Raw genomic sequence first — 288,358 nt, forward strand, 5'->3', positions numbered from 1 at the left:
CGGTGTTCTGTAATGCTGCATTAATGAGTCATGTCTCAAAGACAATGTTGCTGATGGCCAAGAGTGAGTGTGCAGGACAGAGGGGAAATGCAGTATCCTGGAGAACAGTGTAAACTGGGGCTGCCATGATGGAAGCTGCAGCATGATGATCATGGGTGAAGGGGTCATCAGGGTATATTGTCCCCATACAGTCAAATATCCACATTATAACAGCCCATGTGTTCGAATGCTTTAGTATACACAACCAGCAGCTACTGGAACATCAAATCAAAATATGCTCTGCCTCTCTCAGTCTCTTGTCCTGTGCCTCGTTAAAGACAAGTGTTGATTTAGACAGCCATGAAAAACAGCAACATGCAATTAACTAGCTTGAGGCTTGAAAATGGAGTGGGCATTGTATGTTGCACAATTACAGACTGTTCGAGAACATGCAACAATAGTGTGCTTTTATGGAGAGTGCCCTTGGTGGCCATAGAAAGAATTATATATTTTATATTTATGCCATTCAGTGGTGTGTGAATATTTCAGTAGAGACCAAAAAGTAAAATAATTACAGTTATTAGAAGGTCTCACATACTTAAAATGAATCAAGGGGAAAATAATTAATTTTGTTGTATACCTCGCCCACTAATTGGTCACCTGATACAACATGTGATAGATTTCCCTATTGCTAAAAGTTCACGTGTTTTGACATTCAATACATTTATAATTCAGTATTCAGAACAATCTCTAATGCTTTTGTAATCTTAATTTATTATTCCTTTACAAATAAAGACATACTTTTTTTATATAAGAGGAAGATGTTAGGTTGTTTTTACAATCTCAAATTATGTTATCTTATTAAAGACTTTACAATGCATAGTGCATTATGATAGAGAGATAGTTATATTCCATGCATATTTAGTTAAAGATTTTTGTGTTCCAATCAGACCATTTTGAGAGAAAGAGGAAAAACAGTGTGTTAGACATTTGCTGCATATTCAGTGTTGTATTTGCTTAATAACTGCAACAACTGCAACGGCTATAAACAATTAAAGGGGTTGAATCATTGATTGCCTTGCAAGATCCTTGTTCCAGAGCCAAGCACAGACCATAAGCCCCCTCCCCAAAAGGGTGACACTTTCTTCAGGGGTGTGGAAAAGTAAGACTCTTCTTGTTAATGTGCAATTAATCAAATTATTTAACTCTGTGTGTTATGTGATAGAAAAATAGTTTCATTTTAAATATATTTTTTTATTACACTGGCTATGAATTGACCCCAATATAATAATTTCACACACGTCCAATTTAAATCTGCTGCATCAGAATAGTTAGATCTCTGTTGCTTAGTCATATTTTGCCATATATATCATACTGTAGTATTATAGTTTATTCGCTTTTGTAGCCAATTTAACTGGAAATTATCACATAATAGTGACCTATGAGATGAACACTCTTCGATCACTTCATAAAACTAGTCTTTAAGCAATGATTTCAGACACATAAGATGATTTCCTATACCCTCCTCGAATCTCTGACACAATGTAGAGCCTCTGAAAATTCAGACAGGGCCTGGCCACTTGGCTTCAATATTGTCAATGAGGCAGGAGGCCATATAGAAATAACTGAGGTTAAGTCATGGATGATGTACAGTATTATCCAAAATCTGATACCTTGCTGTCTAGCACTGGTATTGTATAATTATCATTAAAATGTTGAGTTATTTGCATCAGCTGCTGAATTGTAGCTCATTTTTAATTTCATGTAACTGATAAAGTCATAAGCACCTGTTATTGGTGTTAAATTATTTCCTGTTCACAAAATCTGCCTGATTTGGTACTGAGGGTGCCTTGATGGGGATCTGACTGCAGTCCACAGCACCAATAACATTGGGGATCTCTGCATAGTAATGTAGTATATTTAACTATAACAATAGGATTACCTATTCATTAAATCGCATACTTACTCAGCTGGACTTTAATCTTGCTTCGAGGAACGGAAAAAAACAGATGAGATGAAAGGGATGAAAAAATATTTAGAAGACCACATGAAAAATTGAAAGATTGAATAATTAACTTTGCAGGCGTGACATGGAAAGGAGAAGCAATAGATCAAAACAAGTGGAAACATCTTGTTCAGATTTTGTTTTAATTATAAACCCAGAGGGCAATTGGTGTGCAAGCAGGTCTAAAAACAACAACACCGTAAACATACAACAAATACATGCAATACGCCAAATAAAATAAAATACAATAAAATGCTGGTCCATGGAAAAAGTGCAATGTGTATATACAGTTTTAGATTTCAGTAGTTATGGAGAGGCCTTGTCCAGCAGTGTATATATACACTCACCTAAAGGATTATTAGGAACACCTGTTCAATTTCTCATTAATGCAATTATCTAACCAACCAATCACATGGCAGTTGCTTCAATGCATTTAGGGGTGTGGTCCTGGTCAAGACAATCTCCTGAACTCCAAACTGAATGTCTGAATGGGAAAGAAAGGTGATTTAAGCAATTTTGAGCGTGGCATGGTTGTTGGTCCCAGACGGGCCGGTCTGAGTATTTCAAAATCTGCTCAGTTACTGGGATTTTCACGCACAACCATTTCTAGGGTTTACAAAGAATGGTGTGAAAAGGGAAAAACATCCAGTATGCGGCAGTCCTGTGGGCGAAAATGCCTTGTTGATGCTAGAGGTCAGAGGAGAATGGGCCGACTGATTCAAGCTGATAGAAGAGCAACTTTGACTGAAATAACCACTCGTTACAACCGAGGTATGCAGCAAAGCATTTGTGAAGCCATAACACGTACAACCTTGAGGCGGACGGGCTACAACAGCAGAAGACCCCACCGGGTACCACTCATCTCCACTACAAATAGGAAAAAGAGGCTACAATTTGCACAAGCTCACCAAAATTGGACAGTTGAAGACTGGAAAAATGTTGCCTGGTCTGATGAGTCTCGATTTCTGTTGAGACATTCAGATGGTAGAGTCAGAATTTGGCGTAAACAGAATGAGAACATGGATCCATCATGCCTTGTTACCACTGTGCAGGCTGGTGGTGGTGGTGTAATGGTGTGGGGGATGTTTTCTTGGCACACTTTAGGCCCCTTAGTGCCAATTGGGCATCGTTTAAATGCCACGGCCTACCTGAGCATTGTTTCTGACCATGTCCATCCCTTTATGACCACCATGTACCCATCCTCTGATGGCTACTTCCAGCAGGATAATGCACCATGTCACAAAGGTCGAATCATTTCAAATTGGTTTCTTGAACATGACAATGAGTTCACTGTACTAAACTGGCCCCCACAGTCACCAGATCTCAACCCAATAGAGCATCTTTGGGATGTGGTGGAACGGGAGCTTCGTGCCCTGGATGTGCATCCCACAAATCTCCATCAACTGCAAGATGCTATCCTATCAATATGGGCCAACATTTCTAAAGAATGCTTTCAGCACCTTGTTGAATCAATGCCACGTAGAATTAAGGCAGTTCTGAAGGCGAAAGGGGGTCAAACACAGTATTAGTATGGTGTTCCTAATAATCCTTTAGGTGAGTGTATACTGGGGGTATGTACAGCACATGCACCCACCATCTGCCTTCCTCACACCTGCTGTGTAGTGTACCTATATTGTGCCTTAGGAAAGGGGGTGAAATTATGGATTCCTTTGGGGACTAATTGTTTATTATTATTATTATTATTATTATTATTATTATTATTATTATTACAACGGTGATACGTGTAATTGCATTGTATTGCAATTGAAAACGGTAACGGCGAGGAGTTGCTTTCGTATTCTTGCAGCATATGTGGCTTTTTATTAATATATATTCTGTTTATTAGAACAGAAGTGATATTTTCTTATCAGTCCTATTGTATTGACCGAGATGATGAAGATGCCCACGATAAATTGCACAATTTAAGATTGACCTACAACACATAGAGCGATAAAGCACATTTAAAGACGAAGAAGCATGTTTTCCCAGTTCGGCATAGTAGTAAAGTCGCGTTCTTGTAGCGCAGATTTCCGCAGTTCTGCGCAGATCTGCACAACTCCACCGATCCCATTGGCGGAGCAGCGCAGATCTGCGGACATCTGCGCTTCCCGAACGCGACCTAACATCAGTGTGCAGCTGCCGGCGCCGGGGCTGTGACAGAACTCCCCTTTAAGAGTGCGGCAGGGCTGAGGGGAAGCGACCGGTTTGTTAATGACGTGTCACCTGACTATCCGACCGGAGAGGGGGGGGAGGAGAAAAAAATAAAAAAATAAAGGGAGAGATTCATTCAAACATCACCATCTTTTCATCTCCTCTGCATCTAGCATCACTCAATGTAGACAGGAGACCAGAGGAGAAAGAAACGACAGATTGCATCCCGCTGGAGAGGGAGCCAGGCAAGGAGGTGTCTAACGAATCAGACATACATTACAAATAGGACAGTGGACGGGAGATTAATCCCCGACTCAGAGGACACCGACTGGACGAGAGGCATCCACATACAGAACCGTCATCTTTATCACCGGCTGTGCAAAGCCAGCGCTGTCTATCCATTTTATATTTTATTTTCCATCGTATGCATGCATGCATCTCATCTCTGCTGCTAGGTGCATTTGCAAGCGGAAAGACAACCACACGGTATTGTGAAGACGGAATTAAAGGCCACCGAATATTCGTATTGAAAATAACAAGAAACGACGGGTGTCGCATGCTGATCAATTGAAACCCCCGTCTCCTTTATTATACACGCAATAAATAAACACAGAAACCCGTTTAATTGCGTGCAAGGGCATCTGCGAAGAGAAACGCACGCCTAAGTAGAGTCAGAATAAACGGTGTAACGGGACACAAAAGGAGAAAAGGGTCCTGCCTTGTTGAAGACCATCCATGTTCGCGAATCTACATCACATTTCAATTCCACAGTGAAAAAGCAGCATTTTGTATAACACAGTGGCGGGTGAGATCTTCTATTATTAATACTAATACAAGACACTGTATACAATAGCACCGTGCAAAGGACAGCTCTCGGCGTTTGGTGCGGTGCGCGTCGCTGTCGCTGAGGGGGTGCTGGCCGAGCACAGAAGATGTCGGGGCAGACTCTGACGGATCGCATTGCTGCCGCGCAGTACAGCGTTACAGGATCAGCTGTAGCCCGAGCTGTCTGCAAAGCAACCACCCATGAGGTGATGGGACCCAAGAAGAAACACCTGGACTGTAAGTGGGCCTTCTTGTGCAATGTCATTCTTGTGTACCAGTGTGGGTTGCGGTTCAGTGCAAGGCATGATCGCATCTATGTGCATGTATATATAGAGGGATAAACCATCAACAAATGACTGATCATCAGGGATACATCCCCATGCTTACAAAGCGGTGGCAATAGTGTGTGCGGCTGAAACGTGAGAAAGGTGATGTGTGTGCTCTCATTATAAGCCACCCTCCCCCTCCCAACACTGGCTCGGTCTCAGCTTGCCATGTTATAAAACATCTTCTGCACACACAGAGCGCATAGAAGGGCAGAGAAAATGGAAACGGCTGCACCTCCATGTTTAACTGCTCTGTGGTGTCTTGCACATGTCGGTTTTGGCCCCCATGGGGGAGAAGCATTTAAAATGGAATGATGTTGGGAACATGGCATCCATGGTGGTTTACCTTGGGCCTTTGTCAGCTTTGCTCAGTGTTCTGCCCACCAGAGCAGGTTTTTGGGCCAGTGTGATGACCTCATCAGAGTTTTCCTCTTTGCCTCAGTGTGAGGAAGTGTACAAAAAAGAAAAGAAAAGCTTGCTGCTGTAGATTTTCCCAAGGATCCTTGCAACCCCCTTTGGGATATCGTAGTAAAGTGTGACATATCTCACTTGAAAAGAGAGCCAGTAACAGCGATGTTGGCCCAAATGCAATTTTTAACTTGAAAAAGGTTTGCTAATAAGACTTAGTACCATCATGAGGTTAATGAATGCGATTATTTGCATACAGTATTTGTATCAGAATTGATAACCCTTCTCAAAACATACTGTAACAGGGGACGTCCTTTGTCGGAATTCTGCTGCAAACTATATAATGAAATTACCCCGTCCATGTTAGAAAGATATCCCTACAATTGGCTCACTTTTCCAGTCAAGCTCACCCTGTAACATATTGCATTGGGGTTAAGATCTTTGTGAGAGAGTGAGATTATATATCAATTAAGCAAGTCTTTCCTGATTCAGGATTCACAGAACATTCTGTAGAATATAACCTATACTAACAGCTTGGTATCCTACAAACAGGAGGGCATTATGCAATAGTTCAGCTGCTTTGGGTTTTACTGATATGCCTCCTGTTCTTTTTCCCAAAGTCCAGTTAAGAAATTTGCCACACCCACCTATCAGTAATGCACGACTTGTGTGATTAACAGCATGGCATTTTTCAGTGCCTCCTACAGACAGCACAGAATACATTGCACAATATTAGATGTACAACTAGGATTCAAAATATTCCCTGTCATTATGTGACAGCTACTTGCATAAACTGATGAGCAATGCTTTACATACAGAGGCATGTACTTTGTTACTAAAAGCTATCTCTCTTCTAATTCTCTCTTTTTAATATTTAAAAGATTGAAATCTAACTGTATTGGATATTCTTTTCTTTTTTTCATTTGTTTCTTTTTATTTTTTATAGTTTTTGTGTAGTAATATGTATATTTTTAGGTTTATGTTTTACCCTGCTGTGTACCTTTGAATCCTCCAGGGTTGTTCTGAAGCGATGTGTCACACAGGTTTCCTTTCAGAATTTTTTTTTAGTGAACTGTTTTAATGATTGTCATTTTTCTGCCATGTCAAGGGTTCGTTTGATGTTCAGGTTTGATAAGCTGGTTACATTTGTTTAGAGAGGCACTTTGCTTTTGAAGTCAAGGTCTGGAATCACCCAAAACTGGCACAAATATAATTTCAGGACATTTGATCATTTATCAGTCGCAACATCAGTGACCACATCAGGGGTGAAGCTGGAAATATCCTCTTTAACGCAAAGAGCAACTCAATCAATGCAGCGTGAAAGACTTGTAATTTGTAAGGTTAAAGCACTACACTTTATAGAAAGTAACATTGATCATGAGAGCACCGTTACCAGTCTTACACTGACTCCATGTACAATTTGTCTCTCAGGTTCAGAGCTTCTAAATAATGCATTAATTAACTGAAGCACAAAATGCATTATTTACAAGGTCAAAGGTGACATTTCTGCTACAAGAATAGGCTTGCATACATTACATGTTTACTTTATCTGTTCAGTTATAGTTCTAATTTAAAGCTAATAAAGTAGCTTGGTGAGCAAGTTTCTGTGGGTTTACATGACAATGCAATATTCTTTGTCTGTTACAAATTTGCTGTGCATTGTAACTGACATGTAGGCATTGAAAAAAATGTCTGGGCCACGTTGGTTTGCTTATGGAATACTGTGGGGATGCATTTACAAAATGTAATTAATTGATATATGTATAACTTTCTGAGCATGAAATCTATTATCTTATCATTTGATAGCATTTGTTACAGGACATCATCAAAAGCTGACTCAAAATTGTTGATAATTGAATCCTGTTTCCTGTGTTGTGTGTAGGATATCCGTTATTTTCTGTGCAAGATAGACATAACTTACTTCTACTTTGGGAACACTTTAAATGGTGCATAGTTTAGAAATTAAATTACCTGTAGTTTGATAGTAAAATCTACAATGTGTCTATAAAGCAAGAAAGTAAACTGTGACAAAAACATTTTTATCAAGTTAAAGTGTCTGGCTAGACGACTTTGACAGTTCCTAGAAGGTCATTGTACACTGTGTTTAATGTAATAATACAATAAATAAACTATAGTATAACAAGCATATGAATGAAAATAAATATAATTCTAAATACCTATAACTATCAAGGGGAAGTTTAAATGTTTTCCTTTATAGGGCATAATCTAATCTAGACATTTCCAGAATTTTGGGAGGTAGTATTGTAGCTCTCCGTTTTATGACTTATCCTTTTTGTTTTATAAACAATTTCCTTTGTCATATATATTAAGTTCTTTTAGACCCTGTATGTTTTATGTCAGGTATCTGATTAGGTAGCACATACTTTTTTCAACATAGTTTTAGTCTTGTAAGCATGTTTTGGATTAACTACAGTCCAGGCTTGTAGTTTAATACTCCGCTTGTAAATGACATCTGTATACCAAACATAAAACCAATATCTTGCAAATTTTTAAATCAATTCAAAATCACATATTCCTCAAATAACTGTGCAGACTATGGGTGCTTTTTTTAGGTTTTTTTTTTTTAGCTATGTTCAATTTTCCTATGGTTATTTCTTACAATCTCTACAATTCGCATTGTTGTGGTGTTGATTTTTACCCCCTCTTTAGCGATGCCCTTTAAACAGAGGCAACAGTTATTGTTAAGATGCCATGACATCTGTGCAGTGCCTGGGTCCTGAGTAGATTTCCTTTGCTATTTTGAGCTGTTGCACCTTAAACTCTGCCCACTGTGACATAGTATTTTGTACTATCAGTTCAGACTTACATTTTGTTGCTCCTTTTCCAAACAGTTTTTCATAGAATAGTATAACAGGAATTGCCTTATTAAAATGAAGTCTTCTACAGTTCCTTTCGAGTGGTGCCACCTGCTTTTATGTTTCTGATGGCACGATACTCACACACAGATTACTCCCAGGGTCTTATCAGATCCTGCTGTTATCTATCCTTCTGGTAGATTTTCATATGTACGCATACTAGATGCATGAAGTAAATACTAGATGTCAGTGAAGTAAAAAACAAGCGATGATGCATGGATTAAGTTTAATACAAATGTAGTCTAATGAGTACAGTTAATTGAAAACTATTAATTAAAAACTTAATAGTTAATTGAAAACTATTATACACGTATGTTTTTTATATTGGATATTGTATAGTACTGTGTAGCTGTATCGAGAGTGCTTTTGATCTAAATAACACCAATGGACTGATCTTACTTTTATATTCCACCCAGCAAAAATGAATTAAATGCCATATTGGTCATTCCATGTCAACTGATCCACAACCCATCTCAGAGCTCAGCTTTGGACATATTAATTCACCTGGGGGTTCCTGGCCGCACAGGATACCATTTGTGTATTTGATTTCTGGTAGATCAAGTCTCAGTTGATCCCAGGATCATTTGTAGGGTCAAGGTCACCTTGTCACATCAGGTTGACCTTTGCAAGGTCACAGCTCTGAGGGAATATATGAATAACAACTACAAAAATACAAACATATTTTAACTCGGCATCCTAAAAACATGTAGGTGATGCCAAATCGAGCAACACAATGTCCTGTTTCTGTTCAAGTAGAATGACCCATATAACGATATCTTCTCATAACCTCGATTAGCATGAATAGGATAAAAGAGATCCTTCCAATATATCTTCTGGCGCTGTATTAGTTCTCATTCCAAAACACTTGTTCATGATTGTATTCTCTTTGTTGTTGAGGTGAAAACATGCTATTTAGGTTGAAGTGTAATGTCTGGTGTTCATGTACTTAGTAATTATAGTGTGAGCTGCAGCACAAATGTTAAGTTTTTGGCTGCTGATTCATTGTTAGGGGTGACATTTTTGCACCTGGGCGAACAGAGATTTGTTTTTGGTGAAGTGTATTTACCAATAATTGTGACCAATAATTTATGAGGTTCATAATATAGCAAACATTTTAATTATAGACATTTAAGCAATACTAAAGAAGACAGTGATTTAACGCAAAATTCTGGTGCATTTACGTAACCTAGGCTATATGTTTGTTTAATTGTAAATGTAGTGGCCCAAGCCTAGTTAAAGCATTTAAAAAAGCATAGGCTATTACACTACACTACACTATAGCCTATATAAAAAAGCTTGAAAACCTGCACACTTCTCTTATCCTAAAATGCAAAATATGGAGTGAATTAAGGTTCCTTTCAACACAATCCTTGTAATGATTTGTCTGTCTGATAAGAATTCAAAAGTCTCTTTTTGGTAGAAGTAAAGGTTAAAGTTTGGCAGTTTTTATGTAGTTATTTTTTTTAGACTGATTGAGAAATGAAAACAACTGTCTGTTCCTCTATTACATAAATTTACTCAAATTAGTGTACACTTGTTTGGTATTTAAAAAAGATACACAGTACATGTCAATTAAATAATTCCTTTATACTTTCCTGTGAGTGTACTATATAACCTACTGGAAAATGTTTTATGAAATGAGTGTGTGAAACCCAAGGCACTGATTGCTTGTTTGCTCATTCAGGCCACTTTAGATTATCTTGGTGGCACTGAATGGATAGTATGTTCCCCTTCAAATACAGAAAATGAATAGCCTTATAATGAGAAGTCTGCACAGTGGTTAAGTGCTCTAAAACCTGACATGAATAAAGTATATAAGATAGGTTGACTGACTGCTCCATAACTTATTGGTATTGTTAATCATGGCATTGTAGACTGATTCTTTTGTTGCTATGGCATTCTGTCTTGATCTTGATTTAGGTTTAATATATCAAAATGTCTTGTGTTACGCTATGTGTTCAAGTAGAACAAATGTTCAACAAGAAAAGCTTTTTAAAATATACAATGAGCATTGCAGAATAATTTTAAACAGAATAAATCATGTGTTTTTTGCTAAGTAATGTCTGCAACTTATTTGAATCAATTGATGTGAATAATAAAATGCATACTGTACTTGTACTTGTGGTGTTAGATTCACATAGATTATGATTTGGACAGGACAAAATAATCTAAATGAGAGAAATACGATTTGGGAGTCCAGATTGGTCTGCCTACTGGATTTCCAGAGCATTTCAGAACTGTGGGCTACAGTTGTTTCAAGCAGCAGAGTGAATGCAGTGAGTAAACAGAGCTTGTGTATTTTTAACATGATTCAGTCCCTGCAGCTAGTACTGTAGTAGGATGATGCAACGGAGAGTACTGCATGCAGCAGCTGAGATGAGTGCTCTGTGCATGTGTGCGCTGTGAGTCGAAGGGGAGGAGACAGCCATGGAAGCAGGATTAATTTTAACACATCACAGACACACAGTACAATATTTCTCATGTTATACGTAATAGAAATCACTCTGTGGCAGAAGTTTGGACCTCTGTCATGATGCAGCGTTTGATGCTTTAGTGCCGAAGCATCCATGTTTCTTTGAAGATTCAGGACCAGGATGACATTTTGTATAAATAACAATATCATTTATTTTGTTACACCAATCGTGTCAATGAATACGGTATGGGAGAAGATGAATATATTGCCTTCAGATGACTTGGAATGCTGCCAGATGTTAAAGGGGATGTGATAGAGATCCTCAGGGGATATCCCAGTTCCTTTCTGCCTTCACTCGAGATAGGAGCATGATTTCAGCGCGTGTCTCCAGAGGTGAAAGAGCAGAGAACAAGTGTAATTCAACTCTACCTAGGCCCCTGCCATAGCCCCTCAAATACTCTGCTAAGATCCTATTATTAAGTGCAGTCTATAGGTTATACCAGAACAAAATGTACTTAACAGCAAAACAAACCATTATGTTTTCAAAACCTGTATTCACAGTATCCACCAACATAAAACTGTGTGAGTCATTTCAGATTGAATAATTGAATTGAACAGAAGCACCATTTATATGATAAAATGTAAGAAATCAGTTTTCTTTTACTACTATGTTTTCCTCGCCTGTTTGTCACACAATTTGTATGGATCTTAGAACTACAAACGTATTTGATAACAATTTACATTACTTAAAAGCTCTGTCTATGACCTGATTTACATATGCAATTGCTATTCCTTATTATTATTGCCAAGGAGCGCAGTCAAATTTTTTTTTTTAACCATTTGACATGGAGGAGAGAAAACCAAAATCTCCTGGAGGAGAGAATAAATACCTAGGTGTCCAAGGCCTAATGGTTGCCTCCCCTCCAAGCAAACAGAGCAGATTGTGTAGCTTTATTGCAGTGGAGTTCTAAGCAGTTTTTCAGTGCAGTGTCTGAGCCACAAAAACATGGATATCTGCCACCAAGGGCACACATCCAGCGTCTCTGGTCAGAAGGATCCAGTGTTTCTGGTCCACCATCTCAGGTCGACCAGTCAGATTTGAATGGGTTGCTCAGGACCAGATGTGGTGCTGAGGTGGAGCTCTGGGAGAAACAGAGACGTGCATTGATGTAGGTAGAGGGGAAGGGGTGAGGACAGAATGTAATCATCTAATGTCCTTGCAATATATGTAGTGAGGATGTCCTTGCAAAGCGTGTCCTGAGAATTTACGATGTAAAAATATGCCTTATTTCAAGAAGATCTGCAGCAAACATAATGAATAGGATTGGCAAGGATTTGTAGGAGAGCCCATAACTCACATTTATCTGTGATGTGATGGAGAAAGGGGTGATGTTGCCTTTGTGTGGCCTCATGAATAATATATGAGGGGCTGCGTTCCTTCCTGTTGCCCTGCCCCGCTGCTTGTTTAATGATAAGACACAGGAGAATGATACTGGGACACTGAACCACATACAGTTATCATCATTGTAGCTCTGTACGGTGTACGCCACCACAATGGATTTGAAAGGAAACAATCAATATGTGTTTTAAGTGTAGCCCCCAATTTTAGGGGCTCAAAAGTAATTAGACAAATTAAAATAATCATGAATACAATTTTGAGTGTCAGTACTTGGTTGCAAATACTTTGCAGTCAATGAAGTCTGGAACCCATAGACATCACCAGATGCTGGGTTTCTTCCCTGGTGATGCTTTGCCAGGCCTGCACTGCAGCTGTCTTTAGTTGCTGCTTGTTCTTGGGGCATTTAATTTAAAATTGGGGGGTCCACATATACAAATTGATTTAATTTGGATTTAACTACCCTCAAATTAAAGATGATTGTTTCCTTTCAAATCCATTGTGGTGGCGTACAGAGCCAAAATGATGACAATTGTGTCACTGTCCAAATATTTATGGACTTAACTGTATATAAATGTATAGCTTAGTTTAGATTTGTTGGGCGATTTAGAGGTCAGTTTTATTAAACTTGACTTCGCCAAGTAAAGCTCAGTCCAAATTTGTTTTCATCTCTGATTGGCTAGACAAGTAACAAATATCTCTCTCAATGCACAGCCTGCATTTGTATGTATAAAATCACGCATGCAGTATCCAAATGTGAGAATGTGCAAGTATTATTAATAATGTATTCTTTGAAGCTTTTTATTTAAACCAAATACTTGATTTCATTGCTCTTTAGCAATGCAATCTGTAGGGATTTTGTTTTGTAGGGATGTTTGTTTTTTGGTGGGGGAAATGTACATAGGCACTGTGCCATGAGAGTTTTGGTAAAAAGTTCTGTATTTTGCTGCAGGAAATAAACCTGTCTGTAAGAATAAAATGGGTTTGTTCAGTGGAATGCAGCCACCACAATAAATAAACAAAACATAGAAAATATCAGCTTGTGTATCAGGCTCTGCATTGGTTTTAATATTACTCACCACTGCAAAATGTGGTGTCTAGAGTTATGATTGTGAATTTTTTTTAACAGTGAACTATGAAGATGTTAATTTCCAGCACTTGCAAGCAATTCATATTTCTGCCACAAACGTGATAGGTGAGCTTAGTCAGTATTTTTTTTTTATATATGTTCAAGGGCAAATTGGCTCTGTGTTGAATGTTACTTTGTGTAAGCTCATTTGAATTATTGTTGTTAGTCAATAAATACATTAATAGGCCTAGTCAAAATCTTTCTCAAAGATGTATAATTAGTTTTAATTCTCTCACTGTAATATATAGGCAACATTGTCAATGGCAGTGCCTAGTATACTATGATGATCATAATGATGACCTTGATGGGCTGAATGGCCTTCCCTTGTGAGGATCGTTGTGCTGTTATACCTTGAATATGCTTATTTGTTCTTGGATCAATGTGTGACTCAGCATGTCCTGTATAAATCTACATGCTAGTAGCCTCTGAGTCTGATGTCTTTGCTTTTAAAGTTTAATTTTAGGCTCGTCTTTTTAGTAATACAATGAATGACAAAAATACTTACATGTAAAGCCCGCATTACACAATCACCTAAAACAATGATGTTGTTTACGCTACATAAGAAGATGAAGCAGGAGTATTCTCACAGAGTGTGTATTTCCATAATCCACAGTGATTGACCGCAGTGAAAATGAAAATTGAATGTATAGTGAGTAATTACAATTAGATACATTGTTTGCTTAGTACTATACATTGCGTAGTTGGATGTAGCACAAAGAATATTCAATGTTTGGATATTTAATTCTCCCACTGGTATCATCTTAACTGAGGGCCTGTTGCCATGGGAACAGATTCTACTACATCTTTGTTTCTCTCAAATCTTCGAAATAGTCTGTGGATTCACAATATTTTATACCCTCCTCTATAGCTGAAAAACACACATTTATTGATTATATTGGTGTGCGGGCTTTTGACATGAGTGTTGTGACTCATGTTTTAATATTGTGAGAGTGCGTATGGTTTAATCCCAGAGAAAGATAACAGACAACCTTTCCACCAACAACATGGTGCAGATTTGGGGTTTCTGGTTTCCTACATCATGCATTACAGTGTGAGTACTCAAATACATTGCAATGTAGGGAATTACAAATATTATTTAATATTTCCTGGGTTGGAAAACTAAATTTGATTGTGACCATTGAGTAATTTATTCACAACATTTTCACGTAATGGTTTGGTCTGTTTGTTTTGTATAATAAAATAAGTGTATTAGTGAATCAATCTAAAAAGGGGATCCAAGAGTCTTCTGTAGTAAACGTGTAGCCATATGTAAACATATTCATGCAAGCAAAATAAGGAGAATATACTTCCTTACATTATGAATTACTGCATTTTTAAACAAACCATTTATAAAGGACACACTTTATTTTCCTATACGGTAAAAAACATAATCTTCTTGACTAATGTCTTGCTAAGAAGTAGGTATTGGCCTACCATATTTTCATACGATGATGGTGAATGTGTTACTGTTATGCCTGCCAAATATGGACTATGAATCACACAGAGAAAATTGTAATGCACATTAATCCAGCTTTATTTTTGTGTAGGCTGTTTAAAGCTTTTGAAAAGTTAACACAAATTGCAAACAAATCAAAAATATGCAAGCTTTTCTGTGTAATGAATTCCAGACCAACATGGCTAACTGCATAAAACAGAAGTACATTTGTATTTTGTTTCAGCTCTTGACTAATTTCTGACCTCCCAAGCTTTCATATAATGCCATTGCCTTAGCAAAGCTTCAAGTATTGAAAATGGAACCTACTCTTTTACATGTAATTGAATAATAAAGACTGCAGAGATGTAAAAGAGAGCACAACACTATGCTGCAGTGTGCTTTGTGACCAGCCTAGGCCATATTGCCTTTGCTCTATTGAATGTATCAATATGAACCACACTTTAATTAAAACAACATTTGATGGTCATGTCATTTGCAGTTATATGTGGTATCTTTCCTGTTTGATTGGCCTTGCAATCATTGGATAGTGGAGATGTATATTTACAGTTCAGATTTCTCATTTTTCTTTTAAATAATCACAGTGTTTTTAATGATGTTACTTGAGCAGAAGATCATATATAGAGGTTTGAGATGCAGAGTGGGCGACCTTTTTCATATCCATTAAAATTAGAAAATGCTTAAATGCATACTTTATTGTAATATATGATTTTGTGAGGGATGTCATCAACTTGCTGCCTGTTTCTAGTTACCTGGTGTCTTCTTTTAGAAACTGAAGAGTCCCTGACAATGTGTGTTTTATTCTCGGAGTACTCCTCCAGTGCAGGATTACAGTAATAGTCTTAATTTAGACCGTTGCAATCCTACTTAGTGTCTGCACCTATTGGAAGAGTGTCTGACAATTGCAGCATTGCTTGTACAGTAAGCAGGGCTAATGCTGCAGTGCACCACAATGCAGGCTGAATGAAATGTCCCTCTTGGCTTTTATTTCCCTTTCTTCCTCATGAATAATCATTTGTGGATAATTTGCTACTTCTTTGCACTAACAAAATGTATTGATTGATGTAAAATTGTGTGTACTTGTGTGAGCTTTTTATCAGAATGTAACCAGACTTTTTTGTGCATACGGGCCTGTTCTGGTGACAGCTCTCCTTTAGACCTGGTAGAGTATTGAATCCCACGTACACTCGGGGACAGGTCTTTTGGTGTTTGTCGTACATTTCTCAGAGATGTGTCTCAGAGGAGGTTTGAATCTGAACCACACATAATACCCAGAGTTGAGGTTCTGAACACCGTTTATTTCTAAACCCAAAACTGATGTTAAAAACCGCTTAATAAATCACGGTCAAGATGGTTTCAACTCCCATTTAAAACTGTGATGTTACAATCACATGTTATATTATGATTAGTAACAAGTTGTGTGTACAAGGAAGATTTGAATATAACTATCCATTAGCAATGCAAATTCATATACAATGTAAGACTGTATTTATAAAGTGTGAGTGAGCCACTACTGTACAGTGCATGCAGTGTACCTAGAGGAATATCTTGCATACAACCTGAATGTATATAAAATCGAATTCTTACCATCTGAATAATAATGGGTACAGAGCTTCTGGTTTGTCTTTTCTCGGCTTGGCTGTTTATTTTTCAGCATTCTGGATGTCATGATGCCATGCAAAAGATCTTGTTCTTCTGCTTGCTTTACTGCATAATAATGCCTTGGGTGTTTCATCTTTAAAAATAGACCAGGATTCAATAAAGGGACAGTGTACTGTTGTAATAATAAAAAACAGGGCATTCACCTGTCTGTCTTTCTCTCCATATACAGTTAGGTCCATAAATATTTGGCCAGTGACACAACTGTCATCATTTTGGCTCTGTACAGAGCGTACAGAGCCAAAATGATGGCAATTGTGTCACTGTCCAAATATGTATGGACCTAACTGTATCTTTACTTTGTGCCATATTTATTTCTACCAGTACCTGTAGCTCACCTATTTTTCACTTGAACCATTAATGCCTCTTCTTATAAACAGCTGATAATTAATGGTGTTGGCTAAGGCTCATATAATTGGGCATTTTACTTGATAGTGTCAAGTGCTTTATTGACTGTGCACCCTTTTTCAGAGATGAGAATATGGATTTGATCTCTTTTATTAACATACAGAAAAAGCTGTTGTGTCTGTGACTGCAGCACAGCTTTGCAAGTGTGACATATGACACCTGGCAAACTAGTTACTAGTTCCATGTTTAATTTGAGATGATGAGGTTACAATCTGCAGCCTGTCGAGCATTTGAGTGCAGACATACACCTTCTCGCTTTAACAAAAGGAAAGCAGTATGTTTGACCTAACAAGGAAGGACATATTTATTGTAAAGCAATGAGTTAGAAAGTGGGGTTACAATAAATATAACCATATGCAGCTTCAACTTCAGTCCTTGTAAGATTTAATTCTAATACAGTAATGTTGGTTACTTTTGAACTGAGTCTTGCTTGTTGGCCTCCATGGTCCAAGTTTGGTTCATGTTTGTATTGTGTGGTGGTCAGACACGCTCAGTCACTCAGATGTCATGACAAAATGGCTTTCAAGATATTAGCTTTGTGCTGGGTGCCTGCCATGTGTAGGGCTCCTTACTGTTATTAACTACACTTTACACTTTGTATCGACTGGTTCATGAGATAAGGAACCGGTGAAAAATAAGATGATTAAAGCAATATTAATAGATTTTTTTACTCTTTGAAAGTTTGTATAAGTCTGAGAATGGCCTATCCATTGTGCATGTGTGACTTAAAGTATTGTACAAAGGGCACATGCCCAAAAGGGCATCGACTATTAGAAAACATATTCTAGCTTTATTTTTTATCATTCTGGATTACTCAAATCATTCTGGTCTTGCTGGAAAACACTACAAGAAAATAATTAATAATTTTTAACACGTCAACTGTAAATGCTGTTGTGTTAACAGCTCTATTTTATATTGCCTATATGTGAGATTTCCTGACAGTGATGAATTAATAAAGATTAGAAATGGTTGTTTAGTAAATGTGGTTTACTTTTGTGGTGGTAGTGGTGATGATGATGATGAAGATGATTCATATTAATGAGCTTTTGTTCCCCGGGCAAGGAATGGTGTGGCTAATTGTATAGCTAATTGTGGTGTTGAGTTAAATCTTGTAAATGATTCTTGTACAGAATTTGTTGAGTGACCTTGAATCTGAATAGAAAGCCTTAGAGACTACTGAACGTTTGAATTACCTTAATTATTCCAAAATGGTAGAAATCTTCTGTTTTCTACAAGCTGTATCAGAAGGTAAGATACGAATGATAGTAGACTGAATGATACACTTCCTATTTCTAATAATTTAGGATTATATTTAATTTTTTCCCACTCCACTTAGAAAAAAGTTACTGTGCTTTTTTTCTGTTTTTCTATTTAATATTTTTTTCAGTTATTTTGCTTTTTACTTTTTTCCCAAGGACAGTCAAAGATAATTGATGTGTCCAAATCTTTTTGTCCCCTCAGGTCAGGTTTGTTCAGCATGTTAAATGTTAAACTGTGTCAAGGAGATTCCTTTGTGAAAATATAATGTATATCATTATATAAAATACAAAATTATATATCTTTTTAAATAATTTTCTTACACAATATGTTATATCTTATAATTATGTGAATAGGTTTTTCATTTATTTACAAGGGGCATGTGTTCAGGTGACGGGAGCCTGTACACATCTCTATAGTGGTTTTTACATTTTATTTTTGCCTTTAGTTCATACTCTGTCTCAGAGATGTGAAATTGGAAAACAAGTGAATAGGGATTGTTAATATGTTTTAGGGCTAGACCAAATCAAAATTTGGACCCAACCCTGAACCGCAAATTATGAAGTTGTACCCTATCAGGTTTGATTTATAAATAGTAGAATGTGGCTTCTAACAATTGAAACAGTGTGGTGTAGTGTTTAGGGCTCTGGACTCCTGATCTGAGAGTTGTGGATTAAATCCCAGATTGGGGACACTGATTGCTCCAGAAATGGGCAATTGAATGTAAAACACATAATGATGGTATTGTAACAGTTGTAAAGTGGCCCTGGATAAGGGCGTCCGCTAAAAAATATTAATAATTATTATTATTATTATTATTATTATTATTATTATTATTATTATAACAATAGAATAAACCACAATAGGGTACGGATTTGTACTTTTCTTTTCACGGGTAGGTCAAAGTTTTGATTTTGTCTAGCCTTTAGTAAATACAATTGAGGTTATTAAAACATTAAGCTGTTAATTAACTTGAATATTTATTGTCTTGGTTTACTACATTTTTTTTTTTGCTTCATAATGGCCCGGACTAGAAAACAAGACAGGAGACTACATTTTAATAAGTACGCAAGCACAAAATCTCAGCAACTTTCTTTTTTTTTTTCATGAAATATGTGGCAGAACAGATCTAGTGAAACAGTTGTTATCAGTAGAGTACAGTATAGTGGAGTAAAGTAGAGCACGCACTGGATTGAGGCTGTGATCTCTAAGGGGACTGCTGACTCACTGCCTCTCTCCAGGCACCCTGATTAGTAATGATCTCCCTTTGGCAGTACCTCCCTCTGGGTGCTCAACAATCCTACGCCTGCAAGGGAAGGTTAGTGCTCTGATTATGGGGACACTGAAGAAATAAAACATGATGTATCCAAATCAATGCCCAGTAAACTGCAAATATATATAAAATATATCAGAGTTGCACAGCTAGAAGCCTGTCTCCCTTTGACAGCCGAATGACCTTGAGTGTATTTCGCTACAGTGCATCTACAGCAGAACAGATGCAGGCTCAAACGCCTGTCTTCCATGAGATCTCATATTGATCTAAACAGGAAATGCTGAGATATAAAATGAATGTCTGAAATTGCCATTACTTCACTGCCAAATCCCCTGAAATAGAGCGAAAAGCTTTTCATTGTATCGTGGACTGGATGAGCAATGAAGAAAAGGGTAGTTTAGTGAGCCTGTCATCACCTACATCACAGAGTGGGCATACACGGTATTCTCAATCCAAGATATACATATAAATAACTCTGGCCATTTTAGAACAAAAAGGTATATTTTTCGACTAGCATGGCTAAACTTATTGCTTATTTACAATTAAAACACCTGGAATGTAATCATGGACAAAAGATTGCGCACTACTTGCAAATATATCAGAGTTCTTTTTATTACAGTGATACACCAGAAAACACTATTGACTTATGAGAATAACTGTATCTGCATTTTCTGTATTCCTATCTGGTGTAATGTGTTTATTTGAAAGAGAGAGACTCAGTACCACAGGCAAGCAAAAGCTTCTTAGTTATTTTGACATAAATCCAATATGAAAGGTTGCAGATGTGCAGTTGGAATTCCATTTTGTCATTTTTTTTATTTAGTTTTGTCTACAGAAAATAATTTGACTTTAGAAAGTACACCAGACTTTAATCTTATATAGGCGGGGCGAGTTTAGGGGGGAAAAGAGGCTGGCCCCCCCAGTTGCCCCCCTTTACGACTGGAGAACAAATGCGTTGTGCACCGTCAGCACCCAACTAGCGTGAACGAAACATCGTTAGCACATCCCCCCATGGCGTTGATGAAATAAGGATGGCACCCCCCTAAAATAGCCCTGTGTCCCCACTTGGCCACCCCAATGGAAACGCCATTGTATATAAGAAGCATTATAACCTGTAATGTATCAATTGCCTTGCTAATCAGTTGTCTGCCAAAGAAAATTATGCAGCAAAATACATCTTTCAAGCATATTACTAGTTTGATCGACGCCATTTTCTGCTTTAAAATATAACAGTGATTTATGGCATATTTGATAACTGAATAGGTACAGTGGGGGGAAAAAAGTATTTGATCCCCTGCTGATTTTGTACGTTTGCCCACTGACAAAGAAATGATCAGTCTATCATTTTAATGGTAGGTGTATTTTAACAGTGAGAGACAGAATAACAACAAAAAAATCCAGAAAAATGCATTTCAAAAAAGTTATACATTGATTTTCATGTTAATGAGGGAAATAAGTATTTAACCCCTTCGACTTGGTACTTGGTGGCAAAACCCTTGCTGGCAATCACAGAGGTCAGACGTTTCTTGTAGTTGGCCACCAGGTTTGCACACATCTCAGGAGGGATTTTGTCCCACTCCTCTTTGCAGATCCTCTCTAAGTCATTAAGGTTTCGAGGCTGACGTTTGGCAACTGGAACCTTCAGTTCCCTCCACAGATTTTCTATGGGATTAAGGTCTGGAGACTGGCTTGGCCACTCCAGGACCTTAATGTGCTTCTTCTTGAGCCACTCCTTTGTTGCCTTGGCTGTGGGTTTGGGTCATTGTCATGCTGGAATACCCATCCACGACCCATTTTCAATGCCCTGGGTGAGGGAAGGAGGTTCCCACGCAAGATTTGACTGTACATGGCCCCGTCCATTGTCCCTTTGATGCGGTGGATTTGTCCTGTCCCCTTAGCTGAAAAACACCCCCAAAGCATAATGTTTCCACCTCCATGTTTGACGGTGGGGATGATGTTCTTGGGGTCATTCCTCCTCCTCCAAACACGGCGAGTTGAGTTGATGCCAAAGAGCTTGATTTTGGTCTCATCTGACCACAACACTTTCACCCAGTTCTCCTCTGAATCATTCAGATGTTGGCAAACTTCAGACGGGCCTGTACATGTGCTTTCTTGAGCAGGGGGACCTTGCGGCCGCTGCAGGATTTCAGTCCTTCACGGTGTAGTGTGTTACCAATTGTTTTCTTGGTGACTATGATCCCAGCTGCCTTGAGATCATTAACAAGATCCTCCCGTGTAGTTCTGGGCTGATTCCTCACCGTTCTCATGATCATTGAAACTCCACAAGGTGAGATCTTGCATGGAGCCCCAGACTGAGGGAGACTGACAGTTATTTTGTGTTTCTTCCATTTGCGAATAATCGCACCAACTGTTGTCACCTTCTCACCAAGCTGCTTGGCGATGGTCTTGTAGCCCATTCCAGCCTTGTGTAGGTCTACAATCTTGTCCCTGACATCCTTGGACAGCTCTTTGGTCTTGGCCATGGTGGAGAGTTTGGAATCTGATTGATTGATTGCTTCTGTGGACAGGTGTCTTTTATACAGGTAACGAGCTGAGATTAGGAGCACTCCCTTTAAGAGAGTGCTCCTAATCTCAGCTCGTTACCTGTATAAAAGACACCTGGGAGCTAGAAATCTTGTTGATTGATAGGGGATCAAATACTTATTTCCCTCATTAACATGCAAATCAATGTATAACTTTTTTGAAATGCGTTTTTCTGGATTCTTTTGCTGTTATTCTGTCTCTCACTGTTAAAATACACCTACCATTAAAATTGTAGACTGATCATTTTTTCAGTGGGCAAAAGTACAAAATCAGCAGGGGATCAAATACTTTTTTCCCTCACTGTATACTGTATCATGTTATCAATTACATATTCTAAACAGGCCTAATTTTGATCATGCTACAGCAGTATAGCTACAACATGTAGTTCTGTTCTATAGTGATGAGTTGCTTTTAGTTTGAAGATAACAATAAAACACTACTTTTCCACAGATACATCCTATAATAGGACATTAGTTATAGGACAAACAATTTAACTGAGATATGGTAGAATCCTAGGCCTTTCAAATTGCTATAGAGACAATGTACGTTACTTCTGCTGGGTAGTGAACCTTCTTAATGGAAGCTGCAGTTTTTAGGGATGCATCAATTATTTAAAATTAAAGAGTATTCTACTGAGGAACCTGATCCAGCAATGTAAAGGACTCACTATTTCACTGTTGGAGGCCACATCGTCCTGAACAGCAACACTGGGGGAAATTCATCACCTGGGGGATTTCTCTCAAGTTTTCTAATTGTTAATTAATTGTAGTTATTTCTTTCGAGACCTTAACTATTTTCTATCCTATTGACAAGTACAACTATATTAGTCCTATTCAGCAATACATTTGACTTTACATCCAGATTTAAAGTTCATAATTCCCTTCAGCTTCAGATTTTAAGGTTTTGTTTATTTGGATTTAAGCCAGCATTATTCTATTATATAATATTTTAAGTCAGATAACTTTAAATTAAACGGCAGTCTGCATTTTCTTTCTGATGTGTGGTCTTGCAAATTTGGAAATGGTGTTTGTAACCCTGCTTAATATTTGAACAGCAGGATGTTAGGAAAATTGATTAAAAGAAACCTAATTATATATTTTTGAATACTGACATGCACTTGAAGTTGTTGTTTTCATTCATTTAACCTATGTCAGCAATGTGAATGCAGTCTGTGGTCTTTTTCAAGAGATAAAATACAGAAGGCCACAACATAATTCTTTGTCTTCAAGGAAATACTTGTCATTTACTGTAAACACTAAATCTTCCCATCATGACTTAGAGCCAGTCATTTTGACTGGATGAGAATAGTCGTTTTCACAAATTGGGATGTGTGCAAATGCTTTATTTGAACATTAAGCTTTGACATGGTGTAGGTCAGTCATAAATAATGTCCTGAAAATATTAGTTATATCCAACCTCCACTGAATCTGTTATTAAGCATTCAGTAAAAATATTATACTTGGAAACCGAGCTTGAGGAAATTAAACACATTGAATGCAACATGGTGGAGCTTTTGCTTTTTATTCAATAGTATGGTATTTTCATATTGTCCTGAGTTTATATTACTGGTGAAGTTTTAGTCTTGCCTTTCATTGTGTGAAAGGGTTATCAAACTGCTAGATGAACTCCTTATCACACCTTTTACCATGAAAAAATGAGATACACAGATTGTTCTAGTTTAAGATGGCAAGGATAATTCAATATTTCTTCCCCAGCTCATTTGTATTTCATTTTTCAGACTTGATCCAGGCAACCAATGAGACCAATGTGAATATCCCCCAGATGGCCGACACACTGTTTGAGAGGGCGACAAACAGCAGCTGGGTGGTGGTTTTCAAAGCCCTGGTCACCACACATCACCTGATGGTCCATGGCAATGAGGTAAGCAGCTGTGGGAAGGCTTTTTACATGTTGTCATAACAGATGTTTTTTGAGGTTAAAGGGATACTTTGGTATTTTGGCATTTCAGCCTGATTGCTTACTCACCCAGAATAATATGAATCCATGGAAACTTTTTTAATGCTGTGCGGCCAGTTTGAAGGAATTTGATTTCAGCATTTTATTACCATATTTATTGATTTGACATTTGTAAGTGCATATAGTCATAGAGTCATTAAGTATATTTTTACTTTTTAATCACCGAATACACGAATATGGATGGGGGAGCATGGAGGCGCAGTGTTTATTGACGCTGCCTCACAGCTCCTGGGACAAAGGTACTATTCCCATGTGGCATGTAGATGTTCTCCCCATGGCCTCATTGGTTTTCGTGCTCCAGTTTCCTTATACGTCAAAAAGACATGCTGCATGGATTGATAGGCTTCACTAAATTGCCTGCGATGGATTGGCGTCGTGTCCAGGGCATACCCTGCCTTGCGCCCTGTGTCTGCTGGGTTGGGCTTTGAGTCACCATGACCCTGTACTGCATGAAGTGGTTGAATAGTTCCATGGATGGATGCTTAAAGTCCACATCGGATTTAGCCAATTTTTCCAACAATTTCCAGCTGTTAAAAAAAATAACACAAATATCACAGACAGTTATAACTTGTAGTTCAGTTGCAGTCCATTACACTCAAATCAGAAAGGTGGATAAAATAAAATGTATGGAGAAAAAGAATGGCCCAATAAAAAATGTGTAAAGTATATATTCCTGTATTTACCAAGTGCTGTAATGAAACATATTCTAAGTATAGATATTACAGTTGAATGGAGTTGCCATTAATGGATGCTAATGGCAAAATAAGAAAGATATGGTATTTTTTCTGCTGTTGATTTAGGATTTTCAGCCTCAAGCCTGTGTTTGTCTTAAAGCCAAATCATATTTTTCTCCTGTAAAAATGTTTAAGTAGTACTCTGCAGAATGTAGGCCTTGGATGTATACATAATCTTACTGGAAACATTGAAGTGACAGACTTCAATCAAATATTATATTTAAAAAGAAATAAGGACATGCTAGTGTCTTATACACAATTGTAAGGCAATATAGTTCTGGACTTTAAAATATATTACAGTATGCTAGTTGGATCACAAATCTGCAGTCTTGGAGGCAGGGGGCAGGACAGTTTGGGAAACATTTTTACAGTTGGTGACAATACAGCGAACACTTCTGAAACATTCCTGTTTTATCCTCTAGTTAATGAGGCTATGCGTCTCTCATCATTATTCCCAATAATAAAGGCAGCAATGCATTGCACTGTGACTTCCCTCAATCCTGACTAAATCTCTGGTATGGTTCTGCCTTGTGGAAGTGACGCATTCACCGGCTCATTGAACAAGACTGCATAGTACACTTGTCTTTGTTCATTTTATGTCTTGGTCAGAAGCCAAGAATTCTAAATGATGTGGTGTGAGCTCTAAAAATGATCAATTATGATGACTGTAAAGGGCTTTCCTTCTGTCTGTCATATCAAAGGAGGTTTGGTACAACTCTATATTTATGTTATAGGTCATACAGCAAGACCAACTCCATACTAAGCTGCTTTTCTGTGCGACTCAATGTTCTCTACCATTCTGTCAGCTTTTGTAACTTATGCCAAGAACAGCTCATCTCTTGCTTCTTGACAATCGAGGTACTGGCTCACTTGTTTTATCATGGCATCTAGCAGGGCTGCCGACCCGGCAGAAGTCCACTTATCTGCAGGAAACTTGAAACACCTGTCATGTAGTTTCAAGTTCTCTGTTTTTGTACCACTCAAGACATGTCTATGGCCCTAACAAATGCCATGTCTTGTCCTGGAGTTGGTCTGTTGTCACAAATGTATTTTTGAAACGCAGATGGTCTGTGCAGAATATCTATCAGGCAATCAATAAGAGCCATGTAAAGTGTTCTCCCATGTGGTGATTTCATATTAGGCTTTTTCTAGATCAGACCACATGCTGTTTTGAATAAATAGTTTTTTATAAATATTTTTAGGAAATGACCAAGGTTGTCCTGGCATAGATGAAAGGGGTGTTACCATGTCACTAGCAGAATGAGAGATTCTGGGTAACGTGAACTTTTACTATACAGGTAAAAATGGGTTAATGTGTACGCTCTGCAAATTTTTTAAAGCAACATAATATGTTGATAGATAGACAGATCTATGCTCAATGTTGGATCAAGTAGGATTTATTCTGTGTCATTGATGCAGTATGATCGCTAAAGTGCCTTCCTGGCATATGTGAGGTTAATGATAGTAGATCCTTGCTGTTAAGTGAGAATATTTCAATCAAAATATTCATTAAGCTAACGTGTAAAAAGGTATATAGAACATTATCTATTCATTTGTTTTTAATGGAATTGGTTTTGCTGTGACAGCTTCAAGGCTCTAAGAACTTGCTAGTGGCATTTGACTTTTGACTTTTTTCAAGTTTCATTGAGTGTTATATAGAGCATGTCATTTTTGCATCGAACAGCACAAAATACAGATATAAGCAATACAGAGACATTTCAAGTTTGATTTTTTTGACTGATTTAATTCATGATTCTAAGCAGAAGTATTTCTATTTGAAAGCTTGCATAATTGGATGTGGGATTGAGCATCCCTATGATTTTCAAAAGGGACAAAATAAGTTAATAACAAAAATATTTTAAAAAAACATTATTTATTTAACCACACCACTTCATTTATATTTGAAAGGTGCAAACATGGGATACATGATGTAGGCCTATTTTTTAAACACTTTGAAAGAAATATAAAGTGACCCAATTTTTTAGTCTTAGAGATTAGGCAACTTTGCATTCTGCTAACAAAAGTATGTGTCCTAGATTTGTCATGTTGTGAAACAGGGATGCCATTTGCCTCATAAATCAGTCATGTAATGGGTTACTGATTTGCATAATTATTTAGTATGTTACTTATCTCCTTTGAATAATGCAAGTATTTTGAATGCTTTGGTCAAGCCATTAAAAATGTAATGTAATGACTTACTGTCTAATGTTCTTGCTATTATTATGGAGGCTTTTCAGATGGCTTTCTATTTTTTTCGGTTTTAAATCTCATTTATTTGCTCATCAGTTTAAGGTTTGGTTTTAAGGAAAATGGAGCTCTGTTATTATGTTCCAGTATTGCCATAGACCTGTTTAATAGTATTCTGTATCTGTTCTCCCTTCAGTGTGATGCATTTATAAGACCTAGATAAGGGCTTCTGCTAATAAATAAATAATACATAATATAAGTATAAAATAATTGCATATTAAAACTGGTAAAACAGTACTATGAAAAAATAAGATATACTGCAGTGTACTGGACTGAAGGATATAATCCCCTGAAATGATTTAAAAATTCACTGTCACAACAAACCTTTCAGCAGATTGTATCACTATTGCTATAAATTGTATCTTAGTGTTAATGAAATGGGAGACTCAAATATGTTTTTTTTTATTGCTTTAATTTAAACGGTTATATTTAAACCATTTGCTTTCAAACACATTGATCACTGGACTGTATAATAAATGATGATTAATTCTAGTTGCACACCGACTGGAAAATAATATCTATGAATGCTGTCACAGTATTCATTTCCTTTGATTATTTCAATTGATAACCATTCTGCTATCGCCTATACTTTAAACCTATCAGAACATGGCTTAGCAGAGCAATTTTCAATCGACTTTGTAAGAATAATAAATAAATAACATATATCTATAACTTAATATAAAATAATCTATAAGTGTGTAAAATATAGCTTAGGCTACTAAATCTGAAATGATTTAGTTGCACAAGGATTAGAGGATTGTGAATGCAAGATTATAGTATATTTTCTGATTTCTATGAGGAAATCTATATTTATACTTTTGTGTCTGCCCACCTGTCTGTAAAACAAACGTCACCACAGTGCATGCCGGAACTTGAGCCAGTTTACACTGCCAGGATCAAACACTACCAATGCATTTTGAACTGGATCTGTACCATCTCCCTTCAGGAACATTTGATCCGATCAGTTTACACTGCCATTTCTGATTCTGATCAAATGCTACCGATACATTTGATCCGGATCAGAAATGGCAGTGTAAATGCACCTATTAGAGCCTCTTAACATCAGCATGATTAAAGTTGAAGCTAACCATGGCCTTTACAAAAGTAATTACATTTGATTTTCTATAATGGGGAAATGATTATACTTTTAATTACAACCCTCCTTAAATGATAACATGAAACATAACATTACTACAGCATATGTTGTACATTAATATGTTTTAAAAATCAGTTAGCTAATGCCTGCAGTCTTGGACACCATTATCCTCTAGACAGCTCCTGTAGACAAGTTCTCCAGTCTGGGATTTATTAATTAAATAAAATTTAATCAGACATATAATGTTATACTTTGGCCAAATTCAGTCCAACTGAGGTAGCATTTAAAAATAAATAAAACTGAGGGAACCACATTAAACCAGACTAACTATGCCACAGCCCTTACGAAAGCCTAGACATACACCGATACACCGTGCTGTGGTATCTGGCACCAAGACGTTAGCAGCAGATCAACACTTTGAACTCATGATTCATCAGACCAGGCCACCTTCTTCCATTGCTCCGTGGTACAGTTCTGGTGCTAACGTGCCCATTGTAGACGTTTTCGGCAGTGGACAGGGGTCAGCAAGGGGACCCTGACTGGTCTGCGGCTACACAGCCCCATATGCAACAAACTGCGATGCACTGTGTGTTCTGACACCTTTCTATCAGAACCAGCAATAACCTTTTAAGCAATTTGAGCTACAGTAGCTTGTCTGTTGGATCGGACCACACGGGCCAGCCTTCACTCCCCACGTGCATCAATGAGCCTTGGCCGCCCATGAACCTGTCGGCGGTTCACCGCTTTTCCTTCCTTGGACCACTTTTGATAGGTACTGACCACTGGAGACCGGGAACACCCCACAAGAGCTGCAGTTTTGGAGATGCTCTGACCCAGTCGTCTAGCCATCACAATTTGGCCCTTGTCAAAGTCACTCAGATTCTTACGCTTGCCCATTTTTCCTGCTTCTAACACATCAACTTTGAGGACAAAATGTCCACTTGCTGCCTAATATATCCCACCCACTGACAGGTGCCATGATAACGAGATTATCAGTGTTATTCACTTCACCTGTCAGTGGTCATAATGTTATGGCTGATCGGTGTATTATGACATGATAACTCTTCATTTATATGCTCATGTGTGGAATTTCCTTAATATAATTATTATTTGAATACTTGAGGAACTGTTTTATTATTTCAAACATTTTTATTGTTTCTCTTGTTTCTCTTTTGCAGAGATTTATCCAGTATTTGGCTTCTAGGAACACACTGTTTAACCTCAGTAATTTTTTGGACAAAAGTGGGTCTCATGGTAAGTGGTTTATGGTATCTACATCTTTATTTATACAGTGTTTTTCATGGAGTTGTGTTAGCCAACCCAGCATGTCTTTGAAATCAAACTTTCATATTATATCTCTTGCAGTTTTAGGAAAATATATATAAATCTAATAAATGTATAATCTCTGAAAATAATCATTCTCTGCAAACTAACCTAACCTATGTTTCTTCATTACTTGAGTTCGGACTTGATTCCTGTCCTATTATGCAAATGTTCTGTTTATTTATTACTTTGGCACCCATGCTAGGCCCAGCTGCATGAAACTGAAGCTAAAGATTTTCTGAATTTACAATTGCTAGAGAAAGTGTAAGCAAAACTATTATGCATAAATAAATTCAAACTTTAAAAACAGAAAATAGCTTCATGATTGGATCAAAATGAGATGATCGTCATTAAAGCATATTTACAATGAGCTTGGATCAGTGTATTCCAAATCAATAATGTACACATTGGGTCTCATAAAAGCTGCAGATACATATACAGGTTCTTTGGTTTAATGTAATATTTGATTTGGTTTTCTTTCAGGCTATGATATGTCGACATTCATCAGACGCTACAGCAGATATCTGAATGAGAAGGCCTTTTCATACCGACAGATGGCATTTGACTTTGGCAGAGTAAAAAAAGGGTACTTGAGAGCAAAGTTTTCACTCCACGGCAAATGTAGCTGGCAGCCGTTATAAAAGTTGATGTTGTGTACCATGCATTACTGCTTTCCTTTTCTTTTTTATTATATCGAATTAGGTTTGTGTATCACAATAAAGTGTATTTCTGTTTTAAGCTCATAGTTCTTAACCATATAGTAGCTTCTAGAGTGTTTTTTAGTTTTAGCGATTTTGTATTAATTGTATCATAGGAAATGCAAATGCAAAGTAATATTTGGAATTACTCTCACTTGTTTACTATTAAAGATGAGCAAGCCATACATTCAAAACAGCTTTAGGGTAATCACTGACATTTATGTTGTTTCTATGTTTACAGTCAGCATTATTACAAATTACATAATACATTTATATTGGTTGTAATGCTGATGAATTGTTATTAATACTGTTAAATACTATCTGTAGAAATGTGAAATTGCACTATTTTACACCCTGAGCCTGGCAAAAATCTCCATAATTGTGTAATATTACAATCTGTCAGGGTTCTTGAGTAGGAAGAAGGTAATTCACTACTGAACAGTCAGTCTATTCATAATTATTACAAGAACAATTAGAAAAACAATTTAAGTTTAACGCAATTGAGACGATTAACAGCTAGTGCTGCTCTGCCAGATATGGGTTCACTGCTAATATTAGAATCAACTTATGCTGGGGTCACACTACATGATTTTAAGCCCAGTTTGAGCCCGATTTGGCCCTCATGACAAATCGGCACTGATCGTCACGACAAGCAGCATGGTCAGGGCGCGTCCCCGCTGCCGATGGATGTGCAGTGTGAGACGGGCTGCGATGCCATCGCTTGCCCTCCGATACAATCGTAGGCTTGTCGGAGCCCCTACGATTTTATTAAACATGTTTAATATTTACGACTTGATCGGCACTGATTGTGGAGGGTAACGTAATCAGCAGCCAACGAGAGCTGAGCTGACTGAGCCCACCGTTATCAAAATCATGTCGGATTGTAGAAATCATGTAGTGTGACCCCAGCATTACTTGTCTTCTATGGCTTGTCAATAGCTCAGTAAAGTCAGTAAACACCTAGAACCGCTTCTCTCACCACCAGTGTGTGTAAACCCAAAGTGAGAGGGAAACTGATTCTGCAAGGGGCTTTTCCAATATAATCTTTCATAGATAAAATCCAGTACTATATCTTTGATGATGTGAATTTCTAGGAAGGCCGAGATCCATATCTTGCAGATGCCTATATCTGTTTTTAATTTTGTATTGAGCCAGGTAATTCGATTGAACCAGAGTTAAAACATGTCTGCAGAAAGTACACAGAAGGAAAGATTTTCTAAATGTATTTACATTTAACCTGGTTAATTCGGGTGGTTGCCAGTTCATCATTCCCATTAGATCTATGTCAGCATGTGAACTTCTTTGTGTATTTAGTAAATAACCAAATAATGAATACTCTTTTCTGACGTAGCCTCCCAGTTTATCCAGAGGAAACAATTAGCAAAGGCATTCAGGAAGGCAGGAAGGAAAATAGGACTTCTTTTATTCTGCACCATTTTAGTTACAGGCTATATTCTGTGTGCTTTATCTCCCCCCCTCTGATTTTAGTATTTTCATTTACCTATGCTCTTTATATTAAAGACACAGCCACTAGGATTTTAAAGGCTATTTTTCTGTAGTATTTACAGAGTAGCTAATGGTGTAAGAAACTTGGAAAACCCAGCAGTACTACAAAGTGTATTGCGACAAACTGGATTTCTTACACCCCTGAAGCTCAAACTGCACAGCATACACATACACAATAATTTTCCCCTCTTTCTCTTCATGGCACATTTCCAGCTTTAATTTTATAATTTGTTGGCTTCTGGTTTAAGCAGACAAACAACATTTTTAGCTATAGTTAATTGTAGATGATTGACAAGTTTATTACCCTTAGTACTGTGGAATATTTTAATTGTGGTAAAGGTAAACATTTTGTTGGGATGTTTCTTAGGTGCATTTGTCTATTAAACTAGTTTTAAAATGGTATTAAAAATCATTAAGTTCCTCTGTTTTTTTAGTTAAAAAGCAGAGATAATCATCTGATATCTTGATCTGAAGTAGAAGAAAATGTTTCCTGATTAGCAAATGGTCAAGCAGTCAAACGGAATTCCATACCTCCTTGTAAATTAACCCTTCAGGTATTTCATTAGGCAGAGGGATTTGTAGTCTGTTATGTTTACTTTTCATTGCTTGTCTCTTAAAATTGCCCAAAGTGGCTCAACTATAAAGTCCAGTTTATGGTTAGGTGATTAAGCTAAGTTCAGCAGATTCTTCTAGCTGAAAAAAAAACATTAGGCCAAACCATAACAGCTTATTATTTTCCGAGGCCTCTTTTTTTGGACATTTTTTATATGTCTTGTTTGTATTTCAGCGCTGATGGTGTGATGAGGACCATGACTCCGGATAAGCTTTTAAAAGGCATGCCAATATTACAAGGACAGATTGATGCACTACTAGAATTTGATGTAAGTACAACATAAATTAGGAAGGCTTCTGTAATCCATTTTAGGTGAAGACAATAAAAAACGTCACACAATAGTGAAAGTGGATTTATATATAGTATGTAGTATGTAAACAAGCTGTATACAGCTGTGAAAAAACAGGGTTGATTGTCTTTGAGAGTGACTGCGTATCTTTTATACACCTAGTAAAAAAATATGGCTCTTTTCTTTCCCTGTAGTAGAGTTAGATAAGCAGAAGCATATTACATTTGTAGAGCCCTGTCCCATACATTTCTCTCCAGTTCTTAATATATGATCTGAAATGTGGATGACACAGATCTTTTCTGAAGCAAGAAAAGTATAGAGTATAGAGTTGGGTCTGAGGATTTCAGCTCACTTTTTACATGAATATATGTTTATGCCATTCTAGTAAAAGGATTTACATGTGCAATGTGTGAAATTGACTTTGTTTTAATTTATATTTATGAGTGTAACAATAAAGTTAAATTAGATAGAGGTAGAAGAAAATTGCTTCCATCCATTCAGTGTAATTATTTTCAGTCCTGCGCTCTCAGAGCAGTTACATTTGAGTATTCAGTTAATGATCTGAATAGTACACTAAAGCAGTCAGTGATTTTCTGTAATTAGTTTTTGTTACTAATGCACTTCTGTCTTTCTCTACAACAGGTCCATCCCAATGAACTGACTAATGGCGTAATCAATGCTGGGTTTCTGCTACTTTTTAAGGATCTTATTAAGTTATTTGCTTGTTACAATGATGGGATCATTAATTTATTAGGCAGGTGTTTTCATGTCATTATTTATTTTAAATCAGTAACTAGATAAAATGCTATGCCCTTAAATTCAAACAAAGTATCCTTTCCCCCTTGATGCTTATGATCAAATATCTGCTCTGTTTGTTTTTCTGAAGATTTGACTTTCATTTATTCTAATTTTGCATAAAGATGATTTTAGCAAATGCATTTTTGTAACAATGACTTCAAGAAAGCTTTTCAATTTTTATCCCAAATCCAATTAGAGTTCTCAGTACACAAAGCCTATTTTGTACCATTATATAACCTTGTTTACTAAAATGTCTGGATTTGAAAAAGTAGCAAATATTTTTGGGTTGACCAAACAATTATTACAGTAATACATTCAGTACAAAACCTGGAGATTTAATTATTTGTTTCTCTTCCTTATTTTTAGAAAAGTTCTTTGAAATGAAAAAGGGACAATGTAAGGAAGCACTGGAAATATACAAGAGATTCCTGACAAGAATGACAAGGGTGTCCGAATTCCTCAAAGTAGCTGAGGTAAGAGATGACGACAGCATTTGTAGTGTTCATAACAACTGAAATAGTATTGCCTCTATTTAATACAATTGAACAAATTGGACATTCTTAGTTGTGTATTCTTACAAAATGTATAGATAATAGCAAGCCCTTCGGTTAGAAAAAGTAAAACTTGCCTTAAGTGACAGAAGGTTCCAAGAAAACGCTATGGATGAATGAGCCCTTCATCACCTAGTATAGCAGCAGATTTAAAAATGATATTGAGGTGTATGGTATATTTGTGATGACTAATTTATTTTTGTCTTGTTTTGATACCTTTTTCTCCCTTCTGATTTATCATGCAGCAAGTAGGAATTGATAAGGGTGACATTCCTGACCTCACATATGTAAGTTTTCTATTTAATTTATATTTCATCGTAATATATTTCCAACATGCGGAGACACACGCTGTACATAAGTACATGTACTAGCATTGCATGGACGTTTTTATTTTTAACATGGTAACGTGAATCTGTGGCTTACTTACAGCTTTCAGAAAACTCACTATTTTATGCTTTGCTGCCCCAACAATACATGTACAGCCCAGATCGTCAGTTCAAACCTCATACGGCACCATCTTTCCATGCTGAGGAGGTGCATGTGCAGGTCAAGGATTCACATGGCGCCATTCCGTCCACCATGCACTTCCAGCCTTAGTTAGCACTTTCCTTCTAGTTAATGACAGACGAAATGCCCCTTCTCTTCTCACTTGCAGAGATGCAGAATGATCCCAAAGATTGAGAGTGTGAGTAGTGCATACTGCTTTTAAGAAAGCAAAGGAAACAACCACCTTGGTTTACAATCCAATCATAAAATGCACCAGATATTTTCTTCTTTAGTGGACTTGGATCTGACTAATGATTTTTTTTCCTGATCTTAATTAGAAAGTGATCTACGTTAAACACTTGCTGGATATTTTTTATTTAATCAGATCTGGGCCAGAAATGAATTGTGTTTTTTTTCCGCAATTGTATCTTAGTCCACTGGAATATAAATATAGAGTTTCCATAATGTTAAAAACAAACTCTAAATACAATTGATGGGCATTGAAATTACTTCTCAGCCAGTTCTCAACTCAACCTGCACACATCAGGCAGGTTATTTGTGACCATAAATTGGACGAGACCATGCCCTCGGCATATAAACATTGAGCATTTTAATATTGTGGAAGCTGTATTGCTACAGTAAAAATCCTCACAGATGGAACAGTCTGATAATTTGCATTAAAGCATGCACTAATGGGTTACACTACAAGCAAGACCATTTGCTTAATCAAAACTTAAAGCAGATGCTAAAAATAGGAAATGCCAGAGGTGACTGTGCATGTTTCCAGTTTACTGTTTGCATAAGAAAGTCAGGGTTAAAAATGAAAAAATGGTCATCAGCAAGGAAAAGGATCAAAGTATTTTGGGGGTATTTTACTGATTTATATTGTTATTTAATTAATTAGACGTATAATATATATTTGGCAAATTATAAGACAAAGGTCGTTTTTAATACCAACTCTATTTAGATATTAGAAGGCCACATCATAATTATACATCTCAGCTTGAAAGCACTTAAGCTTTCTGAATATGTAGGCCTAATCAGCTGAAATGAAATCAATTTCTCCTTGTGAAATTGAGCTGTATGGTGGGGTATAAGGATTTGAATGTTTTTACACTTTACATTGCAGATCTCATCTAGAAAAAAACAATAACGATAATTATTAAAAAAGGTTTGCTATCTTGAAATTTGTTGCAGTGGGTTTATTTGAGCAGAGAGGGGTAATGCATTATTCATTCCACAGTTTCAGGTTAGCAGAGGTCTGGTCAAATGCTGACTCACTGGTTTCATGTCAAATTTTGTTCCCACTGGTTTTCATTTTGTTTCAAAACATTGGTTAGATGCCAAACTGAAGAAATCATTATTGAAATAGTTTTAGTAACCCCCCTGTACTGTTTTCATCTGTTTGTGTGGGCAATTTAGGAATGTGTTGCTTTCTCAGACAGATCACATTTCTTGCTGTTGTGTTGTCATTAGCACTCGTAGGTTGAATGAAATTGTTTGGATATGGTTTACTGTTTTAGGAAGCAAATTCAAATCGTATTCAGAGTTAACAACTGAGATGCTGAGGACACCAGTTTATCCAGTCATTCTCTTCCCCATAAAGTCAGCTTTCATGTAAACCCAAAACATTGAGTCACCAAAAGTACTGTAGCGATCTTGAGCCTCGCTAAGAGGCCTGGGCCTTTTGCTGCATTGTGGCGTGGGAGATTGGGATTCAAATCTGATTAGATTGCATTTATAGACCGCTGTGATCTTCTCTCATACCTTCATTTGATCTATTTTTTATTCTTAATATTTTTCTCTGTACCGTGTGGATTATTTTTTGATAGTGATATTGTTGATCATTATAGGTCACTGTTTCCAAACAATTGCCTTGGACAAGGCTGCTAAATTACCTAATAATAATAATGATAAATTAGCATAATACTTTAAAGGCACATTTGCTGTGGTATATTTTAATTTCCTGGCAGTTGTCTGCAACAAGTAGGCTACTCCCTCTTCTCTTCTTTTTGTGTGACTGTGCTCCCTCATTGATCTTCTTTCTGTTCTAGAAAAGGGTCGTAAACCCAATGAACATTAATTCCTATTATTAGCATAATATTGAGCATTTCAGCTTTAAGCTTATTCAAATCCAGTTAAATGAGTTAGTTTTTCTTTTCTTTTTTCCCTTCCAAACCTTTTTTTTTTTCAATTAAGTGATTCTTCTGGGACATCCACATGCAATAAACATTATGGTCAGTATGAACAATATCAGCTGCCATGTGCTAAACACAATCTGCACTACACAGTCAATTCCTTTTACATTTTTTAAAAGCAGGAGTATGTATTTGGGATGAATATTTAACAGACAGACCGCTTACCCTTTCTGTACCTGCTCTATCTCTATTGGTCTCTAGAAAGACTATCGGAAAGACAAACCAGAACAGAAAGATGTAAATCCCCTGTAGCATTTATCAGCGAGTACAGCGGGGACCAACTTATTGCTGAAGGCATGAACCGTGAATCATATAACTGTGGCAAATGGTGGTTGTTTAGTTTTTATTCCTCCAGCAGATCACTGCTTTATACAGGGAGGGACATAAGACATGCATTTCTTAGCAGCTGATTCACCAGTGTTTATGGTCTGTAATGTTCTTGTTACAATTGGCCGATGAAGCAGCAAAGCAGTCTCTTCAAAATTATTTTAAGTCTGTCCGTTTTACTTAAGGAAACAAGTAGGAATTGTCCAACAACAGTGTCTCTTGCTTGTAAAACCTGAAATGTCTGAAACTGCTGCGTAGTGGGAGTCTTTTTCCCATTCCTGCTTCACTGGTTTATTTTTATTTTTTGTCTTTCTTTAACCTGTTAAACTTCAGGTATTGCACCCAGGAATCATTGTCGATCTAAAAGATTCCGACAGTGAAAATTCTCCCTTTAAAGACTGTAACGCTGATGAACCGGTAACCTTTGTTTGAAGTGCTAGTTATTCTCTAGACCTCAGTGTGGGAATTAATCTGAAATCTGAAGTGCGTGTTTTGTTCACTTGCTGTTTTTAAATATTGTTTGACTTGCTGTTGATACAAGCCCAGTGGATTTTCCTTCAAAGATTCACTGGGTCATTTACTTCCCCTCTTGTAATATATGTTTTATCACTATTCATATGTAGTATGCATTAGTTTATTTAAAGGATTTAAATAGTAAGACATAGAATATGAGGATGGTTTACCGATGCTGGGGTATTGGCCTTTCCCTCCAATACACAATTGGTCTAGACTTTAAAGAGTCTTCAGATTATGTTTCCATTTAAGTGTCACATTTTGTTCTAATCACAGAATACCCAATGTCAATGTTAGTTAAATGCAGCAAGTTTTTTATTTTGTGTGAAAACTGACATTTTTTTTCTTTAATGATATTCTTTTTTTGCCACAAAGCAATTCAAATATGATTTTTGCAGTAGGATCTTATTATTATGATATTCTACAAAACATTTTACTAGAAAATGAAAGATATGATTCATCATTACTAAAGATAACACCAAATGGGTTCTTTTTAAGCATTATCTAACTTTTCCAGCATCTTAATACTCGGTGTGTAATTGTTTTCCCGTCCAGCTCTTTCTGACTCTTTACAGAATGTCTATTTTGATATAAAGCAATGTGTCCTAATTGCCCCTGTCTTTAATTGTCACTCTACTCTCCTGTCTGATTGTGTCCAGTGACAGCCCATTCTTCTGAAAGTTGTTTAAGTTTAACCTGTTTGTTGCATAAAACAGTGTGAACTAGGTGTGCAAAGGTTATTAACTTTTCAAGCCAAAAACAATATTGACCAATATCTGAATCTGATATTGTTTGGGAATTATGATTGTAGTGATGCTGACAAAAATGTCCTAAAGACTTCATGAAGCATCAAACACCGAACCTGATGAGGTACCTGATTTATTCAGACAGGGTCAGACATTTGAATCATACTGTATTGGGTACTATAGAATTGTATGATATATTATAAGCATATGAGGGATATAATTGCATTCAGCAATTTGTCACATTCCTGTGTGTCATAATGATGTACCCTCTTCTTTTGGCTACACAAATTGAATCCATCCTTTTGTGTTTTATAACTCATATTAGTGAACTGAAATCATATTGAATGCATGAAATATCTGAAAATTATTAATATTTGAATATTTCATAACCAACTTGCATAATACTTCCAGAAAATAAAATACAAGTTATTACCAGTTGCAGTCTTAAGGGTTTATCTTCATGTTTCAAATGTACAAAATTCTGATTCCATATCTTATATTAGAAAATATTTAATATTAATATATGTATATACATTTACTGAATAGTAACGCCATTGTTGAATCAATCATATTGTTAGTGGACCCTAAGAACTTGGGAGCTTTTTTTATGGTACATGGTCAATAATATTTTTTCTTTACATGGGATGTTTTTATTTTTGTATTTGAAATAGAAAGGGATTTTGTTCCTATGGCAATTTTTCAATGGTCAGCTCAACCTTATGCCTTGGGATCTTAATCCCTCTTTCAAGAATACATAAAACTCTAGAATTGAAACGGACACCAAAAATAAAAGCAAAATCAACAAGCAAACAAGCCTCCAAAAGCTGAAATGTGCTCTGCCATCTTTAGAGTCTGACAAATGTCCAGCTTGCTGTGCTTTGTAATGCCTGGAGAGCATGAGGTTGCATCTTTGACAGTGTGGTGCTGTGTAGACGAGGTTTCAATAGCAAGCATGGGCATGTGCTGTGTCTGCACCCTGACAGTAATGGTGGCAAAAGGTTGAGCTGACATGTTGTTTTCTTCCAGTTGCATTCCCCGCACACACACATTTCTTCAAGAAGACTAAGCCTCCATTAACATAGACCATTGTTTCCATGACTTTTAGGCTCCCAGCAGTCTCCTCGAGACCTTAGAGCAGCACTTGAACACACTGGAAGGCAAAAAGGGAGGAAACAAGTAGGTGGCATTTAATCCCTTTGCTCATATGTACCATATTTAACGATCAGGTTTAAGTTGAGAAAATACCAAAATTAAGGCTACTCTTTCATTCTCTATTTTTAATTGTTTTTCTTGTTGATACCAAATACTTAATGTGATCTTATTTGTGTATAAAAATGCTGTACATTTATAAACCTGTTATTTAATGTTTACTTACCATATTCAGTACTTTACTGGAATTTACAATAAAGTAACCTCCACCTGCAGTTTATACATTTTCCTTTTTAAATATTACGGTTACATGGGTATTCGATGATGAAATCGACTACGTCAGTTTACTTTCACATTAGCACATACCAAATGATTAATAATTAATAAGTAGTCATAACAGATGACTAGTAGATGTGTGCAGTAGAGAACAATGTCATTATCCATTGCTGCCAAAGGTGAGTTAAATAGAGAGTGCTGTGATTTTACACTCCATGCTCTATAAAATTGGCAGACTTTATCCAAGCTTTTGACCCCTAAGACCCTGCAGTGTAATACTGTATTGATGGTTATTCACTAATGAGAGGCTATGGAGAAGCAGGCCTCTTTACTTGACTCATTAAACAGACAGATATTATCTGAGTGAAGTTCTTTCTCTTCTGCAAGGTCCCAGTTTTCTGAAATACTTATCATGAAAAGGGATAGTCTCCTTGCTTTGACAAAAACTGGCTCAGGCCCTTTAATCTTATTTCAGACAGATTCCGGGAGGTGTTTTTATTTTTTTTAAATGTAAATCATCACAATAACCTGGTGGATAAGAACATAGATACAGATGATACAGATATAGGTTTTAATTTGCAGATAGAGTAGATATGAATTCTGTATTTATTCTGCTGAAAACTCTTTACGTACAATACACACATGACCTTTGACCCTGAGTACCTCTGCTCAGTGAGACTGCTAACTTCCACCATTCTTTTGTTTCCTCCTTTCATGGATTATGCAGTGAGGGGTAAGTAATATGAAGTGAATGTTGCTTAGAGTAAGATGTCTATCATAATGCCCACCATGTGGATATCGGTTTAATTTTGTGGTTCATTCCCTCACACTTGATATGATTATAAATACTTCTTCACCCTGACTAAATACTTAAGTACTTACAATGAATTATATAAATGCATGTTGTTAAATCTTATGAGCTACATTCACAATGTCAGAGTACAGCACAAAACCTGAAGAGGTGTGTAGTTTCATATGGTGTGTGGTGTTATGAGTGTCTGACTAATTCTTAAAAACAAAAAATCCAATTATATTTAATCAGTGTTGTAATCCCCCCAGCCCCTGCCATTCCCTTGTGTGGACTTTGTGTGGAATTTATGAGACTCGAGCAATAATATGACTAATGAACACTTCAGTATTAGTAAAGGAGATATAGCACTAGTTATTTGGTTATATGAAATGCTGTATTTTGTCGTGTATTTGCTGAAAGCATGTTTCAAAAACCTTTAATCATACATTTATGTATACATCTTATTTTTGTAGGTCTCCCGGTAAGGTGAGTAAACAGTTTTTATGCCTTTCCCTTTTCATTATTTTTTTGGAATTTAAAATGAATAGTATTGCAACTTGCCATAATTACAGGTGAATACATCACTGAGGTTCATAAAGCTAAATTTGTGTGACCAAAAACCAAAGAACTTAGAAAAACATTGTAGTCCACTGAGATATTGTTTTCTTTTAGAACCACTGCTTTGATTAGGAAAACCACAATTTTCACTAAATTAGATCAAAAACTTATTTGACACTACTTAAGTTAACACTTTTGTTGATGTACTTGTTTATGTACTCTGAAAGTATTAATTTGGCAATACATCACCTTTTAAATTAAAATGGATGCATAGTATTTTATTATGGAAGACAGCCAACAGAGTACAGTGACACTGTAATGCCCCATAATTCACATAAACAAGCCTGTACATAATTTGTTTTTTTTTTTAACACCATTACATTTGAGTAATCTTACTTGTCATCTGTATCTCCTCACAGATGTTTAGCTTTCTGAATGCAGTCTTATTAGTGTGCTTGTGTGACCATTAGTCCAGTACTTGTGGGAAATCAACACAGGATTTAAAGGTGGTTTCCTGCGGTGCCCATTTTCTTGTCAATCCTGTACAAATTTGCTTTGACCTTTCGACTAATTTGTTGAAATACAAAAGGCAGTGCCAGTACTGGTTGTAACTGGAGGGTGATTAATGAGGAATATACAACCCTATGAGCTAAGGAAACTGATCTGCCAGAAGAGCTAGGAATTCGAATTGTACAGAATTAGCACTCTCTACATGACAGGGAAGCTGGAACAAAAAATACTTAAATATATATTATTAATTAATATTAATCAGAAGATATTAATTGAATTATCTTTATATTCCAGGGATCTCCAACTACCACATCCCCGCCATCCACTCCAGCTAAGTCTGCCGACGCAGCTGGTGTGGTCGATCTCTTCTCCTCCCCATCAGCAGCAGGAGCATCAAAGTGAGGCTCAAATGGTTGTAGAATAGTGACTCAGAGCGTAGGTTCACCTTGGCTGAACATGGTGTGCATAGTGAAAGTCTCATTAAAGAGCCACGCTGGGTTCAGAAATATAGTGTTTGTCGGAATTGAAATGTGGACTAAATGTCATAGAGAATATTCATTTTGTAATAGATTATCTGATAATGAAAAAAAACAACTGATGAATCACTTCACAAATCCTATGTTAGAAAATCAATCATATACTAGTGTGTGGCCTACAGGTATAAAGAGTACAAACGTGTCAGATACCAATTGGAGTCTCAGCAGGGGATACTGTGGCACATGTTTGATTGATTGATTTAATCGATCTGCATACATCCACCTTGAAAATACAGACCAGCACTGCATGTATCTTTAAGCATGGAGAATCTCTTGATGATAAAAATGAAATCATAAGGATATCTTTCATGTTATTTTGCCTTTTGATCATGAAAATGAACCACAAAAAGCAAAGTCATACTAAAAGAAATGTATGACACCATTAACCATTTATTGGAGCTGATTTTTCATAAGTGAATATTTCCTTTTTGCGGACTTAACCGGTAAAAAATATAACCAAGTCTTTATCAGCCATGGCACAGCTTTGAATTACGTGTGAAGTATGGTGTCTGAGGTGTACAAGTGTGCATGAGTGGTCTGCATAATGTGGTGGATTCAGTTCATGGTGTGTGTCGCTCCGTCAGTGCAAATGTGCTGCATATGATGAACGCAACACATTTACGGAGGAATGTGTTTTCTGAATTCTTGATTTTTCTCTGATGCGTAAAATAATGAGTCCTCATTTTCTGCCCTCAGTGCGTCTAAGCTGTCCAATGACCTCCTGGATCTGCAGCCTGATTTCTCTTCCGCACAGCCAGCTGGGGCAGCTGCAGCGGCGGCTCCCTCGTCCTCCAGCGCTTGGGGAGGTAACCACTGCTCAGGGTGTCACATAATGAATACTGCTGCTCGCAGAAGGCCCTTTATTAGCCCTGTCATTGCCTCTCACTGCTGTAAAATAGACTGTTTGCTAGGAATCAGATAACTGGGGAAGGTCTCTCTTTAACCTTTTTTGTGCTTGAAAGCATCCGTAGTGTTCAACTAAATCATTGTTGAAATCTGCAGGGTACATGTTTATTGAAGAATCTATTCACATATTTGGTGTTTGAATAATAAGAAAGAATAAAGAAGACTAGATTCTGGAAACCCAGCACACAAGATGAGCCAAAGGGTCCCCTCTGCTCTTATTTTCTACAAATAACAAGGATGACACAGCTTGTTTCTTTACGATTTGTAGAAAATGGATTGTGAGCAGCTGAATAGCGGACTCGTTATGATGGTTTTACTCCAGTGAGATTACATAACTAAAAGCAAGCAAGAAGGTCATGTCCAAATTGAAGAACTAAGCGTTGTTGACAGCACTTGCCATTTGCTCATGTGCAAACACTGTCTCAGAATACATACATTGGACAGATGTCATGATAAACCACATCAAGAAGAGGATTTATTAGTTATGCAAATCCTCCTCTATTCTTTTAATGAAGGTTTACTCTTGTCAGTTTGGTGTTAATTGCACACTTTTACCATGATGTTCCTGCTCCACTTACTTTCACTGCAATGCATACAGTACTTTTTCTAGGCATTCACTAGGCTTAACTACGCCAGACTGAAAATGCATGCGTCATATTGTCATAGTCTAGTAAAGCTCAATATATTAATGAAAAGCATAGTGAAAACAACATGGTTAACCATGGTAAAAGTGTGACATTACCATGCAAGTGAGGCACGGTAAATTTACATTAGTTCTTCAATATGTGGAATTGTCTTGGATCTGAAACTTAGAATTGTGAAGTGCATACATTCTTAATACTATGTTCATGTAAACATGTAATATAAGGTGTTAATTGTTCTCAAAGCAAGCGATGACCAGTTTAATATTTTAGGTTCAGGGGATTATTCTGAAGTTGTACATTTTAGCTATTCATACAAAGCTCTTCCTGTATGAGTTGGATTCATTATCAGGCCCTGGATCTAGTTCCTTCCAATGTCATCCAAGCCCCAAGCATGAGCTGGTGCAGTGTTTAAAACCAGCAGTGAGAGTTTAGTATAAAATCAACCAGTCCAGAACAAGAAGGAAAAAAAAGTTTGCTTTCGTGCCATCCATTCACTGGCAAACATCTCCTTTCCCTGTATTCCTTATTCACGCTTCCTTTTATTTATGCTTCTGCTTGTTATAGGAGGACAATTACAACATGACTATGCAAAGTGCTGTTCAATGGAGCTCAGCATGCTGTATAAAATAAGAACTAAATCAAGTTTATTGAATTGGTTTGTTTCCCTTCAGGATTTTAGCCACCCTTGCTCATTGACACAATGGTTTCTTTCTTTTATTTTTGGTCATGTTAACCCCACTTCCTCACAGGCTGTTACATCTATTTTATGCCTACACTATTGGATTTCTCACTACCTATATTTATTTGCCACTAACCGTTTATTTTTTCCCCCTCCACTTATCCTGACCCTCACACCCCTCTCTCTGCTTTGTGCTGGACATCCCCCAAAGACCTTCTTGGGGAGGGTGAGTAATTTGGTTTGAGGCTTCTTCATGGTAGCTAAATATTGACAGGCATATGACAGGCTGATTCGTCTTAATTTCCCTTCTTATTTTTTTTTTTGTTTAACCTTTAAATTAGAATCGGTCTGTATCTGTGTGGATTCAGTAGCATTCTTCTATGTTTTCTCTTTCCCTCCTCTGTATATTCGTCTGTCTGTTTGTTTGTCTGTCTGGGCGACTGACCCCCCACAGACTCTCTGACAGCTCCAGCCCCTGCTTGTGCTTCCGAAACTCTTCTCTCTGATCCATATGCAGTAGAATCTACCCCTACTCCTTCTACTGCTACTACCACTACCACTGCTGCCACTCCTGAGACTACTCCTGCTCCCGCCTCTGCTACTACTCCTGCTGTGGCTGTAGCGCCTCCTATTCCTCCTGCTGCCGCTGCAGTGTCTGGGGATGTGGATCTCTTTGGAGGTCAGTTCTTTTCAGAGGTCCTTCTCTGATGAATTAGGGAAGGGGGCACACGGTATGATTCTTTATCCCCTTTACCTACAAAGGAGTCGCCTCTCAATCCAATATTTGACATTGGCAGTTTTGTTCCTTTGGTGCTTACTGATCACTGGTTTCTTAAAACAGATGTGGATCCAGCAGTAAATCATAGGAAAATAAATTGTAAATTTCATTCTAAAGAGTAGTACTGTGTTAATTGCTGCTAGAGATGGAGAATGATTAAATGTTTCTGAAAAATTGCTATTTTTTCTCCATAAGTGTAACTACAATTTTGAATTATTTGGATGGAGACTGTAAGCTCACTAAGGTGAATACTCCCTCATTAATAATAAGAAAATAAAGTATTTTAATCTAAGAGCTCTTTGTGGCAGTTTCCACAAGTAAAAGATACATATTAATGTATTTTCCCAGATGCATAGACTATCATTGCCCTCCACAGCTGAAGGTGAAGGGGATAAACCATTTGTATCAGAATTGTTCTTTCAATGAAAATCCATATCTGTAAGGTTATTTCTCGAATTTGTGCAATGCTTGCTGCTGTTGACTATCCTGGTAATATTTTATTTACCAGGGCAGATAACAAATGCACTTGGGGGAATATAAATGGAAATTAACTTTTTTTTTTTTTTTTTTCATTAATTTTGTGTTAATTTTAGGACAATGCTAAAACCCCACAGTGTTGCTGACAAACTCCTGCTGGTGTGAACATAGATTTTTTTAGTGATACATTTTAAATGTAAACTGTCTTCAGACTTCAAACGGATTTGCCTTTGTTTCTAGTTTTTTATTTTATTACATGGTTGTTAATGACAGACTTGTTTTTGCCAGAAATGCCACCACACCTCAATCATCTGTTTTCACAAGCATTAGGCAACTGGGGCATCGCACCACGGTACAGAGGCTGGGAGGGAGTCTTGGCTCCTCAGATTAGTTGAACCCCAGCTTTGAGCTTGGCTTTATTGTTTCTTCTCCTGTGCTCTGCCACTGCCTGTGCCCTGCGTTTCAGCTCTGGGAACAGTGGGGGTCTCCTGCTTCCCAAATCTATCTCTCAGGTCACTTCTGCTTCTGCCACCACAACCCCCTCCCCCCACCCCCTCACACACACTCATCCCCTCGTTGATGGTGAGGGGAAGGTTATATAAGTAGTGGCTTACAGTAGGCTCTGTGCTTGTGTAGAATTCCCCAAATGCACCTTCAGAGAAAACAATCATTAAATGGCTGTTTTTCAGGTTGATTAGGTGCTTCCCAGTCCACTTACTGTTACACATTTATTTTTAAAGCTACGGTATGGGGGTCTTTGTCTTTTTACAATTACCTCTCTGTGCAGATTTTACAAAAAGCAGAACAGAAACAATCAATAATTAGAAACATCTACCAACAAAGATATGTCTTAAAAACTACAGAATGCCAAATGCATTGGACGGTTATTTTTAATTAAATACAAATTACCGTATTTTTTACTCTTATGTGCTCACCTTTCCTACAAATATTATAATTAACATACATGTTCATTGTACTTGTGAGGTCTTTGGGAAGATGATTAATCCTAAACTTCTGAATGCTTGGATTGGAGATTTTATGTTCAATTAATTTAGTGAATGCCTCTAACTATCTTTATTATATTTAGCCTATACATATTTTAAGGTTCTTGTTTATTTTAGGGTTTTTGGTACATCTTAAGAATATAGTCAGTGAATGATGTCATTGTTGTATAGGCATTGTGCTTAATTGGGAGGGATTTACTAAACCTGAAAGAGACAGCTTTGCCTTTACAGGAATATCATAAAACTACAAATAGTAATACAGAAATCTCTACAGGATATTTCACCAAGGGATTTTAAATTGGATTTTCTCATTTCTTCCCGACATTCAGAACAGTGCACATTCTCATCTGCTGATTTAGTTTCCTGTAGTGAAATCTCAGCTTGTTTGCCGACCACAATGACTTATGAGTCAGCAGATAAAAACTGAGAAACCACGCAAATGGGCATTACTTCAGAAAACCTTAAAGCAATATCACTGTTGCCCTGAATGTTGGAGCACGATGCATAATTGACCTCTTCTGTAAGTAATGGGCAACCCAGCATGACGAAGCCAACCTTTCAACATCCAGTCCTGTTGTGCAGCGTTCAGTCAAAACCGCTTAATGAAGTAAGCTTAGCTGTTTAAGTTGTTTTTTTGAAATTTTAACTGAATAATCAAATAAAACAAGGTGTATTGTTCATGAGAGAGTAAAGGAAATTAAAAGCTCCCAGATATCCAGTGGAATCCCACTCGTATCCACAGCAGTCCATTATAAGAGAGAGATTAATGGTTCCCACAGTGCAAGGTTATTTAGAAGTGAATCAGTTCACTACCAAGACTTGAGCCAAGTTTAAATAACTTTTTATAGTATATTTCCTTTTACAGTTGTTGACAGGCTAACTGGACGGGCTAAAATCCTGTCTTGCTTTACAAATATGTTTCTCGGCAAGGGAGGAAAAATGAAGGCTTGTCTCTATGACTTTGACTTTGGTGTGTCCTTGTAATGCTAAAGTAGATGGTTGGCATTGCAGTTAGTTTTGTTCCCCTTTAATATTCTTTAAGTGAACTGGGATATAAAAAATGCACAACAAGATCTCTGTACAAATTAAATTGCTCTTGAGAAAAATCCAGTGATACTTATTGAAGATTTAATTGGAGGGTGGCCCAGAAACTGAGATTATTGTATTTTCAAATTTGTCTTTGCATAAACTCAATGGAGTCACAGGGGCAGTTGTAAAGGATTAATCAGTGTATTTTATTTACTAGACTGTTGTCATAAACATTATACAGGGTGGGTCATTTGTTCACATTGTTAGCCATTAACTTTGCGGCGCTTTGTTTGTCAATGCGACACATTCATGATGCCCTAAGCCGTCTTAAAGTACAAATGCTGATTTAGTTGCACTCGGATTGCAGTCCTTTCTGGATGTTGTTCATTAAATTCTGCTGCATCATATTGATTTGAAGCACATTGCCTACCATACATACTCTATACTTATGGTAATTTATGTGGCCATCACTTACTATTATTATTATGTGTGGTGCGAGATTTGTGCCACCCTGTGCTGAGCTATTGATGGCATGTTTGCATTTATCACATTAAGAGCACTTTTAATTGATCCCTGAAACAATCCCCTATTATGAAATTGAAAAAAAAGACATTTAAATTTCACTTCCATATGGAGTTTCTTAGTTTGTAGTTCTGAGTACTTCTTAGTTCCCTTTTATTACATTTTTATTCCATGCAATCCTGTCTAAGTTAAATCAGTAAAAAGAAAGAAAAACTCTTTTGTTTTGGGGTCACATCTAAGTAAACCGATCTGAAAGTGCAGTCCCAAATATAATAGTCCAATATATACACTACTCTTATATAATAAAAAGTGATCTGTGCATGCTTCAATCTTTTAAAGACTTCTCAAAAGGCTATATACACAACTCAAAATATTAAAGCTCTGTTCAGCTGTGTTTTACACATAACTGAGCTGGGAATTTCACTCCCCATGCTGTTCAGGAGTTTGATGCTGGTGTGGCAGGTGCAACTGCAATTCTTAACACCTTGACATATATTTTGGACGAGACACTTTAATTTTCGTGTTCTCTGATCAATTCCTGGCAATTCTTTGTTGTATAGTTGACCTTTTCTAATCTTTTCAGCCTCTCGCTATTTGGTAACTTCTTATTTCTTGCCCTGTATTTTTCTCACTTTTGCCCTTTCACCCCTTTTTTCTTTCTTCTTCATTGTCCTGCGCTGTTTACCCCCCTGTCCCTGGTCCGTGGCACCTCAGATGCGTTTGCAAGTTCTCCTGGGGAAGGCCCCGCAGCTGCCGAGGGGGCGGCTGTGCCAGCAACTCCTACCCCTGCCGCCGCAGCTATTGATTCATGTGCTGGAACTGGTGGGTCCCATCTTGTTAGCTTAGTCCTAGCCTGAGCCACTCTGGAATGAGTAATGAAAAGAAGAATACCTTGTGTAGTGGGACAAGAGCATCAGTCGCTTTGTTCCTATCATGGTGGTGGTGGTGGTTGTTGTTGTTTGTGGTGTTGGTGTTGGTGTTGTTGTTGGTGATGGTGGTGTTGTTGTTGTTGTTGTTGTTGTTGTTGTTGTTGTTGTTGTAGTAGTAGTAGTAGTAGTAGTAGTAGTCTCAGCAAAAGCAGTAAAATCTTTCATGTGGATAGTGGTCTTTCATATTACACAAACATGATGCAAGAGCCTACTGTCCTGCTTCAACCTTCCACCAAATGCCCCAACCTTATTCTGCCCTATTTTTTTTATTTTTTTTTACTGTTGCCCCCTTCTCCTACTTTTACCTTACAGAATTCACTGTGTGAATATTCAAGTCTAACACTACTGATTTCAATTTTTTTTCCACATCAGTGTGATGATCATCATGACTAACCCATTTAAAAAAAAAATGTATGTAGTTATCCTACCACTACAGATACGATAATACATACAAGGCGTTTCTTTTTCATTACTTTCTATGAAATCTGGACAAGTAAGTATGCATTACTTTTAGAATTAAAAGAAAAATTGTGGTGTATTGGGGATAGAAACCAAAACGTTGTTCTTTAAGCCAAGACTTCATGGAGCTATGGTGGATATAAAAGGCATAGAATTGCTTTAGATTGTAAGTAGACTCAGTTTGTTTCTGACATTAACTTTATTCTGCACAAAAGCCACTGGCATATACCCTTGGAGTCAAACAGACCTAAAGCTACCTTTAAGAAACCTTGTTGCTACTGCTTTTCCTTTGGCTGTTTGATAAAGCTAGCTTTAGACAGTGCTTGCTTGAAATCAGTATTTGCCCAAGGCTGCAGGACAAATGTTAATGGTGGCTGACCTTTTTTGTTATTTAATTTTTTTCCTTTACTCCATTTGATTTTTCAGAATTGTAGTTTATTAGTTGCTAAATGTGGTTGTATATAACATCCTCCTCTCCCTTCCTCTCTGATCATATTTCCTAAACCCCATCAAGACCCCTTTGCGCCGTCTGAAGGTAGTGCAGAAGTTGCTCCAGAGCTGGACCTTTTTGCTATGAAGCCTGCTGAGACCAGCGCTCCAGTAGTTACCCCTACATCTAGTGCAGCTCCGAGTGCTGTCCCTGCAGCTCCCACTCCCATCACCACCGCTACCACCACTACTGCCACCACAGCTGCTCCTCCTGCTCTAGATATCTTTGGTGGTAAATTTTTCACCTTGTTGTTTTTTTTTTCCTTTCATATACATTTTGGATACCTGCTCAGTACCCTTTTTTTTCCTTCTCTCTCAAGATTTGAACAGCAATGGTCAAAGACAGAAAAGTTAGGGATATTGACATATTCTGGTGGTGGGTGGTGTTTCCTCACCCATCTGGATACCCTAGCGGTGTATTATCAACAACCATCTCCTTTTTAATTTTGACTAGTACATTAAGTGTAGCGCAAACCCGTATATATCAATGCTTCTTACCTATTATTGCTGTTTCTGTAGCAATTGCTAGTTTTCAGCATTTAAAAAAAAATGAATCTAAAGATTATTTTTTTTCAAAAGTTGTCTGCTTCTTTCTTTTTTTTTCTCCTTTCACTATGCACTGATTTAAAATGAATGTGTGTGTCCTTGTTTGTAGATTTATTTGATTCTATGCCTGAGCACAATGCCTCCACAGCTCCCAAACAAGATGCTACACCTAGCATAGACCTATTTGCCACAGGTACAGGATCAAGTTGATTCATTTATTTTCTTTGAAACCTTTCCATCCTTGATGATTGATTTCCATTCTTTTCCATTCTTTTTTCTGACACGTCTTGGTTGTTCTCATTGTGGGACACGAGTGATGCATGCACCCGCAGCAACGAAACATTGCTGGTTCTCTTGGTTTTAAAACGTCTGTTTGCTTTCACTTGCTTTTCCTTTACCTGGGAAGATGCTTTCTCGTCTCCACCTCGTGGACCCTCTCCTTTGCCTGATAGCAACCTGTCAGCTGATCTCCTGTCTGGTGAGTTCTCTGATGATAGTGCAGCAGATAAACTGACCTGGCAGGGTCCACCGTTCGTCTCTGTTCAGTTGTATTGCTCTTCTTCCTTCACAGACAGTGTAACATGTCAGTCACAGTCACGGTAATTCATTATGACAGTCAGCAGTTTTCCCAAACACTCTATTTTATTTTATACATTTTCATTTTTGTAACGCTCTTTCATTGAAAGAAATGTTTTTCTTTATTAACCAGTACTTTTAGCCCCTTTCTTTACATAGGTGGAATATTGTTGTTTTCTTTAAAGTTACTGCAGTATTTCTACATTTCAATAGATAGGGTTTCGAAGCAGTTAAGATTGTTAGCTTTTTTTTCTTAAACGTGGAATTTCACCTGTGTTTTGGATTGATTTAGAGTGAAATGTGCATGTTTGACAAGAGTGCAAGGGAAACAGTTACAGTCCCAATCTTTCTTTCCATCTTTCACTGTGGTTTCACACTTTGCTAATATACAAGTGAGTGTTGTTTTGGATTACACTAGCCTAGTATTGTAACTTGTGATTTGTTTATTGTTTGTAGAAAAACTGCCTACAGTTTAGTTGACAAAAGTATTAAAAGCCCTTTTTACTGTATATGGTAGCTTTTAGAATGCATGACACATATATAGCTTAATACTTACAAAGGTTACATATACGGCATGCATTTCAACTGATGTTCTTTATTTGCTCTTTATTTTATAGTGAAATTATGGTGTATATGCCTGTTCACTACTTAATCTGATTTGCATGTCCCTGTTCTTTCATTTGTTACAAATCATATTATGTGTTTTCTGTGGATTATTATATTTTTTGTTGTTTCCATGCAAGTAATTATTTGCATAATAGCTCATTTTTCCATTCAAAAAACACTGCAGTGTGGCGATGATAAGAAGTAAACCTTACATGTGTATCTTTGAAAAGTGAGGCCTGGGTGACACCACCTCCTGTTTTCATTTTTTTGTTGTATTATTTTAGAAGTAGTATTCTCTGTAATTTCCTTTGCAGGGAACATATTTGTTTAATGGGAAACAACAGGCAATCACACAGAACAAAATAGACTTTGGAACAAATGGGAAATAACAGAGAAAAGCACAAGACAAAATACATCATACCATTTTAATCTTTTTTATATATACTTTTAACCATTTAAATAGTTCTAAATCACTGAGCTTAATGGGTCAAGTCTTTTCTTTTTATAACCACAAATATTCCATATACAGTAGTGCAGAATTGATTAGGGACTAGATAGAACATTAGACAGTAAGTGCTAGCCTGCCATTATGTCTGCAGACAAGTAATATGACTAACTGACTGCTTGGTGATTCTTTGTGCTAAACCCGTCTTCCTTTTTGCTTGCCACGTGCTGCAGTGGACGCGTTTTCTGCACCAGCCCCTCCGTCTGCGGCTTCTCCTGCTAAGCATGATGCTGCAGGTGTGCTTGATCTGTTTGGGGGTGCGTAAACCACAGTGTCACTGAGTCAGTGTGTCCTGCTATTTCAGTGTGGGATTTTGTGTCATACTACACCAGTATGAAGTAGCCAACAGTTTGTGAAATAACACTTTTTTATGTTCTATATTTTCACTAAAATACCCAATTAATAGCACAATAGCATTACTTGCTTCTTTTTTCCCCTTTGCCAGGTATATTATTCCTGTGTTTGTTTTCTAAAGCAATTAATCAGACTTGGAATTTGAAAATATAGTTGAAGATGAAAAGGAAAATAACTCTCATTTTAATAATTAATAAATAATACCTATCATCCCTTGTCAAGGAGTAGGATTTCACAGCCTATTAGTGTCTCTTCAATATGCGTCTCCAGTGACCTTTCTCTGCATTGAGTCCAACCTCTTCCATAGCGATAGGATTTGATCCCATCTCCTTCAGTTTGGGGGCTGTCATCGCCTGGGCTCTCCAAATGCTTTGTGATAATCCTTTATTGGTTTCATTAAGCAAAACAAAGTTCAACAGATGTAGTGGCAAGGGTATAATTGTCCTGGGTTCTAAATTGGTGCATCTAACTTTTAGTTCTGAATTGGAGCAGAACTCCACAGAGCACCACCCTTCAATGAAGGGATACAGGGGTCAGTATAAATGTGATCTTTGTGATGACATTGCTTTCGCTTTGTATGCCTATTAACCCAAGATTGAATTGAGACAGAAAGTGGAGTAGGCAATGGTTACTTTTCACAAAATCCGTTATTACATGAAATTCAATTACAAGAGCTTGCAGCATTTCTCACATTCCCTGGCTGTGAACAGAGTGGGATTTGTGCTTTCTGAAAGTGCCGTCATGTCAGAAAAACACTAAAAAAATCTACCATCATATCATCTCAAAATCTTCTCCAAGAGAAATGCGGTTTTCAAAAATGTGCATTTAAAACCTGGTTGGAATCATATCCAAACAGTTTTTCCTTTAAATTGACTCACAGTGTTGGGAACTTCGCTCATTCTTATATATGTACAGTTGGTTTGCAAATTTGGACTTCTTACAGTCTTTGGCGATTAAAAACATGATGAAAAGAAACACTGTGAAACTATATTGAAGAAACTGACATTGTTATGATTTTATATCTGTGGTTTTCTCAGTCAGGGTGACTGGTTGCCACTGTTCACTAGCGCTGCCGCAGATTTGAGGAATGTTACTGTTTGGTGTTAAGGAATGGAATTCTTACTAGAGAATGCATTCTAAAGACCAAAATGAGTGTATGGTAAAGTAAACAAAGCGTTTCTCTCAAAACATCTTCAAGTATATTTTGCAATATTTATGGTACAGCAGATTACACAACTAGTTTGGCGACGGCAAATGGTGTGTGAATTCATACACTGCTTGTTTTGTGGTATTTACGTACGATTTAGAAATATATTTATATATAAGGGCTTGCTGTGGGTTCCCAGAGAGGACATTTAACAAACCTTTCCATAATTTCACATTAGGGCTGGGCTGCAAATCAAAGGCGTTGGATGGTCTAAGGTTAATGACTTGTATAAGCAAATTATGAAATGCTTCATTATGTAGTGTTTCTTAGTGATTGTTTTTGGAATGGTGCTTTAATATTTGCACTATAATGGTCTATGCACTGTGTTTTTTATGTGACACTGTATATCTTATCATTTCAATACTTCTTTCGTTTTTCCCCAGCGTTTGCATAGGATTGTTTTGCTATAGTTTCAAATGAAGCTGGGAGGGAAGCAGGGAGTAAATGCTTATCTCGTGGGCCTAAGTTTAATATTATTTTGATGGAACTAACCATCCAAAGTGATACAAATGTAATGTTATTATTATTTTGTGCATTATTTCTTATGTGTTCATGCATGATCTGTAAGTATATCTTGTCATCCTCTGTAGTTTGTGATGCTCCATTAGACTTTTCTGGTTATTTACTTGGTGTAAAAGCTGCAGTATTAACAAAACTGCAAATTACAATTATGGCCATGAATTTCAGATTTTTTTTTATTATTTATTTAGTGATGTAGTAAAAAATAAAAATAAATAAGAATAAAGAATAAAGAATTAAGACATTGCTGCAAATATTCAGAGATTAAGAAAAAGGAAAAGTATTGTCAGGAATATGTATGCAGGTGTACAAATCACATTGGAAAACCGCTCACTTCCTCCATTCTTTTACGCATCTGTCTGTTTAACATTTTATCAGTGGAAAGTGGATGCCTGATTTGAATGCTTGTTTGCCCTCATGCTTCATTGTGGATTGCTGGGTAGATGCGTTCGGTGGCTCTGCTGCAGAGTCTCAGCCGGCTGCCCAGGCTGCACCCAGCGCTGCCGCCTCCGCCGACCTGCTGTCTGGTAATTGATCTGTGTGTCTGTGATAGTAGCAGCTCTGTGCTCCAGACAGGGAACAGCATACACTCCTCATCACCATCGTAGACATTTAGGGGAAATTAAAGTTTATCGGTGAATGGAAACAACCTAACTGTTTTCCTGTGCATGTCTTGATTGGCCCTGCACCATTGACAGTGCAGAGGAGGATTTCCATTTACACAAATACATGAATGAAAAACCAAATACTTCAGGAATGTGACACATATAGTAAAGTACCTTAACATGTGATGAGATCCTATTTGATAGGGGATACCTGCTTTGTTTTGCACTCGTATATGAAATAAGATGAATAAGGTTGTATGCCATTAAGCACGCCATCTTTCTGTAACCAGGAACATAAGCTACAAGAAAAGACGTGTTTGCAATTAAATGTCATATTTTAATGTTTATGTTCATAGGAGGAACAAATTAAGATAAAAACAGTAGCAGTGTAGTGATCCATTAACTCTGAGTGAGTTGGCTCCTGATAGAGTACAATTATAATCAGGCAGCTTGCACTATCCATTCGGTGCCTGTAATTTGCATGGGTGCATTGACCTGATTTTATTCAATGCAAATGTTTTTGATCCATCGATTAAATTATGTTAATGGAGTTTCCTTTGCACGTTTCAAAACCTCTTTAGTATAAATCATGGTAACATCCTCCTGTATCATTAAAACATAGGTTATAACATTTACTTTAAACATGATTACTTTAGTGTAATAAAATCTTGTTCTATGTAAAACATATATATCTAATGTTAGAGTCGCTTTGTTGTAATGCAGTTCTGCCTCCTGTCTTGCCCTGCAGGTTTAGGGGGTGGATTCATGTCCCCCAGCCCAGCCGCAGCAGCTCCGGCCACAGCCCCAGCTCAAGCCCAGAACAACCTCATGCAGACCAACTTTGATGCCGCTTTTGGATCAACGGCAGCGGCGCCCTCTGGTGGCTCTTTCGACTCCTCAGGTAGTATGGCAGTGCTGTCTGGTTTCACTGCAGTGTCTGAACTGGCTGCAGATTCTCCCCTGATACGCTCCGCAAACTCGCTCTTTATCTGTTTGTCGTTGTTGCCTATTGACACCCTAACACATCATTGAAATATCATACACTTTAGAAAACATCAGAACTTTTTTTTCCATTTGTCAGTCTAGTGTATGATCCCTAGCTCGGTTGTGCTCTTGCCTTTTTGATCACATTCTCAAAGTTCAATATGGTGAATTATTTAGGGGCCAGGAAAGGGTCTCGATGGATAGAGAAACTGAAATCCTCTACCGGGATCTCTACAGAGACACTGAGTTACTACTACATGAGTGATATCTGCACTGCCTTCCCCACATGGGGTATCCTAGCTTTTCACTTTATTATTATTATCATTACTGTATTTTGTAGCAGAAATTACAATTGTTACAAGATATCACATAATTTTGTACATTTTACCCATTTATATTTACCCATTTACCCATTTCAACAGCAGTTGAACCCAGAGTCCAGAGCCCTAACTACTACGCCACACTACTGCCAACTTCACAAGCACATGACCCTTGACCTCTCCCTCTCTATTGCTAGCGGAGTGTAGATCCTTAAACACATTCCCATGGTTTGAGCCCAGTATATGTCCCATATTAAAATGTCTCATTTGTATATGACACTGAAACAGTACATGAAAACATCCGCTTAATCCATCTGGGCAGCAGTTCTTTCATGGACATCATTTTCGCTTTATATGCAGCCCTTCTATACATTTATAGATTTGTTGTTGTTGTTGTTGTATAAGGCAGCTTAAATGCCTCATGAATGATGCCTTGTGTTTTTCTCTGTGGTAAATCAAACCGTTTCGGCATTGATTTCTTTCCTAGCAATTAACAATTATGGACAATGAAAGCCTGCAGATAGTATTATCTATTCATCGCAGATCCTTTACACCAGAGTTCCCAAAATGTACATTTCTAATGGAAAATCAAGAGCACAGAAGCTAGGAATCTTAAATCAATAATTTAGCTTCAATCACCTGGTAACACAGTTGATCCTTCCCCTTCTTGTTTTCAATATATAGACTCCCTGGAATGCACTTCATATTTCTTTCTGGGCAATGTGTGCAGAATACTTCTCCTCTGATTATTTACTGTCCTGATCTTGTAGTCAAGGCACTAGTGCTGACCAGAGTGAGCTACTGCACCTTTCTAGTGGCTAGACTTCCTGCTTCTGCTTTCACCCTCTATCCACAATCCTGCTGCTCATGTTATGTCCTCTCTGCCTCGCTCCTGTCGTGCTCCTTCACCCCATCAGCCCCTGTCCTGTCCCACCGCTCTCCTCACCTGTCTCCAGTCTCTCGTCTTTCCCATATACAGTGAGGGAAAAAAGTATTTGATCCCCTGCTGATTTTGTATGTTTGCCATTTGCGAATAATCGCACCAACTGTTGTCACCTTCTCACCAAGCTGCTTGGCGATGCTCTTGTAGCCCATTCCAGCCTTGTGTAGGTCTACAATCTTGTCCCTGACATCCTTGGACAGCTCTTTGGTCTTGGCCATGGTGGAGAGTTTGGAATCTGATTGATTGATTGCTTCTGTGGACAGGTGTCTTTTATACAGGTAACGAGCTGAGATTAGGAGCACTCCCTTTAAGAGAGTGATCCTAATCTCAGCTCGTTACCTGTATAAAAGACACCTGGGAGCCAGAAATCTTGCTGATTGATAGGGGATCAAATACTTATTTCCCCCATTAACATGCAAATCAATGTATAACTTTTTTGAAATGCGTTTTTCTGGATTTTTTTGTTGTTATTCTGTCTCTCACTGTTAAAATACACCTACCATTAAAATTATAGACTGATCATTTCTTTGTCAGTGGGCAAACGTACATAATCAGCAGGGGATCAAATACTTTTTCCCCTCACTGTATCCTCTCTCGCTCTTATCATTCTTTCAGTTTGCAACACAAAAGGTATCAAAGCGCTGGATGTTATTTTTCCTAAATGCACCTGAAAAATAACAGAAGTCAAGGAGCTTTATCTTACCAATGGTTCTAAATTAAAATACATCGGTGATACTAAAAATATGGATTACAGTATTAGTAAAACAGAGGACCAGGTTAAATTGTACTATGTGAAGCCTACATATGCATGAAAATAAGCATTATATAAGAACCAAGCTGTCTGCCCTCTGATTGCTTTAAGTTGTTCTTTTTCCACTGTGCATGACAAATGCTTATTTGTTTCCTCAGATAATGTATTGTTGGTACTGCTTAAAGCTTATTTCTTCAACACTGCTTTCTCTTTCTTCCATTCGCACTTTCTGTCTCTCTGCTGGGTCATTGCTTGCTTCCAATGTATGATTGGTGAGTTTTACACAAGCTTAATACCAACTGTGCACTGCCGGCCTGTGCTCTTTGTCTACCGGCAACTCCTAGAATATTCCGGAGTGATTAAATCACATTGATCAGCGTTTACACCAGACAACCATCAACATGTTTTTATTTACTTCAATAATGCAGAGAAGTGATTTTTAATTATATAGATAAAAACATATCCATACACAATATATGATCCTCATGTTATTCTTATGCCAAAATAAGTTTGTTTCATATGCATAGATAGGTATGAATAACCTTAAATGTAATATTTTGTAATGCTAAAGTTAATTAAGAGCAAGAGGTCATGTCAATTCCGTCAGATAATATTAAAATGTAACTAATTTGAGTGAATGCTGTTGAGTTGTAGTTTTTCAGAAATGAACACTAGCGGTACTTCGTGCTAGTTAAGTGCACACAAAATGAATGAGCAGAGCAACGACAAAGTTTTCAGATCAAGTGAAACCTCAGTTTGGAAAACATTAACAGATGAAAGTGAATTTACAATGATGACAAATAAATCCATCATTTTGTTTAGGCAGCAAAACAATATGTTCGAGTATCTGTGTTCTAAAACGGAGATATCCTCATGCGGTGAGGTATTGAGCCCGACTCCTAATTCCCCCTGGTAAGGGAGAGCTCTCTATCCCTGCTGTGTATCGGTCATGGCCCCTTTCTGAGCTAGACTAGGAGTAAACCTCACTGCTCTTTTATCTTTGCTGCTCTGAGTCATTCAAACACTAATTCTCATGTTTTCGTGCCTGAAGTTTTTGATGGATTAGGGGACCTCCTTATGCCTACTATGACACCCCAGGGTCAAGGAGCGGCAGGACTGGGGGCCGGGGGGATGCCCGGAGCACAGTCCAGTAAAGTCCTGGGTGGAGACCTGGATTCTTCATTGGCAAATCTTGTTGGAAGTACGTATTGAGTTTTTAAAATCATTTGTCTGATTTGAGTATATATATTTATTATTGAGCATTGTGTTGGACTGTATTGTATTTTCAAATCCCATTCGGACAGAATGACCTTGGTCTAGCCCCTGTAGATCACTGTGGATTCCCTAAGTGGACCCACAGTTAAACTAGGGGAGCACAGTTTTATCATGCATTTCCCCTCTATAAATAGCCACTCAAATGACATCTTCTGCCTGTGTTATTGAAAATATAACAAGGTAAAGGCGCTCATAAATGGCAGCAGCTGTGATGCATTGATTCAGTTTTTTCCCCTTTCTTTTACAGATCTTGGTATTGCTGGGACACAAAAGAAGTGAGTGTGTTTTTTTGGTTGTTCTTTTACCATTGAATGTGACCATGCTGGATTTTTTCTCAAAATCAACAACATGATTGTGCTTTAAGAGTGAAAAAGCATTGGTGGTGTACATCCCAAGTAAAAACAAGGAATGACATGTTTGGCAAATTGTATTTTGTATGGGTTTAGACCATTCATGCTTGTGTTACAGTGCTGCAATCAGTGCTACAGTGCTGTAAGCTGTAGAAAGGACTCTTTTCTCCTTATTTCTTCATAGAAATGTATCAATATCCAACATATTATGATGACTCAGACTTGCTTGCATGAATAAGGAGAATATTGTGTTGTTTTTCTTCCCCACTCCAGCGATTACAATACAGTCCCTTTCCTGTTTTGTATTTCTTCATACCCCAAGTACTTGAACCAAGTTTCATTGTGGGATTTCATTAACTGGACTAACTTCGTCATCTTTTCCCACAGAGATCTTCAGTGGAATGCCGGTGAAAGGAAACTGACTGGGGGAGCAAACTGGCAACCAAAGGTAGCCCCAGCGACTTGGGGTGCATCTGGATCTCAGATGGTAAGTGTCTCATGTGCACTGGAGGTAGATATATGTGCTGGGACATTTGTTCAGCTTGTTTCCAGTGTGTTGACTTATAAACTCTCCAAGAGTTTGGAAATGTAACCCAGATTCCTCGGTCTGTGCACCTTGGTCTGTGTGGGTTTGCGTTATGGTGAGACAGCATTAAGGATAAGCTGAGGGTTATGACTAGGGTTACAATTAGGTTTGGGGTTGTAAGTAATCCAATTATAAGGATGTATGGATACGACAGGAACTCATAAATACTCCAGTTTAGTTAGACAAAGGGATCTGTGTGCCAAATGTAAGATTTGACAAGTATGTGTAGTTCAGAAGAGAATGATGTTATAGTTGCATTTGCATAAAGAACAGCAGGATGGCAATATTTTGCCAACATGGACTAAAACAAGTTTTGAAGACAAGCATTGTTGATGTAAACAACCCACCATTTAGATAATCCTTTTTAACTTTTAAAAATATTTTAAAGATATGTATATTCATCTGTTTTTCCCATCAGAATGGTTGGGCATTTCCTTTTTACGTAAGTCAAACATTCTAAATTAAGCAATTTCCTACTAACGAATCGATGACTCTGTATGCACTTCAGTATGGCACTGCTGTCAATAATTCTAACGTCTGCTGCTGCACTTTTTATTAATTAATTTGCTAACTTTGTAGCACGGATTGTGCACTGCAAGCAAGCTTCCTGAATCTTGCTGTATTTAATATTTTTTTAATATCTTCCTTCTTTTCTTGACAGGCATTTATGTATTGTGCTTATTAGACTCTAAAAATACTTTTCCTGACACCTTTAAACCTTTAAAGATTCTCTCTGTTAGTCTCATATGTTCAGCCACAATGCATCTGGTCTTTCCAGATTTCAGATTAAAGCACATATACAGTATGAACAATTACTACAGCATGGTATAACACCTTATCACTGTACATAAACTCCCACTATCCGTCAGCCTAATACATATTATACCAGTATCATATAACCCTTCACATTATAGCTCTTATTTTTCGGGAAAGAGGGTTACGCTTAAACCTCATGTTGTCCACTTTGCATTGTGTTGTGTGGGTTAAAAAAAAGAAAAGAACAAATATTGAGTTTTGCTGAGATTTGGCCAGATGCTATCTCTGGGGTATATGAAATCCCAGAATAGTACTGATTAGCTGATAAGGGCTGGAGTTAAAGGCAGTTTCCATGATGCATATCAGTAGATTGTTCTTAATGATCTAGAACTGAACAGAGGATGGCAATTTGTCATGTATAAAACAGACTTATTGTTAAAGACACATCTGCTGTGAACTAGTATTAGGTGCATCTGCTTGACTTTCAAAACCAAATCAGACACGCGCATTTCAGGCTTGTGGCATGCCAGCAACTTCAAGGAACCTGAAGGCTGAATAATCATCGTGATTAAGTTATACATTTCATCTTGTAAACATAAAGAAAATAATATGCTTCGTTAACTTTTAAATATTGTTCCTATTGCCTTTGAAAGTGCTCTTTTTCAAGAGGATATTTCTGTGAAAATACAAAACTGTTACCCAGATCTTTCAGTGCTACATTTGAACTTTTCTCTCAATGCAGCTGATGAGTAAGTTGTCCTTTCTTCGCTCCCACAGCCTGGTTCCTCCCCAGGGGCAGGCCCGCCAGGAACTGTCCCTCCAGTGGGAGCAGGGCCCCCTGTTGGCACCGTGCCGCCCATGGCCGCCGTTCCTCCCCAGGCAGGGTTCGGAATGGTAAGAGAGCCCCCCGGCGCTATGAACATTATCCAATAGAAAACACGGTATATACTGGTGCAGAGTCTGTGTTTACACTCCTTCTCTTTTGTCCTGCTCAGCCTCCTGCAGCAGGAGCAGGTGCTCCCTTGATGCCTCAGTCATCCATGATGTACCCCCAGCCCATGATGAGGCCGCCATTTGCAGGGTCTGGTGCACCTGGAGCACCGGTAACATCCTGTTTCACCGTCAACCCCATTGTGTCATTATTATTATTATTTTCTGTACTGGTGTTGTTCGAAAACACTGTTGAGTAGATTCAGTCATCAGCTTTTTTAATAGTGCTATTTTTTTCCACTTTTAAATTTCTACTTGTATATAATTACCTGTTAAGGTATTTTCTCTGGCAAGACAGGAATTATAACCAAGGATCCAAGACAACCCTACAGACCTAGATTTGTACTGTGTCAAATAGTTGGTTGAAGGTAGGAAATAACTGTTTAGACAGCATTATTATAATAACAAGGCTGAATTAGTCTAGTTATGTATTAAAGTAATTTCACATAGTGTAGGCTCTAAATTCCAAGCTTTTAAATTGTTTACATGTAATTTTCCTTCCATATGAAGACTTTTTTCTTTTTCTGGGTTACTTGTCCCCCTCAGCTTGTCGTCTACTGTGCCACAGAGCGTGCATACTGTGCTTAACCCGTGTAGTTTCTCACTGCTGTGTCTTTGTCTTCCATTTCTACTTTCCTTGGCCTCCTTCTCTGCTAGCTCTCTCCGAGCCCTACACCTGCAACTCAGAGCCCCAAAAAACCTCCCTCAAAGGATCCACTTGCAGATCTTAATATCAAGGACTTCTTATAAACCTCTAAGGTACCTCCCAGGCCTGTGTGTCATGGGCTTTTGACTATGTGTGCTGTGTGCATCACTGAACAAATCTCTCAGCTCTTCTAAGGATGAAAATGACCATTTGTCAATTGTAACCAAATTAGAACAATAACACATTTATACATAGTAAAGTAATCTTCTTAGGCATTAGGAATACAATATGAATATGAATTATTGCCCTTGTTGCATATTTGGTTGCCAATAGTTAATTGGATGTTATTAGTAAATACATTTTGAAATATTTAGAATTTATAAATGGTCATTTTCCAGTCCAATCTACCCATCGGCAAAGTTGATCTACATTCATAAAAAATAAAAATAAACCTTTCAAATATAGGGACATTAATTGCAGAAATGTTGATAGTTTGGAACAAACTTTTGACATTTTGAATTTAAGAATAGATACCATTGCTCTATTTCTCATAAGAGGGAAAAAAAGGAATTTATATTTCAAGCTTTAATATTGTCTGCCAACTCTATTTGCTTTTTTCTTTCTATTCATAGTCTTTTTATCAAAATGTGAATATACTTTTTAGTGTATACTAATTGGTGGGCTTCATGTTCAACACTCTGTGGATGCAAATGGAGATTTAAGCAAACAGAAATTGAGTGTAGACATTTTGTGTACACAAAAATACCAAAAAGTCACTTTACCAATCTAAGAATATTACATCCAAAATGTAATATGTATTTGAGTTGACATGGAAATCTCACCACATACCTGTGAAATGTGGGTCACTGAGACTTTGTCTGCCACAATATCGGATAAATGCCAGAATATATATATGCGTGTGCATGTGTGTGCTCTGGACATCAGCACAGTGCTCAAAAGCTTTCATAAGTCTGAAGTGTGTGCATGACATGACTTGTAATTAAGTGATAGCCACAACAAGGTTTATTTTACCTTTATCTTTGTTTTTGGTCCCTATTAAGATGATTTATGAATTACCTCCTGGGCATGATAAAAGATTAAGAATAAATTCACACACTCAACTAATGTACATTTTGTCTTTTCCCAGCTGGTGTTTTTGTGACTGGACCCCATGAAAGTGTCAGCTTGGTGTCTGCAAACAATCATGGATACCCAGAAGCTCCTAGCTAGTCACCAATACAACTCCATTCAGACTTTTACTCCTAACTGTAAAATGTTGTAGCACAACTGTGAAAGTGAACCATAGAAATGTGTGCTTATCTTGATGTTATCCCTTACCTTAAAAAAACAAAAACAGAAAAGTGTATTTTGATCATTCCTTTATAAGTGTTTGCGAATTTGAACGATGGATGTATGTTACTGATGCCTTCTAGTGCTTCTCTGCCCCTGTAACAAGGAGACAGATATGCAGCGATTATGTCGTGAGCCATTTGGAGAAATGTGTATGTGTATTTTGGAAGGTTTTCAGTGTATATAAATTCACTGGCAAATCCTAGGATTTCCTCTCTATTCTGTATATCTGTTAAGAGCATATAGTTATGAATCTGATATGAAACTGCATAAGAAGTAATGTGACCATTACCTATAATTCCCATTATTATTCTAACTTATTTGGGAACAAATATATATATAATTATATTTTATGTGCTGGCTTCTGAAACCCAGAACACCTCCAGTGTTTTTATTTTGTTTGTTTTGTTTTGTTTGTTTTGTTTTTCTCTCTTTTTTTTCCCCCCCGTATTTTGTGCGTTATGCTAATAATTATTTATATTTTAAAGTATTACTTTATTGAATTTGTTAAAGTATCATATGTATTTCAGGATATTTTATCTACAGATGACATATTTATCTTTATTCTTATGTTTAAAGAAAATGTATTATATTTTAGTTATTTCCGTAGATTTGGGAAACAAAAATGGCATATTCATAATGTTATCTTCCTTTCAATACAAGGCAGTATTTAGTCAATCCCTTGTAGCGAAAGGGCCACAGTCAGTTGGCATCCTAGGAAATTATCTGGTTTAGCTTTTCCAGCAAATCATACTAAGATTGAATGGGTTTCACCGTTATGTTTGTCTTGGAATAAGCACTTCCTACATCAGTGGACAGTTGTATTTGATTTTCATAGTTGCTAGTGTTTTATCATGACCAAACCAGGGTGAGTAGTGTTATTTTTGTATTACCTAGAAAAAATAAAAGGTTTGGTATTTTACCTCCATAAAAGCAACCCCTGTACCCTACCTATTAATGTTCACATTGTGTTTTCTGTTGCTTCAATGTTTCCTTTTCCTTCTGGTTACAGTGGTAATAGCGAGGATGAAGGTATTTCTGCATACAGAGAGAGGTCACTGTTGATCAGTGTAACTTTGTCTTTTAGGCTTGGCAGCTCTTTAGAACCAGTGGAATCAGTCTGACTGTAGCTCCTGTACACTCTCAGAGTTCAATGGATAATCTGTGTATCGTACCATTCCAAGTGACTGTATCGACAATTGTTGTGAAAACGATGGATAAAAAAAAAGAAAAAAAAACTTAAACATTTTGGTTAATATGGCTTTCGTTTGTTTTTGATTTACAACCCCCGTGCATGTATGCCCTTTGAGATGCAATAAATACATTGATCTAAAGAAACCTCAGTCTGCTTTTAATTTCTTCAAAAGCTGTCTATCATGTATATCGTGCTTGTATACTTAGGATGTCATCTAAAAATCTGAAAAAAGTCAGAAAAGTCTTGATTCTGATTATTATGCAAACGTTTCTGAAAATGCAATAGAGGGAGTATTTTACTGGGATTCAATGTTTTCTGATCAAAATAACATATCAAAACACTTCAGTGGGGTTCAGTGCAAGTTGTGAAAGTGATGTGCATCTTTGGTGCAGGAGGTGGCAGCCTTGCTCAACATGAGCCAGTGAAGAATATTTATCTAGGCCTCATATTGAAATGTATGTGTATATTATTAATTGTTTTATCTGTACTTATAATTATAAGGGGGGGGTCTTGGTTTGAATGTACTAAGCTATAACAATTTTGACATGTGCTGCTCTAAATAAACACATGGGTTTCACTAAATTGATTCTGCTTGAGTACAGACTTCTAGTTGAGCCACAGACTGAGTTTGTGGCAAACTTTGGTTTTTACATTTCATTGCGAAGTCCATACTTTATTGTTTGTTGAAACTATAACCACTCTCCTTTCCGGCTCAACTGTAGTCCAAGGTCTTGTTCTCACTTGGCTTTCTGCCTTAATCCACGTTCTACATTCCTGGAGAACCAAGGCCTCTGGAGATCAAGCATTGCTGTCCTTTCAAATGAGTTCTGCATCATTGCCGTACACGGTGAGGAAAAGAAAATAAAATAAAATACTTAGTTAACCCTTTATTTCATAACTTTTTTTTTTTTTAATGATCAGAGTTGATAACGTGAATCAGTTTTAAAACATTATTAATAGACACATGGACTAGTGAGGCATTTTTCTCTTCACAGCTGGACAATGTATTTGGCTTGACTGCCTGCTGATTACAGCTTGTTATGGTCATATTAGTCATGGTGCAGTTTGTGTAGATGTGCTCCAAGCCCTTGGCACGAATATGGGATGCAAATGCTTTTGCCTTAGACTTGCCAGACAAGACTTGGAAATAAAATGACAGTTCTAAACATCCACTGGACAGATTACAGAGGATATGATACAAAGTGCTAGGTCAAGTGTGTGTGCTACAATCAGTACTGACCAAGACTCATCCCTTTCTTTTGGGATTTTCAAAGAATTCATGTATAAAATATACTATGAAAGACCAATATATATAGAGTATTACCAGACAATCTCTTCATGCATACTGTATAAATTAAGAAACGCAGGCATTATTGTGCCACCTCGACCTTGAATATATATTTGATTAGTGTAAAAAAGAAAAAAGTATATATTACTTCTATTTTACACCAGTTACTCATAAGAAACTCTTAAGTGAACTGAGATACAACTGACGTGCAAACCCAGGGCAAGCCAGTGGCTGATAGGCTGGCCAATCAGCTGCTGGTTCATTTAAACAGGAAACCTGAGAGTAGAGGAATGTATGGAAGGCAAGTTTCTGTGCCTGCGAGAAAGGAGCCAAAGTATGGTTATTGTGTTATCCATAATTACCCTTCACAAATAAGGGTTTTCTGAGAGGAAAATTACAGGAAAAGTCAAAGTTCTGCATTATGGAGTGCAGAAGCCCAAGCAGAAGATAGGGCTTCTGATAAACAGGCAACTATAGAAATTAAAGTAACTGAGGTGGAAAGCGGAAAACAATTAAAGGAGAAAAGAGCAAGCCTAATCATTATGTAACCAGCACTCAACGTACTGCAGATTCCAGCTGTACATCAAATATGTCCAGATCAAAGCAACATACAAATCTTTAAGAAAGAAGTATGATCTGCAGAACCACAGACAGAACACGTTTTGCTCAGATGTGGAAACCTAAAATGAAGCCTAAACCATAAAGATTGGTTAAAAGAGCGAAGACTATAATGAAATATCTGAATTATTCAGAGCCAATTTCTTTCCTTTTGTTTTAACCTTTTGCAATTTATTTTCCAATTTACTTTAGAGCACAGTTTGTCTTCCTGCTCGTTTACAGAGAGATTACTATGTGTCAGTACATTAACAACAGTGAATCAGTTCCCTGATACTTTCACTCTAGTGGCATTATAGTTTGCAACAGAAACCGCAAAACAACATTCTGGTTTAAAATAGCAAATGTGTCAACTTGCTGGGTTGTTGAAAAGAAGAAGAGCAAGCCATGCAACATTTACAAGCAATGAACTGTATTTCAGTAAAAGTTGTAAAAAATAAAAAATAAATGTTTAGGACTGCCATGCAGAACCTCCTAGCATTTGGTGTGAATAAGTTGTATTAAAAAAATAAAGTTTTAGTGACTTTGTAGGAAATACATTAATTTTAAAACCATTATTAAATTCTGCTGGGGTTATGGGCCAAATGGAAACCCTCCCTAACTGTGAGATGTATTAATTACACCTGCTGACCTTAGTCATGTGACAGATACACAGTGAATGATGGCATTAGCAGCTAATGCATTATTATTTTAATTATGGATATAAAAACAGGGTTGGCAGCTGAACATTGTATTCTCTGTTCTCCAAAGAAAACGTCGTCCCTGAACCACTGGGTGTAGTGTATTTTCCATGGGAACACCACAAGATGGTACAATTGCTTTGGCAAACAGCACAGTCCAGTGGAAATTATACCAGTGTGCTTTCTGCTCACTCAATAGTTCCCCTTTAGTTGAGCGTTTGATAATTTCTGAATGCTGCTCCTGTTAATAAAGTATTCTGAAGAAATACAATTGTGTTACCTTACCAATGAGAGCTTGTTTTATTCAGCATATGTAAAGTATCTCTATAGTTGAATGTACAGTACTGTGTAAAAGGTTTAGGCAGGTGTGAAAAAATGCTGTAAAGTAATAATGCTTTCAAAAATAGACGTGTTAATAGATTATATTTATCAATTAACTAAATGCAAAGTGAGTGAACAGAAGAAAAAAATAAATCAAATCAATATTTGGTGTGACCACCCTTTGCATTCAAAACAGCATCAGTTCTTATAGGTACACTTGCACATAGTCAGGGATTTTGTAGGCATATAGTCAGGTGTCTGATTAAACAATTATACCAAACAGGTGCTAATGATCATCAATTCAATATGTAGGTTGAGGACCGTAGATGCAGTGGTCGGCCAAGGAAACTTACTGCAGCAGATGAAAGACACATCATGCTTACTTCCCTTCACAATGTCCAGCAGTGCCATCAGCTCAGAATTGGCAGAAAACAGTGGGACCCTGGTACACCCATCTACTGTCCGGAGAAGTCTGGTCAGAAGTGGCCTTCATGGAAGACTTGCGGCCAGTAAGCCATACCTCCGACGTGGCAACAAGGCCAAGCGACTCAACTATGCATGAAAACACAGGAACTGGGGTGCAGAAAAATGGCAGCAGGTGCTCTGGTCTGATGAGTCAAAATTTGAAATGTTTGGCTGTAGCAGAAGGCAGTTTGTTCGCCGAAGGGCTGGAGAGCGGTACACGAATGAGTGTCTGCAGGCAACAGTGAAGCATGGTGGAGGTTCCTTGCAAGTTTGGGGTTGCATTTCTGCAAATGGAGTTGGGGATTTGGTCAGAATGAATGGTCTCCTCAATGCTGAGAAGGACAGGCAGATACTTACCCATCATGCAATACCATCAGGGAGGCATCTGATTGGCCCCAAATTTATTCTGCAGCATGACAATGACCCCAAACATACATCGACAGTCATTAAGAACTATCTTCAGTGTAAAGAAGAACAAGGAGTCCTGGAAGTGATGGTGTGGCCCCCACAGAGCCCTGATCTCAACATCATCGAGTCTGTCTGGGATTACATGAAGAGAGAGAAGCAATTGAGGCTGCCTAAATCCACAGAAGAACTGTGGTTAGTTCTCCTAGATGTTTGGGCCAACCTACCTGCCAAGTTCCTTCAAAAACTGTGTGCAAGTGTACCTGGAAGAATTGATGCTGTTTTGAAGGCAAAGGGTGGTCACAGCAAATATGGATTTGATGTAGATTTTTCTTCTGTTCACTCACTTTGCATTTAGTTAATCAATAACTATAATCTATTAACATGTCTATTTTTGAAAGCATTCTTTATAGCATTTTTTCACACCTGCCTAAAACTTTTGCACAGTACTGTATGTTTTTTTCATTAGTGAGCTTATGGCTTATGGCTTTCAAAAGTTCATGCTGGTGCCATTTTTGTCTCCCTAAAAGCCTTATCACACATACATTTAAGAAACATTTTTTGTGTGTTCATTTCAACCCCATCTCATTTACTTTTCTTTTAGGGTTATATAAAAAACTAAATCAAAGACAACTGACATAATTAATTCATACTCTCAACCCTCACAGATAGAAACAGTTATGCTCTCAGTTTACTGTGTTATTCATACATGCAATCCACTGAACAAATGTAATCTTGTAGCAACTAGAGTATACATGAAAACGAACTGCTTATTTTGAAACTTTTCTAATGGTTCTTTATTATTTTATACATGCTTCTACAACCCAAGAGTCCACAATGACCACCATGTCTATGTAGTTGATTGTGGTAAAGTCTGCTGCATGCCTACAGAACATTACTGAATACAGTTCACATTTGCAACTTTCCAGGACCTGATTTAATATGCTGTCATTGTAAAATGCTTTTCTTCGGTTTTGTTGGAATAACAATTTCCTCACTTTGGCCCCATTTAATGTCTTGTGCATTTAATTGAGTCATGTAAACAGGAATTAAGGTTTTTAAGAGAGAGAGGGAGATGCTATACTTGCTCCTTTATTACATTTTTATCATTTCAAGAAATAGATTAATAAAAGTGGCTAAGCCAAAAACATATAGACTTTTAAAAATATGTTCATTTGCAGGTATTTTTGTCTTTGTGCTGAGTTGCCCTGAAACGTAGCAAATATATTGTTTTCTGCTTGATTTATTTCTGGCATTACACATTATTGTCTTGCTGAAGTTCCATAATGCCGGTCTCTCAACATTATGGATTGATTTTTTCAGCAAGGAACATGTAATAGCTTGCCATTCTACAACTGATATTTAAAATATACACTAAAGGTAATCCAGTGTCTCGTAATGTTATCATTCAACATGTATTTGTTCTTCAATGTCACACTTTTCAAATCCATTTCAGAGCTGAACATTACATAAAAATAGATTAATATCACAGATTTCATTTTGGATTCATAACATAAATGAGATTACAAATAATTTGCACAACTTTACATGTGGAAACATCTCATTTATTAAATTACTATAAAATGACACAAATTGAAATGATTTTATTGACTTGTCAAACCCATCATTTTTGCATCACATTAAATACATTGGTACAATACTACCCATTCAATAATATATTCCGGTAGGTTTCCCAAAAACTTTACATTTAGAAATTAAATTAGCACCATGAACATGCCATCTTAATACAATAGAGATGAAAAAGCACCATGATTTTATGTCTTTTGACAAAATATTACCATTCAATTTCATAGCCAAAACATAACAAACAAAAAAACATAATTAAAAAAAACCTGTACAAAGTGTATTCTGAAAACCGCTTGCATTTTAGTGAAAAACAACTGGTTGTATCATAACCAATGGTGGCAAATTCGGTTGAAAGGGAAACTACAGAAACTGTTTTCACAGCAGAAAACCTTTTCGATCATCTTCAGTAAAATATGTAAAAATATATACCCATGGACAGTTCCTGAATATCTCACGAATCTATGTTGCAATTTTGCAGCCCAAATGGTTTATTGGATGAACAAATTATGACATTTTCTTTATCCTATTCCATAGCAGAATCTATTTATTTTTCATTTTTATTTCAAGGTATTCTGTAGGACAATCTAATACATTTTGAAAGCCAACCTTAACGCAAATACTGATTATACATAACAATGAGCAACATTGTACTTCACCATAAGCAGCAGACAATATTTTAAGAAATGCTTCTAAACTGGCAAGTAGCAGAAAGCTCTTTTAACCTCAAATTTGTATTCTTCCTTTATAGCACATCAATATATATTTTGATACCAGCTATTCCTCAGAGTTCATCTAGTAATTCTAAAAGGTCTTTCCAAATTCTAAATTTAAAAGGTCAAGATGAATAATTAAATAAATACAACAAATCTGATTCTTAATCCTCTTTCCTATCAACATGTTCCTGTACCTTTGATCATTAATTTGTCCTTAATAGCACTGTTATGTAATAACAATCGTGGGGCAGTAACTTTTTGTTTGTTTGTTTTTTAGAAGGGCAATCACTGTTCACTGTTCAGTACAGGATTTCATATACAGTATAATAGGTGCCGGTTAAGTCATTTTAGGTGTTCATCAACCATCTCGGCAGTCTGCATAGTTCCCGTGCACCCAAAAGCAGATCTGCGCGTACTTGAGAGGGGTTATTCTGACAGCCACATTATAATCCTGTTGAACGCCATTTACATCCACCCACTGATGACCAGAAAAGACCCCAATGATCTTTCTTTTCCACTTCTTCTTTCCAGGTTCCTTCAGGCGGATGTACACGCCAGAGCCACTGGACCCAGGCTGGGCATCGCAGTACTGATACAGCAGGTCGTTGGACTCGTCAGAGACACTGCAGAAACGGTAAACCAGCTGCCCAGGCCTGTCATCGTCAAAGCCAGAGAAGTGTATCCGACTGCCTGGGACTTTCTTCACCGAGGGAATGATGCCAATTTCCATGAACTTCTGCTTTTGTGGCCGCTTTAGTTCCAGTATAGCATAGTCGTAATCCACTGCCACATCCTCGGACACGCCTTTGAACCAGCCCTTTGGCACCTGAGTACGCTTGACTCTCGTCCACTGGAAAGATGGTTTAATTTCCAAACTCCTCCGGTTCCTTTTTTTGGATCCTTTCCTCTTTTTGCCCCCACGCTTTGACCTCAGTTTCAGTATCCCGACTCTAAGCTTCTTGACGCCTTTGATGTAATCTTTTCCATCGTGGATGCAGTGGGCTGCTGTGAGAACATGCTTTGGGGACACGAGGATGCCTGTGCAGCCTGTGGATACTTTGACAGAAGTAGAGAAAGGGTAATTGGTCACAAACTGCTTGTCTGCGATGGTAAATCGACTGTCCGTGCCATAGACTTCCCTTTTCCTCCGTGTATGTGAGTCCATAATAACAGCATGCTCAGTCTGCACATCAAAGTCCCTGAAATAGACTTCTGTCGAGGTACGAGTGCCATTCTCATAAACGGTCTCATATGAAAGGAAGTTCTCAAGGTCAGACACACTTGGCAGTGGTAACTGGCTTTGGCATTCAATCCCACAGGTTACATTTAACTGTGGTTTGGCTTCAGCCTTAAACTCTGGGCTACTAAGGATAACAGTTCTCTTATTCAACACTAGTGGTACTTTTCTTAAGTGCCAGGTATACTCATCCTCAGCCTCTTCCCCCGAGGCTGCTCCTAATGCAGTTAAAGAAAGCAGAAGGAACAGTGGTATGAAGCCCATTGCAAAGTTGTTTCTTGCTCTGTGGAAAGAAAGATAAAAGGAAGTGTAAGTTGAATAATGTATTACACTTTCTACAAATGTTGTGTCTTGGATCTGTGTGTGCTATAGTAACTTTTATTAATCCGCTACCAAGTGGTCCAGTAGAGCGTTAAATGCAATTGGCTGAAATGTTGATACTGTAATCCTTCTGAAAGCATTTGTAGAAAACATGGAGTTTAAAAGGCTTAAATGTCAAGTTACATTTACCACCCCTCTTTAAAAAGATTAAAACGAACAACCTGTGGTACAAAAAATCATTTAATTTACTTTTAGGTTAAGTAAGCACTCTGGTAGATGTAACACTTCTATATTTTGTTTTATATTTTCTCATTAAGAAAGACAAGTGTTAACAACAGTAAACCTTTTATGAATATGGCCTTTTTAGATAACTGGTAAAATTGGATTAAAACTTACTTGAGGGTGACTGGCTACAGTTTCCACACAAGCATTCAAATTTATTGGGCCAACTGGACAAGCTTACTAATATTCCTCTAAGACTATGCTTAGTATATAAATAAACAGGTATATGTTTCTCTGAAAACAGCAAAGAAAGAAACTGAAACACTTTTTGATTTTTCACATTTATATTACAGTACTTCTCAATAAATGGTCTTTCATAAAACTATAATTACAAAATGTATTTTTTTAAGTAGGCACTACTATATATATATATATATATATAAGTGGTTGTGCGGTTTTAAGGATTCAGGCTGATGCAATCTTCTGTAAATGTATTAACATTAAAACATGTAAAACTGCAAGTCTCCAGAGGGCACACTTCCATAGCAAATGCTCCTTCTCGTGTATGAGGGATTTCTAAGGCTTCTGCATGTCAACAGTTTTTTCCACTAGAAAAAGACCTGTTTAACCATTGCTAACCAAAAACCCAGTCTCAACAGGCATGATTATAAGATTGCATATTTGTATAGAATGCCTTAAATGCTATCTGGTGACAGGAATTCAACACAGATGGAAAATCACTGATGTTTTGGCACTCTCTTACTAACATTATCATTACTGTTATGATCCTGACCTCAAATGCCACAAAGCAGGCATATCTAACTTTTGAAAAGAAGCAGTGTGTTTGCTAAGCAGCTAGTCTGATAACTTCTTCCATGACTGTAGGTGAATTCCAGAGTTCTCTTTTTCAAGTTTAAGACTTGTTATCTCATTTAAGAAAGTTTACAAATGAGAGGAGGCCATTTGATGTATCGTGCTCGTTTGGTGTCCAGTAATAACTAAAGGATCCAAGGATACTATCCATTTACCCTCATTCATGGACTACAGACAAGTTGTCAGAAGAATTCAGGCCAAGTATCTACCTAACCCTCAGAACTAAAACATATGAAAGGCATTGAATAACATTGGAAAGGAATGCAAGAACAGTGAAAAGGTTAAACAAATGACTGCATCTATATAACTAAACAGTAAGTTTTGCACAATTTTTCAAGAGGCAGGATAATAAACTACTCTTCACTTTACTTTTTGTATGTATTTATTTTACCCAAAGGGACACCCTTTTAAGTTTAAGAAGAGTGATGGGGACAATGTGGATACACAATCTGCAATTAAGGAACCATTCGATCAACAATATATACTCAGACAGCAAAACTAGTTATAGTATGTAGTAAAAGCCTATAGTAGAATTAAATGCCTAGTGAAATCCACAATAAATTGTCATTTCAAAATGTGTATTGGATTTGTATCAGTTGCCTAACCTACAGTATAGCCCAATGGGAAATATTGATCTACTGTATACAGAAAAAATATTTTCACCCATGTAGTGAGATTCCTGAAGAAGACAGCTTTTCTTTCATCATTGTATGTGCTATTTTGAGATTGACAGAGAAAGACAGAGGAATCAACATAATGCCAAATCCCTTTGCCAACACAGATTCTTAGGTTAGAATGAATATTTCACATCACTACTTCCACATGTCTATGCATTTTTAGCATTCAGGTCTTGTCAAATTGTTGATCAAACGGTATACAAAACTGGAAATCGCAAGCCTTTGATGCATGTCTACTTTTTACTTTTGCTTACCCTTGTGGAGGTTTTGTGGAGAGTCTTGTTGGTAAAGCAGCAGTCACTAAATCTTCTGTTGTTTTGCCCAAGATTTAAATGCTCTGTTTTTACTTTATCTTTTCTATCTAGACTACAATTAGAAAAAAAAAGTTTGGGGTATCCATGCCAATTTGTAAGAGGTGAAATCAACCCTAACCAACGTCGTGGCAGCAACTTCTAGTCAAAAATGTGGCCCTGTATATGTTGCTAAGCAGTACACTAATTAGGGCAATTGCTCTGGATGAGGTTTACATTTGAATGCATTTTATTTATGCACCAGACCATCAATTTACTCCGATAGAAGAAACAATTGTCAAGTCCAATGCAGTTTCAATGTTACATAGAAACAGAGATGCCCTTTTTAATGAGCATTAGAAAACAAATGAACAGTAGTTTAAATTCAGGGGCTGCTACATTTGGAAAAAGAAAAAAACAACTCCTACACTCTCATTTGTTATTCCTATTCAAGCTATTATTGTCCCTGACAGCATTTTTACAGCTGCATTTCTATCCAATAGTGCATAATAAGTTTGATTACTCTATTGATAATAAAGCATTCCCCATATATTAAGCACTTCTATACAACACAATCTCTATTCAACTCAACAAACCTCCAAATAAACTTGCATACATTTTGTAGAACATTTACTGCTGAAAGGACAGATTGTGTGTCATTACCGAGTTGCTTACTTCAGTGCATTCAATGGGCTCAAATCATCTGATAAATGGTAATACAGGCTAAAGGCAGGATTACTAACATCCCCATTTCTTACATTCAAGACCCTTTACTCACAAACTCAAACAATACCAATATCTGTAACCTGCCTAAAGTGCTATGTGTCAAAAGAAGGATATGAGATACACAGAGGCTGAGAAAGATGGAAACTCACAACAGTTAGATACATAATTTATATTTGATTTACAGGCTATTTAATGTCTATTTCATTTGCAGGGGTCAATGCACCCACTGTGTACACAATGCTGCAGAGCATACACTTGAAAATGCATAACTTTTGTAAACTGGATATTTGAATGTGTCCTTAAATGTGGCATTCACAAAAATAGGCAGGGTGCCAATATATGTGGTTGGTTTCCTCTTGATTTCATAAACACCAGAGCAATAAAACTGTAGACAGTACTTCACAGCTATGAACTGCAGTGCCACAAAACAAAGGAAGGCTGTTGCTAAAGGTGGGGCAGTACATGCAGTTAATAAAATAGCAATTATGTGAAATTAAAAGTTGAAATGCTACCGCACATGTGTGAAGTGGTTGTTATTGCTAGTATTGTTATTGTTGTTGTGCACATGTCTCGGTTAAACACAGACAGCATGGTCATGCACAACTGGAAACAATGTCATTGTCTAAGTCGGTCAATACTGAAATGAATGAATGGCCGCTAGAGGTCGCCATTCTCTGCTTTTCTGCACAGGTTCTCTGCAGGCAAGCGCGATTATTCGGGTCGAGTCGAGAGGTTGTGACTCATTGCATTCGCGCCTGTCGGCTTTTAATTCAAGCACTGATGTGTGATGTGTGATAGAGTCGCTTTGTGCAACATGAAAGACTCACGGTATAACTCACACTACTTCATCCTCTGGTAGTGCTATACCACCCCAGTTTATTAACCCCATCCAATCCAGCAATCACAAAAATTAGACCCAGGCAAACACAAATTAAATTGCTTAATTAAGCACTCATAATATCAAAATTGCTCAATGTGTAGACTTATTTACATTTGTTAATAACAAAATAAACGATTGAAAACTATATTGTAATGCATGCTATACATTTACATGGGTTTTCCATTGGAATATAACCTCTCCATCCTTATGGTATTTTCCACTCTTAAAAAATGAACAAACACGTGAAAACCAGGCGTGTTTTAAGTCATTAGTTAAAGAATTATGTTCAACAAACGCACATTTAAAAACAAATCCAATGCGATTTGAATTATTTTCTAATGATGGGGAGTGCACTACAAATTGTATACATTTTGTTTCTTCATACAAAACACGTTTTATGATTTTACTAAGTTACATCTAAAGTGAAATAAAAGTATGCATTTCCATGCGTGTGTGCATTATGGAGGAAAGCCTGGTTTTTGATGACTAAATTGTGGGTCTATTTTCTCGGATCCCGTCTTTATTTTCACCCTGCGAACAAAGGCGTCCTCGGGGTCCTAAAGCCGTTGGGCTACAAAGTGCTGCATTAGCCAGTTACTGACCTGTCTCTCCCTTTCATGCCTCTATATAACATTTTTAAAGTTCAGTTTTTAAATCATACAAAACGATGGTATTTTGACAGATATTAGTTGACTTGATGCAATAATATATATAAAAAAAACTTGAATTGCAAACTAAACTTTACAGTTTGGGTAATAATATTGCATTATTTCTTCCTCTTGGAGAAAGCGAGCTTTGCATGTTGTATTTTGCTCGAAAGAGGGCGCTATTGGCGTTTCTTTTCAGAGATGCCAACTAATCATTGGCATCCACTGCAACAGAACCTGACACAGAACCAGTACTGCTGTCCCCAACCTTTTCATTTGATCATTCAGTCATTTGTATCGAGCAGTTCCCAGGATAATCTGCGACCTTCACATGTATTGAATTATATTCTGAATTACATCAGCTACAGCAGACAATACGACAAAACTTTCAACTAAAAGTAACTGATCACAAAATGTAAATCACACACAAAACATAAACACAAGCATAACCAATATCTATACCGATTACATACAATAATACAAACAGCACATCACAACTACACTATATGGAGTTTTTATCTTAAACAAATCCTAAATGTTAAAATGCAAATAATGACTGCAGTAAATAAAAATAAAAAAACATATAATCTGCAAAGTATTGATTTAACTTGTACACGTCACTCCAACCCCCCAGCACAATATCTAATGCATGTAATGAATGTATTCAAAAACTTGTTATAGGAAAAACAAATCTTCATACCTGATATCACAAACTCCTGTAAATGCTGTCGATGTTAGTAATAAATGGTGCTTCCCCTCCTGAGACAGAAACTTCTCTCCAGGACTCGTCTTGTCAGGAGCAGACAGCCGCAGCAGCCCCACTCCCTCTGCACCGACTGCACTTGATGCTTTTGCAAAAACCCCCAAAAGCTTCAAGTTTCTTCCCTCGCCTAGGGGAGGGACCAAGCAGGCGAAATACAGACTTTACAAAGTTTGTAAACACTACAGTGCTGTAACTAACATGTTTGCCGCAGTAGGAGCGAGTTAGTACAAATACAATTGAAATAGTTCAAGACAAAAGTTTTTACTTTGAGTGCGGCTCCTTGTCCCAGCCCCGGGTGGCCTATGTGACGCGCAGTCGCTGCGGCGGGACACTTGTTTCTGTTTGGGCTCCATCCAAACAAAAGAAAAAATCGCCTGTTCAACCTGGGAAGGGAAAGATACACACGACCATTTTTTTAACATACACACGTCTTGAGTTACTGTTCTGGTGATTTGGTGACAAGTCACTTGATAGACTGTGAAATTGATATTGATATTGATATGGAACCGTGTCTATAAAAACAGATGGAGTTAGTAAGGAAAGCTTAGTGATTCGATTTTTTTTCTCATTCATTGTATCATATGCATCTTTAAAAATATAATTAGTGCTCAGAAATGAACAAACACTACTATGAACAGCTAGTTCTCAACAGTGTGCACTAACTAAATGGACACTGTAATAGAAAAGTAGAAAAGTAAATATGATGTTCAGTTTATATAAATATATACATTGCAAAGGATGTGTGTGGAATGTATAAGAAAAAATGTATATGTGGAACTTTCCAACAGCAGTGTTGGTAAGTGGTTTAAACATATTTGCAGGGTAAAACTGATACATTGGTGCTTGCATTGTGCATGTAATCATCTGTCTCAAGTTTGTCCTCCAGCTGTTTCCCTTTTTCAGTTAAGTCCCTTCTCAGTCATGGCAACTCTGGAGGCAAAAACCGAGACACCTGTTCTGGTCTCTGAGCCGTGCCAGCTGGACACTGATGCTGCTGAAACACTACCTGTTTGGAAAGAACAGGTACTGCACTGAGGATAAACAAATAACTGAAACATCATCAGTCAGGCACTGATTATGGTTAGAACCACAAGAATAATATGGAAAAATGTAAAATCAATTTTGAAAATGAATCTAATGGATCATTGAAAAATAAAATGCAAAATGTTAGAGGGATGCATTTTATTGATGTCCTTGCTATGAATCCATGAATGCCATTAAGGTTCAATACAATTACATTGTAATTACAGTGAGGGAAAAAAGTATTTGATCCCCTGCTGATTTTGTACGTTTGCCCACTGACAAAGAAATGATCAGTCTATCATTTTAATGGTAGGTGTATTTTAACAGTGAGAGACAGAATAACAACAAAAAAATCCAGAAAAATGCATTTCAAAAAAGTTATACATTGATTTGCATGTTAATGAGGGAAATAAGTATTTGACCCCTTCGACTTAGTACTTGGTGGCAAAACCCTTGTTGGCAATCACAGAGGTCAGACGTTTCGTGTAGTTGGCCACCAGGTTTGCACACATCTCAGGAGGGATTTTGTCCCACTCCTCTTTGCAGATCCTCTCCAAGTCATTAAGGTTTCGAGGCTGACGTTTGGCAACTCGAACCTTCAGCTCCCTCCACAGATTTTCTATGGGATTAAGGTCTGGAGACTGGCTTGGCCACTCCAGGACCTTAATGTGCTTCTTCTTGAGCCACTCCTTTGTTGCCTTGGCTGTGTGTTTTGGGTCATTGTCATGCTGGAATACCCATCCACGACCCATTTTCAATGCCCTGGCTGAGGGAAGGAGGTTCTCACCCAAGATTTGATGGTACATGGCCCCGTCCATTGTCCCTTTGATGCAGTGGAGTTGTCCTTTCCTCTTAGCTGAAAAACACCCCCAAAGCATAATGTTTCCACCTCCATGTTTGACGGTGGGGATGGTGTTCTTGGGGTCATTCCTCCTCCTCCAAACACGGCGAGTTGAGTTGATGCTAAAGAGCTCGATTTTGGTTTAATCTGACCACAACACTTTCACCCAGTTCTCCTCTGAATCATTCACATGTTCATTGGCAAACTTCAGACGGGCCTGTACATGTGCTTTCTTGAGCAGGGGGACCTTGCGGGCGCTGCAGGATTTCAGTCCTTCACGGCGTAGTGTGTTGCCAATTGTTTTCTTGGTGACTATGGTCCCAGCTGCCTTGAGATCATTAACAAGATCCTCCCGTGTAGTTCTGGGCTGATTCCTCACCATTCTCATGATCATTGAAACTCCACGAGGTGAGATCTTGCATGGAGCCCCAGACCGAGGGAGACTGACAGTTATTTTGTGTTTCTTCCATTTGCGAATAATCGCACCAACTGTTGTCACCTTCTCACCAAGCTGTTTGGCGATGGTCTTGTAGCCCATTCCAGCCTTGTGTAGGTCTACAATCTTGTCCCTGACATCCTTGGACAGCTCTTTGGTCTTGGCCATGGTGGAGAGTTTGGAATCTGATTGATTGATTGCTTCTGTGGACAGGTGTCTTTTATACAGGTAACGAGCTGAGATTAGGAGCACTCCCTTTAAGAGAGTGCTCCTAATCTCAGCTCGTTATCTGTATAAAAGACACCTGGGAGCCAGAAATCTTGCTGATTGATAGGGGATCAAATACTTATGTCCCTCATTAACATGCAAATCAATTTATAACTTTTTTGAAATGCGTTTTTTCTGTATTTTTTGTTGTTATTCTGTCTCTCACAGTTAAAATACACCTACCATTAAAATTATAGACTGATCATTTCTTTGTCAGTGGGCAAATGTACAAAATCAGCAGGGGATCAAATACTTTTTCCCTCACTGTATAGGGTAGGTATTACATAACACTTACCGCATTATAAGTCATAGCAACCAATGCCCTTGAATTTTAAATATGTAAGTTATATAAATGTATATGCTGTTTTAATTGAAAAGATTACACTTTTCTCTTAATATTTAAAGTGTTTTGTATGAGTTAAAAGTAAGATACTACCCCTTAAAAAAAGGAAATAAAAGAGAAATAGCACTGTAGTGCTGTGCTGTTCTTAAAAGATATGTGCGGAAACTGAGGATGTCTTTGAGTCAGATATAGTCAAAGAAAAGTTTAGAACTGAAGTGGGACAGAAAAAATGTAAGATCATCCAATTTGGTTGGTTAGAAGTAAAGCATAAAGTTAGGTCCATAAATATTTGGACAGTGACACAATTGTCATAGTTTTGGCTCTGTACATCACCACAATGGAATTGAAAGGAAACAAATCAAGATGTGCTTTAAATGTAGACCTTCATTTTTAATTTGAGGGTAGTTACATCCGAATTGGGTGAATGGTGTAGGAATTACACCCATTTTTATATGTGGTCCCCCCAATTTTAGGGGCTCAAAAGTATTTGGACAAACTAATATAATCATGAATTCAATTTCTGTTTCATTACTTGGTTGCAAATCCTTTGCAGTCAATGACTGCCTGAAGTCTGGAACCCATTGACATCACCAGATGCTGGGTTTCTTCCCTGGTGATGCTCTGCCAGGCCTGTACTGCAGCTGTCTTTAGTTCCTGCTTATTCATGAGGTGTTTTGCCTTCAGTTTTGCTTCAAATCAAAACAAACCAATCAGAGTGATAGCAAAAACATTAGGTGTGGACAAATCAACTATTTGGTACATTCTTAAAAATAAATAACACACTGGTGAGCACAGGAACACCAAAAGGCCCAGAAGACCACAGAAAACAACTGTGGTGGATAACAGAAGAATTCTTTCCCTGGTGAAGAAAACCCCCTTCACAACAGTTGGTCAGATCAAGAGCACCCTCCAGGAGGTAGGCGTATCTGTGTCAAAGTCTACAATCAAGAGAAGACTTCACCAGAGTATATACAGAGGGTGTTAACATCAAACAGGAAGATTAGATTAGAGTTTGCCAAGAAACATCTAAAGAACCCTGTACAGTTCTGGAACAACATCCTATGGACAGATGGGACAAAGATCAACTTGTACCAGAATGATGGGAAGAGAAGAGTATGGAGAAGGGAAGGAACTGCTCATGATCCAAAGTATACCCCCCTCATCTGTGAAGCATGTTATGGCATGGGCATGTATGGCTGCAATGGGAACTGGTTCCCATGTATTTATTGATGATGTGACTGCTGACAAAAGCAGCAGGATGAATTCTGAAGTGTTTTGGGCTATATTATCTGCTCAGATTCAGCCAAGTGCTTCAAAACTCACAGGTGTGTTTCGCTATTGGATGCTCTTTGGGCTCAGTTCGGCTCCCATTTGCTTTCAGAAGGTCATGACCTCGCGGGCATTCCAGTGTTGGCCATCTACTTGGATGACATCGTTGTGCATGGACCCACGGCCTCCATCCACAATGAGCGGGTCCAGATGGTGTTTACTGCTCTGGCAAGCACAAGCTCACACTCAACGGTGACAAGTGTGTCTTTGCAGTGCCATGCATTGAGTTTGTGGGCTGCCGTTTGTCAGCTGACGGCGTATCACCTCTCCAGTCCAACACCAAGGCTATACACAGCATCCCAGAGCCTACCTCCCCAGCCCAGATAGCCTCCTTCCTTGGCATGACTGGGTACTACCTGAAGTTTCTACCACAGTACTCTGACACCACAGCACAGCTGCGTCAGCTGCTGCGGAAGGACAAACCCTGGGTGTGGTCACAAGCCTGCAGCAAGGGTGTGTGCCTCCTCGAGGCACAGCTCACATTCTCCCAAGTGTTAGCCCACTTCAACATCGCCAGCCCCACCCTTGTGACCTGTGATGCTTCTTCCGTGGCTGTGGGAGCGGTGTTATCCCAGGTACAAAATGGAGTGGAAAAACCCCGCCTTTGCCTCCCGGGCACTCAACCCCACGGAACAAAGGTACTCTGTTGGTGAGGCGCTAGCCTGCATCTGGGCCTGCGAGTGTTGGCATTTGTACCTGTATGCCCATGCCTTCACCCTGCGGACTGACCATCAGGCTCTCACTGCCCTGCTGTCGACATCAGGCATGGGCCAGAAACCACTGAGGATACCCCGCTGGTCTGACTGCCTTTGCTAGTACAATTTCAGCCTCAAATTCACTGCAGGACGCAACAATGTGGTCACAGATCTGCTCTCCCATGATGTCTCTGCCCCAGCCCCTCCCACAGGCTTTGAACATGCTGAACGGGAGATCATCCAGATGCTGCATGAACCACTCCAGAACACAGTCTCTCTTCAAGAGCTCAAGCAGGCCTCTGAACAGGATCCAGTGCTCTCCCAATTAGGCACCTTCATCAGGAATGGCTGGCCACGAAAAGTGCCTGAGGAACTGTCCGCATTCGCCGAGTCAAGGATGAGCTCTCTTGTTGGAATGAGTCATGTATGGCACATGGGCTTTGCACTGTGGTCCCAAGTGTCCTTCGTGCTCGTGTTTTGTCAATGGCGGAGGAGGGCTACTTGGGAATAGTGAAGCTCAAACAGAGATGCCAAGACCTGGTGTGGTGGCGAGGCATCGATCAGGAAATGTAGGCACTGGTCAGGGACTGTACAGCCTGCCTCCTGCCCCCATGGAAGCAGAACCTGCCCTGGAGCCACAACCTCAACAGTCCCCAACTCATCCTACTCAGGGAACTGTACTTGTATCACGGCCACACGAGACCCCACCGTGGCCTGCTTGTACACGTTCTCGCCCACACCATCTACAGGACTTTGCAACTACATTTCATGTTTGAAATTCTGTGACGGGGGAGGAAATGTTATGTCTGCACACTGAGTTACACTGCTGCAGTGAGTTACAGTAACACACAGTTCTACCTTGTGGGTATTAAGTAGTTATGTCGGATGTATAGTACTGTTATGATACGTCATTGATCACTGTGTACAGCGCGAAGACTTTGGCTCTCGAGATTAAATCGTTACATGTTTTACTGGAAACAGCTGTCCAACTTTGTCACTCCTTACACAACATTTAACACAACTTTAAACACAATAGATGGCGCTTCACAATGCAGATGGACAATGACCCGAAGCATACTTCAAAGGCAACCGAATATTTTTTTTAAGGTGAAGAAGTGGAATGTTCTGCAATGGCCAAGTCAATCACCTGACCTGAATCCAATTGAACATGCATTTCACTTGCTGAAGACAAAACTGAAGGCAAAACGCTCCCAAGAACAAGCAGGAACTAAAGACTGCAGTGCAGGCCTGGCAGAGCATCACCAGAGAAGAAATCCAGCATCTGGTGATGTCTATGGGTTCCAGACATCAGGCAGTCATTGCCTGCAAAGGACTTGCAACCAAGTATTGAAACTCACAATTTAATTCATGATTATGTTAGTTTGTCCAAATACTGTTGAGCCCCTAAAATTGGGGGGACCACATATAGAAATGGGTGTAATTCCTACACCGTTCACCCAATTTGGATGCAACTACCCTTAATTTAAAGATGAAAGTCTAAATGTAAAGCACATCTTGATTGTTTCCTTTCAAATCCATTGTGGTGGCATACAGAGCCAAAATGTTGAAAATTGTGTCACTATCCAAATATTTATGGACCTAACTGTATATGAACACAATAAGGGACAGAAACTGCTCTTCAGAAGGAGGAGCATTAATAGCATTACATGTGGTGAAAGAAAGATAAGATCAGTCATGCTTTACAAATGTATAGCACCCAAGTTGCCTAAGGTTAATCTTAGGAGGCCAGACGAGGAGCAGTGATGAATGACTCTGAGATGGAGCAGTGCTGTCTCTTGAAACATAATTCTGTGTTTGCTTAAAAGCCTTTGAGGAAATGGTTATCACTTGACCTCAGGTGCTATCAAATTTTAACGTTACTGCAACCTTTCAAAAGAAATGTGGCGATACTGAAAAGTTCACGCCAATTGATTTGATTAATGGAACTGTCCTTACTTGTACCCTTCATTGACAGCAGTTCATACTAGATCCAAGAATAGCTACTCTGGTTCACACAATCTGCAGAAGGACATTCAGAAACTACCATTGCACAAACTCTTTCTTCTTTTGTGTGCAAGGAATTTAAAAAACAAATATAATCGTTTATGTATATATGTACACTCACCTAAAGGATTATTAGGAACACCATACTAATACTGTGTTTGACCCCCTTTCGCCTTCAGAACTGCCTTAATTCTACGTGGCATTGATTCAACAAGGTGCTGAAAGCATTCTTTAGAAATGTTGGCCCATATTGATAGGTTAGCATCTTGCAGTTGATGGAGATTTGTGGGATGCACATCCAGGGCACGAAGCTCCCGTTCCACCACATCCCAAAGATGCTCTATTGGGATGAGATCTGGTGACTGTGGGGGCCAGTTTAGTACAGTGAACTCATTGTCATGTTCAAGAAACCAATTTGAAATGATTCGACCTTTGTGACATGGTGCATTATCCTGCTGGAAGTAGCCATCAGAGGATGGGTACATGGTGGTCATAAAGGGATGGACATGGTCAGAAACAATGCTCAGGTAGGCCGTGGCATTTAAACGATGCCCAGTTGGCACTAAGGGGCCTAAAGTGTGCCAAGAAAACATCCCCCACACCATTACACCACCACCACCAGCCTGCACAGTGGTAACAAGGCATGATGGATCCATGTTCTCATTCTGTTTACGCCAAATTCTGACTCTACCATCTGAATGTCTCAACAGAAATCGAGACTCATCAGACCAGGCAACATTTTTCCAGTCTTCAACTGTCCAATTTTGGTGAGCTTGTGCAAATTGTAGCCTCTTTTTCCTATTTGTAGTGGAGATGAGTGGTACCTGGTGGGGTCTTCTGCTGTTGTAGCCCATCCGCCTCAAGGTTGTACGTGTTGTGGCTTCACAAATGCTTTGCTGCATACCTCGGTTGTAGCGAGTGGTTATTTCAGTCAAAGTTGCTCTTCTATCAGCTTGAATCAGTCGGCCCATTCTCCTCTGACCTCTAGCATCAACAAGGCATTTTCGCCCACAGGACTGCCGCTTACTGGATGTTTTTCCTTTTTCACACCATTCTTTGTAAACCCTAGAAATGGTTGTGCGTGAAAATCCCAGTAACTGAGCAGATTGTGAAATACTCAGACCGGCCCGTCTGGCACCAACAACCATGCCACGCTCAAAATTGCTTAAATCACCTTTCTTTCCCATTCAGACATTCAGTTTGGAGTTCAGGAGATTGTCTTGACCAGGACCACACCCCTAAATGCATTGAAGCAACTGCCATGTGATTGGTTGGTTAGATAATTGCATTAATGAGAAATTGAACAGGTGTTCCTAATAATCCTTTAGGTGAGTGTATATATATATATATATATATATATATATATATATATATATATATTATTGATAGTAACTATAAACACACTTTTTGAACTGCGTTGCTTGTGACACCTGATGTTGCTGATGACTCCCAAACCATAACACATACTATATGTTTGTAGAATTAAATGTAAACACACAAGGGGTTATGCTGAGTACATTACCAGAAGTTTCCAATTTTGTGAACACATCACAAACACTGGTGTATTTGCTATGTTGCATAAACTATGGAAAGGGATATACAATGTCAAGAAATGTATTTCCTTTTCTGTTTGAAGTTTAAACAAAAATGCAGCAGTACATGACATTTATAACATTCATTATACAAAAACAAATTGCAGTGTTTAACTTACACTCAGTTTAAAGGTTCTAGGCACAACTATACGTGTCTGAGGCTGGCTGCTAGTACACAGGCAACAGAAGGGACACTGTCAAGCAAATGTTAGCAGCCCCATGAAATATGAGCCCACGCTGATGGATCACATCGCACACTGGAAATGAACGACACGAACACTAAGGATTCTGGGGACAGAGGCTGGTGGGATACTGAAGGTAACAGGGTTGTTACAGAGTTACAGTTCCAAAAAACAACAACTGCACATTGGAAAGATAAGAACTGAATCAACACTAGAGAAACACATAATTTGACACCATTTGGAAACGCTGAAAGATGTTTATGATAAATGGCCTGAAAAATGTCTCTGTTACTCATATTTTGTGCAGTTTACAGTTAAAACAGTTTGAAGGATTCTAAAAACAATCTGGCTCACCAGCTGAAGAATATTGGCTTAAAAATGCTTTTTCGGGTCTACACCATGGGATTTATGGGTTCAGCTATGTTGTTTTATTGGCTTTTCCTCACACAGTCACATTAGAAGGCCAAGGGAAAATGTTGTACATTTGTCAAACTCTGAATATGCGCTCATAAACAAAAGCCACACCATAGATACATTCTTGCTGGAAATAAGGATAATTTAATAGTAAATGGTAAATTATTCAGAATAATTAAATACAGATTCTAGAAAGCAACTTTTATTTAAAAATGTTTAAATACATATTGCAGAAAGTAGGATAAAAAAATAATTCAATATGTCTTGTGGAAAGCAATTTGTATTGAAAGTATTTAAATATGAGTAAAGTAGTGGACAAACATTGAAAGAAACAAAAACATTTACAATTTACAATAATGGGCACCAATTTTTAATGAACCTTTACTAATTTCTGCTGTTGATCACATGTATAAACCCTAAACCCAAACCTTCTGAAACTCTATAGTTGTCCCAGTACCTAACCTTGTTATACATGTGATCAACAACAGAACTCAGTATTCGTGAGTTATTCCTGTGGTATTCATACCACAATATAAAGTAGGACAACATTTCTTGAAGCTGTATGAAAAAACAAAAAACTCAGTTGCATTTTGGATTATTAATTCCATATACACAAATTATACAAATATAATCTCTGCCTCCGAGTAAGACATTTCTGTTATGATTGTTGAAATGATTAGAAATGTAAAACGGAACTGAGCTTGAGTCTTTCTCCTCTTTACTGCTGCCACTCACTTTTGCAGTAAGAGATGAAAGCTGAGTTATACCCTTGGAAAAATGATCAGAAAGACCCTGTAAAATACCTGTCATAATTAGAGTTCTTCCGTTGAGTGAACTCATGCATTAAGAGTAATGCTTGTAAATACACAGTTTGTACCAGACCATTTATACCACTGAACATTTGTAATATTCCTTTTGGACTTAATAGTTACTTTCAACTTTTTTACGTTAAAGAACATTTAATTTCTCTTCAGTTTTGAAGACACTAAAGTTTGTTATTTTGCCAAATACAACCAGCACTGTATGTACATCTACTGCACTAGAATTGCACACATTGTACATTGTGGAAAAAAAGGGATGTAAGTAATTCCCTGTAACCACATTGATGTATGCCTTTTGTATTTGCTGATTTTTTCAACTGCAGCTGTCTGTGTTTATATCTTTGGGATTTAGATAAATCCAAACCTTAAATGACCTAGATTTCCACCCCACGAATTGTACCTCAAGTGTACCATCATTAGTTAAAAGCGGTTTCTGTCAGGGTTTAAAATGAACAGGTACAGAATGAATATTTTTTTTGTGTTTTTTTATTTTTCTCAAAGGGACAGTATTCTTCATGGTCTGATAGATGTCGCTCTATTAGCTTTTCTGTTGAAACATAATTTCTGTCAACTTTTTAAAACACATTTTACAATAATCCTGTATTAAAACTGAAAAACAGCAGTAAAAATGTTCATCACTGATCTGAATTGTCTATTTTAGTCTAGCACTACATAACCCCCTTCCTTAAACACTGCAGTCCCACAAGATTGATAGCTTTACAGCCTGTGAAAATGTACCTAATCAATCTTTACTTTGTCTCCACAGAAAAAAGAACCAAAACTAGAAGACAATACATCTGCTCTCCTTTTAGCCCTACCCTACATAATGCTCTCCTTTCTTATGGCTTGAATTTGTTCATGAGGTGGTGTTTCCTGGTGACACGTGACTTCCTATAATTTATGACTTTCTGCATGGAAACTGGGCACAAAGCAGGAGAAGAGTCAAACTCTGTGAACGGGGGAGGATGTTAAATTCACCAAGTTCAAGAGGCCTGCTTGAATAAGAGTCCGACGCCAGAGTGAGAATATTAATTATACAATGGATCATCCTTCTGTTAATTTCAGTGGGCTGTATGATGTCATACCTGTGGTAACATCTTTAACTTGATAAATATGTCACTTCTCCACTTGCTTTATAACATCCAGTTCCATATTTGCTAAAAACTGTTATGTATCTTCTTCCTCTGTTCAGCCTCTATATAATACAAATAAACCATGACAGCTTTAAAGTTTAAAATGTATGAATTTCTTCACGTTAAAAAGTTTGTATTGGTATCTTTGAAGTGGGAATGCTGCCTAGCAGATTTCATTTCCTGTTTAACAATTCTTCATTGCTTCATATGTCCTGTAATTTGTGTGTCTGTACCTCTGAATTATATTAATTCACATGCAATCCTGAAGCAGGTGTTTTCACGCCTTACTGTACAATCAAACGTATGAAAAAAATGCTGTAGTCTGATACTATAAATGCAGTGTTGAAATTCTACCTAATCCCTTATAATTTTGTCATCCCCAGTTATGTCCTTCTTGTAGTCCAAAGTATAGTCTAATGCTGTTTTACTATAAATTAAATGCTACGCTGGCACTATTAATTTATTTAAAAAACAGCAATAACACAGTGGGAATGCACACCTGCTTTAGCATAAAGATAAGAACATAAATGTGACTAGTGTATCACTCATCCGTATTACATTGTGTTGTCTTTTATAGACAATCATAGTTTTTTTTCCTACAATAAATGTATGTTCATATTGATCTATCTATATATATCTCTATCCATCTATCTATCTATCTATATATCCAATTATTTATTTATCTCTGAAATTTCTTAGGAGACTTTAGTGTCAGATAACAGCTGTTTTTTTATCCTGTTTTAAACATTGTTTTTTTAGTTTTCATATAAAATGTGCATTATGTACTGAATGAAAACAATCCAAGAGCGAGGCCTATAATATGTTTTATGCACAGATATCTAAATTCAGACTTTATACAACGCATATGTTTCCAAATAGTACTGTGAATAAAATGTTTTGTAACTAGAAGGCAAACTATTCCTTCCAATAGGTCATAACTGTAATTGGCCTAAGGCGTGCATGTTCATCAGAGATTGCGGGAGGGAGGATTTCTGTGGGGTTGTGGGTGGTTGAGGAAAGGAACACAACCCAAAGAAGCTACAGGACAGGTCTGGTCTTGTAAGTGTATGGTTGGGTAACACCGCGATGTGATGCTGGCAGAACAGCATTCAAACAGAAGGGTTTACGATTACAAATGCTTTAGTGTCACTGAAAGGATTCTTAAGCATATCTCTGGACATTATTAATCACATTGAGTGTAAAATCATTACCTTCGGAAGTTATTCAAACATAGCTTCATGTTCCCTAGGAAGCTCTGGTTTTGTGTTCACGTAGACAACTAAGGCTGTCAAAGGTCACCAATTCAATGCTAAACGCAAGGTACTTGAAGAAAGGGGGTCAGTGACCCAGCACACAGTGGGTATAAAGAGCAGCACAGCACTATGACTTAACAGGAACATTGGTGGTGGGATGATCAGGAAGAAAAAGCAGCTTATGGAAGTGTGGGGCAAAAAAAGTTTACACAGTGAAGCCGCACTTATTAGAATAAACTGGTGGTTGAGAAGGCAGGTGGCCATCCTCAGCCAGAGTAAAATCCTGATGGACTAAGTGGATGGACAGGCCATTAGAGCTCCATGGAAGATAGAAAGATCCTGATACAGCCAAAATAATGTCATACTCTTATAGACATGTTTGAACATTATATGTATGTTGAAACACCTCACACATTGATTTGTCCCACAATTACCATTATTCTTATCAAGATTTTATTTCCAGATTGAAATAACAAGTAATTCTTTCACAAAAGCATGAACTAAAGGAACAGTGTTTACTTCCAAGTTTATATAAAGTCTGTGATCAGCCATTATTCCTTTCACAGCATGTTTGTTCTAGAGAGTAATGTGTGCCGATCACAGTGAGGAAGGGAAAGCCAAAGTTAATACCACCTCCTTGATGAAGGCAAAGTTTTAACTTATGAAGTAGGATATTTAATGTACATAGAGTGAATATACTATTAAACTAATTAAACTAATTAGATTATGTATGCAAGTAAATGATCTAATTTGGCTTAGTGTAAAATTGGCCAGTTAGTTATAATAAAATAAGAAATGGAGAGATACATAATCCTTTGTCTAATTCAGTTAAAGTGAGGAGAAGAAACACATGTATACTTTGTAAGTTTATAGTCTGTATGCTATCTCTGCTTACATAAATATGCCATGGGTGTGTATACAGTCATCCAAGTACATTGGTTGTGATCAGTGACTGCTTTTGATATCCTGACTACATAGAACTGTAAGCTTAACTGGTTGTCAATATTTAAGTGTATAAAACTATAATTCTGTATGTATCCCCCAACTCCTGCCTGAATGTTGATTTGTTATTTTACTTCAAATATGTGTTTATGCCTCATTTTAATCTAATTTTATGCCACACATAAGAGAGTTTGACTAGTGGTTTATCACCAGATGTTTACACGTTCCTGATTACTATTTCCAGGACAAAATCCCCTTCTACGAATGAAACTAGTGAAACAACTAATAATTCTTAAATGTGTTACAACTTGCAGCCAGCTGGCATCTTACCCAAAGAGAGGATGAAAAAATAAATAAAAAGGGGATTAACTTTACATTTTAGAAGTGTTATAAAAAACATCTGCTTGTTTAAATAAAAGTCAGTAAGTGAGAATATATAGTGTATATGCACACACTGGGGTTCGGAATTACGAGGCTACCTGGAAATCCTACTGAAAGCCTAGTAAGAAGAAAAAAGTATACTGAAACCATTCAAATTGTATAGTTTAATATATATTTTGAAAGGAATTTCATCCTATTTTTCTAAATAAATTGTTAGCACCTAGGAATAAAATATGATGATATTTTTCTTTTTGCAAATCAAGGATATGTTCTGAGGGAAACTGCCAAAGTCAATGTGTTACTCAATGTAGTAAAGAACACAATCATTAAACCTTAATAAAAATGGGTAATCATGCAAAAAGAGGCCGATTAGGAAAATCACTGAAAAAGAAGAAGAGCGTTGCCAAAATGTTTGAGAAGTGCAAAGATTAATGACAGTGGTTCTGTATACACACAGGCAATTTTCGAAAGATTTTATATTACAATCGTCAGCAACAAGCAAAACCTTGAGGAAGAATGCAATGGGTAAATTGTTTGTTTTTCAACATGATGATAATGATTACAACACATCTTCTGAAACATGGTCTGTCAGGTCAACATCTTCTTTTTTTCACTGTGAGTTGGCAACACAAACAAGCAGAGCTACAACAGGGCTTTCAGGGCCATTTATACGCCACCCCATGGGGAATCCATAGGCACAGACGGCTCAGTTTGGAAGCCGTGATTTCCTAGTTATTGGGCTCAACCCTGCTTCTAAAGAGCTACTCAGGAGCCACGAGGTATAATATCCTAATGAGAACTTTTGATGTAAAATGCCAACAAAGTATAACCTCAATTCCCCTTCCTTTTGAAAAAGTTTATATATTTTTGTACAGGTACATTGTTTACCCTCATTCCTCTATTCTCATTTTTATTTCAGTCAGAGTTCCAGATGACTCCATCATTTTGATTAGATTTATTATTTTTTTAAACCAAAAGACTGGGTCTACAGATAAAATACAATCCACAGCTGTTCACAATGCATTTAATAGGGTGCAGGTTTACCCTAGCATCTAATGGCTGCTGCAAATCATTTGATAGACAGCCAGAGAAATACTGTGCCATTCCTGCCCATGCACTGTTTCCAGCGCTCTGAGAGAGAGAGAGAGAGAGAGAGAGAGAGAGAGAGAGAGAGAGAGAGAGAGAGAGAGTGGTCTATGTGCCGTCTTATTTTATTGTATTTATTCTGCTATTGCAGTTGATCTCAGAAGTGTTGTAATGGATTGAAGTCAGGACTCACAAGATTGTTTCCTTAAACAACTGTGTTACACTTACAGTTTACCATAAAATGACATCAATGGTGACAGTACACTCTTGTCCAGAGAATCCCTGCATGGAGCCAAACCAAACCAAAAAATTTAAAAGTGTATTTAAGCACATGCTTTCTGATTAATCCATTGTTGTTGGAGGGAGGCTTGCTGGGCATTATCGGACTACAGTATTATACTACACTTTTCACCTGCCTGTAATTAAACTGTTTCGAAGGGTAACATTTAGATTTTGGTATTTGATCCAAGAATAACAAGGAGATATAAGCAACACATATTTCTGTCATTTTATGGTCATGTTGCACAGTAGGAATTGCGTTTTATGAAGGAGGGAAAATGCGTTAGACTTTTATCCATCCATCTGTGGGGTGAGTGGCACTGAAGGACAATCTGTGACCTAGCATAACACTTTCACCACGGCCTGTCTAGGGTGTCTATCAGCAGTCTTATGTAACCACAGGAACAAGGGAAGGTCTGTCTGTTTGCTCCATTTTCCCTGGTGAAACACTTATAATACCAAACATTTGAATGAAATCTTTTCATTACTGTTAAGCTTTACAGACATTCTTTTATTTTAACAGATCTCTTTGTTACCGACAATGCCTGGATTTTGCTAGATTTTGAACTCAGCATTAAAACTGATATAACCTCTCCAAGATGCCACACACAGGAAAGTCGGGGTTTTGACTGGAATGAAAAGAATTGCTAAGAATCAACATTTTAGGACAAATGAAAACCAGTACTGGGTTAATTAAATGCCCATGTGTGACTGATATCATCACCCAACTATTTCATTTATCTAATGCATGTGTTTTGCATGAGCTTTTTGGAGTGTAATGGCATGGCTCTGTATTTCAAATTCTGAAAACAAACTAGATGGTGGGTTAGGACTGACAACATGAAATACCATCACGATGCTTGGAAATGGGGCAACTGAATGCAATGTTGTTCAGAAACTGGGTCTATACCAGATGTAGTAGCAATGTCAGAAGACAATATCATGGGCAGTCATGGGGAAAGTCAAAGACTCTTGAGAATCTTGCAATATTCAGACTGGGTCACAAAATGCTTTAAACAACTAAAAGCTGAACACCAACACAGCTCTGTGCCTCATCACTTTGTGAAAAAGCATAAAATATGAATTTAGTTTATGTAATGGGCTTAATTGATTTAATGATTCATACCAGATTCTCATTGCTTAATTAAATATGTTTCTAAAAATTAGAATGCAGTAAAGATGCAGAATTGAAAAAAAAATAAAAAAATAAAAAAAACTTCATTGTTAATGCACCAGTCAGCCGGAATGACACTGTCCCCTGGTCATCGCATTGACAAATTATAGTCCATTCAGAACAGCTTTCTCGCACACACAGAACAGAGGAGCGGGTCAGACTAGCTGAGACTGTCACTCAATGCCTCCCCAAGGAGAATATTCTCAGTTATTTTGCCATGGCTGCATTTTCTGCCAAAGAAACAAAAACACCCACACCCCCCACCTCCAGGACAGGATTAACTAGTTTGAGATCCTGCAATATGGACAGTGACTTTCTTTCAAGTGTCCACCAGATGTTTTTGTGGTCAAAATAGAATATAGTGCAAGTAGAGACAATACATATAATAGAAATTAATGAAATCTATTTTCAATCCCTGAACACCTGACCCTGTTCACAGGTCTTCCGTTCTTCTTTCAACACTTTGTGCTCAGCCATTTAGCTGTGCCTCAAGGGACTTTAACCCCATAAAAGTCTGTCAAAGCATGGTCTATGTGTTGTTAGCTGATGTTTATCCTTGCCTCTAGTTATTTAACTATGTTCATCCTGAGATTAGTTTGTGACAGAAGCTATATTATATACATTTTCTAAAAGTAAAATTAAATATATATTTTTAAAACAAATTTGATAATATTTGATATTGTTTTAGATGATTCTGCACCCCTCCATATTACTACTACATCAGTTATTATATACAACATGTACAGGGCACAATTTGATTGTATTCAGGTATTGGTTTGTTATTATTGATGTCATTTCCTTGTATGACAGAGGAAGATAGGATAGCCTCGAGCAAAAACATTGGAATTAAACAATTACAAACAAATCTCAGTGGTTTAACGGTTAAACTGATATTAAAACAAATAGCACGTAAAAGGCCGTTCATATATTTTTTGTATTAAGTATTTGCTAGGTGAATATTAACAGTTACATTTTCATAAATCAGCATTTTTCTAACCCTTGCTCCGAGATATTGCCAATCTGCAATTTGACCCATATGATATGAGTTAGGCAAGTCGTCTCTCTTTGCTCAATCAGCACTGTGTCAATCTGCCCAACACACCGGCGCTTCAGTTCAATCAAACTGCTCAACTTGAAAACAGTGATAGAAAATGTTTCACGGGATAGCAAAGGAAGAATCCAACGTTTGGGAGATGAACACCTCGCATGATCAAACGAAGACCTTCATTTACACGAAGAAGAGGGGGTATGACCTTATACGCAACCCACACCTGAACAAGGTAATTGCATTAACCGCACAATGAAACCGTTACCGCCCCCGCTTTTAATTAAAATTGTGAGCCGCTACACATTACACTTGCCAACGTGCTTTGGACAGTTGGGAAAGGTCCCTGCCTCAATATTGCATGTTGAAACACTGCAGTTGATTGTATTTTAAGTGTATATAATGTACATTTACAAAATAAGTATTGCACACTAGGCATAGCTTCATTTCTGGTATGTAACCCATGATTTAGAAGTGACCAATTAATTTGTTGAATTTAAATAATCCCTAACCTATTCATTGGTGGTTACTCGTTTCACTTAAGATACACGGCAGAATACGTATCAAAGTGTGCGATATAGGGGTTGATTTGTTTTTACAGTTTTTATTTTAGATTTCAGTTGTGCATGTTGTATTGCATGTGTGTGAGCTTTGTGACACTTGCGTTCAAAACAAGCAGGAATAATAGACCAAAATAATCGAATTATGTTTCATTCCTGGAGAATGGAGATTTATGTTTGCATTAGTAAAGTAAAGGGCAGAGGTGAATCTATAGGCAATGCACGGTGTACTGCATCAGAGTGAACCTTAAGACCACATTTAATTTTAATTTTAAAATCCAATCAAATACAAATATGGAATGTTATGTCCATCATTGAGCTACTGTGAGTTAATGGTAACAAAATAAGCATCCTTATGTTTTCTTAGAAAAATGCAGCCCAGCAACTGTGTAATCACCTCAATTTTGTTGTGTTCAGTTCTAATACCTTTAAACATTTTTAAATTGCTTTGAATGGAGTTTTATCTTTAATTTGAACCAGTCTCTTCTAAGGCAGTGATTAGCAAAGATGATGCTGTACAAATTGCAGCAGGATGTGATATCAAACATCACACTTTTAATCAACAAATGATTTCGGAGTATATTGAGGATCTGTCATCCTGCTGTTCTTTTTTTATCATTATATTCTTAGTTGACAATATAATGGTTACATTTCAGTTTGCCAGTTATCCATTTTAAAAGTGTGTCCATTTAGAGTTTGAGGAATTACTAATCAGTCCTTGGCCTGAAACGTTAAGGAAGCCTTGTGCTGGAGTCTTTCAGAGAATTACAAGTTGTTTCTAGATAGATTTAGAATTGACTTTAACATTCTGCCTTGAATGGCTATTCACCTCTGTACTTGAACACATTGTCTACTTTGGTGCAGTTAGTTTTCTATACTTGACTGAGTATTTGAAAGATTGCTAAAATTGATGAATATCTTTTTACTTGCCATACTGACCTCTCTAGCTGAGCAAACTTAACTGGTTGCTTCTCTACAAAGTGCAATACTTCATAGAGGTTCCATCTTTTTTTTTTCTTCTTTTCCCTAAAGAGAAGCAGGTATAAATTGTATGTACCACAATTATGCAGCTTTGCTCTTAATCGGCTTTGCTCTTAATTAATATATTTTTTAAAAGCTGTGAATATTTTCTTGGTTAAGGTGTGCATAGAATACTTTAGTTGCTGGAGATCTTCCCTAATGAAAACCATTGGCTCAGTTATGTCCTTGTCAATCCAAACTGTAATGGGTTCTTGTGTTGGTCCAGTGAGCAATGTGGATTTCTTTCGGAGTAACTACAGCTTAATTCTTCACATTCTCTTTCCAGCACAAAGACCTTGTTTCCTTTAATGCTGCTCTTCACTTCCATGGAGTAGCCACTTTGCTTGATGAAAGAATGCCTTAGAAAAACAGAAGCTGGGAATTAAATGCATCCATAGCCTCTTGACAGGTTCCCCGTTTGTCAACTTTGAATCTACATTAATTGCCTATTGCTTATTAATGAGTATAACTGCAACTCATTATACTCTAAACTCTTTGTCACTTCGTGTCACTCTTTCAGGTCTTGGAGTGACAAAGTGACACATATTTAACTGGTCTACAATGTAAGCGGAAAAGCAAAATGCCACATGAATCTAAAGGCTTGTTTGTCATTCATTAGCCAATATGGGACTTAAATTATATATATTTAGTGAGTTTTGTTGTATTGATGATGCAAAAAAATTAATAACGGACAACTACTGTACCCACTTGCTGAGAGCTGTCCAGGGTCCTGATATACACATGAAAAAATAAATAAATAAATAGTACTGAACATTTCACAACAGGGTACATCATGTTTAATAAAAGACTGAGAACCTCTGTTTTGAACCAGAGTGATATTACGGGGGGATCATTTGCAGCTTTTTTTTGTTGCACATCCACATCTTTCCATTCTACACATGGAGCATATGACCTGTGTAAGTGCTGGCGTTAAAGCAGTAGTATCTTAAAATCTATATAAAAGTTGTTACTCTTCTCTGTCATTACTATGTTGAAGCTGCTGTGTGTTTTTGTGCACAGAGTCTGCATCTCTTTCAGATATGGTACCACCTGTACGTACTTTGTTTGAACGGCATGTTTCCTGAAACCAGGGCAAAGGTCACTCATATTGGCAAGGCCGATTCCCGTTCATTATTAACATTTATGACATTCCTTGGAGTTCATCAGTCCATGACAGGTTAAAATCAAGATGCATAAGAAAGTTAATTAAGTTTCCATGTGGGACAGGAGATAAGCTGGCAGCAAGCTGGGGCCCCGGGGGCGGTGAAGGCAGTGCTGTTGCTTCAGGGTTTCAGGTGTACACTACCATAATGCATAAAACTAAATGTCCAACTTTCAGTTTGTCAACAGAAGTTTGCACCTCAGTGACTTTATGGTGTGTGTACAGTCATTGTGAGAAATTATCAAATTAATTAATTTATGTTCATATTTCACACATACAACCAGAAACCCCCACAAAGTATGTTTGATATACAGGGGGTTCTGACAACTTCATTATTAAATCTGTATTGATATTGAGAGAGAAGTGTATGAATTTTGTAAATGTGTGTGTATGTGTGGGGGGAGCATGGTTGCCTTTTGCTGTATTTATGTTGGTCTGTGGTAAATAAGAGCTGGAAGAACAGAATTCAAGCTGCTTTTGAAAAGTTTGAAAGCTGGAGATGTATATGTTTTGTGCATGTTTTTCTATTTTTTGTGCTTCAATGTGTGCTTGGTTTATTTATGAAAAAAGACTGATTTAATAAGATTAATTTGCTGCAGTTGCCTTTTTTGGATGAGCATGCAAGAGTTTTGGTGAGCACTAAAAACTATTTTTCATTACTTCATATAAAAACTGACAAACAGACTTGGTTAGAATATTACAGTGAGAAAAACAATGCGTTTGGTGCATTTTAGTCACTTGTGAGCTTTCATGAACAGTCCAGAACTGCAGACATAATTTTCATGAATCTGCAAGATAAATGCAACAATGTTCTTAGTTGTACTTCAACAATTTTTTGATCTTCAAAACAATTATTGGCTTTCTTGCTTTTCCTTTAGGTGTTTATTTTGGATCTAAAATTGAAAAGTTTTCCAAATTACTAACATATCCAATAAAACTCCCAGACATCAGTGTAAAGCCCTTGCGATGTGGACCATGTGTACTAATCTTTTGAAGGTGGAACTGAGAGCTTTCACTGCAAAATGAATGACGGTATAAAGAAAATTTAAACTTTTATTGTAGCAGTTTCTATTGTACTTCTAAGTAATCTTTGAGAGCTTAACTCTATTATAGCCCTGCTGCTAGATATAAAAAGTTTTTTTTTTCTTCTACATATTTTAGGTCTCTGTAGAATCTTCCTTTCTTAAGATCTCTCTAATAATATATATATATATATTATGGAATCCCCTAGTTGGAATGTTTTTTTTTTGTTTGTTTGTTTGTTTTAAAATGCAACACAACATTTAAAGTATTAGTCATTTAACATCCATGTTCTAGGGCTGCAGTTTATTTCTTTGTGAATAAGTCTTAAACGTTGGGGAACAACACTTTCATCCAATAAGAGAGGTTCACTGTTAAATTTTGGCGTTTCAGCCGGAACAAGGAAATTGGAGGGGAAAGTAGGAAATAACTGCAAAACTACTCCACTGATCCATACAGTTGGGCTACTGTATTCCAAAATGGCATACTGTCTCTGTCAACAGGCTCAAAAATTTACCAAGGTGGTGTCAGGCCTAAAGCATGGTCCTGACCGTAACAACATTTTTCTTCTTCTCCGCATGTATAGACAACAAACTAATTGATTTCACATAGGCCAGCTGTGCACACATGAATGAAAACACACTTTGTTGTTCAAGGTTTTCATCTCGACCTTCCTTGATACCAAAAAACATATCGGTTTTGGTTTACTTGGCTTTTCATTTGAAACGTAGATTGTGTCTTTACCTTTTTGAAGCATGTAGCGAACAGGATATTGTAGGTGTTTTTTCAAAATTCACCCATAAATTAAGAGAACAAAAATTCTAAATGATGAATCAAAGGTGCTTCTGTAAATTCGAAGAAATCTTGAAGTGTTGGTCATTGAATTCTACAGGGCCCTACTGTGTCCCTGTTATCTTTTATTAATGAGATCCTTGTCTTTAAATTATATGAAGCCAACATTCTGTTTGGACTTGGCACTGAAAAAGCTTTTCAATATGTTCAATGTTGATGTGTATATTTTTAGTGAACATTGTGAATCGCAACGATTCAAACTTGCAAACGAGTACAAGTTCATCCATTAAGTGTGGAGGCAGTGAGAGTTTTATTTGACTTTTTTAAACCTGTATAGATTCTCCTCAGGCTCAAGAACATTCTTAACACGCCTGTAACAAGTTTTAAGTAGTATGTTAGAACAATTTATTAACAGGCCCATGAACTCAGATTTTTAAACTTTTTAACAAATGTATTTTGGTTCACTTGAAATAAAGGTAAATTGTTTAATCTATTGCATAGTTTAGACAAGTTCTAATCAACACAAATGGATTTTTTTTGTTTGTGGTTAATTAAGATACTGCCTCTGTTCTTTACTTATCAGACGTTTACATTGTTAACAAGGCTCTTGTTTTCTTTCCATTTTAGTTCATTTTTCTAAATGGACAAGGTCTCCCATTGTTCCTTTAATAACAAAAACAAAACAAACTTGGCAGCAGATATGCCTATTTACCTTTTGAGTTAGCAAACGTATTTGAAAGGGAAAGGAATGCAGGCACACAATGCTAAGACCATAATGCTTAGGTACAGTGAGCTGCTTTTAACAGGATATTACAAGCCATGCTATGCCTCTGCTCTTGGCTTGGGACCCTACAGTGGCAGAATGATTTGACGTTCTTCATCAGAGAGTGTATTGACCTGTGTTGCATATTTAAATTAACCCATATGATCTAGCCGGGGTCTCCAGCCCTAATCCTTGAGAGCCACATGCTCTTCCTTTTCTTGCCAGTGAAACTTCAATGACCCAATAATTGGCTTGATTAGATAGGATTAGTATTATCATTGTCCATGGTTTGAACACCAGGTTTGCAGACCCTGCTATATTAACAGTTAGCTATGGTAAGTCAGATGACTGTAACCCTGCTTTCTTGATAGGGGCATGCTTTTTGTTTAGATCTTTGTATTGACTTTAGATTGGATTGTGGCTTTCAAGGATCAGGGTGCAGACCCCTGTGCTATGTAAGCCATATTTTATGGTAGGATCTCTTCAGTGGTTGTGTAGGCCCCTAAACAGCTTTTAACTCTTCCCTGTATATTATTTTTAACAACTGGAATTTGTCAACACTAGGCATGTAATAGTTCTGTCAACAGTAGATATTTGTAAAGTTGCCTAATATCTGCAAAGTCTGCATTTTATCTCTGAAAAAGATCTTGTGAAACTGTTAAAAACCTTGAATCCATTTTGTAGTTGATTAGTGCTTTGTATGTCACTATGTCACTGTATGCTAATTATCATCTTCAGATTTAAATTTAATATCACTTTATAAAAAGGGAGACATCTTAAGTTTAATTTTCCTCTTGTGTTTCCATTGACTTGTGCATAGATAAAAACAAGTTTAGTTTTACAACAAATAGTTTTAACACTATTTAAAGTAAAATGTATGTGAAGGTCATCAGTGCATTAAGAATAATGCACATTCATGCAAATTGCTATTAAATGTTAATTTCTGTTTGGATAATGACCTTGATGAAAGCTTTTTGTGGTCTGTTGATTAGAGTCTGTAAAATGGCTTCAGTATTGTTAAGATAAGTAATTGTATTATGAAACTACATTAGTATTTGCTGTACTTTTAAGGTGGACACATTGTGATTTAAAATAACATTATTGAAATAAAAAAATTAATATCTCATGATGAGTGGAATTAGATCATATATTCTTCGCACTGTAGTGGAAATATTTTCACTTTTTAGATGTTCAGTGTTTTTTTTTTTTTATGGTGCCACTTAAAATATTTGTAAACTTGAAAGGAAGTCTGACATGTTAGAGAGTCCAATGCTGTGAGACATTTTCATAATACTTGGGGAAAATGAAGATAACACTTCCTTTGATCTTTTTGAAGCTGTGATTAGTGTGTAAATACAATTACAAATTGTTTGTATAAAGCTAATAATATGACTAGAATTAAAGTAATCTGATTTGTATTTTATGTTTGCGCATGAAGTTGACGTTAAGGATGTGACTGATTTAAGTTGAAGACTGACTTTAAGATGGTCAATAAATTTCTTTATACTATAAAATCTGTCATGGCAAAGTCAGAAGACTAAACAATACATAATATTAAACTAAACTGTAAACCAGATAGAAGTTTATGTAAGTGAATTACATGTTTTTATCTGTAATTCTAGACTGTGTTGCACTTGTATAATGCTCTTATGTTTTGTAAGTCACCCTGGATTTAATAATAATAATAATAATAATAATAAGGACAGTGCACCCATCATTTAATGCATACACTGAATGCTTCAATATAGCTAGCTCATATTGGTATCATGTGCCTATTCAAATCAATTTTCAGGTTTTCCCAGTGGGAAAAGAGGAAGGTGTGATTTATTTTTATTTTATAAATATTATATGATGATAAATATGCCTCCTTTAAAATGTTCAGTACTATGAAGAGCATTCTGGTGCTGACAACTGTTTAAATTCCCATTTGTTTCTTCTTATCAGTTGTGAACAAGTTTGAAGTTGCATTTAAAAAACAAAGTGAAACTTGAAAGCCCTGTGATACTTATTTGGTGGTGTGGTGTGTTACGCAGTATTTGCAGTACTTACTTGAAAAGGAAAATCACTTTGATGTGCAACAATAATTTAGAAAACTACAGTGCATGCAATCGTGTATGACAGGCTACTAATATGCCAACTTTAATTATAGGGTAAATAATGAGCTTCAATATCCTGCGTGGCACACGCTTTATGTTTATTAGGCCTTAGGTACTCATAACGTTTAACATAATTGCATTGGTATCTTCTTTGAAGACCAATATGTTTTAGGCAGGGACACCTCTGTCACTAATAGACTAAGAACTAAACACATTTAGACTATGCAAATGTAGTGATTACAACTGCAATGATTTGTCTATTTACTTCCAAAATAGAACGGGACCAGTAATGACTTGCATGGGCGAAGGGTTTTAATTACAGAGGTAGTAGGCTGCACTAGGGGCAAATGGAATACAATTGCAAATCAATTGCACATGTCAGACATCTAATCTGTGCATGAATTATGCTTTGAAAAAAAAATGTATAGCCTAGTAATGTTTCTAAATATTTGATGATAATAAAAAGTGAACAAACATGTTTTTCATGTTTCTCATAGTTTTGTTTCTTTCTAAAAATCAGTGCTTGGCAATGCCTATTAGATAATACAATTACATAAACCATTCAAAATCTATCATATTGTTCACTACATGAAATCACTAAGTTGTGCTCTTCTAGTTTTTTAATGTAGTCTATTGCTATATGGACTTTGATGCTTTTCCTGTTTCCATTTGAAGCTCTTGGGCAATGTAAAATTATACATATCTCAGTAAAAATATAAAAGCAAAAGTGAGGAGACCAATGCCTTTAGAAACTTTAAATGATAAATGAGTAATTTACCAACTTAATTTTAGCTTTTGGATATTCTAAATCCGAAACAATGGAAATGTATTTATCTTTGTACCTCCAGAGCTGTGACGGTGAAAGTGACAGGCTGTCAGTTAAGCTCCATGATCAGACTGAAGAATATACTGGCAGCTTTCAGGAGAGTCACTGCAGATTTTTTTAAATATATTTTTTTATATACTAACTGTCTAGAAGAACTGTCACATTTCTGACGTGTCAATCATATTTCAATAGATCTAAAGTACTCTTTTTACATGGTCAAATGAAGTGTCAACCTCCATTATAATCTATTCAACATTTTGATTGTTCATTATTATATTATGGAAAGATTCCCCATTTATGATTAATTGATTTTAAATTAAGTTATGCAATATCTCATATCATGCACTTTTTAACTACTTGATTCTGCTTCTTTCAGCAACAACCACCACTTTTAAAAATGATTCAGATTGGGTAATTGCAAAGCTAATTTTCTCTTAGTCTGCTTACATGATTTTAAAGTTTCAAAAATAAAAACTGGAGCTTTAATTTTGCTAACTGTCTTATTTCAAAATCTTAACGATGCATTTCTAATCAGGCTTGGTAAACATATTTTTCTTTAAGTTTAAATCTAGACCATCAGTAATGCTGCAGTCTATTAACCTTACAAAATAGAGCTACTTAATACTGGTTATTGAAAGCTCTAATCTCTTCCATATGTTTTGTGGATCAACACGCTTGTAAATCTATTGACCCATACATGAGGTATTGCTTCAAGCTTGAGAGGAACTGCATGCCTAGATGGATAGAAAGATAACTTCTATGAATATATATTTGCATAAATATGGACATTAACGAGGATATATCTCTAGAAACTTTCAAATATTTTGATTTGAAATTTCATAAAAACTTTTTAAGGAAATCTTATCATGGACTGTGCATGTCTTTTCTACAGTGCACTCCGAGACTTTTTAGGATCTACTTTTAAAGGATCTACTTTTACTTTATACATTTATTTATAGCTGTGATGCTGTTTGCTCTTGAAATACCAAGGTATATAGCTAAAGTTTTCATTCTCTATTTTGTCAAAACTGCCAGGTAATTATCACCGTCAACACTAAAAGATTGTGGCAGCATTGCACACATTTCTTCAGTGTGGTCTCTCGGAGGAATTGTCAGTATATGTATAATTTGAAAGGTGTTTTTGCAACTTTCGTACAACTGCATGTGAAAATATCCCAGTGTGCTGAAAAGTTGAACTGGCAAAGTGACAAAGTATGTTAAGAGGCATTTGGATGCAATCTAATCATGACTTTAAAATACTGTGGAGAAAATAAGCGTTAGTGGCCACAAACTTTTATGTGTTGTCATGTGTGAAAGAAAATGCACTTGCTTTCCACTTGTCTGTTTCTTTCTCTTTCATTTGGCAGCTTCAGAAAATTGACTGCAGTCTGGGTGGGCCGTGGCTATATATCTTCAGCACCAGAACAAAAGATTCTGGCATGCTTTGCTTGTTTAAGCATACCATTATTTCATGAACTGATAATACAGGAACATAAAGTGGCCATTGTCATTTTTTACACCTAGTATTCCTTTCTAATCTGTTTGGAGTGCTTCAAGAAGTCTGTGAGTTGGAGATTAATTTATTCCTCAGTCTGCTCTGTGTAAACTTGACAATAGAGGCTTGTGACGCACATGCAACTTGTTAGGCTCCTCTAAAGAAACTAAGGCTCCAAAATAAACGAATACTCAAACGTGTTTGATTTTGTTTTATATTTGCTTTTAGTTTAGTTATTGAAAATAAAGGAAGGAAGTCAACAAACCTGTTCTTGACCTTGAATTACTGGAACTGCTTTTATTGAATCTCCTATGTATTAAACAAATGTCTCTAAGGGAATGTACATGTTCCGGTGCGGACTTTATTTTAATAAGAGCACCAGAGAAGCAAGGAAAAATCAAATGTAGCTCCGTTCAAAGCAAAACATGATATCCCATTATAATGTGCAAGGCCACGTCTAATTGCAGTTGCATTGTGAAGCAGAGTGGCATCAATGCCCAGGTTTAAATGGTTTAGATAGGTCTTGAATCTAGAGCAGTATACTGTAATTCTGATTCATTATTTAAAATGTTTTACTAATAAAAATTAATGGCATTAAAATCAACAAAACTTTGCTGTGGCCATCACCAAAAATAAAATAGCAAATTAATATCTTGGGGATAATGTTTAAAATGACTTGCTAAACAGTAACAATACACTACAATAAGTGAAAAGCAGTGTTTCAGAGACTGTTGAGAGTACATTGTAAGGAATGCTGAGTCTCAAATTTAGACAACTTCCAACAGATCTGTCTTTTTGAGACCAGCAGTTATTCTGGCTGAAAGGCAATAGGATATATTCTCATGGCAAGCATTCTTAATTATCATGAGTAACTTCTAAATATTACATATACAAAGCAATTAATAGTGGTCCAATTGTCAGTATCTAGTAAACTCTGTAAATGTAGGGATAGGGAAAACCAAGCTAAAGTCCTTAGTTTAATGGATGTTTGTTTGTAACCTTTAAACTATGTTAGCAACAACAAACACTGAGTAAACAACGGTCATAACATTGAAATATGAACTTGATCCTGTTTGTTATATAAAGATGTGTATGTGTCTTTAATAAAGTTGGCCAAAATGTTGGAATAATGCATCAAAGACCCCTTTCAACCATTAAAAACATTTTGCATAAACAAAAACTGAAGTCTGCTTTACATAAACATTATTCACATGACATCCATAAATTACATTTGAAAGAGCGGCAGATTGATAAACCCAAAATGACAATCGAAGTAGGGAAATTCATTATAGCAGCAATACAAAATGTGTATGCCATGACCATGTTTTTCCTGCTGGGGGGATTTTGTAAAGATATTTGAAATGTTGATCACTGTGGTCTGTTATATATTGACATCCATTTAGTTTACCTGTTTTTATGATTATTTTTCTTTTGCAGTAGTTTGACTGCATTGACTGCAACTGTAATACAATCCATCTCTTGCATTTTGTCTTAATGTCTATTCTGCAGAATCTAGTAGTTTCATTTTAAATTTTCAGAAGCATGAATCTATGTTTCAGCACATGGTTGGCTAAGTATATTGTAAAACAGTCAAACTGAATGTAGAAGGCAAACGTCAGAATCCAGTCAGTTCAACATGAATGTTTGCAAAACATTCAACAACAAGGTCAGCGAGTGAAAGCTAAGTGAGAATGCAAATATTTATGCTATGTACCCATTTGTTGACATGATTGTTTAGAAACCTGGAGCATATCCCGGGCAGATTATGTTCCCTTTTCAGTGTGTGAACATCAAAGATTATCTTTGTAATAATTTAGCTGATGCTTTAAACATGGATTGAAAACTTCACATGCTCTTTCCTATTCGTTTGTATTTTTTTTCCTTCTTTTTGGATTTAGATTTAAAAACATGCAGTGGATTTATTCTCTATTATCCACATCCACACTCCTGATTCGGGTTGCTTGTCAGCTCCAGCTATTGTATATGCATGCAAGGGAAGAGCCACCTATCACTCCTGAAGCTATAAAGCCCATCTTTAGGAAAGTTCATTTTTCCCTCTTCAAACATCTTAAAATGTAAGTATCCTCTTTAAGATGAATATATACAAATGGATATGTATTCAAGTGACACTGGAAAATGGCTGTGTAGACTGTCAGTAAATGTGCCGAAAGCTCTGTTTAAGTGTTCATTAAGTTTTACGGGTTCATCATATGTTTTCTTTGGTGCTAAATAATGTATTCTGCAGATATTATCTTTTACACAAAGTGCATTCCTACACCCCCCACTCCCCAGTATAATGTATGATATGTGTATTTTGTGTTTCTTCTAATGGTGCTTGTTATTTTTCCTGGCTTTTGATTTAGCTTTAAATTCCAACCTGCTTGGTAAGGTTTGGTAATGGGAACATTTCTTCAGATAAATCAAATTATCTCATTATGCTACAAATGTTATTTTATTTTTTCCATGCATCAAATCGGTACCAGATATCCCTGTCAAATCTGACATAAACTCTGAGAGAATGCCATCTGCTAGGCCATGCTACCTTTTAAGATTGAGCCTGTGTTCCATATAAAATGATTGATAAGAGATTCAAAATGACAAATTTATAGTTGTGGTGACCCACCTGTAAAGTTCCAGGAATTTCCAACTCAAGTGATCTGTTACTTTATTTATTATTATTATTATTATTATTATTATTATTATTAATAATAATAATAATAATATTATTATTATTATTTCTTGGCAGACGCCCTTATCCAGGGCGACTTACAACATAAGTGCAAACAAAGTGCAAAAATACAGTGAAGTACAAGGCATCAATCATTACAAATTCAATTTAGCTAAAACAGCAATTCAAAATAATACATTTTACAAATTCCAATTTACAATTTACTAGATTTTTGAGTCCCCAAACACTTCAGAATATATATCAGCAATGTTTACATTATAAAGGATTAAGTAAAAGTAAAGTTTGACACAATCTATAAAACAATGTTGACCAATGCAGAATAAAACATAATTGACAATCCTTTTATACAATCCAAAACTTGATATATTAAAAACTGAAAGGCATTTTTAGAAATATTGCATAGTAATTCTGAGTATGCTTACACCAGAGAAATGTAATTACTTCTAAAGTGGCATCAATTCATTCAGTCAATCACCATGGAAGATGTATTGTATTATAGTATCGACAACAGTAGTTTAAGATTACAAAGAAAAATACATTTACAGCAATGCATTCAGAGGGACTTGGGATAGTAGGCAGGGATGTATGGACATTGTATCAGATTTAAAATGTTGGTTAACTGTAAAAGATTGTATTAGACAAGGCTAGAGCTTGAAAGTAATTGTAGTATTAGTGGTTCATGCATTTTGGAAGTGCCAATTTTTGCATTTTTAGAACCGTGCATTAGAAAGCCTAGTCATCATTTTTTCCCAAGATTGATATAAGCTGGTACGCCTCTTATTAATATTTCCACGTTTAAGGAAATAATGGATTTAAAAGATTTTGTTTCCAAGGTAATTTACCAGCTAAATGAAAAGCAGATGGAACACAGCTGTCATACTTGCAGTTGAACAAGTTTTCTGACAATTTACCAAAGCAAACAGATGGGCTAGCTTAGCAAAACACTTCCTGTATATTGACAATCCTGTATATCTTTTTGTTTTATTATCTGAGAAAAAGCAGAATAAGCATCACTGAATGTTATTTAAATGTAATATCTCACTCTTGTATAGGGGTATGGCCACAACTTAAACAGTTTCTATTACTGTGAAGCCTATCATTACAGTAATGTAAAAAGGAAACGCTTCAACAAATAGTCCTGAACAATATCAAAAATTATACTAAATATGTTGACTGAGAGCCTTTACTGCTAGGGTTGTTCTAATGCATTCACCAAAAATGGAATTGCATGCCAATCAATTTACTTGGTATGTATATGGGTGTTTTGCATCTGTTTTTTCTTTCATGTTTTGTATTTTCCTACAAAAATATAAATAATATAATATGAAGACATTTAATGAGTATTATTTAGAGCTAAGACTTCTCTCCATTTCCACATATGTCTTCAATGTCTATATCATTTATGAATAATGGTACATTGGTCAACATTTTTGCATGCATAATAACTCTTACTAGGGTAACTTTATTAAAACAAATGTCATATGGTATGCGTGTGTGTATAGTCTTCATAACATTCATGAGTTACAATATATGGATGTTATGAGCATCAACAATTTACTTGAAGAATCCAATAGTGTTGTCAACTCCTAAAAAGTTTTTTACCACCCAGAACTGTTGCTATTATTTTACATGATTTTTGTTTTTATTTAGTTGTGTAGGCTACAGCACGGTGCGAACTGCTCATGCGCATTCTGCACAGGAGAAATATGGATTTTCGTTGGGGTTCCCCTTTAAGACTTCCCCTTCTAAAATATTTACAGAAATTCAGAAATTGGGCTATGGAGGAATGGTCAAAGGTGTTTTGGACAGACTCAAAATTTCAGTTCTTTGGATGTAATTTAAGACAGGAAGTGAGATGATTAACTGCAGCTTATAAGGAGCCTTGCTTGAAGCCAATAATTAAACATGGAGGAAGTTCAGTTCATGTGTGGGGGTGTTTATCCTGGACTGCTGTTGGTAAAGTGATTTTAAATTTGTAGTATTGTGACGAAAGCGATGTACAAAGTTTAATCCACCATGTTAACCTGAATAGTGCATGTCTTATTACTCCAAACTTAATTTTACAGTAAGATAATTATCAAAACACTAAAAACACAGCTGGACTAGTTAGGCCCAACACATTGCAAAAGCAGAAGCTGGAATCCTACAACATGTGGATTGTCTTCTGCATCTCAATTTCCAAAGTCAAAAGATTCTCGGCAACTTCAATGATCTTCAAGATGTCTTGAGAGAAGCACAGAACACTATTCCACAAAACTATGAAAAGGGTGGAATAGTGGATGTTTGTTTCTATCAAGCTATATTAGATTTTTATGAAACATTATTTCAAATAACTGTGTTTGCATTGTTTTTTTCCCCTTTATGATTAAGTAGAAACTGCAAAATGTCTACTTTTGCATAGCAGTGTATATGCATTTTGCCATTAAATCAGCAGCTGTTTCCTGTGCTTTGTTCAGCAGCAGTGCTGACAATGGGGAAATTTAAGATGTATCCATTAAATATATATATATAATACACATGGGCTTTGGAACCAAATAGACATATTGAATTCTTCTCAATGTAGATCTAAATTAAATGCACTGAAAATATGCAGTTAGTGAGTGATGTCAAGTCCACTGACATGGAATTGAATGATTCACATGCACTGTGTCCACAATCCTTCCCTAGTCATTTCTATCCACAGTCTGTACATCCTACCTATTTCTTGGCACTTGGTACAAAGATCCCAGGTCATCTTAAGTATATATTTATATGGATCTTTCTTGGAGAAAAAAACAACCGCAAAAAACCCCAGACTCAAACAAGGTTGGCATTCCCATCACATAAACATTTTAAAGCCCCCAAGAATGAAATGCATCTTTATTCTCATCCTATTATTTGTGTTCTCCTTCAAAAGGGGCTGCAGTGAAGCAGCCAATCCCACAGCATTTAATTTGATCTCCTACTGTTTCCATTGGACTACAAAGGGCTTTGATGTGGTTATGGGGCTTGTGAAAATGAAGGGGGGGAACTCCTTTATAGTGGGTGTAGAAAACACAACATAGATCTTATAATTCAGTTTTGAAATGATTATAAGTCTTCCATTGTTGATCTGTCTTCATTCCTAATTGCCTTAAAAATGTGATGAAACATATAAGTTACACAATACATACAAAACATTAAAAAATGCAGCCACACATTAAACTACAAAGCCTATTCTTAAATAAATCTCACCGTATTAAATTTAAACTTCATTTTTTAAGGTACTTTTACAAGATTTTGAAGTTTGAAGTTTTTCTAGAGATAATGAATAATTTGCTTAAATTAACAGTGAATGACGAAACTTATGCTGATTTATTGCAGCTTTCTTTTCATCAGGCCCAATCTATCTAGCATCGTGTCCAAATTCCCTCCCTCCACCTTTCAGATCTGCTAGTGTTTTATATAATTAAAAGTAGGCCTTTCCTTGGCCTTCGGGCATATTGTCTGTTTAATTTAATCTTTTGAATTCGAGAGTGGTACCTGACACCACCACACCACTAAAATAATTGACTATATTTTACACATTCACATACATATAAATGGCAGGCTAGTGTGATTCAGGTGCATTTCATGTTAAAGTAGTATTTCCTCTATAAGTGGAAAGTGGAGTATGACCTCACTTTCTGCTGTAAAATCCATGTGCTGGTATATACAGCTCTGGAGAAAATTAAGAGACCACTTAACGTTGATTTCTGAACTTGGAGTGGTCTCTTAATTTTTTCCAGAGCTGTATTTTAATATGGCATAACGTATCTGTCATGCACCTGTTCTTTTTCCATCTGTTACCGGGAAGTTTAGATTTTTTTCCCCACTCACTGGGTCAGCCATTTACCACGGCAAGCAAATTCCAACATAGTTAACTCGTATAACAGAAAAAGAGAGGTCGGACCTTTTTGGGGTCAGCATTAAAACCAATAAATGTGTGCATCATAAAACGTGTCATAAAGCGCTCAGTTGACAGTGAAGCTGGCACTTATAGAATGTTTCTGACTGAGTATTCTAGCTATAAATGCAGAGAATAAAGAGCACTGCTTTTAATAAAGATTTATGGTTAACTTGCACAGAATATTTATTGTGGTCTTATATATTCGATTGTGCATGTGCATTTTGTATGTCTAAAAAAAATCTTAAAAAAATAATCTATACAAATTATTAATTGGACTGAAATTTCTGTTATGAGATTGACTAGATCTACTCAAACTTTAAAACGTTTTTGTTCAATCTTGTAATCAGCACCATTTCATTTTAAGTTGCAAGCCAATCTAAAAACGTATACTCATTAACGTATATCATGCCTTGAAACAATCGATATTTGTTCTACTAAACCTTTTTGTGAAAACAAGGCAGTAATTGCTATTACTTTTTCCTTCATTTAGACTCATAGAGAATGTTTTTACTTTGTCTTTTATTGTAAGGAACACCAACAACCTACCAATCAATGTAAATTACTTCCAAAATTATGGTACTGGTGTGAAAGGAGCAATTTTCAGACTTTCAGTAAGGTGATTACACCGTAGATTTAGTCTTCTAAGTATTTGCAGTTGACAGCTGTAGTTTTCATTAATATTTATGTTCTTGTGTTATATTCAGTTATTGTGACCCAGGGTATCATGCAGTTGTAGCTGAAAGTATTCACACTCTTAATTTCAAGACATTTTAGTATTTTATCATATTTTAATGAATATTGTTAATTAAACTAATACTTTATACTTTTTTCCCTCAACCTAGAACAATCTGCTAAGATTTCAGTTGATTGAATGGTGTTAATGTGGTGTGTAAATTGATTCACAGAAACCGTGGCAATCTAAGCTACACACCTATAGTCCATATGCAAGCATATTTTCTCTGAAGGCTTGAAGTATTGTATAGAGGGGTTTTAGAGTATGCACTGATACTAGACAATCTGAAACATCTTCTAAAAAGATTCTATCACTTCAGTAGCTGTAATGAGACATTATCTGGAAGGAATAGTAAATTATCTAAACTCTTGAAAATGGAGGGTGATGATTCATGACTCTTTAAACTTGTGATGTGTAGTTTTCTTTTAGTTCTAATTGGATAATTTATTTTCCCAATGTAGAAGCAAGTTAAAGGCTGCTTGGTTGCGTGTAATGGCAACCCAAATCAAAGAACCTAGGCTTACTGCTGTCTTTTTCTGTGGCTTGGTTGATCTGCCGTCTCAGTTTTCATGTACAAATGAGTGTTTTTCAAAAAGCAATGAGTTGTGTTTGTTTGTTTTGATAGGGAAACCGTGACATTTCAGTGTCATGTGCGGTAATGACAGGTTAGCACTCTGCCAGACTCTTGTTTTACCATTTGAAATGGAACACCCTTACTGGTTGAAACTGTTAAAGCGTACCATCATTGTCAGTTCAGGAGTCTTTAATCATTCTGTGTAGCATGGAAACATTGTCTTTGAGTTTAACAGATTACAGTGTAGGGCAGCTGGATCTGGTGGCTGTTTAATCAGGTGCTGTTACTTGATGAACCTTTTAATTTCTGTGCTGTGGCAGGATTTGGGATCTATGCATTTTTTTGTATTGCTCCTTTCCACTGTAATCTTGGGTCACTACAAGCATCCTGGTTTTCCTTACCCGGAGCATTCTGAGGCTTTCCCAGCATTCCTGGCATCTGACGAAAGCCAAGCTGATAACTAAATGTCGGACTTATTTATTAAGGATAGCTGGACCTTCTCCAAGCTCAAAAGGGCAAACTAGAATGGCTAATTGTACCTCAGATCCTACAAACAAATATTTAATTAAGAAAACCAATATAACCAATACAAACTGTTCTACAGTTAAGTTAAAGGAAACTAATTCCATGTAATATTTTTGTGATCATGTGATCCATGAGAGTGCAGCTGCTATGATGTTATTAAGTGACAAGTACTTTCCTTTTTTAATGATGTCATCTCCTTTATTAAACGGTGTACCAGTTTTATACTCCCTCCCACATCCTGTTTGTTTATTTATTTGTTTGTTTAGTAGCATTGTGTCCAACTGAGCACAAAAACTCATCCTCTATTCTTCATGCCCAAAGTGACTTCAAAATAACTCTGTATCATACAGTACAGTGTGTTCACATCAGGGACATGGGTCAAGTGCAATCATCTAGATCAGTGGTTCTCAAACCTGTCCTGGAGTACCACCTGCCCTGATGGTTTTTGTTCCAACTGAGCTCTTAATTACTTAATTGAACCATTCATTTAAGAAATTTGATTATATTTGACTCTGTCAAATTGTGTAACTGATAAAATGTTGGCTCCTTAATTTCTTTATACATATGTATACTTTAAAATACACCCTTTAAAACATTAATAAATGTGGGTTCAAATAAAGGCTGGCCAATGCTAATCCAAATCATTGTCAAGTCTTTGGAGAGCTGCTGTGCCTCATTTGTGTTCTAAAAGAGATTCATGACTAAATTGGAGAGATTTTACTTATTTCTACTTGTCTAATTGTTAGGGATGATTTAAAGAGACCTATACATTTGTAGGTTGGGAATGCAACGCCGGTTATCTGAAAAAAGAAGCACTGCCAAAGGGGGAGAGGTTTCTGCGCACTTCCGTACGAACCCGATCGAAAACGTCACTCACTCACTCACACACTGCGCACATCACTCAGAACAGGTCCCTCAGAACAGGCTGCTCTACTACTGCATCTAGGAGTAAGACAGTATATCTACTTGCACAATATATGGCGCAGGCAATCAACCAACTTGTATGCCCTCCGTGGATTAATGTGGCAGTGAACCCCTGATCAGGAGTGGGGCCACAGACCCACTGAATAACACACAGCTGGTTAGTCAACTGAGTAGCCAGAGCTGGACATAACAGTATATACAGCATGGCAGCAGGAAGATTCATGTTCACTGAACGGTACAGAGCATCCAGCTCCACTGTGCTGTCATAACAACTATTTACATCGCGGGGTGCAGGAAGCAGATCATGTACCACCACATAACACAGGAACAGTTGTCATCTATTAGCGCAGCTAATGCAGGACAACAGCAGGCTCTACCATGACAATCAAACCATAAACATTGTGGTGTGCAGGAAAACCGTTCATGCACTCTCCACATAACATGGGAGCATTGGCTGCTTGCTCCACTAGCTCGGCTAGAAGTGAGGCCACACCAGCTCTACAATGTTGTACAAATGAACTATATACACCACGGGGCACAGGAACCAACTCATGTGCCACCAGCGGAACACAGGAGCAGTTGACGCCTGCTGACTAGACCAGCTAACGCAGGGCAACATTAGCTCTACTGTGCTGACAAATGAACTATTTACACAGCGGAACATGAGAGCCCGCTCAATTGCTTACCGCTGAGGACAGCAGCAGCGGTCTCTTGCTCTGTGGCATACAGCCAGTGCGGGCCACAGACCTGCTGACCAAGGAACTATATACACAGCGAGGCAGCGAGAAACAACTCAAGCGCTATTAGCTGGGAACAGCGGCAGTGAGCTCCAGTCTACACAAGCTAGAATTGAGCCACAGTTCTGCTGTTTACACATTATATATATTTATATATATATATATATATATATATACACTCACCTAAAGGATTATTAGGAACACCATACTAATACTGTGTTTGACCCCCTTTCGCCTTCAGAACTGCCTTAATTCTACGTGGCATTGATTCAACAAGGTGCTGAAAGCATTCTTTAGAAATGTTGGCCCATATTGATAGGATAGCATCTTGCAGTTGATGGAGATTTGTGGGATGCACATCCAGGGCACGAAGCTCCCGTTCCACCACATCCCAAAGATGCTCTATTGGGTTGAGATCTGGTGACTGTGGGGGCCAGTTTAGTACAGTGAACTCATTGTCATGTTCAAGAAACCAATTTGAAATGATTCGACCTTTGTGACATGGTGCATTATCCTGCTGGAAGTAGCCATCAGTGGATGGGTACATGGTGGTCATAAAGGGATGGACATGGTCAGAAACAATGCTCAGGTAGGCCGTGGCATTTAAACGATGCCCAATTGGCACTAAGGGGCCTAAAGTGTGCCAAGAAAACATCCCCCACACCATTACACCACCACCACCAGCCTGCACAGTGGTAACAAGGCATGATGGATCCATGTTCTCATTCTGTTTACGCCAAATTCTGACTCTACCATCTGAATGTCTCAACAGAAATCGAGACTCATCAGACCAGGCAACATTTTTCCAGTCTTCAACTGTCCAATTTTGGTGAGCTTGTGCAAATTGTAGCCTCTTTTTCCTATTTGTAGTGGAGATGAGTGGTACCCGGTGGGGTCTTCTGCTGTTGTAGCCCATCCGCCTCAAGGTTGTACGTGTTGTGGCTTCACAAATGATTTGCTGCATACCTCGGTTGTAACGAGTGGTTATTTCAGTCAAAGTTGCTCTTCTATCAGCTTGAATCAGTCGGCCCATTCTCCTCTGACCTCTAGCATCAACAAGGCATTTTCGCCCACAGGACTGCCGCATACTGGATGTTTTTCCCTTTTCACACCATTCTTTGTAAACCCTAGAAATGGTTGTGCGTGAAAATCCCAGTAACTGAGCAGATTGTGAAATACTCAGACCGGCCCGTCTGGCACCAACAACCATGCCACGCTCAAAATTACTTAAATCACCTTTCTTTCCCATTCAGACATTCAGTTTGGAGTTCAGGAGATTGTCTTGACCAGGACCACACCCCTCAATGCATTGAAGCAACTGCCATGTGATTGGTTGGTTAGATAATTGCATTAATGAGAAATTGAACAGGTGTTCCTAATAATCCTTTAGGTGAGTGTATATATATATATATATAGCAGGGACGCATTTACCACCGCAACACAATGCAATAATGAACAAACTATATACAGGGCAGCCTCATAAGGCAACGTACCTGTAGGCCGCATGAAAGACCCTGGGAACACATGGACAGGCTGTCAACAAGTCCAGGAGCAACTCGCGTGGGTGCTCGACTGGAAGGCATAGTCCAGTGGAAGGGAAGACATGGTTCAGATAGCTCCATCAGGATGCGCTTAACAGGGGCAGACTGGGAAAGGAAATCAGGAGCCAGAGCCTGTGGGCTGCTGGGGCTTGACTGCAGCCAACACCGGATTCCCAATTGAAGGGACTGGTCCCATCACATCCAACCTGTAGTACCAGACAAATGTAAGCGGTGAAGCTCTAGGTGCAGCAGCACAAATGTCTGCCAAGGGGCCACCTTGAAAAAGGGCATGTGGCAACCATGGCCGTATGCAGGGTTTAAAAAATACCGAGGTCCAAAAACTAAGTTTGCTAGCGGGGTTGGGAGGCGAAGAATATTGATTTCCTCGATTTGATATATATGCATTTTAAGACGTTGGATAATAATAGCTTTAAAACCATGTCTGTGCAATAGCACACTGCCTGTCCCTTTCTTTGTGACTCCTCACTTGTGTCTCCTGCCAAAGTGTAGTAAGAATAATTTACCCAATAATTTGAACCTATAGGCTTCACTGTAATTACCAAAGAACACATTTCTCTGTGGTAATTAGCCTACATTGTTTCAATGAGATCAGGTCAGTTTTTGTTTGTGTTAAACAGCACAGTAACATAATGTTAATCATAATTTGGGCACAGTGGGTAGTACCTGCTCTTCCTCTCTCATCTCCACCATCTTCTCTTTTTCTTTTTCTCTGTCTCATCTCGTCATTCCCTGTTGCTTCCCTTCCCAAAGCTGAGCTTTAATTGATAATCTTTTCATTTTTGTCTGTGTCAGTAAAGAAAGTAAACACAGGGTAAATTGATATTTATTTGCAAATGTTACCAGTAGAACAGAGAAGGCACTTCAATATGCAGCGCACATCTGCCTCCTATTGGTTGTCGCCGAACTCCGTCACTGCGCGCTCACTGCTAATTTGCATAAAGTTGCACATGCTCAACTCCTCTCGCCGGGAGTCGCGTTTCTCATTGGAAATTAATGGCAGCGAGTCGCTGTGTCGCGCTAGCAGGCAGGCAGTGTGAATGCACCTTGAGTCCAGCACAGTGCCGCGCAAAGCCCCCCCCCCCAGCCCATTTAATTGGTCAACTCAAGCAAGCAGTCACTTGAGAAGGTCGGTTATCTTTGCGTTGTACAATCTTTGCGGCACCAAAGAGTTATTATTAGGCAATTATTTTATGACTTTTAATATACACCTCGAGGTCCGGACCTCGGTGTCCTCAATGGTGGATACGGCCATGGTGGCAACGCCTCAAGTCGAGTGGGCCACCAGGTGGTCAGGACAAGCAAAGTCACGTGACTCCGTGGACAACGGGGGTTAAGGAGACCAGTGTGGAGATAGTGGAGTTCACTCGGGGGAGGTCCATCCGGCCCGCTTCAGCCACACCCTGGGTTCTGGTCCACTGCATGAGCCTGGGTGGAGGCCATTGCCGGGTGGTCCCAGATGTCTCTCGGGTTGTACAGCAGCGGGAGGGCCCTTGTGGACTGCTGCGGCTGGTGCTCCCTCTCGAACCTAGAGTGTGGGGGGGTGGGGATCTGCAAGCAGTCCACGGCCCTCTGGATCACTGTCAAAAACTCCTGACTTACAGAAGCAGGGGGGAGTGTTGTTGCTCAATGGAGTTGGGGTGGGGGGGCGAGGCCAGTTCCCTCTCCAACTTCAAGCCCACGTGCGGGCTGAGCAATAGGCAGTCCTCCTCCCAAATTACCTGTCTGCTGCCCTTGCCAGAGAGGCACCCCTTAGAGTCCAGTGGCACATAGGCCAGCGGTGGAGACTCGACATGTGGGGGGGTAGGGCCTGGGCTGCTGTTTGCACTGCTTGCCTCTGTCTGTGAAGCCGGACCTCTGTTGCCGACGGTGTGGTGGGGAGGGGGCAAGTGACGTCTTGGAAGAGGGGGAGGGAGCCCGTGGGCGTCGCTCCACAGCTCTTCCCCGTCGTTCATATGCTTGCATGGGGGCACGCATGGCCATAGCGGCGCGCACCGCGAGCATATCAGGCAGGGGTGGAGCGCAGCAGAGTTTGATCCCAGCAAGCTGAGAAAGTGAGATCTCCTACAGCTGCAGCCATGGGCTATAGTGCAGGTGCAAGCCGGTGGAGGAGCGAAATCTCTTACGACAGGGCTTAGGCCGGGTGGCTGGGCCTCAGATTTTAGATGATGCTAGCACTCCTGCTGTGGGGGAAAAAGCCCTGTGGACAAAAAACCAACACGGCAAGCAATCAGATAATAATTGTGTTAATATAGTGCCATATATTATTTTTAAATGCTCTATTTGTGAACCGAAACTGAAACCGAATGTGCAGCCAGAGCTCCGGTGCACGGATGGACAGGATCGAAATTAACTATAAATATAACTAATAAGAAACAATAGAGACAGAGATGTAGCGAAATGGTGGTGAACATATTTATTAGTGAAGCCAGCCAGCTGAAATATGCAGTTTATAATGTCTAATGCAACACACAGACACAGAAAGGTCACATTAAGGCGAAATGGCAAAAGAGGACGAACCTGCGCTGACGTCATGTTTTATAGAACAGGAAGTGGGAAGGGACCTGTTCTGAGTGACGAGCACAGGGGCCAATGGCAGCTTTGATAGTGGTGTTTTCGATCGGGCTCCTAATAAAGTGCGCAGAAACCCCTCCCCCTTGGGCAGTGCTTTCGATTTGAAAGATAACCAATGAATTAAGAAGAGTTATTGGACCTTTTTTTTTCGGTGATGGAATTAGGTTTTAAACTATCCTAATATAGAGATCTAGCAAGTATAATTTCCAGTTTACATGCTTTTATTTCTTATTGACCTTTCAGCCTTTCAGTCCAGAACATCCCAACTGAAGTGATATTATTTATTGTTTTATGTTACTTTAACCTGGATATAGAACTTTAGACATCCAACTGCTAGTAAAGATGACCTACTTAATCTTCTAGGAATTTGTGTTTTTATTAATACGGTTACATGGAAAACCTTTTAATTTCAGCTGTCTTTGACCTTTTACATTTTGCAGTACTGCTGAACTCCATGATGAAAATTTTAAAACCAGTTTAGAATATTTGTTTTTGAATTTTACAGATGGAGTCCACAGTGATTTTACAGCATATTTACAATGGACATATTCCAAGAGCAACATTCACTATTTAACCTTCAGTTATTAAGAATTAAAGTGAACTTCCCCCCCACTCCCCCTAAAATACTTTACACTCTGAAAAACATAATATTAAGTCTTTGTTTATTGATTCTTATTTTACAATATTCTGATTTTTATTCTTCACCCTTATTAATTTTAAATGAAGACTTCCCAAGAACAATCTGGTTTAATCTCCGCTAGGCTTAAAAGGGATACTGATGTCAAGTTATCATTTGTATGATGTGGAAATTGTCCAGAAGCCCAACATGGAGCGTAGTAGGAAGAGTTTCAAGCATATCCCTACTCCTGCAATAATGAATCCTGACTGAACCATATTTAACCTTATGTAATCTTCAAACAGCAGAGATTTGTTTGACAAGTATGTAGGGAAAAAAAGAAACAAAAAAACAATATTAACATTCATAATAAATCATAAACAGAGATCTTTGATCTAAAAGTGGACAATTGACTCATGGGGTATAAAAGCCATTATCTTCAGTGTTAGATCTGAATTCAAGAAAAATGAATCTGAATGGGATTTGAGACATTGGGGATTTGCAGCATTAGGGCTTGATTTCATTTTGGGAAAACTGAATGGATTAATGACCTAAGTAAAGCATGGCTAGTATTATAATGTAATGGAGGGGTCTATTGTTCATGCAGCTTCATTTATAAGACTTCAGGTAAACCATACATTGTGAATGCAGACTGTGTTTGTAGGATAAGTCATGCAACTTTTGCAATAAGGCGGGGCTCTGAACATTAAATGATATGGTAAAAGTGCTGTACAAACCACATACCAAAACAAAGAATGCAGCATTAAGGTGTGAATCCAACAAATCACAACTGTATAATCTGTAAGGACAATTTCTGCTGCTGATATGTTCATTGAAAAGATTTGTTTTTCTTAAAGTGCAATTGTTCATGAAATGTATTTTCTTTGAGAAAAAGAAACTGTGCTAGTTCTTTAAGCATTTGGTGGTCAATACCCTTGAAGATATGCTGTTCTTTTTAAGCATCATGTTCACAAGTGCTTGACGGGTTGCCAAAATACGTGGTTTAATTTCAGTTCAAGTTGTGAAGCATTTTTTAATTGAATATCCTTCCTTTAGATTGTTTTGCTCCTTACTTAAGCTACTTATCTTCACATTTAATGATTTTTTTTAGGACAGGCAGGATATCCTGTAGCTAGTGACCTAATCATCAATCTGACCTTTCTCACAGCTACTGGGAAACGTAACCTTTGCTTTTTTTTGACATTTGTATATGTGTGTTAATGCCAGTATTGTATTTATGTCTTGGCTAAATATCTGTAATGATTTTGAAGTTTTAAATATTTGTCTTTTATGAGAAAATATGCAGGTAAAAAAAACAACTTTTGAAATCAATCTTGTCAACATACAATAATGTATAAAATAGACCTAAGTAAATCCACCTCTGCATTTAATTCAATTATAACAAGTCAAAAGATGAAAGTAAACTGGATAACTGTAACATATTTCAAAAGTTTACAATACTGTACATACTTAATAGGGATGCAAGGAATATAATTTGTATATTACTAATGCTGTTTGAAGTAGCCAACGGTGTGTAATGTAGTAATTTTAGATTGTGTGAAGTGTTGTGACAGTACCTCACAAAACGTTGTGGTACACATGGAAACCAGAACACAGAGCCCATAAGACGGGATACCTGCTGGGGCAAATGTTGCTGACTTTTGCATTAAATCTGACTACATCATGGTTTCTACTATAGAGGATGTGGATCCAGTGACTCTGAGGTGAAAATGAGACTATTAAATCTGCCTTTCCAAATTAAATGTTGTTGTTGTCCTGTTGAGTACAGAATACACATTTCAAGTGAGAGAGAAGAGTGAGCAAGCAAGAGAGAGGCACATGTATGCACCCTTTATGAAGGCATGATTTAAGAAATAGTTTGCTTAGTATTGTTAGTAAAACATGTTGTCTAGAAATTAGCCTACATTTGACTAGGGTTTTGTAATCTTGTTGAATTCTAGGCTAATGCAAACAAAAGCTATTTTTATATAAGTGATATATATTTGTCTGGCAGGTCAACTGTTTTAGCACAGTACACCTTTGCAGTTAGCATTCCTGCTTCTCACTTACATTGCTCAGTCCAGCAGGCATTGCCAACCACTGGCATTTTTGAGAAGAGGATCCTCATGCCTGTTTTATCTGATCTAACTCGTATTGTGCACATCAATTTGGCAAAGTAACTGATGATACAAGCCCATAGTCTTTGTTAGAAGCATCGATTTCAGTTGAGCTCAATAATTCTGCTTTCCTTTGGGGAAATCTTTACCGTAAGATCCGCCTAGGAGTTCTCAAACTGAGTTTTGAAGTAGATTTTGTTTTTTGGTTAGCACACATTGATCAATAGGAACAAAAGCCCATAACAAGCTTCCTGTTAATTTAAATCAGTGGTACCCCCCACTCTCCATGTCATTTTGTATAAACTTACACATCTGACAGTACACTCTGTGCTTACAATGCAATTAGCATTTTAATCTGATTTATGTAAAACTGTGAGGATTTTGTATGTGTTGTTGCTTTCTATTGCTTGTTTAATTGACAGATATAGTTGTAGTAATTTACATTTTTAAATTCAGCTTTGAAAAAGTAAAAGAGATTGTCAATCATTTTTAATTATTTAAATAATTGCTTTGTTTTCTGATTAGACTACATCTTTAAAGAGCCTATTTACTCTTTAGGCAAATTGATCAATTTCCAAAATGTTTAATTGCTGTATCTATCAATTCTCCCTGTAGATTTCCCAATGGGAAACCAACTATTAAGACCATTTCCCATGAATTATGTTTATCCAACTTTGTGCACATAAGTAAGAAATGTGTGAATCTGCGAATCTGTGTGAATCTATTTTCTGGCTACATATATACATTGTACATAATACAAGAGTTTACATTTTTCATTTTGCCTTGCCTAGCTCCTCACTCTTCATTTGTTAATTCATGCTTTTTATACTAAAATACATACTGACATTTGGATTGCATCTTTCTTGGATGTTGAATGTGGCACTGGCAGTTTTCTTTGTGAATTTCACCATTTTTGCTCTGTTTGTTTTTCTGGAGTTGCCTGTGGTAGTTTCAGAAATGACTAATCAGTTTATAATTGCGAACCCAGACTACGTGTTCATTCCTTAAATTCCAAGGTACTGTGCTGGAGGCCTGAATAGGTGGAATGTGAAATGGTTTTGATGGTGATCATTTACCACATAACTTGGCAGTCTCGCTTGGCTGAGTGCAGAGGCAGATAGCAGGGGTTGTTCAGGTGAAGTCTGCAGTGTATTTCCAGTGTGGTAACTAGGTGCTCACATTTTGCTTGTTGGCAATACGCCAGATTAGAGCCAGTGCAATTGTGGCTATAGGAACAGACCATGAAACTGAATTTCAGAATATTCCTTTCTGTTTAATAACACTATGAAAATAGGCACAAAGCTTTTGGAACACATTTAAATTAACCTTAACATTTTTATCTAGTTTCGAAATAACATTCCTTTTGTGTAAGTGTACATCTTATAAACCAGAAAACTAACTTCTAATTTTATTACCCATAATTAATTGGGCCTAATATCTCATAGAAACAAACTGACTACAAAGCAAGATGTATTTAGATATATTTGCATGAAGCCTGCTCGAGGCAATGGAAAAATACATTTTCATTTACTGCTCTAATTTTGATTGGCAATGGAATACTTCAGCTAATGTAACATGATTATAAATGGATTACCGTTTTGTGGTGAATTGCATTAGCATAGACTAAACCATCACCAGTGTGTTGGGACATTTTATAAAGAAGATTGTAGTAGAAATGGTAGTTATTAGGATTTATTTTGTCCTGAAATTAGTTAACATTTAAATCCTAACTCTAGATGTTGGTGTAGTTATTATGTTGCTTTTATTCCTCGTAAGGTTCTAGTTTTCACTCATGATTAATAGTGATTTAGACTTGGTTATAGCTTAAGTAATTTGGCCTATAAAATAGTTTTTTTTTGGATGTGAATACAGATCTTCCAAATTCTGTGCCTTTACCAAAATCCAGGCAATAAGCCTTATTGCTTCATGGTAACCATTGGAAGATTTCTATAGTTTAACTATCGTTTAACTTTCTATAGGCTTAACCACTATGACTACATTCCTACATTCATTGAACTGGCAGGTTTGACGCATTCTGATTTTAAATAAAAGACCCATTTACAAAAGCGGTTGCCTCATTTTATACCAGAATACCTCTATAAATATGTATAATCTTTAATATAATGGCAGTGCCACAATCCTAGAAATCTAAAATAAGTAAATTAATCATGGTAAATAGTCTTGGTGGGGAGTGAAATCAAATTGAAGACCTACATGGGACATTGAAATCATAAATAAAAATTAAAGTGTAGAAGGACATAAGAAACAGAACTGCACTAAATTCAATTTTGCATAATGCAACTTGCCATCAAGAAAGTGATACAGTATTCTGTTTAATATAATGAGTGCCTTTAAAGATATGACCCTGAATTAATACGTAAGCATGCATGTACACTCACCTAAAGGATTATTAGGAACACCTGTTCAATTTCTCATTAATGCAATTATCTAACCAACCAATCACATGGCAGTTGCTTCAATGCATTTAGGGGTGTGGTCCTGGTCAAGACAATCTCCTGAACTCCAAACTGAATGTCTGAATGTGAAAGAAAGGTGATTTAAGCAATTTTGAGCGTGGCATGGTTGTTGGTGCCAGACGGGCCGGTCTGAGTATTTCACAATCTGCTCAGTTACTGGGATTTTCACGCACAACCATTTCTAGGGTTTACAAAGAATGGTGTGAAAAGGGAAAAACATCCAGTATGCGGCAGTCCTGTGGGCGAACATGCCTTGTTGATGCTAGAGGTCAGAGGAGAATGGGCCGACTGATTCAAGCTGATAGAAGAGCAACTTTGACTGAAATAACCACTCGTTACAACCGAGGTATGCAGCAAAGCATTTGTGAAGCCACAACACGTAAAACCTTGAGGCGGATGGGCTACAACAGCAGAAGACCCCACCGGGTACCACTCATCTCCACTACAAATAGAAAAAAGAGGCTACAATTTGCACAAGCTCACCAAAATTGGACAGTTGAAGACTGGAAAAATGTTGCCTGGTCTGATGAGTCTCGATTTCTGTTGAGACATTCAGATGGTAGAGTCAGAATTTGGCGTAAACAGAATGAGAACATGGATCCATCATGCCTTGTTACCACTGTGCAGGCTGGTGGTGGTGGTGTAATGGTGTGGGGGATGTTTTCTTGGCACACTTTAGGCCCCTTAGTGCCAATTGGGCATCGTTTAAATGCCACGGCCTACCTGAGCATTGTTTCTGACCATGTCCTTCCCTTTATGACCACCATGTACCCATTCTCTGATGGCTACTTCCAGCAGGATAATGCACCATGTCACAAAGGTCGAATCATTTCAAATTGGTTTCTTGAACATGACAATGAGTTCACTGTACTAAACTGGCCCCCACAGTCACCAGATCTCAACCCAATAGAGCATCTTTGGGATGTGGTGGAACGGGAGCTTCGTGCCCTGGATGTGCATCCCACAAATCTCCATCAACTGCAAGATGCTATCCTATCAATATGGGCCAACATTTCTAAAGAATGCTTTCAGCACCTTGTTGAATCAATGCCACGTAGAATTAAGGCAGTTCTGAAGGCAAAAGGGGGTCAAACACAGTATTAGTATGGTGTTCCTAATAATCCTTTAGGTGAGTGTATGTGTACATATACTTGTTTGAAATGTGGTCATGAAATGTATAATATGATCTAACTGAACTTTCACAGTCATCAGTGTATTTTGCTTGTTTATCAACTGGATTAATATATATATATATATATATATATATATATATATATATATATATAAATATATATATATAAATATATATATATATATATATCTATGCATCTAATATACTACCCTCTTATTCCTGTGGAGAATTTGAATAGAACTTATATAGGTCTAAAAGGTCAACACAAAGTCTTCATTCACGTTACATTTAATAAAGTTAAGTAGCAATGTGAAGGGCACATGGGAACTGTTTACAATGTGCATTCCTTCATTAAATCTCAATTACACAGTGCTAAGTGTAAACCCCAGACATCAAGTTAAACACACTTTGAAATGGTTCCATATCAGGGTTTGATTAAATCAAGATCTCTGCACATACAATTTTGAAAAAGCCAAAAGCTCTATTAACAAAACAAGCTTCTGAATAAAACCGTGATGTGCAAGTAAATCAGCTTGTATGATTAGTTTCATCCATGATCTTTCCGAAAAAATGATGAAAAATATGATGGAAAGCGTAGTTTATCAGACATTTATTTTTGGAAGAAGTTCAGCAGGAATAATAAATAGTCTGGCAAATGTGTGTTTTATTTTGCAGTTTTACAGTAATATCGATTGTAAAGCTCTGACCATGTAGAGGCAAGTAGTATTTAATTATTACATTTGTTTCAGCAATTAAGCTCGGCCGAGATGGTGTGCGAATCTTGATGTCAAACCTCTTGCAGCTCAGCTAGCCCAGTGGAATAGTGTGGAGTAGGAAGCTGAAGTAACCCGACCAGAACTCACTGCTTCCCAGTGACCTGCTTGTTAAAGGGCCCAACCTCTGCCTTAACCAGAATCTGGCATTTATGCATTGGCGTTTTGATGATATTATCACACAAAGTAAGATTATTCATGTAAAGATGTTTTAATAAATAAACTATATGTGCAATAGAAAAGCAGGGATCATTTACTGCAATTAAGTCTTCAATCATATCAGTAGCCAAATGTCCCAGAGAGAAAAATGTATTTTCCATTCACTGGGTGTTTGCTTATTGTAGGTTCCAGCAGATGTGAATTTGTATTGTAAAATTGTAGCTTTTACAGAGAAACTTTGAAGTCGCAGCTTACATTGAGTCCTCTGCAAAGTCGGAGGGCACAGCCAAAAAAGTGTCGTACTCCATCGCTGATTGCACTGCTTATCTTGGCAGACGTGTGGGATCTGTATCATGTCCAAGTAGTTCCTTATAGGTTTGAAATGTAGAACTAAGGGAAATGCCTTGGAGTGGCAGAAATTAGGCTAAGCAAATGTTCACTTTGCGAAAATTACAATTTTGATTAAATGCACAGCAGGGGGACTTTATTTAGACCTCTTTAGATGCCAGACATTGGCATACCCTACCCTACTGTAACTTTCAATGTTCTCTTATGGAGAAAAGGATAATGTATATTCATGACACCCAATGTACTCATTTTGTAAGGGGAAGTGTAAGGTAACTGTATTTCAATGACTAGGGGTTTGCATGCAAGTCAGATTAATAACATGCTTGCAGGGAACATTAATCTTAAGAATGTTGGGTCAGCTGTAGGGTTCCTCACCTTGTTGCTATGTTTCATGGATTATATGCCTAAGCCTATAGAAGATGGAAGAATTGTTTCCATATGTCACTGAGGACATTTGGAATTCTTATTGACTGACACAGATCTAAATAATATTCTGAAGGAGAGACATTTTAAAATGTGTGATATATTTAGAAAGATACAACTGCTCTTTTGAATAAAGTTAATGTTAATGTAAAGTTACTGTCTGTTTTATTGCACAGACAAGGTATTGTCTTTTGTGGAGTACAATCCCATTGTTATGTTAATGATGTTTCGACAGCTATCACATTTGAATGGGTTTGAGCTGCAGTATCTACCATGATCTTTCATTCATACACAGTATTTCACCAAATGCTTATTTTCTTTTTTTTGCTTGACATTCAAATTTAATTTTAAATTGGTCATCAGTTTCTTGAAATAGTCACTAAAATATAGGCTTTTGCAGATGTTTCCCTCTATCCCTTCATTCTGCACATCTTCTCATGTGGGATTTCCAGCGTTACTGACCAATTAAGTTTATACCCAGAAACTTCAGCACAAGCAGAGCACAGATGAATGTGCCCACTCATGTTGAAGAAAAGCATGGCAATAGCAGTCATTTACCAATGCTTTAATCTGTATCTGAACATGCTGCTTTAAGAAAGGAGGCTTATTAGTGTTATTGTTAAAACCAGATAATGGTCGGTTTAAGTGCTGAACCACATAATTTTAAAATGTACTGCACAATAGCACTTCCCTTATCTTCTGGATAATGTCTTCTAGGCTAACTGTTGCCAGTGATAACTCCAAGCCTCTTCTGTTTTATGGATTTCTTGTGTCAAGCAATAAATGTGAAGTTGTTTTCCTTGTGTCTAGACATTGATGCCACAACTGATAAAACAAAGGAATGGTATGCTGTACAATATGGGATTAATTGAAAACAAAAATGAATCCTTGCAGGTTTTATTTGTATATATATTATTTTTTAATTTGGGTCAGTCCTCATGTTAACCACTTTTCTTTTAGCCGCCCCCCCAACAATATTTAACCATCAATCTCCTCATGTAAAGTTAGGTGCAGTGTGAGTCAATTTTTCCCTCAGATGTTAGATCATGTGGTTAAGTGCAATGTAAATGTTGCAGACAGTTGTTATTATAACACTAAATCGAAAACATGCAATGTGACGTGGCGGAAATGAGGAGTCCTTACTCAGCATCTGTATGAACTAGAATTTGTTACGTGGCTAAGGTGAAAAAACTGCTTTGAAACCTCTGAATCTTCACTGTTTATTGCATGTTTTATTTAATTTTTTTGCAGCTTATTCTCGTCATATTGTCTTTCACAATAAATACTAGAGCAGCTTCATGCTTTTATTTTGGCCTGGAATTTGTCTACAAAAACCAAAAAAAAAATTAAAAAAATAAAAACACAACAACAAAAAACATAATTAAAAAAATAAAAAATGTCTGTAGTCCCTATTCAGAGAAGGTTATGTGTTGTCTAGGAGTTGGGTTCACTGTAATTAATTTTGGTAGTATTATTGTTGTACGCCATTTTATTATGTCATGGTAATCCACTTTTGTGTACCTGTGGTGGCGAAACCTCAAATATGTTCCTATATTTGTGAAAATCAAAGTTGACATTGAAAAGGCTTCCACTTTTTCGAAATCCAAATGAGTTCCACTTGATGTTGTATAATTGTTTAAACTACTTCTAGGAAGTCTTCTACCAAGTCTCCAGTGAAGACCACATGGATGTATAATATGGTTATATTACCATGTTAATAGGCATTTTTCTATATAAGGCTATGTATCTTGCTTTTTATTTATATTTTGAATAGGAATTGGGTTAACATGGCAATGCACCAAATTTCTATGGAGTTAAGACTTAACTTTAACTGTACATATTTACAGACTGTTGAGTGCTGACTATTTGATGTGCTCTTTTTGTCTGTACATAATAATTTCAGACATTTGTCTGTAGATCCTGTGGTTCTTAATTTAAAATAACGAAATAAACAAAAATGCATATTTCATCAATATTGGGTTTACGTCATAGAGGCTTTCATGAGGAGAGCATTTATTTTCTGTTTTGTCAGCTGGAAAACGTTTCACTCGGTTTCCACAATTGCAAACTTGTTTCTTCTGAGACTGAGGGTTCTACTAAAAGAGTAATCAAAGATGTAGCCACTGAAACATATTCCATAAGTAATGCATTTTCAGATTCACCTTCTTGCTTGGGAAGAGAAATGAAATAAAAGTATATAATGTAGACCAACATTCTTTATAAGCAGGTTTGGTTTTTCAGTAACTGTATAATCGTAACAATGTAGGCCTAGTTACAGCAAACATACAATGGTTAGCTATATTTTGTTTCCAAGGCTGTTGTTTAGATGTATAACAGATGCATCCATGATTGTAAAGGAAATAATGCTTAATTAAATTCACTTAATCTAAAACATTAATGGATGACTTGTTTTGCTGAGAAAAGCAGCTGTGGAAAATTGTTGTGGTTCTTAAGCTTTTTAACCACTGGAATGGCAGGCTTAGAGATAAGCTACTTCAGTTGCTTGAGTTGCAGGTTTTGTCAGACTCGCGGTATCGGTATCTTAAGTCTTTGACTGTGGCTGAAATGTTTTTTTTAAATCTTTTTATTTCTCCTGTTCTTCATGCCCAACCTTGTTTCACAGAGATGTTTTTTTTGCAGCTTTTCGAACATATGTTACAACTCAAGCTTGTGGAAGGGCGTTCAGTATTAAAAAAGGATTTGAACTGGAGAAATCTCCACAGAGCAAATCAAGGCATTCAACATTCTTGTGATCTTTATCAGCTCTGTTGCTGAAGTTTATTGGACTTTATTTCATGGTTTTCACTTCTACTATAAATTTTAAATGCAACAAAAGTGTAATTTTCCAGGTTCTGGCAACACCAACCACTAAACTGTGTGGTTGTTGTCAACGTTTGGAAATGAAACGCTAGAATAAATCCTGAAAGTCTGTGTGTTAATGTGGAATGAAGGGGGTCATGCTGACACGATCTTTAAGGCAGTCCCCAAACATGTTTTGAATTCAGAGAGAGAAAATTGTATGCAATTCCATCTTCACCTTAATGGAAGGAATAGGCTACCATTCAGAGTCAATATATAAATTTAAACTATGTGTTGGATTCATTCTTATAGTCCGGCCTACATCAGTACTCGTAGAAGGAGATGTCCCTGAAATGTCTTTATGGAAAAAGTCTATCCAGGTTTCTGTGTGCAAAAGGGCAACACCATTTACCAAAGGTGACTCACAAATGTTACCATAAGGAAAACTCAATGCTCATTATGGTGATGTTATCCCTCTCAAAGTAGTAGAGCATGTATGTCCCCCACATCAGGGAATCGGTCTTGTTGCGTAGTGGGATTGTCACTCTGCTGGTGAGGCAGTGGTTTGCATGTGAGAGGGGTCTCTGACCACTCCTGCTACACAGCACGCCTCCAGTGCATCCCATTCCTGGTGAAAAGAAGCGTGTCCTATTCATTTTGTATAATGTATTGCTGTTAGCTGTGTCATAATGACTGGTAATTGTGCTGTTGTCTTTATCTCTACTGCAGGTGTTTTCTTGAATTGCATGTATCTGCTTTCTCAAAAGGACTCTGAAATATTATTCATTTTTACTTGAAAAAGAGATTATATATCTTTTGCGGATTTTGAAAATGCAAAGGTTAAATGTTTCATAAGAATATGCTGCTAATTAGTTGGTTACTCCCACACTTTGATTTTTAGGCACAACTGTTCTTTGGTAGCCGGGTGGCACCAACCAGCAAAGAAATTACAGGTTGAATTTTACTGTAATCTCCAGAAGTCTGTTTCATTGATGTTAATATGTACTTGTGGGCATTTAAAAAAGACAAGCAAGCTATATAAAACTCAAATGTGGTAAGGCACTTTTGGAAGATTTCTTGCCTGCATTGCAGATCCTAAAATAAAGCCAGTCTTGCAGAAATCATTTTTAACTTAAATTGGAAAACCCTGTATTTGACTTAATCTATAGGTTTACACATTTTAAGATTTAAAATGGGTGCAATATTGGGCTTATTTTTCAGTAATTCACAATTTATTTCCCAAGTAACTTATTTTTTAAAAGAAAATAATACTTTAATATAAGAGAACAAAACATGACATTGAACAAAAGAATACAATATAACCCCATTGTTAAAGTATTATATTGGGCATTCAGTGCAGTTAATTTAAAACTTTAATCTGTTTGTCCTTTAAGAAATAGATTTTTTCACTTTCATTTTGATACAAATAATACAGAAACAAAAATGTATATATATATATATACATGGTTGATGATTCCATTTCACAAAAGGAGACATTGTCTGAGAGTGTTATGGCTGTGGCTGTTGTAATTTAAGGTGAAATACTGTGTTTATTTGTCATGCATGCAACAAATGATCTGTATCGGCACCTGCAACATACAGCATGATCTGTGAAAATGTCAATCATAAGTAAATGGGGAAATTATTTATAATTATTTGTTATAATTATAATACATGTAAATGTAATATACGTGAATAGTAACAATTGCCTCTTCATGTAGGTTTATTTTGTAAGAAAATGCATGACAAAAAGACATTGCTGTAAATAGCAGAGGAGACACCCTCTTTTGAAAGATTCAGATGGAAATATTTATCACTACAGCCCAAACCACCGGCATGAGGTTGCCATCACATAGGCGCATGCTGAGGTTGCCAAGCTGCCCACAAATTCCCACGGCAACGCTGCCAAGAAACCTTTAGTCTTCTGCTGCCCAAACATAGGCAGCCCCTGTCACACAAGCAAACATTGGGTTTTCAAGTAGCTGCCCACATCGCTGTCTCCTTTGTTAGGGAATTCCTAATTGGTCTCAATTACGTGGATGAATCAAGCATGCTTTCAGCCCAGAACAATAGTCTGTGTCATTATTTTTAATGAGATTGTTGTGAGACAATGACATTTTAGACTTGATGATAAATAGATTTTATTGTACGTCTTGTGTAAGATAGTTTATTTACTAATGCAGTGAAGGTAGTATTATCATTGTAAATTATGCAGTTTAACATGCTGTGTGGTGGCATAAAATCAGTAAATTTTGTTTGGTTTTATGCCAATGGTCAAACTTGTTTCAAAGGTAATATCTTTTATATGAAACTCAAATGTATCTTTTGTTACTGTAACATTGAATGAAAGCCAAGGGAAACACAAATCATCTCCTGTAGGTTTATCAACTTTTCAATCTGTGTTTACATAGCTCTTGATGCTCAGTTGGAATTTGTAAACATCATTTTCTGGGGGTAACTGTAATTGTGTTTAAACCTTTTTTTTTCTCTCTCTCTAGCTAAACTAAGCTCTAAGAGAAGAACATAATATACCGGGTGTGGTAATACCTACTGTAACCGCAAACATTGTTTCGTCATGATGTGATGATAACATAATGATACACAAAGGACATTTCTGTTAGGACTGCAAATTCTTCAAAAGAAAACTCCTTAATTTCTACAATTTTAAATGTAAATGAATGTATTTATTGTTAGCATATTAAAATGTGATGCAAAACATCTTGCCTGCATTCTGCAGTGAACAATGGAAAACCTTTGTTAACTTTCATCTGCTTTAAGCTTAAATGGTTTATAATCCATAACAGCACTGCATTGTAATATGAACTGTTGAAACTTCCTTTTCAACCAATCATTTTTTGAAAGTAGTAATGACAATAAATGGCCAGGTAAATCAGAAGAAACTACAGTTATGGATGGACTCAAAATATGTCCTGCTAAAGGCCAACATGGTTGGAACTCAAGCCAATGTATTGCGGTCGGACTGTGAGCCAGAGCATATAAATTTCAAGGGTCGTGTTTAAATATTACACGCTCTATATGAGGAAGAGAACTGCATTCTGGAAAACCGCCAACATTAAACCTGAAATGGCTAACTTGAAGATGACAACCTAGAACCTGGTCAGTTTAAATTACACAAAAGCTGGAGAGTTCACTGTAGTTTTTATTTTTGAATACAAAACATTTATTTTATTTTATTTTTGTAATTCATTTGTGTTAGTTTTGAAGTTGCAAAAATGTATTAGACAACTTTACAAGGCATTTAATTGCATTTTATATTTGTAGTAGCATCAGTTGTTAATGTCTTCTTGGTTGGCCTTTGTTGATTTTATTTATAGGGACATGTAATTAATAAGTACAAATGCTATTTCTGTTTTGGGACTGGAATGATTTTTATATGTGTAGTTTGTTGTCATAGCTGCAAACCTTGGCATAAGAATTGGAAATGCATTTCAAGTGTCCTTAGCAGTTACCTGGCTTCAGACTATGCTATTAATTTAGTTCTAAACTAGTGGGATAATCTTTGAAGTAACTACGGAAAAAAATATTTGAAATACCAGACAGTGAAAAATGTGAGAGGTCTAAAGATTAGGTTAATAACGTGTATAATATTCTTAAATATATTACTCTACAAAATAAAAAAGGTTCATGCCACAGGCTTTGCCAATGGGAATGGCATAATTTTCTTTTAGATATTCGATACAAACTGCAGTCTTTACACAAAAATCAATGCAGATTGATTTGATTTTGCACACACAAACAATACTGAATACGATTCACTCAATATATAATTCCTCTGACCAATAATGTTTGAATGCTGAAATGCCAGTTAGACTGATATTGAATACAGTACCAAGTTTTATTTTAGTATTTGTAGGCTATCCAGTGGAATGATACAAGTCTTCCAAAACCTAAATGCCAGTCATTTGTGAGTGTGAAAAATGGATTAGGATCTTAGAAATAATTCCACAACCAATTGGAATGGAAAGCCTTTTATTGGATCATTAGTGCCCTAAAAAGTTATTTATAGTATTTAAATAAAATTCTGAGATGGCTACCTGTGAAAATATTGGAATAAGTTGGGTAAGCCAGAATGGACCTCGACAAAAGATATTGCAAAATGCTTTGATTCCATGTCATCCTTGTTGCCAGGGTGATTCATTTCAGAGTGATTATGGGATTATTTCCATTCCACATACTGGAATGGAAATTTTAATTAAGTGAAACCTAAAGTGTATTCATCTGTTAAAGGTTTTAAGAGGTCTCAATGCCGTTTAATTTTTTATTTTGTTTTTGTTTTTGTATTAAGTAGTATTGCAGGATATTCTGGACTATGGATTTGTAGATTTAATATTTTTATTAGGATCATATTACTAGTGTAATTTACTATGTTTGTTGCTGCTTTTATATTTTAATTCATTACTTCACATTCCTGATTTTATTCAATATATATGTTTGTATACATTGTATAATACTTATTTTTACATATCACATATTGTCCTTGTATTGGTTTGTCCACTTGATATCTGATATTGGGCAATATATGATCATTATCTGTATTTAGATTAGATATTTATTTTCTTAATATCTGCTGTGGTCCTCTGTTAATGCCAATGTTAGGAAATGCAACTTCTTGCAGATAAACATCACCCATCTTTCTTTTATAGAGTTAATATACATCATTTATAACTACAGATCCACAATCGTTTTTCTGCAATTCTAAAAGCTCTGAAGTGGTGTCGGGTGTGTCTCAGCACTCCTAGCAGTCACGCATGCATAAGGTGCTCTCCAATATTTGTTTGCACCAAAGTTTTATTAAACATTCGCTGCAAACAATATTAATGTGTTTGCATACAGGGTTCTGACACAGACTGTGCTGGGGTGTTACTGTAATATACAGTAAATATACTGTACTACCTTTCTGAAATCCGAAAAAGTCTGAAACGCATCTGGCCCCAAGAGTTTCGGATAAGGGATTGCGAACCTGTATTTTGAAAGAACATTAACGGCACATCCTTCAAATGAATGAATTCAAATGATAGTCCAAATTATGCAGTGGCAAAGAGGGTTTTGGTGCTACAATAAATACAAATATATAAATATTTAGTTTGTGCACCTGCTGGATTGACAGAATCCTATGCTTTTAATTCTATCTTCACAACTGTGCTGCTTTGGTATCCCAGCAAAAACAATCTCTACCATTCTCTATTCACTAAGCAACAAGTGTGCTGGTATATTTCACCAGGAACGTTCAATATATTCTCCATTTAAGCAAGGCTTGTCTTAAAGCATTCAAACACAGCTGAGAAATTAGGAAATATACCCTTTGGAGTTTCATCCCCCTAAACAGGCTGCCTTGAACCATATAATCTGGCCCCAGGACAGGCTTGCTAAAATAGACCAATATTAGATTAGATACCAGATATATTGCTATATAGCCAAGAAGCTTATTACAGATGGGAAAGGCCATAATGTTTTACTAAGCGATACAATATGAAAACAAAAGGGTTCAGCAGTAGTTGTCAATTTTACCTTAACCCACCAGTATAAGTTTACATTGACTTGCTGATGGGATTCGGTCATGGTTATACTCCTGAATTATTTGTTAATATAGGCTTCCTGCTTTCATTTTATTTGATTATGTAATTCTTCATCCTCTTCCTAATTTGCCCCACAATTAAGTAGGCCAGAAGTAATGCAAGTTGTAACTGCAACAGCAACTACACGAATTATGCAATTCTTTCATTTTCAAAATTACAGTATTGTGCTAAAGTTTTAGGCAGGTGTGAAAAAATGCTGTAAAGTAAGAATGCTTTCAAAAATAGACATGTTAATAGATTATATTTATCAATTAAACTAAATGCAAAGTGAGTGAACAGAAGAAAAATCTACATCAAATCCATATTTGGTGTGACCACCCTTTGCCTTCAAAACAACATCAATTCTTTTAGGTACACTTGCACACAGTTTTTGAAGGAACTCGGCAGGTAGGTTGGCCCAAACATCTTGGAGAACTAACCACAGTTCTTCTGTGGATTTAGGCAGCCTCAGTTGCTTCTTTCTCTTCATGTAATCCCAGACAGACTCAATGATGTTGAGATCAGGGCTCTGTGGGGGCCACACCATCACTTCCAGGACTCCTTGTTCTTCTTTACACTGAAGATAGTTCTTAATGACTGTCACTGTATGTTTGGGGTTCGTTGTCATGCTGCAGAATAAATTTTGGGGCCAATCGGATGCCTCCCTGATGGTATTGCAAGATGGGTAAGTATCTGCCTGTACTTCTCAGCATTGAGGAGACCATTAATTCTGACCAAATCCCCAACTCCATTTGCAGAAATGCAGCCCCAAACTTGCAAGGAACCTCCACCATGCTTCACTGTTGCCTGCAGACACTCATTCGTGTACCGCTCTCCAGCCCTTTGGCGAACAAACTGCCTTCTGCTACAGCCAAATATTTCACATTTTGACTCATCAGTCCAGAGCACCTGCTGCCATTTTTCTGCACCCCAGTTCCTGTGTTTTCATGCATAGTTGAGTCGCTTGGCCTTGTTGCCATGTCGGAGGTATGGCTTTTTGTTGCTGTGCTCAGTCTTGCCATGGTGTATGACTTTTGACAGTAAACTGTCTTCAGCAACCTCACCTTGTTAGCTGAGTCTGGCTGTTCCTCACCCAGTTTTATTCCTCCTACACAGCTGTTTCTGTTTCAGTTAATGATTGTGTTTCAACCTATATATTGAATTGATGATCATTAGCACCTGTTTGATATAATTGTTTAATCAGACACCTGACTATATGCCTACAAAATCCCTGACTTTGTGCAAGTGTACCTAGAAGAATTGATGCTGTTTTGAAGGCAAAGGGTGGTCACACCAAATATTGATTTGATGTAGATTTTTCTTCTGTTCACTCACTTTGCATTTAGTTAATTGATAAATATAATTTATTAACATGTCTATTTTTGAAAGCATTCTTACTTTACATCATTTTTTCACACCTGCCTAAAACTTTTGCACAGTACTGTATACTATTCATGAAAACCAATATGCAATAATATACAGTACTTTTATTCAAAATAAAGCAAAAGCACAAGCAAGTTTATCAAGATTTTTTTTTCTCCTTAAATGTTTATAGCAAAGATTTATCTGACCATTCTGATGAGGAAACTGATTTTTAATTGTTACCATGTTTTACTTAAGAGTAAAACTTTCATTGTGGAAAGTTGATTATAAATTACAAAACAAAAATAAAAAATATATTTCACTTCAAATCTGCCTGGCTCAGGATATATATTCTCCTGCCCATTTGGAAACGTCTGTCACTTCAAAATAAATAGATTCCTAAAATGTAGACTGTATTTATGACGTAAAGTGGTTGGCTTTACGATTAATGTTTGGTTTTAGAATAGTCTGTAGCCATGAATCTCATAATCCCTGGTTCACATTAGAGTTTTTCATAAGGAAGAAAAAAAGGCTTTCAAGGCAAAAATAGTTTACAGTTTCCTAACAGGGTGAGTACTATGAACCTCTTTGATAAGCAAAAATGTTGGTCAAATTTGATCATTAAATCTATATACATGCCTAGTCTTTTCAATCTATTTTTTTTAGTAACACTGGTTTGATAATCAGTGGACATTTATTATTATAGTACCTGACTTTCTTTGTAGACATTTTAGCACAAAGCAAAATGGGAGCTGCAGCACTTAAACTTGGTTCCCATTTGTTCACCTTGCAGTGATGACACATTTAACTTGATCTAAGGGCGCCTCTGATTTCAACTGCTGCCCAATTGGACATACCAACATTAGGGTTATTGTTGTGGTGCAATTGTTCATATCATTGCATGCATGTAGTGGTATACTTCCTTTGTGTTTCCCATTTTTTTTAAATTTTGTACATTTATAAAATTAGTTGTGAATGATGAAACCTAATAGACCCAAAAGCATTTGACATAAAAATATAACTGTTAGTCACTCTAATTAAAAGTATAGTGTGGTATGCTAATCCAAGTCTTGGAATAACTAGCGTCATAGAAACTGTTGTCATGCATATCTATATTCTCATCAGCAGCCTATATATCAGTCCACTGCTGGATGAAGATGTTTCCACTTGCTTCGATCTACAGCTTCCCTTTTCCATATCACACCTGTAAAGTTTATTATTTCATTTTCCCATCTGCTATGTGGTCAGCTTATTCTATCTCTTTGGGATCCATTCGATAGCCTCCTTTGTCTACTTTTTTGATGTCATCTTCCTCTCTGTGTTCCCTATTTAACATTCTTACTTTCAATGATATCACATATTTTGGGTTATTCTCTGATCCATTCCTTTCTTTCACAATCCCTTGTTATTCCAAGCATACACCTTCCCATGCAGCTTTGTGTCGTCTGCAGTTTCTGTAACATTTTTGCGTGCATCCATGTGTACATTATAAAATTGCGTGTATCTACAACATTTTAATATACTTATTTTTACTTTCATACTTTTGATGTTAGTTTATAATTGTGTTCATGACTGTCTAGGGAGTTAATATATTTGAATTTCTTAAAATAAATAAATAGTGGGAAAATATTTTATGTTTGTGGGAAGCTGTCCATAGTTGTACAAAGGAGTACAAACAGGTCATGTATATTTTGGCATTCTTAAAGTGTGCCTTGGAGTAATTATAATATATTTCCACTGGAGAAAGAGAAAGGTTTTCTAAAATATATCACTTTCATAACTTTATGCTTTATTTTGCTTGACATCATATTCAATTGATTCAAGACAGTCTCATTAAAACCGTTCACAAATATTTCACAAACTTGTGAATCATTAAAACACACCGTAGTTTGATTATATTTGTACACTATATGTTCTAGAATGCATATTTGGATTGAGGTTGGACTATAGTACAGCATACAGATTTAATAAATGTATAATTTTCTCAAAACTGCTTCTTTTAAAAGCAAAGCTAATGGGTAAATGAAGATATTACTTCAGAATTATTTAATGTACTTGAAAACTAAATCAAATGTTAGTCTACAAAGAGGTCACTTTAAATTTAAATGCAGCTTATTCATTTAGTGTGATACCGTAGAATTTATGTTTAGCGGCCACATTCCAAAAGAATAGCAAGCAGTTAGTGGAATTTAACACAAATGGGTGTTTCTAGGTTTTCTTACAATGGAGCTAATGTCACTGCCAGACGTACAATAATGAGCCATATTCTCAGCTGACTACATTTTAAGAATCTCGGCAGCAATTAATTACCATCTCACTGCAAGACACAAGTATGCTTTTGTTAGCTCCATCTAGAAAGTGGTAAAAATACCTGGATAATTAAATGTTTTGGGTTGATCACAACTCATTGATTTGATTAATTATAAAACTCAGATTTGCTTGCATTAGATCAAAGCTAGTTAACCAGCCATTCTCAATTTCCACACAAAAAAACTATGCTTTTATTATGTTTCTTTTTTTTTTTTTCTTTTATAGTTGATTCTATAGATTAACACACTGAATTCTAATGAACATGGAAGTTATAGTAGGAACAGAGGTTTAAGTTTTTGTATGAAAGTCATCAAACTACTCATTTGAGAAACCACCATACAGACTTGTTGCACTAATTAAAATGATGACTTTGACAATTTCACCATATACCAAAGTGAATTTATAAACTCACACGTTTCCAATGACCGACCTAGACCAAACCATAATTAATCATGTTCTGAATGTTGTGCCTTTATGGTTCCATTTCCTTCCACTACATCTGGAGAACAAGAAATATGGTTTTAGTATACCTGATTAATTTTAGTTGTACTCAGATCTGTGTTTTACAAACTAAACTGACCGTCAATTGCACACATGTGCATAATAAAAAAAATGTTGAAATAACAGTGCGGGATTCCACAGAGGATTATTTTATGCAGAATTGCAATATAACAAAATCAAATCTCTGGGCTTTTACACCTTTTGACAGGTTGTAGATAACATTTGTGTGACTCATAAATAATTTGATATTAAGTGAAACAGATTTGGTTACCGTTCGTTGTTTAATTGCTTTGGATGTAAAGGGCTTCAAGCATTATGGTACTGAATTGTTTTACAGGGAATGGCATTTTCCTTGGAGGAGAGGCTACAGCTGGGAATCCATGGCCTGCTTCCACCCTGTTTCCTTAGCCAGGATGTGCAAGTGCTGAGAGTACTGAGGAACTATGACATGAAGAAGGACGATCTAGATAGGTGAGTTGGATTGACAGCTGGAGCCTTCCTGGTTACAAAAAATAAAAATGCATCAAATTAACAGAGTTAGAAAATTCCTCATCCGATGGGTATCTGTGTGATTTGAGTCGAACTGATTGATTGAATGGCCTGAGAATGTGTGGAATGAAACCCCAGTCAATGAATGAAGAATCTAACTTGGAAGAGGAAAACCATATATTGTATGAACAAAAACACTGAGAATTATGCCAGAGGACTTTGTTTTCTTTCTTAAATACTATATGACAATAGCTAAATGGTATATTATAAATTGCTGATAGAATTTTCTAACATGGTCAATTTTAGAAAACAAATCTTTCACCAATGCTTGTGTTTGCTCAGGTCTTGGTAAACAGAAAATGTTTCTCTGTCATATTCAGTTTCTTAAGTTCAGTAGCTTTCATTCCTAACGCTCATACCTCCTTCTGCAATACAAACAGTTCAAATCATCTGTCTGACCTCAATAGACAAGACCCAGTTCTTAACCCCACTATGTCAGTAATCTACATGTATGGTCCCTTTGACTGGTGGAGTCAATCTTCACCCTTAAATGTGAATGCTTTGGAATTCAATTTAAGTTATATATTTCAATATAAAAAGTATGGTTTCTTTACCCTTTCATGTTACAAATGTTTACAATGTTTGCAATCAACAAAAAAACACCTCTGTAGGTCACATACTTGTCATTAAAAATCTAACTTGGCAGCTTTCCCTTTGATCATTTTAAACAAGTCTAAAATATTAAAATGCATTATGTACTGTCTGCGTACGGATGTGTTTGTGTGTGATGTCGAATTCAGAAGGTTTATGTATTTGGCTTCATGCTTCTGTTGATTTCCCTTAGCCTTAGACTGGGTGTACATCAGAAAGGGGAAAAATACATCAGAGAAACCTATGATGGACATCTGGAAGTACTCCAAATATTTATTTACAAGGGAGTAGTTTTTCCAAGCAATGTTATCACAGTTTTGAGTAGTTCATTCACAATTTTGGCTTGATTTTCCTAAACTCGGACCGTTCCAGTACTTCAGGTGAATGCTTGCTCCAGAACGTTGCATGCATAGAGTGCTTTATCCTCTGTGGTTCAATGTATAACAGTGATCAATCTATCAGTTATGAATACTATAATATTATTCTCAATTACATTTTAAATTACATATTTCATAATCTACTTCACCTGGAGGCATCTTGGAGAAACCTCTGGAAGCCAGTGCCAATGAAATAATCTGACATGTAGGTGGAAGTGCTACAGTTTTAAGAACTGCATTTGCAGAAGTATAAATCAGACAAAAACAGCTTCATAATGTGTCTAATTCTGCTAGAAGACTGAATCTTTACGATCCAATTGTATATTTCTTTGAAAATGGCAATAAAAGCCCCAATGCTCGATTTCACTTCTTTCTCTATTCTATAGCCAGTATCTAAGAGACAAACTTGTATTGACTGTGTAAAATTACATTTACATGCCACTGGAACATGATATCTAAGTGTGGGTGCTGTCAGAATTCATGGGCTTTAATTCAGCAAATCTTTTGGTTCCAACTGAGGAAGGGATAAAAGTGAATTGTGAGCCTCTGGACTCAAGTTGCTTTATTAATGAGGTGGATAAGTAGTTTATAATGCATATCTTCCACAAACGTTTTCGAGTGAGATTCAAACATTTAATAAGGAATGAAACTCAATACACAACAAGTGGGTGTACAGCTAATGTTTTTCTGCTGCTTCTGCTACACCGTGATAAATAAAAGGTTGCTATACTATTCTTCCTAAACAGCAACTAAAAATGTCTGTGAATATTTAGTCAGCAAATTTTCCATGCCACAATTCTCCTGAAGGAATAGAACATGATTTATTATTGTTGTTATTATCATTTTATTTATTTAATATCATGTTCTGTGGAGGCTATGCATTCTAAACTACATACCAACTGAATAAGACTATATATAGCCATAGAGACTCGGCAATAAACTTCAATGATTTAACTCTTACCCACCCTGCCCTGCTTGACCTGGGAAATGTGTGCCTCTTTAATGTCTAGTGTCCAGTGATGTTTAATTATGTGCTAGTTTTAATATGCATGCAAATTATGTATGGTAAACATGCTATTTGAAACGGTTTTCCTCCTTTTTTTATTATATTATTCCATTTCCTTCCACCATATCTGGATAACAAAAAATATGATTTGTATGTATGTGTGAGTAAATATTCATTATGTGTGTTTGTGTGTATGTAGATATCACAGCCCAATTTACAAATACAATAGAATTGTCCCTAGGCATTTTAAATAGTGTGCTTCTTGCCAAAGTGGCATTACTGTAAGGGCTACAAGCATTTTCAGGAAAACTTGCTAATCCACAGCTGCAGCACAGTTAAGCGTTTCCCATTATTAACAGGAACTTCAGTAATAGTTGTTAAATCTGAGGACCCTGAGGCTTGACAAGGCTCCTTGGTTAGTGTGGATATCTGTGTTTCATTAATATGCTTCCATTAGTTTGATTCAACTGTCAAATTATCAATCCGCTTTTCACTTCTGAGGACTAAATTACACAAGTTTGTTACAGACCTATCTGTGTCATACAGATACTGAAGATTAACTGTGGCAGGGAAGGACTTGGCCATGTTAAGGTCTACACACCTCCTTGATTTGATTACAAAGATAGTCATTCATGATTCAGTGTGACTGAAAAGCTCCCAGTATATCGGTCCCAGGAGACCTGCTCAGCACCTGCAGGGGTGGAAAAAACTGTATTCAAAGAAGGGGGCTTTATACTCGTTGCATGGAATAGAGGAAATTATTGATGTTAGTTTTTCTAATTATGAAGTGGAACAAAAGATTGGTCATGAAACTTAAACCTTTTTGGGTTGCGAGGTTGTTTTATGAAACGGTGAAATGGTTTTGCAGTTAAGTGTTTATTAGAGTGCAAATTTCACCCATAATGCATTAAATTAATGCATAAGGAGGTGCGATTGGTTTTAGAACATCATGTGGAATTCCATAGCAAGTGCATTCATAATAATCTATTACCCAGTATCATTTTATTTACTCAAGACTATTGCTGTATATTGGTCAATGTGATATTAAATGGCTTTGCTTAGTGGTCAGGATCCCTGGAAGATTAAATATGATTCTGTCATTCACTAAAATGTGCATTCTGGAAGGCAATATATTAGCATAGTTTGGCATATTACAGCCTGCAAAATCTATTGATGTGAAATTATTTTCCCATGTACAGTTTCACATGTTTGTTAAATTGTCCAAAGCCAAACATTCACATTAGCGATTCTGTTTCTTCTCACAATTTGTCAGGAAAATGAGTCATTGTTTAAATGTTTATTATACAGCTATTTGCTATGGTCCCTGGGCAACGAAAACCTAGCATTTAAATATAGTGCTTAAGGGAAGTGTTTGTGGGTTCGGATCCCAGGCAAGATCTTTTCATGTTCTTCCCCAGGTTGTCTTGCATAAAGCACTATAAAATCACCCAAGTACTGTAGACGTGAGCCTATGTTTTTGTTTATTAATGATAAAATTACAATCTGTGCAATTAAATAAAAAGCATAAATGGGCTTTTAAAGCTTACTTTTCAAAACTGATGAAGATACCGTGGTATTTTAGGTTACAACTGTCTGCAAGAGTAATAACTTGTAGGGAACATTCGCTTACATCTGAATTTCTTAACCTTGACCTGCTTCAACTCACTGGATTCTAGGAGCTCGGTGAAATATTTGATTTTCCCTTTTCCTGGCTTGTGGCACATGCTTGTTTAATTCCAACTGCTTAACAATTTTGGAAATGCTTGCAGCAATACAGATTCACAGTTATAATTAGAATATGCCAACTGTTGTACTTTTCAAATTACAAGCACACAAATGTAATATTTAGTTAGGCAAAGAACTGAGTAATCAGATCTCGAAGGAATTTAGACATTAGATCACCATTTGTTAAAGTTAATTTTCTGAATCATAATAGGGGTACTAGAAACGCACCAAGTCAAATATGAAAAGTCTTTCTGATTTTCATTCCAACAGAACTCTGACCTAATTTATTTACATTAGGTGTATTATTATTATTATTATTATTATTATTATTATTATTATTATTATTATTATTATCTCCCCTATAAAACCCAACAAGGACCAGGGCTGGATGTTTGTATAATGTGTACTTTAAAGTAATCACTCTATAACTTGGTGATTAATTTACTTAAATATTGTTAATAATTGTTAAACTATACTTATCAATGTATATATTTATATATTGATTATAAACAATGTTAAGATTGCCTCTCCATGGAAACTCTGTCCATACAACAGAACCTTCAGAGTTGTGTCCTTAAACAAAATTGAAAGGATATTAATAAATAACTATAGTTTTAACAATTTTAAAGTAAATGATCAAATAACATGGTCAATTGAAGGGTGTATAAAAACAAGCTGTACTGAACAATTTAACTTGCCCTGGATAGGGTTTGAGATGAGTAAAGAAGTGCTGGAATTTTAAAGAGATTGTTAACACGTGTATACAACTGCTTCTCATTACTATAAAAACCCAGAGTGGTTGTTTGCTAAGCTTTCTTTAAAGATTTTGGGTGAGAACTATGAAGTCACACAAATTTGAAAAAAAATTTAAAATGCATGTTGAAAGAATGTAACCTGTATTTGCTTTCTAGAATGTATTTACTACCCCTTACATGGGTAAAAACACCACACCTAGGGTTTTATTGTCTATTTATATACAAAATATACTATACAAAAATACTAAACCACGAGTGACTTACTATAGAAAATAAAAAAATGTTCAGTTTTTCTTATCCATGCATGCATGATGGGATATTTGTCTTTGCTCATTTACAATAGGTATTAGAGTCCCACTATAGGCCTAGCATTAGCAATATCTTCCCTATGCATAAACCTCTGTGAAATATTGTGTTATTTCCCAATGGTAATATAAACATTATATAAATAACGTTGTTGTTTTTTTCCTTTGCAGATATGTGTGTTTAATGGGTCTCCAGGATCGCAATGAGAAACTCTTTTATACAGTCCTAACTTCTGACATACAAAGATTCATGCCAATTGTGTATACTCCCACGGTAGGCCTGGCCTGCCAGCAGTACGGCTTGGCTTTCAGGAGACCACGGTAAGTAACTGTTTAAGGTTAAAGTGTATTCTTACCATGATTCATTTGGTGTGGCTGCTGAATCATGATTGTTTAATCAGCCTTCCTCTATTGCCATTTCATGCTGCTTGCCATCTCAAAGTGCTGATGAAGCTGTGTTAAAAATAATAGGGCATTATGTTTTTTTTTTCATACCACTTGAATTAAAACACACAGAGGTTAGTTTCATTGTCTGCAGAGTCCTCCCACCCTATCTCATATTTTCTGAAGAAATTGTATCTTTTTAACATCAGTTTCTGTTGTTTTGAGGTATTTCCAATGGAAGCACTGTGTTGAATTGATCAGCTTACTGGAGTAAACTAAGCATTGGTCCCAGGTTCAGCATCCTGTTGGTTTCTTAACTTTTGTTTGTATAGAGGGAAACTAAACAAATTAATGCAATTCTTGTATATTTGTTTCCTTTCAACTGAGGTGGAAATGCATTGCATTGACATAATATTATAACAAACTTTTACTCACCAAAACAACACTGTCTGCATCTCTCAATTGAACGGACAAAATTCAAGCCATATCATGAAATGACAACCCTCAAATGACAACCCTCTAGGGCAGTATTGATGTTTTTTGTAGTATCTTTCTTGCAATGATTCTGAAAGGGGTGAAGTAGGAGAGATCATTGTAGCCTATTAGCATTCAACTGGCCAAATCTGTCTCCACAATATGCCTTTTTAGACATGGAAATAACCCACTGGGCACAGGGAAATGAATAACAGTTAAATAACAGAATACAAATTTACATCATTCATGTCAAGGCAAAGTATTCCTAAATCCATTAAATGACGCAGTGATGTATTTGTTTTGTTAGAGGTGCCAGGTACCAATGTGTATAGTGGATAGAGACAGGGATTGTAATTTAAATAGATAACAAGTCTGGAGATGTCCACAGCTCTCTGGTTCTGGCTTTGTTTACTTACTGTGATCTTCAACCCTGTTTCAATTAATCTTTCACTGGGCATAAAAACTATTTATGACGGCAAGATGTTAACCTTATAGGCATGAATGGAGAAGCAAAGACCAGGAATGACTGTTCACAGTCTTAGATTCAATAATATGGCACTTGCATATGTGCACAGTGCACATAGCAGGTAGATGCTCTCCTGTGATGTCTGTGCTTTAGTTAATTTATTGGTGGAAAATAAAAGGTGCAGTACACCAATGACTGTTAATTTGTTAGCTATGCCGACAATATACTCAATAATAATACAAAAAAATTGACTTGATACTTGCAAATGGTGTACCCTCTTGCAGTTTGATGCATGTTCATAATCCACTTTCTACTATTTATAAATACAAATGCAATAGGGTGCAGGTTTATACTTTGATTCGTGGGTAGTTTTGATTTGGTTTCTGCCTGTGTAACCAATTTTAAAATGTAACTGTGTGTAGTTTGTGAGCATCTGATGGGGAGGAGGGGGGGTTAAGTTTCAATATTCTTTTTTTCTAAACTACCAGTTCAAATCAATATTGGATAATTAACTTTGAGACACAATGCCTGTCACTAACTGCCAGGGAGTGGTAAAAGCATCATATAAATGATCACAACATAGTCACAATTCCACGGAAATGTGCCCCATTGCTTAAAAACTTTAACTGCTTTAGAAATTACTGCATTCCAGAAGGCCATGCACTAGTTCTCCATTCGATCTACAAGATGGGTGAACAAGAATTCATAATCGGTTATAATAGTGGGAGACTGTAGACAAATGATGAGGGGAAACATTCACCAACAAACATGGTTTTGATTGCCAAAGAAAAGAGAATGTGTTGGGATGAAAACCTTGTGGGATGCTATAGGTATGCAACAAATGATAATTGGATAACAGCATGGTCAGAGTCTGAGCCGGAGTCTCTCATTTTATGCAGAATGTGAATGTATGATACAAACAAACATCCAAACAAAAAAAAGGATAATTTGCAATAGATGATGCATAAATGACCTAATAGACAGCTTTCGTTAAGCCTATGAGTAATTTTTAAGAAAGGGGTTTAGGAAGCAGATTCTTTTACCAAATCTGAAAAGGAATCATGATCTTGCAAAACTAGCCGTGACCCTGTAGTACTCTGTATTCCTTAGCACGGTTTCAGATCTGGCCTATGTCATAGCCAAGTTTTATTGGAATTCCCCACAGAGCAGAACACAATTAGCTGAAAGTTGAGTGGTTTTTCAGCCAGGTTTCCCTCAGTTTGTTGCGCAACAGCAATTCCTATAGCTTCCCCAGTGCCTGGGAGCTTGCAGTGTGTTCATTGGGAACTGAACTTCTCCTCCCAATGAAACCATAGCTCTGCTGAATACGCAGTGGACCCATGTTGAAACCAGAACCGGGTGGTTTGTTAGCATACGTTTCAAAGGGTCCATGTTAGTCACGTGCAGCCCTCCAGTGTTAATTATAGTATTCACAGCAGGGAGCCCAGCTGATATTCATAACCTGTCACAATTGCATGCTAATGCAGGAGCTGACTGATTTTAACATTTTGTTCCCAATGTGCCTGCCCAGTAGAGACCCTGCTGGCAGGAGGAAGACCCACCCCCAGCATCTGTGAAAAGTCTCCTCCTGACTGCAGCTCCCTGCCATTTCTTCTTTCACCTTGCCAGTGATAGTGCTTTAGTGTTGTTCGCTTGCATTCGCATTAAAGTCTTGAGAAGTGTGTTCTGGTGAACGTCTATAGAGTGTTGTACAAATTTTGTCTCTTCGGAGATTTAGACTACGGTCTTTAAAGAGCTTTTCTTCTCTTCGGAGGTGAGTGTGCGCAGGGACTCTTACTCGGAGCCAGCCCGGTCCCTCCACTGAGATCTGCTGTATGATTATTACTTCCTGTACCATCCGTTTTTCTTTTACAGATTCGAGTAACGAAGGAGAAAAAGGGAAGAAGGAGACCACTCCTCTGTCGATTTCTCAACCTCTCTGTCGATTTCGACCTCAGTCTTCCACCTCTTGTCCATCCCTTGTTGACCTCGACCAACTCCGTCGAACGCTCAACCACATCTGTTGACCTTTGTGCCACTCCGTTGACCTCTCGACCTCAACGTCAACACATCGACCCTCTATCGACCTATGGACACCTGTGTCGACCTCTCGATCCTCAACAACAACAACCTCGAGAACAACATCGAGGGGGACAGTATCTGCGCTGAGGGGTTTGGCAAGTCCTTCTGCCTCGGGGCTGTCGGTCTACGTAGAGGGTCTGGATGAAGGAGATATCGCGACGGATCTCCTAATCTTGATGAAGCCGAAAGGTGCGTTCCACCGGTGTTCCGGGTGCCAGGGCAAACTGCCTTCAGACAATGGGCACGACCATTGTGTGCGCTGCCTGGATGATGAGCATGCCCAGCTTGCACTGACGGGAAAAGGGGGCTGTGAACACTGCACAGCTTTTATGGAGGCCATGCGCCGTTAGAGGGCCAGGAACTCCCCGATGGCCAGCCGTTGCAGTGGAAGCTCCAACCGCCGCTCTTCTGTGGGCTCGGCTCTGTGCGGACCCCCCGCAAGTACTTCTCCATGAAGACAGGACAGGCGGCGGTCCTATTCCTGCCAGGCTTCACCAGCGAGGATGCAGTCCATCTCCCACTCCTCGCAGGGCGCACTCCCCCAGATGGAGGTCCCCCGAGAGCAAAATGATCCCGCTCTAGATCGTCCAGACGCTCCACTCCGCGGACTCCTCCATGCCGCAGGAGACAGGAAGTGAAAGGAATTGCAACTCTGCTCTGGGAGTTTGGGGAATTTAAGCATAAGCTGGCCTCCTAGCAGCATATGCTAAAAACTGTGTGGGCACGGCTTCCACCTATAGGGGACTCGGTGTCCAGGCTGGTGCAGGTGAATGCGCTGTTAGGCAAAGATCCGCTTTGCCCAAACAAGCAATACAGGACTATGGATGCTATGCCGAAGAAAGCATACTCCACAGAGACTTCAACGGTCCGGGCCAACAATGCACAAGCCATACTGATACTGTACATGGGACACCTGACGGGATGCCTGAGGAAGCGCCAGTCTATGGCAGACGTGGAGGAGGTATCCACTTACATGACGGACTTGCTACGCAAGGGGGCGAAGGCCATAGGGAGGTCCCTCGTAGCCATGGTAGCAGCCAGATGCCATCTGTGTCTGATGCAGGCTAAACTCCAAGACAAGGAGAAGTCTGTCTGAGCCAGGTGGGGCTAGTTAGGTGTGAATTGGGGGTAGGTAGACAAAAGTTACTTAAAGCAGCTGTTGAGACCAGAGGTAAACAGAAGTATTTACAAGTTGCCAGAGAGAGAGACAGGAGAGTACAGGTGAGAGGTAGCCATCTTGTTGTTTGACTAGTTTCAGACCAGTCTTAGCATTGCTCATTTTGTTTTAAGTTTGCCTTAAATTGACGTTAGCATTGTCTGTAGTTTGCCTAAATTGAAGTCAATTCAGTTCAGCTGCTGAGTTGGTGAAAGTAAACGGGTTGTAGAAGGGAGATTTTGTCTAGGACTAACAGGAATTCTGTTGCAGGAGGAGCCAGGTGGGGCCAGTTAGGTGTGAATTGGGGGTAGGTAGACAAAAGCTACTTAAAGCAGCTGTTGAGAAAGAGCTGCGCTGTTTCTCGCTGACAAAAGTTAGGCAGTTGACTAGCAGCAGGAACCAAGAGACGTGTAAAAAACAAACAAAACAAAAAAAAAAGTAACATTTAAAAGAATGTGGCCACTACAGTGTCAGGTTTGCAGAATGATTGCCTTCCTGGATGAACTCATCCAAGAAGGCTTCATTTGTGAACGTTGTTGGCAGGTTGAAATCCTAGAGATCAAGGTTCATGATATTGAGGCTCAGCTTTTCGATCTGCACTGTATTAGGGATATAGAAGAATTGGTCAATCAGCCCATGAGAGAGATGGTGTGCACGCCAAAACCTAGGAGAGTTGAGACCTTAGAGCAGGACAGTGTAGAGAACTGCTGGGTTACAATAGGTCGTAACCACAGAAAAGGGCATGCACAACCCTTAGAGATACCCCAAGAGCTTGAATTGCCCAACAGGTTCCAACTGCTGGACACTGAGTTGGACAGTGACAGCTCAGAGGGTGATGGGAGGGCAGTTGAGCACCAGAGCACCATGGTGCTCACTCCCCCCCAGAAGAAGGAGGTAGTTATAGTAGGAGACTCAATCCTTAGAGGTGTAGATCACACAGTGTGTTCTAGTGACAAGGAGACCCGCATGGTATCTTGCCTGCCTGGTGCTCAGGTTGCAGATCTCCCTAAACAAGTAGACAGGCTACTGGCCAAAGCCGGGGGTAATCCACTGGTCATGGTCCACATTGGAACCAATGACATAGGAAAAGGTAGGACAGAGGTTCTGCAAGACAACTTTAAAGAGTTAGGAAAGAAACTAAAGAGCAGAACCTCCACGGTAGTTTTCTCTGAAATACTTCCGGTACCACGTGCCAGGCCAGGGAGACAGGCAGAGATTAGAAAGTTTAACACATGGTTGAAAGCTTGGTGTAGGGAAGAGGGGTTTAGGTTTATGGAGCATTGGTCTTTCTTCTGGGATAGATGGGACCTATACAAACCGGACGGTCTACATTTAAACAGAAGGGGGGCTAATGCATTGGGAGAGCGTATGTGCAGTGAAATTGAGAATCATTTAAACTAGGAACCAGGGGGGCAGGGAGCTCTGACAATGGGAGATGTTCCTCTAAGGAAAGAAAACCAAATGAAACTGCTTGTAGGAAAGTCCTGAAATGCTTGTACCTCAATGCCAGGAGTATAAGGGTCAAGATGTTAGACCTAGAAGCCACAGTGCTGGCATGTGACTACGATGTTGTAGGAGTGACAGAAACATGGCTTACAGAAAATGATGGGGATGAATACAAGTTGGAAGGATACACACAGTTTAGGAGAGACAGGCAAAATCGAAGAAGGGGTGGGGTAGCATTATATGTGAAAAATGACATTGAGGCAGAAGAACTTGTATTAGATCCCAGTAACGGAACAGAATCTTTGTGGGTGAAACTTTTGAACAAGAGATCTGGAGGATTAGCATGAGGAGTGTGTTACAGGCCACCAAACTCAGATATTCAGAAAGATGCTGCATTGTACAGTGTAATCAAGACTGCATGTAGCAAGGATGTGGATGTTATAATGGGGGATTTCAATTTCCCAAACTTAGACTGGGAAAGCCCAGTGGGGACTACAGAAGCAGAAATAGGAAGACGGCAGTTAGAGAACCAATGGCAAATTGTGATCACAATATGGTTAGCTTTGAGGCATTCTTTCAAAAAATAAGGTCCAAGTCTAAAACAATGGTCTACAATTTTAGAAAAGCAAACCTCGAAGGTATGAGACAGCACTTAGAAGAGGTAGACTGGAGCACATTGGATACAGAGTCAGTTGAAAATGGATGGGTATATTTTAAGAATATACTACTTGAGGCTCAGGAGCAATTTGTATCAAAACTTAGGAAATTGAGGACCAAAAAACACTGGCCAAAATGGTTTAATAGAGGTATGCAAAAAAATATCAAGAGAAAGAAAATGTTGTATAGCGCATACAAAAGGGATGGTGACGAAACAAAATACATAGAATATGTTGAGCTGCAAAGAGATCTTAAGAAAGGGATCAGGAAAGCAAAGAGGGAAATAGAAAGAAACATAGCTCTTGGAGCTAAAACCAATGCAAAGAGCTTTTTTCAATATTACAACAGCAAGCGGTCAATAAAGGAGGAAGTGAAACAGATAAAGGGCAAAAATTGAGGTATCTTGGAAAACTAACAATATGTGGCAAATATTCTAAATGAGTATTTCACAGAGGTTTTTACAAAAGAAAAAACAGATGACATGCCACAGGTTGGCAGTCAGTCCAGTCAAACCCTAAGAGAGATCAGGATAAATGAGGAGGAGGTACTAAAGGGACTAGCAGAATTAAAAACAAACAAATCACCTGGGCCAGATGGGATATTTCCAACAGTACTTAAAGAAATGAGGGAAATTATTTACAGGCCGCTAACTCAATTCTTCCAAATGACACTTAGAACAGGGGACAAAACTGAGCCAGGAAATTACAGACCAATCAGTCTCACCTGCATCACTTGTAAAATGTTGGAAACAATGATTAGACAGAAAATAGAGGAGCATCTTAGTGAAAACCATATTCTTGGAGATAGTCAACATGGGTTTAGAAGAGGCAGATCATGTCTTACTAATTTATTAGAATTTTTTGAACATGCAACTGCAGCTGTAGATCACGTGAAAGCATATGATATGATATACTTAGATTTTAAAAAAGGTTGATAAGGTTTAGGCATTCAGGGTAATGTAAGTAGATGGATTATGAACTGGTTGATGTATAGGAAGCAGAGGGTGTCGATTAGAGGAGTTGCTTCTAACTGGAGTGAGGTTGTTAGTGGAGTTCCACAGGGATCAGTATTAGGGCCTTTGCTTTTTCTAATCTATATTAATGATCTGGACTCCAGGATAGTTAGCAAACTTGTCAAATTTGCAGATGATTCTAAAATAGGTGGCTCAGCAGATACAATCTTGGCAGCACAGGCTATTCAGTTGTGGGCTGACACCTGGCAGATGAAATTCAATGTGGACAAGTGCAATGTAATACATGTAGGTAACAAAAATGTCCACTATAATTACTCTATAGGAGGTACAGATCTAGATGAAGTAACGCATGAGAAAGACCTAGGAGTCTATGTGGACTCCTCACTTTCTCCATCCACACAATGTGGGGAAGCAATAAAAAAGGCAAACAGAATGTTAGGGTATATTGTCAAAAGTGTAGAATTTAAAACAAGGGAAGTAATGTCAAGACTGTACAATGCACTAGTTAGACCTCATCTGGAATACTGTGTACAGTTCTGGGCTCCACACTTCAAGAAGGATATTGCTGCTCTAGAGGCAGTTCAGAGGAGAGCAACCAGACTTATTTCAGGTCTGAAGGGAATGTCCTACTGAGAGACTGAGGGAACTGATCCTTTTCACCCTGGAACAGAGGAGACTACGTGGGGACTTGATCCAAGTCTTCAAAATCATGAAAGGCATCGACCACATCAAACCAGAGGAGCTTTTCCAGATCAGCAAAGACACACGCACCCGGGGACACAAATGGAAATTGGGCTTCAAGGCATTCAAAACGGAAAACAGGAGACACTTCTTTACACAGAGAATAGTCACAATCTGGAATAAACTACCCAGCAATGTGGTAGAAGCTGAAAGTTTGGGAACATTTAAAAATAGACTGGATAGGATCCTTGGATCACTTAGATATTAATGGACACCAAACGAGCACGATGGGTCGAATGGCCTCCTCTCGTTTGTAATCTTTCTTATGTTCTTATGTTCTTATGTCCTCCTCGATGCTCCCATCACCCCAGGTCAGATGTTTGGTGAGATGGTGGACCATTGAATGGTCGGCAAAGGTGAAGGAGACGGCGTTCAAATACGCGGATCTCCAGCAGGCTAGACGACAGCCACAGCAGCACCAGTGGGGCTTCCAACAACCCAACAGGCCGTGGCCAAGGCAGGGGAAGTCTCTCAACCAAGGCCACAACAGACCAGTGGCCAGCAACCTGAGCAGAAGCCAGCCGCAAGCGAGGGGAAAGAATTCACAATCTCCACTCCATATGGGCAATACATCTGCAGGGCGTGTCCAATACAGCGGCAGATATTCTTTCCAGGGGAGGTCTAGACAGAGTGGAGACTGAATCCTCAGGTGCTGGAGCAGGTCTGGAAGAGGCTGGGACGGGCTCGGGTCGACCTCTTCGCTACACAGGCAACGACCCACTGTCCTCTGTGGTTCTCCCTGGAGACGGGAGGCGGTGCCCTGAACGTGTATGCCTTTGCTCACCCATGGCAGCAGGAACTACTGTATGCCTTCCCCCCACTGCCACTTTTTCTACTGACACTGGAGAGGATTCACCAGGAAGGAGCTCAAGTTCTCCTGATTGCCCCCTGGCGGCCAAGACAATTGTGGTTTGCAACGCTGGCACAGATGATCAGCACAGATCCATGGCAGCTTCCGCTTCGACAGGACTTGCTGAGCCAAGCAGAGGGACTGTTATGGCATCCCAACCCAGCACAGCTGCAGTTGTGAGTTTGGACCCTGAAAGGCACCGCCTGATGTCTCTGGGGCTGCCTGTTAATGTCGTGGAAACGCTACAGTTGGCCAGGGCCCCCTCCACCAGGGCCCAATATACTTATAAGTGGTCAGCCTACCAGAGCTAGTGTCTAGAGAGATGTGTGGATCCGGTGTCGTGCCCCATATCGACAATCCTGTGCTTCCTGCAACAGCTGCTTGAAGACGGGGAAATCTGCATCCACGCTGAAAGTTTATCTGGCTGCCATCACAGGATGCCATGAGCCCCTTTCCTGGCGCTTGAGACCACCAATAAAGGACAGAATTCCAGCCTGGGACTTGGAATTAGTGCTGCAAGGACTGAGCGATGCTCCCTTTCAGCCCAACGCAACGCAACGCAACGGAGCTCCACTTCCTCTCAATCAAGGTAGCCTTCCTTGTAGTGATAACGTCGGCAAGGAGAATTAGTGAAATTCACACCTTGTCTGTGGATAAGACCTGTCTAATCTTCTCGGGAAGCAACAACAGTCACTCTCAGGATGAACCCGGCCTTCCTGCCCAAGGTCGGCATTCCACATAAACCAACCTATTGTCCTGGAGTCATTCCATTTCCCTTCAAATACATCGGATGAGGTGTCAAAACAGCGACTGGTGGTTCACAAGGTTCTACCGCCTCAATGTGGCAGACCGGCTGGGCCCAAGCTTGGGCACCCAGGTACTTCAAACTGCTAGCCCTCAGGCACTGTAAGGCTCTGCTATCCTTGTCATTGTGGGTTTATGTTTAGTCAGGTGTCAGGACTCGTGACAGCTCCGGTATAGTCTTCCCATTAGGTAATGGCTGTCTTTCAATTTTGAAAGGGAGCGATAGGTTCCCTGAAAAAGAAAGACAGCCATTACTCTTCAGGGCTCGCTCGACCAGACGACCTTTCTGATGAAGAAATGGCAGGGAGCTGCAGTCAGGAGGAGACTTTTCACAGATGCTGCGGGCGGGTCTTCCTCCTGCCAGCAGGGCCCCTATTGGGCAGCTTTGGTACATGCTTTCAATGATTGGGAGGTCAGAAGGCTCTACCCATTAGGTAATGGCTGTCTTTCTTTTTCAGGGAACCGGGGTTATGATGATAACCTATCGTTACTAATAATATTTACTACTAGTCATTTGCCATTTCCTGGACTAACACCATAATGTGTACTTTTTCCTTATCCTGTACTGTGTCCTAGATTGGGTGCCAAATGGTATTGTAGTTACTGTAATATACAACATCATGCCAGGTACTGTGAGGAGACTGGCCCATCGCATTCCTTCTGTAGATGACATCTATAAGGACATGTATTCTGGTGGTTACCACATTTTTTTTTATGTATTGCCAACTGTAGCAATGCACTTATTAATGTAGGCTTACACATTTTAAAAGAAAATTGTTTTAGCCGGATCTTTAGCTATTGACGATCAATACCAAAATGTATGTTGACTCGCATGCATGCATGCATGCATGCACACACACACACGCTGTAAGAGACCTGCAATGAATCTTTTTGAATGATTTGTTCATTTGGACCACCAAGGTTGTAGAGAAGGATTGCCCATTATTAGGATAATCGTTTGCTTTCAGGTACAAAGAAAACATTGTTGGAAAGTTACTTTTTCCAGCCTGTAATCTGCTTTACACATATTAACTAGAACCATACTTGGTTGTAAGTGAAAGATCAAAGGTTAAATGCAGTGCTGTGCTGAATGATACTTTTTGTTACTGATATAAACAGAATTTGAAAGTCTATTTTATAATTTTTCTTAATTATGAGATGTGAATAAAAATATTACATTGCAAATGGGACTAGGATTTGATGACATTCTCTGTAGGATCTATGATTTAACGAGGCAGTGATGAATATGTGATCCAACTCAATATCAAAGAGCCAGAACCTGGCAAGTGGCATGTTCTATAATATTGAACAAAGGGAGACATTTTACTGTTTGCAATCAAAGTGGCAATAAACAAACCCTAGTGTTCTTCGAGGAAAGCCCACACACAGAGTTGGAAGCTGGTAAGATGAGAATGTACAACTGAGTGATAAACATTTGCAGTAAGTTGAAAATTGCACAGTGGAATTTGCTGCTGTACACTCAGTAAGTCCACGTGCTTTGAAATGTCTGCTATAAGATATGAGAGACAGGAATTTGGCAAAGAACACTGTTAGTCAAGAGTAGCATTTTCAAAGGACATGGATTAGATATTTGACATATTAATACATTAATGAGATGCACAACAAAATAAAATGTATGTTATCCTAATACTTTACAATTCATTTTTAAAACAATGGCATTTGCCTGAGCCATGACTTTTCTATTTAATTTGAACATTCATATCAAACATTATAAAAACATTGCATTTATCAGACCGTTGAGCCCATGTCTGTTTGTTTCTTGTCCAAATCCTGTTTTTATAAGACTGCACCAAACATGGCTCCTATTATCCTTAAAGTTTTTTTTTTTTTTTGTATTTATTCTGTGCTTGTTTAAACTGTAAGTCGCCCTGGACGTCGGCCAATAAATTATTATTATTAGGTAGCTATAGCTAAAATATTAGAAGATGACTTAAATGCATATATACACCGATCAGCCATGACATTATGAGCACTGACAGGTGAAGTGAATAACACTGATAATCTCATTATCATGGCACCTGTCAGTGGGTGGTATATATTAGGCAGCAAGTGAACATTTTGTCCTCAAAGTTGATGTGTTAGAAGCAGGAAAAATGGGCAAGCGTAAGGATCTGAGCGACTTAGACAAGGGCCAAATTGTGATGGCTAGACGACTGGGTCAGAGCATCTCCAAAACTGCAGCTCTTGTGGGGTATTCCCGGTCTGCAGTGGTCAGTACCTATCAAAAGTGGTCCAAGGAAGAGAAAGCGGTGAACCGGTGACAGGTTCATGGGCGGCCAAGGCTCATTGATGCACGTGGGGAGCGAAGGCTGGCCCGTGTGGTCCGATCCAACAGACGAGCTACTGTAGCTCAAAATGCTGAAAAAGTTAATGCTGGTTCTGATAGAAAGGTGTCAGAACACACAGTGCATCGCAGTTTGTTGCGTATGGGGCTGCGTAGCCGCAGACCAGTCAGGGTGCCCATGCTGACCCCTGTCCACTGCCGAAAGTGCCTACAATGGGCACGTGAGCATCAGAACTGGACCACGGAGCAATGGAAGAAGGTGGCCTGGTCTGATGAATCACGAGTTCAAGATGTTGACAATTGAGCATCTGTGGGATGTGCTGGACAAACAAGTCCGATCCATGGAGGCCCCACCTCGCAACTTACAGGACTTAAGGGATCTGCTGCTAACGTCTTCGTGCCATCAATGAGCCTTGGCCGCCCATGACCCTGTCGCCGGTTCACTGCTTTTCCTTCCTTGGACCACTTTTGATAGGTACTGACCACTGCAGACCGGGAACACCCCACAAGAGCTTCAGTTTTGGAGATGCTCCGACCCAGTCATCTAGCCATCGCAATTTGGCTCTTGTCAAAGTCTCTCAGATCCTTACACTTGCCCATTTTTCCTGCTTCTAACACATCAGCATTGAGGACAAAATGTTCACTTGCTGCCTAATATATCCACCCACTGACAGGTGCCATGATAACTAGATTATCAGTGTTATTCACTTCCCCTGTCAGTGGTCATAATGTTATGTCTGATCGGTGTGCGTGTGTGTGTGCGTGTGCGTGTGTGTGTGCGTGTGTATGTATATGTGTGTATATATATATATATATATATATATATATATATATATATATATATATATATAATGTAATGATGTAATTAATTATATAACTACAAAAAATGAACATGCTCACCCTTATGAAGTTGCAGCAGGGTGGTAGTATAACCTCAACTGATCCTGAACTACATTTCCCAGAAGAGTGTGCAGTTTCTTCTGACACTGCAGCCGGGTCCTTCCGGAACTTTAGCTACAAATGTACTCATGGGTGTGGAATTCAGGTTATCTGAGCAAACCCTGGGTCTTTCCCTGTAGGATGGAACTTATTTTATGATTAAAAGGTTTTGGATTCAAGCCCATATCCATACAATTTTATCATCTTAAATTTACCATACCTTTTTGTTCCCCCAAGTATGAAAATCCAACACTCGGTGGTACAGAACAAATAAAACAAATTTAAAACTTTTGTTAGAGTAAATTCACGTGATAGTAAAATATATTAATATGGCCCTCTGTGATTTCCTGTAAAGACTCCCAATCTGTTTTCTTTTCTTCTTTACCACATATGGTAACGCATATGGATACTCAGCTCCAGCTTAGTTTTCATGGGAGAGGAAACCTGTGTAAATCCCCACTGTACACCGTCATGCAGATAACTTCGTGGCAGTTGCTGATTTCTGTTGCTCCAGGCCACAATTAAACATGTAAATCAATTAATAACGTGCACACAAACAACATTGAGACCTACTAAACAATAAAAACTTTTTTTTGGTGGTGGTTAAGGCTGCTGAATTGACCTGTTCTTTCAATATCATGCATCAAATATTGTCTAAATATACTGATCATCTTGATGCCAAGCTTCATTTAATTGCATTCATGTACAATGGACTCCGCTATTAGTGATTGGTTGGTTTGAGGTGTGGATTAAGATAGTTTGCTTGCTTGTTCTTTTTCATAATGCACAGCTTTGAATTGGAATGTTTCCAATGGCAATACAGAGGAAATGTTACAGATAACAAACTGAACTTCACCTTGTTTGTTTCCATTTAAATTGGTTACATGTAACCATTAATTACATTGTATTATTACTTTTACTACTGCTGCTGCTGCTACTACTTCTACTACTGCTGGTACTTGACCTTTGTGTTGTGCTGTAGGCCTACCTTTTCAACAATGCCAACTTGTAATGGTTTAATGTACCACACTGATCAATCAGTGCCCCTAGCCTACTTTTGGCTTAATGCCATCTCTGGTAAATTAAATACTTCCTTCAGAGAGGAATGCACATACAGAACATGACAAATATGAAATGTCAGTGTTGGTTTCCACAAGTTCTCTTATTCCCAACATGCTGGGAAGGAGGAAATGTGTATCAGACTTTATCCTAAAGTATACTTGGAGAAGACATTGTAGAAGCTTTGTGTCTAGAATTCTCTGTAATTGGTTACCATTGTAGGCAATCAATGATCCAGATTTTGTTTCTTGAACATCAAAACAATCTGTTTTCTTAGATTTGTAAGGATGAAAGGGAATGTTATAAAAAAAATTAAGCTCCAGGATATACTTTTCTCTCTTGTATAAACAATGCAGAATTAGGAATGTAAAGTGGTGAAGACATTAAGTGCGACAGTGTGGCATTATGGTTTCAATGATTAATGAACATTATAATGGAATATCTCATGATGTCAAATGTATGCTACAGTAGTTACTTTATTGTATATATATTTATTGTATGGTATTTGAAGACCGTTTTTTTTACGTATATATATGTTGAGGTATGAGGCAATGTATTTAAAAGGCAGGGAAAAGTACAGAAAATATTTTTCTCTTTCATGGTTAAATCTTATATCTCAAAGCAGCCAGTAAGACTCCAGATGTTGGGCATTTTAGTGTGTTAGTTTAGGAAGTAATCCAAAAGTATTTTATGTTATATATGTATTCTGTGACTTTGAGTAGTGACTTAGTACAGCCTATACACACACACATGAATACTTGTCAACTGGGTTGCCGGTCAATTTACACACAAAAAAAATTGTATCTAGATACTTTTATGTTCAAGGGGTGTGTTTTCTTTGTTAGTCCTACTTCTTTTATAAAGCAAATGTCCAAATTTATATGATTTTTACTTCTCAGAGAGGAAGAGCCATTAGCTTATAATTTATTGTTACACAGTGATTGTTACTGGCTATATAGCACTTTTTTCAGTCTGTGTTTTAACACAAGCATTAACAGTTTATATAAAATACTTAATCATGGATTATCACTGTTGTACAGTTCATTGTTTGGCAGAGAATGCGTGACTTATTGTATGATGTTAGAGATCATTACCCGTTATAATTTGTGGTGTTGTCTGAAGGTTAAAGATGCTATATTAAAGAGTTAAATTAAATTGCAAAGCTCAAACGAAGCAGTTAAATTATGGTAATTAGGTTATATGTATTATTTGTACAAAATTAAGGAATGTGTTTTGTTATTTTGTTCAATGTTCATATTTATCATTCTTTTAATACAGATCAGCAAATCCCTCAATTACCCAGGTGACCTAATAGTCTTTTTTTGACTGACACTTCAGTTTGAGTCTTTGCAAATCATTACTCCCAACACTGATATTCAGACTAGTAGGAAGAGATTGACACATGGTTTGATGGACTGCATTCAGGGTCAGGAAAACTGATCCAGTGCAGCTGTGGGGAAAATGTTAGCATTAGGTAAACTCTTTTAACAATTTGTTATGACTTTTAGTATGAGCACCTGGCAGTTGGTCTCTAAGACATTTTAAACAACAGCAGAAACGTTTTATTTACTGCCAAAATGCCACTATTTGCTGCAATTCTTCCTTCACTTTATAGGTAGCACTATACTTCAGAATAGTTCCACAAGGTTAAAGGTTTTATGGCAAGAGATTTTGTACTTCGAGAAAATGAAATTCCATTCACTTTAAATTAATCCAGAAATACTCCACCACAATTGTTTGTTGTGGCATAGTTATCATTTTTCCAATCAGGCCTGAATAGTTTGGCTCTTGTTGTAGCAAAAACAGATTGGCAGAGCATGTAATGTACATTTGTAAGCAATTCCTTGCACAATAATTGATGTGCATCTGTTTTACTGTCTACATTGTTTTTTTAAAAGGTATTTGTTAACTTAAACACATTTACAGCAATAAGCTTTGGAAATCACACTGTTATTTTAACAGATGCATATAAAAACTTAATGTTTTGTTTTTGTTTTGTAAACAAAAATGCACATAGCTGGAAGATGGAGGAATTGATAAATTATTTGATTTCCAAAACCCTGAAAAACATACTACTTATATTTTTATTTGAAATGTTTTTCTTAATGTCTCCATTTGTCCGATTCCAATAGTAAAACAAACAATAGGTTAAACAAAAACATTTTGAAAATTTTTGTCTCGAAGACCGAAAAATAAAAAAGCACAAAAGATGTGATTCTGCAGGGGAGTAACAGTGAGGTCTCAGTGTTTTTGCGAAGAGATTCTTACTCGAATTAGATTTTTGTTGTACAAATAAGGAAAGCTCCCTGTATGGTGGGATTTCTTTGTTGTGGAGACTTAAGTTTTCAGACATTCTTTACAGAATTATATGCTATTATGCAAAATAAAAAATCCATATTACAGGCAATGACAATTGGTGTAAAGTGTCACTCTCACAGCTGTCTGAACTTAGATGCTACACTAGTTTTACTAGATTTGCTTAGTTAAAAAAAGAGAAGTCTTGATCTCATTATTGTACTGGCAGGTGGTTAAAAAAGAGTCCTGTTTCTTTGCAATTGTGATCCTCTCATTTTCAGAAGCTGTGACTCCATATACACTTAGCTACTTCTTGAAAAGCCTGTCTCGACACAGGACTTGCCTTTTGCTTAATTTACCCTTATTTATGATCCATGTAAAAGATCACTTTGTGGGGGTGTTGTTGGGTTTATGCACCAGAGGGCCAGACCATTACGACCACATTTTACTTAATCTAACCACTGTCTCAGAGGCACAGACACAGACTTGATTGCATTCCTCTGCTATTGACTGCTAACCCACCCACCTGCCTTTCTAATCAACCTGATCAAGGCCCAGTTCATGACTGTTTTGACAGGCATAACCAATAAACAAACTGAAGGGTCATTTACCTAAATATATCCATCCTTAATTATATGGCATGTTGCAGTACTCCTGTTGGACAGCAGAGGCAATTCATTTTTGATTGCATTCTTCTGTATAGTCATATTATTTATGGCCACTTATTTAAGAAGCTTTTTTCATATCCGTATCAGCCTACTTAGACGAGTGAAAGGTTCCATGTTCTTGTGTACTTTATTCACATGATGACTCAGTTTTGTATTTATAAATATTCAAATGGCCATCTCAACAAGAACACATCATACTGGCTTTCCACCTGAAGAAAATGTGCTTTATTAACACTGTTCTCCAGCCTTCTGAATCCCACAGCTGCCCAGTATTTTCTGTATTTTGGGTATTTAGAGCCTCTTCCTCTTCCAACCCAAGTTAGATGGATGTAGTAATAATAATGTCCCTGCATAAGTGCAATGAATGATGTGGAGACCATGGGTTTCATGACAGGCAAATATGTTTTTTCAATAAGGAAAGTAGCGAGTCGAAAACTGCATGTAACTTGATGAACTGTGAGAGGGAATTTTCTTTTTCTTGTTCTGCTGTACAGAATAATACAGTGTTACTATAATTACACAGACAACCCATGGCTGAGTAGAACTCCTAGCATAACTCACGACATTCACATTTCACTTTATTAAAAATACTAACAGAAGAGGAGGTATTGTATAAGAAATGCCAATTGACGAATGTCAGGAGGCTTCAGGAGAAAACCGATCCTTCAGTTTCCCAAGATACTGTATCCAATGCATCCATGATATTTAAATTTTAAAATTTTGTGGAAATATCCTTAAGACCATTAAAGCAAAGTGTGATTCTGATCTTTGATACATTTGGAAAATATCCCCTTTCCTTTATACACTCTGCTGTAAAGTAGCACAACTTTATCTAATAGCAATATTATTGTTTTTGTACTTAACTGTTCTCTATCTGGCAGTTCAATTTAGTTCTGAAGTGCACAGGTTGAGCACAGATTTGTGGTTTTGTGGCATACATTTAATTCTTTCCTCATTGCATCACATTGTGCTACTGCCATCAAAAATCCGAAAACTTCACAGGGGCTCTTTGTTCTTTTTTGCTTTTGGTGGGAAACTTGCATCCCTTGCTAATTATAATGTTTAATGTAGAAAAGCTGAACGGATTGTCTCTTCTTTTAAATGTGGACTTCCATGTATCAAATGGGGTTGGAATTCTGAAAATAGATCCTGAACTTGCCAAGTTTATGGAAGCTTATTTTTAATTTGTAATAGTTGTATTGTTAGAAACGGAAAACAGTTCTGGTGCAAAACATTTTTGGGTCACATACAAAGGCTGGATTCTAACTAGGGAGATAAAACAATATAGTGTGATTGTAAATTGTCAATGAGTGCTGTTGAATTGTGATACAAGTAAATCTATCTCAAGTATGTCCAGGAAAGGACTGACTTATACTAACAAGCCATTTCTTTATGTAATAATTTTTCCATAAATACCACTAAGTGTAGGAAGCAGATGTAAATTTGAACCAAACTACCTCATGTTTGAAATATTGTAATGTCAGTCATTTCTGGTGCCAGCTTGTGGTGAATAAAGGAGACATATTAGGCTCACAGAGATTGGAGTTGTGAATGTCTATTCTTTAAAATACCTTTTTCCTTTTTTTCCCTAGTTTTGTCATTTTAATATCAAATGTCTGTAATATTATTTTATTGACTGTCTGGCACACTTGCCAGCTGGTCAGTGAGGAGATACAATTATATATGGATAAAATTCTCATGGCAGGCAATTCACATAACACAATAAGCCTGTACTGGATTGCTGTATATAATCTTAATAGAATTGGAACATTACTTTCGATGATCATATAATGGGTTTCTATAAATTACCCCACCTTGTATTACGTAGGGGATTAAGCACTCCTAACTAATATTTTTCTGATAAGGGCTCTGAATGTTCCCAAGTCAAGGAATTATGTCTCAGTTGCATGTTTCTCTCCAAATTGTACTACCAAATAAATATACATATGAATTAATTCAACATCCTTGTGTACTGAGGATTCCTTACAAAACTTAACAAAGATACATCCACAGGTAGTGAATGATGAGAGAAGAGAGAGATTGTTACAGAGACATTATAGGCAGAAATCCAAAGTTTTAATTTATCACAAATCTCCTAGTCTCACTCATGTTCTCCACCCTAAACAAAATCCTCTCATCTGCACTGATTCAGAAGTGGTGAAAGGGGCTTTATCAGTCAGTATTTACTCATCAAACTATTTAGCTAAGATATACTGTGCAGTGAAGGAGCTTCACTTAAATGTATAAAAGCAACATACTGAATCTACAATAATTTGAGAATTAAATGTAGTATTGGGTAGAGGATCACTATCAGTAACAGTGACTATTTTTTTGACAATTGAGAGAACAAGTTCAGATAGATTTAATATAGTTTAGGGCTGTAAAACTCTCTTTATATGCATATAAATGATTAGAATAAATGAAATCAAGGAGGTAATCATCATGTAATTTATACATACCACATGTATTGTTTTATAAAAAATAGAATGTGGCAGTGCTTTAAAAGCTGAACTGTTTTATATTAGACACAATCCATGAAAATCATCCGGAAAATATGAAACTCTCTTTGAGAACACTTTGCAAGTTTGGCTTATAGTCATATAAACATAGCAGCAGAAGGTGCAGTTTCCTCTGTAAAGAATATATATAATTTCAGTATAAAAGTCTTGCTGCAAATCAGATGTATTGGCTGCAAACACTTGTATTTGTGTTTATGTGCACTATGTATAAACACTCATACACTTACAGAGACCCCATCAGTCCCCAGCCCCCTGTGAAAATGTTAACAATGCATTGGAATGTCCGAACCATTCTGCACCATAAAAAAAAGGGAGGCAATCTGTTTAGGCCCTAGACATAATTCTGAAGTCTCGAGATGATGAAGACTTCAAAGAGATTAGAGCAAGGCTGAAAAAATCATAAGAAAATGGGTTAAAGTTTCAATAATGTAAGCAATGTAGAAAACTCTGGTACATAATGGATACATTTCCTTAATTTTAAGTGGTAATAGTATGTGCTTCATTTTTAAGAAATAAGTTTGTTCACACATCTACAATCGTTATATTGAAGTATTTGCTATCAATAATCAATGCAGATTGCTGAAATACACTTGATGCCTCTTATCTGATCACGGTGTTAAGAAAGTGGTTTGATTCTGGGCATTTTTATTTTTATATTTTTTCCTAAAACCATAAAATCAAACAAAATTGTCTGTTGAAGGCACTTGCTGACAGATGTGACACTGAAAAAGCCAAGTCTATGCCAAAAAGCAGTCCGTATTATTGTCTGCTACTGAGTCAGCAACTGTGCTGGGTAGTTTCTGCAAGATAACTTGCCTTGTTTTCTCTCCCTCGGGTCTGTCACACTGCCTGCAGTCGAGCGAAACTTTCACAAGCCAGCTCATTCAATATTTTGAGACTTGGCTGTTTGGGAGCTAACTGTCCTCCACACCCAATCCCTGCTAGGATTTAATCTCCTGACAGAAGTCACAGTCATTGAAATGTTTCCAAAATATGAATCACACTTTTTAAGATTTGTGAAATATATATTTAAAATGTATTTATTTATTTATTTTACAGGTCTGTGTCAGTGTGTATAAGCCAGTGATCTTTCTTTTAACGGGAATATAAAGCTAAGCATGCCTCTCTAATGCAATATTTTACATGTGCTTTCAACAGTGCAAAGTATATGCAGGAACAGACAGATCTGGATCTGGATTTTGATTAGGTTGTCATATATTTTTATACACATATTTGAAGGCCAATATCTATTTCTACTTTTCGATAAAACTTATTTTTAATGTATCTTTCAGGAAAGTAAAAATTGTGTTTTTTTTAATATCCTGCACTCTTCCCTCTAATTGCTTTAGCATGTTTGTGCAGAGTGAAGATATTATGTCTTAAAAGGGGGCAGAGGCTGATATTTTTATGCTGTAAAGATTTTTAAATGTGTGTAATATTTGAATGATATACATTCAAGACCCACTAAGCATATAAATCATTATCCCTTTATAAGGCTTTGCCTGCAGAGAATAGCTCCACCATAACCAATGTGTTAATAAAAGCACACAGGGGAAGTTGAAATAAATTATAAGAAGGAAAAAGCTCTAAACTGTAAACTCCTCATCTGACCTCATCCCTCAAATTGATCTAGTATCCTAAGGTTAAAGGTAGATCAATGGATCAAGTGGATAATGAGAGGGAGAGATGGAGAGAGAGGCAGAGTGAGGGAGAGAGAGAAAAATATTAATCATATAGAACTACTACCAAAATGTTAAGTATTTCTATACACTTACTTTTGGTGTATTAATTCAGTTGCTGTTTTGTGTCGTGGTAGTTATGCTGACTAAATATTCACATCACACTTCTTAAGTGTTAGTTACTGTTTTGGAAGAATAGTATAGCAACCCTTTATTTATCATGGTCTAGAAGAAGTAGCTGAAAAATATCAGCCATACACCCACTTGTTCTATCTTCAGTTTCATTCCTACATTAATCTTCGAATCCCACTGTAAGAGGTTTGTGGAAGCTGCGCGTTATAAACTGCTTACAAATTTAATTAATAAAGCAACTAGAGTCAGGAGGCTCACAGTTCATGGTTATCCCTTCCTCTGTTGGAAACTCAAAAACTGTGCCAAGTTAAAGCTCATGACTTTAGACAGCACCCACACATGGATATTATATTCCGGTAGCGTTTAAATGTAATTTTACACAGTTGATACATGTTTGCCATTTGGTAACTGCCACCAGAAAGGACTCTTGTAGGACTTAACATTCTGCCATACTACATTTTCTAAATCCCCCACCTTAAAAATGTAACTAAAAATAAAGAAAAAAAGAAATAAAATAATCTACACAATGTTATTATACTGAGAATATAAACTAACTTATCTGAGGATTTATATGCATTTGCAGAGATTGATTCTGACCATTGTCTGCAGATAAGGTGAAAACCATTTTCTATATAGTACACTTCTGTATACTGTATTTCTGACCCTTCCCATTCCTACCTCTCCCTATTTATGTAAACCACCAGCTCACTGGTAAATGTGTATCTGCAATGTGATTAATACATTATTATAATTTTTTTATGCATTTTCCTGGATTTACAGTTTTCAGTTTAAAGTGCAGTGATATTTCCATCTTCGTGAAAGCTGATGTTGACACAGCTGTGGTCTGTTTTCAATAATAAAAAGCACATAAAGCCATAAAGTATAGCATTATTATCCATACCAATAAAATAGCATATATTTGCATGTATGGATAATCTTATACACAACTGATTGGTTCATTATAGGTAAACAAAAATCTCAAAATGCTTTTTTAATGAAGATTAATGATTAAAGTATGTTTACTGGACTTATAATTGTTTATGCATATTATTTTTGTACAATCATGGCTAATACGTGATCATACATTTTTATTGGTCTATATATTTATGCCTGTATTTTAAAAACCCTGACCTATGATTCAGAGTTTATGATCATATCACAATAGGAAAGTCTTTTATAAGACCAGCACATGTGGAAGTGATACCCTGTCTATATCATAACCATATGTTTTTGCTTGGCTGACAAAGTCAGACCTACCACAGTTATTTTTTTTTGTTAAGTGAGAATGACACGATTGGTGTGAAAATCAATTGCTCACAAATGTTAAAAGGTCAGTTCATCTACATGAAAAACATGCAAACTGTAAGCCAGCAGCCAGGGGTTGAGGACCCAAGTGCAGGGTGAAATAGGTCAGGAAATAAGCTGAGGGTCAAATACCAGTAAACAGTGCCATAGAGAGAATCCAAAGTCGTAGTCAAAAGGCAGGTGAAAGGTCAATGATCAGGCAAACAGGGTTGAGCAGGAAATCCAAAAATTGTAAGGCAAGGTTACAGGCAATAGTCTAAACGCACAAAAGGCAATATACTAGAAGACAGGCTTAGAAATGTAGCAGGATAGTGAAACAAGACTTGACACTAATGGAGTGTCACTGAGGGGTATATATAGACAATGGGTGATGAGCAAGAGAAGAGGATCAGGTGAGTTAATGGATTCTAGCACCGGGTGATAATTCAATAATTAGGTGAGTGAAACAATAGAGTGGATAACAGGGCTTGTAATGACTGTAGCAAGGGTGGCCTTTGGTGGAGAAACTGGGAAATGCTGATCAGGGAATGTCACAGTAGCCCCACTTCCACGGGCGGCTCCAGCCGCCACAGACCGGCGACAGCGAGGAAGGCCTTGAGGTCGAGGGGCAGGGTCAGCAGGATGGTCACGATGGATGTCTGAGATGAGGGAAGGGTCAAGGATGTCAGAGGCAGGAACCCAGGAGCGCTCTTCCGGACCATATCCCTCCAAATTAACCAGGTACTGGAGACGACCCCGGTGGCGTCGTGAGCGGAGGAGCGACCGGACTGTATAAGCGGGACCATCATCCAACAGTAGAGAAGGTGGAGGAGCAACAATAGGAGTGGAATTAGGACTGGAGAGGTGAGTGGGATCCAGAGCCACTGGTTTCAGCAGTGAGACATGAAAAGTCGGGGAAATGCGATAAGTGGGTGGCAACTGTAGACGGTAGGTCACTGGATTGATTTGGCGGATTATCTTGAAGGGTCCTATGAAATGAGGACTGAGTTTCTTAGATGGAAGCTTGAGGCGGATGTCTCTGGTAGAGAGCCAGACCTCCTGCCCAGGCTGATATTGGGGGCCAGGACGGCGTCAACGATCGTCAGGACGTCAGTAGGCTCTCCAGACCAAGGGAATAAGGGAGGCTGGTAACCAAGCATACATTGAAATGGTGTAAGGCCAGTGGAGGAGCTGATGAGGGAATTCTGGGCATATTCATCCCATGAAAGGAAACGACTCCAGTCATATTGTGAAGTGCTGCAATAAGATCGTAGGAACCAACCTATTTCTTGATTTAACTTCTCAGTCTGTCCGTTGGACTGAGGATGGTATCCAGAGGTGAGGCTTATGTTGATGCTGAGGGACTTGAAAAAGGCGGACCAGACCTTGGAGGTGAACTGGGGACCTCTGTCTGAAACCATGTCTTCTGGCAGCCCAAAAACACAGAAGACGTGATTAAAGAGGAACTCTGCTGTTTCCAGGGCGGTAGTCCTTTCAGGGGAATGAGTTGGCATGCCTTGGAGAATCTATCGACAGCAGATTGTAGTGTAGCCTTGAGATTTAGGGAGATCCGTAAGAAAGTCAATAGCAATATGGGACCATGGACGATGTGGAATTGGTAGTGGGTGCAAGAGACCTGCTGGGAGATGTCAGGAGGATTTAGATTGTGCACAAGATATATAGGCAGTAATGAAGCAGATGACATCACATACCAAGGTGGGCCACCAAAACTTTCTCTGGACCAAAGAAATGGTACGATGAACTCCGGGATGCCCAGAAGCTGGAGAGGAATGAAGCCACAGTATCAATTGTGCTTTTACCAAGGTAGGGACAAAGGTGAGGCGTGCTGTACATTCAGGTGGTGGTGGATCAGAAGCTTGCGCCTGTTGGATCTGGTCCATAATGTCCCAGTGGATGGGGGCCACAATGTAGGAGGCAGGCAGGATTGGGCTAGTGGAAAGCAGAGAAGTGTGGTGGTCGAACTGCCGTTATAGAGCAACCGCCTTGGTGTTTTTGGATCCGGGGCGATGGTGAAATGGAAACGTGTGAAAAAGAGGGCCCATCGTGCCTGGCGGGGATTAAGACGCTTGGCGGACCGGATATATTCAAGTTATGGTGATCTGTCAGGACCAGGAATGGATGTGTGGAACCCTCTAACCAGTGTCACCACTCTTCCAACGCTAGTTTCATGGCCAGGAGCTCACAGTTGCCGATGTCATAGTTGCGCTCAGAAGAAGACAGTTTTCTGGAGTAGAAGGCATGCAGGTATAACTTGGGTGGTTGTCCATGACGTTGAGACAGTACCGCACCAACTCCCGATTCGAAGGCATCCACCTCCACTACAAAGAGAAGAGAGTGGTCTGGATGTTTCAGTATAGGGGCTGTAGTGAATAACGTCTTGAGTCGATCAAATCCGGTAGGAGCTTGATCGTTCCAGGAGAGAGTGTGGGCAGATCCTTTCAGAAGAGAAGTCAGAGGTGAAGCAACAGTACTGAAACCACGGATAAAACAACGATAAAACTTGGCAAAGCCTAGAAATCTTTGGAGCTCTTTGACAGAACGTGGTCAGGGCCACTCAGTGACCTTCTGCTGGTCCATATGAACGCCATTGGAGTCTGATGTATCCCAGGAAGCCTATACGCCCACGGTGAAACTCACATTTTTCTGCCTTGATGAAAAGCCTGTTCTGCAGAAGACTGTGCAGAACCTGGCGAACATGAGAGATGTGTGCAGACAGAGATGGGGAGAAAACAAGGATGTCGTCAATATACACTATGACAAAATGGTTCAAATAGTTTCTCAGCACCTCATTTACAAATGCCTGGAACACAGAGGGGGCATTGATGAGTCCGAAAGGCATTACCAAATATGCATAGTGGCCACTATTACTAATAAATGCCGTCTTCCACTCATCGCCCTCTCTTATTCGAATCAAGTTATAAGCGCTGCAAAAGTCTAATTTTGTGAAAAAGCAAGCTCCTCTGACTTGTTCCAGTGCTGCAGGAACCAATGGCAAAGGATGCCAATATTTAATGGTAATGTCATTTAGTCCTCTATAATCAATGCATGGCCGCAATCCCCCATCCTTCTTAGATAAAAAAAAGAAACTAGCAGCTGCAGGCGAAGTAGAGGGATGAATGATACCCAGTTTCAAAGCCTCCTGAATATATTCCTCCATGGCTTGTGTCTCAGGAATGGAAAGGCGGTAGAAGCGCCCTCTGGGAGGTGAGGTTCCTGAAAGAAGGTCTATAGCACAGTCCCAAGGTCGATGCGGAGGTAGTTGAAATGCTTGAGTTTTACTGAAGACTGTGGCCAGGTCCTGGCACTTGGGAGGAATTGCGGAGGGCACTGAAAGGAGAGGACTCTCAATATGAGTAGCTCTGCAGGGAAGAGAGACAGTGAGTGAAACAATGATGAATCCAGGTTAATATCTCCCCATCCTTCCAGGAAATAGTCGGGTTATGATAGGTGAGCCATGGGAGTCCAAGGATGATGTCTGCATCCTGTGAATCGATGACTAAACGCTCAAGCTGCTCAGTGTGGAGAAGTCCGATCTGGAGACCAATGGGAAGGGCCTTTTGGGTGACCTGTCCAGACCCAATATTGGTTATTAATAGCTTTTACTTTAAGAGGAGGGATACAGTGAGAGAGAGATAAATGCCAAGGTGAGTTACAGTGGTTCTGTTGATAAAGTTCCCTGCTGAGCCAGAATCTAACAACACAGAAACATAGACTGTCTCAGCACCCCACAAAAGCTGGGCTTGGATATGAAATTGGGACTGTGTTAGAAGAGGACACAGACCACAGCTCACTCTTACAGACTGGGAGGCCACAGGGCACCCAGGACAAGACTCAAGAAAGTGCCCTGTCTGACCACAATACATGCAGAGGCGCTGTTGCTTCCTCCGTTGTCACTCCTCAGAAGACAAAGATGTGTGGCCGAACTGCGGCAGTGCTTGTGCAACTTTCAATTCTGATTGTAAGTTGGGATGGAGCCCCAGTCTGAAGACAATAATAAGAGCCCACTCTCCCCATCCACTGTTAGCTGCCAGAGTATGAAACTCAAGAGCATAATCAACTGCTGAAGAAATACCCTGCGTAAGGGCAAGAAGTCACTCCCCCGCATCCCTTCCCTCCGCGGGGTGATTGAATACTACTTGGAAGTGTATGAGGAAGGCTTTCAGGGACCTTGTTATTTCTCCCTGCTGTGTCCAGACAGCTGAAGCCCATTGGAGTGCTTTCCCAGTCAGGATGGTAATTATAAAGGCAATCCTTGCGGCGTGATCAGAGAAAGCAGCAGGCAGATGTGTGAAGTATAACGAGCATTGTAATAAGAAGCCTTCATAACCTTCTGGTGAGCCATCATATTTCTCAGGGACAGCAAAACACGTGGGTTCAATAATAATTCAATAATTAGGTGAGTGAAACAGGAGAGTGGATAACAGGGCTGGTAATGACTGTGGCAAAGGTGGCCTCTGGTGGAGAAACTGGGAAATGCTGATCAGGGAATGTCACACAAACCTCACAATTATAATTTTGGGGGATCCACCAGTTGTCCAATCATATACTTTTAATGGACAACATTGATAGTGAGATTTACAATCCTAACACAGTGGGTTAATGCAGTATTGAGGTTAAGGGGATTGTAAAGTGAAAAGCTTATTCATATATATTCACTCCTAACAGATATTTAATTTTATTGTTTCAGGGGTCTGTTCATTACAATCCACGACAGATTCCATATCTCAACACTCCTCAAAAGTTGGCCAGAAAATGATATTCGGGTGAGTTAATGAATGTGGTCTAAATTTGCTGATTTGTAACACTATTTTCCAAACCACCAAATCCAGTATCCAAACTAAACCAGTATAAGCTACAGCAGTCATTTGTAATATACACACGGTATAGATGGGTTTCTAATTAGTCATTTGACACATCTTAATCCAAAGACAACTTTTCTGAGCTTCTGTACCAGCAATTTTGTATTTTTGATAAACAAAATTACATTAACATCAACGTGTTAGTAATCTATTATATCTATGTATACAAAATCACATTTTGGAAATATTAAGGTTTAAATTATATTATAATTATAACCATCTCTAATCTTTTTGTGGTGCTGAGGGCCTGTGTCTCCCCAATTGTTACATTGACCACAGCTTAACAGATTTCAGTGTCTCTTTATGAGATGTCTAGTGGTATCTGCAGGCTTCCTCCAAACCATATACTAAAGTACTTTTGTGTCTAAAACTGAAGTATTTCAAATGTATACCAACAACAGTGTATTATGATTTCGATAAACCATTTCTTGACATGTTTTCCAGTTACATACCAAATACCTCAATCGAGCATATAAGTCTTTCTAATTGCTTCACCACAAAGCCCAGATGTTGACAAAGATCTATCTTCTACAGTACCTAAGTCATTTTCCCACTAAGTGCTATCCAGTTCTGTGGATGGAATCGAGGTGAACTAAAGTTAAACGCATTTCTGCCCTTAAAAAAATGTGTCCATTTGGAAACAATCACAGCAGAATACAATGGGCTTGACCAACTGCAGTAGAGATGAGAAGTTTAATCTCTATAACTAAGTTGTTGTTAGCATGACAGATTGCATTTGCTTGTTCATTCCATTTAGCATTTTAGTTTTCTTCACAGATCAGCTTCTGGCAACTCTGTTTGTCTTTGATCTATGCTCAGATAAAAATTCCATTTGAGGTAGGAAAAAAGAAAATGCCAGCATTGCGTTAAAAACAAGTATGGATGTCATTTAAAAAAAAAAAAAATCCTTTGTCTCCTTACTTTGTAGGATTTGCATTTCTGTTTTCTAATTGGAGAAAACCATGAAATTACATCAAACTGCTCATAAAGCAAACATTTAAAAAAGTAATTTAAATAATTTGTTATTAATTACGAATGCAGAGAATGCTGTAGTAAAATTATGAACTCATCATGCAAATATGTGACGCATGTATATCTGCCATATACAAATCTTTGTAATAGCACTAGTTGCAGATTGTGGAGATGCATTATAGATCACATGAGAAACCAGCCAATCACAGGGCAGCATGATTTCAGTTTATATGATTTATATTCCATAGAAGATGATGATTTTGCTTTGGTTCAAATATAATGTATGTTTGTCTTGTATTCCCAGGCCATTGTTGTGACTGATGGGGAGCGGATATTAGGCCTGGGGGACCTTGGCTGCTATGGAATGGGTATTCCTGTTGGAAAGCTGGCTCTCTATACTGCATGCGGGGGAGTGAAGCCCCACCAGTGCCTGCCAGTGATGTTGGATGTTGGCACCAACAATGAGGTACATATGCTTCTTTTCCTTAATTATTATTAGCTGAAAATATGAAAATCAACTGGTCTGTTTTAAATGTGTAAAGTAGGAAAACGTTCCATTACAAGTTCATGATCTCATTAAAAACAATCTGTGCTTTTCTTGTACAGTATTGTTTCTCTTAGACTTTGAACCAACAACACAGTCACCTGACCTGAAAAAGGTCATAGGTTTGGCTCAATTTCAGGGCCTTTGGCATTTGCAGCCAAAACAATATTCGCTTATCAGAGAGAACCTTTCCTTATAACCTTTAGGATATAACTTACTGTATGACTGGATTTTGCATTTAGGACCACATTCATCAAATGCTAATGTCATGCTAAGATTACCTCCCTTTTCTTAAAAGATAAACACCCAGTGATACAATATAAGAAATAACCATGTAATCAATCTTTGTTATGCTGATTTTAGCAATCGGAATGTTGTTTTTGTATGTGAGTGTGTGTGACTTCTACACGTTGTTGTTTTCCTCATTAGGAAGAGCAGGTGTTAACTTGGCATGATGGTAAACGTTTTATAAATTTGACCCTTCAATTTTAGAGGGTAGTTTAAGGCTTGTAACTAAATATATTGTGCCATGACCCAACATCTTCATATAATGAAGATGTTATTAAAATCTAACATTTATTTCTTATTTTTTCTTTAAAAAGTGGAATTCAGCCTTTTTTCCATTTTGCTTGCATGCATCTGTTGTCTAGGGTGTGTCTGCTTCAGCAGGTCAAACCACACATAGCTTTTAAGGCCTTCTTAGAAGTTTCTGGATTACTTCTCCTGTATCTCAGCTGCTCTGGGGTTTTTAATTATTGGTGGTGAGGTCTGCCAGATTTCAGTTGAAAGGAAATCCTGGCAAAGTAGATGTGCTGCCATTTAATTTTACTGATTATGATGCCAAGTTTTGAAGTGAAAACCCTCTGGTTTCTAAGGGCAGCTTTGGTTACTGTAGGCCTATATAATTCCCAGGCAGCTGTAGTAGGTCTGTTCCAAATTCAGACAATATCTGAATGATTAAAACAAAAGTGAAAAAAAGTGAAATTCTCAAGTTCTAAATTCTATCAATTTTATTAAAAAAATGTGTATGTGGGTGAAACCTAACTCAGCAGTTAATTGATTGTACCATAAATTGTTATATGGAGAGCATTTATACTCCATCATGGCATAAAGGCAATCTGCAGCATGACAACATAGTTAGATGCACACAAATGATCATCCATAAGATAATATTTTGAGCCCAAGGAAAAAAGAAAAGAAATACAAAAATATATAATAACAAACCACCATGATATATGTTTGCCCTTTTCACAAGGTTGTGCACCTGCAAGTATGCAAACCATTACTTTTGGATTATTTAGGGACACGGTTATTGACTATTATTGATCAGGCTCCCGTCATACATAATCAGTATTGTTTGTTTAGAAAATTTTGATTTTGAATATAGGATGATAATATCTATGGTACCTTGTTACATGGGCAGAAAATATAATGTGACCAAGTCCATCTCTCTCTTTTGAGGGGGAAAAATAATACAGAAGGTCCTGAAATCTATCTTCCTGTTGCATTGCATTGCTATTGGTTGAAGATGAAATAACATTTTCCCTAACGATGGACTCTACACTTAAAATGAAGTTCAGCAAAATGTGTTATTTTTTTATTCATATTTTTAACCACCTTTGTTACAGCTGTTTTTATGGATTGTTTATGAAGTTCAGGATGCAAATCAATCTGTGAACTGCTGGCTTGGTCAGTGCATGCTGATCCGTATGGGAAAGCAATAAAAGAAGCATCTCCTAAAACGTTTTATAAATAAATTACAATATTAAAAATGTCTGCAAAAAGATATTGAAATTTTGAAAATATAAAGACATTTTTTTTAAATGTGATTTCAAAAATATTGATCAGCAAACATTGATCTATATATAATCTATATAAATGCATGATATGTATTGAAATATATAGGTTTAATTGCAGTACAATTCTTGCATGTAATATGTGCATAATTCTGGAATGTTATTGGATCAAGCTGCCATTTTTAGGAATTCACCAAATTAATGAATAAGTGTAATATACATTATATCATTATTAACAACAACCCTATGTAAAGAAAGGGTTAACTGTGAAATTCCTTTCAAAATATATATATATATTTTTTTATGAACTTATTATGATAGAATGTTATTTAACTCTTGATTCTTTTGCCTACTGGTGTTTTATCAAGTTATAGAAAAATCATCCACCCGATCCTCAAGATTCTACATGCATCAAAGCGCCTCGTAGAAGATTTTTTTATGCAATCGAGGCGAGTGGGGGCCGCCCCTGTAGCTCCCGGAGACGAAGGCACATGCATTGAGCCTTCGATTTAGCCCCCCATTGTAGTCTATGGAACAACTATTGCAAATCCCCGCTAGAGGCATAAAAACTCTGCTATATCCTATGCTTTCCCGCCCCCCAGAAGCTGGCATTCACTTGCTTCAGCCTTATTCTCTTGTTACAGCTATCTATTTTGTCGCCTTTCATTTGATCCCATCGAGGGGCAAATGGATAAGCTACATTTTAAACGTGTTGTCCTGAAGGAGCCTTTAATTTATTTATATATTTCTGTATGTATGTATGTATGTATGTATGTATATGTAGTGTATTTAAGAAAACTTAATAGAATGAGGACAGGTTCACGTAGCCTGTATTGCGCTCTGTATGGAAACTAGGCGCCGCTTCCAGAAGCCGCAATACACCTGCTTCAGTTTTATTTCACTCAGCTCCCAGATGCCGCAAAACCTACGTTTTAACCCACGGGCTCTGCGCCCGCAGAAGCCGCTATTCCCTTGCTTCAGCCATATTCTCTTGGTTCCGTGTGTAACAGCGTTGCATTTGTCGCCTTTGATGTCATGGAGAGGCAAATGGATAGGCTAAACCTGTGATTTTAAACATCTTTATTTATTCATTTGTGTGTTTATTTATGTATGTGAATGTAGTATATTTAAGACATCGTAATAAAATAAATAAAATAAATAAAATAAAAATAAAATACAGTTACCTCAGCCTTATTTCTCTCAGCTCCCAGGGGCTGCACACTGCATGTTTTCACCCTCTGGCTCGCTTATCCTGGTGAGGGTTGCGGGGAAGCCGGAGCCAATTCTGGTAGGCACAGGGCGCAAGGCAGAAATACACCCAGGACGGGACACCAGGCCATCGCTGGGCAACACACACACACTGTCACAGTTGCCTCGGGGGAGGACCGCAGAGCTTAGGAGTAAGGACCCAGGTGCAGAGCTCGTACAATGAGCAGACAGGAACCCAAGGAGAAATCAAAGACGTGGTCGAGGTCACAGGCTATGGTCGAGATCCAGGTGGTCAAGAGAGAGACAGGACTAGGACAAGGAGAGTGAGAGAGAGAGAGAGAGAGACAAAGACAGGACTGAGAGCGAAAGAGGGAGGACTGGGAGCGAGAGAGACAGAGACACAGGACAAAGAGAGAGAGAGAGAGAGACAGAGATGGACACAGAGACTGATGCATAAAGAGAGAGAGACCGAAAGCGCTAAGGAGACCAAGGAACCAGGCTTGGTGATGCAGGTGGAGCCGATGACACTTCGCCCCGAGTGAGGGCAGTGAGGGGTTTATAAAGGAGAGCAGAAACTAGGAAGGCAGGAGCAGGACCAATGAGAACAAAGGACAGAAACAGAAGTGCACAAGGGTGTGTGAGGAATGTTAATTGACAGCGTGACAAAGGAAAACAGTGAAGGGAGAAGGAAAAGGCAAGGGAACATTGGTGGCCTCTAGTGGAGATAGAGGGTCAGGGCTTGGGAACTGTGAGAGTACCCCCCCCTCCACGCTCGGCACAGCCAAACAGGGCCGGACACGGCGGGGACAGCCACGGGGCCGAGGAGCAGGTACAAAGGTAGTGGTGATACAGAAGTCAAGAAGGAGGGAAAGGTCAGGATTTCCAGGGGGCGGCCACAAGACAGGGTCAGGAGGTCTGAAAGATGGCCACGGGATAGGATCGGGGACTGGAGGTCTTGGAGGCGGCTACAGGAAAGGAACGGGTGTGGGTGGTCTGGGAGGTGACCTCAGGACAGGAACAGGTTCAGGAGGTCTGGGAGGTAGCCACAGGTCAAGGACAGGGTCTGGAGGTCTGAAAGACAACCGCAGGACAGAGGCAGGAACCGAAGGGCCGGGAGGCGGCCTCCGGACAGATGCAGGGTCCGGAGAACTGGGAGGCGACCTCCAGACAGAGGCAGGGTCCGGGTCGGGCGGAAGAGGCGCTGGAGGCTCGGTGGACGGAGCCGCGGAAGCCTTAGAAGACTCCGAGAGCGGCGCAGAGCTTAGGAGTAAGGACCCAGGTGCAGAGCTCGTACAATGAGCAGACGGGAACCAAGGAGAAATCAAAGACGTGGTCGAGGTCACAGGCTATGGTCGAGATCCAGGAGGTCAAGAGAGAGACAGGACTAGGACAAGGAGTGAGAGAGAGAGAGAGAGAGAGAGAGAGAGAGAGAGAGAGAGAGAGAGAGAGAGCAGCGAGGCCAGCCTGACCTCCTTTGAAAACTCTTTCAACAAACTGAAAGAAGAGGCAGAGAAGGAGAAATCATTCCCAACGCCTGTCAATATGGGCTTCTGGAGGCGCCAGCCATGCAGTGTGCGGCCCCTGGGAGCTGAGAGAAATAAGGCTGAAGCAGGTGTATTGCGGCTTCTGGAGGCGGCACCTAGTTTCCATACAGAGCGCAAAACAGGCTGCATGAACCTGTCCTCATTCTTTTATGTTGTCTTAAACACACTACATATAATACATACAAAAATGCATAAATATATAAATAAAGGCGTCACATGTTTAAGAAGTAGCCTGTCAATTTTCCCCTCAATGGGATAAAATGAAAGGTGACAAATGGAGAGCTGCAAGTGAATGCCAGCTTCTGGGGGGCACAGGATAAAGCAGCGTTGTTATGCCTCTAGCAGGGATTTGTGGTACTTGTTCCATAGACTACAATGGGGGGCTAAATCGTGAAGGCTGAATGCAGGTGTTTTTGTTTCCAGGAGCTACAGAAGCGCCCCCCCCCCCACATCGATTGCATAAACATTTCTTCTACTAGGTGCTTTGATGCATGTGGAATCGCGAAGATCTGGTGCATCATTTGTAAGGAGGTTCTGCCCATGTATTCAGACAGTAAGAAACTGAACCATCACCTTTCCTGTATCATCTACATATAGTGGAAATTCTAAGTATACCTATGTGTGGATGAGTGTGTGTCGGTTTACATTTACTGTATGTGACTTTGTGCAATGTCATTTACTTCCAAACTCGCATGATGCCAGTCATTTCTCTCCATCCACCAAGACTTTTCTTATTACCCCTAGCATGAATATTTAGGATGTGAGCATTTCCAGATGAAAACGCACACCAAAACAACTGTTAAAACCTTTTCTCTTCATGAGTTTTGTATCCTGGCTTGCATGCAAAAGATGTACGTTCTGCACTTGAGTATGACAGAATATTATGCAAATGTGTTGAAATGGCATGCCCTTTCAGGATCTCATTTTGCACAAAACAAATGATGCTGAAATTGCACTACATGAAAATAAATAAAATCAGTACTTATTCAAGTATTTTAGCAATTACCTTTCCATATGCTGTCAAACTTAATTGCAACAAGGCTTTTATCAAATCTTGTCTCTAATGTTGTCTGAAAGGAAAGGGTTGAAGTATGCATTAATCTCCCCAGCAACATAAGATATCCGTAAATTATGTTGTGCAGTTCTGAGTTGTTGGTGGATAATCCAATTGATTAGTTATGCAAGGGGAATTTCATACTTAATAACTGCATTTCTGAGTTGTATTTGGCTGCCATGCAGATAAGGGATGAAATTTAGGTAAGGACGGTTTATATGGTTTTATTAGAACCACTTAAAAATGATGAAAAATATACGTTGAGTTGACATTCATGCACTGAACATTCAGCAGGGATTTCATGCATGTCTGAACTTGCAAAGTGGTTTGTTCTAGTCATCTTCTTTCATCTCTGTTTCTGGCTCAAGCTGTTTACGAAGCAGAGACCTTTGCATTTGATTGCTTATTTGCTGTCAACTCCAAGTTGTTACCCCTTTAATTCCCGTTCTGCGCTATGACGATCATAGAGGTTCTGCGCTATAATGACCACGGACTCCTAATAAATCCATCGACCATGCTGCCCTGTTTTAGTCCTTCGCACTGCAGCATTTGCCAATGAAAACCATGGCATTATACTTGTAGTTGTATCTTAAATGAATGAACAAAAGGATCAAGCAGATCTATGATAATGACTAGATACATCCTGTTAAAAATGTAATTGGCAATGATAACTGTGTAAGTATATTCACATCAGTTATTTTCTCCTAGCACTGACAGAATACATAGATTACCATTTCAATTCCTAATGATTTCCCTTCTCACTCCCACACAGGCATGTAGGTGTTAGTTAGATATTTCCTGGTGTCAGGGTTCACCAGCAAATGGTTTTGCTTTTTATAACTTGTGCACTACATTAAAAGAAGTGACCCATGATGTAAAAAATAAACAAAAAACTAGCTAACAAACTAAAACTGCCATTTACAGTTTTTCTAAAATGGGGTCCAAAACATCATATTGCTTCTGATCATACAATGTAGCCAACTAACTAGAAACTTGGTAGACATCATCCCGGAAACCATTAAATACAATTATACTGTTTATGTATAAAACAAGACCTACATTTGGTTCTTGGCTAGGTTTGGAAGCTTTACAAATGGCTGACCATTCTGCTTTTATGTTCCTGTTATTGCACATGATAAGTTTACAGTATGCAAGTAAGGCAACATCATCTCCATTGGAATCTGCCATTCTAGGAGTTTTAGAAGTTGGATTCTCCCTGCCCTTGGATCAGGGCTTATGGAAAAATAAATCGTTAGTATATTTCTAAAAATACCTATGTTGTAATATTGCTAGATGGTGATATATAATTCATATTTTATCATTAAAGGACAAAGAGTTTAATTCATATTTCTTTCACTTGAACCAAAGACCCAGATAAACCCTTGTTTTTCTGTCAAACACCATGGCTTCTCATTCGATTTGTGTTAATCCAGTGGAAGCAGTTGAAGGATTGCCTTTTGTTATAAGAGAACATCTACAGATGTGCAAGATGGTATTCTTTGAAAAGTTGGTAGTATAAAAAGAAATAGCCCCCTCACTCTATTCTAAATATATTGGCTTCAATGTATACAGATGTTTAAATTATTTTTTGTATGGTTCTAAGGGTGACAGTCCTGGATATTATTCCACATAGTAAAACACACTTTTGCATGTCTATGTGTTCTGTCTCAGTGGGGGAAATTGTGGGTTAAGGCACAGGGCTGGTGATACTCAGTGAAAAGACTTACTTTTGAGGTTTGGCTTCATTTAAATCATTGCATTATGACGCTTTCCCACAGTCACACGCATGGCAAAACATTACTGATGTGCAGTCTTCAGGAAGAATCTTATTGTAAGAGACTTCTAATCCCTTCTCTAAATTCCCTCTAATCCTAGCAAGTGATATCATCCATGAATTTCTGCTTTACAGCTTACACCCTTGGTGAAACAAATATAATACTATGGCAGCTGCTATAATATGCAGCTTAGTGGCAAGAAGCTTTGATCAAATACATATTCTTTACTGGTTAGTATAGGTTGACTGTGGATTCTACAAACTGCATTCTTTACTCTTTCAGTATCTATACAATGGAACAATGCCTGTTATACAATTAGGACTGTCTTGTGTTCCAAAATTAAGTAGAACCACCTTTTCTGGATAGATACATTTTAGATTCTGGCTGAGATGAGAGAAACTCAGGAATTGAGCAGCTATGAAACAGAAGTCTATTCTGCTGGGGAATGCGATTGAGAGGTGGAGTTGTTCAAATGTACCTGCCACAGATAGACTTTGGCATGCCTACAAACTGCAATGCTCTGAAGATGATAATATGCCATATTTATACATACTTCATGCAGCTTTTTATGTTTTAAATGTGGAAGTGAGTGTGGTATAGGTTACAACAGTAAATAAACCATTAATAACAAGGGGATAAGTGACATACTGCTACAGAAGGGAGTAGGAACCAAAACTCTAATGAATTCTTCTTTGATTTCAATTGAAGGACTCAAGACTCACTTGCACATGGATACCATTACAGTTTAATACCAAGCAGGGGTGTATTAATACAGCGATTAATACAATTGTGAATATTGTGCTTTTAGATTGTGTTAAATAAACGTGTGTGTGTGTGTGTGTGTGTGTGTATATATATATATATATATATATATATATATAAAAATGTATAACATTTTTTTTTTCGGGGGGGGGGGTGGCGGGGGATGGGGTATTTGATGAGTACTGGACATACCAGCTGTTCTGCTGGTTTGCTAGTTTGCTTAAGTATCCCTCGTGTGTTCAGTCATGTCTCATTCTCGCTCTCCCTGCTTGGCTGTCCTTTTGACCCCGATGAGCTGACACTTCCTAATTAGACACCAGTGGATGTGAATGGTGATGAAGGCTTTGTTTGTACTATCAGCTCCTATCCACAGAGAACAGGACATGGACTGACATTGCTCTATTCGCTTTGCTTCCAAATCCCATTCACGCAGTCAAGGTCAAATAAAGAGGTCTGGATTCTAGGTTTAATACATTCTGAGTTACTGGATTATTTTCCCCCCACCAATGTAAACCAAAACTATTTTATATTTTTTATTTTATTTTTTGATTCCCTGCTTTTATACTCAAGGATTTCAACAGCCATGGTCAACGTTTGAATATTATATTAGTACTACTATATTCAAATTACAATATTATTGCCATTTATAAAAAATAAATAAAAATAAAAGTATGGTATTTAGAATGAAAATAAAATGCATATTAGGATAAAAAAGACCCAAAAATGAATCCTTTTTAAATGTTTTTATTTCAATGCATCTCTTGTTATTATAGATTATTGATGATCCTTTGTTTTCCTTTACCCAGATCCATTTTTAGTTTGACTGCTTTAAATCACTGCTGATGAAGATTCCTGCCAGAGGGTGGAAAAGGAGTAAAATTATATATATGGTATTTATTGCTCTCTGTCAGGCTGAAAATACAAACATAATTTTGTATTCTTTCCCAGAGCATTCTTGCCAGAATGAATTACATCACCCTTATTATTTTGCAAGTCCATTGTCTAATAACTTATACCAAGCTTACAGGCTTTAATGTCACTGTGTGACCCAGACTTTTTCTCTAGCTAAATCTTTTCACATGAAACAGGATACATGATTTGCAGATTAGGTTTTTCAAACAGTTACTTATTTTTTCATATTCAATTTCAATCTGAATAGAATAAACTGTGTTGTAATATTTATTTTACAACAACACAAAATATGCACATAGTAATTCAACATAACATAATGCATAAAGTCCAAACAAGTAGAGGGTGTATTATGGATGGAGCCTATGCTGGAGCTCTGTTTTTATATGACTTCATTAATTTGCTGCAAACAACATGAATTTGAATTACTGTGATGACAAAATAAAGCTCATATCAGTGTGACTCAGATGTTATGATAACCTTGTCACCATTTTAAAACCGGGTTAAAGTCAGTCAATTTAATCCTGAAAGCTTTATCTACCTCATTCTGCTTGATGAGACATTTGTTACTGAAACACAATCCACTAAAGTAGTTTTCTGTTAATCCCAGACAAACTGTGCTGTTTCAGAATCATATGCGAGGCCCTTGACATTTTTGTTTAATCTCAAACAATATTAACATTTATTGAGTCTGGCTTTGTGGTCCAAGCTCCTGGAGGAAAGGGTCCTGTGGGACTGGCAGACTACTTAAAAAGTCTTGAACTGATGCCCACATTGTAGAGTCTGACAGTGTTGCAGTAATGATGTAAGTTTAATGTCCAATTCAAGGATGGTTATGGGTTTAAATGTAGTTTTTCTCATAAAAGAGGAATCTACTTGAATATACAGACGGGTGACAAATTAAAGGAAAAACCTGAATAAATGAGTGGGGGAACATAATTAATGCAGATGCCTCCAAACAGGTGTACTGCATGATACAATTAAGCAATTAACATCCTATCATGCTCTGTGGCATGTATAAAAATGCTGAGCAGGCCCAGTTGACCTCGAGTTTGGACCAAGATGGTAAGAGGAAAGGATCTAAGTGACTTTGAAAGAGAGGTAATTATTGGGGCACCATAGGTACTGGTCTACAGAGATGTGGAAAAAAGTGATATGGTCACTTCCAGGATGACAATGCCCCCATCCACAGGGCACGAGGGCTCACTGGTTGGTTTGAGAATGAAAATGATGTGAATCATATGCTATGGCCTTCGCAGTCACCAGATCTCAACCCAATTGAACACCTATGGGAGATATTGGACCGATTGTGTTAGACAGTGCTCTCCACCACCATCATCAAAACACCAAATGAGGGAATATCTTTTGGAAGAATGGTGTTCATCCCTCCAGTAGAGTCCAGAGATTCGTAGAATCTGTGCCAAGAGCATTGAAGCTGTTATGGTGGCTCGTGGTGCCCAAGACCTTACTGAGGCCCTTTATGTTGGTTTTTCCTTTTAATTTGTCAGCTGTCTGTATATATAAAATGTATAACATTTAATCATCATCATGGTAATTATAAATAAATATTTATTCCTACAAAAGTATCAAAGCAATTTAAGCACTTGTTTTGGGTCAGATGTTTTGTTTTTGCAATGATCCTGGTTGTAGTAATTTATATATTTTTTCATAAGGAAAGGCCTATCATCACTGATATGTCATCAGTGACGCAGTTTTAAGTCATACTGTCCCCTCCGAGTTTCTCTTTTTTCTTTATTCAATTATTGTAGCATATTTCCTGTGCGTGTTGCCCATGGCTGGCAGGTTGAGGAAACAACCTGTTTTGCGGGTGTTGCCTTTGACCTTTCCCTGTTATAAGTGCTGGACAGTGATTTAAGGGACTTAGAGTTGTTGTTCTTGTATGGGAGGGAGGGTTAATGTCTGCTAGTGGCCGTCTGTTACCCTACCTTCTTGTATTGACCTGTGTGTCGATGTCTCAGTTTGACCATGCCATAAAACACCTGCTTTTAGGTATTACTGTAAGTGCACATCCACTTTGACAGTGCCAACATCTGTGATTAAATAAGACATGGTGTATGTCATTATTTTGTAGCATTTGTAGCCCTGAACAAGTAAATAAGTTGATCTCAGAAGACTTTTGCCCCCACCCCCCCTCACTCAATCTGCAGTGGGTTTGGCAGGAGTGTCTGACCTGAATAACAGGATAATGTGCTTAAGAAGCTTATTCACTCCTCTGTGGTGCTTCTTGAATGGGGACGCAGGGACAATAGTTAGCCACTCACAGCTCTGAAAGACTCGCTGTTCTCTGAGGACAATGGGCATTCTTCCCAGTCTTCTACTTTTAAATATCCAGGTTTCATTGCTGAATTCATGCAACTCAGGACAAAGGAATATACTTCTGATTGATATGTTTCTCAGTGTCTTTTTTTATTATTACTTTCACTTAATTGTGGGAGATTAAAACAGGCTATTACTTAGTAACTTTTCATTGGTCTAAGTACAAAGCAGAAGTACAATTTTGCATACAATCACTTTATATAAAAGTATCATAAACAAGCATTTTGAAAAAGCCAATTAATACAGGATATGAAATATCGGACTTTAGCAACAACTGATTTGTTTTTTTCTCTTATTGTGTCTAAAACAAAAGTAAACTGTCATTCTATGGATGCGGAAACTTTTTTTCCCCAATGATTTTTAAATCAACAGAACAGATGCCGTGCAGAAAAAAAACATATACGTATTTCTCTCATGTCTAATAGGCAGGATTTTAACAAAGTTGTTTGAGCTTGTCACCGAAGCTTGTGTTAATGGTACTTTTCTAATGAGTTGACTATTTACCTACACTCTGTAATTGTCTAACTAGTATAAAATCATATACTAGTATAATCGGTCTATTAGATAGGGAAAGGGCTACCTTATTTGGTGAATTTTCATATTTGCACTCTGAGAATCTGAAAGTGACTCAAATTTACAGTCTTCATATTGGGCATGACCAAGTATTTACTTTTGGTTTTGTATCAACCATAGATATGACCTCTCGGGTATATTACCAGAATCTAAATTAGACATGGAAGTGTTCTTATATTTGGGCAACCAAAGTATGGATTGGAAAAAAAACATTCTGCAATGTAGTGAAGAAAACATACCAAAACTGCCATTTGTCATTTTATCTGGTCTGGGTTTAAACTGCAGATGAAAGAGAGAGAGCTATAAATCAGTCCTTAATGTCACCAAACTCCCATAACAGCTCTGACAACAAACAATAATACACGGAGGACATAAATGGATGATGTATATTTAGGATCAGAGAGTTATGTGAAAAATACTTTACGTATTAAGTTTCCACATTGTGCTCTGTAAGTGGATTTAGGATGATGTAACTGAAAAGTATTAGTAGCTGCATGTGAACAAAGACATATCTGTGTCGTAAATAACTACATTTGTTCTTGTAAACAAACCTGTGTAAACTGTGAACATTTTCACTATATTTTGTACCCTGTTAATGAAAGCTTGTAAAGTGGAAATCACTTCAAAATTGTCTAAGATTACACATGCACTGCTTCTGTATTTTCTTTACAATATCAGAGTAAGATATTACATACATGAAAGTAAAATATCAAAGAAATGTCAAGTTTCTTTTCAAATGCATGCTGTCTAAAGGTAAATCATGTCCCGTGGACTTACAAAAAGAATAAGAAAAAAGTCTTTAATGCTAGAAGAATGAATGCATTTTCTCACTTTTTTTCAGGAACTACTGAAAGACCCATTGTATATTGGATTACGGCACAAAAGAATACAAGGCCAGGCCTACAATGACCTTTTGGATGAATTTATGCAGGCTGTGACTAACAGGTATGCAACAACTGAAGACCTTTAAATATGTGGAATCAAAACCTAAACTTAATTTTTATTTCATAAAGGGCTGATCACACTAGTGTATGTGAATTTTGTTTAAAATTTCTCTCCACTCTCAAATATCTAAATGGTTTGCTTCGATGCAGCAATTACTTGAGAAAATTAAAAATAAAAAATAAAAAATTGAATGAATCTACATTACAAATACATTACAATTCAATGTTTTTTTTGTTTGTTTTTGGCAAGTTTTTGATAATGAGGTCGCTCCAAATTGTCAATGCAAAATGAGAATCAGCAGTTCTGTATGACTCATGGTTCATCTAGTGTACATAGAAGAGCACAGATGCTATTATTAAACTGTTTAACATGATAGAAACCCAACATTAAGTGTTCAAGAGGGGGATACATTGTTGTTTTCTAAACAAGAAAAATGGAAAAGGTCAACGCATAACTGAGATTACAACCAAAAAAACTAAAAACTTTTTCTTGCAATATAGGTTTATCTAAGATATGTCGATACAATTGGGTGCCAAAAATCCTCACCCCCAAGAAAACCAAAACATTTTTACTAGTTTATCTTCCAGTACTGTGGAGTTCAATGTTTTGGCATGATTTAATAAATCGTGTGGAGCTGCATACTTGTGTGTCATCTTCAGTGTGTGATTGGCTCTACAAGGGAAGAATCTGAACCACAGTGCCTTTTCTGTGATGGGGTCCATGCAGTCTCTCCAAATACACTTTCAGAAAACAGCACTTTGATGATGTAATGTGGGATATTAGACATTTTAAACATTTGGCATGGCTGAAGCTGAATATGGCAGTTATAACCAAGTTGATGAACCTCACGCATTTTTCTTTTTTCCTATAAGGACTGGAAGAGTTTCGGGAACTTGTAAAAAATGTATAAATAAAACAAAAGGAGGTACAGTAGTACAGTAAGAATGTGCGATCTGATTTATAGTCATTCATTCCGGTAAACTTTATGACTTGAATACTTTAGGGTTTGTTGCAATATTCGTTTTTTGAAAGGAGAGTCGCAACACATGGCTATCACCAACATCCTGGGAGGAACTTCTTTTTGCTCCACGCTCTGGTCTATGGTCACCAGCGCAAGCCAAGTGTGCTGAAACTGGATTTCTATAACCTCTGTGTGGACTGACTTGTAATGGGTGTTATTTAGTTATATTTTTAAAGTGCTGGCTTTCATCACACATGGATTTATTTACAGGCACAAGACACATTTCACAAAATGAAATGTATATGATTTTTGTGCTGTTGGCATAAAACATGATGTTGTAATAGTGGGGTGGCTTCAAAATGATCAAAATCAGCATTTTCACTCCCTGCCAAGGGCATGATGGGTAGAATGTAGATGATTATGGGTTTGTTTTTAAATTATGATTTTATAAAGTTCAATACATCTAAAATGAGTCTAAGAAAATTACTCAGTTTTTTGGTTTGTTTTTCAGTGTGCATTTATGCACTGAATGTAAAATTGAATTCGGTACCTGGAATTCTTATTTACATTAAATTGATTTACTGTCAGGGATCAGGAATCTGTCTCTGTTCATATGAACAGATACAACATGCATATACAAATACACCTATCTATAACCGTTGTGCTTGTCTGACATTTTTCCTCTTGCAGTATGTTGATGATGAACCTAAACGCACATCTAGGCTCAATACTTAATCTTTTAAGAGGAAAAACTGTTTTGAAATCTAATTTAAAAAAGATTTGCTGCTCTCCCCAGTCTCCTGACCTAAATCTCATTTGAAATGTTATAGGATAGGATGAAAATGAAATAATGCATCCTGATGAAATGTTTCCAGAGGTGTCATTATTTTACCCACCAGTGTATAAGTACATGTTCAATTACATTTAGAATGTGCTCAGACATTAAACGATTGCCTTTTGGAACATACCCAGTATTAAATGTATATTTGAGATGTACAGTGAAAAAACTATTTATGTGGGACAATCTGCTTATGTAGGCCATTAAAGCATATGGTATGTGATGTAAAGCTCTATATTGCAATGATTTTTGTATCTGTACTACAATATAATATAAGTTTTCTTCTTAGTGAATGAAGAAAGTCACTCCAGTGTATTCTACATTTTGAATTTAATGCCTGCATTTAGATTCCAGACCATGTCAATGAAAATATTTGTAAATCGTTTATTTACAAAACGCCAGAATACAGATTAGTTTAGCCTTAAAGGACCAAAATGCTAATAGCATACAGTAAACCTGATTGGAATTTACCAGTAGCAGTTTAAAAATGCTGAACAGAAGCCAGTGAATCCTACTACATATATTTGGCTACTGTTTACACAAGATCAACTTTTTTTGTAAACCAAGATGGATTTGTTTGCAAGTTCAGCAAGATGAAAGACGTCAGTCACCTTTTGACTTTTCTCCAGACAATGGTCTTGATTGTTTCAAATATAAAAAGGTCTTTATTGTGGAGCAGAATGACCAAAAACAAAACCCTTTTTAAAGACAGATGTGAATCATAAAGTAAAGAGGCAGGTGACAAATGGAAAAATACATATTGTATTTCTAGGACTAGCAGCAGAGATCAAATCTGCAGAATGACCTCCCCTGAGAGAGTCTAGTAAGTCTTGAATGAAATGGCTCTGGTATGGCACAACATGAAAGCAGCACCTAGACTCCAAGTAAGGGTTTAAAAAATAAGAATGTTTAAATTACATGAGATTTAAAATGAAGGATAAATATCAAAACAATAAACTAAAAAAAGTTAGAACAACATTATATTTCAGAATAAACTGTTCTAGGTAAATGCATTATTCCTACAACACTCTATATGCTATTTTGAAGGGCAAGACAGAGTAAAGTTGAAAACCATAATATAATGGAATGTTCAATTCTGCTTGAAAATGATTTAGATTAAGAAATACTTTGGATTTACTTTATGGTCACACTGGGCTGGAGATAGTCTTAAAATGCCTTTAGGGAAAACCCATCTAAAGGGCGAAGTATTTTTTTTCATTCTGTCACTGTCTCTGGCTGTAATGGCAGTCAAGTGCAAATTCCTCCAGACATCACAGCTGTGTTTGTACAAAAAGCATTCTGCTGTGACCTGGGGTATCAGAGTTGTCAGCTCTTTGGTATGCATGGTGAAAAGAAAAATGCTCTCATGCATTTTCGTGTTTTTGTTCAGGAGAGACAGGGAGACTTCCGAAATATTTTACAGAATAGTTCAGATTTCATTAAACTTCAGATGTGAACCATGTGTGATGTGGCTGGATGGTCAACTGGGAAATGGTATCGTAATGAAAAGGCATTGCTTTTTAAGATCTTCCTGTTCTGAAATCAGGTATATGGAACTGTCTGATTGTTTTACCACTTGTGAAATCTATTGTCTATTCATGTAGAGTCAAGAATGTTCCTTTCTTTTCATATTTTAATGTAAAAAGCTTGAAAAAAATAACTAAGCATTTTTGGGTTGAGGGTTTTGGGAACATTCTCATCATCTAGTCTTTTCTTTAATGATGCAATTATTTTTATTTTATTCATATAGTTTGTGAACATATATGTCATATTTTTCAAATTAAAATAACTTTTTTGTAATGTATTTAATATACACTGAGTGGCCACTGTATTACGTATATTAACCTAATAGCAAGTTGCTTCCCGTTTTGCCCTTAGAACAGCCTGATGTAATCAGGGCATGGAGTCAACAAGGTGACAAACCGTGCCACAGGGATGCTGGCCCATGTCGACTCCCATGCTTCCCATAGTTGTTGCAAATTGGCTACTCCGAATAGCTCATTCCATCTCATCCCACAAATTGTACGTCTCCCCTGTGCACCTCTTTCGTGAAGATAGACTAAATCTTGTACGTTTTGAGTCAAACCGTACGTTTCAGGGTTTGTTTTATGACTTTTAAGATGAGCAACTAAAGCAACTCATTTGTTTTTTAAAGGATCTCCAAAAAAAATATAGGTTTATGTTCAGCGCTCCATGTTACAGCTGTGAGACTAACATGTGTCAAGTATACTGCATTGCATTGTCAACTGCAATTTACCTTTTATAGCCATATATCATAGGCATGTAAGCTCTATCCATTTTTTTTCTTTTATTTGTGGAGCAGGGTTTACTTGCCTCCAATATTACAGCTTATATAAATTAATGTATTTGATATTGCAAATCGTATAGCGCTTGTTCGTAGTGCTGCCACCTATTGTGGTTTTCAGAAAACAGTTGTACTGCAGAAGAACGTGTCATACAGATGAATTCAAATTCTTCAAAGGAATGGATGACACCAGGGATTATTGTATTTTCTACAGATCAGTAGTGTTCTTCTGTTTGTACATTTTACCTGTGGCACACATCTATGACAAAAACCTGACAAATGTGGAGACCAGTTGCAGTGAAGCTTGCCCATATGGTTTATAAGAAACTACTAGCCTACAGTTTATATGAACTCCATCCATGAGCATCCCCAGCATTTTGTAGGGGGGGTGGCCGAAGACTGAGCACCATCAGTGTCTCGCATGTGCGCGGCAAAACCGAAGAGGTCATGCAGAAATAAATGCAATGATTTAATATATTCTATACTTTTTTGTACATTAAAAGAGGGGTTCGGTCAGTACCCCCGAACACCCCCCCCGGGACATGCCTGACCCCATTACACTTGCAATAAGTGTCACTGAGTCAGTTACCATAGTAATTATTCACATCTTCATGGCAAAAGGAACACTTGCTTAGAGCTATTAAATTCAGTCTCACTAGATTTATTATGCAATTTGTATGTTTGACCATGATTCACTAATACACCATTATATGTACCACAAGATATTTAGTTTAGGCGAATGTTGTAAGCAGTCAATATTATTTGTGAAAGTCTATCCATCTAATCTATCTATCTAATCTAACCCATAAACTGTAAATTTCTATTCATCACATGACTGGAATATCTAAGTAACATGTTTGTGATTTTAAGTTTACTCTCTAGAACTGGTTTGGTTAATAATTCCTCAATGTCATGGGAGAGCACTTCTCCTGTAGTTACTTATTGACATTGATGGTATTTAATTAGATGTTGATGTGCTCTTCAGGAAGTAATGGCAGTGCAATGTGCATATATATGTCATTTAAAAGCAAATTGTAGGAAATGTTGGATTGGTGGGAACAAGTAGTGTAATTTTAAATTATAGCTACTTAAACTATATTGTCTATTAAAGTTGATGTGTTGTTGCAAAATGTTTTATTATACATTTAGACTTCAATTTTAAACCACCACTAAAACTTGGTATATAGGAGCATTTCTAAAGTACTATTTACTGAAGCTAAAGAGTTACAAGGCCCACTGTCAAGAGACAATGGATACAAAGTTCTGAAGAGAATATGTGGAAATGGGGCACAATCGTCATGGAAGAGACATTCCAACACTTCCCAGATAATGTTGGATTGTCATTCGAGATTAATGCTGCGATTGTCTGACTGAAGAATGGAAGTGGACAAATAATTTTGTTCAATCAGTGGGGTGGAATAATATCGTCTCTGCTGTATTTGTCAGCACACAGAAAACCCAAAGCATTGTTTAGGGCTTTCAGAGTGTGTGGAGAATCCTTTGAATTGATTTATCAGAATCTGTTTTCCATTGCATCCTGCAGTTTGGAACTCAACACATGTATTTCCTGAGGCTAAATATTGCACTGACCTTCTACAGTTTAAGTGTCATATGTGAATGCAGCGCTAGATGATATATATTACAGTACAATGGCATTCCTCCAATCCAAGGATTCCCAGGGAATATATTGCTTAGAAATATGGCAGACTTATTTGTTAAGAAATATGTGTAGTCTAAGATTGTGGTTTACCTAAAGAAAATGTTTATGAACTGTTAGTCACACGTTTGAGAAACACCCTAAATTCATATAATAATTTAGTGGGGTGCTTGCTGTGAACCTTTAGCCACCTCAGGAGTGGTAGATCATCATGGAAGTGGTTTATACCATTTCTAAAACATGTCATTTTGGGGGAAGAAATGTATTAATATAACTGAAATACTTTGAAAATAATTATATTTGCATTTGATACACATAAGCACTGTTATATAGTCTCTATTATAACTTACAAAATTAGCATTTCTTTAGCATTCTTTAATGTATTGAATGACAGGAAGCGAACAGGTCTTTTAGTTCCCTTTCGGGCGAGGTGAAGAGATAGGAACATATCAGGCAAAGATTGGCTCGAGCCCTGATTGAATGCCTTCAGTCCCACTTTAACCACCGTGCATGACCCCAGCCCACTGCTCCACTGCCTTCCTTCACATGAGAGGGAATACTAAAGTGTTGCCATTAGTGTAATCAGCAGCTGCTGTTGATTCATAGTTCACCCTCTAGGATTTGGCAAAAAAGCATCTGTAATTATAATAGTGTAATGTTAGACAGATGTTTTTATAGCATCACAATGGTCCAGGATAATGCATAAATACCAAATCTGACTTATTTTGTGCTATAACTGAGTCTATTGTGGTGGTGCATTTGCTTGTTTAATGATCAGAATAAAAAGCAATGGTTCAGCAGTAGTCCATTGCACCATACTTCCCTTTCTCTGTTTGAAATGATTCAGCTATCCTTATGAAAGTTTATCTGCAAAAAACAGCACAACGATTTGGCATTTTTCTGATGTTTTTCCCATTGTTATATGATGTATTTATTTTGTATTATGATTTACCGTGCTTTACTACAATTGATTTCACATTACTTCCCTACACTTTACTGTGGTATTGCAATGGCATTATATAGTAAACTTTTATAAGAATAATGAACACCTTCCCCACTTGAGTTTTCAAAGATGTAAGAGAAGCCCTTGACCCCTGTAATACTCCAGGGTACTCTTTTATTTAGGTGTAGATACCCTCCGTTAGAAGTACTTTGGAGCACAGTCACCCACTGCTGCGCCAGTGTGATTAATACCTTTTGTAGTGGGGTTGAACTGTATAAAAAGTGCATCAGACTAGAGATGTAGCTTTTTCAGCACAGGAGATCCTTCAACCATTCACCAAAGATATAATAATAATAAAATATTCATGTTGGATTTCTCATTCCTGTTTTTAGTGAGCACCTCAAATGATTGCTCACTTTTACTATAAAGCTTAATGCTTATGTTCATAGTAGTCATAAACTTGTATTAGTATTTAATAGTACATTTGCTAGTCATTCGATTAAATGTGGTGATTGTTTTAACTTAAAGTAAAAGGTAGGTTTCTCAGTAATGAAGGTCAAAATTAGAAGTTCTGTAACTTTTTGTAAAATGTTATGTTTAGTTAATGGTTACCAAAAATTAAATATTGAATACTAAGTGTTTACAAATCTGTTGACGTGTAAAAATAAGATAAGCAACGTGAATAATGTAGATTTGAAAATCACAATATTTAAAAAAAATTATTTGTTAAAGTCCTGACGCTTCTATTTCCTAATTAAGCATTTTGATTTGAGCTCACATATATATATATATATATACACAATTAAAATGGTTCCCTCTTTGTCACACCAATATCAAGTTTGTCTGTGGTGTTCACTTTTACATAAAATAAGCTGTAGTGTGTAAGCACCCTCTGGAGGGAAAACCAGCTGAACAAACTCCTTTAACCAGGTCCAGTTCTCAGTCTCCCCAAGACAAGCAGAGATGCTGCGTCTAACAGAGGAATGTGGCTTTAATGACTGTTTCATTACAGGAATACTAGTGTTACAGTATATCTGTAGTGTACCAACTGTACAGCTCTTAATTAAACAAAGTACTGATAAATGCGATCGCTGTGAGGGGGAATTAAAGGCACTTATTTTGATTAGGTTTATCATGGATGGTGGCCTCAGAAAATAATCTTTCTTTTCATCCAGACTGAATGCCATGTACAATGTAGGGGGTGTATTTTGTGAGCTACTTCAAACAGCACTATTTAATTGGTGAGGTGTTGACAGATTCCAGCGTGAGTTTTTTTTTTTTTTTTTTGTATCCATGCAAGTTCTCAACAGAGATATTGCTGGCTCATTCAACTTCTCATCTAGGAAGGAAATCACCAACAAAATTTCAACTCCGAGGAATAGTAACCGCACGCTATAGATCTGGATGATAATGGCTTAACTTTCTGAAATGAAGATCTAATACAAGCAAATGTTTTGTCATTAAATCATTAAAATATCAAACCATAATATTCAACACTTGAAGTGTCACTATCTTTTTTTCTTTCTTTTTCTGTTTACATCAAAATGTACAAATAGAGAAATCATATTTCTACATTCTATTCTTCCTCCACGCACCTGTAATACAGGATTAACTTCTGTTTTTTGATTGTGTACATTTTGAGAGCAGTTTCATTTTTTTTTAATCAAAATGCACAGAAAAATAAAGAATAATTAAAAGGTTATAATGAAGCCACGATCAACATGGAAATCACAGGCATCCCACACCGTTTATTGACTAACCAAAAACAGGGTTGCATCAGTGGGTTGCAGTGATTCTTGTGAATATCTAGAATTATTTAACTCTGAAGTTTCACTCCTGTACAAAGCCTGATTATTGACTTATGTATTCTATTAATTTAAAATATTGAAAATCAGATGGTATCCGAAAAGAATTATCAGTGACAATTGCCATACGTTACCTACATTAACTGCCCTACCCCTTCCCTGCCTCATTAGCAGATGAGCTGCAATGCCACAAAGAAAACATCACTGCGCATCTTCTGCACCCACCTCACATGTTCACCTTTTCTGTGGTTCGGACCCCTTGGGAGCTGTCCACCTACTCCTTCCTCATCAGAGGCAAAACAACCGCGAGACTCAAAAACATCAATTGCCACTTCATTAAAACCTTTAATCGTTGGATGTCATGTTCTGTTGACTCATATGTTACCAGGAATGGATTGAATGTTTTCAGTCTGCATCGAACTGTAGTGGGCAGACATACTAAAGGGTTGTTCATTATATCTTACTTGGGCATCAGTTATATCTTTTCAGAGTTTAGTGGATCAGCCTGGAGAAATCTGTAAATAGTCTATCTGATTGAACCTGGTAAAGGCTGCAAACATACGCCTGCCACTCTATTCAAGGAGCGTCCTTAAATACCCTTAACATTTTGGGATACTGTATTTTGAGTTGCGTGCTGGCCTCTCCCACAGGCAAACGGCAGCTGTGGTTAGATGCTTCAAGGAACACAATTATTAGGCCACAGAATGATAATACTGTATTTGCACAAAAAAGTGTCCCCTGACTGAATGTTAATAACATTGAAGGTTTGAAAAAGGAAGCAATCTGAAGAGCAATTCTTCATTGATATTCCAAAACTCGGCAAAGTAAGTCAACCACTAGAAAGGATGTTTATATGAAGTGTTCAAGAAACATAAAAAAAATGAAATGCCTGCACCACAGCTCATTAAAAAGCTTATTTTACAATCCATCTTTGACCACAGTAAGAGAGGTAGATACTAAAGGATACCCTAGAAATATCAGCATTCACCAATAACTTCTCTCATTAATTTACTATTAAGCAGATATTGCACAGTTATATATGCTTGCTATTACAGTACTATATGAATACCTAATTAACTTTATTTTTTTATTTTTTACTCACTCAAAATCTTGAGTTCTAATTGGAAAAACATTGAATATGAATATGACATCCCCAGGCATACTATTCTGCAAAGGAGATTTGATCTTGTATGCCTAGAATTTTAACTTACTTTCTTTTTATGTTTTCTGATTTTAATGTGCAGTCAATCCAGCAGTGATTTAACCACAACTCTCTGTTCTCTATTCTGCAGGTACAGTATGAACTGCCTGATTCAGTTTGAGGACTTTGCCAATTCAAATGCCTTCCGCCTCCTCAGCAAGTACCGCAACACATACTGCACCTTTAACGATGACATACAAGGTACTTTGTGCAGTCTATGATAGTCATATCATATAAAGTCATACTTTCTCATGTACTGGATTTAAGCTGATTCAGTCCTTTCTATTGTCATAAAACCTTTAATCCTAAGGGCGCATATTGTATTTACAATCGTGTACCATTATGTTGTGTAGTCAAGCCTCAGTAGAATTGATTTACTCTAAAGCATTTTCATCAAGGGTTATATCAGTTCTTCAGATGGCCTAAAGTCAAAGACATTGCTAAAGCAGCAAAACAACAAAAAGGGAGCATAATCCATCAGGGTAACATGGTCTCAAAGACGGATGTACAGAAGTAAAACTGGAAATTTTCATGCTTTGTTTTGTACATCAAAGTTAAAAGCAGTTTTCAGTAAGGATCTGTTTCACTGGCAATTCAGTTTACTTCACCAAAATAAAGGGCAAACTTTTAATATCTTTTAAACATGTGTTAGTCCATTAAAAATTCTAGCCAAAGCCAGTCCCTAATGACGTCAGTGGCACAATGCCATCCAGTAACGTATGTCTGTATGCCATATAAAACAAACTAAAAAAATCTGTTCTCTGCAATGAACCAGTTTTTCAAACTGTAAATACAAATTACATTTTGCAGCAGAGGTTTGGAAATGTTATTCTAGCAGTTTATGATAAAAGTCCTCTAAAATCCATACCCAGGTGCTGTGTGAAATGAAATGTGAGGCTGTTTTATTAGTCACAGCGGTTCTGGTTAAACAAAACTGGTATTCTCTTTGACTTCCCTCCTGCTCAGAGAGCAAAATGGTAAGCTGTTGACTGGGAGTGGTGAAAGCTGAATTGAAGAGGACATTATAAATATTGCTGATGAAGAGTGCGTGTGTGTATACTATGCGGTGGTCATTTTTCTATTCTTCTGCTCTTTTTTTTTTATACATACAAATTTTCAACTCAGCATTTTTTATATTGCCATTTTTTTGTCTGTGATACTGGCATAGAATATAAAATCTGGATCTAAACAACGGGAACAACAATAAAAAATCCGGCCTTCACTGCTGCGGCAACATTTCGCGATGATTTGGCAATACGGTGTAAAAGATTCAACTTCAGTTCCTCTAGCATTATGTGATGTGTTTCTATAATTAAAACACAATGTATACTAATTTTCAATTTCTGCTGTATTAATGAGGTACCTTTTTATGATATGATAGTGTCTTAATTCTTCCTCCCTTTAACTTTACATCAATTTTTAATTGACAAACAGCCAATTCCTAACACAGGAAACAACCAATAAGAAAACCAGTTATTTAAGGTCAATGGAACATAGACGAGCTTCTGTTCATGTTTGTTATATTAGACCATAATGTCAGTTATGCAACAATCTTATACCAGCTATATTGTCTCTTACACACATGCATGGATAATTACGTATAAGTACTGTAGCAGGATGATTTGAAAAGGGTAAGTTAAACCAGATTGTACATGGATGTGTCTCACGAAACCTGTTTGCAATTACTAGCCTTTACTTTGTCTAAATATAGCTTTTCTAATACCTCTTATAATCATAAAACATATATATTTTTAAAAGTCTGTTTAATTGCCATCCTTTTGTCTTGTAGGAACTGCTGCTGTGGCTGTAGCTGGTCTTCTAGCAGCTCTTCGCATCACGAAGAACAAGCTGTCTGATCAAAAGATTTTATTCCAGGGAGCTGGTGAGGTAATTATCATCATCTGCAGGAAAGCAAAATGAAATTCAGATTTTACGGGTTACTACAAAAAATGTCACCTTTTCGATTTAATTCTATAGCAGCATGATTACACATAATTACAGAAGAAATACCACAAAACAATGGGCTCAATTCATGAGGCATGTATGCAGTTTTTACAGCTATTAAAAACAATGTTTGTCTCTTTACTTGTAAAAGCTAAAATAGCTATAAAACACAAATACAGTATTTAACTTGGATATCTGCATTATAATTATCTTATTAGATTTGACATTTGTTTTCCCAGTTTTGGTGGGTAATGATATATAAGAGTGAATTCACATTGAGCTAGAGCCAAAATTCATGATGCTTCTCTATTTAAAAATTGTGTGTATTTGTGTTTTGTTTTTTGGTAGCAAATCACATTCACTTATGTTTTGTTTGACTTACCTTTCATACATTATGGATATCTCAGGCATCAAAAATGAATTCCTGAATATATTACTTTCACATAATCAAAATGTCTTTTAGTCATAATTTGTGTGGAACTACTGGAATATACCATTCCTTACAAAATCAAAATAAAGGAAGTAATTAAACTAACAATGTGCATTTGAATTATAACTATAATTTAGTTTACTTTGTTGTATAGTAGCAATGTGAAATGTAACAGTCTTGGTTGATGGCCAAAAATAAATGCTTTCTGCAAGATGAAGGCAATTATGTTGATTTTTTAATTGGTTGATTTATTGGTTTATTTCAGATAATTACAAAAAACAAACAAACAAACAAAACACACTAACATCAGTTATATCTACTTGCTGATTTTGCTGTAACATCATAATCTGTTATTCAGGCTGCCATGGGTATCGCAGACCTAATCACTATGGCAATGGAGAAAGAAGGAATTCCCAAAGACCAGTGCCTTACAAAGATTTGGATGGTTGACTCAAAGGGCCTTATTGTCAAGGTAATAGTGTATCACCCAGTATAAAGACACACACTTCTGCCCTAACTACTTGAGCAGTTTACATTAATTTCATTCACTGAGCTCAATTCCTCTCCTTTCCTTTAGTTTTTGGGCATTTATTGTAGACTTTATTCTTTATTTTAGTTTCTTGCAAGTGTTTTATTATGGTATAATTATGCAGACAGTTCAGATACATAACACTATTTAAAAAAATGATTGCTTGAGACATATTGTGAAGTATAACATATCATCCAGGACTACTACATTTTATGTGTTTTATGTGAGAGCCTTCACACTCCACGCCGGCTGTATTTTCCACTTATAAATCACATTGACTGCTCTATTAAAAAATGCCATCTCACGCAAGATTAAACCGACACATGAATCGTGGAACAGATTCTCTTTATATGTGCTACATACCAGAAAATGTCCACTTTCAATCAAATGATTGTTTAAAAATCAAAGTTACACAGTTAAGGGAAAAAAAAGCTTAATTTAACTTGACTACTGTGTTCATGAAGATTCAATATTCCAAACAGGTCACATTTTCATGAATAATATTATCATGATGTGCTTGGTATACAATTACTCATACTCAGACACAAAATAATGAGTAGAGAATGGAACAATATTGTGGCCTTTAAGCTCACTGAGTAAATCAAAATAAGCTGGTAGACAAGCTTAAAGCATAAAGCTAGCTGGCCTGGTGGTGGCCAGTGATGAATGGTTGATTCTTGCTCGTTCAAGAGCCCCATAACAATATTGACGTGGGCCGCTCAGATGTATTAGAAAATAACAGATACAGGAATGGGCAGGAAAGGGGCTGGGTCAGCATGCCTTTTGAGCTCATGTTACCATGATGTGTTATGCTTCTTTTTTGTTGTTTTTCTGCTTTTCTTTGATTTTAAGAATTTAGGCCCTTAAGAATTGATATAAAAACAATGCTTTTGAGTAAATCTATTCTACTGAGTGATTGGGAAGCATGACTTCCCAGCCTAAAACCTGAGCATAACGGTACAATGTGAAATATTTGTAATCTTTGACTTAGCAAACAAAATCTTTTTCATCGTGCACTATTTAATGAAGTAGCAACAATCAATAATGAAATTACATGCATTTATGTTTCGACGTTGATGCATCGGGGTGTTGATTGCTGGTCCAAATCAAGACTTCAATTCAGCCAACAATTGCAAATTAAAAACACAGTACTTGATGTCAGGGTTAGATTAGAGAGAAAGTAAAGCGAGTGTTTCTTTCTTCTAAGCAGCCATATATTTCCCAAGGAAGAAAGACGATGGGTGTATGTATGAGTATGTTCTGCTATAATTCTATTGACGTTCTCTTCCCTCCTGTCTAAAGGATTGCTACAGCAAGGTTTTCTGTTTATGTATTTCTCAATAATTAATGTGTAAAATGTAGCTCTTACTTGAATTACACAAATCAAAGGTGAATAATATTATCAATACATGTATGTTAGAGTATTTGTAAGTACTGCACATTGGGTAATATACATATAGATTTTATTTTAAGTTTTAAAAACATTAACCTTGTCAATATTGCCATCTGCTGGTGGCGATATACTATAGTCTAATTATATATTGTCTCCCACATTATAATTGCAAGACTCAGTTGATGGTGATTGGCTTCTCAGAAGTTATGTTTTACATGAAACTAAGCTGTAATGCTTCAATAACAAAAGACTGTTATTTTTCCAGAGGATCTGTTCCTACTCCGGGTTTTCAATTTCAGTTAGCTTTCATATTGAGAATTTTAGATAACTGGATATCCCTGAGAACTTTGTGTTGTGACTATAAATCAATTGCAGGTCTACACAAGTGTCAGACGTTCTCCTTTTCTCCTCATCTGTTTACCAAACACATCTGCTAAAGAACTTAATCAATACTCCCTGACAACAGTTATTCCATTACTGCACAAAGCTGACATACCCCTGAAACACACACCTGAAGATACTGTTTAGTGTAATTTATAGAACGCTGTAAGGTTAGATGGTGCTTTGTGACATTTACACTTTTCTTTATGGATTAGGCTTAAAAAAAATATCACTCAAACACAAATGTGTTTACAGTGGAAAGGACTGGAGAAATGTAATCCTTCACCACAAAATCAGGCATAAGTGTGTACAATACAAGGTCTATTGATAGGACTGCCCACTTTCAACATTTTACCTATACATCTGAAATTATCATTGATAATCCATGTTCAGTCACTCAGTTCTGATGATCTAATAAAGAATAACATATTTAATAATTGCATTACGTTAGAAATGACCCCCTTTAAAGCATAACACACATGATACCTAAAATCATAGTTCCTCTTCCAGATTGTTTCTAAAACATAACAACTAATGGGGAATGTCAAAAGCCAGTATTTGTAGTCTTTCAAGATTTCAGAATGTTGTCATAACTGGGGAATAAACGGCGAAGAAGGAGTTACCTTTTCTCTTCCAATGACAAAGAATATTGTTTACTTGCACAAGCAATCAGTCATTCAGAAAATTGATAAAATCAGCAATCTACATCATCACTTTGATTCCAGTGCAATCCAACATTTGCAACACTTGAATTATCCCAATTGCTTGTCCTGGTTTGTAGGATAATGCACAGTAATGTATGTAACCATGTGTTATTTTTGGAACTGAATGACTTTGCAAGGTAAATAGTAATTTGTCTTCTGTATAACAAGGGTCTTTTAAAATAAATACCGTCCAAACACTCTTAAAAAAAAAAATTATAATCATAATTATTGCTTGTCAATATTAATGCATATCATGTTTAGTCCAAACTGAAGTGAAAACATTCTACTCCATACACAAACAACCAAGGGAGAGCTGACATACTCAGTTGTGTTTCAGAAATATATGAAGGGTGGCTGTACAAACATTTCACAGAAGCATTCACTTTTAATAGTTTCTTGTTGTTTTTATTTGAGTCGAGTGATCACTGCATGTTGTGGGATTGTTTACTTGCACAACCAATCAGCATCAGGAAACCCTAAACTGAAAAGTTGAGGAAATATATTCCCTGGGGGAGTATCCTTGACTAATTCTGACTTTTACTACACTTTTCAATTATCAATAATATGGGATTTATTCTCAACATTCATCTAAAAGAAATTGTTTTTTTTTTGTTTGTTTGTTCATGAAATATAAATTGTATTTATTTATTTTGAAGGGAAGAGACAGTTTGACTGAAGAAAAGCTTAGATTTGCTCAAAATCACCCTGAAATGAAGAACCTAGAGCAAATCATCAAAAAAATCAAGCCAACTGCAATAATAGGTACAAGTATTTAAATGCATTGTTTATTTTTTTTATGTTTTACTTATTATAGCCTTAAAATATGTAACTTGTGTATTTAACAACTGTAGTTGATACTGCTAGGTCTATAATAGCATAATGTGACCGTTTAGGATAAGTTCAATTGCAGGCTTGTCTTTGCTTTGCCTTCAAAAGGGCAAATCAAGTTTGTACAGATCCACTTCTATATTTAAAGCAAGTTATAACTCCTTTATAACTGTAGTCTAAATGTTAAACAATGTAGAACACAGTGTACTATTGTTGTTCATTGTATGTTTGCTCATTCCTTCAGGTGTTGCTGCAATACCAGGAGCTTTTACAGAGAGAATTATAAAAGACATGGCATCATTCAATGAGCGTCCCATCATTTTTGCTCTGAGTAATCCAACCAGCAAGGCTGAGTGCACGGCTGAGCAATGTTATCGCCTGACTGAGGTACCGAGTCTACTGATGTGACACTCTTGGGCATAACCCACCTAAATGCAGTGCAGTTGAGAATTTAAGTTGTGACTGAACAGAGAAGCTGAATCATTTAGGAGGCTCAAAAAAATGTTTTTATAATATAGTTTCTGCTACAAATAAATATGATTTAGACAAACTCTGAATTACAACAAATGGGATTAAAAATGCAGTGTTCTTCACAGTTATATATAATGTATATTTCATTTTGTACATTTTCTGATAAATCAAGTGCTATCTTTTCAGAATCAGTTAGTGATGAGAGAAAATCTGTATAATTTGATCAATTCAAAGTGACATTTCCCTGAATATATAATTAAGTTTACGTGCTTTAAGATAAGGCTCTGTTCGGAATCTCATAGATCTTGTACATTTTATCCTAAAAGATGTGTGTACTGATGAGACAACCATGAATTATATATATATATATATATATATATATATATATATATATATATATATATATATATAGTGAGGGGAAAAAGTATTTGATCCCCTCCTGATTTTGTACGTTTGCCCACTGACAAAGAAATGATCAGTCTATAATTTTAATGGTAGGTGTATTTTAACAGTGAGAGACAGAATAACAACAACAAAATCCAGAAAAACACATTTCAAAAAAGTTATAAATTGATTTGCATGTTAATGAGGGAAATAAGTATTTGATCCCCTATCAATCAGCAATATTTCTGGCTCCCAGGTGTCTTTTATACAGATAACGAGCTGAGATTAGGAGCACTCTCTTAAAGGGAGTGCTCCTAATCTCAGCTCGTTACATGTATAAAAGACACCTGTCCACAGAAGCAATCAATCAATCCGATTCCAAACTCTCCACCATGGCCAAGACCAAAGAGCTGTCCAAGGATGTCAGGGACAAGATTGTAGACCTACACAAGGCTGGAATGGGCTACAAGACCATCACCAAGCAGCTTGGTGAGAAGGTGACAACAGTTGGTGCGATTATTCACAAATGGAAGAAACACAAAATAACTGTCAGTCTCCCTCGGTCTGGGGCTCCATGCAAGATCTCACCTCGTGGAGTTTCAATGATCATGAGAACGGTGAGGAATCAGCCCAGAACTACACGGGAGGACCTTGTTAATGATCTCAAGGCAGCTGGTACCATAGTCACCAAGAAAACAATTGGTAACACACTACGCCGTGAAGGACTGAAATCCTGCAGCGGCCGCAAGGTTCCCCTGCTCAAGAAAGCACATGTACAGGCCCATCTGAAGTTTGCCAACATCTGAATGATTCAGAGGAGAACTGGGTGAAAGTGTTGTGGTCAGATGAGACCAAAATCAAGCTCTTTGGCATCAACTCAACTCGCTGTGTTTGGAGGAGGAGGAATGACCTCAAGAACACCATCCCCACCGTCAAACATGGAGGTGGAAACATTATGCTTTGGGAGTGTTTTTCTGCTAAGGGGACAGGACAACTGTACCGCATCAAAGGGACGATGGACGAGGCCATGTACCGTCAAATCTTGGGTGAGAACCTCCTTCCCTCAGCCAGGGCATTGAAAATGGGTCGTGGATGGGTATTCCAGCATGACAATGACCCAAAACACACAGCCAAGGCAACAAAGGAGTGGCTCAAGAAGAAGCACATTAAGGTCCTGGAGTGGCCTAGCCAGTCTCCAGACCTTAATCCCATAGAAAATCTGTGGAGGGAGCTGAAGGTTCGAGTTGCCAAACGTCAGCCTCGAAACCTTAATGACTTGGAGAGGATCTGCAAAGAGGAGTGGGACAAAATCCCTCCTGAGATGTGTGCAAACCTGGTGGCCAACTACAAGAAACGTCTGATCTCTTTGATTGCCAGCAAGGGTTTTGCCACCAAGTACTCGAAGGGGTCAAATACTTATTTCCCTCATTAACATGCAAATGAATTTATAACTTTTTTGAAATGCTTTTATTTTTTATTTTTTTGTTGTTATTCTGTCTCTCACTGTTAAAATACACCTACCATTAAAATTATAGACTGATCATTTCTTTGTCAGTGGGCAAACGTATAAAATCAGCAGGGGATCAAATACTTTTTTCCCCCACTGTATATATACACACACATATATTATAGTCATATGTGCATTAGTAATGCAACACACAGAGATGGATCAGAATAAAGCATTACCATAAACATACATACAACATGCATAAATGTGTACATTTATGCATGTTATGTCTGTTTATGGTATGGTACACCATACTTTCATTGGAAATGTATATGTATAAATAATAAGAATATATATTTTAAATATATAGGTCTTTACTGGCATTGGCTATTTGGTGTGTGTTTTATAAATGTATTGCTCACTAACATACCCTCTGCAACTGCTAGTGAACAGATGTGCCTACTGCTCACCGTGCCCCCGACTCAGAGGACACATCTCTCTCTCTGTCTGTGCACAGAGAAAGGCTTTTTACATCTTTGCTGGCAGAGTTAACATCACTAAATGTCTCCTGTACCTTTTCATGGGAATCTATTTGTTCTGTAAACCACATACCAGTTAAAAATCAGTTGAAGTCAATCCATAGGTTTGAATCAAAACCTAAAGATAATATAAAACATTCACAAGAAACCAAGCATATTAAGCTGTGTTAAAAGGTTACCAATAAAGCGAATTCACAAAGTAAAATCCTGCAAAATATTTGCTGATGGCTGCATTGTTGAAAATCTGAATGTATATAATCTGCTTTGTTTCATCAAGTGGTTTTTGACATGTATAAATCTTCTATTGTATATCATTCTGCAGGGTCAGGGGATATTTGCCAGTGGAAGTCCTTTTGACCCTGTTACTCTGTCAGATGGCCGTCGGTTGTATCCAGGCCAAGGAAACAATGCCTATGTCTTCCCTGGAGTTGCCCTCGGTGTGATTGCATGTGGAGTCCGACATATAACCGATGAGCTCTTCCTCACCACTGCTGAGGTAATGACCTGTTTCTCGGCACAATGCTTCAAATCTACATGAATAAAGCTCTAATTAACTGCTGTTCATATACATTTTCTAAATTATTATTATTATTTTTATTTCTTGACAGACACCCTTATCCTGGGCAACTTACAAAATATAAGCGCAATACAAAGTGCAAGTACAAATTGTTCTCGTAACTTTAATATTCCTTTGATGCTCCTTTGGTTCCAATACAGATTATAAATTAAAAAACAACATATAGATTTTTGTGCTATGGATTTTCTTGGAACTGATGCATAAAAAGTTCCAAGATGTTGTAAATCAAACATGCAATTACACTGGAGAGATTTACAACGTGTTATTAAAGACAGAATTGTTATTGTACGTCTGAAGAATGTAATTTTCCACGTGACCATTCCAATTATCCTTGAACTGAACAGGTAGAACTAATGGACTCACTTGTCATCTTGAGAACAGAATAAATGGAAACTTAATTTAAATGTAAGAGTTTAAAATGCATAGCCCACTGTGTGTACACATAAGACAATGATTATCTTTCATAATTCTTTCTGTTTGTCTGTGTTTATGTAATTAGTATGTTTTGGTTGATTAAAACCAGAAATGCATCTTTCCAGCTGTATTTAAAACATTGTAATATCCGCAGAAATGGAAACAGAACTTGCTTAACTCATCATTTTTTTGACCAGATGAAAGATATCATTGAATAAAAACTTACTACTACTATTTATGATGTATTATATTGCACAACTGGTCATTATATATATCCTGCCTAGCATACTTCCTATCATCAAATGGATGCAAAGTAAAATGTCAGTAAAATGTGCCACAGAAAAGCATTTAAAAACTCCCACTGTTTTATATGGTGGATACAGTGACAGAACAAATATCCCTGCACTTTTGATTTCAACTCAGCACTTGAATTTCAGGTAGTTATATAATGCTATCACAAGCTTGACAAAATAAGGGTGTCTTCAGTATTGCAGTAATGCAGTGATGTTCTCGGAAAGATTGATGGTAGTTATGGGGCACAAACTAATGTATTTGTAAGACCATGTGAAAACCACCATTAAGCTACTGTGCATTCTTTGTAAAACAGTACTGAAGTCAAAATTAATTCACCATGCATCTTTGAATGCTCACTGTTCTCATGTCTGGGGTACAAATTGAACAAAAATTTCCCTGAAAGCCAAGGCTTTTATAATTTACAATGAATCGATAAGACATTCCTAAACTCTATGCAAATAAGACATATCACTCATATGATGCACCTGCATTTGATCCCAAATAATTGCATACTTAGACATTGATTATGGCACAATTACTCTTTTAACAAAAAATATATGGACCTACAGACATTTCAGAAAAGCACTGCCATTGTGCACTACATGTTGCCCTCTCTAAGAACTTTTGCCAACGTATATTTTGTTTTCTTGCTTCAATTAGACCATAGCTAGACTAGTCAAGGATGAAGACTTGGCTCAAGGACGCTTGTTTCCTCCGCTGGACAACATCAGGGATGTTTCTTTCAAGCTGGCAGTGAAGGTAATGAATTTAAATCTGACATTTTTAAATGTGGTTTTAGTGCCTAAAACCATTATTATAGTCTTGTTAACACAGCAGCAACCCATTTTAAGGCCTCTCAGTTAGGGCTTTCCTCAATTATAACTGGATCCTAATACCCATGATATGTTCCCCTTATAAGAGGCTCAGTCTCACAATTGTTAAAAAAGCACAAATAAAAGATCTAATCATTATAATAGGATAATAATCGTGTTACCTGGATTTAAACAATGTTCTCAACAATTTTATTTTTTTATCCACAGATAGTAGAATATGCTTATAAAAACAACCTGGCTACCGTCAACCCAGAACCCGAAAATAAAGAAGATCTTGTGCGCTCACACATGTTCAGTAATGACTATGACCAGTTTGCCGTTGACTCCTATTCTTGGCCTAAGGAAGCCATGGCAATACAGTCTGTTAAACTTTAGGAGTGTCTCATCAAATGGGAGTTCTGTAATAATCATTGGGCAACATGACATTGAATATCACAATCAGATCACTGAAATAGCTTGTACTTTTGTGTTTTAGATGCATTATAGTAAACTAAAATTTGGATGAATTACATTTCATATTAACATGTTCAACATATTACATTTGCAAATGGAATTTAAAGTATTTCTTAGGATAAATGTAATCAAGAAAGGGCCAGATTCCCATTTTTATTTGTGCTCATTACCTGAACTAAAATTGTCAAATCACTTGTCATTTAGACAGTTTTGTTTCATGTGTTGCAGTTGTACAAACTTGGAACCAGAAGGAAGATAAACACTTAAATTTGTTTACATCATGATTTTGTCAAAAACATATTTTGGGGGGTTTCAAGAATAAAATACAATTATTATAAAAAAAGCCAATGAAAATGTGATGTCAAAGAACATAAGCAAGCTTGCTGAATTATTTTTATTTGCATACATATTTTTGCTTCTCTCCTCAATAGCCTGATGTTTTGTTTTTTTAACTCAAAGGGCAAAACTCTACGCATTCAAATGCAGCTTTTTTGCATAATCCAGCATTTTCTTTCTCCGTTGCTGTCGATATATGTGATGACTGTAAATCCACGGTAGATTTAACTTTGTGTAACTGCTGAGAGGGTTCAGAAGTTCATTTTGAGTTGTTTAAATAAAGTGAGCCGTGGTCTTGTATCCACTGAACAACCAGGGCAATGCAAAGCTCTCCTCCCTCCAAAGTACTGAGCAGGACTGGAGTTGATCGTTCAGTTGTTTTTCTGCTGCCTGTCCAAAGAAAAGGGAAAGAATGAGGCAGAGATGCATACAGATCGATTTTGACCTGAAATGGGAATTACAAAAAAATGAAATTATGCATTCTAATTAGATTTAATATCTTAAAGATCAAAATTACTTCTTGAAAAGAATCAAAGTTATGTAGTGTTTGCGTGTGATATAATTGTAATGTGTGTGTGTTTTTTCAGTTTTTAATCTTTTGTGGAGCTTATATATAAGTATATACTCAATAACTCAACAGAATCGATTTAACACTCTCTATTGAAAGTGCTGTGCATGCATGAATGTTTCATTGTAAAACTGTAACACTTTTCAAAACAAACCTTAAGTTCGTGGGAAAATGGAAATCATACCTCGGGTTGATCGCTTATAGTACAGTAGCCTACACACATTTACTATCTGGAAACGTTATATTTATACATTTAAAACATAAAACTAACCTTTATATATAAGGGTTCTTTATTCTATTATTTAATGTTAACACACACACACAAAAACACTTACTACTTCAAATTTCCACTTCCAAAGTCGGTGACATATTGATTTCTAAATAGTAAAGTACTGTAGCTAGTTGGAGGAAGGACGTTTTCTGTGTGTCCTGCTGTGATTATAGCCCCATCTGCTGGGCTGGGGGAGTATCTGGTGTTAGTTCTTGCTGACGTTGAAAAGACTTTTTTTTAAGAAAATTTAGAAAAGCCTAGATTTCCTAGATCAACTTATTTTGATGAACGGTCAATAAACAGACCTCCACTTTTGAAACTACAGGCCTGTGTTCTATTTCTGTGTGTTCTTTTTACATGTTATTAATTCCATTGATGTGTCTCCAGTGTTAATGTTATGTTTGAGATGTGGAGGGATGCGGTCAGTCTAAAATGTAATTTGTTTTCTCCGTCACAGTAAATATATTATTTTTATTTTTCAATTTCAAGCCAAATTCAGTTGTCTGTAATAAAATGATTATGGTATGCTCTATACAGGGATCTGATGGCATGTTGTTCTTTATAATTTGCAAGCAATTTAACATCAGTCATTTGCAATATACTGCAGAAACGGAATTACAAAAAATAACTCATAATTGGTTAGAGGAGTTGTATATCTTCAACAACATAAAAGTATGCATTTGTATTTTAAACCTGTTTTATAAAGGTTTCCGATTGACGAATAAAGCAGAGATTTAAGGAGCTCTCATTGTGACGTCTTGCTGCAAGCAATACGACTGTAGTATTGAAGAGATTAGTTGTATTAAAAAAACAAGAACATTACAAATACAAGCACTTATTTGAACACCTACAACTTGAAACTTTCAATAGAGATAGTCCCTATAGTATAGATTTTTAGTTTAAATGTATTATATGTATCCTATTTTTTCTGCTGGGTTCCTTCATGGAAAAGTAAAGAACTTAATCATAAAGCAATATAAGCAAATGAATTAAAGAGTAATTACTTTATATTTAAATTACAATTATCGAAACATGGTTTTGGAAACAACGGCAGAACAAAATGCACACAAAAAAGTTAATACAATGAATATAATGTGAATAAGTAGTCATGACATTTGTACATATAAAGACTGGTGGATAAAGACTGTCAGATCCATATTTTCCCCCCATATATTTATTTTTAGTTTGTATTTCACAGTACATTTACCACGGGCTACATCCTATTGAGTGTCACTTTGCCAGATGCCCATCACATTTTGAAAGTAAAACTTGATAATGTCTTCTCTAACACATGCACTTATATCTACTGATCCCAGGAAGGCACATGAAGGTAAAAAAAAACATCTCAGGAAACTAGTATCTCATACACACAATTTAATTGTCTTGCGAGAACATGCAAGATCTAGGAGACCAGCGAGAGTTGCGTGTGACATTACATTTGTAGAATTCCCCAAGCTGACTTTTGAATATGGTTATTGAATCATATTATATTCAGTAGAATCTATACACTGCTCAAAAAAATTGAGGGAACACGTAATCATCACAGTATAACACCAAGTCAATTAAACTTCAGGGATCAATCTGTCCAGTTAGGAAGCCTAAGCGATTGTGAATCAGTGTCACCTGTTTTGGTGCAAATGAAAGTGACAACAGGTGCACTGGAGAGGCAACAGCAAGACAACCCCCAAAAAGGGAATGGTTTTGCAGGTGGTGGCCACAGACAATAGCTCTTTCCTTATCCTTCCTGACTGATTCTTCTCTAGTTTTGCATTTTTCTAGTGTCCTTGTCACTACTGGTAGCATGAGGCGGTACCTGCAGCCCATTCAGGTTGCACAGGTAGTCCAGCTCCTCCAGGATGGCACAACCATACGTGCCGTCGCAAGAAGGTTTGCTGTGTCTCCCAGTACAGTCTCAAGAGCATGGAGGAGATACCAAGAGATGGGCCGTTACATGAGGAGAGCTGGACAGGGCCGTAGAAGGGCATCAACCCAGCAGCAGGACCGGTATCTGCTCCTTTGTGCGAGGAGGAACAGGAGGAGCACCGCCAGAGCCCTACAAAATGACCTCCAGTGGGCTACCAGTGGGCATGTTTCTGACCAAACTGTCAGAAACAGACTCCATGAGGGTGGCATGAGGGCCCTACGTCCTCTGGTGGGACCTGTGCTCACAACCCAGCACCGTGCAGCTTGATTGGCATTCGCCAGAGAACACCAGAATTGGCAGGTCTGCCATTGGTGCCCCATTCTCTTCACAGACGAGAGCAGGTTCACACTGAGCATATGTGACAGACGTGAAAGAGTCTGGATACGCCGTGGTGAACGTTATGCTGCCTGCAACATCATCCAGCATGAACGGTTTGGCGGTGGGTCAGTGATGGTCTGGGGAGACATATCCTTGGAGGGTCGCACAGACCTCCACGTGCTAACCAACGGTACCCTGACTGCTGTTAGGTACCGGGATGAAATCCTCAGACCCATCGTCAGACCTTATGCTGGTGCAGTGGGTCCTGGGTTCCTCCTGGTGCAGGACAATGCCCGGCCTCATGTGGCCAGAGTGTGTAGACAGTTCCTGGATGACGAAGGCATTGATGCCATTGACTGGCCCTCATGTTCCCCAGACCTGAATCCAGTTGAGAACCTTTGGGACGTTATGTATCGGTGCATCCAACGCTGCCAAGTAGCGCCACAGACTGTCCAGGAGCTCACTGATGCCCTGATCCAGGTCTGGGAGGAGATCCCTCAGGACACCATCCGCCGTCTCATCAGGAGCATGCCCAGACGTTGTCAGGAGTGCATACAGGCACGTGGGGGCCATACACACTACTGAGTCACATTATGAGTTGCCGTGATGAAATTCACACAAGTTGGAACAGCCTGAGATTTAAATTGTTTACTTTGATTTTCGGTGTGAGTTTGAATCCAGCCCTCAATCGGTTGCTGATTTTGGTTTCCATTGACCGTTGTTACGTAATTTTGCTCTCAATGAATTATACAATGTACAGTAAAGATTTTGATCTTTAATATATTTAGTTCATTGAGATCCAATGTGTGATTTACTTGTTCCCTTAATTTTTTGGAGCAGTGTATATAGGTGTTTCAATTATATTTTTACGGGATTGTTTTTGAAAGATAACTATATTTATCAATTACAATACATGGGACATACAGTGAGGGAAAAAAGTATTTGATCCCCTGCTGATTTTGTACGTTTGCCCACTGACAAATAAATGATCAGTCTATAATTTTAATGGTAGGTGTATTTTAACAGTGAGAGACAGAATAACAACAAAAAAAACCTAGAAAAACGCATTTCAAAAAAGTTATAAATTGATCTGCATGTTAATGAGTGAAATAAGTATTTGATCCCCTATCAATCAGCAAGATTTCTGACTCCCAGGTGTCCTTTATACAGGTAACGAGCAGAGATTAGGAGCACTCTCTTAAAGGGAGTGCTCCTAATCTCAGCTCATTACCTGTATAAAAGACACCTGTCCACAGAAGCAATCAATCAATCAGATTCCAAACTCTCCACCATGGCCAAGACCAAAGAGCTGTCCAAGGATGTCAGGGACAAGATTGTAGACCTACACAAGGCTGGAATGGGCTACAAGAGCATCGCCAAGCAGTTTGGTGAGAAGGTGACAACAGTTGGTGCGATTATTCGCAAATGGAAGAAACACAAAATAAATGTCAGTCGCCCTCGGTCTGGGGCTCCATGCAAGATCTCACCTCGTGGAGTTTCAATGATCATGAGAACGGTGAGGAATCAGCCCAGAACTACACGGGAAGATCTTGTTAATGATCTCAAGGCAGCTGGGACCATAGTCACCAAGAAAACAATTGGTAACACACTACGCCGTGAAGGACTGAAATCCTGCAGCGCCCGCAAGGTCCCCCTGCTCAAGAAAGCACATGTACAGGCCCGTCTGAAGTTTGCCAATGAACATCTGAATGATTCAGAGGAGAACTGGGTGAAATTGTTGTGGTCAGATGAGACCAAAATCAAGCTCTTTGGCATCAACTCAACTTGCCGTGTTTGGAGGAGGAGGAATGACCCCAAGAACACCATCCCCACCGTCAAACATGGAGGTGGAAACATTATGCTTTGGGGGTGTTTTTCTGCTAGGGGACAGGACAACTGCACCGCATCAAAGGGACGATGGACGGGGCCATGTACCGTCAAATCTTGGGTGAGAACCTCCTTCCCTCAGCCAGGGCATTGAAAATGGGTCGTGGATGGGTATTCCAGCATGACAATGACCCAAAACACACAGCCAAGGCAACAAAGGAGTGGCTCAAGAAGAAGCACATTAAGGTCCTGGAGTGGCCTAGCCAGTCTCCAGACCTTAATCCCATAGAATATCTGTGGAGGGAGCTGAAGGTTCGAGTTGCCAAACGTCGGCCTCGAAACCTTAATGACTTGGAGAGGATCTGCAAAGAGGAGTGGGACAAAATCCCTCCTGAGATGTGTGCAAACCTGGTGGCCAACTACAAGAAACGTCTGACCTCTGTAATTGCCAACAAGGATATTGCCACCAAGTACTAAGTCGAAGGGGTCAAATACTTATTTCCCTCATTAACATGCAAATCAATGTATAACTTTTTTGAAATGCGTTTTTCTGGATTTTTTTGTTGTTATTCTGTCTCTCACTGTTAAAATACACCTACCATTAAAATTATAGACTGATCATTTCTTTGTCAGTGGGCAAACGTACAAAATCAATTCAAATACTTTTTTCCCTCACTGTAGGTGCTGACTATGCAGGGGCTCAAGGGCTTCAGCCCCTGCTGAACAGTAAAAAGGGGGGCTCAGCCCCCCAGGAATTTTGATGAGTTACTTAATCATTCAAGGAAGAAAATAAAGCAAATTCCAATTCCGATTCCAATTAGATTGTCCTTTATACTGCTGTAATTACAATAGTCCCCGTTAGTTGCTTTGATAAATTCTCCTGCATAGAACTGTATAGGGTGTTTTGTTGCACCGTCAGCCCTAGGGGATTAGGGTTAGTAACTCAGCCCCCCCCCCTTTTGAATTTCAAAACTTGGCGTCTGTCCACGCATGGGGATATATAGATCTATGATAAGAGTGTGTTTTAAAACCTTGATAGTTCTTTAATAAACAATAACAAATATATATTTTCAGAATAACTTGAATTTACAAAATTATTTCAAAATAAATTACACTTTTATTAAGAACTGTGTGATATTTCTAGTGCAATTTTCAAACCACGTTCAAAACGTCAGCACAGAATATATGATTTAATGAATTAAGTTAATTCAATAATTGGTAGAATCATGCTTTCACACTGGACTAGGAAACTTAGATGTTTTTATTTTTTTTAAATGCAAAGTTCTAGAGAGGTGGAAGCTAATTTAATAAATGCATCCTGCAGAATTTGCTGAACTCAAGGCAAAAAAAGCCACGCAAGATAAAGAAGGTGCCTCTGCTGTAAGCCATTGACAGCCATTTGTACAAGAAGCATACAGAGAACCCACGGACAATATCCAGGTAATACTAAGCTTAGTGTAAATACAATAATACATTGGAACTGATCATTTTAAAGTATATCAAGGTGCATACTACATCTTGCTTGATTTTTCTATAGTGCTTGTATCCAAAGCACTTTACAATGCACTTTAGAACAAAGAACAAACAAACAACACATTCCAACACATGCATGCCTTCGTCACAGGTGTACTCAATATTACATAAAACCGCAGGTGGTGGCGATTATATTACATTTTAATATCTCAAAATCGATAATAAACATAAAAATAAAACTTCTGTTGAAAAAGTACAAAAAAACGATGTGCTTTCCGGTGGCATATGACATGATCATGACAGACCTACTTGCCGAAACGGTGCAAAGCGTTTGTCAGGTGACATGAGCCAAATCCCTCTGTTTACTTTTCTGCCTCTTACTCATTGGCTTCAAGAGCTGTTGCTATTTGAAACGCCATTTGAAAGAGCCGGAAAACAGGTTTCTATCGATGTAAGGCAGGGATTCCCAAAGTACGGCCCTCAAGGATGTTTGGTGCGGACCCCCAAAGCCAACCTTCAACCACCCCTTTCTGAACCTTTACTATAGTTTTACAGTTTCTGAACATTTTCTGTTACAAATTGCACATGTAATTTGGGGGAAAATAATAAAACAACAATTAAAGTTCATAAAACGGTATAAATTGGGACAATTAGTTTTCATCAGTGGTTCATTTTCTACTGCGCCCCCCCTCCCCCATCCCATGCAACCAATTGGCCCTCCATCACCAGACATTGGGAACCCCTGATGTAAGGCATGCTGTATTTGTTTTTACAGACAACAGCTATGCCGTAAAGTCCATATAAAGTGTTCTATAAGTATACACTCACCTAAAGGATTATTAGGAACACCATACTAATACTGTGTTTGACCCCCTTTCGCCTTCAGAACTGCCTTAATTCTACGTGGCATTGATTCAACAAGGTGCTGAAAGCATTCTTTAGAAATGTTGGCCCATATTGATAGGATAGCATCTTGCAGTTGATGGAGATTTGTGGGATGCACATCCAGGGCACGAAGCTCCCGTTCCACCACATCCCAAAGATGCTCTATTGGGTTGAGATCTGGTGACTGTGGGGGCCAGTTTAGTACAGTGAACTCATTGTCATGTTCAAGAAACCAATTTGAAATGATTCGACCTTTGTGACATGGTGCATTATCCTGCTGGAAGTAGCCATCAGAGGATGGGTACATGGTGGTCATAAAGGGATGGACATGGTCAGAAACAATGCTCAGGTAGGCCGTGGCATTTAAACGATGCCCAATTGGCACTAAGGGGCCTAAAGTGTGCCAAGAAAACATCCCCCACACCATTACACCACCACCACCAGCCTGCACAGTGGTAACAAGGCATGATGGATCCATGTTCTCATTCTGTTTACGCCAAATTCTGACTCTACCATCTGAATGTCTCAACAGAAATCGAGACTCATCAGACCAGGCAACATTTTTCCAGTCTTCAACTGTTCAATTTTGGTGAGCTTGTGCAAATTGTAGCCTCTTTTTCCTATTTGTAGTGGAGATGAGTGGTACCCGGTGGGGTCTTCTGCTGTTGTAGCCCATCCGCCTCAAGGTTGTACGTGTTGTGGCTTCACAAATGCTTTGCTGCATACCTCGGTTGTAACGAGTGGTTATTTCAGTCAAAGTTGCTCTTCTATCAGCTTGAATCAGTCGGCCCATTCTCCTCTGACCTCTAGCATCAACAAGGCATTTTCGCCCACAGGACTGCCGCATACTGGATGTTTTTCCCTTTTCACACCATTCTTTGTAAACCCTAGAAATGGTTGTGCGTGAAAATCCCAGTAACTGAGCAGATTGTGAAATACTCAGACCGGCCCGTCTGGCACCAACAACCATGCCACGCTCAAAATTGCTTAAATCACCTTTCTTTCCCATTCAGACATTCAGTTTGGAGTTCAGGAGATTGTCTTGACCAGGACCACACCCCTAAATGCATTGAAGCAACTGCCATGTGATTGGTTGGTTAGATAATTGCATTAATGAGAAATTGAACAGGTGTTCCTAATAATCCTTTAGGTGAGTGTACAGTATATATAATTACATGGTCAAGGAAGATGGCAGAACAACTCCTTACATGTTTCATATAGTTCTATAATACAGTGTAGTAATATATGGTCACTTACCTGTTCACATTTCTGAATTCTCTCATTATTGATGCCACAGTTGACCTGTGGGCCGCAGAGGTACTACAGGTGGGCCGCAAACATTTTTAAATGCTTTTAAAATAGGAATACATTTTTTGTTAAAAAAAAATACAATAATTAGGCCTGTCTTGGAAGGTTCGAAGGTTCGTTTGGTCTCCAGACCTTCGGAGGTTTTGAAGGTTTGTCACGTAACAATCACATCATTTTTGTTTCTCTTGTTGATAGAAATTGGCTGTATTCGAAACCGCATACTACCCATACTACATGTACTACATACCAACATTACTGAAATGTTGGTATGTAGTACGTATAGTATGGGTAGTATGCGGTTTCAAATACAGCCATTGACTTCAGATGTCACTCATAGTCTATCTACATTAAAACATTTGATTTGTATAATGCCCATTACTTAAATAAAAGTTGAGGAATATAACAAAGTTAAAAACCGTTGTGTCACCAGGTAATGGACCAAATTAAATTTAAACAATGTATTTTGAAAATGTACGATTACACTGATAATTTAACTATTTTTTTTCTTCTGAAAGAGTACTATCCCCCTTCTATCAGCATGCATGTAGACCACTCTGTGTTATTCTGCATTATTGTTTCTTTATCTGACATCGTGCAAAGTGATGTGCAATATAATGCAAACTTAAAAAAACTAAACAAATGTCTCGAAAAACATCTGCTGTTTGGGATTTTTTGCTAAATGCACATAAGACACACAAAAAGTTGAATGTAAGCTGTACAACTGAAAAGTGGTATATCACGGAGGAACTACCAATCTCCGGGATCATTTAATCAATGTAAATTTAAATTAGTATGCATAATTTATTAGGATTAATGGGTCAGTTGCAACGAACTGAAAGCAGCGCACTAACTGGAGATGATCCCGTGGTTAGTAAGCAGCTCTGTACTAAGTTCATTGCAATTTACCCATTATTATTATTATTATTATTATTATTATTATTATTATTATTATTATTATTATTATTATTATTATATACTGAAAAATATATAATGTTGACACAAACTGTAGAAGGGAGTCTTTTTCTTTAGTTAACCCAACTATTAAGGTTACTGTGTCCCAGTGTCTTTCGTATTTACTAATTTCAGTATAGTTGTCTTTTTTTAATGTTACTGAACACCGGGGTTTATTCATCAAGGGTTTTACACCGTTTTAATACCGATTCGTTATTTCCGTTATTTCTTTTCTCTATTGAATGAAATACAAATTAAAGATAACATGCATACATCACCACACATACAGTTTATTAAGAGTAAAGTGCTTTTACTGGAAGGTTAACATGTTTCATGCAAGAATCAATAGCCTACCTATATATAAACCGTGTGCTTGTAAAAAATAATTAAAACACGATTAATCTTCGACATAACACATAACACAACAACTACAAGGGGAAGTTTTATTTTGTTTATATGGATTAATTGTAAAAAAAAAAAAAAAAAAAAGGATTTCATTCAATTCTATACACTTACTAGCTAATGTGACGTTTTTGAATGGATTTTGTGCGTAGTGGGCCTCAGATTTATGATGTTGATCAAGTGGGCCTTGGAATGGAAAAGGAATACAAATTATCTTATTTTCATTTGACAAGACATACCAAATTGATTTTTGTGTCACGTTTAGGGAGTTGTGTTTACTGTTGTGAAAAAATGTGGTTGGTATTTGCATTTTGTGTGAAAGCAACCATAAATGACTTACTGTTTTGGTAAAATGTAAACTGTTCTGCTCATCAGATTATGGTGTTGGTCATGTGGACCACAGTTTTATTCACATGGACTTGCAATCAAGAAAAACTCTAACAAGACACCTGAAGAAAAGCAGAAGTATTTGGATGGGGGACATTGGCTGTATTAATAACATATTTGGTGTATATGTAGCAATGGTTTGTGTTATTCTCAGTGGAACCCCCTTAATTAAATGCTGCCGAATTTCTGAAGTTTTTTTTTATTCACTTTGTTCATCTTGTGCTTGTGAGCAGAATTGTATTAACTCTGGACTGTATGAAAATACAAGTAATGCACTGCATGGAATCTGTAGGGCAAAGATTAGCTTGCATTAACTGATTTTGTCTATAGGCAAGCAACCCTTTTTCATTTAAACGGTACAGCCTATTTACTCAATGCATTACATTTACAAAGGATGTGTCTGGGTAGTCCACATACTGTTAAGCAAGTTTTACATACATAATTAATGACAGAATATGTTGACTATCAAAGGTGGAGTATATATTTAATCAAAAATATAACTAATTGCCAAAAAAATACTAGATTTCAATCACGGGGTGGTTCAGTAGCTGACCAACATAAATAATCAAAGCCCCTACTTTACATAGGGATTTTCTTTAAATAGCTTTTCTTGCTTTATTATCAATTTATTATTAGCAAATTGACAGTTTTATTACTACATTCAAACAGCACTCATGCATCCCAGCATGCTGACCAAATTACAATCATGCACACAAGAGTCTTAATATAGAAATTAATAAATAAGTAAATACATGTAGCTAGGATATTCTCTATTTGTTAGGAAAAAATAAATAGATTAAATATCATTGCTATCCCTAGTGATTTAATCTAAATGTTGTATACAGAACACCTGGTGTGTACCTTATATCCCGCACTGTCCCACACTGCAGGTTTTTTTTTTTTTTTCCTTGTCAGACTGCTGAGCAACCTTTTACATCACCCTGCTTCTGCTTGAGAGAGTTGCATGCTAATTCCCAGATCAGAATGCAAGGATTGCGTGTGACGAATCTAGGATTATGCGTTAGGAGTTGGAGAGAAGATTATAAAACTGATTATATATTTTTAAATGGCAGATGCCTCAACTTGAGGGCACGGCTGTCTTGAACATGTAACACATTGAATTAGGGCTTTTACAAATGTGTTATTTATAGAAAAGTATATTATTTACTAAAATATTTCTCAAATAACATACTTTGTCTATGTTTTCATTGTCTTAGAAATTGAAGCTTTGATTTAACAGAAAATGTATTATAAGAAAATGGAATGGTAGGGGGATGTGTATATATACTGGAACCCAGCTCCCTGCTTTTTTGAGTGCATTTTATTAATTTCTTGAATTCAAAAGTATACACTTACATTCGTACATTTAAACAAGGTCTTGTCTTCTGCACTTTGGTATTGTTTTAAAAAAGTTTACTGTACCAAAATAACAAATGCTTTGTTTTGAGACCATATCTTGCAGAACATTTCCTTATCTATAAATGTACTGCTCCCCTGCAGGGCTACAGGGTCAAGGTGTGGTTTAAAGGCAATGGAAATTATCAGTCAGGGTGTACATTGCCAGAGAATGGCAATTATTGTATTTGCATAACATTGAACTGAAAATTAGTTGAAATACTTGGTTAAAGAGTAAAGAAAAATATCATAGTGCTGGTGAGATATAAAACACATTAAGTTTGTTTTAGGTAAGAAGGACTGCCTAATGTTATTTCTTACTCATATACTGGTTTTCTGCTCTAAGCATGGTCTGCATTATTTACTGACCTGGAGTGATATACTATAGTTTTGGCAGCTATGCTCCTTCCTTTTGATACTTAAACCTTCTGGCTATTTCATCTTATTTTATTCCCCTCTGTCGCTCTTTGTGAGGTGGGGGGTACACTTTTAGGGGCTGTGTTCAACACAATAACTCTCAACCTGGGAAAGCATTTTTTTCTTTTTAGCAAGATTACTGTCAAGCACAATCTTTTGGCATGGGTTTGGCTATGATTCTATGGTTAATGTTGACATAGGAACCTGCATTTTCATGTCTTTCTTTTATCAGTTTTCTCTAAAATACAATATTTATTATAGTTTGGTCAGGACATGAGCAGTTTTTGTGCCACTTCAACCTGTAAATGAACAAGTCCCATTAATTCCTTTTGCATTTGCTGCTTTTGATTAATCATCTTTGTATGGCCCATAATTGTACTATGATTGCTATACTCATTAGGCAAAATTTCTGTTCAGTTTGGTTCAGTTTGTATGGTTATTGTTGCCATAGCCACAACATTGCAATAATGTTTTATCTGCAGTGAATTTGAACCATAAAACAATAAAATGGCAGCCATTTTGAAAAAAGCATCCGCTAACATTTCCCTCAGCCTGCATTGCCAGAATTACTAAAAGTTTTTATTTTTCATTAAACATTACTGTCAATTTCTACATTTTATTATGCTGATCAATATCATAAAGATTCTTATTTCTGTAGTTCTGTCCTATCAAATGCTTGTTAATAAGAATTTAAAAAATGTGCAATGTAATGGGTTATATTAGGACAAATCCAAGATATAAAACTTTGGAATTAAAAGCCTGCCGTTTTCCAGTTTTACCACAAACTTTATTTCAAATGTTATATCAAAGGTTATTTCACTCAACCAACAACAACATCTTTTTCAGAATAATCTCAAGGCACCACAGTGTGATCTGGTGGCTCATTCCCAATCACTAGTGATGTTCTTCTCCTTCCACTTGTGGCAAAGTCTCCCTTTTAACTTCGTCCCATCTTTCCAATCCTCCAACATCCCCATGGCAACCAATCCATAGCCCCTACACCTCTGCTTCAGCAGTTAAACAGACATGTGGTCGTCCGTGCAGAGGACTGGTTGTGTGGCAGAAACGTCCATAATAATGAAGGCAGAGGGACCTGTTTTCACAATGTGGATCGGCTCAGTGAGGAGTTGGGGTTCTGAGTTTCAATGCTTGTCAATCACCCGAGGGGGTGGGTTTTGACCGTCACAAGGTACCAGTTTTGAGCCAATCACACGCAGGAGAGCGAGTTCAATCAATGGTGCTGTAATTGTGAAGCGGGGCTTGCTGTGGTGGTGGGGAGGGAGGATTCGTTTTGAGGAGTGGTTCCCAAATTGTGGCCTGGGGACCAAATGTGGCCCCCGAGGATGTTTGGTGTGGCCCCCAAAGCCAATCTTCAACCACCCCTTTTCTGAACTACCCCTTTTCTGAACCTTTACTATATTTTTACACTTTCTGAAAAAAATATGTTACAAATTGCACATGTAATTTCAGGGAAAATAATAAAACAACAATTAAAGTTCATAAATGTTCTCTAACAGAAATGTATAGGAAATTAAAAGGTATGATTTGGGACATATTTCATTTTCATCGGTGGTTAATTTTCTACTGCAGCCCCCCATCCCATGCAACTTCCGGAAATTGGCCCTCCATCACCAGACATTGGGAACCCCTGGTTATGAGCATATTTCACGGAGTCCGTTTTGACTCATGACAACTGTAACGCCATACACACACACACACACATACACACATTTTGTTTTTCTCATTTTATGAATTCCAATAATTCAGTCATATAGACTACACCTAATTGGGACAGTTGGCTGCGTTAGAGGTGTCAGCCAATGGAACTGAATCTCAATGAAAAGAAAAAGGAAAGCCCTCCAAGATTAAAAACAATACATTTTAATTAGGCAAAAAGAAAAGGAAACACACCAATGTTTCGGGTAGGAAGCCTTCATCGGGTCGTAATGTATGGAGCATTATAAGGGTCAAAATTAATTCTGTAATTCATAAATTAATTAGTCAATTTGTAAATTAATTAATCAAATAATTTGTAAATTAATCAATTAATTTGTAAATTAATCAATTAATTTGTAAATTAATCAATCAATTCATTAAATAAATAATCAATTCATAAATCAATCAATAATTGATATCACTGTTTGCCAACTGATCTTTCAATTTCATTTGGCAAACAAACTTCTTTCTAATGCTTGTCAATCGCCCAAGGGAGCAGGTTTTAACCTTCCAACTGTGTTTCTTAACCACTATACCAGCACAGCCACACATTCAAAGTCCTTCAGGTCACCATGAAATTGACGCTGCTTCCTGCAGAAGTGAGAGTGGGCGGACAAAATTAGTTAATCAAGAAAAAAAAAACATAAAATGACAATTCACTTAAATAATCTATAGAGTTTCTATACTGTTACTCCTGACATGTGCCTGTATTTTCTGTGTAATGTGTAATGTATTTTCAACATTATCATGAATTGACATTCAGAATTTGCTTCAAAATCATAGGAAAGTCTTGAATGTATTTTCCACATTATAATGTATTTTCTCGATGAGCTCTTACAAAACCCACATGGTGTACTGCACTCCATTCACGATCTTAACTAAAGCTTAAGAGATCGAAGTGCTAATTTATTTTAAGATGCCCCCAAAATGTACAATATACTGACATGCTTGTGATGTTAGAAAATGTCAGAATGGAGTTAAAACTGTTCAACATATCTGTCAAAGGTGGCTGCGGAACATCGAGCTAATCTAGATATCCAGGGTCATTCAGCTCCACTCCAGTACCTTCCTCTGTGCTATGACTGGCCTTGTGCTGTTTCTTGCGAGACTTGCACCAATGCAAACCCCAGCAATGTAGGCAACACATAGGCCTTCCTCAAGAATGACTTCAATCCCATCTTCTCTGGATCTCTCACTCCATGGGTGTAGTACCTTACCACAGTGTCAAAGCTCGCAGCTGGAGAGATTGAACAGGATGTACAGTGTCTTCCAGGTGTGCTCAATAATGAATGCTTGACATAAGGACAGCTTTGCATTAGGACTCGGGAACCAGGTGACATCGCAGAGGTGAGTTGACGCATTGCCTGCATCTTATATGTCGCCAGGGTTACGATTGATTGCTCATGTTGGTGGCCCAGGGTGGCCTGTCTGTAAATAAGAACGCACCGGGCCCTGGGTCGGGACAAATTTGTCAAAGCGTGACAACACTCAAGCCATACCCCCAGAGACTTGAGAGTCTAACTGTGCTGTTTCAAACACATCTTCCAGAAATGCACTGAAAAGAGACCAGGAATGAGAGACACCATTAACGTGTTTAAATGCCATTTCTGATCCAGATAAGATACATTGGTAGTGTTTGATCCTGGAAGTGTGTACACTCGAGCAGCTCCAGTCCCAGCATGCAGAGCGGCAACGTTTGATTTAAAGGCAGGTGGCAGAGAAACACCAGCGCATCAGTGGATCAGATAAGAAAACGTATTATTTTAGTATAAATAAAATACTGTCATAGCACTGAAGTTTACAAAACGTCAATGCGTGAGATGAAATGCGGTGACAGAAACTGCTCCCGCTGGCTAAAGCAGGTGGTTGTGTGGGTGTGCACTATACCTCCGTGAAGTTGGCCCCCCATCAGTCGCCACATCAGGCCCCTCTGAGGAGAGGTAGTTTATCAGAGATGAAGTCGGATGAAACTGAAGCATGCGAACCTTATGTTGTTCTTAAATACCTTAGTAGTTGCCTGATCAGTCCCCTTTGAGAGACCAAAGCATGTCAGCCTTATGCTGTTCTTAAACTTTTTTTTTTGTTCTCTCCCCAGCTATATTTTGTCTTCCCCCCAGGGCATGCCAATGGACTTGAGTTTCCAGCATAAAAATGTGTTAATCTTGAATAACAGTCCAATTTGTTTTTTGTTTTGAGAGTTAATGCTATTATTGCTGTCATATATATATATATATATATATATATACACCGATCAGCCATAACATTATGACCACTGACAGGTGAAGTGAATAACACTGATAATCTCGTTATCATGGCACCTGTCAGTGGGTGGGATATATTAGGCAGCAAGTGAACATTTTGTCCTCAAAGTTGATGTGTTAGAAGCAGGAAAAATGGGCAAGCGTAAGGATCTGAGCGACTTTGACAAGGGCCAAATTGTGATGGCTAGACAACTGGGTCAGAGCATCTCTAAAACTGCAGCTCTTGTGGGGTGTTCCCGGTCTGCAGTGGTCAGTACCTATCAAAAGTGGTCCAAGGAAGGAAAAGCAGTGAACCGGCGACAGGGTCATGGGTGGCCAAGGCTCACTGATGCACGTGGGGAGCGAAGGCTGGTCCATGTGGTCCGATCCAACAGACAAGCAACTGTAGTTCAAATTGCTGAAAAAGTTAATGCTGGTTCTGATAGAAGGTGTCAGAACACACAGTGCATCGCAGTTTGTTGTGTATGGGGCTGCGTAGCCGCAGACCAGTCAGGGTGCCCATGCTGACCCCTGTCCACTGCCGAAAGTGCCTACAATGGGCATGTGAGCATCAGAACTGGACCAATGGAAGAAGGTGGCCTGGTCTGATAAATCACGAGTTCACGGTGTTGACTTGGCTTCCAAATTCCCCAGATCTCAATCCAATCAAGCATCTGTGGGATGTGCTGGACAAACAAGTCCGATCCATGGAGGCCCCACCTCGCAACTTACAGGATTTAAAGGATCTGCTGCTAACGTCTTGGTGCCACATACCACAGCACACCTTCAGAGGTCTAGTGGAGTCCATGCCTTGACGGGTCAGGGCTGTTTTGGCGGCAAAAGGGGGACCTACACAATATTAGGCAGGTGGTCATAATGTTATGGCTGATCGGTGTATGTGTTTAACATGCCTTTAATGTGAATGTCATAGATCCACACAATGCACTTCACAATCACTAGTTAAGTTGGATTTCCATATGGGGATTTGGGAAATGCACTTGCTAATTGGCCGAAAATGGCTGAAATGGATCATGACATTAATTTTTAAATGTCAGGTTCCATTGGAAACAACCACCAGATTATAATGAAACAGACATATAATGCAATCCCAATAATTAGGAGGTGCAGTGGTATGAAAAGCAAGAGATATATACAAAGCAAATAAATAACTGTTCATATGTACCCCTGGATCCTGTTCTACTGAAATTTAAGGTTGAAATTTAATAAAGCACTCAATGGGTATAGGTTTGACTAATGTTAATCTAATGTTGTAGCATAATGAGTCACTCTGAAAGCTTCCAGGTCACTTTGCCAATTACCCTGAAAGGAAATGGGATCAGTCCTCAGAGTGATTTGTGAAGTATCGTGTTCAAAGCCAAGGCATTGATGGGAAGTTTAGACAGCATGTAAGCTGCTAACTTATCAGGGTGATATCATCAGCACAGGTAAAAGTCTTTGTGGAGAAACTGTGAGAAAATTTTGGCTTGCAGGGGGGTTGAGCTGTCCATTATTACATTAAGATGCCAAAGAGTTCCTGCTAGGTCAGCAAGGCAGGGACGAGGCACAGTGCACCCTGAGTGTTTCCGAAGGAGGAATTAATAATGCCTTGCTCTCCTTACATGGGAATAAGAGACCTTCAGTGTTCAGATAAAGACAGTCCCTAGGTGGACTAGGCAATGTGCTGCTGGAGCTGTATATACTCTTAGGGGGGAGGGGGGATGCTGTGAAGAACTTAACTAGCAGGCTTTCAGTCAGAAACCTCAAGCTGTCCGTGAAGCAGATCTAAAGAATAATAATGAATCACGAATAGGTAATTATAAAATATGCCCCAATAATGGGTGGGCAATTATAGTTGCTCTAAAACATTTTTTAAAGCTGGCTTAAAGTTGAATGACATCATAGAAAATAAGTAAAAGACAACCTCGGTCCCATATCATTTCATATATTAATAATGATACAGTAATAATAAAACTTGATTACAGAAAAATCGAAGTAGCACAGAATTAATGAATGAATAAATACAAGCAACCTGGATTCTTTGGAAATATGGTTTGTCTGTTTAGCATCTGCTGTGCAACTACAAATGATAATGAACTTTTAAATAAAAACTCTTTCATTACCTATACTGCACTATATGGATATTATGGTCCTTATTTTCCCCAAAACTTAATATTGAGAGTATTACAACATTATTTTCAGTGTAGCCCATATCATCATACATTAAACCAATTGCATTTCTCATATTTATATGTCATACAGTACTCCAGTAGTGTGAGTTTCTAAAGGAATCATTCTCTGATATGCCAGGTAGATTTGTATATGAGTTTGAACTACATTGTTTTGGCTTTGTTATTTACACTGAGAAATACCTATTTTACCTCTCTCTAGTATGTATCTATATGTAATGGTTTTCTCTTCTGCGTTGTGTTTTATTGGTAATAAAAGAGGACCCATGCGATTATGCAGTTGTCATGTGATTTACTTTCGGCTTCTCAGTTTCTTTATCAAAACATAACAGACACCATCAGACATTTCTATCAAGGAGAATTTCTGGTCTAGCTGTTCCTGTCGATCAATATACACCCACCTAAAGGATTATTAGGAACACCTGTTCAATTTCTCATTAATGCAATTATCTAACCAACCAATCACATGGCAGTTGCTTCAATGCATTTAGGGGTGTGGTCCTGGTCAAGACAATCTCCTGAACTCCAAACTGAATGTCTGGATGGGAAAGAAAGGTGATTTAAGCAATTTTGAGGGTGGCATGATTGTTGGTGCCAGACGGGCCGGTCTGAGTATTTCACAATCTGCTCAGTTACTGGGATTTTCACGCTCAACCATTTCTAGGGTTTACAAAGAATGGTGTGAAAAGGGAAAAACATCCAGTATGCGGCAGTCCTGTGGGCGAAAATGCCTTGTTGATGCTAGAGGTCAGAGGAGAATGGGCCGACTGATTGAAGCTGATAGAAGAGCAACTTTGACTGAAATAACCACTCGTTACAACCGAGGTATGCAGCAAAGCATTTGTGAAGCCACAACACGTACAACCTTGAGGCGGATGGGCTACAACAGCAGAAGACCCCACCGGGTACCACTCATCTCCACTACAAATAGGAAAAAGAGGCTACAATTTGCACAAGCTCACCAAAATTGGACAGTTGAAGACTGGAAAAATGTTGCCTGGTCTGATGAGTCTCGATTTCTGTTGAGACATTCAGATGGTAGAGTCAGAATTTGGCGTAAACAGAATGAGAACATGGATCCATCATGCCTTGTTACCACTGTGCAGGCTGGTGGTGGTGGTGTAATGGTGTGGGGGATGTTTTCTTGGCACACTTTAGGCCCCTTAGTGCCAATTGGGCATCGTTTAAATGCCACGGCCTACCTGAACATTGTTTCTGACCATGTCCATCCCTTTATGACCACCATGTACCCATCCTCTGATGGCTACTTCCAGCAGGATAATGCACCATGTCACAAAGGTCCAATCATTTCAAATTGGTTTCTTGAACATGACAATGAGTTCACTGTACTAAACTGGCCCCCACAGTCACCAGATCTCAACCCAATAGAGCATCTTTGGGATGTGGTGGAACGGGAGCTTCGTGCCCTGGATGTGCATCCCACAAATCTCCATCAACTGCAAGATGCTATCCTATCAATATGGGCCAACATTTCTAAAGAATGCTTTCAGCACCTTGTTGAATCAATGCCACGTAGAATTAAGGCAGTTCTGAAGGCGAAAGGGGGTCAAACACAGTATTAGTATGGTGTTCCTAATAATCCTTTAGGTGAGTGTATAATGTCTCATTGTATGTTCATATAGCAGAAAATTAATTTAAACATTGCAAGGATCATTCCAGATAAACAATTACAACTTTACACAATTACAAATGTACAAATTATAACACAAATTAAACTGTAACTCTGTTTTAACGAAAAATACATAGTTCTATAATGAGACACATTAACATACCGCACGTGCAACAGCGGCCATTACCCAAACTCATACTTCGATTAAACATACTCTTACAACTTTCACCACTTAAATTACTAGTCTCTCATTAAAGAAAAGTTAACAGTCAAATGCATTTCACACAAAGAAATCCATAAATGATGAGTAATTAACAATATTTAAGCCCTTATTCAAGGAGCCAATAAAAACATACCTCTCATCGCCTTGACATCCCGCGAAAGAGAGCGAGCACCTGGATCTTACATCAACTTTATCCTCACGCTTAGACATGATGTAACTTACTTAATGGTTCTTCTTTAACATTTTATACAGATTAACAATTTTATAAAAAGGGTAAAACAAAAACAATAACACAGAAATACAAATATACATATATAAAGAAATGAAAATAATGCAACATATTATATTTATGATCACATGACCCTAAATTACTCGTGTAATTTCTTACAATACAAATCATTTCAAAATAAAATACCCTTAAATTAATACCACTAGTTAATAATTATTTCAATAATCTAGTGTAACAACAACAAATTTATTAAAAATAAAAAACAAAAAAAGCACATGTATACAAGTATTCACAATACTTTGTTGAAGCACCTTTGGCACCAATTACAGCCTCAAGTCTTTTTGAGTATGATGCTACAAGCTTGGCACACCTATTTTTGGGCAGTTTCTCCCATTCTTCTTTGCAGGACCTCTCAAGCTCCATCAGGTTGGATGGGGAGCGTCGGTGCACAGCCATTTTCAGATCTCTCCAGAGATGTTCAATCGGGTTCAAGTCTGGGCTCTGGCTGGGCCACTAAAGGACATTCACAGAGTTGTTCTGTAGCCACTCCTTTGTTATCTTGGCTGTGTGCTTTGGGTCGTTGTCCTGTTGGAAGATGAACCTTCGCCCCAGTCTGAGGTCCAGAGCGCTCTGGAGCAGGTTTTCATCAAGGATGTCTCTGTACATTGCTGCATTCATCTTTCCCTCAATCCTGACTAGTCTCCCAGTTCCTGCCGCTGAAAAACATCCCCACAGCATGATGCTGCCACCACCATGCTTCACTGTAGGGATGGTATTAGCCAGGTGATGAGCGGTGCCTGGTTTCCTCCAGACATGACGCTTACCATTCAGGCCAAAGAGTTCAATCTTTGTTTCATCAGTCCAGAGAATTTGGTTTCTCATGGTCTGAGAGTCCTTCAGGTGCCTTTTGGCAAACTCCAGGCGGGCTGTCATGTGCCTTTTACTGAGGAGTGGCTTCCGTCTGGCCACTCTACCATACAGGCCTGATTGGTGGAGTGCTGCAGAGATGGTTGTTCTTCTGGAAGGTTCTCCTCTCTCCACAGAGACAGGCTGGAAATCTGTCAGAGTGACCATCGGGTTCTTGGTCACCTCCCTGACTAAGGCCCTTCTCCCCTGATTGCTCAGTTTGGCCAGGCGGCCAGCTCTAGGAAGAGTCCTGGTGGTTCCAAACTTCTTCCCTTTACAGATGATGGAGGCCACTGTGCTCATTGGGACCTTCAATGCTGCAGACATTTTTCTGTACCCTTCCCCAGATCTGTGCCTCGATACAATCCTGTCTCGGCGGTCTACAGACAATTCCGTGGACTTCATGGCTTGGTTTGTGCTCTGACATGCACTGTTAATTGTGGGACCTTATATAGACAGGTGTGTGCCTTTCCAAATCATGTCCAATCAACTGAATTTACAGGTGGACTCCAATCAAGTTGTAGAAACATCTCAAGGATGATCAGTGGAAACAGGATGCACCTGAGCTCAATTTTGAGTGTCATGGCAAAGGCTGTGAATGCTTATGAACATGTGCTTTTTTACTTTTTTCTTTTTAATAAATTTGCAAAGATTTCAAACAAACTTCTTTCATGTTGTCATTATGGGGTATTGTTTGTAGAATTTTGAGGAAAATAATAAATTTAATCCATTTTGGAATAAGGCTGTAACATAACAAAATGTGGAAAAAGTGAAGCGCTGTGAATACTTTCTGGATGCACTGTAAATTGTAAGGGCTCCCTCAAAACCTGAGGCATCTATGGCAATGTTATGGCCAAATGAAGCTATTGAATGCATTCCAAAAGACAAGACATAGAAGACAACCACATAGAAGATGGGAAGATGAAATCATAAACTTTGCAGGCGTGACATGGAAAAGACTAGCTGTAGATCAAAGCAAGTGGAAACATCTTGGAGAGGCCTTCATCCAGCAGTGGATTGATATAGGCTGATGGTAATGATATATATATATATATATATAGATAGATAGATAGATAGTTTAACATATGTTTCTTGTCCACTAACATGTGAGCTAGATGTATGTGTATGAATATAAACATTAAAATCATTGAAGGAAAGGAAACAAATATTAATTTAATGTATTTTTGCTTAGATATTTCCTGAACGTTTATGGATCAATTCTTTGATCTTTTCAGAATTACAGGGGAACATATCTGTATACATTATTTTAAAAAATCTACACACATTACTTTGAAGCTGAATTTTGTGTTAGAAATAGATATCTATTTTTTTGTGAATACTGGATTGGGTTACTAAAGGAATTAAATTATATATTTCCCACTCTCACGTATGAATACATTTTGTTTTATATATACCCAGCCTGGCATACCTCTCATTCTGTTGGCAGCTACTTGTTTGGTTTGGGAATATAGACCTACACTGTATTTATTTGATATCAAACTGTTATCTCTGCATGTAACAATCTTGATTACAATCTTTGTAGTTGTATCATCATTCTATATACTTCTTTTGTAGTGTTGAAAGAAAAAGGAAATCACAGGAGACCTGTGGAATTCCTTTACGGAGTCGAGCTACATTTAATGCTGTTCCTGCTATGTTTTAAAATAAATTAGTTTTATAAATAGTAGCAGTCATTGTACTTTCAGTTTCTACATTATGTGGGATTAATTAAGCAACCATTAAAGGGTTGATAGAATGAAGTTGCTACAATGTGTTAAAGAATGTTTTCCAATATAAAATGACTGCTCATGTAATAGACTGTAATTACCCTGTAATGTTTGTTGATGGAAAATACCATGAAATCCAGATCTAAATATATTCTTTTGATATTTTGTAATCATTGGCGTTAGAGTAGGGTCAATCTGAAAAAGACAACAGTCAGAAAGAACAGCTGCGTTTATTAAATAGATGCAAATTGAATTTATTTCTGAGGAGTGTTGCATGGTTTTGTGTATGCTTTATAGGAGTTCATGGTAGCTAGGAAATGGAGTGGGACTGGGATCCAGGCTTCCCTAAAATAGTCTCTTCCCTAGATAAATGTCAGCAGTCTTTTCACTTGAGAGGGCACCAATGCTGTGCACAAGGACATTTTCAGTTGAGAATTCCACAAATATGTCAATATCCATTATAGTCAGATGTACCTATATTATTCCCTTTAACCAATAACCTTTCAATGAGAAAACACTAGTAGATACAGGGGAGTTTGTTAATAATAACATGCAAAATAAACAAGCAATATCTAAGTGAATAAGATTATGCTAATCCCTCAAATGTATGTCTGCATTGTGGTAGTTGAGTTATATTTAATTAATAATTACTAGCTTGAAATTTACTGTAAAACATTTGAACATATTCAGGTCCATCAGCTCATGTAACTGAACATGACTATCATATTATGACACAAAACATACTATATGCCAAAGGGCTTGCACACTTTCTTTATAATTCATGCTATTTCTCTTATTCTTACTGAATTATAAGGATGCTATTAAGGAGCTATAAACTATATGCTTCTCAGGGGAAAACCATTGACTGTAATGAGGAAACTGGAGCTTATCATTAATGGCTCAATGGCTGAATCATGAGTTTCTCCATTAACCCAAAAACTTTCTTTTTTTATAAAAAATAAAAATCTAAAGTCAACCTAAATCATAAAAAGCTGTTCCAATGTTCAATACTATTTGGTAAATATATATTTATATACAAATAAGGAGAGATAGTAAGGGAAAATAATTTTTCTTGTGAAAATGAATCCTGCAGAATATATATTATACTATATTGCAATACTATAAAAAATATGCAATGCATTACTGTTGACATATTTGAAAGTCTCATTAATTTCTGAAATGGCCTAAACTATTTTTTCCTCAGCTCAGTCATGCATGATAAAGTAGTGCTGCTTTACCACCTTACTATACTATGTTGTGTATTATCATAGTTTACTTCTGTGTATACGTTATTCTGTTTCATAATACCTAGCGTCTTTTCATACAGCAGCTTTGTAATCAGCACCTTATGTAAGTGCTTGCAAACTGAAGCTAGCCATCTAATTAATTTACATTAGAATACTGCTGAAGACAGTATTGGGACACCAGCATCTGCTTGCAGATCACACATGCAGCAAAGGATCATTACAGTAGTCAGATTTCCGCTTTCAAAAGTCTGTTTTGTTTGAGCTTGGGCAGCAGGATCATCAGCAGGCAGTGCATCCTGTCTGTGTCATGGTTTGGGACAATGTCAGCTTTCACTGTGGTGTCCGGATATGTGAGTGGTTCAACATCAACCAGCGATTCATAAATGTTTGCCTACCACCATACAGCCCTTTCCTTAACCCAACAGAAGAGTTTTTCTCTTTTCTCTGCGTGGTGTTGGAAGGCCTATGACCAAAACCCATATACCAGGGGAAATGGAATTTGCCTGTGGTCACAGGTGTGGAGTGTTGTCAAGGCTGGATCTGGCACAACAGAGGATTGTTCCCCCGTTGCCTTACAAGGGACAACATTGCCTGTGATGTGGACGAAGTCCTCTGGCCGGACACAGCACAAAGACATGATGCTGAGGCAGAATGAATCTCAACTGACTTTGATTTTGCAGTTGCACAACATTTTTGAGTGTACTGTAATGTGCTTTTCATGTAGAGTTTTCTTTGCTCTTTGGGCTTTTGCAGTTGACTACTGTATTTATACGCAATGCTGAATATACAGACTCAATACTGTATTACTTGCAGTACTTACAGTATACAATATATTCACTGTACTAAGCTGTGATTATACAATATATTATAATAATACTATAATACAATACTATACTATACTATACTATACTATATACTATATACAATAAACATTTTGTTCTGTAACTACATGACCTGGACACTGTGTTCTCCATTTCTTTTTTTTTCTTTTTTTAATCTAGTGTCTAATGAATGCTCTGGAGTGTTTATATATTGACTGGCTGTGTGTATGATCTGAAACCATTGTTTGATTTTGAGCACAGATTAAATGGTTTTGAGGCAATTTTTTGATTTTGCAAGAAGAGTCAGGGGTTTTGTGAATGTAGTTTGAAGATTTGGTGTTGTGCTTAAAGTTTTGAGAAAATGGGTGAAGGTTTCAAGCAATTGTGAAACACTGTAAGCCCAGAGACTGGGACATTCAGCGGCGAGCAACCTACTGATACAGACACTGCACAGACTGAGCGCAGAGTGGGTTTTCATTTCTTAAAGCACAGTGCTGGAGAGAGAGAGAGGGGGAGGGAGAGAGGCATTTTTCCTATTTTGTTGCCTTACAACCTGGAATTAAAATTGATTTTTTTGGGTGTTTGTATCATTTGATTTATATAACATGCCTACCACCAATATTTTTTAATTGTGAAACAAACAAGAAATAAGACAGAAAAACAGAACTTGCAGGGCCACCTTTTGCAGCAATTACAGCTGCAAGTCTCTTGGGGTACGTCTCAATAAGCTTGGCACATCTAGCCACTGGGATTTTTGCCCATTGTCCAAGGCAAAACTGCTCCAGCGCCTTCAAGTTGGATGGGTTCCGCTGGTGTACAGCAATCTTTAAGTCATATCACAGATTCTCAATTGGATTGAGGTCTGGGTTTGGCTAGGCCATTCCAAGACATTTAAAGGTTTCCCCTTAAACCACTCAAGTGTTGCTTTAGCTGTATGCTTAGGGTCATTGTCCTGCTAGAAGGTGAACGTCTCAAATCTCTGGAAGACTGAAAAACAGGTTTCCCTCAATAATTTCCCTGTATTTAGCACCATCCATCATTCCTTCAATTCTGACCAGTTTCCCAGTCCCTGCCGATGAAAAACATCCCCACAGCATGATGCTGGCACCACCATCTCTGCTGTGGAGCTTTGCAGCTCCTTCAGGGTTATCTTTGGTCTCTTTGTTGCCTCTCTGATTAATGCTCTCCTTGCCTGGTCTGTGAGTTTGGTGGGCGGCCCTCTCTGGGCAGGTTTGTTGTGGTGCCATATTCTTTCCATTTTTTAATAATGGATTTAATGGTGCTCCGTGGGATGTTCAAAGTTTCTGATATTTTTTTATAACCCAACCCAGATCTGTACTTCTCCACAACTTTGTCCCTGACCTGTTTGGAGAGCTCCTTGGTCTTCATGGTGCCGCTTGCTTGGTGGTGCCCCTTGCTCAGCAATGTTGCAGACTCTGGGGCCTTTCAGAACAGGTGTATATATACTGAGATCATGTGGCAGATCATGTGACACTTAGATGGACTTTATTGAGCTAATTATGTGACTTCTGAAGGGAATTGGTTGCACCAGATCTTATTTATAGGCTTCATAGCAAAGGGGGTGAATACATATGCATGCACCACTTTTCCGTTATTTTTTTAGAATTTTTTAAAACAAGTAATTTTTTTCATTTCACTTCACCTGGACTATTTTGTGTATGTCAATTACATGAAATCCAAATAAAAATCAATTTTAATTCCAGGTTGTAAGGCAACAAAATAGGAAAAATGCCAAGGGGGTGAATACTTTCGCAAGGCATTGTATATAGGAGACCGCAGGAGACGAGGAGAATGCAAAGAACTCCCAAAGAAGGATTACAAACAATTCTAAAGAGGAAACCCCTGGGAAAGTGGACGGAGATAAAAAGGAAGGATCCTTAACCGCTGCAATCAACGGAGGGACTGTGAAGTGCTAAGTATCCCATCCCACCTAGACCACCTCGAACCTTAACACTTCCAGTCTTTCAACCCTCAGTTGTCATTAATTCTGAGTTTCACCCACCTATCCATTTTAACAATCGTGCCCCGCTACATTAATTAAAGTCTCCATGTCCAGTAATGCAGGGCAAATATGCAAACCTCTGTTCCAGTTAAGCCTGTTTCTGATCTTCTCCATAGGCACTTGACTGACTCTGGAGTTATGTACAGTTAAAATCCACAGACCTGCATCCTATCCCAAAAGGGATGGTGACGAAACAAAATACAAAGAATATGTTGAGCTGCAAAGAGATCTTAAGAAAGGGATCAGGAAAGCAAAGAGGGAAATAGAAAGAAACATAGCTCTTGGAGCTAAAACTAACGCAAAGAGCTTTTTTCAATATTACAACAACAAGAGGTAAATAAAGGAGGAAGTGAAACAGATAAAGGGCAAAATGGAAGTATCTTGGAAAATGAACAAAATGTGGCAAATGTTCTAAATGAGTATTTCACAGAGGTTTTTACAAAAGAAAAAGTGGATAACATGCCACAGGTTAACAATCAGTCCAGTCAAATCCTAAGAGAGATCAGGATAAATGAGGAGGAGGTACTAAAGGGACTAGCAGAATTAAAAACAAACAAATCACCTGGGCCAGATGGTATATTTCCAACAGTACTTAAAGAAATTAGGGAAATTATTTATAGGCCGCTAACTAAAGTATTCCAAATGACACTTGGAACAGGGGATGTGCCAACTGACTGGAAGACAGCAAATGTCATACCAATCCACAAGAAAGGGGACAAAACTGAGCCAGGAAATTACAGACCAGTCAGTCTCACCTGCATCACCTGTAAAATGTTGGAAAAAATTATTAGACAGAAAATAGAGGAGCATCTTAATGAAAACCATATTCTTGGAGATAGTCAACATGGGTTTAGACGAGGCAGATCATGTCTTACTAATTTATTAGAATTTTTTGAATACGCAACTGCAGCTGTAGATCATGTGAAAGCATATGATATGATATACTTCGATTTTCAAAAAGCTTTTGATAGGGTTCCACACCAAAGACTGATCCTCAAATTGGAAGCTGTAGCATTCAGGGTAATGTAAGTCGATGGATTATGAACTGGTTGATGTATAGGAAGCAGAGGGTGTCAATTAGAGGAGTTGCTTCTAACTGGAGTGAGGTTGTTAGTGGAGTTCCACAGGGATCAGTATTAGGGCCTTTGCTTTTTCTAATCTAAATTAATGATCTGGACTCTGGGATAGTTGGCAAACTTGTCAAATTTGCAGATGATACTAAAATAGGTGGCTCAGCAGATCTCAGCAGCACAGGTTATTCAAAGGGACTTAGATAATATTCAGTTGTGGGTCGACACCTGACAGAAGAAATTTAATGTGGACAAGTGCAAGGTATTACATGCAGGTAACAAGAATGTCCACTATAATGACACTATGGGAGGAATAGAACTAGATGAAGTAACACATGAGAAAGACCTAGGAGTCTATGTGGACTCATCACTTTCCCCATCTAAACAATGCGGGGAAACAATAAAAAATGTTAGGGTATATTGTCAAAAGTGTACAATTGAGAACAAGGGCAGTAATGTTCAGACTGTGCAATGCACTAGTTAGAGCTCATCTGGATACTGTGTACAGTTCTGGGCTCCACACTTCAAGAAAGATATCGCTGCTCTAGAGGCAGTTCAGAGGAGAGCAACCAGACTTATTCCAGGTCTGAAGGGAATGTCCTACTGAGAGACTGAGGGACCTGAACCTTTTCACCCTGGAACAGAGGAGACTACGTGTGGACATGATTCAAGTCTTTAACATCATGAAAGGCATAGACCACATAAAACCAGAGGAGCTTTTCCAAATCAGCAGGGACACACGCACCCGGGGACACAAATGGAAATTGGGCTTCAAGTCATTCAAGACAAAGAACAGGAGACACTTCTTCACACAGAGAGTCGTCACAATCTGGAACAAACTCCCCAGCGATGTGGTTGAAGCTGAAAATTGGGAACATTTAAAAATAGACTGGATGTGATCCTTGGATCACTTAGTTATTAATGGACACCAAGCGAGTACGAAGGGTCAAATGGCCTCCTCTCGTTTGTAAACTTTCTTATGGTCTTACTCGCCTCTCTATTGTTCTCGTATGCATCCTTCATGACACACACATTCTTGACTCCCTCATGAAAACATTTGCATGTGGAAATTATTATTTATTTTTAAGACTGTGAATCCCTAAACAAACCAGTCCCCTTTTTCTAGCTTGGCCACCTTCAATCCAATTTGTTTAATACCTCAGGTTGCTTTCATTACTTTTATCTCTTGTAGCTCTCCCACTGTTGTGAGAAACTCCTTATGTCCAACTGCTGTTAGGACATTCAGTTATTAATTGCAATAGCATTTATTTTGATATTAACAGACTTTTCTGTGAAGGAATACCCTTTTGGTTGCCTGCCTGCTACTTCAATTGCCCATTAGTGTCTGCTTCAGCTGCTCTTAGGAACCTGGGCCTCAGCAAAGAACATTTAGAAAACAATGCTTTAAACACAAAAGCTGTTTCTCTGCTGAAAGTGTCTATTTTATTCTCTGCAGTTTCATTGGCATGTAGGTCATTAGGGTTCTCTTAAGAATCCATCCCTGTTAGCTACACTGGCTGAGTATTGTAAGCATTCCCCGTAGCATATAAGGTGCCATTTAAAATTGTATTGCTTTGAATTATATTGCTGCCAGTGTTACCACACGTTTGAACAGTTAAATAAAAAATATAGTTTCATAGAAATATAGTATTATAGGTTTGCATTACTTGCATTACTATATATATATATAAAATGTATAAATATAAATAAATACCTTACAAGTGTAGCGTAATTTACACTTATACATTTCAGTTAAAGAAGTGAATCTAAGTATCACCTTATCAAGAATCCTAGAATCTTGTAGAACTCAATTTCTGCAACAATTGGACGCAGACACCAATTCCAAAGATATAAATTCTCAAATGTATTAAAAACAAAGATAAAATATAGCACCACACTAGTTATACAAAAAGGGAAAAACTAATTAAAATTCACTCAAGATGAACAAATCAAAGACAAATCACTTCCGTGACCAAATCAAAGACCATGGAGTCACATATGATAACACACAAAACGTTACACAAAATTACAAACACATTGACTACAAAACCATTTAGTAAGACGAAGGTGAGTCTCTCATTAGTATTGTTAGTCGGACATTAAATAACTAATGCAGGTTAGTATTTACAGTATGGGAAAAAAGTATTTGATCCCCTGCTGATTTTGTACGTTTGCCCACTGACAAAGAAATGATCAGTCTATAATTTTAATGGTAGGTGTATTTTAACAGTGAGAGACAGAATAACAACAAAAAAATCCAGAAAAACGCATTTCAAAAAAGTTATACATTGATTTGCATGTTAATGAGGGAAATAAGTATTTGACCCCTTCGACTTAGTACTTGGTGGCAAAATCCTTGTTGGCAATCACAGAGGTCAGACGTTTCTTGTAGTTGGCCACCAGGTTTGCACACATCTCAGGAGGGATTTTGTCCCACTCCTCTTTGCAGATCCTCTCCAAGTCATTAAGGTTTCGAGGCTGACGTTTGGCAACTCGAACCTTCAGCTCCCTCCACAGATATTCTATGGGATTAAGGTCTGGAGACTGGCTAGGCCACTCCAGGACCTTAATGTGCTTCTTCTTGAGCCACTCCTTTGTTGCCTTGGCTGTGCGTTTTGGGTCATTGTCATGCTGGAATATCCATCCACAACCCATTTTCAAAGCCCTGGCTGAGGGAAGGAGGTTCTCACCCAAGATTTGACGGTACATGGCCCCGTCCATCGTCCCTTTGATGCGGTGCAGTTGTCCTGTCCCCTTAGCAGAAAAACACCCCCAAAGCATAATGTTTCCACCTCCATGTTTGACGGTGGGGATGGTGTTCTTGGGGTCATAGGCAGCATTCCTCCTCCTCCAAACACGGCGAGTTGAGTTGATGCCAAAGAGCTTGATTTTGGTCTCATCTGACCACAACACTTTCACCCAGTTCTCCTCTGAATCATTCAGATGTTCATTGGCAAACTTCAGACGGGCCTGTACATGTGCTTTCTTGAGCAGTGGGACCTTGCGGGCGCTGCAGAATTTCAGTCCTTCACGGCGTAGTGTGTTACCAATTGTTTTCTTGGTGACTATGGTCCCAGCTGCCTTGAGATCATTAACAAGATGACCGTTCTCACCGTTCTCATGATCATTGAAACTCCACGAGGTGAGATCTTGCATGGAGCCCCAGACCGAGGGAGACTGACAGTTATTTTGTGTTTCTTCCATTTGCGAATAATCGCACCAGCTGTTGTCACCTTCTCACTAAGCTGCTTGGCGATGGTCTTGTAGCCCATTCCAGCCTTGTGTAGGTCTACAATCTTGTCCCTGACATCCTTGGACAGCTCTTTGGTCTTGGCCATGGTGGAGAGTTTGGAATCTGATTGATTGATTGCTTCTGTGGACAGGTGTCTTTTATACAGGTAACGAGCTGAGATTAGGAGCACTCCCTTTAAGAGAGTGCTCCTAATCTCAGCTCGTTACCTGTATAAAAGACACCTGGGAGCCAGAAATCTTGCTGATTGTTAGGGGATCAAATACAAATACAAATTAACATGTGTCAATTTCAGACTAAACAGTTAAACAGGAATGAGAAGATATTTCTCGGCGTTGACAGATTTTAGTTCTAAAATTGTCAACCAAAACAGTTTAATGCAGCACTCATTTATATTTAAGAAAATACTAAATGATATTACCCCCTTTCTTGAATGGGACTGAGGTCGACAAGGACGTTATCCCCTTCAAGACAAAATAAGACGTTAAGCATTTATCTCAGAGTTACTAACAGAGTTCAACAGTGGACTTGAGAAATGGACATGACTTCGAGAAATCAGAGAAAAACGTACTAATAGTTCATTATCTAAGCAGAATGTCTTCCAATCCCCCCCTTAACACTACACAAGGATATGTCTTGTAATCAATGTATCAGCCTTTGTTAGAAATAACAGCTGCACATTCATTGGCATTCAGTCAATTGGATTGAATTGACACTTCTTATTCATTCAGTCCTTTTCCTCTTCCAGATATATGCTGGAATCAATCTGCTGTTATGCTCTTTTGAAACTCATCTTATTTAATGACATTAGGCTTACAGGCAACCTGTGCATCTTTTTCAATAGCTGAATTAAGTTATTTAGATTTATTCTGTTTTTTGTTGAAAAAGAAACCCTTAATCCAAATTGCTGAAGATGAGAATTAAACAAATGTGCCTAATTTATTAATTGTCATGTTTGTGCAGCAGCAAACCAACACAGATCCTTCATGTCAAACCCTCTATGAACTGTAGTCAGCAACACAACGTGTCACTCAATAAATCACTCACAATTTCACTAACATTCAACTTGCTGCTGAAATTGCTTATTTAACCCATCTTTATAGTTCAGTACCCATACATTTTTAATACTTTTCTGACCTGAATAATAAAATATAATACCCCCAATCACCTTTTCTTTTTACCATTTAGATGTGGAGAGTCCTAATGGAATTAAAATAAAGGGGAAAAGTACTGGTGAGAAAATGAGCAATCTGGAATTTCAAACATGTTTTTTGTCTGTTCTCTGAGAAATGTGAGTAGATAATGGCAGCCAATACAGCAGCAATTCTGCCTGCACTATAGAGTAATGAATAAAGGCAAGATATTCTCCTACTTAGCAGTCTGACACAGCACTTTGGGTTTTTGCATGTCTGTTTTTACAACTGATTTGCCTGACATTGTGTTGTATTTCTTTTTTATTTTCTTATCTCTAAAAGTAAGATATTGATGAAGATTATTATTATTTACTTATTGTCTGCTCTATTGATATGTGAATTGTATTTCTGCAGATACAAAATAAGTGGACACACAAACTCAGTGTATATTTACAGCACAATTTCACTAAAACAGTTAGAGTTGATTGAATGAAAGTTTTTGACTAGTTCAGGAGAAATATCTCTCCAAACTTTATGGGAGGACCAGCTGTTCTCTAAGGTCTCTGAGCATAATCTGCTTCTTTGACAATGACAGGCTGAGTACAGTACAAATTGCCATCTTACCATCTACTCCTGTTGGCATGGAGTGGAGTGAAGCAACTCACTGTACTGTTCTTACTCCCACCAAAGGATTTTCCTTTGCCTCCACAGCTATCTATCCCTTTGGCTCCTCCAGTCAGTGTATCTACTCCCAGGCCTCATCAGCTGTAAAACCTGGCCCATGTTGAAGACCAAAGTGAAGCTTTTTAACCTGGGTGATGTAGCTCCTTAACACAGAGAGAGGGAACAAACCATTCTTTCTAAACAACCATTTGACACTAAAAGGAACATCTGCACAAGGCATCAACCACCCTGGGAAGGCCCAGCAAAACAGTGTGGAACAACAAGAAATTGTGGTTAGTATTTATTTATCATAGAGTGTAGCTAACCTTTAAGTATAAAATGTAACCTATCCATTTTCCCCCTTGATAGGATCACATGAAGTGCGAGAAATGGAGGCTGTGACACTCGAAACTGAGACCAGTAAGACTAAAGCAATATGAGCTTCTGATAGCGTGTAGCTGGAGGGTTAAAACAGGCAGTGTTTCTATTGATTTTATATCTATGCATGTTCTGTTATGCATAGGACTTTATTTTCTGGTGTTATTTGTCTGCCACTGCTGTCCATTCTAAGTATGTGAGCTACTCATGTCACGTGATCTTAGCTGTCATGTGTCAAGGGTCAAAGTTTTGTGCCTCATGGAAATTTGTACATGTTGTTTTCATTGCCTTTACAGTACAGTACTTGTATCCTTTCAATCACTCGAACGTTTATGCCTTTGGTAGCATCGTTGGTATGTATCTGCATTCTTTGATTATGTAACATACTGTATCATTGATTATTTCTGAAGTACAACATTAATTGCTAAGCATTTTAGTGTTAATATGTTAGTACTGCAGTAGGTTCAGTTCATCGATACAAGTTAGTATTCCTACCTTATTATATTTCTGTTAAGTATATAGTAAACATATTATGAAGTAATCAACCCTGTATGTTACATGTATATTACTATAGGAAGTTTCCTTTATTGCTGTTGTAGGCCTTACACAACACTATCTACACTTTAGTTACCATGTGCCTCAGCTTATTTCTAAGCTATGTTTCTTTGTGTCTTGTTATGAGCAAGCTGATGTAGTAAGACAATCTGAGTGATTATTGTCCTTTATTTTTAGTTTCACCCTTTCTCAGTCAATAAATCTGACTAACCAAAATCTATCTCCAGGTTTATTCAAAGATCCTTCCCCTTCTGTTGTCTACAGATTATGTAAGACATAAACTTTACTTCTGATGATTATAAAATTCTGATTTGGCTACGAATATAATCTTTTCAAATAAAATGTACTTGTGCCAAATAGTTTAGGAACAATTACAGATGTGGAAACTGTGGAAAGATTGAATTATCTTGAGCCCACCATCACACACAACCTGCCGCTTGAGACCAAGATGAATATACGCATATCGATAGCACCAGTCACCAGGGGAACAGATTTCTTAAAAAAGCCCTTAAAGGAATGTCTTGACAATCAATCATTAGATGCAAACTGTTAAGATACTGATGCACACACATTGAGAAGAAAATTATTTGTTTGGAATTGAGTTTCAAATATTATTCTATGTTGTGTGTTTATTCAATGTAAGGTGGTATATATAATAGTAGTTTGGGTTTTTGTTTGTTTTTCTGAGCATTGTAAGAAATAGATTTTCCCAGGGGAGGAGTTAGGCAGTGAGAAGTCTACATAAGCTGTGTTAGTGCTCATTCAAAGGAGAGACGGCAACATAGATGGGTATGTTGAGTGTAGACACCAATTTAAACCATGAAATATCATATTTAATTTCTGCAATGCATTCCTGTTAATTTGCTTTATGGTTAAGTAATTAGGAAACATTAGTTATTTTGTCCTTGTTTGTTGTTTCATTTTTGGTTGCTGTATTTTTTTTTTCTCTCTTTCCACGGAGTGAACCTGTTGGTGCACATTTCTTGTTCTATATCTTGGTTTTGGTGAGCCTCCTTATACACCACTTGACCACATACCTATACTGGCTGTCTCATCATCATTTGAGGCAGAGCCTACCACTATCGTGTTATCAGCATCCTTAATGATTGTATTTGTGTCAAACACTACAGTCATAAGTGAACAGGGAATACAAGAGAGGGTGTTGAAAGTCAACACCAAAGAGGTGTTTTTTCCCCACCCTGACCACCTGGGGACGGACTGTCAGAAAGTCAAAGATCCAGTTACACAGGGCCGGGTCCAGACCCAAATCACCCAGCATCCTGAGGAGCTTGAGGGGCACTATTGTGTTGAACGCAGAGCTATAATCAATATACCGCGCTCTCACATAAGCGTTCCTCTTATCCAGGTGGGTTAGGGAAATGTGCAGTGCAGTAGCAATGGCATCATCTGTGGCTCTGTTGGGGCGATAAGCAAATTGTAATGACTCCAAAATGTTGGGAATAATGGAGGCAAAGTGGTCCTTAACCAGTCTCTCAAACACTTTCAAAGATGACTGAGGTAAGTGCTACTGGGCGGTAGTCATTAAGCTCAGTCTCCTTGACCTGCTTGGGAATTGAAATAATACACGACATTTTGAAACAAGTGGGGACAACTGACAAGGAAAGGGTCCATAAACATTATTTATTAATTGATCACAATTGATGGAAAAGGTGTGAACATGTAATGGTCGGGAGAACATTTCTAAATGCTGACACTTTGATGAATCGAGCCCAATATCCCTAAACAGCTAAACAAGTTTATGCCTGGCAACATATCTAATCTGGTGTTTGGTTTGGGGTGAAAGAAATGTGCTAAAATCTTGTTACATGCACACAATCAGAACACAGTTATCATACTTGTTTTTCACTGGGTTTTTTAACTGTAGTACCCTCATCTATAACCACAGCAGGGGATGCAATATGGGCAGAGCACATATGTTAAAAGTCCAAGGTAAAAGTGGAAAAACAGACAGTAGTGTCTGCAAATAATTATATTTTAATAATAATCATATATGTAAGGCGCCAAATACAACCTGAAGAAAACAATGTACATATATACACATTGTAAACATGATAAAATAACCAAGTCTGTGTCAACATCTTTGAGCTGTTTGGAAGAACACCAAAATTATATTTCCTAGTTGATAACATGGAAACCTCTCTGAAATTGAATGAGGGGATTTCTGGAAAATATAAATATTATACTGGGAAGTTTGATAAATGATTATGATTTTTTTGAAAGGCATTTAATTTCAGATTGTGAATGCTATGGTACTCAGCTGCTATAATCTTAGACAATAACAATAATTTTGAAAAGGCTTCAATGTGATGGTTTTAAATTAAGACAGTCAGAGGGTAGATTAAAAGAAGGCCTCTGGTCTGTGTTGATCACATGTAAGAATGAGTTTATGACCGAATATGAATGACCCATGGTAATGCCAGTAGAGGAACATTCTGCTTGGAGAGGGATCTCTTAGATCCCTCTCCAAGCAGAATGTTCCTCTACTGGCGTGTTTTAATAATTGTGTTTAATTTTTGCATTAAACTGAGAATGAAACTGTACATAGTTACATAGTTTGGAGTGGTATAACATCAAAAAGTAAAATGCTGTCACTGAGCTGTCCAGGGATTGTTCAGCAAGCCCAGCTAAGTGAATCGACGCCCGGGAATACTCCAATACATGGTTATTTTTGCACCACTCGTGTTGAAATTCTATTCACTAGTTTATTTTTAATTTTCTTATAGAAACCTTACAGTAACAATATCTAGGCCTGTGAATATGTAAACATTGTTAATTGATTTTAAGTGTATTGTGTTAGGTAATTCTCAGCACTGTCCTGTAATCCCTGGATTGTCCAGACAGTCCTGGAGTGTTGATTATCATTTTATAAATGGGGCAATAAACCCAATCACAGGACAGGTTGAGGTGTAAAGCTTTTTAATATATGGTTAGAAAGATCTGTTTCCACCACCTCTGAGTTCTCCTTTTCACTGATGCAGGTGGACCTCCTCAAATGTCATTTCCCCCCAGGCCCAGGCCACCAGTGGGCCAACAACTTAATCTACAGGTCACCTCCAGGTCATCCTCCTCATCATCTTCTTACAGGTCCTCCTCATCCACCTCCATTATAGTTGGGAATTATGGCATGCCCAGCTTCCGCCAATCCTGTCCATGGTTGAAGGCAGCACGGTGATACTGGAGACCCTGGGAGTAACGGGTAAAGAGGTTGAGAAGGGGAGCCACAATGGGTTATCAAAATAAATAAAGATTGTATTAAGCTGCACTTACTGGTATGAAGAATGGATGCTTTTTGGGATTTATTTATGTAGCGTTTGTTGGTATCCTTGCTATCAGGAAACATATTTCAAATAATAAATAACTTGTATGTTTGTAAGTTAAATGTGGGGACTGTTTGTGTACTTTGGGAGGTGCAAATTATCCTTCTAAATGACAGGGGCAGAAGCTACATAATTATTGTTAGTATTGCACTTCACATGCAATTTCCAAACATTATTTCTATACTTAATAATGTAGGCCTACCTTTTTGGAATTCTATGTTTTAAAATGTAGTATGACCTTTGTTATGACTTTCTTTTAACCATTTTATTGTTGTTCTTCTTCCTGCATACTCAGCTATGTTCTGTAAAAGTACATGAAAGCTATATGTGTTACAATTATTTGGCTTTTACTTTCAAAGGCAAATATTCCCAGGGCACCTAATTAGTTTTTATCTGTTGACAGTATCAAAGGCTGAGTGGAGTTCAGCTATACAAATGAACCAACACTTGTCTTTTGTGAAAAGAAGGGCTACTCCTTCCATCTTTGCATTTATTCTATACACAGTAACATGATCTGAGGATTATACTTCTTGTCATGAACCAGAACCTCATATGCTCAACAGATAAGGATAGGTTGCGTATGCAACCCCGGTTATCTGAAAAAGGAAGCACTGCCCAAGGGGGAGGGGTTTCTACGCACTGCCGTAGGAACCTGATCGAAACGTCACTCTATCAAAGCTGCCATTGGCCCCTGCGCTCGTCACTCAGAATAGGTCCCTTCCCACTTCCTGTTCTATAAAACATGACGTCAGTGCAGGTTTGTCCTCTTTTGCCAGTTCTTTTTTTTTTGCTGTGCACCTCACACTCAAATGCTGTGTTAATCATATTCTCTTACATAGTTTTATTATTCATAGTAGTAGTGGTATTATAATTCTAACTTCACATATTCCGGTAAAGTAGCAAAATTGTAATGTCTCACCAAACCTCTAGGCTTTTCCTCAGTAAGTAATTCATATTTAATGCTTCAGCTTCTCAAGATGATACTGTAACATTCTATACATTTAAGTTAAATCATTCATTATATCTCAAAAGAAAACAGCATTGAAAATAGTTGAATTCAAACAGCATTAACAATTACAATTGGAAAAGTATGTAGAGTCTGCAGTGCAGGAGGATCAACAACTTCAACCAAAATGAATTATGATCGCGGTTTAGAATCCCCTAATACTCATATTTCCACATCTTAAGGGATTTTTGTCTTATTAAGGTTGTTGACTTAATTATCACAAGGAAAATAATATGGTGTTAATCACTGCATTATACTGTAGAGCCACCAAAGCAATAAGAATAGAAAATTCAACATACATTTATATTATTTATTATTTTGTAAAGTGAATCTAATGGAATTATTAAAATGAATTAATGGAATGATTCTCATTATTATTATTATTATTATTATTATTATTATTATTATTATTATTATTATTATTTATTTATTTAGTTGTTTTATACAGTGTTTGTTTAAATTCCAATAAAAATAATAATAATAAAAACATCAACTATATTTTCCTGCTTTTAAGGTCTTCTGAGATCAATAAATGTGATTGCTATCGGGGATAAATATTCCACAGAAGGAATATATTTCCACAGCAAAAGGGGAACAGAAATAATAGTTATATTCAGTATATTATTGCTCATTTTCATATAAATGTTCTTGCTGTCATAGCCTTTTTGGAGGTGTCACCATAATAGCTGTGTTTTCCTTAGTAAATAATGTTTGTTTGTTGTTAAAGAAACTAGAGAAAGCTTCTAAATGAATCGCATCCTTGTATACCTGCTGCATTTTTATTGATTTCCCTGCAGTTGCATAATTCATATTACTTTTATGCATTTTTTAGAACTTCAGTACTTTAATTCACACATTTCCAAATTATCTTCATCCTCTTTTGACCATTGCATGTTTGTTAATTACTAATACGAAAAAATCATAATGTGTAAAGCTCTCATTTTAAAAATAATAACATTTGAAAAGAACTGTGGCACATGACATAGCAATAATGTAGAATACGTTTTAAAATATTACAAATATTTTCTGTCTAAGCAAACTTACAGACTCAAAACAACCTTCTACCCATCCTCTTAGAATTAAAATAATATATACAATTTTAGAAAAATACTGCGAATATGCTTTAATGCTTTTAGTTTGAATCCTGACAGTCAAATAAATGTTCAGATACATAATTCAAAACACACCATTTCACTTACCAAACTGATAGTTCACATTTTTAAGGTTTTGAGCAGAATCTTGAATAACTCACACTGAGTTAGTGTGAGTTATTCAATAAAATGAAACTGTAACAATATAAAAGTCTGGTCTAAATAACTAATTGTGGGTGGTGAGGGTGCAGCTCCAAAATTTTATTTTCTTTACATATTTTTGCCTTATTTAGGCCAGCACCTCATAGAAGTGAAGACACTGTAGTGCACGGATGTTCTTAAGTTACATTTATATATATATATATAAATACACACAGACACACAACTATTTTGTATTATTTATTATAACCCTAATAATTAAGTTTTATAGAATTAGTCAGAACAGCTGGCAGTGAGGGCATCCATACACACGTGTCTCACTCTTCCGACTGAGAGCTCGTGGCAGGGCGTCCCTTTGACAGAGGCTGCTGGGCCTCCTAGCGGGTGCATCACAGACCCTCCACCTCAGCCTCCTCCAATTGAGGCCGCTGCACTGGTGGTTCAGGTCTCTCAAGATGCATCCTCGCCACGATCAAGCTTGCCGAGTCACAGTCACTCAGGTGTGCTGGAAGGCGGATCCCTCACAATTTGACCCTCTGTGTGCCCCTTGGCTCAGTCTGCCACCAAGCAGTCATGATGACAGATGCCTCCAAACAAGGTTGGAGAGCAGTCTGCGACGGACTTGGTGTCTGAGGCAGGTGGACAGAGCCTACACGGGCAGTCAACATCCTGGAGTTAGAAGAAGTACTCCTCGGACTGTCTCATTTTCTGCCAGTCTTGCGGGACAGACATGTGCTGATTCGGAGAGACAACACAGCGGTGGTTGCCTATATCAACAGGCAAGGAGGTCTCCGGTCGCGCAGACTGTACTGTCTAGCACGCCGTCTGCTTCTGTGGGCGCAGCCACGGTTCCGCTCCATCAAAGCAGTTCACCTCCCTTGGCCTATCCAACACGGCGGCGGACCTCCTCTCTTGGGGAGGCCCCCCGGTTTCGGAATGGCGCCTCCACCCATTTGTGATACAACAACTGTGGAGCTGGTTCGGCAGAGCAGAAGTGGATCTCTTCGCCTTGTCAGAGTCCACCCACTGCCCACTATAGTTCTCCATCCAGGACAGCTCGGGAACCCTAGGGATCGACGTGCTAGCCCACGCATGGCCGCGTTGTCTCCTTTACGCATTCCCACCATTCCCCCTTCTTCTAATGGTCCTGCAGAAGATCAGGAGAGAATGAGTGACAGGTGGCCTCACAGATTCTGGTTTGCAGACCTGATTGCCCTCCTCCATGGAGAGCCTTGGCAACTCCCAGTGAGAGTGGACTTGATGTTCCAGGTGCAGGGCATGCTTTGGCACTCCAATCCGGGCCTCCTCCAGCTGTGGGCCTGGCCCCTGAGAGGGAGTGTTTGATTGCCTGGGGTCTGCCAGACGCGGTAGTAGTCACTATTCAGTCGGTGAGAGCTCCCTCTGTGAGGTCGCAGTATTCCTACTGCTGGCGGGCATTTAGCACCTGGTGCCACGATTTTCTCAATATGCCCCACTGGGGTCATATTACAATTTCTACAAGATCTGTTGGACCAGGGCAAGTCCCCGTCCACGCTCAAAGTGTATCTGTATCTCTGCATGTCATGTCTGGATTGATGGCAAGCCCCCTGCGTCTCTTCACACCCCTTCACTGCCCGCATGGTGCCTTGATGTAGTGCTGGACGCAGTATTCCAAGCCCCATTTGAGCCACTGAACTCAGCTGAGCTGAAGCTAGTGTCGCTTAAGACTGCATTTTTGCTGGCAATCACCACTGCAAAACACGTGAGCGAGTTACACGCCCTGTCTGTACACCCATCGTGTGTCCGCTTTGCAGGAGATTGTTCCAGGGTCACGCTACTGCCTAACCCTGCATTCCTCCCAAAAGTGCTGTCTCCATTTCATGTCAACAGGCCTATTGAGTTGATGGATTTTCATCCTCCTCCCTTCACTTTGGAGCAAGAGAGTCGGCTTCACCTGCTCTTCCCTGTGCGAGCCCTCAGGTGCTATTTGGAACGCTCTAATGACATACGGCACTCATAACAACTGTTTGTGTTTTAGGAAGCAAGTGCAAGTAGATTACGGCCTTGCTCCTAGCTGCACTAGTAGAGCAGCCGGCCTTGCTATTGTAAGCGGAGGATGTGAGAGTTCACCTCTGTAGCCCCGCTTTGTATATGTTGATTCTAGACAGTTCCCGGTAAGAGCGTGACTGCGGTCCTTGCTCCTGGGCGGCTCAGGTGCGGCCCTACGGGCTCCCTGGGATTACTGTCTGGAGCTGTGTTGCCGAGGTCCCCTAGCGATACACCTTGGGGCAGGCTCCCTTATCAGCTCGCTGCCTCCTCCCTTGCGATGCTTTTGTTATACAGTAATCCCTCCCCCTGGTGCAGTGCTTCCGACTTGAAAGATAATGATAGGTTGCAAATGCAACCCTGGTTATCTGAAAAAGGAAGCACTGCCCAAGGGTAACAAGGTCTCATGGGAGTCCTAACTTCAGGCAAATGACGACGAACCTGCACAAATGTCACGTTTTATAGAACAGGAAGTGGGAAGGGACCTGTTCTGAGTGATGTGCGCAGGGGCCAATGGCAGCTTTGATAGAGTGATGTTTTCCATCGGGTTCCTATGGAAGTGTGCAAAAACCCCTCCCCCTTGGACAGTGCTTCCTTTTTCAGATAACCGGGGTTGCATTCACAACCTATCGTTTCTTAAACCCCATACCTTTAATTTATTATTGCATATATATGTTGGATTTATTACACATATATTTAGGACAGGTTACGTGTCTCTTTATGACAACGTGTATTTTCTCATTGATATATCATCCACAGCCCAAGTAGATACAGTTAGGTCCATAAATATTTGGACAGTGACACAATTGTCATCATTTTGGTTCTGTATGCCACCACAATGGATTTGAAAGGAAAGGAAGATGTGCTTTAAGTGTAGACTTTCATCTTTAATTTGAGGGTAGTTACATCCAAATTAGGTGAACGGTGTAGGAATTACACCCATTTGTATATGCGGTCTTTATTTATTTAACACATTCTTCCCTGTGTTCTCTTCATGTACAGTATGATTATCAAAAGGTATGATAAGAAACTGGCTGCAAAGTAATATCTAGTAATTACCTTTGGGTCACTTAATGAAAACCTACCTTTCAAAGAGTTTGTTTAAAATGTAGCAAACATCTTTCTGCATACATATACATTAAAGTAATTTGGAAAGTCATAGACTTCTAAAATCAGTGTTATAGTAACCTCTTGCCTTTTTTGAAAACCACACTATTGGTGTCAATAAAGGAAAAATTCTATTCTAATTCCATGCTGAAAGCTGTGCATATTTTTACATTTAATTAATTGCCCATATGAATAATTTTAAATGTAATACAATAGTAATTTATATATATATATATATATATATATATATATATATATGTGTGTGTGTGTGTGTGTGTGTGTGTGTGTGTGTAATTGTGAAACCTGTGGAGATAAAAATGATAACCTAAAGTAGGTAATGATCATTTTGATTAGCTGAAATTGATGTTGTTGTATGGCGCTTGAAAAGCATTTTCATAGATTTTACTGAGAATGTCTCTTGAAAAGCTTTTTGATTTCTTAGTACTGTATTAAAAGTCAGACAAGTGTGAGCAACAGAAAATGTGTCTCCATTCAAAACGATTAAATATATTCTAGTAATAGAAAGAATACTATGTGTGCATTATAAGCCAGAAGCGGTTTATTCTGTTCAAAGTATAATATTGATTTATTTGTTTTGTATAAGGTATACATTCTCTGGTTTCAATAAATCATGCTCTGCAAGATATATATATATATATATATATATATATATATATAAGAAATTTTGTTTCAGAATGGCTTAATACAGAGGTAATATTTTCTTGATAGCTCTTTTAGATTTATTTATTTCTTAGACAGGTGGGCCATGCTGTACTGGTTTCTCAATCTTCTTCTCCAAATGACTCCATGGCACATACAGACTTGTGCCTCTGTGTGCTATGAAAGCCTTACATTTCTAATTTGTTTATGCGCTGTGAATTTGTAGCCATGCTGTGTTGTAGAATGGATGGGTCTGTTATACTGAATATCAATTTTGCAGTAACAAGTATTATACCTTTCTTCTCCAGTTTACAAACACCATCCTTGGATGCTCATTATACAGGAGAGCATCTCCTTGTGAAATAGCTGGGAAATGTCTTCCAATTTAATTAGCTAGTAGTTGTACATTAGCAGTCTATATTATACACTTTAGTCTAGGATCAGCTGTAAATAAAATGTTACAGATATTATGTTGTAGCACTGTGAATACTGCCTGATTTGTTGTTTTAGTCCTTTCACATAATAGCAAATATATTTATTTATATTTTCACACACACACATGCATACACACACACACACACACATATATATATATATATATATATATATATATACACTCACCTAAAGGATTATTAGGAACACCTGTTCAATTTCTCATTAATGCAATTATCTAACCAACCACTCACATGGCAGTTGCTTCAATGCATTTAGGGGTGTGGTCCTGGTCAAGACAATCTCCTGAACTCCAAACTGAATGTCTGAATGGGAAAGAAAGGTGATTTAAGCAATTTTAAGCGTGGCATGGTTGTTGGTGCCAGACGGGCCGGTCTGAGTATTTCACAATCTGCTCAGTTACTGGGATTTTCACGCACAACCATTTCTAGGGTTTACAAAGAATGGTGTGAAAAGGGAAAAACATCCAGTATGCGGCAGTCCTGTGGGCAAAAATGCCTTGTTGATGCTAGAGGTCAGAGGAGAATGGGCCGACTGATTCAAGCTGACAGAAGAGCAACTTTGACTGAAATAACCACTCGTTACAACCGAGGTATGCAGCAAAGCATTTGTGAAGCCACAACACGTACAACCTTGAGGCGGATGGGCTACAACAGCAGAAGACCCCACCGGGTACCACTCATCTCCACTACAAATAGGAAAAAGAGGCTACAATTTGCACAAGCTCACCAAAATTGAACAGTTGAAGACTGGAAAAATGTTGCCTGCTCTGATGAGTCTCGATTTCTGTTGAGACATTCAGATGGTAGAGTCAGAATTTGGCGTAAACAGAATGAGAACATGGATCCATCATGCCTTGTTACCACTGTGCAGGCTGGTGGTGGTGGTGTAATGGTGTGGGGGATGTTTTCTTGGCACACTTTAGGCCCCTTAGTGCCAATTGGGCATCGTTTAAATGCCACGGCCTACCTGAGCATTGTTTCTGACCATGTCCATCCCTTTATGACCACCATGTACCCATCCTCTGATGGCTACTTCCAGCAGGATAATGCACCATGTCACAAAGGTCGAATCATTTCAAATTGGTTTTTTGAACATGACAATGAGTTCACTGTACTAAACTGGCCCCCACAGTCACCAGATCTCAACCCAATAGAGCATCTTTGGGATGTGGTGGAACGGGAGCTTCGTGCCCTGGATGTGCATCCCACAAATCTCCATCAACTGCAAGATGCTATCCTATCAATATGGGCCAACATTTCTAAAGAATGCTTTCAGCACCTTGTTGAATCAATGCCACGTAGAATTAAGGCAGTTCTGAAGGCGAAAGGGGGTCAAACACAGTATTAGTATGGTGTTCCTAATAATCCTTTAGGTGAGTGTATATATACAGTGAGGGAAAAAAGTATTTGATCCCCTGCTGATTTTGTACGTTTGCCCACTGACAAAGAAATGATCAGTCTATAATTTTAATGGTAGGTGTATTTTAACAGTGAGAGGCAGAATAACAACAAAAAAATCCAGATAAACGCATTTCAAAAAAGTTATTAATTGATAATAATTTAAAGGGTTTTATTTATATGGAATTCCTTTTTAATGAATTAAGTTGATCATGTGTATAAACCATGTCTTCACACATTAAATAATATTTTTCACAACCTCCTGGTGAGCAAGTAAGAGGATATGAATTCATTATGATGTTTTTTTTTGTTTTTTTTCCAGTACGTTTCTTATTAATTAAATCGTAATTCCTTTGCAACAAATGGCGTTAATCGCATGTACACATCAGGTCTGTTTTATATTAATAAAAGCACTCTTCTAAGCAAACAAAATGTATTGATTCATCCCAATCAATTTTAAATTTTAAAATGTAGTTTTTCTTGCAAATATTGGCGTTATAACAGGTTACTTTTCTTGTAAGGAATAATGCTTATATATAAGCTAATCACATTTTTTTTTGTCATGACTTATTCATGTTATTTCCTTATGAACACTGCATGATTACAATTATATTAAAGCCATACACTATTTACAGTGAGGGAAAAAATATTTGATCCCCTGTTGATTTTGTATGTTTGCCCACTGACAAAGAAATGATCAGTCTATAATTTTAATGGTAGGTGTATTTTAACAGTGAAAGACAGAATTACAACAAAAAAATCCAGAAAAACGCATTTCAAAAAAGTTATACATTGATTTGCATGTTAATGAGGGAAATAAGTATTTGACCCTTTCGACTTAGTACTTGGTGGCAAAACCCTTGTTGGTCAGATGTTTCTTGTAGTTGGCCACCAGGTTTGCACACATCTCAGGAGGGATTTTGTCCCACTCCTCTTTGCAGATCCTCTCCAAGTCATTAAGGTTTCGAGGCTGACGATTGGCAACTCGAACCTTCAGCTCCCTCCACAGATTTTCTATGGGATTAAGGTCTGGAGACTGGCTAGGCCACTCCAGGACCTTAATGTGCTTCTTCTAGAGCCACTCCTTTGTTGCCTTGGCTGTGTGTTTTGGGTCATTGTCATGCTGGAATACCCATCCACGACCCATTTTCAATGCCCTGGCTGAGGGAAGGAGGTTCTCACCCAAGATTTGACGGTACATGGCCCCGTCCATCGTCCCTTTGATGCGGTGCAGTTGTCCTGTCCCCTTAGCAGAAAAACACTCCCAAAGCATAATGTTTCCACCTCCATGTTTGACGGTGGGGATGGTGTTCTTGGGGTCATTCCTCCTCCTCCAAACACAGCGAGTTGAGTTGATGCCAAAGAGCTCGATTTTGGTCTTATCTGACCACAACACTTTCACCCAGTTCTCCTCTGAATCATTCAGATGTTCATTGTCAAACTTCAGACAGGCCTGTACATGTGCTTTCTTGAGCAGTGGGACCTTGCGGGTCGCTGCGGGATTTCAGTCCTTCTCGGCGTAGTGTGTTACCAATTGTTTTCTTGGTGACTATGGTGCCAGCTGCCTTGAGATCATTAACAAGATCCTCCCGTGTAGTTCTGGGCTGATTCCTCACCGTTCTCATGATCATTGAAACTCCACGAGGTGAGATCTTGCATGGAGCCCAGACCGAGGGAGACTGACAGTCATTTTGTGTTTCTTCCTTATGCGAATAATTGCACCAACTGTTGTCACCTTCTCACCAAGCTGCTTGGCGATGGTCTTGTAGCCCATTTCAGCCTTGTGTAGGTCTACAATCTTGTCCCTGACATCCTTGGACAGCTCTTTGGTCTTGGCCATGGTGGAGAGTTTGGAATCTAATTGATTGATTGCTTCTGTGGACAGGTGTCTTTTATACAAGTAACGAGCTGAGATTAGGAGCACTCCCTTTAAGAGAGTGGTCCTAATCTCAGCTCGTTACCTGTATAAAAGACACCTGGGAGCCAGAAATCTTTCTGATTGATAGGGGATCAAATACTTATTTCCCTCATTAACATGCAAATCAATTTATAACTTTTTTGAAATGCGTTTTTCTGGATTTTTTTGTTGTTAATCTGTCTCTCACTGTTAAAATACACCTACCATTAAAATTATAGACTGATCATTTCTTTGTCAGTGGGCAAACGTACAAAATCAGCAGGGGATCAAATACTTTTTTCCCTCACTGTATACTATTTCCTAATGAACACTACATGATCAAACAATTATAATAAAATCCTTAGTCTATGGGCAAGAATTTATAATGAAAGTTTATACATCAGCCTATATCGATTCACTGGATGAAGGCCTCCCCAAGATGTTTAATCTTCAATCTTTAGCCTCTCTTTTCCATGTCACTCCTGGAATCTTTCCATCTTTTACATGGTCGTCTTCTAGGTCTATTTTCATCTCTTGGGGTACAATCGATAGTTTCTTTTGAAAAACCCCTACCAAGATGTTTTATTCAATAATTTTATTAATTTCACTTGATTTCATTAGAAAAAACCTAAATCCCAAGCTTCATTACCTCAAGATAATTACCAGCTAATGTATTCCTCAAACCGTGGTCTATCTCTTCATTAGATAAATTAGCCTGATGACATTTAATGGATAGTGTCACTTCTGTAAGCAGTATTACTAGTCTTAATTTAATTGTGTGGCTGTTCTCATTTCGAAATTAAACTATTATATCTTGAAATACACTTTCTGCTTGAAAATAGTATTTTAATGGAAGAGGGAAAGGCAGTCTAGGTTAGGGATCAAGCCTGGGTTGTCAACACTACAGGAAAGCACGTTACCACATCCCTGCAGCACTTGGCAAAGTGGAAATTAACTGCTACACAGATCTGGCTACACTGGAGTTGTAGTAAATGGTGTAAACCTTTCAGTGTATATTGCCTTTGATAGTCAGTTTTTCTATAACTCATTATAATCTAAGAACTTGGGAAATACTTATTATAAAAGGAGAGAACATATTGCAAGAAGACATGTAAATACTGTGCCAAATTTGACATTACTACGATTATTAAAACTCAATACATAAATTACTGCTATAGTTAAGATATTGTAGTATTTTGTTGTTGCAGGATCTCAGCAGGATTCCCTAATGATGTTTGGCAGACACTCAAACATCCACACTACAGCTGTATGTCACGGAGGGTGAAGAAAACAGGGCCAATTATCCACAAATTGTTATGGTTGATTAATTATTTGTTATTCTAAGCATAGCATGTGCAGGTCAGAGCCCCTCGCTGGGGATTTGATCCACCCTAACCTAGGTGGTCCTCCACCACACAGCTCCACCCAGTAGAAGCACTGAGCCAAAGGGGATGAATGCCTTGGGCACCTGAGCTGCTGCCTCACACTGTGTTTGCAGGATAATTCAGGTCATATTGGAACTTTATTATTGTTTTAGGCATTTTTTATTTTAAAGATCACTGCTGCATAACTGATTTACAATCAACAGTCACTATAGTGCTTCAGTTATTTAAATACTTGTTATACTTCATACTTTCAATATTCTTGTTTTGTTGTTGTTGTCTTTCCTTTGCATTTCCTTTGGACTGTGAACTTTTTACAGAAGAGCCTGGGGAGCCAAGACAAGACAAACATAAGTACATAGTAGAAAACCATTTTAAGGCTCTGAAAGGTAATGCATGAAGGCCATCCACTTCTATTATTTTATGTCTTCTGGCATACAGTTCATGTGAGCCAAATGGAGACTTTATAATGCATATTTCTCATTTGAAAAAAAATACCATGTGCAATGGATTGGGAAATAAGGAAACTACCCTCAATGCACTCAAATATGAAATGATGTGCATTATATTTTTATGGAAGACAACTGACATTTCCTTAAAAGACAATTATCGTCACTATTTCCAGTCACAACACGCAAAAAATCTACAACACTGATCATTGGTGCTGTTAGCACCTTCCACAGAAATTAATGTGTCATTTTGCATTGTCTGTAGTTTTGAAGAAACTTGCAAAAATTCAGAACTTTAAATATACCACCATTACTGCACTGACCAATATGTGAAAGCTGTTTACTTTGATTCAAAGGTTTGAGGTTTAAGATACTTATTTTAATTTGTGAATTGGTCATCCATTTATTTTTAGCAGATTAATTAAATGTACATTATTCCATTAGAATACAAAAATGTTTCAAGATGACCATAGGTGAAAACAATTGATGAAATTAAAGGACAGCAATTAAATGAAATCTGCTCCATATGATTTTCCCACCTTACATATTGGAACAAAGACATCATTGCATTCCTTACAGGTCTTGGTTTGCATATTTACACAAATCTGCAAAATGACAGGTTAACAGCATAGCTGGCATACTATTCAATCTTAGCCTGGTGCACCAATGGGCACCAATAATGGTCCATGTGAAATTAAGTTGTATTTAAAATTCAGTCTTCCATTCAGATATCCACTAATCAAGAAAATAAACTGTGCAAGGGGTGTAATTGAATGAATATGACAAAACAGTTAAAAGCTTGAAAGAAAAAAAAACATAAAGGACCAATAATAAATGTTAACAGAGAAGAATTGTTGACCAAGATCTAATTTGTGTAGATTTTTAAGGAAAGTATATACATAAGCTGATAACATTCAAAAGTACATTTCATTATTTTTCACAGAAAGATGAAACATAAGGAAAGATGTTTCTACTGTCTATGTGCAATGTCAGATTGGTAGCTCGATACATTGCCCAAGCTCAGTACTTCCCAATTTATAGTGACGCACATCTCCTAACTATGAAATCTGGGGGAGTAAATCTTATACATGACACAAATGCATGAATGTGTTCAGATTCGTAATCCTCAGAAGAATATAACCTTTCCAGGGGGGAGTACACTGTAGGCAGTGAGTTTAAAATCCAGTTTGTTAGGATGCAATTACTAGCCATTGCACACCTAATACATTTTCAATTTTCAAAATGCATGTCTGATGTTGATCATTTCTATAACCACCCTAACCATGAAAATAGTCTTGGAATAAATGTGATTAACAGCAGAACTCGGATGAAGTGTATAAGGTATTCATGTGTTATTCCTGTGGTATTCATGCTTCAATTCATTAAGAAGTCATGTGTAATGACAGACGAGGCACAGGAGGGACGAACCCAGGTGCGCAGAGGCACAGAGAAGTCAAAACAGGTGAGGGTCGAGAGCTGGCAAACAGCATCCTTAGGAATGGGCAAAAGAACCATCCGTGGGGGCAGGCAGGAGGTCAAGCGATCATTCAAACAAGGCATAAGAGGGAATCCAAGAATCAATAGTCGGGACAGGCAAAACAGAGGTCTATAGTAAGGAGCAGGCAAAAACGGGGAAATGCTTAGAAATGACACTATTAAGAAAATCAAGTAGAGTGAGGCAGGGGACAGGGATGTGAGGTGCTGATCCAGTGAGAGTGGAGGTGAATGTTGCAAGTGCACATGGTGCTGTGGAATGTCAATTGGATGATTGATGCTGGGGAATGAGAAAGACAGGTTAGAATTCGGGGGATAATACATCATGTCTGTTATTCTAATGAGTGGCCCATTGTATTATTATTTATCAGTTGCCTTCACACATTAAATCAAACTAAAATAAAACACTAAAAGATTTACTTAATACCAGTAATGAGCTGCTAAAGTTATTCATTTCGATTTAAATCTGAATATAAACTTTTAGTGCTGTGTACTGAATAAGCCTGGGGTGAAACATTACAGCTCTGTGTTGATTGTTTTTATTCAAATGAACCTGCAACTAGGTTTTTCTTAACCCCATCCACATCATTGTCTTGAATCTGCATTGTGTGAAAAGCTTTGACTAGGTAATACAGAGGACATTGCTGCAGCTACTTTAAACTGAATTGCTGAACTTTCTATATTTTTTAAGGGCAAATCTCTTACTGTGGTATGTCATAGTTTATTGTTCAATAAATTGTTCACATTGCACTGCTTTTGAAAACTTTAGTGTCTGACGGTGCTTTATCTTTAGCATTCTACTTGTAAAATTATTTCTTCATCCTTCTGTTAAAAATATACTACTTCAGTATTAGTGCCTTTAATTTTCTTTGTCCCAGTTGTCATCCACCCCACTTAGCTCTTCTGACTAAACGCAAACTCTTCAAACCCCAGGTATTGATGCATCTGGTATGTTTAGCTCTTCTACTCACTACTCACTGCAGTATAAGCTGGTATTTAAAACAGAGACCATCAATGATTTTTTCCTTTCTGTGTGGTAAACATTTATATACATGTAAGAGTACAGTTCATCATAGGGTTAGAAATTACATATGGCCGGATTAAATCAAACTTGTGACCCGCTGATAGTACACTACAAATGTTCTACATCAGGTTTACCCCTTGCCTATAAAATTGCTTTAGACTTTGCACATATCCATTTAGCCAGACCTCCTTCCAAGAATTAAGGATGGCATATGACCTTACAAAATTGTCTTTCCAGGGCAGAGTTACATACAGCTTTGTTAAAAAAATTAACTGCAGCGTATTTCTTATGGGATCTAAACTTGAAAGGGGACCATGAAAACTGATTGGCAGTTGGAAGAATCCCTCAACAGTTAAGACATATTTGATCACACACGAGTGGAATTCCTAAATCATCTGCCAAAACCCTTAAATTAAGAGTGGAGATCAATATTGCCAAACCAAGGTGGCTGAGGAACTCATCAGTCTAAGGCAGGGGTGGCCAACCCTGATCCTGAAGAGCCACAATCCTGCAGGTTTTCCAGGTCTCTCTAAATTGCCAATCAATGGATATTTTGCCTAATTTTCCCACAATTGGTTCAATTAAACAGTTAACAATCTGGATAGAACAAAAACTTGTAGACCCTGAGGTTCTCCAGGACCAGCATTAGCCACTCCTGGTCTATGGCATGACCTTCAAATTGTAGCTGATCTGACTCTCATCAATGCATAGAATAGTCAACATAGAACTGAATGCTGTTTGTCCAGTTTAGGAGCATTGCCAGGTTACACCACTTACTCTCTGACATTACAAGTGTCCCAGTATCCTGTACTACTCGTGTAACAGAGTACTTGCCCGGGTTTCGAAAGGGCTTAACCTTGAATGTAGAAGTTAAAACTCAGATAATGACATACTCAATTCATGCAGTTTTTCCTGCCTTATCAGAAAAGATTATCTGATTTGCCTGATTAAGTGTATCCACTGCTCCTTGTGATCAAGACTCCTATTTTCCCCCACAGCAGCCTCGGTAACTGCGGAGGGCTGAGTGGTGGAGCAATTGTTCAGAAAAAATAAGCCAAGGTTTCATGAGATTCACATTGTATATTTTAATATTTTGACACTGATTATCAGTCATTTAGCTTTCCCAAATTCCCATTGGTTCAAAAATGTGTTACAAACACTCCCAAGTGCCTCTTATGGATATTTACATTGTTGTATAAATAAAATGACAATGTATATTTATTACAATGCTTTTTAGCTATTCTGGTTACATTAGAGTCAACCAACACAATGAAAAGGAAACCTTCGAACTATGCCAGTAAAGCATTGTATTGCAGTCTAAATGTTATACTGCATATTTGGTCATTAATAAGTAACACATCTTTCCACAGCACTTCACATTATTTTATTGCACATACTGGCATTTTCCATCTAGACCTCTCCATAAGCTCATTTTCATACTGGGTAGTTTGGGCTGCTAATGATGAGATAATTAAATGGCGAGAACAAGACTATTGTGTTTTCACACTGTTTACTAACATGCAAAAAAAAGTAACATTTTCTAATTGAAAATGTTTAGTTACTTCCAAAGCATGACACGTGTGCAATAAAATACATGTGTTGTTGTTGTTGTTGTTGTTGTTGTTGTTGTTTTTGTATATTTTATTTAAGAAACACATCCAGGCAACTAATACTAATTCTAAATATGGAAACTTATTTTTCTTGTTATTAAAATCATACAGTTGTTGTAATCCTGCTCTGTAATGAATATGAAGCTTTATTATTGGAAGTAACCACTAAAGGATAAGTCTAAACAGATGTCATTTGATCAATGTAATTAATTGTTTGAATTTTAGTCAATACATAATCATTACAATGTAAAATAGATAGAAGCAAAATACATTATATATTCCATTCTCTTGTAAGTATCAGCGGAACATGTTATGAAGCTTGTACACCCAATTGTACCAATGTAATGTTACAGTAAAAAGCCGGCTTGCATCACTTTTTCTTAATTACCAGTACAGCTCCCCTCAGCCATCACCTCTCTATCTATGTATTTGAGGCAGAATCCTACTCTCAAGCTTTCCTGGAAGAGTAGTTTTCCTGATCATTCCTGCCATTATTTTGAGTTTAATATATATATATATATATATATAGATATATATATATATATATATATCCATTCATTAAGTAATCGTAACAATTATAATGTGAATAATTCGCAATACAATGGTTTGTTTTTTTGTTTTTACATAAAAGATAACTGGTGTAAAATTTAAGCCTTCAAATTCATAATTTTAATCGCTATTACGCTTAACAATTAATGTAATTCCCGGTTTATGTAGAAAAAACACGCGTTTCGCCGTTTTAATATCCATCTGTTAAAGTAGTATCGATATGATAACACCATAATATTATTAATAATATATTTTTAATGTGAAATACTTTGTGTGCTTTTAATTGATTTTCTTAATTTCCCATCTTTATGTCCTGTCAGCTGGGCTTTCTCGTGTCCAATGCGTGTGTGTGGCTGTGGGGGAGTGGGAGACAGGAGCAGGAGGCGACTGGACCACTTATAAACACGCTGATTGTGGGAGGCAGCATCGACGCGGCATCGCTCCCTGTGCAATGTGATGCATTTCAGTGAATGGAGATGTTACTCATTTGCAGCACGCTACTGGCAACTATGTTGATCATGTTTTGTTTTCAGTAAATGTATATAAATATATTATTATTATTATTATTATTATTATTATTATTATTATTATTATTATTTTCAACTAATAAGTTAGTGCACAATGAGTGACCTGGATCCCCGGTGCTGGAACCACACGCACGCAATCCTGAACAGCTCCTGGAGTCCTGGAGACACTTATCTGGAATTTCACAGCGTCGCAGAGACCATCATTCTGCCCTCCTTCGTGGGCATAATCTGTTCCACTGGACTTGTTGGAAACATCCTCATCCTGGTGACAATCATAAGGTACGAAAGGAAATTCGAATGAAAAAAACAATTGTATGTTTTTTTTTCTGTTTCTGTCGTTCTCTTTCGAATATAATTTAAAAATCTGAAGCAAGATTTGGAAAATTCAATTGGGAAATTACTGTACTACATAACAATGTGTAAATGACGTTTTCATCCACCACAGAAAAAGCTCTCCATGCATGCAGGGTTGAAAATGAATAATCTGAAATGTACAGGGGTTGTGCTTCAAGTGCTTGGTGAGATAGCTGCTGTGAAAAGTGAAAAGATCAGATCTAAAAACTTAAATCAACGTCAAGCTGTGTAGTTAAACACTTGCACTTGAACTATACATATCTGACTCAAGATCCCCATCAGCAGAGCATTTGATGGATTAATTTAGTTGAATAAGTATTGTTAACTTTATTTGTTTTTCAGTTACATCTTTTAAGAATGTGTGGCATTCAAATGGTCACACACATTATACTACTGCAGTCCACTATATTGGAATCTCTACAGCTTTCTCAAGCTTATATGAGTGCTCAACCAACTTTTAAAATATGTAATACTATTGAGTTTTATGTTTTCAAATGAAGTGTGTGAATACTTTTCAATACAAGTGTATATGTGTTGTCCCAGCATTCCTTAGATAACATTCAGTTGTGGGCAGATGAAATTCAATGTGGACAAGTGCAAGGTATTACATGCAGGTAATAAAAATGTCCACTATAATTACACTATGGGAGGAATAGAACTAGATGAAGTAACACATGAGAAAGACCTAGGAGTCTATGTGGACTCCTCACTTTCTCCAATCAAACAATGTGGAAAAGCAATAAAAAAGGCAAACAGGATGCTAGGGTATATTGTCAAAACTGTAGAATTTAAAACAAGGGCAGTAATGTTAAGACTGTACAATGCACTAGTTAGAGCTCATCTGGATACTGTGTACAGTTCAAGAAAGATATTGCTGCTCTAGAGGCAGTTCAGAGGAGAGCAACCAGACTTATTCCAGGTCTGAAGGGAATGTCCTACTGAGAGACTGAGGAACTGAACCTTTTCACCCTGGAACAGAGGAGACTACATGGGGACTTGATCCAGGTCTTCAAAATCATGAAAGGCATCGACCACATCAAACCAGAGGAGCTTTTCCAGATCAGCAGGGACACACGCACCCGGGGACACAAATGGAAATTGGGCTTCAAGGCATTCAAAACAGAAAACAGGAGACACTTCTTCACACAGAGAGTCGTCACAATCTGGAACAAACTCCCCAGCGATGTGGTAGATGCTGAAAGTTTGGGAACATTTAAAAATAGACTGGATAGGATCCTTGGATCAGTTAGTTATTAATGGTCACCAAACGAGCACGATGGGTAGAATGGCCTCCTCTCATTTGTAAACTTTCTTATGTTCTTATGTTCTTAATCATGAATTTGTTGATGCAGATTGGAAGTCATCTCATCCAAACAATTAATTTTGTTTTGTTTATTACTTCCTTGTTATGACACTCCTACGTAAGCTCAGATACAAACCAATTCAGATTTCACACAATAAGTTGAATGGAGTCCATTTGTGTCCAACAGAAGTGGTTCACATGATTTCAGATTAAATACACCTGTATCTGCAAGGTTCCACAATTGGGTAGAGCATTCAAAGCAAAGAAACTACCATGAAGAGCAAGGAGCTTTAAAAAAAAAACTCCAGGATAAAGTTGTAGAAAGGCACAGATTAGTGGAGGAGTATGAAAATATTTCAAAAGCATTGAAATTCACTTGGAGTACAAGCCGTTCATTAAGAAGTCGAAGGTATATCACCACCCAGAATGCATAGCAGCACCAGGGACTGGCAGCTTTGTCAGAGTGGAAGTCAAAATGGATGGAGCTAAAGCTAAACACAGGCAATTCCTCAAGAAAAACCTGCATCAGTCTTCAAAAGACCTAACTGGGATGGATATTCACCTGTAGGACAATTACCCCAACACACAGCCAAAGCAACATTGGATTTTCAATAACAGAAAAGTTATTGTCTTGGAGTGAACCAGTCAAAGCCCAGTCGTGAAACTGATTGAGAATCTGTGGCAAGACTTGAAGATCATTTTGCATCAACTATCCCAATCCAACTTGATAGAGCTTGAACAAATGTTGCCAAGAGGAATGGGTGAATATTGCACAATCCAGATGTGCAAACCTGGTGGAGACTTACCCCCCAAAAGACGTAGCTGTAAGTGCTGCCAGAGGTGGTTCTACAAGTATTGACTCAGGGGGGTCAATACTTCTCTAAGTAAGATTTGTTTTTCATTAACTGTTGTTTCACAAAACAAATTATCTTGCCTCTTCAAAGTGTTAAGTAGGTTGTGAAATTAAATTAAATTATCCCATTTAAATGTATCACATTTCAGGTAGTAACACAACAAAATGAAAAAGTCCAAGGTTAGTCACTATTCTCTTTTTGTGCCAGAACAATGTTTTCCAGATTGCGAATGTGCTGTTTGCTTGCCATTGTATTTCTGGAGTGCCGGAAACTGTTTTATGATAATTCATGACTAATTGTGACCACAGATGCTTGTGTATGGCACAATGAGAGAAAAATCATAGTACAGTAAAAATTTGGCACATATTTTGTATGCCATCAAAATCAAACAAGCAGTTTTGCTTAATGAGTTGTTTATCTACAAACTAGGTCAACGAAGAAGACAATTCCAGACGTGTACATCTGTAACCTGGCAGTGGCAGATCTTGTTCATGTGACTGTGATGCCATTCCTGATCCACCAGTGGGCACGTGGAGGGCAGTGGGTGTTTGGCAGCCCTTTGTGCACTATTATTACATCATTGGACACCTGCAACCAGACGGCATGTACTGCTATTATGACTGCTATGAGCTTGGACAGGTAAGCCAATTATTGTTAAATATGCAGAGGAAGTCAGTTATCGTTATCTAAAACGAAAATAATGTAATATTGCTTCCATCACACTTGTTCTCCTAGGGGATAACAGTTATTACCTTTTGGTTAATTTAATTCTCTGAAGCATTGTGACCAGAAAAAAGTTCCTCAAAGTTCACTGCAGGGTCAGAAAACCTTAAGGAAAACGCATGTATGTAGTAGAACCACATCAAACAAACAAAGCCTGGCAAAAGTTGGAAACAGTTAACTTTGTAACATTCAGTTCCTAATTGTGTACAACGTTGTCTGCATATTTAAAGCACGTGAAATTTACATGTTTTAAACTCACATGTCTCCAATCAAGATGTAGTACAGCAGCTCTTTATATGGTTTTACATTTTAAAATAAATACGTAATTGTGTAAACCAGGTGTTCTTAACCAGGGGTGGCTCAGCAAACCCTCCCCCGACACCTTCACCTGATGGGGGTGCAGGATTTTCTGAAGGGGTGTAATCCTGCAAAAAGGTTAAGAACCACTGGTGTACCCCTTGCTTCTTTTCACATTTCCTCTCTGAAGTTTCACACAAGCAAATATTATATAATATGAGATAAAATGGACATGTTTGTCTAACCTAGATTTAATCTTATGAACGATGGACATCCCATACCTACAGTATACTGCACAGAGGTTCAACAGTACTTTGAGTCAAAACTGAAATCCAAGTTGAGAATACACTTCAATACAAAAGTAAATCCTCTGAAGTTGTGGGTGGATAAAACCTCCAAGTGGTTGACAATGATATTATTTCTAATGATTCCAGTGCCTTGATGTAGCATTGGCTCAGCTGGAATGAAAATGTCTGGTGCTCTTTATTGGTAAACGAATGCTGTGCAGGCTCTACGTATTTGCTGCAAAGCCCTAGTGACTATAGGATGTCTTCACAGTAGAAAACATTGAATTCTTTGATTTAAAAATAAATAAATCTGTGTCACAGATTTCCATGCTACATCCAATATGACTTGAGTTTTTCTGTGTGGATAGAGATAGTCCCAGTATGAAGGAATACAGAGGAAATGACTCTTCAGCTGCTGTACAACAGTGATATGATGTCCAGCTGTGAAGTATTTCAAACACTCCAAAAGATGAGAGAGAATAGATAAATTACCCTGACATTTCCTGTATGTTTCATTACAGGTTTCATGATTGTGGTTCTAATGAAGAAGGCTTCCAACTATAAGTACCTGTCTGTATGTAACAGCATAAAATACTGACATATTTTGTCAACATCATATCTAGCTGAGTCTAGCTGATTATTTAAAAAAATAGTCATAATTGAACATGCTTGATGCAAAACAGCAAAACACAAAATGTACTCTCTATATGTTTTTCTTGTTTGTTTTTGTTTTTAACTAGGCAGTCATATAATGTAGGTCTCATTCAGCTTTTTCCAGGATTATTATTCCAGAGAATATTAATAAACCAATCAAACATTTCTTAGCTTCATTATGATAGAAGCATTTGAAAGGATGTCAAGCAGAGCTCGCCACAGCTTTTTCCCTTTTAAAGGTAACAAGGTCTCTGTAGTGTGAAACGTCCACAGCTTGAATCTTCATTGTAAGGCAAATGTATAGAGTCAATTTCTCTTTGAGATTTGTCAAGATTACCCAAAGGACACATGCATAGCTTTCTGTAATATGGATAGCAATGATTAATTATCCATGTACTTACTGTTGTGTGTTAACCATTAGTGCTAATATAGTGATAGTGATTAGAGAACGTTTAATAGTTCCCTAATAATGTGTGCTCGGATCCATAAGTGTAGTGGACACGTGCCCCCCCAAATTCTGAAACCAAACCTACGCCACTGGATTCTTGTACAATCTATCATTCATCTTACTTTCACAGCAACTATGTTGTTTCAAGGATACCACATTTTTCAAACTACTTGAAAGCATTAACTGAGTATTTTCTTTCATGATTATGATTATTTCACTTCTTTATTTGATTACACCACAGTTTGCCTTTTATTGGTATAAATGTAACCAGTATACACAAGCAGTACTGCTCAATCAGCAAGGAAATTCAGACATCTTTTTTCATTACGTACAGGTGTGAAAAAATGCTGTAAAGTAAATGCTTTCAAAAATAGACATGTTAATAGATTATTTTTATCAATTAACAAAATGCAAAGTGAGTGAACAGAAGAAAAATGTAAATCAAATCCATATTTGTTGCGACCACCCTTTGCCTTCAAAACAGCATCAATTCTTCTAGGTACACTTGCACAAAGTCAGGGATTTTGTATGCATATAGTCAGGTGTATGATTAAACAATTATACCAAACAGGTGCTAATGATCATCAATTCAATATGTAGGTTGAAACACAATCATTAACTGAAACAGAAACAGCTGTGTAGGAGGAATAAAACTGGGTGAGGAACAGCCAAACTCAGCTAACAAGGTGAGGTTGCTGAAGACAGTTTACTGTCAAAAGTCATACACCATGGCAAGACTGAGCACAGCAACAAGACACAAGGTAGTTATACTGCATCAGCAAGGTCTCTCCCAGGCAGAAACTTCAAGGCAGATAGGGGTTTCCAGATGTGCTGTCCAAGCTCTTTTGAAGAAGCACATAGAAACGGCCAACATTGAGGACTGTAGACACAGTGGTCGGCCAAGGAGACTTACTGCAGCAAATGAAAGACACATCATGCTTACTTCCCTTCACAATCGGAAGATGTCCAGCAGTGCCAGCAGCTCAGAATTGGCAGAAAACAGTGGGACCCTGGTACACCCATCTACTGTCCGGAGAAGTCTGGTCAGATGTGGCCTCCATGGAAGATTTGCAGCCAAAAAGCCATACCTCCGACGTGGCAACAAGGCCAAGCGACTCAACTATGCATGAAAACACAGGAACTGGGGTGCAGAAAAATGGCAGCAGGTGCGCTGGACTGATGAGTCAAAATTTGAAATATTTGGCTGTAGCAGAAGGCAGTTTGTTCGCCGAAGGGCTGGAGAGCGGTACACGAATGAGTGCCTGCAGGCAACAGTGAAGCATGGTGGAGGTTCCTTGCAAGTTTGGGGCTGCATTTCTGCAAATGGAGTTGGGGATTTGGTCAGAATTAATGGTCTCCTCAATGCTGAGAAGTACAGGCAGATACTTATCCATCATGGTTTACCATCAGGGAGTCATCTGATTGGCCCCAAATTTATTCTGCAGCTTGACAACGACCCCAAACATACAGCGATAGTCATTAAGAACTATCTTCAGCGTAAAGAAGAACAAGGAGTCCTGGAAGTGATGGTACGGCCCTCACAGAGCCCTGATCTCAACATTGAGTACTGTATGTCTACGTTTAATACTATAATATAAACCTGCTTCTTCAAGTACTGCATCTGGAGATTCCGAGTGCAATTGGTTTTGTCAGTGTGTTAAATGGGTTTGTTTTATTCTGTATTCAGATGAGTAGTCACAATTAATTGTTCAGAGATCCATATCAAAATGTTTATTGACAGATCGCTGAGGATTATTTACATGAGTTTAGTTAATTCATCCAGACTAATTAATATATTTCTATTATCAGGATGATTGCTTGAACTGAGTAGGTTTGAAATAAAAGAGGCTATCATAAAGTGACATACTTATATGCAAATTGAAGAAAAACTTTAAAGTTTTGTTTTAGTCATGGCTTGTAGTAATAACATTATTTAAGCTTATACTAAAAGGCAAGTAATATGTGTGGGTTTAAGGCAATGACAGAATGATTGTTGACATCAATACCAGTTGTGACATATACTGTACTATTAGTCAAGTCATTGTAATAGTCATTCAGCCTCTGTCAAGTAGCTGAAGTTTGGTCTTTCCAGACAAAAGTCATTCTGAAGCAAACATCCAATTCTATGACAGAATGATAAGTATGGCAAGCCAAATTATCATTTAGAGATATATTCCAAATATCTTCAAATATTTAAAGATATCTCTAAATCATTTAAAGATATCTATAAACGATTTAGAGATATCGGCAAACGATTTAGAGATATCGGCAAACGATTTAGAGATCTCTAAATAAGGTGCTTTTTAAAGATATCTCTAAATCATTTAAAGATATCTGCAAATAATTTAGAGATCGCTTCAATTAACAACCTGTTCATTTAGAGATATCTGCAAATCATTTAAAGATATCTTCAAATGACTTCCTTTATTTTGGCTGAGATTATCACTTCCTGTTTCATTATTCAGTTACATAGAAATGAATGAACAAGTTAACAGGAAGTGATAATCATGGGCTACATACAGGAAGTCATTTGCAGATATCTCTAAATGATTTGCAGATATCTCTAAATGATTTGCAGATATCTTTAAATGATTTAGAGATATCTGCAAATCATTTAGAGATATCTCTAAATGTACTTTTAAATGAGATATTTTTAAATGATTTGCAGATATCTCTAATAGATTTCCAAATATCTTTAAATGATTTAGAGATATCTTTAAATATTTGAAGATATTTGGAATATATCTCTAAATGATAATTTGGCCATAAAGGACCCATAAAGGACCCATAAGGACCCATAAAATTATTGTTCTTAGTTGGCAATCACAACTTCCAATGTTCAGTCCACTGGTATCACCTGATGAAAGCAGTTCATAAGCATAAGTCATGTGACATGGAAGATGAAAATTCAATTGAAGTTTGTAAAAAGCTACAAATAAACACCTTCCTGAGATTATCAATCCTCAAAAAGACTAATTTTTTGGATATGTGTGTTTTGGGTGGGGGGTTAAAACTAATGTGCAAGTGTTTGTCTGTAGGCATTTGAATGTATTCATTACAAGTTTCAAAGGCAAAGTGTATTATTAGAATGGGATTATGAACTTGCTGAAGAAAGTGTAAGAATTCGTATTTCATTGTTTTATATACTGGTAGCAAGGAAAATATAAACGGACACTTCTCTTGCGGTCAATTTGCACACTATAAACATCAAAGCGAAACCTTATGCTGAATACAAATATTGAATTCTGATCTGATTTTATGCCAAATTGAATGCTTTGGGGATGGATTTGAGTTGACATGTATTGCTTGATGGTATGTAGGATTATAAATATATATATAGCTTTTGCAGTGTGAATTCTAAAGCATTTTATAGGCTGTAGCTTTTGAAGTTCCCATTCTCACCAATATTGGAATCATCTTCTACTGACAAGGCTTCTTACTTTGACTCACACATAGGTATATATTGCAGGACAGTTAAGCCAACCATATCCCTAATCTTAAAACACAGTTCAATCAAAGCTTCAACCCATTTATCCACCACAAAATACAAACAAAACAAAAGTACTTACTTGGGTTTCCATTGTGCATGTTATATGTGTAACTTAGACTTTCCGAAATGTTTCAATTTGCAGTGATTGAAGGAGTTTTTCTGATAAAAATAGTTGTACTTGTTTTGTACATGGACATCTCCAGTGAGCTAAAAAGCAAGTAATTTTGCAGTATTTGTTATGTATATGCAAATTCTTTATAAAAACATTGACTGTCTGATTTACTTTCAATGTAATCATCCCCAATGAAAACTGCTGTGACAGCTTAAGATAAAGGAGTATGGATTCCATTGAGGTTGATGGTACTTGTAATCAGTGGATATCCAATATTGGATCCCAGTACACAAGATGACACTGATTAAAATTAAAGAATATCTGTGCAACTATTTCACAACTATTTCAGTCAATAGAAAAACAGTGTAATAGCTGATGTATAATATACTTTTATAATATAATATTTTTATTTGATATTTTATTTGAATTCAATAAGTAGAATTTCACTTTTCCAACATAACGTAACCAGTATGATTTCCAGGAGACGCAAATTAGAGCTTTCAAAGTCATTTCACATAGCCTCCATTTTCACCTTTAGAAATATAAATAAAGGGATTTGGTTCCATGAATCAGGCTTTACAAATGCGTTTGCTTTCATATTAAATCCATTACAATAAAACTGAAACCATGACATATAAAATGACTTTTTTATAGATTTTTATAGACATATTTTATAGATTGATAAAATCCAATGAAACGGTCAAAATATACAAACTCATTCACACACACACACACACACACACACACATAGGTGTTATGATGAGAACAAAATAGGGTTAATGTACATAATGTAAATTATATGAAATGCCCTAATGGTTTGAACAAAAGCCTTTCTTCAGCTGTGAAATAATGCATTTAATGTATGTATTGTTTTTACATTAAGATGCTTGAATTACACAATGAAAAACAAAATACAATATAATGGAGTTGCTCAATAATAAGAAAAGCAACAAATGGGAAGAGCAGAGATGAGCAACAACTGGAACTACTGTGGGTGGTGGTAATCCTGCCCACAAGGTGTAAAACCTCTAGTTTGTACAGTTTTTGTGTTGGCACTCTTGATCATGTAAAGCATTTCATTCCACACAGCATGCCCTGTAAAGCATCAGCTCCATTATCACTCAGTACTAGGTAAAGTCATTATATCATAGGAGTACATTAGGACCAATATTGCTGAGCTTTATCATGGAATTCCATGGTTGATTGAAAAGGTTAGATACATGAAACTTGTTGAATAGGATTTTATTCCTTCAGACATCCATACACAGAATGCTAATAATTAAATGTGTTACCCATCCCTCGAAACACAGTGCAGATCAGATTCTCTGAATGTTTCCATTCCTTGACTTTACATTCAGACAGATTGGTTCAACTATAGTCTACATTTCTTTGTGAGCCAAGGGACTAGAGACCAGTGAGAGGGATCATAACAATCAAAAAGAAAGGCATGTGAAAGTATGGATACACTGTGTAATGGCCTAATGTTGCTGTGTCATACAGGTACCTTGCCCTAGTTCACCCTTTCCGGCTGACGAGTCTGAGGACAAGGTCAAAGACCATTCGGATAAATCTGGGCATCTGGGCCATTTCCTTCATCCTGGTTCTTCCTGTTTGGGTCTACTCCAAGGTTATCACTTTCAAAGATGGATTAGAAAGCTGTGCTTTTGATTTAGCTTCACCACACGACGTACTGGGGTAAGTTTCAGATGTGTATGTACCAGTTTCGGCACAAATCAAGGGCACAAATCAATAAATAAGACCATTATCCATTTGGGTTTTAACCAATCATGGTGTCAGGATGCATTCCCCAAAGTGTTCAATGGGAGATTCTCGATCTTTTCTGTTTGATCTTTTTTCGTGTATTGCAGTGGAGCTGGGTGATTGTAGCTGAGATTGGAGATAACAAAACTAATTAAATATGAGATGCTATGTTTTGTTAACAAGCCGATGCCTGCTTTAATTAGGTTTGCAAACATAAGCCTTCACAATCTTCTATATATTTATTTTGTCATCAAAAATATACTTTCAAGTTCAGTGTATTTAAATTGTATGCTTCGTACTTAAACTTGGCATTGCTGTTCCTACGCTATTACACAAGGCCTTCTTTTTTATCTTTCTTTTGATGAAGGGAAATTACCAACATGAGAGCTGCCTTAAACACATCAATTAACTTTTAAATATAGTGGGGGGTTTTTACAGTGATTTGTGCACTTCCTTTTTTTTAAATAGCCCCTAACCAAAGCCCTAGCTGTAAATTAATCACAATTGTCACTTTCTATGCAGCACACATGTTCAGTATATAACGCTTGTATTTCTATGAATGTACATTTCACACACTTAGTTGACTTTTGACAGTCTTAATTACAGGCCTCTTCTTTAAATGACAAAAACAGTGCCAAGAGGGACTTTTATGTTGTCTACACAGAATCCTGAATTACATAAGAAATGGAGAAAACATATTATGATTAATGTTGTAGAGACAGTTGATGATTGACATCCTCATCTCATTATTATCATCATTATAATGTACATGTGTAAGTAAACAGTACTTCTCAGTCACAATCGTTACATTTGAGGATTGTTGTTATAGTTTGTTCATACAGTGCATCCGGAAAGTATTCACAACGCTTCACTTTTTCCACATTTTGTTTTGTTACAGCCATATTCCAAAATGGATTAAATTCATTATTTTCCTCAAAAGTCTACAAACAATACCCCATAATGACAACGTGAAAGAAGTTTGTTTGAGCTGTGGGGATGTTTTTCAGCGGCCGGAACTGGGAGACTAGTCAGGATCAAGGGAAAGATGAATGCATTAATGTACAGAGACATCCTTGATGAAAACCTGCTCCAGAGCACTCTGGACCTCAGACTGGGGCGAAGGTTCATCTTCCAACAGGACAACGACCCAAAGCACACAGCCAAGATAACAAAGGAGTGGCTACAGGACAACTCTGTGAATGTCCTTGAGTGGCTCAGCCAGAGCCCAGACTTGAACCCGATTGAACATCTCTGGAGAGATCTGAAAATGGCTGTGCACCGACGCTCCCCATCCAACCTGATGCAGCTTGAGAGGTCCTGCAAAGAAGAATGGGAGAAACTGCCCAAAAATAGGTGTGCCAAGCTTGTAGCATCATACTCAAAAAGACTTGAGGCTGTAAGGTGCTTCAACAAAGTATTGAGCAAAGGCTGTGAATACTTGTGTACATGTGCTTTTCTTGTTTTTTAGTTTTAATAAATTTGCTGAGATTTCAAACAAACTTCTTTCACGTTGTCATTATGGGGTATTGTATGTAGAATTTTGAGGAAAATAATGAATTTAATCCATTTTGGATTAAGGCTGTAACATAACAATGTGGAAAAAGTGAAGCGCTGTGAATACTTTCCGGATGCACTGTATGTTTGTCATGTGTTTCAATTCTTCTTTTGACAGGTACACATTATACCAGACCATTACCTCTTTCTTTCTGCCCCTGCCGCTGATTATTCTATGTTACATTTTGATTCTGTGCTACACCTGGAAGATGTACAAACTGAATAAAAAAGCACGACGGTAGGTCTTATATTTCTTTGTGTTTTGTAGTTAACTATTTAGTTGGCTTATTTGGAGAGAAAAGGCCAATATAGCTCCTAGAAAATGTTAGTTAAGTGTTCCCACAATGCACGGCTGCATTACTATTCATGCATGCAGACACTGTGATATCACTATTAAGACAACAACTTACAAGATAAGAAATAAACCACTTTGTTTCTTACATTAAAAAAGGATAATACTTTGAAAAGTTTAAATCTAAATACTTAATAATAATAATAATAATAATAATAATAATAATAATAATAATAATAAATACATATTTTTAAGATAGTTTCTAGAATAATGATTTAAGTATTACTGATTGTGTGAGAAACTTGAATTTTCTCTTTCTCCTGTGAAAGATAGATGCATTCCAAGATTATTGCTTTTAGCTGTAGTAGAGTTATTGCTTTCATAATTCACATTTGTTCAAGCCTTTTTTGATGAATTGTCTGGAGATTTTGTGAAGGTTGAATTTTATTTGAACATAAGGTTAGCATCAAATTCAAGCCTGCAGAGAATCTCCAGCATTCGGAATCTCCACCATTCGGCAGAAACTCCAAAATTGAAAGGAGTGGTTTTCAAGAGACGTACATAAATCGGTACTTAACAATAACAACCGACAGCTTTGTTGGACATGCTTTCACTATCCATCCATCTTCAAAACCACTCATCCTGGTGAGGGTTGTGGGGAAGCAGGGAAGCCGGAGCCGATCCTGGCAGGCATAGTGCACAAGGCAGGAACACACCCAGGACAGAATTGCCCAGTCCATTGCTGGGCAACACACACACACACACACACACACACACACAGACCAATCAACCTAATCTCTGGACAGTGGGAGGAAACCGGAGTGCCCAGAGTAAACCCACGCAGGCCCCCCGAGCCGGGACTCGAACCTGTGAGGCAGCAGCGCTAACCAACACGCCACCGTGGCACCCATGCTTACACTGGTGTTTGAACAATGTGAACTGTGCATTGAAGGCATCTCATGGCATTCTTCCCTTATAATTTGATAAAGAATTAACATCAACAGATTGTTTTTAAATCCTCATTCTAATTACTTCATAAAAAATAGTAATATAAATATTGACTTTAGATTTGTTTTGTTTGCTTTATAAAACTTTGGATTGTTTTCCTTTTACAGCTACTTAAGCCTGATGCAAACATTTTCATTACAATAACTTATGCGACTCTTTTTTCTTCGTCAGCTACAGCACCACCATCCCGAGAGAGAGGGTGATACGTCTGACTAAAATGGTGCTGGTTCTGGTAGGTGTCTTCCTTATAAGTGCGGCTCCTTATCATGTGATCCAGCTGGTGAACCTTCACATCACCAAGCCAACCCTCACCTACTATATCTGTTACTACATTTCCATCTGCCTCAGCTATGCCAGCAGCAGCATTAACCCTTTCCTCTACGTGCTCCTGAGTGGAAATTTCCGAAAGAGACTCACAGGCTGTACCAGCATCAGGATGAGGAGCACTGAGCAGGAAATTAACAACATTGAAAATACCCTGAAGTCCAGTTTTTAAAGCTGGCAGGAATTAGACTGGATTGTGTCAAATTCCAGACGGTGACAACAAGAGAAGGACTTTACATTTTCAGATGCCGCTGGTCAAATTCGATGTGTGTATTCAGTTCTGACAAGGGATTGTGCATAAAGAAAGGAAAGTAATGCTTTTATTGATTTTCTTGTGAATTAACTGTCAAAAGGCAGCTGTTTAATCATACAGTCTATAATATATAAATTGGAAAATGCTGGCACTTAATTGTTGTTATTAATTCATTAAACAATTGACCTTTATTTGAAAATATTGAATTAGCATCAGATGCACCAATTTTGTTTCCCATTGCTTAAGCATTAGCTAAATACATGCATACATGCCCTTCCTCACAACACAGATAGCTGATAGTTATATACACTACCGGTCAAATGTTTTAGAACACCCCCATTTTCCCAGTTTTTATCTCTGATTGTTTATTTGTTCTATGCTTTAATTTCAGAGTACATTGAGACATTAAACTGGGCCAATTTAAATAATATCTGGGAAAATGGAGGTGTTCTAAAACTTTTGACAGGTAGTGTATGATAGTGAGGCACAATATAATTTATATAATATAATGTGACCAACTTGTGATTTTATTAAAATATGATTTTTTAAGTTAATCGATAAAACAACACAAAACATGGCAATGGCCCCCAAAATCCAGACAGACTAAACCCAAAAGACTTCAATCAGAAAAAAAGACAGCAGGTGTGAAAACTGGTTGTCATGAGATTTTATGGGATGAGATTTACAAGAGAGTGCCTTGAATGGAGAACAGTGCTAAATGTTGGTAGCACAGGGCCAAGAGCAGGAGCAGCTGTGATTGCAAATAATAATTGCTTAATAATAATAAGGGATGGGAGGATATATTCATCAGAAAAGTCTGCAATAAAATGCAAAGAAATATGCCATGCCTACTTTTGCTTTAGTTTTTGAGTTCAGAATAAAACAAGGATTATAAATGGGCTCTTAGCTCCCTCTAGTGGTATTTGTTTTAAAATGCTCTGTCAAAGGTTGGTCTTATAACTCCCAACACTTTGAGATGTGACAGCAGTGGCCCCTAACTGAAACGAAATGAACGTTGTGTATCCTGTGTTAAATGTTTAATAAACCCAGGGCAGCAAAGTAATAGAATACTTTTAAAGATTGTTTTTCAGTGCAAAACTTTTTTCATTTTATAACACATCACCCTAATTTACATTTTGTATTTTGTCTGAACAATATTAATTCTGGTCTGTCTAAAATGAATGCATTTAATAACTCAGAAATACATTTAATAACATTTTAATCAGCCTCTAGATAATATGCAACTTAAAAGCTATAGTGTAATTGGTTTAACTTTATTTTCTAACTTTCATGATTATTTTATTTATTTATGTATTTATTTATTTGGGTATTTATTTATATATTTATTATTAATTTATGTATTTGGGTATTTATTTCCAGATGCCCTTATCCAGGGCAACTTACAGGATTCAATATATTGTTAATCATGTTTTGATGGCTAGGTGGATGTTTTTATGATTTCAGATAATAACAACTAACAACCAAAAATATTAAAGTTAGCTTTGTACTGAGTGTTGTCTTATTGACACCATCAGTACTTCTGTGTTATCTTCATGTGTAATATTGCTTGGCTAAAATTGTTTGGCTTTTGTATTTAAATCTTGGTTGTTGTGATTAATTATTGTGGCTATTGTTTGTGTGTGTGTGTTTTATTTATATATACATATACACACACACCACAATAACTAGTTATTGTGCATACATACAACTATGCTTCTTAAACTGTGCTGTGTGTATCTCTTGTTATTAAGTTATGTGTACACCCATGACTTGCTATACATACATTTACACACACTAACATACTTCTGTACTTACAAATGAACACAATTGTCTGTTTAAATATTGTAGTAGTTGTGGTTGTATTTTTTGCTAGATGTGTATGTGAATATGTCCTGTGAAAAACAGGGAAATAAAGCAAGTCTTGATAATGAATTTCCATTGATTAACACCCAATATTAGTTACTGCAGGACATAGATTCAGATCCATTTGTTTTCTGCTTGAATTTATATTAGTCTAGTTAAAAAATGGTTTCAGTAGCTGTACTGACAGTCGTAGACATTTCAAGCATAATAGCGTGACAATTATTTAGGCTAATGCATTCTCCACAATCAATAATACTCTACCAGACTGTACAGCTTTTATTCCTCTGCTGCCTGGGAGAATGAACCCCCCTCAGCATGCCCTGTGCACCTTTCGGCTGCATTGATCAATAGACATGCCTCAATAACACCTATTAGTAAGTATTATCACTCTTAGTAGAAGTTGTAGTAGGAACAGTGGCTTCAAGAGTAATACCAGTGGTGATATTAATTTGTTTTCAATTTATATAGCCCCCTTTTCATTTTCCAAAGAGACATTGTAAATGTAGAATACAAGAGTAATACGGAAAGGTTTAGATTCATACATTAAAAACAAGAATCTGCATAGAAATTCTTCTGTAATACAACAGAAACAATGTTTTGTAGTGGTGATAGTAGTAGTAGTAGTAGTAGTAGTAGTAGTAGTAGTAGTAGTAGTAGTAGTAATAGTAGTAGTAGACTTTAAGTAATACAACTGTGTAACTGTTAGTTTATTTTATTACATACATGTAATGCATGCTAGGTTATCAAGTCTATGTGCAAATTAATTATAACCCAAACTCAAAAGTGTTTTATGTGTAGAAGAAGGAACCTTCTACCCAAAACAAAAATTGCCACTGAGTACAGGTTTGTAATTGCAATTAGCAGAAGTGTCGAACATTTGATTTAATCTCAGCTATTGTCTTTGAAAAGTACATTTTCTAATTACCACTGCAAATAAAATTCCTTCTATAATCTCATGTTCATGTTCTGATTCTCATTGTTCTTTTATTTTACTTCTTATGATTTGTCTTTTTATGTTTGTTTCACATACCATGCTCCTGGAGCTTTCCTCAGACTTAACCGCCTTATACCATTTTTAATGATTGTTGTGAAGGAAATTAGCATATGATTTTTATTTATTTATTTATCTATTTATTAGTATGTAGTTAACCATGGTGACTTACCATTATATAAAAAAAAAATACAGTAAGAGCATGAAAAATAGAGTATACAATTCAGAGATTTTAAGAAAAAATAAATAAATGCACTTTCAAAATTCTTGTATATATACAGCAGGTGGCGCAATTGGACAATATTTCTCCCTGTTCAACTGCATCGTGTTTTAGACAATTGTTATCCACACTTTACATTCAATTTTGATTTAAAGCTCCCCTGCAATGTCATTGTTGGCTTTATTTTTTTCTTCATCTCCTTGGCATTGTTGGCATTGTTCACTCTTCCTGTTCTCAGAAAGCTTTTTAAACTGCACCTCTGCAACCTCCTTTCATGTGGAGAGATTTGAAATGTAAACCAGCATGCAGCCAAGTGGGTATGTCAGGAAATGATTAGGTCGGCCTGCTCTTGGAGATATTTTCTACTTCCTGCCTCCAACACTTTTATTAGTATAGCTTCCAGTATTTCTGTATATGTTGACTGGTTTCCAATGTGAAATATAACCTTTTCTTGCCCTTTCCCTCACAGAACACTCTTTCCTGTAAGTGTAATTTTGAAAACACCAATCGTATTTTTTTGTCTTGGAGCTAGGGTATCTTTATTATCTCTGCCTCTTGTGTATTGCCAACAATACAATATGAAGGTTTATTTGACCATAGTGTCAACCAGCCTAAACCTAAAGTATTTAAATCATAAAAGTATGATTTTAAATGGATTCAAGCCTCCTGAAGTAAGCCCCAATTGAATAATACTGAATGAGATTCAAAAGAGTGTGCAAGCAGCCCAATGCTGTTCTGGAAAATGATTAAGGAGGAACTGGCAAAATACCATTGTAAAGCATTGCTACGGTTGTGTGGCAGAACACACTGGATATAGTAAGGTGTGCAATCAGATTAAAACCACAACTTGTCATTTAATATATCTTCACTTTATATAAATATAAATATATATATATATATATATATATATATATATATATATATATATATATATATATATATATATATATATATATATATAATATTTGTATATTTCTGAAGAAAATTAAAATGTTGCCTTTCTTAATGCAATTTCAGTAATGTTGTCAATCTGAACTCATTATTTTGAATGCCAGTATATATATTATGTAGGCATTGTGCAAATACCATATACGCGATAAATAATCAGATTTGTATCTGTGTTTATTTGTGTTTTTAGGCAGTTTGATTTACCTGATGTTTGATGTTTCATTATCTTCAGATAAGACATTAGTCATTTGTAATGATGAACACAGTTCAGGCTCTTTTGTGTTTGCTGCAAGCCATCTCCATTCAGTATGTTTCTGTAATTAAATATCTCTGCACACCTTAAACTTAAATGTACCTCAATAAGCCAACATCAACTGACCTTTTGTTTAGTAGAAGTCAAGGTTTAATTTAAATGAATGTATGTTGTGAATGTAACATCCTTTGTAGACTTCTAGCAATGATACCAAAAAGGTTTGACTGTAAATGTTTCATATACATAATTAATCCTGTAGAAATGCAATTGCCCTTCTTAGAAAATAATCAACAATATAATATTTGTATTGCACAATCATCACTTCACATAGAAAATGTAAAAACAATACATGTGAAATTTTGCCTCTGAACTAGATTTCTGGCTCATTGGCATTAGATTAAATATAGAGATCTTAGTTGCCTGCCTATTTGCCTGGATGTTTTTGTGAAATATATGAGCAGACATTGTCGGTCAGGAAATTATTCATTTCTTGCTAGCTGCACAGGTTTTTGCCTAACAGGCAATGGTGGGCACAGGTTGCCAACATCCTGTTGTCTCTCAGACGGGTACCATCAGAGGAAAACTAGCAGGAAAGGAGAGCTTGTCAAGTTTTGAATAATTAGGTAGGGCTTTGTTGAGTATGACCATGTTAATCAAAGAAAAAACACAAAAACTCTAAATGACATGACTGCTCATGAAAGAAAGTCCCATTTAATTAATTTTCCTGGAGCTAACCTCTTTCTGTAAGCCTCCAATGTAGAATATATTACCTATTTTAGACAAATATATTGGATTGCTTTAAAATTCACCCTTTGCAGATCCGCAGTGTAGTGATAAATTAAGTAAAATTGCATTTGCTTATTGTTTTAAGCATGATAACCTTTTTAGAAATGTAAAACTTTATATTATATATTATGTGGTTTTCTTCTAGGTGTGTTTTCATCTCTTGGAATCCATTCTATAGCTCCCCATGATATACTGTATACATATACAACCAAGGAAAAATACAACCATCAAAAGCTTTGCTGGCGAAATCTTGGAAGGAGATGCTGTAGACTGAAACAAGCGGAAACATCTTGGAGAGGCCTTCACTAGCAGTGCATTTTACTGTGTCTTTCAGGTTTACTCCATCCCATTTAAACTCTTCTTTTGACTTCTTCTATCAGATCTCCATCTGCACTGATTATTTTTACCATATAGACATAACTGATGATGTACTAATCTTAATCATTATAGGTTTGGAGAGATTAATGCAAAGACTATATCAATTGATTTAAATAAATACTTCCTTAAAGTGCTTAATTAATTCTATATTTTAGCATTGAAACTCTAAGTGTTTTCCAATAAAAGTCAAGATCACTGAATGTTACTTATTGCACTACTTTTCCAAAGAAAACATGTTTTTTTTTTATCTATCTGTGATTCTCTGTGACAGAGACGTCTCTGTTTTTGTTCAGGGTTATTTTTTGGTTGTTGTTGTTTTTTTTCTTCTGATATGCATTCTGGTAGATTGCAGAACATTAAACTGTAATATGACGTTTACTAAGCGCACCATAGTGTGAGATTTAAAGAAAGCAATTTGCCAATTAATATGGTCTGTGGTTTAAAATAAGACCATGTCCATGCAGTTCAGTTCTACCTGCATTGTACAGTATACTTACAAAAAATGATTAGCAAGCATTATGATTGATGTCGTTTACAAACCAACTTTTTGGTGGCCGCTTTTGAGAAACACTGGTTGAAGTCTGAAAACGAGCTTATCACATTTGACCAACCTACAGTGACATTTGCAACTATTTTGCAAATACTTGAGAGGCACTGAAGTTGTGCAAAACACCTGATGGGTCAAGGTTTCATAAATATCTTCACAGCGGATGACTATGTGAGAGAATAAAGAATTTGCTGTTAAGCTCATACCAAAATAAAGGATCAGTTTTCAGTTTTTGATGTTTTCTTTTCTAATAAATATTCACACTAAAGTAATATACACTACCGGTCAAAAGTTTTAGAACACCTCAATTTTTTCCAGTTTTTATTGAAATGTACGCAGTTTAATGTCTCAATGTATTCTTTCTACAATGGAAATCAAATATCGTTCGGAAAGTTCTTCCCAACACTGTTGCAGAAATTCCCACAGATGTGTTGCACTTGTAAATTGCTTTCTCTTTCACCCTTCTGTCCAGTTCATCCCATGTTTTGGGTCATTAGCTTGCTATAGGATGAAACCCTGACCAACTAGGCATATACCAGAGGGTACTGCATGGCGCTACAAAATGCTGTGGTAGCCGTTTTGGTTCAGTGTGCCACTCACTCTGTGCAAATCACTCTGGATCCAGCAAAAGAGCCCCAACCATCACGCTTCCTCCTCCATGTTGGACAGTTGGTGTCACACACTGAGGAACCATCCTTTCGCCTACTTGACGGCAAGCCTCTTTTTCTTATTTTGCCATCTTAGCAATGGCTTGCTTACTGCCACTGGAGCTGTCAAACATGCAGCTCAAAGTCTTCTCTTCACAGTTGAAACTGAGACTTGCTTACTTCGACCAATGCTTGAAGCTGTTGTCCTGTGAGCCGCCTCTAACGCAAGATGTTGACTCTCAGAAACTTGTCTTCTGATTCTGTTGTGGCTTTGGTCTGCCAGACCTCTTCCTGTCAGAGTTTCCTCCAGTTTCCAAGTGCCTTTTTTTTTTTTTTTTTTGATGGTGTAGGAAACTGGTACTTAAAAACTGTGCTCAAATTTCAATAAAAACTGAAAAAATTGGTGTGTTCTAAAACTTTTGACTGGTAGTATATACAATATTTATGTAATATACATCATTCTACAGAAGACAATTAATTAAAATCAATTTAATACACTGAACTGAATCAAGTCTATTATAAGAATCAAACTGCACATTACGAGCATAGTGACCAATGCACATTTTTTGCCAACCAGGTATTTAGAAAAACTTTTGAGAAATGACCAGTAATGTTGCACATTAGCATCTCTGTTGAAATGCATTTCAGGTTATAGAATGTAATCATTATGGAAAGAAAATGCAGTGTTTACCCAACACCTGTACAGTTCCACATTGGATTGTAGTTTAGACTTTTGCCTTCCATTCCTGAAAATACATAAAGTAACCAGTATCATGAATCATTGTTAATGATGTTGTTCCTTTAATGTGTAGTAATAATAATAAGTAAATACATTATTATTAACTTCCAGAGGGTTGCAAGAAAAACAAAAACAGAAAATATACTGTGTGGAATTGTGTGAATCCTTTTTGCATCCTTAGAATTTACAATTAAAACTACATAGCACATGTTTGCTTTTGCTTGTGCTAATTATACTTTTCTGATACTCCAGATGGATGATCACATGCTAAAAATATGACAACCAAGTGATGGATTTACATATGACCTCAATCTATCACTACGACTGTACGATACAGATGTCTCAGGGATTTCAACAGTTTTCTACTCGGCTGACACTGCACCTCAATACTGAGCAAATCAATTAAGTTCTCCTTGTACTGAAAAGAATAATAAAAGCTGGGCCTTATTTGCAGAGGGTTTTCTTTATGTACTGCATGTGAAATTGCTCTTAAAGAAATGGACTTTATTATTCATCAATGGGAGAATTATTCTGTGTATCCTGTATGAGTTTAATTAATGCAGCTCTCAAGTCTAAAGAGTTGACACATTCATGGTATGAAAGGCTAAAGTAGTATGTTGTAATGCTGGTAGATCTACTATGGTTATAATATAAGAATGTAATTTAATTTTTGATTAATCTTTTTTAATTTTTGTAGTGAATTGCCTATCCATGGGATAAATACAAAAAACAAGGTCTCTCAATGTATTTTATAATGAGGAGCATGTGGATGAGGAAGTTTTGATCATATTTTCATTGAAAATGGGGTAGGGGCGTAGAAAGTTTTTAGCCTCTGCCTCTGTGAAAATCAAGTAATTTAAATGTCAAGATTTAACAGCAGCCATGCATTTATACAAGTATTATTGTGGTTATAAAACAAATTCTTTGCATTCCAGTTTTCCCTATCAGCCCTTCTAAATGTTTGATTGTCTGAGGCACTTATGAGTCTGTTAGCAGTATTAGGCTTCAATTTGCTTTCTTAGAAACAAACACAATTCTCAAGGTTTACTGGGTAAATACTTGAGCATTACCAAGTTTGTATGACATAAAGGAAAAATAACTAATCTATAATGTAACAATGTACAAATGTATTGCTTTAAACATACTCTGATGTACTGTATTGTGTAAACACAGTACATGTAAAAAAAAATGAAAATAAATCTTTAGGGATCAGCTCTCCTAGCTTGTCATTCGTCTGGGCTTGCTTATTCTTGCTTTTCAATGATTAAATCCAGTATTGTCATCTTAACAATCAAGTGTGCCATGTGTCAAAATTCAGTCTATTTTATCATGTCAGAGGGAAAAGTAGGCAAGCTACTAAGAGAAAGGGCACCCACAGTGCTCACATTGTTGTTATGGAAGCGGGCTGGGAGGCATTATAGCAGGGAGCATCTGAGTGCACCTGTGTCTGCGTGCTTGGCAATGACTGTTTGAGAATATGATCGAATGAGTGGATGGGTCAAGCAGAGAGAAGAGAGAGGCTGATGAGATGTGGGCGTGAATGGGCAATCCCCAGTCTGGCCATGCCGGGTAAGACCTTGGAGCAATTTAAAGAGTCTGCATGCTGGATGTGTGGCCCAGTGGCCAGTGGGAGACGTCTATGTGATTATTCCAGATAGTCATAAGTGAGGGTGGGCAGCTCATCTGCAGTACTTTTTCTTGTTGTCTTTCAGTCATCTAGGATATCCCATATGTCTTGTTTCAGTACTTAAAGAAATTAGCCAATACTTAAAGAAATTAGGGAAATTATTTATAGAGGAGTTGCTTCTAACTGTAGTGAGGTTGTTAGTGGAGTTCCACAGGGATCAGTACTAGGGCCTTTGGTTTTTCTAATCTATATTAATGATCTGGACTCTGGGATAGTTAGCAAACTCGTAAAATTTGCAGATGATACCAAAATAGGTGGCTCAGCAGATACAATCTCGGCAGCACAGGCTGTTCAAAGGGACTTAGATAATATTCAGTTGTGGGCCGACACCTGGCAGATGAACTTCAATGTGGACAAGTGCAAGGTATTACATGCAGGTAACAAAAATGTCCACTATAATTACACTATGGGAGGAATAGAACTAGATGAAGTAACACATGAGAAAGACCTAGAAAGTGGACTCCTCACTTTCTCCATCCAAACAATGTGGGGAAGCAATAAAAAAGGCAAACAGAATGCTAGGGTATATTGTCAAAAGTGTAGAATTGAGAACAAGGGCAGTGATGTTCAGACTGTACAATGCACTAGTTAGAGCTCATCTGGATACTGTGTACAGTTCTGGGCTCCACACTTCAAGAAAGATATCACTGCTCTAGAGGCAGTTCAGAGGAGAGCAACCAGACTTATTCCAGGTCTGAAGGCAATATTCTACTTGGAGAGACTGAGGGAACTGAACCTTTTCACTCTGGAACAGAGGAGAACTACGTGGGGACTTGATTCAAGTCTTCAAAATCATGAAAGGCATCGACCACATCAAACCAGAGGAGCTTTTCCAGATCAGCAGGGACACACGGACCCAGGGGCACAAACGGAAATTGTGCTTCAAGGCATTCAAGACGGAAAACAGGAGACACTTCTTCACACAGAGAGTCGTCACAATCTGGAACAAACTCCCCAGCGATGTGGTTGAAGCTGAAAATTTGGGAACATTTAAAATCAGACTGAATAGGATCCTTGGATCACTTAGTTATTAATGGACACCAAACAAGCACGATGGATCGAATGGCCTCCTCTCATTTGTAAACTTTCTTATGTTCTTGTCATGATCAATATTTGGAAATACTGAGATGAAAAGCTTATACTATAAGCCTATAGCTTATTCTTACTGTATGGTTTGAGGGGTGGGGTTTCAAAAATCAGTGACGGAAAGAACCTTGAATCTAAAGTCCTTGTTATGAGTGTCCCTGGTTCCTCTGAAGGTTAAAGCATGTGTTCCTAATGCCAGATCATCTGCATAAACGAATGGCCTGCCACATCATGGCACATCATTGGTGTACATTATTATTATTATTATTATTATTATTATTATTATTATTATTTTTTATTTATTTATTAGCAGACGCCCTTGTCCAGAGTGACTTACAAAATATAAGAGCAATACAAAGTGCAATACAGTGCAGTTCAAGGCAATATACATTTTACAACTTCAAGATTTACACAAGTGTATACGAGATATACAGTAAACAATATATGAGGTCTTACATCCTAGATTGTAAAAGCTGATAAGTGCAGACAAGATGTTAAGTCACAGTCAAGGGCCAAGGGAAAGGGGGCATAGGGGAGATCAAAATAAACAATAAACAATAGGAGTACTAGTAGAGCAAAGCAAGAAGTATGACAAAATGTTGAATCAGTGCTATCTTATAGGAAAGTAAATGACTAAATTACAAGTACTGTCTGAAAAGATGTGTCATGAGTAAGCACCGGAAGGAGGTCAGAGACTCTACTGTTTTGACTTCAGTGGGAAGGTCATTCCACCACTTAGGGGCCAGGGATGAGAAGGAGCGGCTCTGGAGGAAGGGGAGTGGAGAGGAGGCAAGGTTAGTCTTCTGGCACTGGAGGTGCGCAGTGGTCTGGAGGGGATGTATGGGGAGACGAGGGTCTGCAGGTAACTCGGTGCAGTGCGGTCGAGACAGCGGTAGGTGAGGGTCAATGTGTTGAACTGAATGCATGCCGGTATCAGGAGCCAGTGGAGGGAGGGGAGCAGTGGAGTAGCGTGTGCGAATCGGGGAGAGAGTAGTAGTCGTAGTGCGGGTAGTAGTTGCAGGCAGGCAGGCCGGCCAGGAGGGAGTTACAGTTGTCCAGGCGGGAGAGGACCAGCGACTGGATGAGCAGCGGAGTTGAGTAGCTATTGAGGAAGGGTCGGATTCGGCATATGTTGCTCAGGAAGAATCTGCAGGTGCCTGTCAGCGTGGTGATGTGCTGAGTGTAGGAGTGCAGGATCGAGGGTGACTCCTAGGTTCTTAGTGGAAGCAGAGGGAGAGAGTGTTGTTGATTCTAAGGGGATTGAGATGTAGAGGTCAGCAGAAGGTAAGGAAGATGGGGAAAAAACAAGAGATCAGATTTGGAGAGATTGAGCTTGAGGTGGTGCGAATGCATCCAGGCAGAGATAGCAGACAAGCAGGAAGAGATGCGAGAGGGGATGAGAGGGTCAGAGGAAGGAAAAGACAGGAAGATCTGGGCATCATCAGCATAAAAATGGTAAGAGAAACCATGGGATGCAATGAGGGGGCCCAGGGAGCAAGTGTAGAGAGAGAACAA

General features: G+C 37.7%; 4 protein-coding genes across 4 annotated transcripts; 3 read left to right on the forward strand and 1 right to left on the reverse strand.

Moving 5' to 3' along the window:
• The first annotated feature begins 4,229 nt into the window (after positions 1–4,229).
• On the forward strand, positions 4,230–65,478 carry snap91a (synaptosome associated protein 91a). Its single transcript, XM_066702389.1, is given in 28 exon segments — positions 4,230–5,197; positions 23,841–23,983; positions 29,335–29,410; positions 29,963–30,065; positions 32,471–32,564; positions 33,228–33,339; positions 33,750–33,856; positions 34,180–34,221; positions 39,310–39,384; positions 41,782–41,885; positions 42,720–42,829; positions 44,464–44,478; positions 44,707–44,931; positions 48,777–48,884; positions 49,965–50,171; positions 50,595–50,678; positions 50,892–50,963; positions 52,346–52,429; positions 54,696–54,779; positions 55,606–55,758; positions 58,907–59,056; positions 59,378–59,405; positions 59,868–59,967; positions 60,485–60,508; positions 61,600–61,716; positions 61,818–61,925; positions 62,470–62,571; positions 63,606–65,478. Coding segments are annotated over 27 exon segments (2,748 nt in total). The 5' UTR covers positions 4,230–5,067; the 3' UTR covers positions 62,563–62,571; positions 63,606–65,478.
• Positions 65,479–70,326: 4,848 nt separating this feature from the next.
• On the reverse strand, positions 70,327–78,065 carry prss35 (serine protease 35). Its single transcript, XM_066702401.1, has 3 exons — positions 77,979–78,065; positions 77,651–77,840; positions 70,327–72,597 (listed from the first exon to the last, which is right to left on the reverse strand). Exon 3 carries the CDS (start codon positions 72,576–72,578, stop codon positions 71,436–71,438), a length of 1,143 nt encoding a protein of 380 aa, XP_066558498.1. The 5' UTR covers positions 72,579–72,597; positions 77,651–77,840; positions 77,979–78,065; the 3' UTR covers positions 70,327–71,435.
• Positions 78,066–94,867: 16,802 nt separating this feature from the next.
• On the forward strand, positions 94,868–210,061 carry me1 (malic enzyme 1, NADP(+)-dependent, cytosolic). The gene is made up of 14 exons (XM_066702412.1): positions 94,868–95,188; positions 139,840–139,973; positions 144,982–145,131; positions 172,432–172,507; positions 173,880–174,041; positions 186,920–187,023; positions 196,825–196,934; positions 198,523–198,620; positions 199,466–199,579; positions 202,771–202,876; positions 203,187–203,329; positions 206,106–206,279; positions 207,729–207,827; positions 208,109–210,061. Exons 1-14 carry the CDS (start codon positions 95,060–95,062, stop codon positions 208,274–208,276), a joined length of 1,767 nt encoding a protein of 588 aa, XP_066558509.1. The 5' UTR covers positions 94,868–95,059; the 3' UTR covers positions 208,277–210,061.
• Positions 210,062–263,078: 53,017 nt separating this feature from the next.
• mchr2a (melanin concentrating hormone receptor 2a) lies at positions 263,079–277,913 on the forward strand. Its single transcript, XM_066715206.1, has 5 exons — positions 263,079–263,263; positions 265,925–266,134; positions 273,007–273,201; positions 274,940–275,059; positions 276,293–277,913. Exons 1-5 carry the CDS (start codon positions 263,079–263,081, stop codon positions 276,615–276,617), a joined length of 1,035 nt encoding a protein of 344 aa, XP_066571303.1. The 3' UTR covers positions 276,618–277,913.
• The last annotated feature ends 10,445 nt before the right edge of the window (positions 277,914–288,358 follow it).

Source organism: Amia ocellicauda, chromosome 1 (genome assembly GCF_036373705.1).
Source record: "Amia ocellicauda isolate fAmiCal2 chromosome 1, fAmiCal2.hap1, whole genome shotgun sequence".
NCBI classification, from domain to species: domain Eukaryota; kingdom Metazoa; phylum Chordata; class Actinopteri; order Amiiformes; family Amiidae; genus Amia; species Amia ocellicauda.

Bases quoted from the DNA above. Each gene is read 5' to 3' on its own strand.
- prss35 (XM_066702401.1), bottom strand. From the start codon at position 72,578: ATGGGCTTCATACCACTGTTCCTTCTGCTTTCTTTAACTGCATTAGGA.
- me1 (XM_066702412.1), top strand. From the start codon at position 95,060: ATGTTTCACGGGATAGCAAAGGAAGAATCCAACGTTTGGGAGATGAAC. The intron at 174,042-186,919 runs GTACATATGCTT...ACTTTTTTTCAG, and splicing joins ATGTTGGCACCAACAATGAG to GAACTACTGAAAGACCCATT. The intron at 203,330-206,105 runs GTACCGAGTCTA...ATCATTCTGCAG, and splicing joins AATGTTATCGCCTGACTGAG to GGTCAGGGGATATTTGCCAG.
- mchr2a (XM_066715206.1), top strand. From the start codon at position 263,079: ATGAGTGACCTGGATCCCCGGTGCTGGAACCACACGCACGCAATCCTG. The intron at 266,135-273,006 runs GTAAGCCAATTA...TGTGTCATACAG, and splicing joins ACTGCTATGAGCTTGGACAG to GTACCTTGCCCTAGTTCACC. The intron at 273,202-274,939 runs GTAAGTTTCAGA...TTCTTTTGACAG, and splicing joins TCACCACACGACGTACTGGG to GTACACATTATACCAGACCA.